This window comes from Heterocephalus glaber, unplaced genomic scaffold, assembly GCF_053883595.1.
Source record: "Heterocephalus glaber isolate CG9 unplaced genomic scaffold, H.glaber_assembly_v1.0 deba00001452, whole genome shotgun sequence".
Lineage (NCBI taxonomy): Eukaryota > Metazoa > Chordata > Mammalia > Rodentia > Bathyergidae > Heterocephalus > Heterocephalus glaber.
The window spans coordinates 25847033-26135390 of NW_028258302.1; the positions used below are offsets into that span (position 1 = coordinate 25847033).

General features: G+C 42.5%; 2 protein-coding genes and 2 pseudogenes across 8 annotated transcripts; all 4 read right to left on the reverse strand.

The window, feature by feature from the left end:
* Positions 1-28698: 28698 nt before the first annotated feature.
* Prdm2 (PR/SET domain 2) lies at positions 28699-151131 on the reverse strand. 7 transcript variants are annotated; one of them, XM_004850315.3, is made up of 9 exons: positions 135554-135719; positions 121069-121186; positions 119329-119432; positions 106685-106837; positions 93462-93588; positions 73397-73507; positions 64058-68441; positions 35437-35580; positions 28699-30536 (listed from the first exon to the last, which is right to left on the reverse strand). In XM_004850315.3, exons 1-8 carry the CDS (start codon positions 135560-135562, stop codon positions 35460-35462), a joined length of 5127 nt encoding a protein of 1708 aa, XP_004850372.2. In that variant the 5' UTR covers positions 135563-135719; the 3' UTR covers positions 28699-30536; positions 35437-35459. The 7 variants fall into 7 exon arrangements, with proteins under 7 accessions (XP_004850372.2, XP_087071883.1, XP_087071878.1 ...); XM_087215752.1 differs by lacking the exons at positions 28699-30536; positions 35437-35580 and adding exons at positions 59070-63468; positions 151062-151086 and having other exon boundaries at positions 135554-135627; XM_087215753.1 differs by lacking the exons at positions 28699-30536; positions 35437-35580; positions 135554-135719 and adding exons at positions 59070-63468; positions 151062-151131.
* LOC147827290 (armadillo repeat-containing protein 8 pseudogene) lies at positions 112373-114001 on the reverse strand (annotated as a pseudogene).
* A 63326-nt stretch (positions 151132-214457) lies between the features above and the next one.
* LOC110350392 (serine/threonine-protein phosphatase 2A 55 kDa regulatory subunit B delta isoform pseudogene) lies at positions 214458-216091 on the reverse strand (annotated as a pseudogene).
* Positions 216092-220039: 3948 nt separating this feature from the next.
* On the reverse strand, positions 220040-249414 carry Pdpn (podoplanin). The gene is made up of 6 exons (XM_004850314.4): positions 249098-249414; positions 230507-230643; positions 226962-227091; positions 223389-223427; positions 222830-222941; positions 220040-221744 (listed from the first exon to the last, which is right to left on the reverse strand). Exons 1-5 carry the CDS (start codon positions 249363-249365, stop codon positions 222835-222837), a joined length of 681 nt encoding a protein of 226 aa, XP_004850371.1. The 5' UTR covers positions 249366-249414; the 3' UTR covers positions 220040-221744; positions 222830-222834.
* Positions 249415-288358: the final 38944 nt, after the last annotated feature.

Sequence of the window (288358 nt, forward strand, 5' to 3'; positions counted from 1 at the left end):
ACTAGATCACAGTCAGACTCCTTTATAGTTTTACCTATCATGCAGATATGTGGAGCCTACCTTTGTATCTATGTAGCAGACAGCTTTTATCCCCTCAATATTGTGAACTACTTTTCCCAAAACCTTCTTTGCCCTATGCAATAGACTGAGTGGATGAGCACTCTCCCCAAAGACATTTTGTACATTGAAATCCTAACATCCCACTCTGATGCTATTAGGAAATGGGGTCTTGAGGGTACAGCCTTAGTAAGTGGGATCAGTGTTCTTCCAATGAGGATGCCAGAAATTTCTCCTGCTCTCTTTTTACCACGTGAAGACACAGCAAGAAGCTGGCAGCCTACATTTGGGAAGAACACCCTCAGCAGAACCAGGCCCTGGTGACACCCTCAGGCTTCTCAGACTTCCAGAACGACGATAAATTCATTGCTTTTGCTTAAACAAAGCAGCCTATGGCACTTTGTTATTGCAGCCCAAACTGAAGGAGGCACCACACCCATTATGTCCCCACTGTAGCACCATTATTGTTATCCATTCAGTTTCCACAGACCTGAGCCTATTCTTGAGCTCTCTGTCCTACATAGATCCCCTCATCCTACGCTATCTGTGTTCATGTTTTCAGGTTAGTGGCTGTGACTATTGTAATATGTCAACTTGACTGAAGTAAGAAATGCTTGGCAGATTAGTAAAGCACAATTCTGAGTGTGTCTGTAGATGATTGTCATATGGGCCAGCAAACTGAAAGAAGACCCATCCTCTTTGTTTAAATGCCATGTGAGTGACACTAACCAGTAGCCTCACAGGTAGCCTGGATGGAAGAAAAGAAGGAAATGTGTCTGTTTTGAAGAGCACCAGTCTTGAGGGGTGCATCCTTTGCTGCTTTTGCCTTTGGACATTGGTTTCTAGTGACCTTCCAGGCCTTTGACCTTAGACTGGTGCTTCATCCTTGATCCCTCCTGCACTGTGGCTTCCATCTTCTTAGGCTGAGCAACTGCTGGATCCTCCAGCTCTCTAGTACACAAATGGCCACAGTGGATTCTCCCACTCCTGATCCAACAGACAGCCACTGTGGACTTTTCTGCCTCTGACTCTTCAAGCCTACCTAATAAATCCCCTCATACTATTATACATATAGTTTCTATTGAAGCTCTTCCTCTATTGAACTCTAACTAATATAGTGGTCAACATTTTAGGAAGTCTGGATTCAAAATTTTCAAGATAAATTGGATTTGTTAGTGTTGAGCCTGCATGTCTCCTGCAACAATCAGCAGGAGCAGCAGGTGAGTTCTTTGTACTATTTTTGCAGTTTTTCTATAACTTGAGAAAACCAAATGTACCAAGATAACGTGGTCACAAAGCCAGAGAAACAGACAACAGAAAGAAAGCCACTGGTGATCCAGACAAATATGGTCAGGGAAGTGGGTCAACATAAAAAAAATTGGCAAAGAAACTAAACTATTTTTTAAAATTATCAAATTAATATTAAACACAGATAGGAAGAATTAGTGAACGGAAAGGTTGGTCAGAAGAAAGTCAGAATGGAGAATGGAAAAGATAAGGTGGAAGAATGAATCCTAGGGATTCAGATAAAAGGTCTGGCATGGATCTAATTGTCATCCCAGAAAGATAGAGAAGAGAAAATGAAGGAGAGATGCACAATCAGAAGAGAGAACTGATACTACTTGTGATGGATAATTTTATATGTCAACTTGACTTGACTAAGGGATGCCCTTTTAGCTAGCTATTTCTTGGATGTGACTGTGAGGTTGTTTCCAGAAGAGATGAGCAGGTAAGTGGTTGGATCCATAGACAACAAAAAGGATCTTCCCTTACCAGTGTGGGTAGGCACTAGCCAATGTACAGAGGCCTAAATGGAACAAAAAGGCAGAGGAAGTCTCTCTGTCTCTGTCTCTCTCTCTCTCCCTCTCTATTCCTCTGTCTGTCTCTCTGTCTCTGTCTGTTACTCTGTTTCTGTCTCTGACTCTCTCTCTCTCTCCCTCCCTCTTCACCTCCTCCCCAGCCTGGGAAGAGGAGAGAACAGATAACCTTCAGAGGAACAGCAGAGAGGGACATCTGAGTTCATCACAAGCTAGGGAAACCAGAGGTTAATGGAATAATATTTTCCAAGCCCTAAAAGAAAATAATTACTACCTAGGATTGTATGCTCATTGAAAATAACCTTGAAGAATGAGGGTGAGATCAAGCTATTTTCAGACCAAAAAAAGTAGGAAAATTTATCACCAGCAGATCCAGTCAAGAAAATATTAAATGGAATTTCTTCAGGAGTAGAAAAATGATCCCAAATGGATGCTCAGAGGTATAGGAAGAAATGGAGAGCAGTGAAAAGGCTTATTGTAGCTAAGTCCAAAATAAATAGAAATTAATGTTAATACATAATATTAATATATATCATTATTGATACATAATCATATAAATATGTAGTTATTGGTGGTTAACATTTATTTTATATTAATACATGAATAATATACTATAAGATTTAAAGTATAGTAGGTATGCTTTAATGCTACAATGAATATTTAAATTTTTTAAATGTATTACAGTAAAAGACAGTCCTATTCAAAATACTTCCTCCTCGCTTTCTGAAGCAGTTCTGGAAGTCCTTTTTCCTAGGTGCCTTTGGTTGCAGTGTCATGGCTGTCTTGATGTCCTAGATTGACCCAAATCATTTGCCTTTCACAGTTATTTTGACTTTAGGGAAGGGTCAGAAGTTTCAGAGTACCAAGATCCATTTAATAATGTGGATGATGACACACTAATATTTTTATGAGCCCACCTTTCTTTGAATGGCACTAGCCACCAGCATTCATTGTAGTTTTGATCACACCTTGTAAAGATACTCCCAAAAGAGGACTTCCAGAACTGCTTCAGAAAGTGACAAGAGTGATGGAATAAGTATATTTAAAGAAAGGAGGAGTATTTTGAGGGGGGCGGAATTAATGGCAATGTGTCTTTTACTATAATAATTTTTAAAAATTTAAACATTCATCCAATATTTTGATCACCCATTGTAATCAGCAATAAAATACAGAGCAGAAATGGCTCAGAAGTTAGAAGAGAGTAAGTACAATTAAAATTTTCTGAGGCTCTGACATTGTCCAGGAAAAGAGAGGAATGTTAATTTATATTTGACCTTGATGAATCAAGGTAGTGTAATCTCTTATAACCAGTGAAAGCTTATAAAAGAATTTACAAATGCTGGAGTATACAGAGGTATAATGAGTATAAAGATAATTCAAAAGATGTCAGAAAAGGAGAAAAAAAAGAATTGTAAAGAAAGCTGGAAAGCTGGGATAGCTCTGTGAGTATTATACTAAGTAGATTTAGATTAAAAAGTAATTCTACCAAGTAAAAACATCCTTCCTAATAACAAAATGATCAGTTCAACCAACCTCAAAACATGAGGCAAAACATTAATGAGCTACAAAGAAAAATAACTCACAATAAGTGAAAAGTATTTTTAAAAATTTAAAAGCAAACAATATGAAAAATTGAATACTGTATGTGAAACAATCAACACATATAGATCATTTATACATTCTTCTTAATGAAGAACATTATAAAACTTGTCACTCTACCAGACTTTAATTCAACTCTCATAAAATGTCAAAGGAATAAAGAAAACCTTTCTTAGACTGATAAAGAATTTTTAATAAAAATCCTACATAATACATCATTCACAATAAGGAAATATTGAAAGCTTTCTCCTAAGAGCAGGAATGAGATCACCATGATCACTGCCATCACTTCTACACAACACTGTACTTACTGGGAGGAAAAGATACAAGATTTGAAGTTTGAAATCGAAAAATAAACTTGTCATCCTTTACACTTGACATGATTATGGTAGAAAAGGCTAAAACAAAAGTCTACAAATCAATTATTAGAATAAATTTAGCAAGGCTTCTAGATTATCAGGTATATATTAAAAAGTAAACTATGCTTCTATACATGATACAGAATGTAACATTTTATAGATATAATACAGGTTCGGTATAGCTCAATGGTTTAATGGTTCTCAGCTTGTACAAGGCCCTGGGTTCAATCCCCAGCACAGATAAATAAATAATTCATTCTATAATGATAGCATCAAAAAACTCAAATAACTAGGAATAAATCTAATGAAAAGACTCAAGACTACTCTGCATGAAACTATAAGCAATGAAGTAAAAGTAAAGCCACCTAAAATGAAAAAATGTACCACTGAGTCATGACTCAAGGACTTCATGTTGTAAACTTTCCAATTCTCACCAAATTTACTACAGATTTAATATGATCAAGGACAAAAGTTTGTTATAGATGGATAATGGATTCCCTTGTGAATTCAAAGCTTCCCAACAGTGACAGAGGATAGCTTAGCAATCTTAGTGGAGGAAGAGGGGGTATGACTTCTTCAATAGGACACAAAAAGCACAAACTAAAAGTAAAAGCTTGATAAATTAGACACTGAAGGGAAGAACTTCTTCCATCTCACGGCTTACCTTTCTACTCCCTTCATGTTGTCTCTTGATGAAGAAAAGACATTTGAAACACTTATAACCAAGAAAAGATTCACACTCTTACTTGAGAGAGAATTCAATAAAATATAAACAGTAAACTTGGATGAGCACTTTACAAAATGGGGGAGCAAGAGTTTGGATCTTAAATGTCCCCCAAAGGCCCAAAGGTTGGCTGGGTGGCCAGCTTGGCACTGGAGGCAGTGGCAACCTTAAGAGACAGCCCAATGGGAAGACTTTGGGACACTGGGTTGACCTTCAAAGGGGATTTTGGGACCCCCAAGTCTTTTCCTTTCTTCTTTTGCTTCTTATCCATGAGGTAAGTGGTTTTTTCCCTACCAAGGTCTTCTGCCATGATCAGCTGCCAAACTACAGGCTTAAAAGCAACAATTACGGCCTGGAAACTCTAAAATTGTGAGCCAAATAGATATAGTCTCATGGTAAGTTCATTATCTGAGGTATTGTGTTACAATATCTGAAAGCTAACATAGAGGTATTTAAAATTGCCAATATAAAAAGATGTTCACTTTCATCATTTACAGAGGAAAGCAAATTAAAACTACAATAAAATTCAAACACATGTCACCATAATAGCTAACATTTAAGACTGAGAAATCAGGTGCTGGCAAAGGTGTGGAGCAACTGGAACACTGGCACACTATTAGTGGAAGTGTCGAGTGGTGTGAACCCCAGGAAACTGTCTGACATGCATTTCCCTACTCTCTGACCCACCAATTCTACTCCTAGATACGCATCAAACACAGGGCAGCTCATGCGCAGAGACACAGTCCCAGAATATTCCCAGAAGCCTCCATTGTTTGTAATAGTCCCAAATTACAAGCAGTCTTACCAACTGCAGAACACAATGAATGAGTACTCCATCCAAAGTTATACACACAGGAAGGAAAGCAAGCAAACTACGTACCAAGGTTAAGGGATACATAAAATACACAAGTGAGTCAATTCAACTCTGTCCATTTCAACTTCATAGAATCGCTGCCTGAGGGGTCAGGATAGTGGTCACCCTGAAGAAAGAGGAAGGGGGTACTGGGAGACTCAAGTGGGGTTCATTGCACATGGGTGCTCTGTCTTACATCCTTTGCTATTGTTTTTCTTGTTGGTATACTTCAGTAAAATTCAGTTTTGAGGGTCTGGGTGGATACAGGCTAAGCTCAGCAACTCACTGTAAGACAGCAGGACAACTAAGGAAACTCTCATTGTTGCTTCAGATTGACCAGAACACGCTTGTGCAGTTGTGATGTTAAAGTAATTCAACACTGAACTGCAGTGATATATTAGCTTACCAAGCAGATTTTCTATTCTCCAACCACTCTTCCTGGAAGACTGAACATTTGAGGAGAAAGCTACTAAATGAAAGTGACTACTACTTTATATTAGTGGTGTCTTTGTTCCCCCCTGTTCTACTTAAGCTTTTCCTGAGTACAATAAAAGCCTAATATCAGATCCTAGGAAGTCTTGACCTGATTGTAAGGCTCAGCTGGCTCAGTGAGGTCCTCAGACATCAGCGGATGACAGTGATCAGTACAAGGCCTAGTGGGTTTTGTCATTTGTTTGTTTCAGTTTTTCCCCTGGGGCTGGCTTTTTCTAAAGAGTTGGTGAGGAGCCATGTCAAGCATGGGTTTAGTATCCTCAGTTCTGGGTCATGGGATGATTATGTCACTTACTGCCCAAACTAGTGCACTAAAGCCTGAAAGGAGGCGTTATTGATTGTTACATGGATGCACTGGGCAAACTCAGAAGAAAGCTGCAAGACAACTTAGGACTGGGAACTCACAATACACTATAGAAGCCTCACAGTGTAAACTAAGGCTCCTCCGGGATTTGAGCTGGGCTGTCAACCGTGTTATTAAAACAGGATAATTGTGCACTTACTTCTACGTAAGCCAATGCTATTAGCTCTGAAATGGAAACCTGTGCTAAATGCAGCTCTGATGAGATGTGAGGCTTTTGTGCTTTCCCAACCTTATTTGCTGGTGCCAAATACCACTGCTGGGTGGAAGGTGCCTGGGGCATGCTATGCTTTCATGCAGAGGCAAGCTGAGACTTAACCTTTGTTCCAGGGCCTCTCTCTAGCTCATCCAACTCAATACAGGGGTTCAAATTCTGGGTTGTTAAAGGCAGGAAATGCCAGGGCTTGCTGTAGGAGTTTAACAAATATTTGCTAAGGGAATCAGTGGTCCTAGTTTTGAAGCCCTCTCCACACATCTAGCCTTTGCACCTGGTGTTCTGTCTGCCTGAGATGCTCTTACCGCTTCCTCGCCAGGTTAACTCCTTCCACCCTCAGCTACCAGATCTAACATCACATGCTCACAGAAGAAGTCTTTGATGGTCCCAGGTGAGCTGAGTGTCTCTGCCACGCACTACACGTCTCTCTTGTGAGGACTAGATTTTGAGCTGAGATTCGGTCACCTTTGTTTTCTATGGCAAGGTAAGCAAGGCATTTGCTAGAAGAGCAAAAGTGGAAGAGGCACTGACCAACTGAGCATCAAGACAAATAATATGCTAATGCAATTTCATGAAGATGCAATATCAAAATTTTAAATAAAGGCAGGCTCACAATGTAGGACTTTTGTGAAAAGACTGCTGAATATGTGATTCAGGGTGTCTGGGGCAGAGCCTGGTATTTGCATGGCCAACAGGTTCCCAACAGGTGCTGCTGGTCTGGGGCACCACTTTGAGAAGCATTTCTCATTCCCACCCTGACCCCACATCAAAGTACAGAAAAACACTTCTATGCCAGGAGCAGACATGGGTAGAAAAGCATCTATTTCTAAGCACTAAAGACAGATCAATACATCAGAGGGTCTTCCTGCCTGCAGGAGGCTGAATGGTGCCTGTCACCCCCAAAGATCTCCTTTCCTGAGCCTGAAAATGTGTTGCCTATCACAGCAAAAGGGACTGAGCTGATTTGAGTAAGGATCTAGAGATGAAAGATCAGCATGGATCATACAGAGAGCCTGATAGCATCAGAGTCTCTGTGGATGCTGATGGAAGCAGAGATTGGAGGGAAGTGCTGTGAAAACAGAAGGAGGGATCACAAGCCAAGGGGTGCAAGTGGAGCCAAGAAGCTGAAAAAGGTAAGGGCAACAGTGTGTTTCATTTCTGTCATTTCTTTAAACATAACTCTTTAACCATGACTCAACAATGGCATCTGAGACTCTGGTCTCTTCTACCATTCATTCCCTTTTGCCACCTTCTATGAGTCACCATTGCCTCACGTCCTCAGAATGGCTGCCACAGGAAAAGGCTATTTCCTGTTAGGCATTTAGGGATGGAAAATGATACCATTTTTTAAGCATCCCACAAGAAATGTTTCATCACATCTCACTAGCTAGATTGTATCCCATGGCTAAGCTAGATCCCCAGCACAGAAATGGTTTACCCCTCTCCAGATGTCCCCATGAAGCAGGGGGAAGGTTGTCTTTCCCTATAGATGGGAACTCATCCACTGAGTGCAATAAGTAGAGCCTAGAGCTAGCAATACTTTGAGGGGTCCACAAACATTTTATTCCTTGCAATAAGCGGGATTTATACTTCAACTGTCAGTTATATACTAAAACTTTAAAATATTTTTAATAGAGCTAGGACATCCTCCAAAGGCATAGGTGCCTAGGACCCATAAAAGTAACAACGCCATCCTATGTGGACACCTCTATCAGCAAAGGCAATTGGATGGGCAACCAAATGAGTTTACTACAACTCAGCACACAGAAGGGAAGACACAGCCACTGGGGACAAAAGCTCATTATGCCATAGGCTTTTCAAGCAGGAATGGGGTATAGGACCATTGTAGAGATGGAAACAGCCCTCTCCCACCACCCAGTCATTGATATTTGCTGCAGGCAGAGGGGTTAAAAACCTCCCTCTCTTTTTGATTTGCAAGTTTCCCACTGTTGTGAAAGAATTGTATTGTCCCCTCCCCTCCAAATTCCAAGCTAAAGCCCTAAACCCCAAAGTGATTTATTTAGAGGGAACAGTTAATGATGTCATAAAAATGGGGTGCAAATCTAATAAGGCTGATTCCCTCATCAGAAAAGGAAGAGACACAGCAAGAAGGCAGATGATTGCAAGTCAAGGAGAGAGAGGACTTGCTAGTACACTAGAAACCACCCCTGCTGACTCCTTGAACTTGGACTTCCAGCATCCAAAACCATGAGAAAATAGATGACTGTTGTTTAAGCTGCCCAGCAGGTGGTATCTGGAGAAGACTAACATGCTCATCTCGTTCAATCCCCCTGTCACAGAGTACCAGTGACTCATCTGAGCTAATGCAGAATTCAGGCCAAATGAACCCCATCCAGTTGGGCCTGTCTGCCTCTCACACTGTAGCATAGGCCACAGCGCCTTTCAGCTCATGTGACTCCAGTCACAGGTTTCTCCCACTCTGGAGTCAGCATCTTGGCAGGGGTCAGCTGTCACCCCTCAGTCTCTCCATCCAAACTTGGACTGTGATGGCAAGTGCTCCTTGAAAGCAGCAGAGATCTCAGCTCCTCCCCACAGCTCCCACCGTCATCAGCATGGAAGGAACAACCTCCCAAGGACAGGGCGGGAGGAAACCAGTTTATCATCACCTTGATCAGAGAAATACAGCTTGCAGCAGGAGTGCAAATTCATCAACACCCAGACAGCACTAACACTGGTTCTGCTGTCCTTAGCCCCATGAACACAACCCAGAAGCAACTGAGCAGAAGAGGCAAAGAAGCTCAATTTCTTCCAAGGGGCTCCTGAGTGATTGTGGATTTTTCACATGAGTAAAGAGGGCCTGGTTAATCAGAGGTGGTGAATAAGAGCTTCTTGCTATTCCCCCAGACAAGATCTACACTCGACAGTACTTTTTCCCCCTTCCAGATTCAAGTCCCCTCTTCCATCAAGATGAAATGTGACAAGGGTCGATTTTTAATGAGGCAGCTGCCCGGCCATTCCAACTTCATTCCTTTTCCTAAATAATCAATAATGTGTGTATCATGGCTGCTATAAATGTCAAGCCACAATTTGTGACTAGCACCAATGCAAATTGGTGCAAGCAGCTCATGGCTGGAGGCCTCCCACACTAAAGCAGAGAGAAATAATAAAAACTCTCAAGGCTGCGGTGACATTTTTCTTCCTATCAGCTCTCCATGCAGGAAGTTCAAGATTTCATTTAATCCTGCAGACTCCCTGAGAAGGAGAAAGCCACTGCCAGAAGTTTTCCACAATGCTCAGTTGACCCTGAAAAGCTCAAGGACTCTAGGGGGATGGAGACAACATGGACTCTGATCTTCAGAAGTACAAGCCCTTGGGCAAAGTGACCTGTCACTCCTAGGGACCACCAGGGGACGAGCCATCATTCCATACAGGACAGTAATTGCTCCACCTTAGGGACTTTGTACCTGCAATTCTCTTAGCCTGTAATGTTTTACTTACTTCTTGCTCCTTGGCACCATTAACTTTACTTGTCATTCTGTTTTCAGCTTGGTTTTTTTGCTTCCAGGATATCTTCTCTGACCGCCTCTTGTGCCAGGTTGGGCATTTTCCTCTATGTTCCCACATAGAGGGGATGATAGGACCTGTGGACCTTGCCCAACAGCACCTGCCCCTTTTTCCAGCAGCAGAGCCTCAGTGTCCTTTAGAAGGTCCCCTCTTCGACTACTTTGGTGGGTTGCCAATCGAAAGTCTTACCCACCTCTAGCCAAAGGAGTGGACACAAGATCAAAGTCAAGTCAAATTCTCATGCAGAGGCAATCTGATATTGATTGAGGTGAAGAAAGTGGTGGAGCAACTTGTCCCAACGGCATATAGACTCCACAAGGGTCTACTTACTGCTCCTTAGATGGCTTAGACACTGCCCATTTCTGTCAGTTTTGAGCCCAGTATTCGGTTCTTCAATCTTGTGATCCATTTCACAGCCTCCCAGTGCACTGGCTCTGGCTGGGTTCATACACAACTAACTGCTGTTGCTCACAGCCACAGAATCCTGAAATGCTCCAGCATGCCCCATCACTGTCTGTAGTGACTGCCTAGGATGTGCCTGTCACCTGCATACACTCAGCACCCAGCGCAGGGTCTGGTACCTGGCAGCTCCTCACTGGCTTTATTGAGCTGGAGATCCTTTTGTCAATCACTAAGTAATGCTGCTTTGACCTGCTTGTGTCAAGAGCTTTCAGACTGATGCATACCATCTACTGAAGAAGCTGCTCAAGAATGCCAGAGCAGGGAGACAAACAAGAGTTAGTAGAAACACATCAAGCTTTGAGGCAGGAGCTTGCATCAGTGCTAATTCATCAAAGTCCAGCCAACACAGAGACAAGCACTAGTTTCCATTAGCCCAGATGCAGATCTGGATTTGGAAACCAACCCCAGAAATCATTACCTGTCACTCAAGAGAATGGAGTTGGTCTAGATGTCCCTGTACCCATAGCATTATGCCTGGCACCTGGGCAAGTGCACAAATAGAAAGTGGGCTTAACTGTGTGTCACTCATGCCAGAGTCTTACTTTCAGCACAGCAGGAAGCATTACAGGAAGACAGTGCCATGTCTTTCTCTAGGCTACTAAGGCCAGGTAAAATGTGCAACATGGTGTTTGGCACATGATTAGTGTTCCATGGGTATCAATTCCCCTTCTTTAGTCAGAGGCTGTGTCCAACCTTCTACTTTTCCCATAAGGCACAACTGTGCTGTGAAAGAAAAACTGTAATTTAGACTGTAATTTAGCCTAGTGTCTGTAGGAGAGCAGAAAGATTTTGGCTCTATCCTGTTAGGTTCTATAACTGGGACCCTGCAAATTAGACAATATAAGACAAATTAACAAGAGAAAGACAAAGAGAAGTTTGACATGTGGTTTGCACATACAGGGGGAGAAATTCAGTGATGAGTAATTTGATGGAGAGGTTAGTACTTGTGACTTATGTAGGATCTTAGCAATGGACAATAAATTTGCAGAGAAGTGTCAAGACAAAGGAAAGAGGCATTCGACTTTTAGAGGTAATAAACTGTGTGGCAGTAAGGATACGGGGAACCACTGGAAGATAAGGGCTCATTAATAAAGTTTATTATGTAGTCTCAGCTGGTACTTTCTCTGACCCAATAAGGGTCTAGAGGTGTCTCTGGTGATTAAAGATTATCCTGCCCTTCATGGTAGAAAGCTGAGAGCTGAGAGGGCTGAGAGTTTTTCCTGTTTCTACTTTTATTCAGTTGCCTTCAAAATAATCCTTATGCCAAAGTGACATATTTGGGGTGGCATATTCTGAATCCTTCATGTGATAGATGAAAGCTATGACCAATCAAGTTTCAGATACCTAATATCAGCTGTTCAGGACAAGAACAGTAACCTGGGTGCTGTAAGATCTGGACATCCCCTGAAGGCCCATGTGTTGAAAGTTGGTCTTCAGCTTGATGCTATGGGAAGATGAGGCCTATGGAAAGTTTTAGATCATGGATAGAGGCCCCTCTAGGGGACTGTGGGACATTGGTCCCTTCCCCCTTTCTATTTGCTTCCATCCATGAACAGGCAGCTTTGCTCCACACTATCCTCCTCATCTAATGTGCTGGTTTGCCTCAGGCCCAAGCAACAGGGACAATTGATTATGGACTGGAACCTCTGCAACTGAGCCAAGATAAACCTTTTCAATTATTAAGTTGGTTTATCTTAGGTATTTGTTGTAGTAACAGAAAGTTGACTGAAATGCCAAGATTCATTAGCAAGCAAGTACATTATTACCACAAAGAATGCTCCAGAACAATGCAGACAGCATATATATCATTCAGTTGATTTGGCTTTATAACTAGCTACCCTTTTGATCTGCTCTCTGAAAACTGCCTCCTTCTGCCTCCTAGAAGAACTTAGGATAGCCTTCTTGTCTGGGAGATTAAACATTATTCTTCGTCTTAGATCAGAGATTGACAAAGTCTTCCTGCAAAGGACCAGATAGTAAACATTTTAGGCTTTGCAATCCATATGGTCTCAGCTTTGCTGTTATAAAGCAAAAGCAGCCATATGCAACACTGATAATGATCATGGCTCTAACCAATGAAACTTTATTTATGGGCAGTAAAATTGAATTTCGCGTAAGTTTCAGGTGTCAAAAGAATTCTGCTTTTAATTTTTTTGCAGTCACTTACAAATGTAAAACCCATTCTTAGCTTAAGAGTCATGGGCTATATTGGCTCACTTTTGCTGACCCTAATCTAGATGGTGGTTTATTCGCTCATACATGACACACAATGACCACCATTAGCAGCTCACACCCCTTCCCAGATAAAGCTCCCCAGAATCTAAACACAGGAAGAAACCTGTAAGGAAGCAGAGAGGACTCCTGTCTGGAAGAGAAGGGGCAGGAAACAGAATCACAGCCAAAAGGGAATTATTTTCCTCCTGCTTGCTATTCCTGTGGCTTCTAGCAATTTTGTTAGTTTCTTTGTTACAGTTTAGATTTAGAAAGTCCTCCAAAAGGTGCATCTGTTCAAAGGTTGGGCTTTTGCAAGGTGATTGGATCATGGGGTGCTATACTCCCATGGATTAGTGGATTAATTCTTCAGTGGATTAATCCACTGAAGAATCCCATGTGCTGTTAGGAGATGGAGCTTTGTCAGAAGAGATGGGTTACAAGAAGTATGAACTGGAAGGGTGTATTCTCCTTTCTCTATTTCCTGACCACCATGTTGTGAGTGGCTTTTCTCTTCCAGAATCTTCCCCCATACTATTCCTTGGAGACAGCAAACTGTGGACTGAAAAACTATGAGCCAGATAAAGCTCTCTTCCTTCATGGTGTGTTGAGTATTTTATCCCAGCAATGAGAAAGTGACTAAGGTAGATTTTGATACCAGAAGTTGGGTTGTTGCTGTGATTATACTACACTCTGTGGGTCATAAGCCTTTGAAACTGTTCACAGTTTTAAAAAGTTTGGAGATGCTGGCTAGAGAAACCTCAGAATGCTGTAAGCTGAGCTTGATGGGAGATTTTGGTAAGAGCTCAGAAGATCAGAATGCCGAAAGAAATGCAGACAGGCCAAGCTCAGGAGGTTTTTGTTGAGAACAAGGACTCCATTGGCAGTTGGACTCAAAGCCATGTGTATTATGCTCTGGGAGAAAATATGTCTATATTTTGCCCAAGTCCTGAGACTTTGCAGGAGGCTGACATTAAGGGCAGTGGACTAATTAATCTGATGGAGGAAATTTCAAGGCAGTCTAATGTTTAGGCTATGTCATGGGTTCTGGTAGCTTTTAGCCAGCTCTACAGTGAGAATCAGGAGCAAACAGTAGAGCTTAATGATTGGCAAAGTTTTTTGGCTAGAAAGGAAACACCTGCAAAATTGAGGAAAAGGAGAACATGACTGTTGAAAAGATTAGCATTAAAAAGAAGCCAAGTATTTTGCATCAGGACATAGCAAAGATGTCTTGAGGGCATCTCAAGAATTAGTGAGACCCTACCCTTCACAGGCTTAAGTTTTCATTTGAGAAGAAAGTCCCTTGGCCTCCTGCTGAAGAAGGGCTGCCTAAGGAATGGGTCCCCCAAGATTCTTTTCACAGTACTTAGCCATCCAGATACTGACAGTCCTCTGCAGCCATGGTCCAATGAGCTGGCAAGACTCTGGCATCATCCATATGGTGCTGGTTTTACAAGCAAGCATAAGGTCAGAGTTATGGGTAGAAGGCACATCCACCTAGATTTCAAAGGAAGGCCTTGCAGGACAAGCAATGTGTCACTGTCAGCATAGTGTGTAATCCTGCGAGAGTGAAGCTAAAAAATGCAGTGGAAACTCCAGAAAATTGGAGAAGCCAGAAATGTGGAACATCTACTGAGGAAAGCTGCAGGCAGTGAGCAAAGCCATGCCAAGAGAAAGGCTGTGAGAACTACAACCAGCAATGCTGTAGGGGTGGCACTACCCAAGCTCTTTGGAGCTCACATCTCACCACAACTTGCCCTGGGTACTCAACATGGAACTACAGGATTTAATATTTTCCCTCCTGGGTTTTGGTGTTGCTTTTGTACCATTCTTTATTCTCTCCCTACTTCTTCTCTTTAGAATGGGAATGTTTACCATTTCCAATGTTGCCATTGTATGGCAGCAGTGTTTAACTTTCTTTTTGCTTTTTTATAGGGGCTCACAGCTAAGAGTTTGCCTTGAATCTCAGAGGAGACTTTGGACATGTACTTTTCAGCAGTCCTAGAACTGCTAAAACTTTGGTGGCTCTTAGAGATGGACTAAATGGGCTGTGCATAAACAGATGGGTATGAGTCTTTGGGGGACTAGGGGCAGAATGTTATGGTTTACCCCCGAAAAGTTTCAAGTGCTCAGAGCTTATGGAAGGTGACTGAATCATGGGAGCACTATACTCATCAGTGGATTCAACTACTTAAGAATTCATAGCTAAATGTGCTGTTAGGAGGTAGGGCTGATTAGAAGAGGCAGGTCACTGGAATCATGACCTGGAAGGATGTATTCTCCCTCTCTGACTCTTCTCTTAGACTCTTCTACCGTGCCCTTCCTACCATGGAGCCAATTGACTCTGGACTGAATCTTCTAAAAATCATGAGCCAAAATAAAGCTTTCTTTTAGGGTATGGGTTTCAGGTATTTTGTCCCAGCAACAAGAAAGTGACTAAAATACCTTACTAAGCCTTGGTTTTTTCCTTATGAAAAATGGACATATCCTACCACATGGGATTGAATTATATGAAATACCCTATGCAGAGCAATTAGTGACATCTAGCAGTGCTAAATTGTGGCTGGCTTATCACAACAGGAAAAAAACAGGACATTTCCACTTTTCAAATATTAAATTAGATGTAACCTTGAAAATGTACCTATAGTCACAAAATGTACATTTAGAACAATGTACACACAGGAGCTGAACCATGATCTAGATGAAGAATTTTGTTTGCTCTCCCAGGTAAAAGTGACTTCTAAGCTCTTCTGGAATCTGGGAGAAGAGTTACAATTTACAGAGGCAGACCAATCAGACAACTCAAATGTCCTAGAGCAAACAGACTTCTGTGAATTTCCTACCTCAGAAGCATATACTCAGCAGACTTTTCCCTAATGCTTCTTTCTATTCATCCTGTCCAAATTCTGAAGCTTAGCTCAGCATTCAGAAAATGGGCCTCCAAGTTGCCACAATCCTCTTGAGACTTTTGGTCCACAACCAGTCCTACAGCCCTCTCTGCCACAGTGAGTAGATGGTCCTTGGCCTTCATGGATAAATATCTAGAAACTTAGCATGGCAAGCTGAAATGACTGATAGCAATTGTTGAATGATATTTCACTTTCTCGAACTCCAACAATTACCTAAGGTGGAGAAAATCACACTTACAGATGAGTGATGGAAAGTTTTACAGTTGTGTACAGGAAGAAAGAAAACAGGAGAGAGTTTAGAGAACAAGGTCCCAGATCCTCCTTCCAGATAGGACTGGCCACCCAGCTACTGGTGGTGCTTTAGTCCCTGCAAGACTGTCTCAGCTGTAGAGAAGCCCAAGGTCACATGCTTCCTGGAGCAGTTATCCCCAGTGATCAATGATGGCATTCCCTGGCTATTGTGCCCCAAGTGGAACACTCCAATGGGCCATGTCAGCTTCCAAGCAATCCACAAGGTCAGCAGACCCTGTGAGGCCCACATCATAATGTGATGTCTCCTTTGATCCAGTCCTAATCCTACATCCTCCCCAAAGTGGCATCCAGGAGCAGTTCCTACTGAACTCACTTAGCATCTATTCTGGCTCAGTTTGTTTCCCAGAGAATCCAGACAGAGACAGGGAGCAGTTAGGAAAATCAAACTACCTGGCCAGACTGAGCTTGGACACTCTATCTGGCAACTTTTGCAGGCTTCAACCTCTTACCTAGAAGATACATAGTGTCTTTTAATGGGATATGAATAAGATAATCTTGCAAGAGTTCTACCTCAGTGTCATCCTTGAGAAGAGTAACTGTCAATAACGTCAGGATTCCAGAATGAGATCCCCGGGGTCATAACCTACTTCTGGATTTCCCCTGGGAGATGAGAAGCTTCAGAGATATATGAGAGGTCAAGCAGAAAAGAAGAGCCTAAAACATGGGTAAATTGGCTACACAGGCCTGCAGCTGTGATGTGAAGCCATCTGGGAATTAACCCAGAGCAGCCCACAGTCATACCTGCGTCCATGTGGCTCCGCGCAAGATAGATTTGAGTTCTTTTTATGTAATGCTTCCTCTGTTGAACTCCTAATTGCATGGTGCATTCTGTAGATAGTTGGGTGGCTCCAGATCAGTTTTTCTTCTGATTTTGTTTTGACTTTAAAATCATAGTTCCAACATCACTACTTAGCACTTCCCCCTAGATAAGCCAAAATATCTGGAGTCCTGAACACTTGACAGCATGCCAGATACTAGTTGGAGAGAACTGGAGGTTACTAAAGTGAGGGAACTTGGCTCAAGTTTCATGTGCTCTTATCTTGTCCCATTGCCAGAACCACTGCCACTTTCGGAGCCATAAATGAAATAAGCACTGCCTTTATTCCACCATGGAATTAGACCCAGTCCGCATTCCAGGATGAGAGGCCAAACAACCACTTAGAAGCCCCACAAAATTACTGTGGTGGGTATACCCAGAGCCAAAGCAGTACATAAAAACAGGCAATTACATACAAACAAGCTCATTAATATCTGGCTTCATAGATGGCCCAACATGAACCCACTGTTTGAGAAGTCCCCAGTTTAAGAATGGATAGGTACTAAAAGTCAGTTTTTAATGGCTTTTTCTAGGTATCATTCACCTACTGCACAACTTGCTTATTTAAAGTGTGCAATTGTATGGTCTTTAGTGAATTCACAATTTGATGACCATTAGCACCACCTAATAGGTCATTTTAAAGAAGCTCAAAATTCAGGATGCAAATTGATGACTCAATTGTTTTTGGCTATCGTGGGGCTCTTGTAGGCCCCTGGAAACCATGGGCTCTCTTCTAACATCTGAGCATGTGTGCCTGGGCACAAGAACATCTCCCACATAGCTTCAGGGAGTGCTGGTCCTCCAGTGTTGGCCAAGTCCCCTCGACCAAATCAAAGTGGTAGACAAAATGGTTTCTTATTCATTTTCATATGACATTGCTTCCTACTACTGTAATAATAAACTCCGTGAAGAAAAGAACCAGGCTTGAATTTGCCTAATTAGAATGGACTAACCACACTGGCTCACTTTACAGTCCCAAATCCAAGTGTGGGGACTTTGGCTCTATGCTGACACTTCCATGCAGTCACCTCCTGCTCCTAGGCCAAAAATGTAGAAAATGGTTTTTCGCATCAGTCCTCACTAAACCACTCTCTGCCAAAGACACATAGGTTATTTACTCCTCTACACATTATAATCAAGCTGATGGAACAAGAATAAATTCAGAGTCTAGAATTCAGGATTCCCAAACTTCTAAGATGTGCCAATAAACAGAGTTCCAATAGGAACGATGACACGTACTTTGCTTAGGATCTTTGGGTTTAAGATACAGGCCAATAAATAAAAAGAATCTATTGGGAAAGGAATTTGCAGAACTCATATGAGGCCAGAAAAACCTGGAATAGAAATCAGCAGTATGGTGGGCTTCTGTCCTTCTGGCTAAATCCAACTTCCTTTCTTACCCCGGGGCACTTCCCATCATGTGCAGAATGGCTTGTCTCACCTTTGGCTTTACCAAAGAGAGAGTGCTTCTTCTTCCACCCACCCCAGTGGGTAGGCAGTGACCCAGGCTTAGCAAATCCCATCCTTCCAACTAAGACTCTGAATCTGGAGAGAGGCATGGAGACAAAGGAACAATTAGGAATAATTTCAGGGTAGCAAATGGTAGCTTAGGGAGGTGGCAGCATGCATCTGCAGCTGCAAATTTGTTCTGGTGGACTGTTTTTACTAAAACACGATTTCCATGCTTCCTGTTTCCTGACGCTCTGTGCCCATGTTTAAAGTCTGGTCCTTTAGCCATCCATTGGTTTCAAGTTTCCATATCTTTCCAGTGAGTTCCTTGTTCTTCCTTCAGAAAGTCACAAGCAAGGCTGTAGCTTGCAATCAAATCCCTAACTGACACAGACAATCTGGGACATCTCCAGAGACTTGAAGCAGGAACTGCAGAAGCCACCCAAGGCACAAGTATGTGGTCAGGGCACAACAGCTGAGACACATGCATGCTAACCTGTCAACTTGTCTCAGCTGAGCCACCCACTTGGGGGAAGAGACAATCCCCCAACACACCCATTTTTAGGAAGGGGAAGTAATGCTGAGTTGGCAAAGCTGCCAGAGTCTATGACACACAATGAAGATTTGCCCTTGAAAGATGAAGCTGTTCTCCTCCCTACAATCTCTAAGCATAGAAAGGTGCAATATCCTCCAGGTACCTCTGAACTGAAAATATGTTTCAGTACCTACAATATGCAACCACATGCAACCAGGAGACCAGACATCTATTACATCCCAAATGCTGTTAGTATGCTGAGAAACTGCACCTGGTATGCTCTGCTGATGGGAATGTAAAATGGTTCAATCACTCTGGAAAACAGTTTGAGCCTCTTAAAACAAAACAAAACTAGGTTCAGCTATGAAAGGACTAGATGAGAGATGTTTTGTGTTAATATGATGGAAATGTTTTGTATCTTGACTATGTTGGTGTCCATATACTGATTTTGATACTGTGCTAGAGCTACCAGCTACATATAAACTCTCCAGTTAGAACACATATGGTTTTAGAGATGGCCTTAATCAAGTTGAGGAGTTAGTTCCTTCTCTTTCTGCTTTACAGAAGATTTTGTCATAAGTGGATGTTGACTTCTGTTATGTGTTTGTTCCTGCATCAGTTGATGTGATTATGTAGCTTATTTTTAGCCTGTTAATATATCACAACTACATGTCAGTCTACAATTGTCTCAAAATAAAGTTTATTACAAAAATTCAAAGAAGTGATCACCATGAAAGCTGGGACAGTGGTTACTTTTGGAGGAAAGGTGGAACCTGTAATTGGGATGGACTGCTAAAATTCCATTCCCACTTGGGTAGCAGTTATGAGGAAGTTTGTACAATTCACCAAGCTAAACATTTGTTTTGTGTGATTTTCTATATTCATGTTTTCTTTTACAACTTAAAAAAAGATAACAGCTCTCTGTGTAGATTCTGGAGATAATGAATATAGGAAAATAATCCCAGTCAATTCACAATTGACATGTGATATGAGCAATAACTGATTATTTGTCCTCATCAGCAGCTAACATTTATTATTTGTTACAGCAGCATAATTGGCTCATCCTGGCTGATATTTATATGGCAGTAGGAGAGTTTGCAGATAAAATCTGTCTGAATTCCAGGATTTAGGGATTAGATATAAGCCAGGGAGCTTCACAAGAAATGGCCTTTGGTGGGGGGTGAGCTGTTAGAAGAGATCAATGACGTGAAAACTAAGACCAATATCTGCACAGCCCCAGGCTGCCACCTGCTAGAGTATCAGCTCTCTCTTCCATGCACCTGTCTTGCCATCTCAACTGGACAGGGTCTATCAGGATGTCCTTATTATAGACTGACTTATGCCCCTTCCAAATTCATATGTTGAGACTCTAACTCCCAGTGCACCTCAGAGTACAGTTGGATTTGGAGACAGGGCCTTTAAAGAAATAATTAAAACTGACTGGGACTATAGAGACACACCCTAACTGGAAGGACTGGTGTCCTTATAAGGAGAGACTCTGGAATGTGCCCTCACAGCAGAAGGACCACAGAAGGGTGCAGTGAGAAGGCAGCCCTGACCTTCATGGCCCTTCATCACAGTGGCACATGACAGTGCCAACCTCATCCTGGCACTGAGAGGTTGGCAACACTCAACATCCAGAAAGGCCTTCAAGACCATTACCAGATGGAGTTGTAGGAGTTCCCCCAAAGGGACATGAGGACACAGGAACCTCAACATGGGATTGTTTTGGTTTTGGTTTTGTTCTGTAATGTTAGGGGTTGAACCCAGGGCTGTATCCCCAGCCCTTTTTTATTTTGAGACAGGGTGCCACTAAGTTGCTAAATTACTCGTGCTGGGCTCAAACTTCCAAATCTCTTGTTTCAGCCTTCCAGAGTGCTGGGATTATAGGCAGGTACCTCTTTCCTCCAAATAAGACCTAGATGAAAAATAATCAGCCTGGAAAACCAGAGATCAAAAATGCCAGCCCTAGTCAGCCTATCCTCACCTTATCTGCCATCACTTTTCTCTTGCTCAGTGGCTACTCAGCAAGGCAGTCTGGAAGGGAGGGACATGCAGGGCAGATAAGGGTATAATTGTCCCCAAATGCTTACAATGTTTCTCCCCGTTTAGGGCTCCACACGTGGCCTTGGGGCAGAGCTGGCACTGTGACTGGCATCTGTAGCATGGAAGAGAACACACGGTACAGAAGTCAGGCTCGTCAGCACATGCCTATAATCCCAGCACTCAGGAGGCCAAGGCAGGAGGATCACCGCCAAGTTTAAGGCCAGCCTGGGCTACATAGTGAGTTCAAGGGCAGCCTGAACTACATAGCAAAACAAAACAAAACAAAAACAAAAAAATTACAGGGATGGTGTTGAAATAGGATAGAAGAAATAAAGGTTAAGTAGAAACAAGGAAACTTAATTTTTTGTTTTCTTTAATATCTTAAAACTCTGAGCTAATCCCTGCCTGCTACTTACTCCAGAAGTGTTGGTGATACAAGATTTATTGGCCCTAAACTTACCTAGTCTGTCTTGTCTTCCTTCCAGTCTGAGGACACTAAGATCAGAGTAACTAAAGTAATTTTCAGTTTGCATGGACACTCAATTGCCATTTCCGGGCCGCCTGCAGCGATGCCTAGAAGCCTCCAGACCTATAATCCCCTTGGGTTCCAGGAAAAGCAGAGCCTTGCAGGCCACCCCATGATAAGATCACCTCCCCACAATTACCCCATGAGGGACACTGAGGCAGCCCCTTACCACAAAAGGACAGTCATGTCATGGGAACCAAACTGCCCCTCAAGCCATAAGATTCCTCTGGAGCTATGGAAATCAGAACTGAGATAAGGACCCACTGGGCCTGGCCCATGTCAGCAAATCTGTAAAAGCTGGTCTTGTGCTTTTATGAGTGGGCCATCACATTCTCAAGGTGAAAAGACCCCCACCCTGGCCAGGGACAAGAGCTCCCCCTACCCTGGCTGCTCCTGCATGGATTGGCATCCTCCCCTGGGGACCTATGGAGGGACAGTGCTGAGATAATGTAGAGAGCACAGGCCTCATATCTGTGTCCAAAGAGCTGGCCCAGCCCAGGAGCCCATCTTGTGAGCAAGAAAGGTCAAATCAGGGTCCTCTCCCAACCATGAGCTTGGCAGGTGCAACCCAGGGCACACGCAGGTCTCAGCTGGCACATGGGTGGTATACATCTTTGTCTTTCTGTGTGTGCGAGCATGTGTATGCATGTTTGTGTTTGTGCATGTGTGTGTGTGTGTGTGTGTGTGTGTATTCATGTGTGTGTGTGGAAAAGAGCAGAGTCAGGAGACTGGGATAAGCAAGCGAAACTTACCTCAGTCATCCAGGGAAGAGCTTCTCAGCAACACTGGGTAGCCTTCTGCTGCCCGCTTACTTGCTGCATCCATCCTACAGGGATTCTGCTCCCTGGTGGACCCTCAAGGGGAGGCTGAGGCACCATGTTTATTAGACCTTCAGAGGCAGCAGAGATTCTGCAGAGCAGATGTGCACACAGCTGGCCCCAGGTAAGCCTTCGAGGGACTCCTAGCTCAGAAGACCCCTTCCCAGCCAGTGAGCAGGACACAGAGGGCTTGATTCAGTCACCTGGCAGGAACTCTAGGTCTGCTCCCCTTGGAGAGCATCCTCTCCCTCCAGTCCACTGCTTGAGGCAGACGCAGGGGTAACACAGTCACACACAGCCTCTTTGGTTTGTTTCATGTTGTACCTCATTAAAAATCTAAATACAAGAGGGAAAACAAACAAAGGAAAGGAGATTGTCTGCAGCCAGATCTACAGATGAGCTGCTCCCACTTCTCTCCAGGTCTCTGTGCCAAGGAGACAAAAGACGCATCTGTGGTTCCTATAAGACCTCAGGAAACAGCTGGGAACACAGTTGGGAATAGCTGGTTTTCACCTGGGGGCCAGGACAACCCTGCTCTTGCTCTGGGATACTCTTGAAGCCCAGTCCTCTCTGCCCCAGCAGGAGACCTGCAGCATCCCCTAACCTAGAGAGCTTGGCCTTACGGACCTTCAGTGGCATCAGGCAAACCACACAGCCATGGGGAACTAAAAGAGCCTTGGGTCCCAGGCATTTACAACAATTGGAGGATCTTCCATCTTCCCTTCAAGAAGAGACTCAGAGGTTGATGACCTCAGGAAGATCAACCTCTTTAAGCCTCTTTCTGCTCTGTAAATACAGGCATACTAACAGAACCTGGCTCCGTGGGGTTTGCACAAACCACGCTGAGCCCAATGTGCTGTGTATTCAGTAAGGTTTGCTTATCCCCGCCTCTTACACAGGTCTTCCACTTCAACATTAAGATGCAGACTGTACCTAAGTGAAGGGCACATTTGTAATCCCAGAACTCTGGGAGGCTGAGGCAGGAAGATCACCAGCTCACCAGCCTGGTTAACTTAGTGACTTAGCAATACTCCGTCTCAAAATGTAAAATGAAAAGGGCTAGGGATTTGGCTCAGTGTGAAGGCCTGGGTTCAATCCCCAGTACTACAAAGAAAAGAGGAGGATAGGAGGAGGAGGGGAGGAGGAGGAGGAGGAGGAAGAAGACAACAAATAAGCACAAGGATGTACAGCGTCCATAGGAAAGCTTAAAAGTAAAGCAGAAGCTGGCTATATTGTGTATCCCACCACCACAGTCATTACAGGGAACATAAAATATATAATCGCCTGAAAGTTTAAAAGCTCAGTAAGAAGACATCATAACTAACATAGTCCATGCCTTCACTTAAGGTCTAAGTGTTTGTAATTCAACAGCCAACTTAATTTTCCCAGCAACTCTACGAGGAAGAGATTGCAACCATGCCCATTTTACAGATGAGAAAACTAAGGCACACAGGTTCAGTATCATCACGTGCCACCCAGCAGATTGGCACAGCGGTTGCTAATGTTTTCTTACATAAAAACTGAAGGCTTGGGGACTAAAGAGTCCATCTGTGACGGGGGATTTCTTTGGATTTTCTCTAATTTTTTTTCTGTTACTACAATGTACATTCTAATTTAAAAATAAAGCAATTTGGTGTTTAAGGAATTACACAAGCATTGGCCATGGGCCTCAGCACTGGCACTGCATGATTAGGTGTTGTGCTCCTTGGAGGACAGTCACTCCAGGCCACACTGCAGGCCTTCCTCCCTGGGTCCCAAAGTGGGAAGTTGTGTGTGCTGCAGCTCTGCCTCCCTCCCCTCTGTGCCACAGGCCTGCTCAAAGCACCTAACAGGCTTGGGTAACATGGAGCAGACCCACATCACACCAGCTTCCAGGGGCACTCTGAGGCGAGGCCCCAGGTGTGGCCCTGGGAAGAGGCAGGGGACCGTAGCTGTAGGAGCCCTTTTTTGTCCAAGAATGACATAACTTTGCACCATTTTGCCAGTTGATGCCAAAGCTGGGCTTGGTATTTCCCCCTTCTGTCATTTGATTTTTTGCACCAGATGGCAAGAAGGAAAGTTTATTCACAAATGAAATGAGGCTGGGTGATACTCAGGAGGCTGAGACAGGAGGACTGCAAGTTCAAGATCAGCCTGGGTAACTTACTGAGATGCTGCCTCAAAATATAAAAATTTAAAACACTGGATATGTAGCTCAGTGACAGAGTACTTGTCTAGTATGCATGAGCCTCTGGGTTCTATTCCTAGTAGAGAAGGAAGGAAGGAAGGAAGGAAGGAAGGAAGGAAGGAAGGAAGGAAGGAAGGAAAAAAGGAGGGAGGGTAGGAGGGAAGGAGCGAATAGGAAGGAAGAAGAAAGAAATCTTACCCAGCAAGTGAAGGTCAGAGCCATACTTCCACATAGGAAGCAGTTGAAAGCCACTTGAATGCTCTTTAGAGCCCTCAGGGCCCCACTTGACATTTGGCGACCTTCTCATTGGAGGCATGAGCTGGTGTTAGGAGCAGGAGGAGGAGTCGCAGCCCTGCTGGGCCGAGGGCCAGAATGGCTGGTGAGCTCACACAGTGGCCAGCTGGAACCCTCAAGTCGACACGGAAGAGGCAGCATTGTTGCCAGGGTTGCCAGATTCAGCAAATACTATAGGTTGCCCAGTCACATTTGAACTTCAGATAAATTACAATTATTTGGGACACATTTAAAATATTATTCACTGGCTATCTGAAGTTCAAATGTAACTGGGCATCCTGTGTCTTCCCCCATAGCATCACCTACGAAGAACTGACATTTAAAATAAAAGCCCTCTACACACCCTGGGCCCAGACAAGGACCCGGAGAGGCCAGGTACAGAAGCAGGCCATGCTGAGAACCAGGCAGAATGCTCTGCCCAACTTGGAGGCTGCAAACAGGCTGTTTCCATACAACTGCATCTGATCCCAACACACCCAGGGATCCTGGGGCTGATGATAGCTCTGGGATATGGCCAGGATCTTTTGCTCTCATGGGATTCTGTTCTAGGGGAGCTAAGGGAGTAGAAAATCCTAGGTAGGACTAAGCACTAAGAATAAAGCTAGCACCCAAATGGCAGAGGTCACCAGCAGGCTACTTTTGACCACTGGTCAGAGTGGGATGCTGAGAAGATGACATTTAAACTGAGACCCACATGGCCATTGGGAGGAAAGACACTGCAGGCAGAAGAATAGTTTGTACAAAAGCCCTGTGGCAGAAGAGCTTAATATGGCCCAGGAGAAGAAAGGGCTGCTACAGCTAGGGCCAGAGAGGCAGCCAAACCAGAAAGCAGAATTAGACTTTATTCTACATGTGTGGGAAGACTCTGAGAGTTTGTGGAATGACATGATAGACCTAGGGACACATGCAGAGCCCAGAGAAACACAGTACCCTAAATTGCCAGGATTGGGACTGAGGGAAACAGGTGAGGCCTTTCAGATGCAAAAGTGAACAAGACCCTGGGCCTCAGAGATTCCTGCACATCCCAACTCTTCCCAGCCCCAGTTGCCTCCCACAGACCCTGTCTGGAAGCCCGCTAACTGCTGTCATGTGACAAGGGTGGCCCTGGCACCTGCCCCAGCCTATGGCAAACTTGCCCTTACTGCCCAACCTGCTGCTGGAGGTGGAGGGGAGGGAGGAACAGGAAGGGTAAGAGAGTTACTGTGAGCTTTATCCTTTGGGACAGGCTGCAGGTTCCATTTTCTTGGTGGCTGGGCAGCTCCCACCACACCCTCTAGGATCCTCCCTTTCCCCTCCAGCTTGCTGTCACAAAGGGGCGGGGTCTGGGCCAGGTACCCTTGCAGGAGCACAGGGTTTCTGCAGGGATCCTGACTTCTCAGCTGAGCTGGCCACAGAGCCATGGGGGTGGGGATCCTGAGCTTCTGTTCCTCTGGACATGTGGATGGAGTTCCACAAACCCCAGGCCCAGAAGCTTAGAGGAAGGTGGGCAGCACCCACTACCCCACCAGCCCTTTGTATGTCTTCCTTTCTTCTACCCAAGGACCATTCTGAGCCTAATTCTCCTGAGCAGAGTGCTAAAGGATGTGACCCTGGATGGGAGTCTCAGAGACCTGCTTTCCACCAGTTCTGGCTAAGCAGCTCTGAGGCCCCAAAGCTCTTTGGACATTGGCCTTAACCAGAAACGCTTGGCTCACTCACCTCCTCCACCCCAACCCTGTCAGCAATGACCAGGCATCCTGGGGCCTCCACTTCAGGGAGGACTCCCATTGCTGGTGGAGGCAGCATCATAGCTGGGTCCCTCTGCCTCTCACCCCATACAGTTCCAGCAAGAGCTAGTGGCTGATGCAATTTGGGACGCAAAGTGCCTCCGCTCCTCTGGTCTCCTTGGTGCACACAAATACACTTGGTCATGCAGCAGTTAGCTCAAGCCTAGACCTCCCCGAACACTGAAATTCTCCATTGCAGTCCACATCGGGTTCTAACTGGCCCCAGGGATCCACAGGGGTACCCTGTCTCCTTCTGTTACTTCACTGGAGGCAGTGGCCAGAGTGGCAGGCTCTGTGGAGCCTCTGGAACATGCTCAATTTTGGAGGCAGCCTTCCCTCTCCTAGTAGTAACCTAGCATAGGCACAGCCTGACACTCAGGTCACCACTGATGCTGCTTAGTGCTGCACTCCCTGCTGTCACCATGAGCCAGTGGTCTGGCTAAGCCTGGAAGGCTTGTTTCAATCATTGCCATGGTCATAATCCTCAAACTTCGGGGACATTAAACTCGGTGGGAGGTGTAGAGCTTGCTGACAATACAGGTGGCTCAGCTCCTTCCCATTCTGATTCAACAGGTACCTGGGGTGGGACTGAGAATCTCTTCATGCAGCCAGGTGACTCTAGGACCAGCTGAGCTAACTCACCATGAGGAGACACAGGAGTACTAATTCACATCCTCACAAGGCCAAGGAAAGTGAATCTGAAGATCATGCTCCTGTGCAAAGAAGGAACCAAGCTGAGGTCAGAGACCAGCCCAGGGTTACACAGTCAGTTAGGAGCTGGGGTCTGATGTGCAGCTGCTGCTGCAAAGCCTAGGCTGGTGCTCAGCCTGCAGACAGGGCTGAATTACACCTCCAGAACTTCCTGGTCTCCAGCTTGCAGACGGCAGATTGCCAGGCTTCTCCCAGTTGATGCTCATGTAAGCCAGTTTCTCATAAGATATCTCTCTGTTACACACATATAAGCCTCTGTTAGTTCTGTTTCTCTGGACAACCCTGACTAATATATCCAGAAAAAGTATATTTCAGAAAAAGGAGAAAAGACAGAACTTTGTGCTCATCCTCCTACCATCATGCACTATTTGGACAGGAGCAAAAAGCATTTGAGGGCCTCCTACTATCCACCCAACTATGGGTCCTTGCAACCCAAACCCAAGAAAATGTGTGTATCTCACATCCCATCATGATTCACCAGTTCTTGATCCCATCCTTTCCAGGCTCTGGTAGGATGTGTGATCAGATAGATGGGGAAGCCTTGCTACAGAATTTATCTGCATTCACATCCACCAGGATGGCTAAAATAGATAATGATAAGTGCTGATAAAGACGTAAAGAAACTGAAATCCTTGAGTATTGCTATGGGAATATGAATAATGGGACCACTCTGGAAAACAGTTTGGCAGTACCTCAAAGTGTTAAATAACAGCGCAACCTTATGACTCACCTTTCCGCTCCTAGATATATACCCCCAAAAATCTGTCTGCAGAAAATCTTCTACACAAACATCCACAGCTCAATTATCCTTAATGGTAAAAACGCGCCAGTGGTCCAAAAGTCCATCACCTGAAGAATGGACAGGTGAAATGTGGTATATCCATTCAAGGGTACATTTAGAATTCAAAAGGAATGAACTACCAATATGTGCTACAACCAGGAACCATTATGCTAAGTAAAAGAAGAAGTCACAAAAGGCTGGTATGACATGGTTCCACTTAAATGAAATGTCCAGAATAAAAAAAGTCCTGGGGACAAAAAAGCAGATCTGTAGTAAGGCATTTGGGGGGAATGGAGAGTGACTGCTAATGGGTATGCAGTTCCCTTGGGGGTGATGAAAATGTTCTAACCTTGATGGCAGCGATGGCTGCATAGCTCTGAACATACTGAAAAACAGTTGGGCATCGTGGCATGTGCCTGTAATCCCAGCTACTCAGGAGGCTGAGGTAGAAAGATCACAAATTTTTGCCCAGCCTGTACAATTTAGCAAGACCCTCTCTCAACATAAAAAGTAAAAAAAGGCTAGGGATATGGGTCAGTGGTAGAGCACTAGGTTAAATACTAAGTACTGCAAAAGGAAATAAACCACACAGTGATCTGTATACTTAAGTGGAGAAATGTTTGGTAGGTGAATTAAATCTCAAAAAGGCTGTTTAAAGGAATGAGGCACTTGCACTCACAGGAGACCTTTCTAGTCTTAGCATCATGGCTTCATTTTCTGACTTGAAAGTGGAGCAGCCTTGGGCACCACACAGGACACCCAGAGGGCATCTCCTCAAAGCCCCCAGTTCCTCCCACACCTGGCATGAAGCCTACCTGAGTCCCATGGCATGGACTCAGAAACCCGAAGACAAATCACAGACACAAAATGATCATCACGCCCACACCTGTTCGTACAATCGCTCTTCGAACTTTTATTCGTTTTCTTCATATGGCAGATACAAAACTGTCTTCTTCTGTGATCCAAACCCACGCTGGAAGACCTTGGAACAGTTTTCCTGACAGTCTAAGGGTACTGAAGTGTGACCTGCACATGTAGAACAGAGTATCCCCCAATACCCCAGAACATCTTCCACAGTTCGCCATTGGTGGAGATGACTTCTGAGGCTTTGGGTTCGTGAGCTTCCCCCACTGCAGACAGGCGAGCCCCTTGGAGTGAAGGGGCTGGGGTGCAGTTCATGAGTGTGAGCAGTTGTGGGACAAAACTGTGTCACTGAGATAAGGAACAGCCACGACTTCTACATGCTTGTGAGGGTTAACTGTCGGAGTGCGCGAAGGGATTCCAGTTCATGATAATTAAAAACAAAGTACAGACTTGAGCTAGGTGGGAGACAGGAAAATTGATGTTGGCCAATGATCAGCATTTTTCTGCCCATGTGAGGACCTCATGAGACCCCTCTCCCGGACTATTATCAGAGCCCATATTGCAGCCAGTCGACTGATTAATTAAATAACACATTATAAAACTTTAAAAATGGGGCATTTACAGTTAGGGACATAAATACGTGCTTTTAAAAGTGTCTACATACATATTTACAGAGTTGCAAGATCAACCATAGTAGCCCTGAAAAGAAAATCCCTTTATCATGTGACAACTCTCCCAAGTCCCTTCCTTCCACTTTGGGTTTCATACATCACTTCTGGAATGGAGCTGAGAAAACAGCACCAAAGTGGCCTCAGGCATCCTTGTCTGGGGCCTGCCCGAAAGGCACAAAACCCAAGAGCCTCACTGAACCAGGTTCCAACTCTGAGCTCAGTCACCCGTTTCTCCAAGACATGTACTGTCCACTAGAGAGCAGGGGTCAGCCCCATCGTTCCCTGGCAAGCAATTTATGGCCCCCAGAAATCTCTTCTTCTTCCCCCTGTGCTTTTTAATCCTTCCATTTTCTATTTTTTGGGGTGTTTGTTCATTTCCCTTTGCAGCTAACTGAAGAAGCTCAGGTGCTAAAGGTGTGGATGGTCCCACCAAGCAAGGCAACAGGGCCCCAGGAGAGGCCCCTCTGATGCTCCTTCCCTATCACCTGCTTGTCCTGGGGAGGAGTCAGATCTACAGATGGGGACAGATTTTCCCCTGGTTGCAGCTGCTTTCGGGGTTCTCTGCAAAGACTCAAAAGCAATGTGACTAGAATCTCAAACCTGGAAATAGGAGCCAGCAACTTGAATTGCTCAGGCAGGAAAGAGGGTTTTCCAAGCTTAGGGGCCACGGGTTCAGGCTTGACCCCAGTGGGTATATAGGTTATTGATTCCCAGAGATGTTGGGGCAGAGGGACAGTGGGTGTAGGGATGGTACTGAAGGGAAACTTGGCCTCCTCCTGAAGGCCTTCCTCAGATGGGACTGAAGCAGACCCCCGGGGCCAGGCCAGCGTCCCTGCAACAGCAAACAGCTCAAGAAGCCGAAAGTGGGTCAAGGAGCTCTTGAAAAATTGCATAGTAAGAGAGGCCCCACTCAGACAGGAAGGCTGAGCTGCAAAACTGTCCCTGGGCTGGCTGAAAGGGTCACTCCAGGGGACAATATGGAGTGGCCACCTTCCTGCCTCAATGGGGTTCAGGGCCTGTGTTTGAGACCATGTTCATGTACCTGCACGCACGGATGCACGCACACATGCACACACACATGCACGCACACACGCTTCCTTTCTCTTGCAGGCTCACACAGCTGGGATGGGTCAGTGCTCTCTGCAGGGCACACTGCCAGTCCCTTTGGCTTCACTGATTCCAGGTCACTTCTGGTGCTGGAGAGAAAAAGGAAAGAAAAAGAACCACAGTGACCATGTACTATCTCACTTAATGTTTAAAATTAAACTAAAGTATATCATGCACACAGAAAAAAGCACAGCCGATGGATTTTCAATGAACACACCAGCAAAACCAGCACCCAATGAAGAAACAACATGAGAAGCCCCCCATTAGTCCAGACTCACACCTCTCAGGATAACCACTATCCTTTGGAACAAGTCATCCTCATCTCTGGCACCTTAGGTTGGCTTTGCCTGTTTCTTAACTTAAATGGCTCTCAGTCCCACTGCTGCACAGTGTTGAATCCCTCTCATCCCAATTGACACCTAACTGATTGAAGTGGGAGCAGGAGGCAGGATGCTCCATGACACTTGTGAGTGGGAATGCAGGGGTAGGGTTTGCATGTGCATTACACCAACACCCTTGTGTGTGTTTCCTGGTATGCACGTCCAGCTGGGTCCGCCCTGGTATGGGAACTGCAGGGCTCAGGGAATCCCTGTGTTCAGTTCCAGTGGATTTTGTTGTATGATTTTCCTTGTGGTTTTTCTTCCTATCAATTCATATGATAGCTCACAGCAGCCCTCGTGGCAGGCGATACAGGCCCCACTTTCCATGAAGAAAATGAGGGCCCAGAGAGCACTTGGACCAGGTCAGACCGATGACGAAAGGCACAGGTGGACAGAGTGTCCTGGTTGCAGGGACGCTGCACCTGTGTCCTCCCCCTGCACGGAGCACGTCCACTGTGCTCCTGGAGATACAGCCTGGAACTGGGTTAGGCCAGGTTCAGACATGAGTCTGTCACCCAGAGGATCTGGTCGTGGCCACTCTAACTACTTCTAATAACTACTACTATTCATATTACCACTGCTAATAATAATAAAATGATTCGATAATAACAGTAATAGTGGTTCAGGTTTACAAAAAGCAGAACTTCCCTTAGTGCTTCTCCTGACTTTCTATGTGATTCGAGGACACACCCAGCCATAATCAGCCCTTTCCAGTGGGTGACCTGAGCAAGACACATGAGGTGCCGCTGTGAGCCTGGAGTCTGGACTCAGCTGCAGAAACAACACAGGTCACCGGTCCACCCAACTCCTCAAAGCCTTGGGGTGGGGCTGGGAAGGGCTGCCTTTGATAGCAGTGCCATCTGAGCTCTGGAGGGAGGCTCCCTGCCTGGTGGTGTGGATTAGGTGGCAGCCTGGCCTACCAACATGTGCCCTGCCTGGAGAGTGGCAGAAAGGAAGGCAGAGCCCAGATGGGCAGGGGAGGGGAGGGCCACCAGCTCTGGAAAAAATCGCCTGTCAGATGGCTGAGGGCTTAAATAAGGCAGCCTCTGGCCAGGGGCAGATCCTCATAAAGCTTACAGCCACCTCTGCCTCTGAGGGGCTTTTCCTGAGCATCTTGGTGGGGAGCCATTGTTGGGGTGATTTTCTGTGTCTCCACAGGGGGTTCCATAACAGCAACCAGCTTAGCTCACACCACTGAACCCTTTCTCCACGCAGGCCAGGTTCTAAGCACACCCTGGCCTTCATCCCAAGCTGCACAGTTGCCTACGAGGGGTGGGCTGTCCTCGTGCCCATGGGATGGAGAAGGTGTCCAGTCACCAAGAAGCTGCCTTGCCCTGGCTGCTGTAGCTGTTGAGTGTGGGGCAGAATCTAAACCCAGACAGACTGGCCCCAAAGCTCCCATTCCCAACCTCTGTCTGCTAAGGTCAAAGGTAATGGGGAGCTGCTGCTCAGAACACAGCCAAATCAGAAGTGGTGGGGCACGTCTGTAATCTCAGCACTGTGGGAGGCTGAGGCAGGGAAGATTACAAGTTTGAGCTGAGCCAGGGCAACTGAAGGACTTAGTGAGACCCTGTCTCAAAATAATAAATTTTAAAAGGGCTGGGATTGTAGTTTAGGGCAAAGACCTTGGGTTCAAACCCTGTTACCACAAAAACAAAGAAACAAACAAAAAAACACAGGGGCACAGCCAGTGAGTGGGTTTCCCATGGGTTAAGAAGGTTCTAGAGAAGAAACCTTCTTGCCAGTCCCCCTGCCCCGGGTGGGCTCTGCAGCAGGGGCCGGGGAGGACCGACACTGGGGCTCACACTGGGAGGAAAGAAGCCTGCCTATCAGGAGACAAGGCAGTGGAGGGTTAGGGTCAGCCTCAGACCTGCCCCACAGAGGGCTCCCAGATCCCCAGTCTGAGTCACAGGAGCCGAGACAGCTGAGAGGAGGCTGTAACAGTGGCTGGAGGCCTGGGTCCCTTTCCTGGATTTGTGCTCATAGCCCCCTGCACAGAAATCTACTGCCTGAGGCTGGGAAAGAGAAGAGGAAGACAGAACAGAAGCTGGAAGTCTCTGGTAACCCAGGCAGTGGGCGCTTCCCCACCTGGAAGTGGGCAGAAAGCTGGTGGGCTGAGCCCAAGACCAGCAAAGGGGGGTTCAGTGAGGCGATTGGAGGAGGGGTGGGGAGGACCAGCTCCCCAGGTTGTGCCTCCCTAGATTCAGGCTGCCTGATCAGCTGGGCAGAGCCTTGAATCCCACAGAGCAGCAGAGCAGAGCAGCCTGGTTCCTTTGAGAATGGCCCCCTCTATCAGGCACACAGAGCTCTGCATCGGGGGCACAGCCCTCCTGAAGACCACCATCCAGAGTTCTGATGCAGTTCTGCCCCCAGCCCCCAGGACTTAGTTTCTCTCCTGAAATGATGGTATTGATTTGCACATACCTTCCCAGGCTAAAATCCTTTACTGCAGCATGTTGAAAAGTCATTCATTCTGTGCTGTGTTAAAATGTGCTGTGGACTGAACAGTGTTCCCCTGAAATTCACATGTTAGGTTGAACTCCTGACCCCCAGTTGACGCTATTAGGAGATGGGCCTTGGGGAGGAAGTTAGGTTAGGGAAGGTCTTGGGTGTGGGAGCCCCGGTGGGATTGGTGTTTCTAGGAAGACTCCAGGGGGTGCCCCCTAGCTGCCCCAAGAATGTGTGGGCACAGTAACCAGTTGGCGGCCTGTAAGTCTGGAAGAGGCCCGCCCCAGAGTCCAACCGGGCCAGCATTCAGGTCTCAGACTTATAGCCTGGAGAACAGTGAGGAAACAGATGTCTGTTGTTTAAGCTGCCCAGTGTGTGGTATTCTATTACAGCAGCCAGAGCAGACTTAGACAAACAGTGTGAGATAGGAAAATAAATAAATTAAGCAACATGTGCTTGGTGGCTTGGTGTAAACACAAAATTTTAAAAATAGAAAAATAAGATTTCAGGACATGATTTGGAGTCACTTAGAAATTAAACTGTTGTTTGCAACCTTGATGGTGAGCAAATAGAGGCCGTGAGTCACAGATACAAATTAAACTCCGCCTCTGTTCACTTGCATACTTAACCTGGGATGTTGCATGTGCTTGAAAATAGGGCAAAGGCGGTGTCCATCTAGTATGGTCCCCAGCCCCAGCCAAGGGATAACCAGAGTTGCTAAGGCCCAGCTGATGCCCCATGTGCAGTGTCATCATCACTGGGACTGCAGTGATTCTGTGTGTTCAGGATGCCAGTGCAGCTGCACCTGGCTCCTCCTCAGGGTACAGAGGACGCCTGCTGGAGTGGCAGCCTTGCTCTGCATGCTGTCAGCTCAGGGGCTCATGTAGCAGCCACCACCAGGAGAGATGTGCTCATTCTGGCACTGCTCCTGTTTTCCAGAAGACTGCAACTGAGCCTCACCTCCCAGGGCCTTGATTCTTCCATCTGTGCAGTGGGTGGATGGGATGGTTCACCTCCAGGGCCTCCAGTTCCATGCTATTTAGTCCATTTCAACCCTGCTCCACAGGGTCAAGTTCAGGCTCATATGCCCTGTCAGGGGCAGCTGATGCCAAGAGAGGGGCTCATTCTGGGGAATAAGGCTTGTATTTTCATCCCTCCTCAGCCCCCAAAAGAATAAGCCCAAGCCCAGGCACTCCAACTGCTTAAAGGAGGGGGAAGTGAGTCCGCTAAGGGGAAGGATGGCAGCAGAAGGAGGAAGGGTCTCTTTAACACGAAAGACCCCAGTTTCACAACCCAGCCTAGTTTGCCTTGCATAACACCAAATTCTCCTGCCAGAGGAGCTGGCTGGTGGTTAAGCAGGCACCCCCAAATGTGAGTGTACCAGCACTGCAGGTCAAGCAGGGGTGGCCCCTGGGTCTGTGTCTGTAACTGTGTCCCAGTTCTTCTGATGCCCGGGTGCTCTGGATGTGGACCTCGAGGACACAGTGAATGCAGTTCTGCCGTGTCACCGATAGGGAGCCCAGCCTGCTCATGGGGCACTGAGAAAGCCCAGACACCCAGAAAGAAAAGTCTTGCTTCCAGGTTTTACCATCAGAAAACCTAGAAAGACACTATTTGGGTTTACCATAAATCTAATTTTTCTTAATGTTATGGATTAGTATTATTTTTACTTTGAAATAGATCATAGGAATAGAAACTCCATAATCTTTTCTGGGCTTTAAGCCTCTGAAGGTGTCAACCGAGTACTGAGTATAAGTACTATTTATTATTATTATTATACAACAGTGATAGCTAGTACTTCCTTAGTGCTGATTACGTGCCAGGCACCAGGCTAAGGGCTCTGCGTACATCTGACACTGGTAGTTGTCACAAGCATCCTACGAAGTAGGTTCAGTTGTAGTCCCATTTTACAGATGTGAAACTGAGGCTCAGAGAGATCAGAGAAGTCACTAGACTACCTCCAGCCAGTGAGTGGAGAGCTGAGGTCTGAACACTGATGGAACAGATCCTATATTTAGGCCATTAAGTGCCCTCCTGTAGGAAGTCTGTGAGCCTGGGCCATGGCCCAGTATTCCTCCCACCTGGTCACGTCTTTCTCTCTCACCCAGACCCTCGCCCACCCACCCAGATGGTGCCACAGCAGCCATGTCCTGCCTCCTACCTGTCAGGGAGCAGGTGAAGCGTCTACTCCTTGAGGAAGGTTCCCTGGCACTGGGCTGCAGCCGGGGCGTTGGCCTTCCTGCACTGCCTGGTGCTGTACGGGGCAGCTGGCGGAGGGCATCGGGATGCCAGGCGGAGACTATAGCTGCACAGGAAGAGGAATGACATACCATCAGGAGCGCAGGCCGTTACCCCGACACTGCCAGTGGGTGGGGCGTCTTTAGTGCTGGCTACCACCTTCAGGGCTCGATTGAGCAGGATGGCATTTGCCAGACACCTGTAGCCAGGTACTCAGCTTCAGCCATGTCCCTTTGCCATGTTCACCTTGGAGGTGATGACAGAAGCCTGGGCAAGAGGAAGTGTCCATCAGCTCAGCTCTAAGACACCATGACAGGCAGATCCTCCTGGTAACCCCAGGGACCTGCAGGTGAGCCAGAGAGAGTGCTGGCCATGGCGAGAGGACAGTGTTAATCCTGGGAACCGCTCCCTATCTGTTGACAAGGCACAAACACCTGCCTGGGGATAGGAGGGTGCCCCACTGACATCCATCCCCAGCCCCTCGTGTCAGGCATCCTGAGAGGGATGTGACTCCCAACAGAGATGTGAACCCAGGAACTTCGGAAGCACTTTGGCCCTATTTGTAATGACTTCCCATTAAACGGGATTTGTTTTTCCAGAAAAGCTTTTAAAAGTTTAAGAGATAACCCTTAGATACATGACTCCACTGCTCCTCCCTTCCTCCTCCCAGCTGTCTTGTCCTCATCTTTCAGGTCCCAGCTGGACCCCCTCCTCCAGAAAGCCTTCTTTCTTTAATGCCTGGGTGAAGTGTCTGTCCCTCCTGCAGGCTGCCACTGTCCCCGTCCCTCACCACTCTACACTGTGACACAGTTATCTGCCTTCTTTGGAGCCTCTTTGCTGCTGCACCTCAGCTTAGCATAACAGAAACAAATACTGGTTGAGTAAGGATCACAGGGCATTCACAACATGCCCAGAACAGTGGTATTTTACAGACACCAACTATCTTCTCCTCCTACGCCCACCAAAGTGGATAGTTATTACCCCTAATGTACACAGGGGAACATGGAGCCCAGAGAGGCTATGTGACTGTCACCAGCTGCCCCTCTGGACACAAGGATGGGAAGGGAGCAGGGGTCTCATCAAAGTAGGGAGGTCAGGAAAGGTGGAAGGTGAAGCAGAAGTCTGCATGGAGCTGGCTCTGCTGAGGGAAGAAGAGTTGGGAATGGGGTCAGTCTCAACATGGGCAAACACAAACACTTTAAAAAGTGGTTCTTGTGGCTGGGGATTTAGCTCACTGGCACCGCACCTGCCTTGCAAGCGCTAGGTCCCAAGTTTGATCCCTGGTACCCCCCACCAAAATAGTGGTTCTCAGCCTGGTGTGGTAGTGCACAGCTGTAATCCCAGCACTCGGGAGGCTGAGGCAGGAGGATTGCCACGAGTTCGAAGCCAGCCTGGGCTACATAGTAAGTTCAAGGCCAGACTCATAAAACCAAAAAATAAACAAACAAACAAAACAAAGTTAAACATCCGTGGCTCTCCCCTAGGGCACATATTTGACAATGTCTGCAGACCTTCCTGGTTGTTACAACTGAGCAGAGGGGTATTGATACTGGCATATGGTGGGCAGGGTAGGGAAGCTACTAGACATTGATAACACACAGGACAGGCCCCCCCATAATGTCATGAAGCCCCAAGCATTGACACAGCAGGCCTCATTAGCCACAGGGGACACATTCCAAGATCCCAGTGGGTGCCTGAAGCTGCAGGTGTAGTACCAGACTCCCTATACACTGTTATTTTTCCCATACAAACCTACTTATGGTAAAGTTTAATTTATAAACTGGGTATGGTAGGAACTTAATAATAATTAATAACACAGAATAATAATAACAATATACTATAATAAAAGTTATGTCAGCCAAGCATGGTGGTGTATCCCAATAGTCTTAACACTCTGGGAGGCTGAGGCAGGAGGATCACAGGTTTGAGCATAGCCTGGGGAACTTTGTGATTTACTGAGACCCTGTCTCAAAATAAAATTATTTTAAAAAGGCTGGGATATAGCTAAGTGTGAAGGCCCTAGATTCAATACCTAGTACTGTAAAAACAAAATAAAACAAGTTCTGTGAATGTGGTCTCGCTCTCAAAACATCTTATTGTGTTTTCTTTTCATCTTTTCACTTAAAGGAAGCACTTGACAGCTTCACCTTGGCACATGTGAATTGCCAGGATCACTTTGGGGACATTATTAAGTAAAGTAAGAGTTACCTGAAAAAAGCACTGTGACACGGTGACAACTGATCTGATACCCATCAGGGAACTAAGTGACTAACGGGTGGGTAGCACATATGCTGTGGATATGCTGGATAAAGGGATGACTCATATCCTAGCCAAGATAGAGCAGAGATGGCCCGAGATTCTCTCACACTACTCAGGATAGCAAGCAACTGAACAGTTACTATTTCTCAAATTTTCCATTTAATATTTTCAGATCACAGAGAGTAACTAAAACCATGGAAAATAGGTCCACGGTAAGGTAGAATAATAGCCAAAGCTGAAAGGAGCCTTCAGTAAATCTCTATTCATAGGCCAGCCCTGATTTCCCCTTCCCCTGGCTGAATTCTTCCCTGTGCTCTGCATTCTAAGCCCATGGTCATTTCACTTGCCTGAGCAAGAGTCAGCAGGAAACTGAGTCCCAAAGCCCGGCAAAGCCAGTGCTCCAGCTGAACCACCAAGGTCTATAGGGATCATGAGGCACTGAGGAAGCCCACTGGGGATCTCCACAGCTAGTGGTGCCAGCTGGGCTGGTGGGGGTCCAGAGGGAGCCCAGACACTCAGGCAGGTGACACATCCTGGCAAGAGGGGGCTGCCTGGACATGAGGTCAGCTTGGACACTGCGTCCTGCTGGGGAGCAGTCCTGGGACATAGTAGGTCCTCCCCTGATGTACAGTTCTTGGAAGATAGCTACACCAGAGTGTGGCACAACCAGTAGCAGCTATAGAGACAGACAGGCCCCATGTCACTGATTTCCAGCTCCTCTCTCTGTTAAGACCCTGAGCATCTCTTAAACACTCAAATATTGATCCATCAACAGAAGGAATGCCTGACCTCCCCGCCTCCTCCAGCTGTCGGCAGTTCTCTGCTCCCTGCCACATCTGTTCCACTCTGTGGGCTCCTGAGCTGTAGCCACACAACTATTTTCTGGGGTGGGGGGCTTTCTCTCTGCCAGGGTGTCACCTGGGTAGGGAGCTTATGGTCAGGGCCCATGTGTGCACAGGATGGAGCAGAGTGCCAGCTGCCATGCACATGACCCCTGGGCTTTGCAGGTCCTTCCCCAGCTTTCTCCCTGGACTTCCTGCCTCAGCCCCATGGGCAGGAAGAGCAAGTGCTTTTAAACCCACCTCATGGATGAGGAAACAGGCGCAGTCAGACAGACACAGACTTCTCTGAGAGAGCAGCACCCAGGCCTTTTGTAATATGGGCCACAATTATGGGAGGACACCAGGTCACACCTCACCCCCTCAGGACTGGGCAGGGACATCCTGCAGGACAGACATCTTCCCCATCATGATGCTGCCACTGATCAGAGAATGCAAGAAAGCCCAGTGGCTGCAGAGCAACAGGGAGCCTAGACTACTGAATCCTCTAGTCCTTTCTATGGTGAGCCCTTGAGCACAGTAGCAGGTGACATGCATAATTACATGATCCTGGCTCTGCACTGACTAGCTGTGTGACCTCAGCAAGTTATGACAAGTCTGAACTCTGGTCTACATCAGCAAAAATGGGAATACCAGTTTTGTGGGTTCTGTGGCCATTCGACTTAGAGGAAGCTCTCTGCCCAGTGCATGCTGGCACTCCAACATGCGTGTGACCAGGAGCAGGTAGCACGGCCCTCAGAGACCTGGAGGCATGGGGAGCTCCCTTCCTCCTATTCATTGGCTGTGTGACCCAGGCTCAGCACCTCCAAACTGTAGAAGGGAGGCACTCACTGCCAGCCGCTGAGTCAAAGGATGGCTGGGAAGAGCATAGGCCAGGGACATGAGAGTGCTTTGCCTGTCGGGAAGAGTTCAACATGTGTGTGATGTTTCTAGCAGGTGTAGTGACACGGAGCATTCATTGAGCATCAAAGCACAACATGAGCCAGGACCCTCACCTGTCCTCAAAGGCTCAATGTCCAGGGCCTTCTGAACTTCAGTGTCTGGGTCAGGCATTTAGCCCCATCTCCTGTGCAGGGGCCCACTCGGGCACTTCCATGTGCCCATCTATGGCCTTCAAAACTTTAACGTGGCCACAGTGGGACCTTGTATGGTCCCAATTTGCCTCCATCCCCACCCCACCCTCACCAATCACACAGGACTCTCCTCGAGTCTTCTCAGCCAAAATTTAGTGGTTACGATCAAACCCTAACAGAGCCTTGCCTTCCTTTTCTACTCATTTTGTGGCTTGCACTGGGAAAACCATCCAACCATGCTCGTTTCAGCTGTGTGTAGAGTAAGAGCAGTGTGCACTAAGCATGGGGTCTTCCACATCTCCTGTGCTTTACCCCAAGCTAACCACCTCCGAGTCCCTTGATCCCGTCTGCAAACCCATGTAACTCACTGAGTTTCCACTGCCCACAGCCTGGACACCTACTGCATGATCATTTTTCACGGGGACAGTGCAACACCCACTTCACAGGTCCCCACTTCTACTCTTTCCTTCTCAATCCATTCTCCACCAAGCAATGAGTGTGCTCTTCATAAAGACCACTGGGCATTGACACTGGACACTGGACTGCGTCACAGTTAGGTCACAGTATGCCCCTCCCTGCCCTGGGATTCCCCTCCCCCTATGGATGGGGCTTGCTTCTCGTCCAGGCCAGGCTCTTCCTGGTGCCCTAGCATGGCCTGTCCTGGCCCTGCCCCCTCTTCCCAGGCCTTCTCCCTCAGCCGGTGCGGCCCCCCAAAGACATCTCTCCAACCCCCTAACTTGCCCACTACCACATCCCCCTCTCCTCTCCAGCACGTCACCCTCTGTGTTTTTCTTCCTGTTCTTTCTGGACCTTTCACTCACAGCACCCCCTTGCCTGCTGAGCTGTCTACTTCCTCACTGTCCATCTCCACCACCAATCCAGAGGATCCTTCTGGGCTGGACTGGGTCTTGCTCACAGCTGGCACAGCAAATGCCATCTGAGTGCATGCACACAGGCTGCCTGAACTGGGGTGCAGATGGCCAGTGTGTGGCACACCAGTGCAAAGGGGTGGAGTAAATGAAGAAAGAGGAAGTCTAAAATGGACAGGTAAGATGCCCCTCACTGGTGCCCCTGGAGGGGAGCACTGCCAGGACCACATGTGGCTCTTAAGTGAAGCTCACCATCCAGGCACGGCAGAACCAGTGTCTCCTGTGCATGGACTGGCAGGTTGAGGAAGGGCAGAGATAGAGACTCGGGGCAGGCACACAAAGGAGCAGACAGCTGGGATTCAGGATCCCAGTTCAGTCCTAGCTCTGTTGCTGGCTTGCTGTGTGGCCTCTGGAAATTGCCTCACCTCTCTGAGCCAAGTTGACTCGATTGTAAAATGAGGACGTCAAACAGGGAAACAATATGTAATAGTATCATTCACTAAACACTTAACTAAATGCCAGGAGCTGCTCTATATGCTCTGTGGAAGTTTCTCAGATCTCCAGACTGTGACAAGCCTTCATTACAGACAGAGGAGGGGCAGAGGCTCAGAGAGGTGTAGGGGTTGTTCTCCCAGCTTTCAACTCAGGACCATTTGCTCAAACCCCAGGGCTGACCCTGACAACCCTTATAGGGGTGAGGATGGAAACTCAGCACCCAGAGCAGGGGCCAACCCTCTGCCACAGAACAGGTGCCTGGGTCTGATGCAGGCTGGAACCCAGTTAGCTCTGGGCAGTCCTGGAACAGAGATTCTCAAACACCGATGTTCACTGGAACCCCCAGGGCAATGAAGCCACTCACTCCCAGTGCCAGCTCTCTTCCCTAAGGTTCTCACCTCTAAGACTCGGTCTGGGTACAGGCTGGCATTGTGGGCCATGGAGCTCCATCCTGCGGCTCAGTGTGGCCGATGGAGCCAGCATCAGCATTCATGGGCGTGTTGGTCCTGCAGCTGCCAGGCAATGCACACAGAGGCTGCAGGAGCCATGCTGGGGCAGCCAGGCAGAGCCTGCAGTGCAGGGGCTGGTGCCAAACACCCTCTGTGCGGGGCTGAGGGCAGGAAAATGCAGGTGGTCGCTGGGGGATGAGAAAAACACTGGCCATGACCATCACTAAGAGTGAGATTCCTTCAGGTGGAGACACTCAAGGGCTGTCATGCCAGGGACATGGACACTGGGGAGTTGGTATGCACAGCCTGGCAGGGTGCTTACTTGGTATCCCCTGGCCATGAGGGATGATATCATGCCCTTTTTGGGACTGAGGGGACAGCAGCACAGAGGGTCAAGTCAATGGTCTGGGGTCACAGCACAGTGTGAGCAGACAGAAGACAGGAGTCCCATCTGTGGATGCTGCCCCTCGGCAGCACCTTTCCCTCTTTCTCCGAAGCCCTAGGGAGGCTGCCCCAGGTCTCCCAGTCTGGCTTCTACACATGCACAGGGAAGACCCCTCCGTCCCGCCCTATGGGCCTGAGGTGTTCAGAGGTAGATAGGGCCTGAGGTGTTCAGAGGTAGATAGGGCCTGAGGTGTTCAGAGGTAGATAGGGCCTGAGGTGTTCAGAGTTCCCCAATCTGTTCTGTCTGAACTCCAGATATCCAGTGTGTGACAAGCTCATAACTCCTGACCCAGTTATCAGGAAGACTGGCCCAGTCTCCCAGTCTAGGATGACCTCAGCCACAGGCAGTAACCAGCAGAGAACCCGTGCCCTGGCTGCCTGCTTTCTGTAGGATGTGACTGTGTCACCCGGAGTTCACTTCCAGACAAGGAAACTGAGGGGGGTGTGCAAGCACCTGGCTCACGGTCATCTGACACGCTGTTCTGAGGAAGGGGCACAGGAGAGGCTCACTGCCTGTTTAGGGACACGAAGGTGGAGAGGAATGGTAGGGAGAGCCTTGAAAGATACAGGACGGAATCTTGGGATGCAGGGCACCTGTGCTATGTGACTGCCCCTTGGAACAGGAGGCCTCTGCATCTGTTCATTTCTTGCCTACGGAGCAGCCACCATGCCTGGCACAAGAGCATGCCCAGAAACAGCTTCCTGAAACAGCAAACCTGGAGCCAGACTTCTGATACAGTTTATCCTGTTTCTGTTGCTCAAGAGCCAACTTCTCCAATTACCTGGCTTCTTTAGGGTTTTGCTCATTGCCAAGCTCCCACCCAAAGCATGGGATGAGGCCCGCATTTTTACAGCGCTATGACCCCAACTCTGCAGCTCTCAGGCCTCTCCAACAGACCCCCTTCACTATGGCCAGCACAGGGATTCAAGTCCAGGGAAACACGCCACTGTCCCTGGCATGTCCAGCCTGGGCAGAGAAACCCCACTTGGGCAGAAGAGCGGCTCCCATCTTCCCAGCAACCCCTCTCACCTGCAATCACCCAATTCCAACTCCATCCCCCCTTTTCCCTCCAGCTCAGCCAAAACAGACTGCTTTCTTCAAAAGGAAACTTCGAAGAATGAGAGGAAAGCTGAGAAAACAGAAGCAAATACAAGAATGTAAGAACCATGAATGTAGGAAAAGCAGATTCCTAACTCAGGACAGTAAGAGACAGAGTAGTCTTCTTGAACTCCACACAGAAAAGCTCTTTTGGGCACTAAGATTCCTAGTGTCACCACTTCCTCTATGAACAGTGATCAAGGCCAAAGCGTTAAAAGATGAGGTCAGCTCCAAGGACAAAAGAAAACTCAATCCTTGAGTTGCTGGGAATAAAAGGTTTCCTAAGCCTGCACAACAACTGCGCTAGCTCCAGGGTTTCTAGAACGTGGCCTCTGCTCCCAGGTTTCTGAAGACCACATGGCCTGGGAACAGGCCCAGGATGCTGAGGACAGAGGCGGCTGCTCTCTGCCAGGCTTTCTGCTCCTGCCTCACGGAAAAGCTTGGGAGCTCAGGGACTCCCGTACTGCCCTCCCGCCAGGACACCAACCCAGCTTGCCTCAGGGGGCTGGGTGTGCCTGGCTGGCACAGCGTCCCAGCTACAGGGCTGGCACTATCATGGGAAAGGCATGCTCGGTATGTGCCTGGATGGGCATTACTCAACAAGGGGGATGAAGCTACCCAACAGCAAGGCCAGGGGTGTGAGCCAGGACAGGAGGCAGAGCCTGCTCATGTACCTTCTCCCCATCCCTGTCCCAAAGCCTGAACCCTGCCTCCCTCCTGGGCTCAAACAGGCTGGAGCGTGGTGGGGACCTGTAGTCCAGCCTATCTCACACATGATGAGACCTTGGGTGACTGGGCCCTGACTCCACACTGGGCTGCTTAGCCCTCACTGGATGCTGTGCCCTGTGGAGCTGAGAGTCACTCACTGGGTGAAGGAGGCGCTTCAAATGGGCTCCTCCTGGCGGGGGAGCAGTGAGGGGTGGGAAGGCAGACACACAGCCCAGCAAGGTGCTGCTCAGGGAGCCCAGGGGCTCATGGTCAGCCATCCTGATGTTCCTTCCGGGTTACTAGGATTTGGCACACGGCTACGTGGAACTGGTCCCAGATGCCGAATGTGTCCTGAGGGTCATTTGCCTCATAGCAGCTGGCACTTGTTTACTCTGAGCCAAGCATGTGGCATGTTAATACTCACAAGAATTTTATGAAATGAGTTTCCCTGCATATCACAGACCAGAAACCGAGACACAGGAGGTTAGGCAATTTGTTCAAGAACAAGAGCCAGGAGTGAAGCACAAGTCATTTACCTGTGAAGCCAAACAGGTGGGTTCCTGAGCTTTTTAAGGCCAGGGAGGATAAATTCCCAAGAAGAGGACACAGCTTGCCATGTACCCAGACACCCTTTCTGCATTGATCTGGTAAGTCCTAGCCATCTAAGGTGAGCCAGGCAGACACTGAGCACACAAAGGTGTTCTCCACAGAGACTGCTTTGATCAGACCTATGCTGAGCTTCAGGGAGAGCTCTCTAAGCATAGAAAATATTATTTAATTTAACTTTTTAGAGTAGAAGTTCTCTAAAATCAGGCACAGGGCTCAACATGTCCTAAGTTTGGCTTAGTCTTCTATTTGCGAGTTAGGTTTCCAGCTCTGCCCATCCTTGGGAGGCCTGAGGTGTACATGACTTCTGGTCCACAGGTGAAACAGAGCCAGATGTTCAAATTGTCCCTTATCAACGTGGACCAACCAGCCACCTATTACAGTCCTGAGTACTTTGGTACCTGGAGGAACTGGTTCCAGGAATCCCCTGCCAACACCAAAATTTGCGGGTGCTAAAGTCCCTAACACAGCCTGGGGTAGTATTGCATATACTGCATTGTTCAGACAATAAAGACAAGGAAAAAGTCTGTACAGGTTCTGTATAGACCCAACTGTCTCTCCAGTATTCCTATCCGTGGTTAGAACTTGCAGATATGGAGGACTGTGACTAACCCTGTGCATGGCTCTGGGTACACTGCAGTGAATCAGACAGAACTGGTTCCTGCCCTTGTGAGACATATGCTATAGAAGGGGAAGGTCATTACTTGTAGAATACAGCATTATAAACTGTGATTAACACTGAGGAGAAAAGAAGAGCCTACCAGAGCTCAGCACAAGGGACCTGACCATAATACCACCTGTGTATAGCGTGAAGCCTGCATGCAATTTGTTTACACCCTGATACCTGGGTCCCATGGAGCATATGGAACACGTTTTGTGATCTGCCTAACTTTACCATGCTGTCTTTCGCTTTAGTGTACTGGAGGGAGGGGGGCATAAGTAACTTCATCCTCAAGGCTGAAGAGATTCTAGAAGAGGCCACTTCTGGCCCTGAAGCCCACTACTGAGACAGAGGGAGACAATCTGTTTCTCTCCAACCCTTTCCTGCCTGTTTCTTGTGCCTCAGGATCAAAACAAGTTTCATACAAGGAGATTCAAGGAGTTTGGAAATTGGAACAAGACCAGGGTTAAGGACTCAGGTCTCTTCCTTGGGACTGGTTCTTTTTTATTGCTTCTTCTCTCCCACTCCCCAGACACAGGATTGAGCCCAGGAGCACTTTTCTCTAAAGTACATCCCCAGCTCTGTTTTTTATTTGACAGGATCTCAGCTGTCCTTGAACTTGCAATGGTACCTCAATCTCCTTAGTCTCTATGATTACAATTGTGTGCCTTGGGTCTTTTCTGAATGTTGAATAGCAGATCTGTTACATGGAATCTTCCGTCTTTTATAAGCAGAGGATCTGAGGGTTTGTGAGCTGCCAAGGAAAGGCCATTGATTTTGGACAGGGGTGCACTTGCTTGCTGTACAAAGGGGTTTTTCTGAGATCCTCCTCCACAAACACATCTGGAGAACTAGCAAACAGCTGAGCTATCTCCCTGGACAAGTCAGGGACCCAGGACATATCTGGGACTTGGTAATGCACCCTACTCCAGCCCAGGTGTGGACCTCCTCCCACAAGGGCTCCTGCTGCACTACCCCCGACTCACTCCATCAGATGTCACTTCAGTCCATGTCGTGTCCTTGCTCAGGTCCCTGTCCTCACCCCAGGGGCATATGGGCCTCTGACTGCCTGGCTTGACACAAGCTCCTTGTGAGCAGAGAGGATGGGGTCTGGAGTCTGACAGTCCCAGGCTCACCACCAGCAGTCTGAGCAAGTCATCCTCCCTCTCAGGGCAATGTCCTCTGCAACACAGGCGTGGGGCCAGCCATGTGTAGCCAGGAATGCAGAGCCCGAGGCATTGAGGGAGCTCAAAGCAGAGGGTCTTCAGGGTGGACTCTTCACTGGACTTGGCCTAACAGAGAGCCAATCAGAGCAGAGAATCCACACTGCTGCCCTCCTCCAACAATCCTTAAACCTCAACCAGACATCCGGTACCTTCACTGACCTTCACAATGAAGGAAAAGCTCATGGCCAAGCTGCTGGGTCACATTTTACACCAAGGTGGGCACCAAGGCCTCCTGGCAACTCTCTAACCCTAGTGCCCTTGTCCTCCCGCTCCATCCAGGTGGCTACTGCATCTTGTCCACTGGCCTCCCCATCTGCAGCCTCCACTGGTGGTCTCGCCTCCATGCACAGCAAGAAGACTGTGGCATTGCTACGACACCTCTTCCCACTCCTTCCTGCCCAGCCAGACCCCACACTCCCTCCTGTACCCTCACTTTCTTGGAGGTGGGGCGCCAGTGGCTTCCCCAAGTTTCCTTTTTGCATTGAATTGCTCCCGTGGGTGCATACACACATTTATAATTTTCTCCACCTTGAAAGAGTGCTGGCTGCTCCCTGCCTAGCCTCTCTGGACCCAATCCAGGGACGCACCTCCTCCACAGGCTGGGAGGCCCCCTGGCCAGTTCTCACTCCTCACTGCGACCACCTGCTCTCACTGCATCTCTGATGGAATTTCCCTCTTGCTTGTCCTGCTCCCGGGTCTCCTTCGGATCAGTCCGAGGGCTCCACACTGGAGCATACCAGACACAGTTCTTGGGAGTCTTCTCTTTCTCTATGTTCACTCTCTAGGGCTCCCAATCCTGTGACTTTAACACCATGAGGAGCCAGATGATTCCTAAATCTCCATTTTCAGCTGGGTCCCTTCTTCTGTCCGCCAAGTCTGTTCACTTTTGCTTCCAGCTCTCCCTTGAATGACTACATGGGATCTGGAATTAACACGCCCATAATCTCACCCCCAGCACACTCAGTCCCTGTACATGGGCACCAATCCTCAACAAATTTTTGCTTCTACCTTTGAAATAAATCCAGAATCCCACAGCTACTCATCGCCCCAAGCTGCATCCCAGTTTAGCTGTGCCTTCTCGCCTGGGCACTGCATTTGCCTTTAACTGCCCTTTGTTGATATTTTTACCCCATCCCACTCTGTTCTTAACAGAGCAGCAGAATGATGTTTTCAAAACGTGCTTCACACTGTATTACTCCTCCCTTGATTCCTCCAATGACTTCCACTCAGAGTAAAAGCCAAATCTTTACAGTGGCTGCCATAGCTCCTAAAAACTGGCTTAGGTTACTCCCTGATGTCACCCCATCCAGCCACAGGGCCTCTTCTCTTCCTTGAGCATGCTAGGGAGGCTCCCACCCCAGGACCTTTGCACTGGTTGTTCTCACCACCAGATGCTTTGCTCCCCTGTGCTCACAGGCTGGTTCCCTTGTCTTCAAATCTTTGCTGATCCTTTTTTGGTCAGGCTTTCTCTGACCCCTATACTTAAGATGGGTGTCTCCTGAGCCCATTTTTACTCCAGAACTCTGTTCCCCCCTCCCTACTTTACCTCTGTCTATAGCATGCATCATCTGATGCTCTGGATAGTCCTTTGTTAATGGTCTCACTAGAGTGTGAGTTCCACAAAAGTGAATTCCCTCAGTTTTGGTCACTCCTATATACTCCACACAGTGTCTGGCACCAACCAGCAGGCCTCAGCCCTCCATGAATGAATGAATGATTGAATGGCCAAGACCTGCACTGCCATTCTTGACTACATCATCTACGATTTCCAGTGTTTAAAGCTGGGTGAGAACTTAAAAAAACAGTACATAATCTTCCTACACCTCATGGTCTCCATCCTACCTCCTACACAGTTTTAATTCCCGTCCTCACCAAACTGTATTGTGATTTTTATGCAAATTACTGTGAGCCTTTCTAAGCATTCAACTGGCTTTCAAAACACAACTCTACGAATATATAAAGAATTGAAAAAAATCAGACCCCCCCAAATTCAAAAACCCAATTCAAAAATGGGCATCTGAAATGAACAGACATTTCTCAGACAAAGAAGTAAAAGCAGCAAATATATGAAAAAATGTTCAACATTACTCGTCATTCGAGAGCTGCAGAGGAAAACAACACTGAGATTCCACCTCACCCCAGAATGAATGGCTGCTATGAAGAAATCAACCAATAACAAATGCTGGTGGGGTTGTGGGGAGAAAGGAACCCTTCTCCATTGTTGGTGGGAGTGCAGATTGGTGCAACCACTGTGGAAGTCAGTATGGAGATACCTCAAAGAACTAAGACTAGAGGTTCCATTTGACCCAGCTATTCCCCTGGTGGGTATCTTCCCAAAAGAATTAAAAGAATCATACCACAGTGATATATGTGCACCCATGTTCATAGTCGCACAGTTTGTAACAGCTAAAGATTGGAAGCAGCCCAAGTGCCCATCAACTGGAAACTGGATAAAGATGTGGGTTTTTTTTTATAAAATGGAGTACTACTCCGCCATAAAGAATGAAAAACTAGAGTCATTTATAGCTAAATGGATGCATACCGAGGCCATCCTCTTCAGTGAAATAAATAGGACACACATGTGTAAATGCCAAATAATTTCTCTAGTGTGAGAAACTGATAGTGTAAACAAGAGTTAAAATGATTAAAATGAATAACTGATAATATGAAATATGGAAAAAGGTCCAAAGACGAAGGAGTGAAGGGAGGGGAAGGGGAAAGGAAAAACTATGAGAAAAGAAAAAAAAATGGAAATGAAATCTATGTAAATAGGGAAGGGCAAAGGGGGTGAAGGGCACACAGGTAATGGGGAAAAAAATAAGAACCAAGATATATCATGTACAGGTACAAACACCCAATGATAAATGTAAATGAATTGTATACCTAAAATGTACCAATAAAATGTACCAATAAAATTTTTTAAAAAACAACTCTACACTCTCATCAGTTTGGATAAGGATAACATCGAATTAAACCATACAAGTACAATACATGAGTGGCCTGAACAGGTCTGGGAACGAATACAGTTGACCTCTGGTGTGCATTTAACTAAACTGCCGGGAATGTAAGTGCCAAGATCTCCCAGGCAGTGGTGGTCAGGACTGCAGAGGCATCCAAGAGCCCCTATTACTATGTGGGCTGGGGTCAAACTCCAGGCAGCTGAGTTCCAACTGTGTCATTTCATCCACACTGGGTGCTGTAACAAAGTCCAGGAGGATTTCTGGTACCACCTCACTCTCCCAGGCCTTGTGCTTTGCAAAATGTTCTGGCAATTCTCCTTCAGATAATGGCACACACCCTGGACCAAATGAGACCAAGACTTCTGTGTTTCCCTCATCAGAGTGCCCATTTCTGTTACCCTCAGTTTTGTTAGCTGGATCACCTTCCTCAACAGCTCTGATTCGTGAGGCTCAGGGGCACAGTGGAGAAATCAAGGTAAGAGACACTGGGCTGCCTGTCCCAATCAAACCACACCACAGAGTCAATCACTGAAGCTCTAGTAAGAAGGGCTTCATTATTTTGAACCTGGAAGAACTATGACAAGAAAATCATCCATCACCATGTGTTCGGCATGGCTCTACTAGCAGGAGCCCTTAGGACATGTTAGGTGTTAGGAGATAAGAATTAAAGCAGAAGCCAGAGGAAGGTAGCCCTGTTTACAGGTCCAAAAATTGGGGAAACAGAACCTAAAAATTAGGGAGTATTTGAGTAGTTCTACTCTGTGAAGTTCAGAATGTTGAGTTATAGTCAAGCCTGGGAGGACTCAGATCTTTGGTATGTGGTCCAGTGTAGACTGGTAGGGGGAGAATATAATTTTACTAATGCCTTTGAATTAACCATAGTGGTCTTTAGAACAGTTTTGTTCTGGTCTCTATGGTTTATTGATCAGTGGTTATCAAGCATTCTTTTTTTTTTTTTTTTTGGTACCGGGGATCAAACTCCGGTCCTTGCGCTTTCGAGGCAGGCATCGGAACCACTGAGCTAAATCCCCAGCCCAAATTTTTTTTGGGGGGTACTAGGGATCGAACTGGGGACCTTGTGTTTGCAAGGCAGGCACCAGAACCACTGAGCTACATCCCCGGCCCTATCACGCATTCTTAATCTGAAGGACTATGACCTAAGACAGTAACTCTTTGATACTGATTATAATTAGCTATCACCAAATAACTGACCCTTTTCTTTCAACTTCACTTTAATTATTGAACCAATGCTCTGTACTCACTGGTCAGCAATTAGCTGCCTCAAGATTCACATTTAACCCAAAAAGTCATCAATTAGGATCACGTAGGTAAGTCTCTGAAGTGGAGTGGTTAATTTTGACTCTACTGTCCCTGGAGATTGCTTGCTTTTTTCTACAAATACCGAGTATGTGCTAAGTGTTTGTGCACCAGCAAGTGCTGGGGGAGTGTGGTGGGCCTCCCAGAAGGCACAGTGTCACACCAGACTCGTCCTAGAAATGGACCAAAGCTCATACTTCCTCCTCAGAAAGATAGAGGAACCATGGACACATTGGTGACTCCGCAATTCCATCTCAGTTCTGACACTTAGGAAGGCCCCAGTTTGTCACTGGATGGTCACAAGGAATAAGGAAAACAAAGGTGAAGGTGCTCTGAGAAGTGAAAGTGTGTAAATATACCAAAGAAATTATAAATGAACAAAGGAAAAGAATTTAAAATTGAAAGCAAAGTGATGAGACAGGTGATCCACATCATTCATTTTTTCTTTCCTCAAAATGGAGAGAACTCTGAAATCTGGCTGACTCATTTGAGAAGCTGACACAATGAAGATTTCCAAGTCTCATCCCAGAGATCATGGTTTAGTAGGTCTGAAATGTTTAATAAACCACCCAGATGATTCTGATGCAGGTGGTTCACTGAGCAAACATGGGAGAGAGAACAGGAACCTGGGCCGCTTCACACACCTGAAGCACAGGTGGCACATGGCACTTTCTCGAGCTGAGATTAACAAGACCATTCCTATGAACAAGCAAAACATTCCCCTCACCTCTTCATGTGCTGACACAGTCCAGAATGTCACCTTAATGAACACTTGCTCTTGGCCAGCACTAATGGGCTCTATCTGTAACTTTTAACAAATTTTTTTTGAAGATATAAACACCACTAATGATAATGATGAATTAATTTAGCATAGCACATATTTCAACTATGATAGTGACACAAGTATACTGAGACAGATCAAAACAGTTGGCTTTTACACCAAGGCAAAATTATCATAGATTTGATTTCACCAAACAATTGCAAAATTCAAAGGAACCTAAAATATGAAGGCAAGAGTATAAAACTCTTATCTGCAAACCTATACAGTGGCTATTACAGAAATTCAAAGACTTCTGGAGCAATATCCCAAACCAGGAGGAGAAACTTAATCACCAAGCAGGTTCACTAGCCTCGGCCTCAGGTAACAGAGGATGAACTGCAGGTACATCTGTAGGGACCACCTGCCTAAAGCTATCAGGATTTGGCCACTTTTAGCACAAGACATCAAGCAGAATACTTATTCTAAACCATCGCCCAGGAAGGGATTAATTGCACTTTCACCAAACTGTCAACAAATCACTTAAGGCATGCATTTTAGGAGCTTACAACAGAAAAAGGAACATGTGTTTATCACACCAAACATTTTCCTGTCCAGAAAGGACTTGTCCAGCAAAGAACCAAGAGCTACAGTGAATTGTGAATTAACTAGGTCTGAATTAATTCTGTTCCTATCTCAAGCTGCTGGATCCTCTGGTTTGGTACAGGATGTCCAGGGTGCCTGATTCATCTCAGAGGGCATAGAAAGAAGTGCTGGGTGATGCCATTAGCCCTTAAGCCAAGGTGAAACAATGCCCAGGGCAATTTTTAAAAGCAGGAAGGGGTAGACACAGTGAGACTACAGCGGCAACACCTGGCATTGCAGAAACATTTTTTGCCTTTCTGCATCCGAAGCTGATGGGAGCCCTTGGGATGACTCCTTTCTCTAGATGTGAATGCAGCCCCAGAAGCCAGCTCTGTGTTATACCCCAGACAGTTGCTCCCCACATAAAAACCTACTCTCTACTTGTGGCTGGACAGACATCTAGAACAGGCTTCTATTCTCAGGTCAAGGTAGTGCCTGGATTCACTCCTCAGGGGATGTACATGCACCGGGCCTGGCTGAGATGCTCACAGCCTGACTTGCCAAGAACAGACAAAATGGGCTACTCCCAAGGACAGCTGATCCCCTCCAACTGTCACTTAGTTCCTTTGAATCTGGCACAAGTCCACATAGGTAGCTTCTTCCTAACAAGTGGGGTTTCTGTGCTTCTTAACCTCAAGGAGATGCCTCCAGGAAGCTGCAGCAGGGGCATAACCCGGGGCTTTTCCTCACTCCCAGACCAGCCAGCCAGATGCAGGGTGCACTCATAATTTGGAGACCAGCCAGACTGCTTAGACTCCTGGGTCCCCTTACCAGGTATGACCTCGTGCCTGTTTCCCAATCTACAGGATGGGAGGGCATGAGTATTTACTTCACAGGGCTGTTAAAAAGACCAGGGTAATACATGAAACCCCTTAAAACAGTGGCTAGTAGGCCCGAGGATTCAGTTCAATGATGCTGCCACCTGCCTCGCAAGCACAAAGTCCCGAGTTCAATCCCTGGTACCAAAAAACAAAAACAAAACAGTGGCTAGTGAGAACTTAGAAGTTCAGCAATCATTCTGATATTTCAGTTGATGGGGTTCTTTGGTTAAATGTTCAGCTTTGCAGAGCCAGTGAAAGTTTCCTTCTGAACCTAGGCCTTTTACATTTTTTGTTTCTAAAGTTCAAAACTGAAGAGAAATAAGAAGGTATGTGGAGAGAATAAAAATGAATCCTTTTTCCCACTTTGACTTGGAAAATGATTTCTTGTCTGTACAGCTGGTTTCTCTTTAGTTCTAATGTGTGGGTGGGGCACCTGGCACAGGGAGAACCTGTCAGCTGTAAATTAACAGCTCTGACCCAGCTGAGACACAGCTGGAGTCCCTGGTGTCACTGGTGGTAGAGCCAGAAGAGTCACAGGCCACCTGTGACCTTTGTCTCTGGGCAGAGGAAAGAGATGATGAGGGAAGTTCCCGCTATGGCAATTAGTGCTGTCAAGAAATGTGACATGGCACATCAATATTTCCGGCAGCAGTCACTGCTTTTCATCAGATTCCAACTGAGATTTAAGAGTACATCTCTCGATACCAATGACAACAGTGGCTGCTGTTTATGGGACTCGCTACAACAGGCAACGTCTGCAGTCCTTCAGACATTATCTGTTGTCTTCACACAATCGATTGTGGGCAGACATCACCCCACTTTACAGGAAAAAGTGCTCAGAGAGATGAGGTAACTCACAGAGCAAGGTCCCAGAATGACCATGGGATAAAGCTAGGATTCAAATATTTTAGTCAACAAATACAGAGCAACTACAACTTGCCCAGGGCATTCTTGATGCCAGAAATACACGTATGAATATGCAAGATCCTATGTGAGTACAATTCTTGCTCAAGGAGGGAAGAGACATACAGTAAGCAACATAGGCTAGGACCAATATGGAAGGCTTAAAGTGCCTCAGAGTGAGGAGAAGGATGAAGGACAAGGTTGTAACTGCCCATTCTGTGAAATGTTTCTCAGTTCCCATGAACCATTTTTTTCAAGATTTCTTTGGTACTGGGGATCAAACTCAGGATCTTTCACTTGCGAGGCAGGCGGCAGAACCACTGAGCTAAATCCCCGGCCTTCTTTCAAGATTTTTATAAGTGTTGTTTCTTCAGCAGTCTCCTCTGAAAGTTCCTTAGTGACCATCAACATTCAAGTTCACCATCTCCCCCTCTCAACTGCAGCAGGTTATTAAGCCCTGGCAGGTAAGCAGTGGCACTTTGAGGTCTGTTATTACAAACGTCACCAGAGTCTTCCCTAGGAACACATGCCACATCGTTCAACACTTGTACAATGGGAAGTGAAGCATAACTCCACTTGGACCAGGAAGCTCAGGTTCAGCCTGTTACAAAGGGAACAAAATCCCAGACCAGGGGGGAGTTCAAAGTCAGTTCTTATTCCCACTACACTGTACAGCCAGCCACTCAGCAACAAAGCCACCCCTTCTAGGTGACAACATCAGCATCAGCCTGGATTGGAGGCACTCTAAAACCCAAATGGATGGTTTCATATCACAATGCAGTAACCCTGCGATCAGCATTTGGTTGTGAGGGTCTCTACTTACATCTGTGGGACATAATTCAAGTGATGTCACCCCTCTCTGACTTAATGGGCTTACCTGTAAATGAGAACAGTAGGTGCCTTAGGTTGGGAAGAGCTCAAAATGAACTAAGTCACATGACGTACTCAGAGCAAAGCCTCATTACGAACCAGACTACAGCCTCAACTCCCTCCACAAGGTCTCCTAAATCCTAAGGGGCCTCTCAAAGTCCCAGTATATAGGGTTGCTCTCTAGCCCCAAGGAACAGGACATGAGACACACACAATGACACTGTGATGATCCAGATTGACCATATGAAGATGTTTTCTTAATTGCTATAGGAGAATGTGCCTGAATTCACAAGTCCAATAATAGCTTGGAAATAGAAGCCATCTGAAAACGTTCCTGCCCTCTAGCTGGGTTGGCAAGGATTGGATGTGATTATAAAAATAAAGTGAGAAGGGAATGTTACTGCAAGGCAAACTGACTCCATATGAGTTTTAAATAACTTCATTCCAATAAAAAATATTAAAATACATTTTGGCAAAATTAAATACTAACAAACCGAACTGCTTTGAGTTGAAATTGTTTTTAGGTTAAAAATTAAAATTGCCAAAACTGTATAACTTACCCGTGCAGTAAATTCCAGGTCTTTTTTAAATGAATCCTGTTTAAAATTTACATTTAGAATTAATGCTAAAATTAAGCAGTTAAGTAGAATTCCAGGTTATACAGTAGGTTCCTGTCTAAAGACTGATATGGAAATGTTCTTAAAGGTGTTCCTGTTGAGAACATAAACCTGTTCCTTCAAAGTCCTGCAGATTTGGTCATTACCAAAGCAACATTCCAGCCCTCGCTCCACTCACTATGAAACTCAGGTAACACCCAAGGGCATTTAGAAATGTGGCTTCCTGCCATGGTGTGTTGACTGGACATGGGAAGGCACATTTAGGCACTAATGTCTTCCATAAAATGTTTATGTTCTCTGCAATATCCGCCTGCATTCTGTATCACTATCAGAAAGAGCTGGAAAGAAATCCAGCTGGCGCAAGTTAGGCAGAAAATGCAAGCATGTGCAAATCCTATTACTGCAACAGATCAACAAATTTACTCTAATAAAAGTATTTCCAAGCCCCATTTAGCGGCTCATGATTGAATGTAATTTCTACAACCACAGCAAGTAATTCAGTGCAAAGTCCTAATAGTTTTTCCAATTCTTATTCTTAATCCAGAAAGTAAATGAAGTCTTACACGAACCCTCCAGGCCCTAATCCTGTACTTGAAAATAATTTACCACCAGCAGATTTTGTTTTGCAAATAACACACTATTTGCTGAGATAGGGAGGTGAGCCGAGATTAACTCTTTTCAGATTAATGCCAGCAGTTCAAGGTTCTGTGGTGGTATCTGAGGAGACTCTGGATGGAGCCTTCTTTAGAATCATTTTCAAGAGCATGACAGGGCCGGGAATTTGGCTCAGTGGCACCCCGCCTGCCTCGAAAGCATAAGGTCCTGAGTTTGATCCTCAGTATCAAAAAAAAAAAAAAAAAAAAAAAGCATGACAGTACTCAGCGTGGTTTCTGTGGAAGAGTGAAGATGTAGTGTATGGCTCTATAAAGCTAGTGAAAAGGACCTGACTGCTTGGTCTGGGCCAGGGGCAGAGGCATATTCCACCATCAGGAGTGAAACTGGATGGGAGTCAGCCTGGCAACAGCTCCTTCTCAAATCCCAATTTCTTTGAGTCTTGTGCCTTCTGGACAAACCACTTCCCTCCAGTCTGGTCCCTGCCTGCAAATGATGCCAGCCTCATGGTGCGATGATCAACAAGACTCAAGTTCTACAATGCTTACTTAGCACAGCGTCCTAGCATATACCAAGCATTCAAAAGCCTCACTGAATTCCCCCTAAAGCTCATCAGATCCTTTCTGATGCCCACGCAAGAGGAAACAGCACAAAGGTGGGCAGTGGACAAGATGTGAACCAGGGCAGGTAGTGGCGAGTACTAAACATGGGGTAGTAGGGCCTGCAGCACCGCCTCAAATCAACCAGGGTGCATTCTGCACTTCCTTCACACTCACAGATACCCAATTTTGTTCTGTTCGAAAACAAATGTTTTTACACTGATCGTTTAAATTTATCTGGGATTTTAATGGTAGCATGGATGTCATCTTCCCCACCAATCTGGATCTCATTTCTATTATTTTTATCCCACAGCACTGTAAACTTATGGTCTTGTTTACAAGGCAAGCTCTGTGGCAGGAAGGTCAAGGCACCAGAAAGGAGCCCAATGGGCCATTTTGGAATGAACACATGACAGAGACTGCACAAGGGGGCGCCACCTGTCTCCACTCAACCTTCCCTCAGCGCATACATTTGAACCCAGGACTCCGGAGTGGCTGCAGAACAGTCCCAGCTCCTCACCCCAACAACCCCACAGCCTCTGGCTAACAGGAATAAAAACGGTGCCTACTTTGCAGGGTGATAATAAGGATTATTATGAGAGGCGCTGTGAGGCTCAGAGGAGAACGCACGTGTGCTACAGAAATTAAGAGCTACAGTTTAATTTTTCAAATATAAATTCAGAAGTTTCTAAGTGTGCACTGAAATTATGCAGAGCCTTTAAAGTCCAGGCTACTCAGCGGTGCTTCTCCCCCTTCTCAACAGTCTACGAACGACTGGCCGCAGGGCCTGCACAGGCACGTAAGTTTTCCAAGTGAATGCAAAAGCACTGGACTGCAAGTCAGGGCTTGCGGCTCCCATTTTCATGTGACTCAAATCCACTCTCAAGAACATTTCAGTAAAACATTCTGAGACATCAGATCCCAAAGCAGCATCCACAAGATCAGCACTACCGGGGAGGAAGGGACACAGGCTGCTGGGCCTGGAAAAATGAACAGAGAGCAAAAGACCATCTCCCTAATAGCCTTGGCCTCACTGCATCTGCAACATGGCCTTCAAGTCCATGTTGCTCTTTACACCTATCTGTGCGCTAACCTATTTTTAATGTAAATTGCTCTCTTATTAATTTTTTTGTGAATATAACTCACTTGATTCAAAGAACACTTCAACACCAAATGTATTAAAGGAACTGTAATTTTACTAGGCACTTAAGTGAAAGTATTGAAGGCCTGCAGCACCTAGATGTCAGCCCTCAAACATGAAGCTAGAAGTATCTGTGCTAGCGTGGAGGAATTGTAACAAAGTCAGGAGGCTTCAATATGATGTAAACGACAGGGGAAAGGGCCACTAGGTAAACAATAAGCTCATAGGCCTCAAGAGTTTTGTCTATGTATCCTAAGGATCCAAGACACAGTCTGGCATATACTAAATTCTCAATAAACTAAGTTGACTACCAATTATCTGCTAGAAAGCAGTTACAGCAACCAAGCTAAAACGGGCAGCCCAGACAGGGATTTATGAGGGGAAACAGTGAGATGAGGGACAGAAGACTTGAGTTAACTTTTTAGTTTTTATTTATTTATTTATTTATTGGCACCGGGGATCGAACTTGGGTCTTGGTGCTTGCATAGCAGGCGGTGAAACCACTAAGCTAAATCCTGGGCCCGACTTTTATTTTTAAAAAGTATAACCCTACAAAAAGCCAAAGCAGCCAAAATGGAGCCACTCCTTCCTGATAAGGCAGATACTGAACAACTTCTTGAAGACTCTTCCATTCAGTAAAAGCTGTGTTCCAGGGCTCTGAGTGAAGAGCAAGAGACTCAGCCCACATTTGGTCTAGAGTGGGTATCTCACAGCACCCATATCCCCTAAAACAGAATGTCTACCTCACACTTATGTGGACTTTCCTTTGCAGTAGATCCAGAATGCAGAAGCACTTGCCCAAGGCTAACTCAACAGAGCAGAGGACTTAGAGGGCACTTGTGATATGCCTGTTTACTCTGAAGGCATGGGGAGCAGATGAATGGCAAGCATAGGGCCAAGGAAGAAACACAGGTCTGCCTCCAAGCAAGTGCTTTCTATCTCACAACATCCACCTCGGCCACAGACACTGCTGCCTGTTCGGCACTCATTTTAGTACAGCGTGTTTAACATTAACACTGAAGCCATTTCCAAACTCCCATCAGCCTTTCTCAAGTTTCTCTAACACATGATCACGGTAGACCAGAAATGTGAACGCAGCACGTGGGCAAGTCAGTCAGCCTGCCCCACCCTAACCAGAGGAAGAAGGACAGTGAGTGCTGGACTACCGGAAACTGCTTACACTCAACCACTTTTAATCTTAAAAAAAAAGCACTGCAAGTGCAAGGACCCCAGTTCGATCCCCAGTACCAAAACAAACAAAAAAAACCCCAGCACTCTGAAGAATCTTTAACACAAATGTTACAACTTGTTTCGTGCTTAGATCCCAGTTATGAAATCCTTTATTTCAGTCTTAGCAAAGTAAGTTCACAAGGTTTTGGCACCACTGTCCAACTACGTGCCACCCTAGACAGGGTATAACGGCTGCCATGAGCAGATGTCCTGGCAATGCCAAGCAGAGGAAGGTGAGAAGAGGCCCACGGGCTGACCACACGACACTCTTGTCATCAAACAACTGTCCTCCACCGCTTTCACCTTTCATCTCCCCACTCTGGTTCCCAATTATATACAAAATGCAGTCCTTCCACAAGTGTTCAGAAAGTTTTTATTGGTTACAATTAGGTAAAATGTACCATTCAGATTCTCCCCTAATTATTGTTTGCAGTAACAGCATTAAAAAAAACTTTTATACATCTGACCAGCCAGTGATGTGCTTGATGCTAAAAGGGGAGCAGAAGCAAACACCATCTTGTCTGTCAATAACTCAGTCTCTCTCTCTCCCTTTCAAGGCTATGGTAGTTAAAATTAAGAAACAACCCCTTTTGTATGTCAAATTGTAAATTTTAATGTTTTCATTATAAGTCTTTTATAGTACTCTCCAACAAGAATAAAACTAACAGCAAACTTCAATACAGGAACACGCTCCAGATTAACAATGCAAACAAAAAAGTAAAACGTAGATCACATATAATACAATTGAAGCGTCCAAAACAATTTAAATAATTTTAAATATTTTATTTTTAAACTGCTACAAATGCTTTATACAGTATTTCAACATAAAGTCCCCATAACAGAAATGTAACAAAATGGGAATGATAGTGAAAGGGTTAAAGTGGCACAAATTCACCAAACAAGTATTAAACTACAGATTTTAAGAGGTAGATTACTTTTAAAGTTGAGAACAAAAAACCGTATGAAAAGAACCTAGCCATTTTCCACCAACTCATTAATTTAGAGGGAGGCATAAAATGCATGGAGAAATGATTCTCAGACATAGGAAGAAGCTAATTTGTTTTAATCTCTATCAGAGACTGAAGTGTAAAACTTGGTAAGTAAATTCATTCATACTTACACGGAGACACACACCTACACAGGCCTGGAATCCTGTGCTTTGACATATTGCTACATAGTCTCATAATATAATAGTTACAAATTAGTGCCAGATAATAATCTGAGAGGATAATATCCATTTGGATGTATAAACATGACACTGGAAGAGGCATAAAAAGAGTCCATATCCAATCTGGTTTCCTCTCCATTATGCTGGCAATCTGCTTGTGATTTAAAAAGCGGGGAAGGGGTTAAGAGATCAGCCAAACGCCTCTCTCCGTCTATGGTTCATTTAAAAGAAAAGCATCAAGAGCTGGTGTATGACCAAATGTTTTTAAATGAGTGCATCTGAATCTGTCTCCCTGAAATCTACAATAAACTGATATAACAGAGAACTTGCTTTTGCAAGGTTATGATCAAATCATTCCCTTCTCTGCTATGTGCCAAAGATAAGGGCCACTCAGACCTGAGTTCCCAGTCCCGTGACGAGGAGCCAGTCATCTAGCCGGACTGACAGTGCCCTTTTCTCTGGATGTCAATCACCCAGGAGCCCAGCACGGGTGTGGGCGTCAGCGAAGGAGTGGATGCCTGACTCTAACCAGGGCAACAAGAAGCCTGCAGGCAATCAGCTGTATGTTACAACTTTTGAGTCAGCTTCAACTGGTCTTGCAAGCTTGGTAGATTTCGTATCCTTTGCCGTAGTGCTTATCCTAAGTTGAGCATGCAATATCTTTTAGTCAATTAAGGTCTGTTTTGTTTGGGGGACTTTTCTACAGGAAGTTCCTAGAAAATAAGAAAACTGAAGATAAATGACAACATAACATAACCTTGCATGAACTGACCATGTTAAAGAAAAGAGGTGAGGGACCATAAGACAAATGTTAAAAAGACAGCAACATACAAATGACTCTGAAGCTATTTAGGAACTCGGGCGTCCTATCCCAAAGACAGGCTCTGGGAGAACTGCCAGCAGGGACCTTTCCGAGTGTGCAGCTGACATGGGGTCAGGGAGAGCAATTCTTTCTCAGTTCATGGAAAATGGGACAACCTGGTCTGGCATTTCATTCTGCTTCTCTCTGTTTAAGTTTTCTACAGAGTATTCCTTTTTTTCCCCCGGTACTGGAGATTGAACTCAGGACCTTGTGCTTGCGAGGCAGGTGTGCCACTGAGCTAAATCCTAGGGGGCCCTCTCTGCTTCAGTTTTCTAGACTGGCTGCAATGGGAGCTCAGTATAAAAACAAAAAACTGTGCTCTTCGAAGAGCACTGAGAATGTGAAAATACCTTGGGACTACAAGGGTCTCACTGGAGCTGTGGAAATGAACCTTCATACCAGATTTAAATTCAGCACCAAGAAACCTCAGGAAGGCTATGACTGCTAACTCAGGGAGGATCATGGCAGTAACAGCTGGATGAGAAGCTGAGCATGGTGGCATGCCTGCATTCCCTTGCTGCTTTGTCCTAAGAAAGGGACTCTGTGGGGCACATGGCTTTTTCACACCCTGAATGACACAATGGCTGGTGCTCTAGAAGTGGCCAACTGATAAACTGCTAAGCTCTCAGTGTTAAACAGGAAATTGGTGCTACAGTCTCATGGCAGTACTTCTGAAATCCTAAGCTAGATTTCAAATGTAAAACCCTGAGTGCTGAGGATCAGCTGAAAACACTGTTGTAAAGAAGTGGGAAAAAGACATGCTGTCAGTTCTATGACAAGACCCTCAGTACACAACAGGGAAAGCAGAGGAAAACCACCTGAAACTAGAGTGAAAACAAGTTATTTCTCATAAAATCATCTCTGAACAAATTCCCAAGAAGAAATAAACTGAAATGGGAAGCCAACTGCAAGTAAAGTGACTCCTTATCCACAAAATACTACAAACAACACATGAAGACGAGGCCCCCTCTGGAACAGCCTTGGCAAGATGTTAATGCTGATAGTCTTACACATGCCCTGGGTCTCAGCTTAGGAACCCTGGCTTTGTACTAAGACCAAAACGAACTCTGATGAAATAAACGCCCACTCTTGTGTCCAAAGTCAAAATACGGGGTCCTGTTGGATCTTTTCTTTTTTTTTTTGTACTGGGGATTGAACTCAGAACCTTGTGCTTGTGAGGCAGGCAGCGGAACCACTGAGCTAAATCCCCAGCCTTTCTTTTCTAATTCTCAACGCTTCACGAGGGAATGGGGACCTAACACATTTCCACATCCTGGATAATACCCCTGGCACTACAGATGTGTCCACAGCACATTTCCAGCAGCTCACAAAAGGGAGGCAGAGCCACCAGGGATGCCTGCTGCTACCATCTAACAGTCGGGACCACACCAGTGTTTTCTCATCCGATTCTCCTGTGCTTCCTTTTGGGATAAATTTCATGGCAATAATGTAACCCTCTGTTAACTATCAAACAAAGAAAAATAATTAAAATTAACTGGAGCAAAGAAGAAAGACACTCTTATTTAGGCACTTCAGCACTTGGTAGGTTTAAGGGCTCTTGAAAGTACTGGGTAAGAGGTTAAATGAATGGATTTCTTAAATCCATAGTTTTTCAGCTCTGCTTTACAGTACCTAAAATTTTTTCATATGAATTTTACCCTTAAGTTGTGTAAGTGGGGTCAAGTACAAAACAAGTGATTCTTTTAGATAACATCAGAGGCAAAAAAGGTTAGACAGAGCGTTCTTTCTAAAGTATCAGCCACCAGGAAGGTGATTTTTAGTACAATCTGTGAAAATGGTGGCATATTCTGGTTAAGACATAGCAACTTGAAGACACAGCTCCATGATATCTTGCTGGTGTGGAACCTGCGGATACCAGTTGAGCACATGCAGGTACATAAGTGAGCTGCTAGGTAGGCAGGCTTATTCTCAACAGGTCTAACCCCTAGGAGGTTCTCAAAGCATGTGCCAGGGCCAGAGACTATGCACTGATCAGATCTATAGCAAATGAATTAACATATTTATGAAGTAGCTTTTTAAAAAATATGATCCTGTAATTCTACAGTAAGCCATTCAAATCAGCCCTGGCTAATACTATTCTCTACATCTCTCTCTTTTTCCCCCAGTTTTATGAGACAGGATCTTGCTATGTAGTACAGGCTAACCTTGAGCTCTCAGTGATCCTCCTGCCTCAGCCTCCAAGTGCTGGGATTACATGCATGTGCCACTGTGCCCAGCTCCAAATCTTTCTTCAGCTACAATTTAATCTACCTCATCAATGACAGTGACAGTGGCACGTTTGTGTCCTCATGACCTCTCCAAACAGTAGTTGCTCCATAGTTATCCCTAATTCTTGTTGCTTAAACACCAAAGAAATTCAAGGCACTGAAAACCATACCCATGAAAGCCCAGAGCCAGGTCAGGCTTCATACTCTGATAAAACAAGATTTAAAAGTATTTATAGTCACGAGACTGACCCATAGGCAGTATCAGGAAACAGCAGGAATCCTGAGAATGCACATCAAGTCAGGTAAGTGACTCCGCAAGGTCGCCAAATCTAATGAGTCCTCGTATCACTACTGGGGCAGAGGCACTAACACACGAGGCTGACCTGCCCTGGGTACCACACATGCCTGAGAGAACCTCACAGGAGCCTCCCTGTAGCTCCGCGTACCCTCCCTGATCTTCTTCCCATCTGGAACCTGGTTTGCTGACCTCTCTGGGGCTGGAGGCAGAGGAAGGGAGTAATTAATATATAACACAAGGCATTTCTAAGAAATAAGGTATTCTGTTTTGACCAATGTGGCAGTTTTAAAATTCAAATGCTGGCATGAAAATAAAAGCAGTCCCTGTTACTAATAGCTATGTTTAAGTCACAGAAACACTGAACAAGATTGCAAGGTGGTTTGCTAATGTGTCCATGATCCATCTTAACCTCAGAAGTCATCTACTAAAGACACTGAGATATTGCCCAAGAGATGAGGGAAGTTTGAGAGAACATCATCTTTCCACATGGGGTATTTGTGAGAGTTTTTCCATGGCTTCAAATCTAATTCACACCTGGCCCTATTAAAGAAAATGGTACCAGTTTGAGACCTAAGTCTGGAATAAAAGCTATTTGTTCATTTTCTATGGCTGCCAAACCAGTGACCCCCTTTCATACCTACTATTTACCCAAAAGCTATTATTTCTTTTAAATGCTCGTCAAAATTTTACAGGAAAACAAAACAAAATTTTAAAAAACTCAAAAACACCTGCAGGCAAGCCTACGGTCTTCTCCACAGTCCTTGGCCCACCCCAACCTCTGAGCTTACCTGATGTCCTTCAGCTCCTGCTTGGCACTGCTGTCTTCTCTTCTGCTTTCATTTGGGTCCGCAGCAGCTGCCAGCTGAAGGCTTCGGGTGATTGGGCCCCCACTCCGTTCTCTAGATTTTACACTGAACCGGTCTGTTCTTTTCTTACTCGCCAAAGTGGACTTGTTTTGTAAAACAGCTTTGCTTTTCTGTACTCTCACATGCAGGCTCCGGGAAGTTTTGCTTGAGAGCTGAGCAGAATGATTCTTGGCCACAACTTTGGGGTTTTTCCCTTCCACATGAGTTATTTTGGCCATTCGTATAGGACTAGAGTTCCTTAAAGAGGAGGAACTTGGCTTTTTGGATTTGACTGAAGCTGCAAATTTGACATTCTGCTTGGACCTGAAGGACGAGGAGGGCAAAGGGGCTTGAACAGGGCCTGAGCTTCGAGCTCTGGTCTTGCCCAAAGGCATCTGCGAGCTCTGCATCTTAATCTCCGCATCTGCTGTCCGTCTGCGGTGGTTGCTACTGTTTTTGTCACTACTTGCAAGTGACATGTATCCACCTTTCTTGGCTGAATGAGAAACCTTTCTTTTGGAAGGAGAAAGGGGCTTTTTGGGACAACTAAAAGCAGCATGTTTATTCAGGCTCCCAATGTAAGTGAACTCTCTGTTACAGTACGGGCAGATGTGAGACGACTCAGAAGCATTTTTCAAGTCGGCCTTCTGCTTTGCAGATTTGTTTTTTTGAAGGATCGCTTTCTGTACAAGCTGATTTTTTTTCTTCAATGCACTTAATTTGAGCTTATTTGGTGACATTTTGCTGAGCTCAACACTGAAGTTCAGTCTTTTGGGCTGTCCCATTCGTCTGAAGGCATTTTTCCCCGAGTTGTCCAAAACCACCACTCCATTTTTGGGTTGCACGGTTTGTTTCAATGGTACTGGATTTTTCTTAGGGGTATACCTCTTCTTGTCACTCGCAGAAGCACACGCCAGGATATGTTTGTGCAACTCAGGCATGTTATCAACACCTTTCCCACATTTTGTGCAGCGAATGGCAGTAGTAAAAGTCTGTGGAATATTGTGGGTAGTGAAATTTGTGGCTGTCACACCAATACCCATGGGGTTTCGGTGGTGATACTGAAATGGAGGTGGTTTAAAGCTTGGGTAATGCTGATTGAGACCCAATCGAACATCTGGCTCTTTTGTCTTTATTCCAGAAGCCATTATTTTTATGGTGGTATAAAGCTCTTCAGAGGAATCGTTCAATTCTTCCTCTTCTTTGGAAGTTTCCAAAGGATCATCTGGCAAGCCCTGCATATGCTCCATCTGGGCCTTGCTCGGGTCTGTAAAGTTCTGGGGCCTTAGTGTCCCGCTTTCAAACTCATGGTGTGTACATACCTCATCTGGGTGCAGATCTCGCTGGTGTTGCTGCAAATTGCACAAGAATGCAAATTCTTTTTTACAAATGGAACACACAAAGATATTCCCAACTCCATGAAGCAAAAAACGATGTTCTGACAGATCAGATTTAGCCTTAAAAAGCTGCACACAAAATTCACATTTGAAGGGCCATTCCTCAGCATGAACAGATAAATGTTTGGTTAGGTCTTTAATGGAAAGAAAAGGTGATTCACAGACATTGCAGACAAAGTTTTTGCTGAATGTTTCCTGAATAATATCCTGCTCGACTGCAGACTGGGGCTCCTCCTGGGGCTTCAGGCTTTCATTCTCTAGTTCCTCCTGTTTAAAAGTTATTGCAGGGAGAGAAGCCTCCAGATTATCACCAGAGGACACCACAGATGACACTGCCGAGAGAGGGGGTGGTGAAGGAGATGAGGATGAGGAAGAGAATGAAGAGGAGGAGGAGGAAGAGGAAGAAGAAAGTGTTGGAGGCCCAGGTGAAGCAGCAGACAAGAGCGGCTCCACAGGAGGAGCAGGAGAGGGTGAGGGTGACACAGTTGGGGAGAGAATTGGAAGTGGAGACTGGGCGGTCGCACTTGAGAGTGGAGAGGGACAGTGTTGAGGAGAAGCACTGGCACATGGGGCAGGAAGAGGGACTGTTGGGAGGAGGGGAGGGGGCGGAGTGGCAACAGTTAACACAGGAGGGCATGCCAGAGGGGACGGGGGATCTGTGGGAATCAAGAAAGGTGGTAGTTGACTGGACGACAAGGAGGGTGTCTGCAAGGCGGGTGATGAAGGACACACTGCAGGGGGGGACTCAGCAGTAGGAGCAGAGAAGTGAGAGTCAGAACCAAGGTCAGAATCTGGATGGGTATCTAGAGATTTACAAGGGCTTGGGCTCCTGGTCACATCAAGAGTACTTTCTACAGGTAAATTGATGCCATTATATTCATTGAGAAGGACCTTTTGTAGCATGCAGGTGGTTGGTTTCTTTTTCTTTACAGTGCTACAGGTTGGCTGAGCTGAATGATTTTCTTTGAATTCCTTGCCTTCGGAGTCACTACAATGCTTTTTATGCACACTGAGATCTAATACAGATTCCCACTGGACCGGAGTCTTGCCTGCCCCCTCAGCCTTCTGTTTGACTCCGCTGGATAAATCCAGTGGTTGTTGGTTGCACACATTGCTGAAAGTAGAGCTGGTCACCCAGTCTTTTGATATTTTATATTCATCAAAGCAAGGAGGGGTCCTAGTTTCTCTTTCCTCTCTCCCAGACAAGCTCCAGGAGGGCGAGTCGCTATGACGTTCTAACTTGGGTTTCTTGGAAGTGAGCACTGTGTCTGACCACATAGCTTTCCCATCACTCGGCTTCCCAAAGTCTCGAAGGGCGGGGCTGTGCTGCGGAGAACTGGGTGGAGAGCTGGTCCGCCTCTTAAACCTGCTCGAGGTAACGGCTAACATGGATGCAGGTGCAGACACACACACAGGACCTAACTTGGGGATTTCAGATGCTGAAATCCCTACAGGAGGTGCCAGCTTGTCCTGGGTTTGAAGAAGCTGTTTGAGCTTTGATGACAAATAAACACTCTTCTCTTTAGGGAAAGACACGGCCTCCGTTGTCGATATGCTAAGAGGCAGGCTTAAGGAACAGGAGGGTACAGTGGGGTCAGAATCCGTTTCAGCTTTAATTTTGGGGAGCACAGGTGGACTTGCAGTCCTCCGTTTCTTGGACTCACAGTTTGTACTGCTGGAAGGCTCTTTAGAAAGGTCATCTGTTACAGGGACTGGTGTGGTCTTTATATTTTGAGTAATTTCCACTGTAACTGGAGTGAGTAGACAATTTATACCATACAAGTCTGCTGAATTAGACTCCATTTCAATCACATCACAGTTACTAGTGTTGTTGTTGGTTTGAATCTTGCCATCAATGTAATAATTTAAGTTTTCAGAGATATTGCTAGAAATGTCCATGATGTACACATCATCTGCTTCCCCTTCCTCCTCTGGCTCTGTGCTTGGTACATAGACATTTGGGGTGGGCTGGGCCTGCTCTGCAGGAGGCTGTGGCTCATTAAGGAGGCCACCTTTCCGCCGGACACCTTTGGGAATCAGGTGGCGTTCATGAACTCTGCGCTGATGCCGTCTCATATTAGTGTGAGTGCCAAACACCTTCTTGCAATATTTGCATGGATGAAGTTCCTTCACTTCTCCATTCTCTTCTACAACAGAAGGATTTGCTGTTTCTTGAGAAGCTTTCTCTGAGTTTGAGATCAGGTAGTACTGTCCAAGATGGGGAGGCTTCAATTCATTTTTAGGACCAACATTTTCCACAGAACTTTTGCCATCAGCTAGGTCCTCGGATGGCTGCACTGTTGCACTGGGTTTTCGCTTTAGCCCTGCTTCGTGGCGACGCTCATGCCGTCTCCGGTTAATCTGTGTGCCAAATGCTTTCCCACAATACTTGCATTTGAAAGCATGATGGACTGCAGACATGTGGATATGCATGTGGCGTTCCAGCCCCTGCTTGGTGCTAAATTTCCTTTCACAATGCTGACATGGAAACATAAACGTTTCAAATACCTCACCATTGGCCTCATCTTTAGTTGCAGGGATCTTAATGACTGGAGTTACTTCAGAAGAGTCTTCAGGAGTTTCATTTGAAATGCTTTTTGTTTCTTCTAATAAATCCTCCGGCTTCTCATCGCATTGTATTTCTGGCTCTTTGACAGAACTTTCATTTGGCATGTCAGCTTCTTCCTCCCCTTCTTCTTCCAACTCATCATCATCATCATCATCATCATCATCATCTTCTTCCTCTTCCTCTTCCTCCAGATCATTTGCCTCACAGTCTGCAGCTTCCTGTTTCCCTTCTGGATCTGGCTGGGGCTCACAGGCAGGAGGAGGGATCAGCAGCTGTGGAAGCACGTCCTGGCTGACCACTTCCTGCGGAACACTTGGCTGCTCGGGTGCTTCAGCCAAAGGCCTCTCTTCTTGTTTAGGACCTAGAAAGAACAAGAACAAGAAGGGAAACACAGAGGTAAGGTCAAAACCAGACTCTCCGATCAATTCCTGTGATTCTACATATTTCTCTCACCACCTAAGTTATGTGGTAAGTATAGTTACCAGTAAATAAATTCCACTTCATATAGATCATTTATAAATTAAACTGGCTATGAATTCACTTCTTTCTTTTGTTCATTTGTTTATTCATTCATTCAACAAATATTTACAGAGTACTTCCTTTGTACCAGGCAGCATTTTGGAAATACAAAAGACAAGAACTCCCATACTGCACTTAGATCCTTCTCTGTGTTTAGACACACATACCTACAGCTTTAAGAAACTGCAGAGCCTGGGAATGAATATGATCAAAATGTATCACATGCATTGAAATCATCCTCCCCCAAAGTGAAACTATCAGGGAGTGTGGGGCGAGAGGCTGACACAGGGGTGCAAATGATTAAATTATGTTATGTGCATGTATAAACCTGCCAAAATAAAACTCATTAATCTATGTAACAAATATGTACTCATAAAAAAAAGGTATGAAAAAAGTTGTAGCGCTCATAGTTGTGTTGGAAGAATTGCAGTGCTTACAATTGTGCAGGAATCGCTGATGCTGAATTTAAGGGACTACCTGTAAATTCCTGTTTCTCATGATTCCAAACTGAAACAAAGAAATTATTAAATTTATCGCCAAGTTAAATTCTTGACTGTGCATCTTGAATGGGGGATCAATCTCCTTTGAAACTAAACTATGCTTTGAGAAAGTAAAACACTTTCTAGAATCATGTAATGAGAAGTTTTTCGGGTCAAAGAGACTAAGAAGAGATCAAATTATTAACTTAGGAGTATCTCACTGAAGGAAATGTCCTGCTCAATCTTGTGTAGATGGGATACGGGGGCTGGGAAAGGACTCCATAGAAAGGTGAAAGTTAGGAAGAGACCTAAAAAAAATGAGCTGTGCAAAAATATCTAATGAAGAGAAGTCCTCTGAACACCAAACACATAAACTTGTAGCTAGACATTCATGGAATGTTCAAGGAAGTCAGTAGACTGGGGGAGGGTTGGGAAGACAAGGAAAGAGGGCAAAGATGAGACCAGAGAGGTAAGCAGGCACTTTGTAGACTGTTGGCCTTTACTGAGTCAATAGTGAGGTACCAAAAGGTTCCAACAGACAAGTGATATGACTTAATTTGCATCCAAGAGAAGCACAGTTGCTACTAGGAAGATGGAAAACCCGAAGTGGACAAGACAGGTGGACAATACAAGCCTGTTACATGCTCCAGGAGGGCAGGATAGTGACACAGGTGGTGGGGATGGGGGAGCTGACAGGAAGCGGTTCACCTCTGGATACGTATTTTGGAAATAAATCTGAAAAACTGCTTGCAGACTGGCTGTGGTGATAGAGAGGAGGAGCTAAGAAGGACCGCACAAAAGGGCCATAACCCTGTTTACTAAATCATAAGGCTGTAGGAGCAGTAGGTTTGGTTGTGTGCACAAATGCTGTGAGGGAAATCAAGAGTTTACTTCAGATGTGTTGAAGTTTTGGGGGTTTTTTTTTTGTACCGGGAATCAAACTGGGGACCTTGCTCCTGCAAGCCAGGCGGTGGAACCACTGAGCTAAATCCCTGGCCCTAGACAATGCAGATGTCCAAATAAAGATTTTAAGTACATAGTTTCTTATGAACCTAGAGCTCAACAGAAAGGCTAAGTCTAGCAATGTCCAAGACCTCAGGGAGAAGGAGAGCACTGGATCCCAGTGACTCCAGTACTGAGACGGTCAGCAAAGACCAATGAGGTATGTGGAGAGGAAGAGTGCAGCCCTCAGGCCAAGTAACCTGTTTCAAGGAGACACTACTGATCAGCTGAGTCCAGTGTGGGCTGGGTAAGATGAAAACTAAGAATGGGATGCTCCATTTACAAGGAGGCCTGGTGACCCTGACAACAACTATAGCGCAATGGTGAGAATGCTCAATGGAGTTCATAAAATAATGGAAGGAACACAGAGAGAAGGGGAGCAACTCTTTCAGGGTTCTCTGTAAAGGAAAAGACACAATGGGCCAGTATTTGGAAGGAAACATGGGGATGAGAATGGAATAGAGTATTTCCCCAATCACCTGACAGATATGTAATGTACATGCACACACTATATGCACCACTAGGTAAACAAGACTACTGAAATCCATCCTTCTCTCACTTTTCACATATCTACAGCTGTATCTGTACACATGTGGGTAAATTATAAGCATGCAGTACAATAAAATTTTAAACAAAGCTACAGGCAACTATCCTGTAAAGTATGTGTAGTATACAGACACCCTGGAGGTGCATCTAATTTGGCTGGACTAATAATGAGAGAAGGCTTTACAGGCAAGCTGAGCCTGAAGGGTACATGAATCAATGACAGAAGAGGAAAAGCTTGCAGGGAGAAATCAAATGTGCAGGAAATTGTAAATGAGTGTGAACTTATCTGGGTGCACTGGACATCAATTACAGTGTTGGGAAGATGGCAGAAGAGTCCCATATGTGAGATTTGGCTGTAGGGTAGATTTAGGGATCAGAAGAAGGACACAGCTGGATGTGTAGACCAAGACTGATACCATGGTGTTAGGACAGGCAAAATGGGCTAAAAGATGGGAATGGAAAGAAGCATGAGAAGCAGGAAGGAGTGGCCCAACTGTCAAGATACAAAAAGCTGTTAACAGATATGGGAACCTCCTGGGGGTATGAGGAATAGGAAGGACTGAAGCAGCCCCAATGTGGGTAGCTTGACACACATACGGTGACTACAAAGCTCAATTACCTGGTGCTGGTCCTCTTGCAATGGAATACTGGCCCTACTTTTTCCCATCTGGTACCACATTTCCTGCTTCTAAATGGAAACCAGCTTTCTCCCCTAGACAAATTTCATAAATTCCATGAGGGTTCTACAAGATGGGAAATCAGTTATTCAATTGTGGTAAGGCATTTCAAATCAGAGGCTCTCTTTTCAAATAAATTTTCAACAAAGACCCACAAAGTCAAAATGAAGCAACAGAAAATCTACCTCTAAAGCTCAGAAATTTCTTTCTTAAGCATTTCCTGTCACAATACATGACGTGCAGGGAGGGGCCAGGGATTTAGCTCTGTGGTTTCACCGTCTCCCGTGTAAGTGCAAGGACCTGAGTTCAATCCCCGGTATAAAAAAAAAGAAAAAAAAGACATGACAGGCAGGGAATAAAGTCTTTCCTACGACTGGTGAGCCATCTCAGATTTAAAACTAGCCAAAGTTACTATGAACCTAAAAGTGCGCAATTCCATCAATTCATAATTCCATCAATTCACACGAAAGTTTATCTACACACACAGTGTAGCCTGCTATGTTTTAAACAGAAAGGGGTGTGAGGAACACCAGAAAGAGCCTGAACTGTTTGCACTTTTTATAGTTCAGTTGCTGAGGACAATGCAGAACATCTAGGGAGGCCAACAACAACACTATACATACACAGAACCTACTCACTCTGGGTGGCAGAGCCAAAAATGGGCTGGCAGCAGCAAGCCTCTTTGTTCATAGGAAATCATGGTATAGCAGAAAAAGTTAACTGCCCTGCATTATTGAAAAAAGGATTTACTTTTCTTTTTTGCCACCAAAGGCAATCAAGTCCTTTAGTAATTTTTGTGTTCTTCAAATGTTTGGTATCAGGAAGCAGAACTCAGCTTCACAAGGATCTGGGAAATGAACTCAACTCATTTATTTTTTTCTCCTCAATAGAATAGGTATTTATTTCTCACTGATACAAATTTTAGGGACCAAAATGGGAAGATCATCTCAACTCCCTCCAATCAACTCCTTTTGTCTTAAATCATACCAACTTCTCACCTGACTCCCTGGGCCACCAAGGCGTTTGCACCTTAGTCTCAATTCCATTGTTCTTGCTCCATAAAAGGGCACAGAAAACTATAATTCTTTATGAATGTCATCATCACAAATAGTGCTAATAAAATGGCTAAAAAAAGGCACTTAAATGTTTTGATTTTTTTTTCCCCCTCCTACAAATGTTTCTTGACAGAGTCACAAGCTTGCATTCTGAAATTTGCCTGTTTGCACATCACTATGAGTAACTCTCTCTTTTTTTTTTTTTGGTACCAGGGATCGAACTCCACTATGAATAACTCTTGAGCAAGCTCTGGTCTTGAAATAAATCTGGCTGTAACAAATGAAAACACATCTCCCTTGTTTCTACATCAATAGTCTCAATATGGTGGGCTCAACCACAGTGATCAGAGAGCAAGCTGTCTCCCTGATGAACTTGCAAACCCCTGCCTTTCTACAAAGTCTTCCATCAGGAAAGGCCTAGAATATTAATCCTCAGACAGAATGTAAGAAGAAAATCTTGTGGCAAGTAACACAAAAAGATAAAATAAGAATTTAAATTCTAGCAAAAAAAATATGTTTTATTGTTACATATAATCAAAGGTGTTTGATATTTTTAAGTAAATGTTTTATTGAAGTGTGAAATATCCACATTAAAGTGGACAAATCATAAAGTATATAGCGAGATGAGATTTTTACAAAGTAAATATCTCCAGGTAACCACCACATGGATAAATAATGGGACGTGGCTAGTATCTTAGAGACCTCCTCATTTCCCTCCCAGTCTGGATTTTACCACTACAGATCTGTTTTGATGGCTTTGAACTTTTATTTTCTTTATAAATGCTATCATGCAGTATGTTTCATTTTAACAAGAAAATAATTTCGTTTTTTAACAAGGAGGCTCTTTAATAATTTAATAAAGGGAAGGTGGGATGTGAAAAGTTCAATTCAACATACGAAATTTAGTCAGCTTTTTTGCTGTTTAACCCCCTACGTACCTCCCTTATGTAGTTCTTGGACCATTCTCAGAAAGGCAAGACAAGGAGACACAAAATTAACTGGTAATACATACCCAAAAGTCCAAAGTCACATGCTTACCTTCTGCAGAATCTCTCATATTTGCAGGGGTGGAATCTGGCTCACTTCTCCTCAGCTGTATGCCTTGGGGTTTGTTTCCTCTGTTTTTATTTTCCTGGGATTTTTTCTTCCCTGCAATACAACATTTATTTACTCATTCATTCATTATCATCCTGAATTCTTGAAGGAGACAATTATTAACCCCATCATAGCAAACTGTGAATTTCTAGCCAAATATCACTTTCGATTCCTAAAGAAAAGAATGATGAATATGGGTATTTTCAAGTCATGCCAGAGAAAAATACCTATGAATCTGATTTTTTTTAGAATCTCGGTCATTAGTCTCCTTCATAGCTATAAGAGCTACCAAATTAAGATAATATAGTCTCAAAAAGTTAACAATATTAAAGGCAAAGAAAGATTAGTATTAACACCAAGTTTAATAACACACAAATGATAAGGCAGGCAACTACTGAAAGAAGATTAAAGAAAAACAACACTGTACAGTATAATTTGGGGCCCTTCTAATTATTTCTACCTGTCAAAGCAAAACAACAAAAGCAGAGATTCTGCTGAATTACAAAGGATCTACATGCACAATGGCTCAAATATCAAATGCCGAGTAGTTAAGAATAATTCACTGTCAACCAGCACGGCCTTCAGAAGGCCCTGAGGGAGGTGGCTCTCAGTCCAGCACAGTTCAATATTTCATTAACAATTCGGGGGACGAAATCCAGGAAATACTAACTGCATTCCAAGTGACCTCATAATTTAGAAGGCAAGATTAAAATGCAACATCTCTCTGGGAAGCTGAACAATGAACTGAAGTCCTAAAGGCACTCGATAAAGACACACGACTCAAAAGCAGCACCAAGTAGACTGCAGGTTTAGAAGCCTGGTCTCTTAGGACTAACTCAGAACTAGCTCTTCTTTTCCAGTTTTTAATTTCCAGATTTCTTTTTCCTACCAGCTAATGTTTTCCAATGCAGACAGGTGCCCATGAACATCTCAGTACACTGCTCCCCCCACACAGGAAGCCCCAAAGCCCCTGGGGCTGCCCTGTCTCTTCTGGAACAAGCTCCCTGCCATGTGCATCCTGGAATGGAATTAGTAAAACTGCAAATGAGAAACTACTCAGCTTCTGGAACACATGGAAAATTATATTCTCCATAATAGAGAATCACCACAGAGGACTATAATCGGCTAAAATATAGGTAGTAGATGAAATAGAGGTCAGAAACAAAAGAGCGTCATTGAATAGATCATTAATAGTAGAGAAATAAATTACAATACAAAGCAAGTGGTTTTGACAAAAATTTAAGAGATGCAACAAGAAAGAAAAAAAGCATTTAATACTATCAGTCATTTAGCTTGTTAGTCTTTAAAAGCAAATTCTAAAATACTATGTTAAGGACTTACAGTCAGTAAGAAAACAGATACACATATATATATATCTACCACAGTATGCAAGAGTTCACTCAAATTGCTGTTAACATGCCCATGCATTTCTTTCCATACACAGTTAGGATGGAACTTGGGACTCAAGCATACACTTCACAGGAACTGTATCTTGATGCAAAGCCCAAGGTCCGCACACAATGGCAGAATCATGTCTCCAAGCAAAGAAATGTAAACCAATCCCTTCTGTAAAAGTGCACAAACACAGACACCTTTCCACAGGGGTAAACACTCAGGATTCTTTCTCCCTCAGTCAAGCTAACATCATTTATCCTATAACTGATGACGACAAAGCCTCCTGAGAGACTCAGTTGTGCCATCTGGGTTCTCTCCTTTTAGCCAGTTCTCTTATCCCCAGTATGACACGTGCCCTTCCTCAGCTGGCATCAGATTACAGATACCGGACAAAATACATGATCCCCACAGAAATGTGAATAAAATGACCAGCTACCTACACAACAGGAACTAACTCTGGTACTAAAGCTGGAATTTGAGGAAACCTACGGCTTCTTCCATTACCATGTGGAGGGCCCCTGGCACAGCCCTCAAAAATGAGACCCAGCCAACTGAGTCTAGATAGACTTACGTGATGATGCACACTACTACTCCCAGTACTCTGGGAAGCTAAGGCGGGAGAATCACAAATTCAAACTCAGCCTGGGCCACTTAGTGAGACCTTGTCTCAAAATAAAAAATAAAAAGGGCTAGAGATGTAGTTCAGTGGGAAGGCCTTGGATTCAAGCCCTAGTACCAACCCCCCCCCAAAAAAAACCAACAAAACAGTTAAAGACTCAACAGATGTTTTTCCCTGAATCAAAACCACAAAAATTTTATATCTACCTCATATACCCAAGCAAGCCAAGGAATGTGACCTTTGCTTAGTGATCACTTATTTTCCACTTCATATGTATGTAAATAAAATAAAGGTGTAGCCTAAACCTGGCCTCTCTGCATAAGTCTTATAATCATTACTCCAAGTGCTGCACAAAGCCAGTTAGCAAAGAAAAACACAAAGAACACTGGTTTGTATGCAAATAACAAATAAGATTTCTAGACTTTTATTACAATAAAACAAAGCACAATTTTAATACTATTGTTCATTACAATGTAATTAAAATGTAGTCACAAAACTTATCTAAAAGCTAAAGTTCTATTTTTATTTCCTGCCTAAAACATGTCAAATGCCCATTTTTGGATTCCCCGAACCTAATCAGTGCGAAATTCCTTTTGTGCCCCTAGATGTCTGCTTTAAAAGACATGACCATGGAAACATAACCCACTGGGAGGAAAGGACACTTGCCATAGGAACAGCTCCTATACCTGATCCAATTCAGAGGACTAACAAGAACATGCTGTCAGAGATGGCTACGGAGTACCCCAAAGTTTTAGCCACACATGATGGCATTTAAAGTCAAGTAATTCTCTGCTGTGGGGGGTCTGCTGAGGTACTGGAGGATGTTTTGCAGCACCTATGGGCTCTACCTACCAGGTGTTATTACTGCATCCCCCCCAACTGGGGACAAGCACAAGTCCCCAGGGGAGGGAAGAAGCTCTCCAGGTTGAGTCATTGGGCTATACCAATGTATGGTGTTTTTGAGTCACTAAAGACATATGGGATTCTGTAGACTATTTGTTTATTAAAAATGACAATAATGGGCTGGGGATTTAGCTCAGTGGTTTCGTCGCCTGTTGCACAAGCGCAAGGACCTGAGTTCGATCCCCGGTACCAAAAAAAAAAAAAAAAAAAAAAAATGACAATAATTACTTAGATAACACTAATAAAAATTAAGGAATGGGACAATTAGATTTGTCACCAAAATAACTTAGTGACCAATAATATATCTTTACTATGACTCTTAACTATATCATTCATTTACAGAACTGAAATTATCTGATACATCAAAAAATTTTCTCAATCTTAATCAGAACCATCTTCAAGGACTTTCTATTAGGGCCTTAGACCAGAGATACAAGGCTTATCAAAATTACCTGTCCTACTTGCTAGTTTGTGGGAGAATCTGAAGGCTGGGGCCACAGAGGCATAAATCAGCCTTGACAGAACCAGCAGTGAAAATCAGGAGTCCTGCTCACAAATGTGCCTGGTGTCTCAATGTCAGGTGCAGGAACTTGCTACATGTTCTTAAATCAGTAGTTCCTTCCTGTGTTTGATTTCTATCCTATACACCATCAAATTAAAAGAAAAAACAAAAAAACCCATTGGGACTTCCAACAGGGTAAGGGGCTTGCCCAGCTCCTGTCAGCAAGGCAAGAGGAACAGCTGGGTGCCTGGCAAGTACACGAGTGCACTTACCATTGAGTTCCTGTAGGGTCCTACATGGCGCTACTGCCAGCTGGCTGCTCCACTTGGTCTAGACAAGAAAGATACAGGAATGAAACACAAGGAAAGTGAAATGGAAATGACCACAAAGAAAAGCAGGAAGGACAGGACAAAGCTTTATAAATAGAAAGTGAAGAAATACACACACAAAGATGAAGTGGAACAAGGTGAAACAGAAGGAAAATAGCAGTTATCTACTGCACCAAGGTTCTCACATACAAAACAAGTTAATTTCTAACAGTGTAGTTAGCTGCCAAAGTCAGGAGCAATGTAGCATACTCATGCTTGGGCTGTACCACGTCTGTAGTTGTAACTTGACAGCCATGCTGCTTAGTTTTGCTAAAAGACCTGGAAATCCCAATGGAGGCCTCTGTTTTTACAGAGGGGACAATCAAGGACGGAACGAGACTAATGCCTCCAACACTATGACCAGAGGCATCCATAAAAGCCAACAGTGTCACACCAGGGGAGGGTAACAGGGTCAGAGGTGGCTGTTCCAAGGGGTAAAGGGGAGATCAAAGGGAAGACAAGCCACCAGGGCCATGTCCACTGGTGTGAAACTCTAAGGTGCTGTGACAGTGGATTTTATGAGAGAAACAGACCGTTTTCTACAGATTTCTTTTTCACTTAAAATAATTTTGAAATTTACCTGACAGAAAAAATTCTGCTAAGCTCCTCTGGCATAATTACAAATCACTTTCTGCAGTTAAATTCACCAAGAGCTGTCTAATCCTGGAGGCAAATTACAAAAGAAAGAGTCTGGTTTTAAGTTGCTCATGGTATTAAAACAGGACTCTAGGCTTTTCTTCCAACAGAAACAATGGAAAAGTTCTGGATTCTGCAGTTCTGCCGATCGCAGTATAAATTCCTGAAATGCTTCCTCTGCATTGCATGTGTGTGTGTGTGTGTGTGTGTGTGTGTGTGTGGAGGGGGGTTGCTACAAAGAGCACAGCTGAAGAGAAACACACTTAATTTTTTAAAACGAGCTTTTATAATGGCTTTCGGGGCCATTCCCAATCTTAGAAGAGTCTCCCCAAATAAACTTTGGCAAATTCAAATTAAGAAAGCATTAAGTTTCCCTACAGTCTTTGGAACCTAAAAAGTGGCATTAACAAGATGATTTTACCCACCAATTAAATACTTCTAAACCTAAGTAAACTGCTAGCCCATTCTACTTTATAACCGCCTTTAGCGTCTAGATTTCTGCCCATGATTTTCAGAAGCAGTTACCTGACGGGGGAAAATGAATGTCAAACCTGGGAACCTAGAGCTGCTTGGAGAGGTGTGCACTCTTAAGTACCTGGCAACACTAAAACAGAGTGGACCACTGCACCCTTGAGAACTGGTTATTCTTAACTAAAAGGAAAAGTCCCCAGACCCTCAAAGCCTGTGCTAAATTTTAAATACTATATTCTGATGAATTAGTTATAAAATATAGTTCAAAAATATTTTCAGGATTAAAAATTTAGGCATAAATCTAAGACAAAATTAAAACCCTTAGAATTAATTTTTTACATTTTGTTTCAGAAATGCCCAAAGGCCAGAACAATGGCCAAACCATATTACTAAAATTAAGCTACACTATGTTCATAGATGTCAACTTAAAAGTGAACCAAGAGGATATACATTAAGATGCTCTTAAGTGGCTCCCCATGATATGATACAGTGGAGCCTTGGTTCATGAACTTGACTCTTTCCTTGATTCTGGTCACAAACTGAGTTGGATGAGAAAAGAATCAAGTTCAGTGGTTAGATTCAATGTTGACCTTACAGGGAAATGGGATTCGGTTCTTGTCCAGTTCGGTTTGGAACCAAGGTTCCACTACAATTACTGAGATCTATTTTTCCCCATCTGATTGTATTTTCTAAGATGACCATTTGGTTACAGTGTGCAAACTAGTGAATAAATGACTTTAAAAAAAAGAAATGTGTGCAAAGGAAAATGAATACAACTGAAATATTTCTATTGGTAACAATAACACAATTTTACAAAAGCACAATTAGAAAAAGGCTTCTGCTTTTCATTTCACCTGCACAGCACCAAGTCCAGTACTGCTGAAGGGTTTTGTCTATTCTCTATATCCTACCTGTACACCCGGTAAAACTAGTCAGAAAAATCACTATCCCTAGAAACATCAGATCCACATCAAATCCATACCACACTTACAAAATTATAAAGATGTGAAGCAAATTTAAAATAGTCACAACCTATTACTAAACTGTAAAACTGCTCAGCATCCTTCTACACTTTTTCTTCATCACGACTTCAAACAAAAAATTAATTTGTCTTCTCTCAGATACAACACTTATTTTTTTCTTGTTTCACTGTACATGTACCCATCATTATTTAAGTCAAACATCTAACTGAAACAATGATGCTTCACAGTGTCTACTGGTATTAACCTGATGGCAAAGATCTTGGCAGTCAAAGGTGATAGTCTTGAGTACTGTTCAGTAGCTCTGATTTCGCTTCTCCTAAAAATTCAAGAGCAATAAGTACTTGAATATGCTACATTTTTGGTAGAGGTTTGTAAAAACAGGAGCTCTCCAGACCTGTCATTGTGCCTCTACAGAACTACTGACAACAACACATCATTACTCCAATGGACAGCACTTCAGACCTTGGGAGGCATCCACATGTGTGTGGGCTAAAACAAAACAGAGTCATCTACTGACAAACTCCACACTGCTAAGGCTGTCTTTTGGATTCAAGAAGCAAGGAAGGAGTTAAATGCATTCTCATAATTATTCATGTTTTAAACTACAAATTTCATTTAAATTCCATTCCAAATTTTTCTAATAGACCTCTACCTAAAAACAAAATTCTACTAGCTTATTCAACAACATGTCGCATTCTCAGATATGCTAGCCTAAACCCGACCACTATTCCAATTTAGTCCAAGCTCATTATTCATGCTAGATTAAAATAATTTTTTCCTGATACTTTGTAAAGGTTCTAGAATAATGGTGGTGAAGTATTTTGATAATTTTGGTGTTGTTTATTAACTATATAACACTTTAAAAGTCACAGGAGATACAAGTAAAGATGTCTGCATTAAGAATTTAAAATTGAAGTTACATGTTTTGTTTAACTTTGTACCCACCCCCCAAGCCCTATAAGGGCAACAAGAAGCAAATTTTGAGTGGAAAAGCTGTTCTAGAGAATCTGTATTTCATTAAAAATAAAAAGAAGGGGTGGGTGGGATTGAGGAGGAGGAAAGGACAGAAGAGGCTGTGGGAGAGGATGTGAAGACAGGGCTGGGAAAAGCAAGGCAGCTCAGAAAGGGACACTGGGCCCTCAGGGTCCCTGACAGGCTCTGGTGCCAGGGATGCCAGGGATGCTACCCGAAGTCAGGGCAGGTCTCCAGGAATCATCCCATACCACACTCCAGTAGACACTTCTATCTTCTGCCAAGATGGTGGGTAAAATAATGCCCCGGGGAACAAAGGAGGCCTGGAGGAGGGATCAGAAAGACAAGGCTGTGACACACCCGTGCTTGCTATGACAGTGCCCAGGAAGAGGGACTCACTCCCAACCCACTCACTCATTTCACCTGCTCCCAGAAGGTTCTGGTGTCCCCAAGGTCACACATCTTCCCTGTAGGGAGTAAGGTGAGGCCCTGGGCGGGGGTCTTGGTGTTGGGGTGGCACTCTGAACAAGGCAGATTCTCAACAACAGAAACCCACAAAACCAAAATGGCAAGTAACTACTGTATAGCCCTTGGGCCATGATTTGACAGATGAGAAATAACCCTGTTCAAGCCAGATGGGAACCAACTATGATATACACTGGCATTAACGACCCAGTAGTGTCACTGAGGAGAAAATGAGACAACATACAAAAAAATGCTGCACAGTCCTGGCACAGACTCAAATGGAATCAAATATCAGGAGAACCACAATAGAGTCTACTTAACAAAATGCAGAATCCCCAAGCCTACAAGTCTAAATTGGCATCGTATGTTCCTTCTTATGAAGACAATGACATTCTGCTTCCACTAACATTTCCTAATTCAGCCATTTGTTTTGTTCATTTGTTTTACATACAATCACAGGACCCCACTTACAAATCATAGACATGTACAAGTCTACTGAGGACAGGAGAGAAGAGAGAATTGTTACTTATTATTAGTGTTTTCACAGTACAAGTTGTGAGTACAATTCATTTTTAAGTCTATAACACACTGACTGTGTCACTCTAACCGTTTCTGCTTCATTTTTAAAATTAAAACATATTTGGGGTTCATGTTAGTGGTTTTTAATCTTTTAAGGAGACCTTAGGTTCTTCTCCAGAGAGTCACCACTGGACATAACACATTTGAAAGGCAACACTGGGGACTTTGAGCCTCCTGTTACTACAGTCGAGCAAGTGTTGCGTATCCACACAAGTATACCTGTATGATCCCTGAAAAAGACCCCAACTTCTCAGAATGTTCAATAAAGATTCCACACTAATAATCACAACATTTGCTTCCCTAAAACTGGTATTAATATAGTGATTTCTCCTAAGAAAATGGTTTTTTCATGCTTTTGCTTTTCCTCAATCTTACAACCAGAAAGACTGCAAAGAATTCTGTCAAACACTGCCCTACAAATGCTCCCACAGTGACCTTCAAGCCCGTTTAATACCTAAGAAAACGTCCAAAATTCATCCAAAGTGTCACCTACACAAAATCTGGTTCCAAACCGGATGTAAGGTTGCACCCCTGTAGTCCCAGCACTCAGGAGGCTGAGGCAGGAGGATCACCCATTGTGAGTTCAAGGCCAGTCTGGGCTACACAGTACGTTCAAGGCCAGCCTGAATTAAAGAGAAAGACTCTGTCTCAAACAACAACAACAGCAATCTGGTTACAACATGATAGGACAGTCATGAGTGGTATGAAGCAGTAAGACAGAAAACCAGAAGGAAAATCATAAGCCCTTCATCTGGCCAACAGACAGACAGTGGGACATGCTCACTTCTCATCAGGCACGTGCAACAAATCAAATTCCAAGACTCATCTGATCTACCAACCTGTATAAGCACGGGTCTCCTGGTTTGTGTAATAAGTGGAACAAGACAGCTCTGAAGAGAAGCAGGTCTCTGTAGAGGAGGAATTCTTTCATGCCATGATCTCTATCTAGTTAGACCCAAAGAAGCCCTTCACTCTTAAATAATATGAAAGTTACTCATTCCACGTACCAAGGCAAAATATCTGGATTTTTTTTTTTTTTTTGGTACCGGGGATCGAACTCGGGTCCTTGCGCTTGTGCAGCAGGTGGTGAAACCACTGAGGTAAATCCCCGGCCCCAAAATATGTGGATTTTTAAAAAACATGTCAGAAATGTTGAAACTATTCACTTTTCAAAAGTATACTGACAAGCCAAAGGACAGGCAGAGTCAACACATGGTGAATTTTGCTGGTGCTACCCATTATAATGGGATGAACCAAAGGTTGCTGGGCCAGGAATATCCTGTAAGATTCTCAGTGCTCAGAGTAACCTTTCAGGGTAGGTCCTATACTTGCTTTATAAATTAAAGACCAAAACAAGTACATATGTAGAGTAATCTATCCAAAGTCACAATATTATTACCTGGTGGCTGTTATTTTAATCTGGTCTTTTAATTCTAGTGTACCACAATAAATACCATGCTTTGTACATTTCCTAACATCAAGATATAACTGAGTCTACAATTTCCCCTTCTCCCCTCCATTGAACATACACATACATTTCAGGCTCATTTTAAACAAGTCATTCACCTGCAAAGTACAGTAATGATGGCTCTGTATTCTATTTGGAAGAAACAGTGAGGCCCATGCAGTGTATTTCTAGCCAATTAAAACTTCAGGTAATTTAAAACTATATATATAATTTGGCATAAATTGAATGGAGGGTCATTCCATGCACTTTTTGACAACTACCCATCAGAATGATAGAACCTTCGCTCTCTAAAACTTAAATGGATCATAAATGAAGTTCAGCATCATTTTTTAATCTATACTACTGCAACGATAAATTTATCTTGGCATAGACAGTAATTTATATTATTTTGTTATCTTGAATTCATGAATTTATGCCTTTGACAGAATTATAACTGCACCACTCAAATTTGATCACATTATTAAACAACTCCTATGATCCACCTAACATGGAAAACATATTTCTTTCCTATGATAGTACATTTAGCAGCTAATAAAATTTTCAAAGAAAAACAGATTTTCTCAATCCCCAGTACCAGGAAAAAAACACAACAAAACAAAAAAACAGATTTGGAATCTTTGACTGTCCTTGTCCAAAAATTCCAACCAAGATGTGGCTATTGATAGTTTTATACTTTTTAATTATTTTATTATGTAATTATCTGGACACCACTGAAAGGAAAAGTAACTTTAACTTCAGGATTAATCCTACCAAATTACAACCTCTCCTAGTTCCATATGTGAAAGATCAGAACAGAGACTATTATTTATTCCCACTGCACTGCCTGGAGCATAAACCTCCAATATTAACATCTTCACAGTGAAGTCTAAATTCTTCTCTGGGACCTAAAGCCAGCAGTCACTTTAATCCATAGAAAAAGAGGCTCTAAAAACCTCACAGATTAAAAACAATATAACAACAAAAAACAGCCAACAGAACCAGAAAGGCATTTTTTTTTGTTTGTTTTTTGTTTGTTTGTTTGAGACAGGGCTCACTAGGCAGTTCAGAGTGTCCTTAACACACTGTGTAGTCCAGGCTGGGCTCGAACTCACAGTGATCCTCCTGCCTCAGCCTCCCGAATGCTGGGATCGCAGGCGTGTTACCACTATGCCCGGCTCAGAAAGGCATATTCTACCCTCAAACTGCCAAACGAAAATCGAACCTGAGATACCAAACATTAAAAAGTGTTACCAAAGGCCCAGAAATTGCATTGCTGTCCACTCCAAACTGCACCGCAACTTCAAACATAGCGCACAATTCCATTCTGAGGATCTAAACACAGGTGAACAAACCAGTTTGCCTTCATTTCTGTGCATGCGATGTCTTAAGAAACCTACAAAAGACTGCACCAAGAGGTTGGATTATATAAATACAGCAGGAAAGACTGTTTATCATTATGGCTTAAAAAGAAAAAAAAGAAGGATTTTAGCCTAAGTGGTATTTATTGGATTTTTTTTTTCAAACCAAAGTGAAGACAAACCTTTGGAACTACCCAGAACTGGCAAGACACAGCTTATTAATGGTGAAACTGGTTTTTGGTCATTTGGACACTATTCAAAAACATAAAATTGAAAGTATCAGATTAGCAAAGATTTTAGGTGTTATTTTAAAAACTGGTGTTTTTACATAAGCACACATAATACCATTATTCTATCATCAGAGTAAATCCCTTGCCTCTGAAACTATTCAAACATTCTCTGTACATTAAGAAAAAATGTTATGTACTTTTAACATACATCATTTAAAGTAACTATACATTTACCAGCTAATGATCAAAATTTCTATCAAAAAATATTTTGAGGGCCAGGGATTTATAGCTCAGTGGTTTCGCCACCTGCTGCACAAGCACAAGGACCCGAGTTTGATCCCCAGTACCACAAAGAAAAAAAAATTGAAATTCTGGGATCATAACTACAGACACAAGAATAGGAAACCGCTATAACTAATATTTCAGAACTCTGAGAAATTTCTAGTCACCTACTTCATAATCCCTCAGGACTTTTTTTCTTAATATATACACCAAGTTTTAATTTTTTAAGCAAAATTACTTCCTCCTAATTTTTGGAGAAAAGGGAAAACCACAAAGAAAAATGCTTAAGAGATTTGAGAAATGAAAGTACAAATAACTAAGCTATAGTTCTGCCTTGTGTCTACTGTGTATGTAGAGTATGAGGAGGTGTCAACTACCTACTATGTCTTTAAGGAACTGAATAAAGTCCTCCCAGGAAAGGTTGCAGGCACAAAGAACCATGTTACATTTCATTCCAGAGTCAGATTTTTAAAAATTTATACACACACATATATATTCTAAAGACTCTATCGTGGGATAAGCACAGAAAGACACCCAGTTTCTCATTACGAAAATTCAAGAACGCACACAACAGGTTAGGACAACTTCTCTCCTATGGGTCTCCCCAACACTCTTCCGGTGGAGTGAGTCAAACAGCTAGGACCAGAACAGCTTCATCAGCAAACAAGACCTCTTAAGAAAGTACTGCTTCCAACAGCATATATATATATGTATATATATGCATATATATATGTATATGAATGCTGTCCTTTTAAAGGGCACACATTTATGAGAAGCTATTCCTCACAAAAACATTCTGGCAAAACAAACACCCCAAAATCCCTGTCTTTTTGTCACATCCTAAAACAGTGAGAGAAACAAGTACAATTTAACTTGACTGTCTACAAACCAATCAGAGCCACACTTAGGATCAGTTTCTAAATTCATCAGAATACTAAACCACGATCATGATCCATGACATTATGCTTTAAAAAACTTTTAAAGTTTATACATTTTATCAGTGGAACAACCAGTCATTCTCACAAGAAAACGATACTGCACAGGAGGAAGCTAAAATCATCACTCCCTGAACTCACCAAAAAGACAAAATGAAGACCCCTCCTCCCTGGGCCTGCTGTGCAGAGGTTTGGGTGAAAAAATTCTGCTATGTTCCTCTGGTTTCAAAGTTGAAGCCAAAATAATACAAAACCTAAAAGAAAGAACATATTCACAAAAAGCCCAAACCAACAAACATGCCTTTAAAAAAAAAAAAAAGACACATAAAAGCCACAAGGGCTAAAAGTAATGTTTTTAAGAAATGCTTATTTTGGGTGCTTAAAGAAATACAGTACATCTATTAAATCCCAAAACCCCCAAAGTAAAAATAACTACAGTTGTCAGTTCTCAACATAATTTAGTTTTCCTGCAACAAAGACTTCAGTTAATCATTGCCTTAAGATTTAGAAATAAAGTAGGCAATTTCACAGCAAGTAGTGAAAATTCAGCCTGGCTAATTAGTAAAGTTTTAAACAAAAAAACCCAAAAAACCCTGACATATACTGTACAACTGTCCTACACAGAAACAACATAAATAAAAACTGGATTTATGCAAGGTAGAGCCACTAACTTAGTACCTGGTTAATGTGGGCAAAGCACTGTAACCCCTTTGAGCACCAGTTTTCCTCTCCTACAAAGAACAATGATCCCTACCTTTACAAAGTAACTGGAAAGATTAGATGGTGTAACCAAGCACAGGGCCAGGAACTAGAGTAACTGCTATCACTGCCACCATCAACAGAAAGAAATGATTTATCACATAAGGACGTAATATGCAGCTAAGTGTTCAATCATGAGACACATTTGTGTAAAAGTGCCTCTAATAAATGAATTCAAACACTTCCGTAACATATAAAACTGGTTCAATCTGAGTTATTTTTTAAAAATGACTACTTTCAGTATTTCTCTTTTTCACTTAGAGAAACCACATTAGTGTTTTCAAATAAATGACTTACTTCTCTGTGTCACTCAGTTTTCCTATTTCAAACCAAACTATTAACACTAACAAAACCAAACTTTAGCGCTGTTCTTGGCAGCGTGTAAAATATAAACAAGTAATCTGAAAGTCACCAGAGCACCACGGCCAGGCTATCTGAAACTGCAATTTCCAGTTCTCCCCTCAACACTTCACTCGAAGAAGTGCTTAGTAATGTTTAACCTCCAAAGCGATGTTCTTGGGGTGTCTATCCAATCGCTGTGTTCTTTAGAAGCAACTTCAAATACAAAACCACACCTTCCTCTCTGCAATGCTCCCAGGAACATTAAGTCCATGAATAGTACAAGATACGCATAAAATGGAACATGAAAACTACATAGGAAAAGGAAGCACTGCAGGAGTTTTAAAATGATTTAAAACTCTGTAATTTTAGAAAAGAACCTGGTGTTCATGGTTAGGGAAAAGAACAAGAAATTGTTCTTTTATTTTTAGTTTTCAAATTTCAAGTGGATTTTTAAAAAGCCAACCAAACTATTTTGAACTTATTTAAGGGTCTTGTTTTATACCTTCTAGAAAACTTACCAAACAAACCTTTATTAGTATTGGGCAAGTATCACCTTTCAAGCCATAATGAACAGGGGATCAGAATAACCACCAAAGAACAGACAGAACACAGCACCCTTCTTAGCACAGACGACTATGTTAGAAAGTTTTTCCACCACAGTGTATATAACGATTTTGCAAATTCATCCACTAAATACAGTAAAAAAAACTCTGGAAACAAGTTTTGGAAGATGATAGTTAATTCACATTAATTTCCCATAAACAATCTCACATATATTAAGAATCAAAGGAACAAAACAAGTGACCAACTTTAACAAGAATTTGTAGCAATTGACAGAAATAGAATTAGAAGTTAACCACCACCCCCACACACACTATTGCAAAAAATTCGAACTCTTTTTAAAAACAGCTCACAACAGCAGCAGAGTAACCAAGCTGGAAAGCAGCTACCAGAGCTGGGCTGTCTAATGCTCAGCAGAGGCACCACTCCAGCTAAGAAAGCACCAAGTGCTACGGCAGGGACAGGCCCCACCACAACCAGCCAAACAGGGTAAATAAAATAAAGCCTGCTTGGGTCAATGAGACAAGCCTGCAAGCCATAAAGCAAGCACAGAACACCATGTCCCCCAACTGCTCCATGCTCTGCTCTACACCTGCAAACAACTATGTATGAGTGTCCGTGGACGCAAGATCAACCCACCAAAATGTACAGGGCCCATCTGCCATCACCCTCAGATACCACAGCCAGGCCTGTCACTCAGAATTGGCCAAGGAGCCAGAAGTAGAGCTTCAAGCTGCTGTGAATGGCTAGGAGTGCACTCCACAGAAGTGCACCTGTTCTCTGCTTTCATTAAACGGATTCTCGAATGTTAACTTTAAATGGATCCTGTGTTTTCCCTTACAGCAATGATGCCCACTGTATGTCCAAGTTGAAAAGGCATGGAACATTTGGGTTCAAGCTGTGACTCTGATACTCTTTGGCATAGCATGTTGGACAAATTCTCCAACCTTAAGAAATGCCTGTTCCGGGCCGGGGATTTAGCTCAGTTGTTTCACCGCCTGCTGCGCAAGCACAAGGACCCAAGTTCAATCCCCCGTACCAAAAAAAAAAAGAAATGCCTGTTCCCACTGGAGTTGGGACACACCAACCCAACAAACATAGGTTTAATAAGAAAGCTCATGGGATGCTCAGCACTCTGTGTGGTGCAACCCTCTAGAGTCCAGGAGGCTCCACATCACCATCAGAGTCGTCCGTTTGCATGTTTCCTACCTAATGTCTAGCAGGTTCCCGTGACCTCCCCTGTCCCTCTGAGGAACAACTCACGTTCTGTTCTTTCCCTTCCCCAAAGTCCCTCTCAAGTTTCTCACCATGGTGCTCCCCTGTGATCCTGAAGCAACAAGACCTGCTCTCCAGAAGGACCCGTCAACAGACACCAATCAGAACACAACAGCATGACCTGCACTTGGCTGCAATGGCACAGATCAGAAGCTCTGCACTTGGGGCATCTAGTGCCTGATGCAGCCTTCGCTCAAATGGCCCTGCCAGCCCAGCTGCATACACATGGTGCCTGACTGAAGAGGAAGGAGCCAATATGGCCATTTGTAGAAGCGAGTTTCACAATTCCAAGATACTCATGTGGATTTCTACATAAGCAGAAATGCTCCTAAAATGTCAAGTTAGCCCTCTTTCTAAAGCTCTGAGAATACTGTCTGTGTCACATGCCCTGACACTACAAGGCATGTCTTGCTCACCTGTTGCCTGTGGTACCCTAGCTACTGAGAATCAGGCCTCTCACTGTGATTCTATGCTATGAATCCGGGACTCAGTAAAGTACTTGGTGGGGAACTAGGGAGCTTCAGATTATTTCAACTTCTCTGATGGCACCGGTAAAAGTCCCCAGGCTGAGGCTCCTGAACATCCCTCTCTCACCACCCTTTCTAAATAGGACCTTCCAAAACAGGCCAGTCCAGCCCAGCCTTGAGTGCCTTTTCTCTTTTCTGAATGGCACCAGTCCTTGCTGTATGCACCAGTTGGCTAGCACTTTTCCTTTATAAGCTGCCCGAGCCTGAGTTCTCCATATGGAGCTTTTACCTCCCTAAACTCATTGGTTACTCAGCAGCTTTGGAGAAGACATTCAAATATGTGCAGTTTCAAATCACTTGAGTGTTATTCAAAGCACCTGGGGTTTTTATTTAGACAATTCTGACTAGAGACAAAACAAAACATTTCCTTTTTAAACTGATAATAATTTGGTGTTCGGTGATGACTAAGTTACTTACTTACAAACTTGTTGATATTCTCAGGAACTACTTAAGGCTTTTATAAAGGATTATGTGAACCTATAAAGTGACCTTAAAGAGTTACACTCTGTAAGTCATTATTGGTCTTGCTATACAATATCTTCTTCACTGTCCAGCTATCAGGTATAAAACTTCTTGCTGGTATAAATAACTATTCCCTTCTAATTTGCTGGAACAGAGAGGTCAGTAGGTTACCGCGAGGCCTTCAGTAAGGGTAAGCTGAGGCTCCAGTGCGGGGAGGACAAGCAGGAAGAAGCTGGTACTTCTGTGGACTTTCTGCGTGTGGCCCACAAATAAATATCCACTGGTTACTCTGCAAACTTGGGAGGTTCCTCAGCCGAAACACAGATGTGGCACTTATAGTTACCAAGAGCCATGGACTTTCATCAAGCCCATTCCGTTCCATTATCTTGCTCACTCCTTACAACCTGGTGAGAATACACAGCACACTTGCCCGGATCATCATTACCAACACCCATTTTTAGACATGGGGGTACTAAACCTCAGGAAGATGACTTGACTTGTCCTAAGTGCCACACCTGGTAGAAACTGAAGCGTCTTGTATTTCTCATTCCTTCCACCAAGCCCATTTGTGTAAAGCCGGTGTTGTTTCTTCAGGTTAAAAGGACCTCAGGTGGGCTGGGGGTATACTCAGTTGCACAGCACATGCCTAGCATGCAAGAAGCCCTGGGTTTCAACCCCCAGCACCAAAAAGAAAAAGACCGAACATTCAGGTTTGCCAACAACCACTGTTTACTGCTAATAAGCAAACTCAATCTCTCATTTCTCACAGTCCCAAACAGTGGACAAAGATTGTAAAGACGACAGAAACTTCCAAATGTGGCCTTTTCTAGGCTGCGTTATAGATTAATACACCCACAGCTCACATTAAAATAGCCCAACACACCCAACACTAAACCCTCTCTTCCTCTTTACCTGAAGTTTAATCTGTCCTGTCCAAGGAACTTTGCAAATTCAATGTTATAGGGGCTGTTCGACATGTAACAAGTTAAGCATAAGTACAAAGGTGGGAATCCAAATTAAATTCCAGTTAAAAATGCCTGACAGGGCCAGAAAGACCTGAGTTCGGTTCCTGGTACCAAAAAAAAAAAAAAAAAAAAAAGCCAGACATACGTACATCTTTGGCCCATGGAAAAACTGCATGCTCCTTGGTCAGAGACAATATGAACTGTGTTCTCCCAGCACTATGTCCTCGCTTTCTGTACACACTGTTTGTGGGAGTCTTTGTTTGCCAATCAATGAATACTTATTGAGGGCCTACTTACTGCCAGCGAACCATCCAGGCACTGGTCAGTGACGCACTGATGCACTGTCACTCCCACCAGCCCGGGCTGCAGGTGCCACAAGAGGAATTACTGCTGCCTTCCTGCTTACCACCATGCTGTACAAGCTAGCAGAGTGCCTGGCACATGCCAGGGGCTCATCCATTAGCTGCATTAATATGAGAGAGAGGGAATGAGACCGGGTCAGTTTGTTGTACATGAGGCATCAGGACTCTTCAGGGCCCCGGCAGGCCTTCTGATCCACAGGCAAGGCAACTGATGAATTCTGAAAAGCCCAACGTGCAATGCACAGCTATGTACAAACAGCAGCTGTCACACAGAAGCTGAGGTCCAGAAGTGTGAAGAATCCAGCCCTTTGTTTCTCTCATGACTGAAATGAGGTTAGGTCTAATGTCTATCTACCTGTCAGCTCTAAGCATTCAACATATGGCTTTCCAAAATATTAATACTACCTCTGAGAGAAATTTATGTTGATTCACTCTCTGACATCACTGCCTCAAAAAGATACTATTTAAATGTCTGAGGTCACATATACCATCTAAAAGAACCGAATTAAAATAAAGAGTTCTCCATTTCAGGTTTTTGCAAGCTATAAATTAGCTTTCAGAGTATTTAATTTAAAAATAAAGGTTTGACTCATTATTTAAACTCTCCAAATTTCAGGTCAGAGACCAAACAGGGTTCTTTACCAATAAGCCATGCAAAATGAACTGTATGCTCTAATTTTGAGCTTCGTGCAAGAGTTTTAATTAAAACTTAAAATCAAGCTGGGTGTGGCAGTGCAGGAATGTAACTCCAGCACTCTGGGTAGCTGAGGCAGAAGGATCACAAATTTGAGCTCAGCTTGGGCAATTTATTGACTTAGCAATCAATACTCTGTCTTTAAAAAAGGACTGAGGATGCAGCTCAGTACAAAGGCTCTGGGTTCAATGCCCAGTACTGGAAAAAAAATAAATTAATAAGAAATAGGACTGATTAGGTGGGTTGTATGCTTCCCAGAGCAGGTATAAATACACTAATGGGATTAACTGTAATAAATATTAGCTTACTATATAAAAACCAGTAATATAAGCATAAAATGTGTAAATGCATAGAAGTCCATGTAATCAGTAATAAAGTTTATTTTGAGGTTCTTCTCCACATCCGACAGGACAATAAATTAGGGAATAAAAGAGCAAAGCATAATGAAATAGAACTGTACACCAAAGCATGCCAAACAGAGAAAAGCCTTAAAGCAAGGTTGCTATTAAGCTATAAATACGTTTAAATTTGAGTTAGTTATGTTTAATGGCTCAGTAAAGAGTCCCTGTCTTCCAGTCTCCAGTCCCTACAAATCATGACTTACCTGGAAAGGTGATTCTTTATAAACAAAATGCACATTAAATAAAAGAATAAGTTGAATTACATTAAACTTGAAAACAATCACTAAGCTTAGTATAAGAAAATTATAACACAAATTTGAAATAGTTAAAAAAAAAAAAAACAAACCTTGAATTTTCCAGACTGATCATCTGATTCAAAATGAAAGTAATTTAATGACCTAAAGCAGCAACTATAAGTAAGAGAACCTTTAATAAATCGGAGAACCTGAAGTCATCAAAAGGCCCGCCAACTGTCCCTTGGGTGAATTAATTCTATTTTCAGTATTCTGGGAAAAACAATATGTAACTGAAAAATCGAAATGAAGTTTTTGCTTAAATTTTAAATATTGTTTTTAAAACTTCCCCAAATCAAGTTTACTTTATGATTTTATTTACAGTCTGACTTCCACAACATACTGTACTTTGCAACGTTCTGGAAAAAGAATAGACTCATTTGTTCAGATGATTAGAAAAATGTACTTAAGATCTAAGATGGGCTAAAAAATAAAATGAAAAGTATTTGTGTTAATAAAAAACAAACTTAAAACCTAAGATGAGCAAAAAATAAAAACGTTTGTATTAATTTTTAAAAACTACCATATCGTGCCTAGACATATATTCAAACTGGATTCTATAAAAATCCCTAAATACACATTAAAATTCTTCATAAAAAAAATTTCAACTACGTATCAGCACACCAGCTGGAAATATGATATACCCAACCAAACTATGTTCCTGCCCAGAAATTACCCCCTCCCTTCCTAAGTGTGGCTACACTTTACCTTTTGTTCAAAAACATCATAAATCATCAACTATGAGAACTGGGTCAGCCCCACACAAGCAGTCCCTGCCTCCGGCCGGCCGAGACATCCTGGGGAGCCTGCCGCCCCGCCGCCGGGGTTGCCCCCCCTCCCCCTCCCGGGTCCGGTCCGCTCTGCCCCGCGTCCCGTCCCATCCCGTCCCGCGCGGCGGCCCGACCCCGATCGCGGGGCGGCTGTCACGCCGGCCGGAAGGCGGAGGCCGAGCGCGGCGCGGCCCGACTCCGACGCCGCGGGGCAGACCCGCCCCGGGCCTGGCCGGCACTTTCGGCCGCGCCGCGTTCCAACACAAGTTCGCCCACAGCCCGAAGGCGGGCCGCCGTGATTCAGCAGCGGCCGAGTGGGACTGCGGACCGGGACGACTGGGCCGAGTTCGGAAAAGGTCACGGAGACGCCGCGCGCGACCCGGAGGGGGGCGGGGGCGGGCAGGCCGGGCGCGGCGCTAGGCTGGATCGGGGCCGCGTCCGGCTGGTCCTACCTTTCCGGCTCTTGGGCGAGCTCCGCTTGTTTCGGGCGCTGGCTCGCTCTTCCTCAATCGCAGCTGCTATCTCGGGGTTGTCTTCCCCATTGTACCAGACCAGGAGCTCCTCGCCAGGCGCGATTGGCTGCGGGGAGAGAAGAGACAAGCGCCAGACCAATCAGAACGACGGTTGTTGGCGGGGGCGGGGCGGCGCCCAGGCGGGCGGGAGCGGCGAGCCGATGGCAAACAGCTGTCGGGCGGGCGCCGCGCCGCGGCCGGCGACGCGGGGAGGAGGAGCCCGGGTTGAGCGTTCGGAGGCTCCGCCGCTGGGAGGGGCTCGCGGACGCGCGCACCGCAGGGAGGTCAGCTAGGAGGAGGGGCTCGCGGGCGCGCGCACCGGGAGGGAGGACGGGCTCCGCTAGGGGGAGGGGCTCACCTCAAGCAGCACGCTGCAGCAGAAGGGCCAGCAGTGGCTGGTGGGACCTAACCAGCAGGCGCTTCCACGTCTTACTGCTGCAAGCCTCATGCCACCCACACAGAAGAGAAAATACAACCCAGAATCATTCTGCCCACGAAATCCAAGTGGATGAAAATCTGAAGCACCATTAAGTAGGCAGCATGCTAACGGGACTGCCCATACACGTTTCTGATCCCAAGCGCAAGTTAAGCACATTTATCCATACAACGCTGTTTTTATCACAGAAATGCTGACAGGAAGCAGCTCCGGACAACGCATCATATTATTTACGCAGTGCTGCCAACCTATTCGGATCAGACACATCAAGATTTTACATTACATCTTTTAAACACGGAAGGACATACCTAAAGATGCCTCCCATGTATTATGCTCCCAAAACATATAATCCTTAACAAGTGAGGTGTGAGTAGGAGCCATGCCGACACCCCCCCCAACATACTTATTAAACCTACAACAAGATTCTGAAGAACAAAATACGCTGCGTGGTAAGACTGGACCCTAAACAAACTGAGGGAACTTTCAACCAGGAGACCACCAGGCCTGAGACCAAGCCGGAGAGGACCCCTGGAAAGGCCCACCAGCCTCCAGCTTGGCCTTGCGCCCTGGTAGAGCAGGCACTGGCTGAGGGTGCCCTGCTCAGTCCTGCTCGCTCTGCCCACTTTCGACCAGGAGACCAAGCCTCTACTTGGAGCCACACTACAGAGGCACAGGGGAGCATAAAGGGCATTGTCCTGAGCTACAGAAGTGAACAACACAGAAAGGGCCTCTCTCGGGGTCCCGGATGAAAACTGAAGCCCACTGGAGAAGTGAACAGAATCTCTGCAATAAAGGCACACCAGACCACCGTGCTTGGTAAGTTGGAGGGATCTTCACCTCCTTATCGGAACCTGGACTATCTTCAGGGGAAAGGCAGCTGGAACCTGCAGTAGAACCTTGCAGAGTTCAACCCTGTAGGAGAACAGGGAGCTCAACTTGGGAGCTGCAGCCAGAAATCTGCCTGAATCACACAAGTCTGTGACTGGCTTACTGAGACTCACTGACATATAGCTGCACACGGCTGCCCACGTTATCTATTGTGACAGCAGAGACATACCCTGAAGGAGGACCTTCATTTTTATCTTTTATTTGTTATTTTCAGAATTACCACTATTTTTTTGCTCTTGTTTTTAATTTTTTTCTTCTTTGCTACTCCTTTAAAATTTTTATTTTTTTCTTTCTCTCCTCTTTTCTTTCTCTCTCTACCTCCCTCCTTTGCTGTCCCACATTGTTCTTCATCTCCCTTTGTGTTCCTGTCCTGCCCTTAATTCGTATTTCTTCTTTATCTTTCATTTCTTCTCTGTCCTTCTCTTGCCTGTGCCCTCTGGCCTCACTGCTAACCTTCCCCTTTCCTATTCCTCCCCCTCCCTAACTCCTTCTAACTCCCCAACCCAAAGGGTAAAGTTGCTATATTGAAGAGTTTATTCACTATAAACATATGTTGGGTTGGTCCTTGATTTTGATTTAATTCACACAGTTAAAGGTGATAGATTAATAACTACCACAAATTGTCATTTTCTAAGAGGTACTTGATGCTATTTTGTTGCTGATTGCATCACTTGGGCTAAGGTGTTGTGACTGATCTAATCAGCTGTCCTTCCTGGTATAATGAAAATGAGACAGCCTTAGAGCCATTAGAGACTCAAAACCTAAAGACCAGCTATATCTGGAAGACACCTCAGAGAAGCAATCATTCCGTAAGTGTTCTAAATACATCAACAAAGATATTTACAATAAGTAACTTCAAAGTATCAACCCAGGAATTGAAGCAAGGACAGTACCAAAAACAAAAATGAGAAGACATTTAAGTAAGGCACAAACACAGACTTCCACCCAACAAAAGGCAAATTCTAGGGGAAACCAAGTGGAAAAGTCTGATAATCACCTGGACACCCTGAACTGATAGCACAGGAAGTAACAAAACAGATGAATGAGGCTCTAGAAAAATTCAAAATAGAAATAATTTCCCAGATAACTACACAGATGGTGACCAGAGTGAAAGACATAATTAGAGGCTCTAGAACAGAAACAGATAAAAAAAAATAGATGCATAGAAACATGATGGAAGCCATGAATGCCCGGCATAAAAAAGAAATGGAAACCATGATCGCCCAACATAACATAAGAAATGGAATCTAGGGCCGGGGATTTAGCTCAGTGGTTTCGCCAACTGCTGCACAAGTGCAAAGACCTGAGTTCGATCCCCGGTACCAAAAAAAAAAAAAATCCATGGAACAGATTCAAACAGCTATCCAGGAGATTAAAAACTCCACTGAAGGCATGCAGAGCAGATTAAGAGACTCTGAAGATAGAATATCAGATATAGAAGACAGGATTACAGTTAAGGACCATAAAAACAGAGATCTCTTCAAAATAGTAAGGGACCACGAGAAATCAATCCAGCAGCTGCTAGGCGATGCAAAGACGAATAACAAAAGACTGATAGGAGTCCATGAAAAAAACAGGAGAAAGTACAACTGACATAAAAAAACTGTTCACAGAAGTAATAGTAGAACACTTCCCAGACTGACGTGGAGAAGTGAACATACAGATAAGTGAGGCATATAGAACTCCACCTACCCATGATCAAAAAAAATCTACACCTAGACATATAATAGTCAAGATCCCAGAAATCCAACACAAGAACAAAATTCTACAAGCAGTTAGAGAAAAGAAACAAATAACCTACAAAGGAAAGCCCATCAGAATCACGGCAGACTTCTCAACACAAACCCTCAAATCAAGGACAGCCTGCAGTCAAGTATTTCAAGCCCTAAAAGAAAATAACTTCCAACCTAGACTGTTGTTACTGCAAAATTCTCTTTCAAAACCAATGGGGAAATTAGATACTTCCATGACAAAGAACACCTGAGAAATTTCATGAACACCGAACCAGCACTCCAAACGATTCTAAGCAATATCCTAGAAAAAGACAATGAACGTCACAACTCCATGAGGCCCAACAGAGGGAAGCAACCAGGCAAGGTAAAAAACTAAAGGGAAAGGGAGGAAAATACGAAATAAAAGAGCCAACAACAGCAAAACATGCCAAGGATGACTCAATATCTATCAATTATAACTATCAATGTTAATGGCCTCAATTCACCAATCAAAAGAAACAGACAGAATGGATTAAGAAGCAAAATCCAGCAATATGCTGTATACAAGAAACACACCTAACTCAAAAAGAAATTCATAGACTGAAAATAAAAGGATGGAAAACAGTTCTCCATGTGGCAGGAACCCAGAAAAAAGCAGGCGTAGCAATCTTATTTGCAGACAAAGTAGATTTCAAACCAAAACTAATTAAGAGAGACAAAGACGGTCACTACATCCTTGTGAAGGGGGGAAACAATCCAAGAGGAAGAGATGACAATCCTAAATATACACCAAATTTGAATGCCCACAATTATACAAAAGAAATATGAATGGACATGAAAAATGAAATAAGCACTAATACAATTATAGTGGGGGACTTCAATACCCCACTATCACAAATAGATCATCTAGACCAAAAATTAACAACGAAATTTTAGAACTGAATGAAGGTACTGAACAAATGCACTTAATAGATGTTTACAGAGTGTTCCACCCCAAAAAATCAGAATACAAATTCTTTTCAGCTGCACATGGGTCATTCTCCAGAATAAGACCACATGCTAGCTCATAGGACATGTCTAAGTAAATGTAAAAGAACTGAAGTTACCCCCTGTATATTATCAGACCATAGTGCAATAAAATTGGAGGTCAATAACATAAGAAACTGCAAAACTCTCACAAACACATGGAAATTGAATAACACTCTTCTGAACAACCAATGGGTCACAGAGGACATTAAAGAAGAAATTAGACAGTTTCTACAAGTAAATGACAATGCCAGTACAACATACAGGAATCTGTGGGACACAATGAAAGCAGTTCTACAAGGTAAATTCATAGCAGTGAATACCCATATTAGGACAACAGAGAGAACTCAGTTAAATAACCTAATGCAGAACCTCAAGCTCCTAAAAAAAGAAGAGCATAACAATCCAAAGCTCGTACAAGAAAGGAAATTATAAAGATCAGAGCAGAAATCAATGCAATGGAGACTAAGAGAATGATAAAAAAATTAATGAATCAAAGAGTTGGTTTTTTGAAAGAATAAATAAAATTGGTAAACCTTTAGCCAACCTTATCAAAAAAAGGAAAGAAAAGGCTCAAATCCATGCAATTAAGAACAAAAAAGGTGTAATCACAACAGACCCAGCAGAAATCCAGAGGATCATCAATACCTACTTTGAGAACCTGTACACTAATAAAATGGAAAACACAGAAGAAATGGACAGATTCCTAGATACATATGAATTGACAAAGTTAAATGAAGAAGATATAGAAATTCTAAACACCCCAATTACAATGAGAGAAATTGAAAATGTAATAAAAAATTTACCAACAAAGAAAAGCCCGGGTCCTGATGGCTTCACTGCTGAATTCTACAAGACATTTAAAGAACAACTATCACCATTACTCTTTAAACTCATCAAGAAAATTGAAAGAGAAGCAATGCTTCCAAATTCATTCCTGGAAGCAAGGGTTACTTTGATTCCAAAACCAGGGAATGACCCAACCCAAAAAGAAAACTACAGGCCAATCTCCCTTATGAACATAGATGCAATAATCCTCAACAAGATACCAGCAAACAGAATACAAAGGATCATCAAGAAGATCATACACCCTGACCAAGTCGGATTTATCCCAGGGATGCAAGGATGGTTCAACATTCCTAAATCAATAAATGTAAAACACTATATTAACAGAGTCAAGAACAAAACCCATATAATCACCTCTATAGATGCAGAAAAAGCATTTGACAAAATCCAACACCCATCCATGATAAAAATGCTACAAAAAATTGGAATAGAAGGTCTTTATCTCAACCTGATTAAGGGTATCTATGAAAATCCAACAGCCAACATCATACTAAATGGTCAAAAACTGAAAACTTTCACGCTAAAATCAGGAACAAGACAAGGATGCCCACTATCAGCACTCCTGTTCAATACAGTTCTGGCAATATTAGCAACAGCAATTAGAAAAGAGAAAGGAATAAAGATAGGAAAGGAAGAAATTAAACTGTCATTATTTGCTGACGATATGATACTTTACATAGAAGACCCAAAATACTCAGCCAAAAGACTTCTAGACCTAATTGACAGATTCAGTAGGGGTAGCTGGATATAAGGTCAACACTGACAAAACAATAGCCTTCTTATACACACATAGCAGACTCACTGAAAGAGAAACTAGGGAAACAATTCCTTTTACAATAGCATCCAAAAAAATGAAATATCTAGGAATCAACCTAACAAAGGAAGCAAAAGACCTCTACACTGAAAACTACAGCGTACTGAAAAAGGAGATTGAGGAGGATATAAGAAAATGGAAAGACATCCCTTGTTCCTGAGTAAGAAGAACCACTATAGTGAAAATGGCCATACTTCCAAAACTACTATATAGATTTAATGCAATGCCAATTGAAATTCCAACAATATACTTCACAGAGCTAGAGAAAACAATCCAAAAATTCATTTGGAACCAGAAGAGACCTAGAATAGCAAAAGCAATTCTAGGCAACAGAGACATGGCCGGGGGGTATCACAATTCCCAACTTGAAAGTATACTACAAAGCCACTGTGACAAAAACAACATGGTACTAGCAAAGAAACAGACCTGAGGACCAGTGGAACAGATTAAAAGGTGCAGAAACAACTTCAGACATACTCAGCCACCTCATCTTTGACAAAGGAGCCAACCACCTTCATTGGAGGAAAGAGCCTATTTAATAAATGATGTTGGAAAAACTGGATTTCAACCTGCCAAAGATTAAAACTAGATCCATACCTATCACCATGCACTAAACTAAGATCAAAGTGGCTTAAAGATCTAAATATTAAGACAGAAACACTAAACTTGCTGGAAGTTAAGTTAGGTAGAACTCCTGAATACATCGGGATAGGAAAAGACTTTATGAACAAAACCTCAGTAGCACGGGAACTAGCACAAAGAATCAACAACTGGGATCTCATTTTATTAAAAAGCTTCTGCACTGCAAGACAAACCACCAACAGAGCTAACAGACAACATATAATGTGGGAAAAATTTTTAGCAGCTGTACCTCAGACAAAGGTCTACTATCTAGAATATATAAAGAATTCAAAAAATCAGACCCCCCCCCCAAATTCAAAGACCCAATTCAGAAATGGAGATCTGAAATGAACAGACATTTCTCAGACAAAGAAGTAAAAGCAGCAAATAAATATATGAAAAAATGTTCAACATCACTGGTCATTCGAGAGATGCAGAGGAAAACAACACCGAGATTCCACCTCACCCCAGAAAGAATGGCTGCTATCAAGAAATCAACCAATAACAAATGCTGGCGGGGGTATGGAGAGAAAGGAACCCTTCTCCATTGTTGGTGGGAGTGCAGACTGGTGCAACCACTGTGGAAATCAGTATGGTGATACCTCAAAGAACTAGGACTAGAGGTCCCATTTGACCTGGCTATTCCTCTGCTGGGTATCTTCCCAAAAGAATTAAAAGAATCATACCACAGCGATATATGTGCACTCACGTTTATAGCGGCACAGTTTGTAATAAATAAACCTTGGAAACAGCCCAAGTGCCCATCAACTGGAAACTGGATAAAGATGTGGTTTTTTTATAAAATGAAGTACTACTCAGCCATAAAGAATGAGAAACCAGAGACATTTATAGCTAAATGGATGTATATTGAGGCCATCCTCTTAAGTGAAATAAATAGGACACACATGTGTAAATGCCAATAGTTTCTCTAGTGTGAGAAACTGAAAGTGTAAATAAGGATTAAAATGAATAATTTATAATTTGAAATAGTAAAAGGTCCAAAGGTGTAGGGGTGGTAGGAGGGGAAGGGGAAAGGAAAGAAGGGAAAGGAAAAATTATGAATAAAGAAAAAAAATGGAAACCAAATCTATGTAAATAGGGTAGGGTGGAGGGGCTGAAGGGTACACAGGTAATGGGGAAAAAAATAAGAACCAAGATACATCATGTATAAGTACAAGCACCCAATGATAAATGTAAACGTATTGTATCCCTAAAATGTACCAATAAAAGAATTTTAAAAAAAACAAACTGAGGGGAAATGGCTTCTTGGTTTCTCCTTGAGTGACTCATCTGTTCAAACAGTTCTGAGAGTAGGGATGCAAGCAAGATACCATCGAAACCCACTGAATAAAATGAGAATTGATGTGTCCTACTGACATGAAGAAGCAAATAAATAAAGGACAATCTCTTCCTTAAAAGTAGATAGATCTCAATGAATAAATGAAAAGAAATGAAGGAACCAGAAAACCACCACTTGATAATCTTAATAGTAATAAGTAATTCAGGCAAGATTCACCAATAGATGCTAAAACGAATGGGTGAAAGTTTTCGGAGTAATGGAATATTTGCATCATCTCAAAATCTGCCCACAAATATTAATCACAAGGGGGAAAAAGAGTGTCTTAGTAAAGAGACAATGGACATCATGTGCCTCATGATAAGATGCAGAGAACATATATCAGTTCTAGGAGATTTCTGCCCATTAGGCATACATGGAATTTAATCATGATGAAACCTAAGACTATCCCAAATATGAGACATTCTATAAAATAATTATCCAGTTCTCAAAAGTGAAAGGTTATCAAAGACTAAAGTAATACTGTCCAAGCCAAGGAGACTGATAAGACATACAAGTGAATTACAGCAGTATTCTTTCCCTATAGGGAAAAGCATCAGTGCTAGCTTCCTGATTTTGATCACTGCATTATGCTTATATAAGAGGATCATCCTGGTTTTCTTCTTTTTTTGAACAGGAGAGAAATTACCGTCTAAGATCAGTATAGAAACAAAAATCATTCCTCACTTCAACGTACCTTTTACTTTAGATAAAGCCCTTGAAAGTCATTCTCTGTAGAACTGTGTTAATAGTTCAAATTTCAGAATAGGCTAAATTCTTTAAAATAAAGAACTTTAAAAATAAAGTTTGTGCTTCCTCCAAAATGCGTCATTTTATAATCTTTGAACCAATGTATTATTTCCTTTCTTGAATCAGTTAAACCTCCCCTAAAACACTTAATTTAATAAAAAAATTTTAGCTGGACATGGCAGCACACTCCTATAATCCCAACAGTGTGAGAGGCTAAGGCAAGAGGATTGCAAGTTCGAGCCCCACCTGGGCAACTTAGCAACTTACTGCAGAGAGACCCCGTTGCAAAATAAAAACGATAAAAAGGGCCAGGAATATAGCTCAGTGTGAAGGCCCTGGGTTCACTCCCCAGTAGTACAAAATAAAGAAATATTAATGAGTCAAAATAGCTATCATAAATGCCTTAACTCTGATGAGCTAAGCTGCTTTGTTTACTCTTCAAAAGTAGATTATTTCAATGCCAAACAGTTCATTTCTTTTTGTTATTTATAAAATCATGGTATCAAAAAGTATTTCAGAAAACTAGTCTAAATAGGACTCTATATGTAAAGTCTTTAAATAAATAAATAACCAACCAACCAAGCCAAGCATTGCGGCACTCATCTGTAATCCCAGCATCTGGGAGACCGAGGCAGGAGGATTGCAAATTTGAGCCCAAGTTGGACAACTAAGCAAGATCCTGTCTCAAAATAAAAATAAAACAAACCAAAGTAAAAAATATGGGAAGGCATAAAGACAAATGTGTTCTTAACATATTCCTCACTCAAACAGCACAACCAGAATGCTGGCTAGAAGCCACCACCAGACATTTTCTGGAGACTTCCAAGAATAAGAGCTCATCTTTCCATGTTTTCTCCACTGTGGCCACCAGCCAGGTACTAACCATACCAGCAACCTGATGAGTGAACCATTTGCACAAACTCTACAGTAGGAAGGCATTTGTGCCCCAAGTTACTCTTTTGTTGTTGCAAACAACAGTATAGCAATATACGAGAATCTGTTTGTTTGATTAATCTAAAATTTTTAAAAACCTAATGGGTTGGCAAAGTGCTAGATTATCTGATTTGTTCCCTACTGAATAGCTTTCAAAATTGTTAGTAACTGAGATGCTATTATACTATGGCATTATATATTTTCCAAATTTACTTTAAACAACTACACAGATTAGATTCCCTTATTAGAAGGAAAATAATATTTTCTTAAATCATGGATTACTTTCTTCTGTACTGCACTGATTTTTCTTTTGCACACCTTAACATTTTCAAGATTTTTTGTGCCAAATTTTGGAAGAAAAGAAAACCCATGTTGTTAAACAAAGGAAGTACGAATTCACATTTTAAAAAATAAAGTCAAAAACAACCTCTTTTTTCACATAATCATGAGTTTCTTAAAGATGAGATATATTCTGAGAAATTTGTCATTGGGCAATTCCGTCCTTGTACAAATATAGCGTATACTCACAAGAACTAAGCTGGCTACAAGGTCAATGGTTGATATACCTTGTAAGTCTACCACCTATAGAAGTAAACTATAGGATACAACCTATAGTTGTTTGTGACTATATTGTATTTTAATGTCAAAGAACAAATAAAAACAAGAAAAAGACTTAAACCCCTTCCAAATTTTCCTTTGGGTTCAGATAGCCTTTAGAAAACCAAGCACATTGTCTTCTCTACATATTAGTATGTACCTATAAACCTGCATTTTACCGGGCCAGGTCAACTTCAAGGCTCTTGTTTCTAGGGGCCCCTCCTCCTGTACTGCTCTTTTGCCAGAACTTTATATGGCTGGCTCCTTCCAAACAAAGGGGGGAGGGGGTAAAATCAAATGTCTTTTCTAAGAAAAGCTGTCCTTGACTTTCCTCCTAGCCCTCCTCCCACCTAGGCACTTTCTATAGCATTGTATTATTTTCAGAGCACTTACTGCTCTCTGCAATAATTTTGTTAACCTATTTACTTGTTTTTTACATGCCTCCTCCCCAATAAAGTAAGTTCCATGAGCCTGGAGACCTTGTCTGTCCTGTTTACATATTGGTATACTCAATAAGTATCTGTCAAACTAATGAATAGATGAATGAATGGATAGGCAGGCTTAACAGTTCACTTTTTGGAATTTAAAATACTTTTCAATCATAGTGCAAACAAATCTAATGTTAAAATTTCCCAATTACCTAGATAGAATAAGTTGTGACAGCACTACAAAGCCGTGAGAACATCACATGTTAATTCATTTACAAAATCCACCCCACAGAATGCTTAATCGAAAAGAATACAGTTAGATGTTCAGCAGTAAGGAATCTAAAAAGGCCTCATCCATATTTGGGTAAATATCCAAGGTCAGCACTGGGGGAAGTCTACAAAGATCAAAACTGAGTTATTTGGGACAAAGACAGGTAAAAATAATAGTACAGCCATCTCCCACTTTGAACTAAGCTACTACACATTGGTTTGTTTAATCTTAACAACTATATGAATTAGTTTTACAGACTCAGTATCAGTAATTCAAACATCCAAAACCTGATATGCTACAAAATTTGATACTTTTTGAGTGCTGACATGATGCCACAAGTAGAAAATGCCACATGTGACCTCATGTGACAGCTCACACTCAAAAGTCAGGCACACTAAAAATACCGCTTTAAGCTGGGAGTGGTAGCGCATCCCTGTGATCCCAGCACTTGGGAAGCTAAGGCAGGAAGATTATTGCTAGTTCAAGGCCAGCCTGGGCTACATAGTGAGTTCAGGGCCAGCCTGAACTACAAAGGGAGACCCTGCCTCAAAAAACCAATAAATAAATAAATTTTTTTTAAAAATACTGCTTAAATTTGCCTCTGTTCATATGAATAAGGTGAAACATAAGTAAATTTAATGTTTAGATTTAGGTCTCATCCCTAAAATATCATTTATATGTATATATTCCCAAACTACAATCTGAAACATGCCTGGTCCCAGGCATGTCAGATAAGGGACACTCGACCTGTCCTACTTTCTCCACCTTATACATGAAAAAACAGAAAGATGGAGGAACTTTGCATGCCACACACCTAAAAGCCAACACTCACTCACCAAGTATTCTGCTCCAAAGTCTCCACTCCTGATCATACCAGCTGGCCAACAGGGACTGCTGTCATTTATCAGCACTTACTCTACGCACTTATGTGCTCATCACAACAGCTCTATGAGGTCAACACTAAAACGACTTGTATCTTACTGAAGCACATGGAAAGGACTTGCTAAGGTCACAGAGCTAAGGAAGTCACCCCAACATGCTGTGGGTCACACAGTGAGCAGGATTTAACCAATGCATGTGGCCTCAGAGTTCACTTTCCCATCACTCTACGTGGTTTCTCCACACTCCTGCAAATCAGCTGTCAGCGAGCAACATGTATTTAACTTGAAGCATTGTCTTTTATTTCCTGGGGCCAGGGCTCCTGAAGAACCTCATTTCTACTGCCTTAACTGCCTCATATTCATCCCCTGGCAAGTATTTCATCTCCACCAGGATTCTACCTTGCAAAATCAACCAGATGTCTCTCATTTTAGATGTGACAAAGACAATGAATTCTTGAATCACACTTTGAATCCAATATCAAATCCAGTGTAACAAGATTATATAGTGATACTTAGTAGAAAGAGGTAGTACTGTAATCCTGTGGAAAGAAACTAGAAAACAAAGCTTTCGAAGTTATAAATGAAAAAGTATCACTGAAAAACAAAGAATTCCTCCAGGACTGGAAGCAAAACATGGGTATAAATGAGGTAATAGTACAACTGGGTGACAATGTCAGGAAAAAATGCAGCACAGGAAAAGTAAACAGCCATATGTAGCTAAACTTCCAAAGGCTGGTGCCACCACACTGACAAGACTCAGCACATTGCAAAGCTGGCCACAACCACTACCTTCCATGCTTGCTCAACAAGAGTTTTCACTTTTTTCCCCTGGGCTGTCCCCCAATCTCTGACCTATGTAATGGAAGTAAGTGAGTAAAGATATATTTGCCTTATGGTATTCTGGCAAAGGTGTCTATTCCAAAAAAGTAACCACCTATCTTTACAGCCTCAAGATCCCACCTAGGGCATTTCCAAACATTGTGCAGACCTGTCTTCCTGGAGAACAAGACTGGTGAAGACAAGAACAGAAATGCAGGCTGCTCCAATGCTGAAACCCAGCAACACCCAGCACTTCCTTGCACTAACTTCGTGAATGTACTCAATGCCTCCCCACCAGTCCTAAACATGGCTTTCCTCTTCTTTTCATCTCAGCAATTAATGTCTCCATATAAAAATTTGGCAGAAGAAAAAAAAAAAAAACATGTTCTGTTTAGTTTCTATTCTGAATAAAACTGAAGGAAAGGAAAAGCTAACCCATGGTGTTGTTTACACTGCAGACTGTGAGTGTGTTTTCAGTTAGCACAATACCACCATAGCTATTGCTAGTTTCTTAGAGGGGATAAACCTGACAGTCAGTGCCCAGTGCAGCTGCCACATGCTTAATCAACAGTATCTAGAAAGATGCAGTATGTAATTAGCCAACATGATCTTTGTACTTTAGTTTCCTGCCGTACACAAAGCAGTGGTAAGCATATATTTAACACAGAACGTTGAGTGTGGATGAACCACTTCAACTATAATCCTCTCAAGGTCTCCAAAGTAGTTATTGTCAGTCACAACTAAGGACTACATTTAGAAGATGCATGCAGAATAACTAGTAGTAGATTAATTCCAACACTGTTACCTTTAAAGTTTTATAGTAAATGGCTCTGTTGATTTCCAGGGGAAATAAGTTTTGTTCTTCTCCCGAGCAAGCCCAATTCACATATCGAAGCCAGTTCCCCTTCTCTGGATCAGTGGCATCAATGCACATCCATCCCAAATTCGGATAATATACCTTAGGAATAGAAAAAGAACAAGAACTGTTGTTTAAACAAGAGTTCTTCAAAATGTTTTCATTTTCAACTTTTAAAACAAAAAATTCTCTTTATTATATACAAGTACTCTATAATAAAACATTGCAGAGAAACAGAGTGACAGAGAAAAGAAAAATACAAGGTGAAAACTGAAACTCAAAACTATGTAATTCCCATTATTTTTCTATTTGGGCTTATTTTATCCCTAAACATATAGATAATACATTTGTTGATCTCCAAATGTTTTGCAAATATGTGAAGAACAAGTGACAACCTGTAACACAAAGTGTGACAGAGTGGTAAATGGAGCTTGCAACAGCCCAGCAGCACCCAGATCCCTTGAGCTTTCTGCCTGGCTCTGCCAGTCCAGCGCTGGGCTGGCCTCACTGAGCTGCAGTTCAGTGGGCCCCCTTCCAGCTGGCTTGACAGGGGCCTCAGTAAATAATAAGCACACATTGTGAGCTAGCCACATGAGTGACAGGACACAATGCTTCTGTAAACTCAGCTAACCCTTAACACCAGCTCCATCCAGAGGATCCGTCAGGACGAAGGTGAAATGGAACCCACTCTGAAGTATCAGTGTCCTTCAAGAAAAGATAGAAACCTGGCTCTCCTCTTTCAGGAATCATATCCAGTCTACTTTTGCAGGAAGCCTCCCTCATCATCCCTGCTTGGTCCTTCCCTGAGATCCTCTAACAGCACTTCCCTCTGGTAGGCACTTATCTAGCATGATGCTACATGCTTTACATAAGGCCTCATTTAACCCTGTTAAGTGTGTTTACTATTATTTCTCCTTTCAACATGTGGAAATCAAGGACCAAAAGTTAAATAAGTTTCCTTTCAAAGTCACTTACTTGCAGTAAAGACGACCTTAAACCAGGTCTGCATATCCTCTATTCATCAGTGCCTTCCCCACCCAGCCTACATAAACTGCAAACCCTTCTCTGCCCAACAGCACCTCCAGCTCTACTCTTCCTCACAGCTCTGCTGCCTTTCTAATCTCTGGTGACTCTCTCCCTTATCAAGTGTTGGCTCCCCAACTCACTGCAGTGCTTTCAACACTTCAACAAGAGCCTGGCATACAGGAGACCAGAAATAAATAATTACAGAATGAAAAATGCTATCATTACACTTGAGTGTGTAATCACCGTCATCCAAAGAACACTTACTGTGACAGAGACCACGCTGGAGGCACTCTGCAGCTACTTCATGTAATCATCATAAGCATCGACCTGAGAATTTTCATTGTCACAGAAGTATACCCTCTGAGTTTTTTCTAAAAGTGCTTGTTTTCTAAATACCTGTCCACACCAATCTAAGGTTATCCATGCTGCATTACACCCCTTTACACTTCGCTGTCACATTTGTTCTTCCATAGACAGACACACACATACTCACACTCACTTTTCCTGGTAGCCCCCAAACGATATGTTATGAAGAGACAATCACAATGCAAAATTTCAAGTTAAACTTAATACACCAAAAATAACAAAAGCTGCTTTAAATTAAAATGTTTAAGAGATATTTTTGTGGTGTGTGCCAACATAGTGAAATAATGAAAACAGAGGAGATGGTCCTTGAACACAGCCAATCCACCGTGGCTATGGTTCACGGACTTACACAGGCATTATTCCCATCGCTCCTGGGCTCATAGGAGAAGTCTTGAAGTATCCCAGTGGACACCAGGATCCCACTCAATCCCCACTCACTCTCTGGCATGGCAATAGAGGTCAGTGGAACCACAGAGACAGTTACTCAGAAAACCCAGTGTGGAAAAGGCAGTTAGACAGTCCACCTGCCTTAATAACAATACCGGCTCTGGGGAATTTCCAGGCTGTCTGGTCAACAAGACCTACTGAAAAAAAAAGTGTTTCAGCTGAGTGAATTCATTCTTTACACATAGCTCATTTTTCTACAAAAGGAACTAAGGCATCTTCTAAGTCATGCTGACTGGTGTGCAAAAACAAACTTCATATTTAAAAAAATAAGCAAACAGGTAACTCATAAAGGAACACCCATAGTCAAAACCTCATTTAAAAAACTAAATAATCACAAATATTTCAAATTAAAAGTTTTAACCTATTAAATTAGTAAAGAAAAAAAAAAGAATTTTTAAGAAAAAAATACCAGAAGGGATGTGTAAAAACATTTTCTCAAGTAATGACAAAGAATAAATTGGTAAAGTTCTATGGGATAGTACTTAGCAATATCTGTCCAAAAATGCCTTTCAATAATAAATATATTCTAACCAGCATACACATTGTAGCAATTTATTCCAGGGATATATTTGGGCAATTGTACTCAGACATACGCAGCAAGACCTTCATAGCAGCGGGGACCATTTTACTACAACAAGCTCCTTTGTCAGAGGATACATTCTGGTATGTAGTCTATTTGTATAGACAACTCTAAAACACTAACTTAAAAAGTAAATGGCTTGGCCTCACAAGCTCTGAAAACCCAGTCCAGTATCCATCTAGTGAGCAAGTGGCACTGACCAACCCTCTCTGAGATTACTGAGTAAGCTTCAGATCCGCTACGAAAACCTTGCTGGAAATCTCCCAACAGCAGATGCTTGATAAGAACAGTTGGCTGGATCATAGCAGGCTCCCCCATTGACATCCACCGGGTGAACACAATAATTTATTCTTATCCTTAAATCAGAAATTCTATCTATGCCATGGGTGTTTAGAATTTCACAGAAGCCTAGAAAAATGTACAAACTTGTCTGTGTAGCTGTGCATTTGCACATTGCTGGGGAGATTTTCAAGAGTACTGCTGTGCTTGGGTGAATCTCCCCAAAGATCTCTATGTAAAGCCTTGGTCCTCTGGGTGGACCTTTGAGAGGTGTGGTCTAGTGGGAAGTCTTTGGGTCACTGGGGCCAGACCCCCAAGAAGCACATGGGACCAGGCTTCTCCCCTCTCTCTCTCTCTCTCTCTCTCTCTCTCTCTCTGACCCAGTTTGAGGTTTCAGTTGTGACCATTTTTCTCCTATGCATGCTCTCATCAGTAGAGATGCAAACCATGGGGATACACTCACTCTTGGATGTGAACCTGCAAAACAGTAACCTAAATAAACATCCTTTACTTCCTAAGTTGCCCATGTTGGGTATTTTGTCACAGTGGTAGAGAGCTCAGAGATACACAGGTCCTCAGGACAATAAAGCTGAAGAGTCTCTGGTCTTTGCCACAGGGAAGAGCACCAGGCAGGCAACTAAGAACCTGGCTCCTGCCATGACTCCAGGTCTAACAGCTTCAAGACATCAAAGCAAGCCCCTGGAAACCCAGACTTCTCATCTACAGAAAGATTTCGTTCATTTCTAGTAGTCCTTCATGCCACACACACAAGTCTCCAAGAGGCATTGCCAGTAGTTTATAACACCACAAACGTTAGATGCCAAGCTTGGTACTCCAGAACTTAGGACAGGGCTGGAGCTGGTCTGAGTACAGTGGTATTTACAACTAACTGATCACAACCAGTAACAGATTTCTTTGTTGCTGGGTGTAGTGGTTCATGCCTGTAATCGGAGGATCGCTGTGAGTTTGAGGTCAACCTGGACTACATAGTGAGTTCAAGGCCAGCCTGGACTACATAGTGAGTTCAAGGCCAGCCTGAACTACATAATGAGAACTTGTTTCAAAAAACAAAAGCCAACAACAACAACAAGAAGACAGGACTGGGTACATGGTAAAAGCATAACAAACAGGCATTAAATGAGTAAATAAACTCCCAAAGGAAAACTTTTTTTTGCACCAAACCAAACTATCCATCTGGGTACAAGTTAACCTGTTTGGAAAGATCATTTAATTCTCTGTACAATGTCCTCATTTGTCCTCCAGTTTCTGAGAGAAGAATGTGATTGGCTCAGCTGTTTCTATGACAACCAGTTCCATACCTTTTCCACTGTCAAGCAGTACGAAATTCTGCTATAGTGTTTTAAACCACTCAGGAAACCTGAAACACTAGACATCGCATTCATTCCTATTGCTTCTCTTCCCCACATACCCAGGCCAGGTCGTAACAAAAATATTTTTAGTTTTACAGGCCACACAGTCTCTGTTGCCACTGCTCAGCTCTGCCATTATGGGGCCAAAGCAGCCAGAAAAAAATGTGTAAACAAATAAACCTAACTATGCTCCAATAAATTACCCATGAACTGAAATTTTAATTTCTTGAAATTTTCATGGTCCACGTAGCATTTTTTCAATCACTTAAAAAAATGTAAAAATTCTTCTTAGCTCCAGGGCTGTAAAACATAGGTGACAGGTTGGATTCCCTAGAAATCTGGACCCTTCTTACCGTGCTTCTTTGACACAAGGTCTAGAAGCTGGAAAGTACAAGTAAGAGCTGAGCAGCACTTTCTGCAAAACAGTTCTGCAGAATCATCTGGCTGACTTTTCTATACTTTTTTTATTCTTGCCTGCAAGTTTAACTTACAAATTATTTAAATTAGAAGAACTGAGATAGTGAGGACTATAAAACTCAGTTAACATTTAATCCTAAGAACACTAATAAAAAAGTGTTCTTACATCTTTCAAAAATTACATTAAAGTCTTATTATGCAGGGACTATTTCTCTATCATTTTTAATTGATATATAACTCTTCTTCCCTCTATCCTCCTGACTATTGGCTGAATGAAACAGAAGAAGCAAACTACCAGTTTTTATCAAAAACAAGGGATATTTCAGAACTATTAAACAGATAAAAACACTGCATTTTTAAAGGCTAGAAAGAAATACGTATTCTTGGTGGTTATGTAAATTAGTATGATCCTTCTAGAGGACTATTTGGCAAAATTTACCAAAGGTTAAAATGTACATAACTTTTTAACTTAGCATTTGTACTTCTAGAACTTTATCTTAAGGAGGTAATCGGACCAGTCATCACATACATATACACAGTTAGATTTATACTTTGAAGAATTGTTTATAAATATAAAAAGGCTAAAACTATTTAAATGTCTAACATTGGGCCTGAGTAAGGAAATCATAGATGATATTCAATGAAATTCTAGGCAGCCATAATCAATAACAGTGCAAATAAGTAGTTGTCATGGATATGTCCACAACTTATTGAAAGGAAAAAGTATATTATAAAAAAATTTTTAAATTTATTATAGTAAAAGATACATTGGCATGAACCCCCTTGAAGTGCAAGGTCCTGAGTTCAATCTCTGGTACCAAAAAGAAAAAAAATAGTGCCACTTGCTTCAAACACACTTATCTCATCATTCTTCCCACTTTCTGAAGCAGTTCTCGTTTCATGAGCATCTTTACAAGATGTGATTGACAATACAGTAAATACTGCTGCCAAGTGCCATCCAATGGAAAGGCAGGTTTGTGAAAATATTACACTGAGTCCTCATCCACCTTATTCACTGGATCTGGCACTGCGTGACTTCTGGCTGTTCCTCAAAGTCAAAATGACTATAAAAGGTAAATGCCTGAATTGATTCAGGACATTGAGGCAGTCTCAACAGTGCAACTGAAGACACTCAAACATTCACTGTATGTGTTTTTTTTTGTTTTTTGTTTTAATCATTCCACAAAGATTTTATTCACATTAATCTTGCACAGTAGCAAAAAAATTAAAATTAAAAAAATTTTAAAAACATAAAACTAAGCCACATATCAAAGAACAATGTACAATAAAGATTTGAACTTCTCAATGGCATTGGAAGGTTATTTCCATAAATAACATTTACAATTCTAGTGTTAGGTCTTTCAAGGTGTCTGAAGCTTCACAGTGCTAGAATTGATTTTTATCAGAACACATGCAAAAATGTGCAACATAATAATCCATATTAATGACACAAAAAAGCAGGCCAGTTATTTTTCATTCCAGCATGGCCATGCCATTCTATGTTCTAAAAGAAAACAACCCCCCAAATCCAGGTCCCATTCATTCTTCAATTATGCCTTTTGTCACTCTGCTTTATTATATTCAAACAGTCACTGTTAGTGCTCTTCACCACGACTTTCAGGTTGATGTCACTCTCTGCCTGCTGGCTGTCAGGACTGGGGGATGCCCCCTCCCAGATTCACCTTCTTCCGGATGTCTTCATCATTTGCTCCAAGAGAGGCATAGAGCTTGAATGCAGCCTGGCGGAGTTCGTGAGCATGTTTTAAGTCATGATCAAGCCTTTTTATATCAGTGATGGCACTCACTGAGCTGGGATACTTGAAATAATCAGCAAGCATGGCAATGAGGTGATCAGTAATGCTAGCGATTCTCTGTAGCTCAACATCTGGCTCAATCAGATACGCGAGTGTTTCAGCTCCTTCAACTCTCTCCTCTAGTAATCGTTCCTTACTGCACATTCGAACCAAACAAGGCAATGTCTTTAATACAATACAGTTATCATCTGTCCGAATTGCTCCAGCTCTACACACGTAAGTTAAACATTTTGCTGACGTTAGCTGCATCTCGATAGCCTTATCCCTCTGTAACATCTTCACAAATATCTGCGGTAACAATTCTCCATCAACCAAAACGTTTACCAGGGTCATGGATACCTGGGGGTTTTCAAAACCTAAAACAGAGAAGTATTTCAGGGCTTGCATTCAAACTTTGTAGGACAGTGAGGTTAGTAGGTGAGCAATATTCTGAACTGCACCATGGTTAAATAAAATTGTTTGATGATCTGGCCCTTTACAGCAGTGTGAGAAGATCTGACAGATATATTCCTGAGTATAGCGGGACCTGCTAAGCAGCGCCATGAGGTGTGGTATCACTGTGGCATCTGTATACAACAGCTCCTCTGGAGTGACAGGACTGGTAAAGATGGTACGTAGGCATCGGAGGCAAGCTTCAATGAACTTCAGGTCTGGGGACAGCAGTCCTTGCAGTAAGGCAGGGATAATATGGCAGTCTAGTAGAGACTTGACATTATTTTCAGTACCCATAGCAAGACTTCCCAGCACCACTGCACATTCAGTTTTTAGCTCAGTGCTTGATGTTTCTTGCTGAAGCAAATACAAGAATCTTGGAACAGCTCCTAAAACAATGAGATTGGCTTTCTGCTTGTTGTTTCCAATGACAGCATTTTTCATGTCTATGACACCTTGTAGAACTTTCTGGGGATCAGGGTCAAATAGCCTGTCAACATAGTGGCGACTGCTAGCTGTTACTTCCTGTAATCCCAGCTACTCAGGAGGCTAAGGCAGGAGGATCGTGAGTTCCAGACTAGCCTGGGTGACTTAGCAAGGGCTTGTCTCAACATAAGAAGGGCTGGGATGTAGCTCAGTGGTAGTGTGCTTGCCTAGAATGTATGAGGCCCTGGGCTCAACTCCCAGTACGAGAGGACGCTCATGCAGATTGGGGTCTCCAACAGACATGCCATCTTGAGCCTCCATTCACTGTATGTTTGAATCACACCTCATATAAATTGTGCAGTCTGCGGTGGTTTATTATAGCAGTACAAGACAAAGTCAGAAACTATCTGTACTTCCAGGTCAAATTTCTGTGAATCTGAAACTGTTCAAAAAATAATGTCTAGGTAGACTCACTGAGAAATAGGGTAAATAATTCCTTTCACAATAGCATCCAAAAAACTGAAATACCTAGGAATCATCCTAACGAAAGAAATCAAAGACCTCTTCTCTGAAAACTATGGCACTCTGAAAAGAGAGATTGAAGATGATATCAGAAAATGGACAGACATCCCCTGCTCCTGTCTAGGAAGGATGAATATAGTGAAAATGGCCATACTTCCAAAACTGTTATATAGATTTAATGCAATTCCAATTGAGATCCCAGCAGCATACTTCATGGACCTTGAGAAAACAATCCAAAAATTCATTTGGAGCCAGAAGAGACCCAAAATAGCAAAAGCAATTCTAGGTAACAGAGACATGGCAGGGGGTATCACAATCCCCAATCTGCAACTATACTACAAAGCTACTGTGATAAAAACAGCATGGTACTGGCAAAGAAACAGACTTGAGGACCAGTGGAACAGATTACAAGATGCAGAAACAACGCCAGACACACTCAGCCATCTCATCTTTGACAAAGGAGCCAAACACCCTCACTGGAGGAAAGATAGCCTCTTTAATAAATGGTGCTGGAAAAATTGGGTTTCAACTTGCCAAAGATTAAAACTAGACCTGTATCTCTCACCATGCCCTAAACTAAAATCAAAATGGATTAAAGATCTAAATATTAAAATAGAAACTCTGAACCAGTTGGAACAGAGGTTAGGTAGAACCCTTGAAGACATCGGTGTAGGAAAAGATTTTGTGAACAAAACCTCAGTTGCCCGTGAACTAGCACAAACAATAAACAAATGGGATCTCTTCTTATTAAAAAGCTTCTGCACAGCAAGAGAAACCACCAGTAGTGTGAAGAGACAACCCACAATGTGGGAAAAAATCTTCACCTGCTCTTCCTCAGACAAAGGTCTACTATCTATCTCGAATCTATAAAGAACTTAAAAAGATCAGACCTCCCAAATTTAAAGACCCAATCTGAAAATGGGCATCTGAAATGAACAGACATTTCTCAGACAAAGAAGTAGAAATAGCAAATAAATACATGAAAAAATGTTCAACATCACTGGTCATTCGAGAGATGCAAAGGAAAACAACGCTGAGCTTCCACTTCACTCCAGAAAGAATGGCTGCTATCATGAAATCAACCAATAACAAATGCTGGCAGGGCTGTGGGGAAAGAGGAACCCTGCTCCACTGCTGGTGGGAGTGTAGACTGGTGCAACCACTGTGGAAATCAGTATGGAGATACCTCAAAGAACTAGGACTGGAAGTCCCATTTGACCCCACTATTCCACTGCTGGGGATCTTCCCCAAAGAATTCAAAGAATCATACCACAGTGATATATGTGTGCCCATGTTTATAGCAGCACAGTTTGTAATAGCTAAAACTCGGAAACAGCCCAAATGCCCATCAACTGGAGACTGGATAAAGAAAACGTGGTTTTTTTATAAAATGGAGTACTACTCAGCCATAAAAAATGAGAAATTAGAGACATTTATAGCTAAGTGGATGCACATTGAGGCAATACTCTTAAGTGAAATAAATAGGACACACATGTGTAAATACCGAATAGTTTCTCTGGTGTGAGAAATTGAAAGTGTAAATAAGGACTAAATGTATAATAGGTAATGTGAAATAGGAAGAAAAGGGGCAAAGGGGAAGGAAGTGAGAGGGCTAGGGGAAAGGATAGAAAGGAATGGGATCAATATGAGAAAATGGAAAAATAGGTACAAAATCTTTGTAAATAGGGAGGAATGGAGGGGTTGAAGGGAGGGCGGGCAAGGGTGAAAAATAAGAACCAAGAGAGACTATGTAAAGGTGCAAATTTCCAATGATGAATGTCATTATATTGTATACCTAAAATGTACCAATGATTAGAATGAATAATCGATAATGTAAAATAGGAAGAAAAGGTCCAAAGGGGTAGGGGTAGTGGGAGGGGCAGGGGAAAGGAAAGAAGGGAAAGGAAAAAATGATGAGAAATGGAAAAAATGGAAATAAAGTCTTTGTAAATAGGGAAGGGTGGAGGGCGTGAAGGGAGGGCTAGGAATGGGGAAAAAATAAGAACCAAGATGCATTATGTAAAGGTACAATACCCAATGAGAAATGTAATTGTGTTGTATATCTACAATGTACCAATAAAAGAATTTAATAAAAAATAAATAAAGACCCAATCTAAAATAAATAAATAAATAAATAAATAAATAAAGTAAGTCTAGGGCCAGGGATTTAGTTCAATGGTTCCACTGCCTGCCTCGAAAGCACAAAGTCCCGAGTTCAATCACCAGTACCAAAAAAAAATAAAAAAAATAAAATCTATTAGAAAAAAACAGACATTAAAATAATTCTTATTCAAACACTTTAAAGGTCCTGTTCATTAAAAGAAATTGGAAAGCAAAAGAAGTAAATTTGAAAAGGCTTTTATCAGAGATGGTTTAAAAATACTGTGCACTGCTTAGTACAACTCAGGTGGTGGAGAGAAGTGCTACAGGCAGTCTCCTCAGTTCCCTAGTAGCTCCCCACCAAAACCAGATCAAAGGACACACTCTTCTCTTTTAAGAAGCTCACCACTTTATGCATTCAACCTGAAGATATTCTACTGTTTCTCTCCTGTTACTCCTGATTTAATAGAATGTTTTCAGTGAAAGCTTAGAGGACTTAAGACTGGGTTAGATAAGCAAGACCTCAAGATAAGCAATTTAACACTTTGTCTTAAATTTGCTTTAAAAAAGAGTTCTAGCTGGGGTATAAGACCCTGATGCTAAAAGATAAGCCAGTCTTAAGGGGCTTTGATAGAGCAACAAATACCAAGATGAGATTCTGATAATAAGCCCTTTTGGTTAAGGTAAAAAGCATTCTGATGGAAGCTGGGCAATAAATCAGGATTGGGATACATTAATGAGGAAAACTAAATTTTACCTTGATTTTCAATCTCTTCTATATAAGAAATATGTACAATATAATTTATACCTCATCCTTTGCCATTTACATATACATATAGATCTACTCTTAACAGAAGTAAATAATTAAGGGCTTAAGGTTTCTATATAAAATATATGCCTTGAAAACAATATCCAGACTTTTTTCAATTGCTAGAAGGAAAAGCCAGCCTTGACAAAAACTAAATCCTTAAACTTGGCTAAAAAGAACTGGTACTCTCATGAGAATTTACAAACTACAGCAGCACTTTAAATTAACAATGGAATGTCAACAAGTTTATAGTAGAAATCAAGTCCCCAACACACTATTATCATCAAGTCATACTATGTATGAATTTCAATGCAAATGAAGCTTAATTAATTTATCCAAGGAAGGAGAAATAATAAGCCCAACAACATCAAACTGTTACACTGGGCAGAACAGGCACCATTAGCGTAATTGTAATATTAATGACATTTGTTCAAGCTTAGCATGATACACACAGAACTAAAGTAAACATTTTCTGTACCTAACAGCTTTACTCTGATGAGTGCTAACTGGGACAGCATATTTGTTAAGTTTTCCCTGGGAAACTTTAAAAATGCAATGCCTTTGGACCATAATTTTGTGGTCAAGACATTTTTAATGATGCAGGGATTGTCTTCGGTAATTAAAAAACATTTGGCTGCCAAGTTTTCCTACAGTTACTCTTTTACCTCAAAGCAGTAAAATAACACAGTGTTAATGATTCTCATGGAAAATTCTCCTTTTCTAAAGCTCCCTGGTTTAATTATCAGAAATATGTCAGATTCATGGGAAACACATTCAGACTGACTGGAAGAAACAGTTAGATCAAGCTATGGTCTTCAGAAAAACAGCCACACCTCTAGCCTCCCAATGCCCAGAGCTTCCCGATGGGAATTGCCCACACAGTTCCTAACCACTCTTTAAACTTTCAGGCTTTTATATGTTAACCTGTGAGAAGCAGCTGTGATTCAACCTAAAACAGCTGAATAGATAAGAATGTTTTTCCTGATTACTGAAAAATTTAACTTGCTTCAAAAGAAGTCATACTATAGATCCCTCTAAGGCCAGAAGGAGCTTCCTCAGGGCATAGATCTGAACTAAATTCAACGTAAGTGCAGAATTCCCATCCAACACCCAGGGAACAATACATTTTATCTTTTCAACCATCCTAATGTGATATTATTGTGTCTCCACTTTTTTTGAGGAGTTTATAGCCCAGAGGTTAAGAACCCTGCTCAAAATCATGAAGCTAGAAGCAAGATCTGAACCCCGGTAAAGTATGAAAACATTTAACTGCCCCACCATTTAAGCAGGAGACAGACTCTGGCTCTCCATCTGCACCACTGAAGCCTTGCCCTTATAGGCAAAAAGAGCTCCTGTTTCCTGGCTGCTGCTTCTCTAAAGGAGTGTGCTACCACCCTGCTGCATATTGTCTTCCTGAATTATTGTGAAAATATGAAATTAACAGAATGATTACTTTCAAAAAATTAAAAGCTCATATAAATGTGAGATATTAAATACATCCAACTCTGAACAATCCAGCAACACAGAAATTACTTTCTTTTCTTTTTTTTTTGGTACTGGGGATCAAACTTGGGACCTTGCATTTGCGAGGCAGGTGCCCGAACCACTGAGCTAAATCCCCAGAAATTACTTTCTAAAGAGGGTGTTTTCTTTGTAGCTGCCTTAGAGTGTCTTTCAGGGTGTGTATCTGCTGTCACCTGTGAAGTGACAGACCATCACACAGGAAGGTCTCAGTTGCAAAGCAAAACAACCTGGACAAGGCAATATAAAGACATATTTGACATTTATTGTTGAGGACAGCCAACTAGTTTCAAAACACAAAAGCATATATAAATAGTAGTTTGTATCCAGGGAAACATTTTCTCTTTAATAAAAACATTCTTGATTTTAAAGAACATATTAAAATGATTGTTTTAATTCTAAAATGTCTAATCCTGAAGAAAAAAAAGTAATTTGTTCAAAATGTATACAACTTTGATAAACAAAGAATCAGAATTCTTTCTTACCTCCCACATGTACACATTATTCTTAACCTGAGATCTTTTTTTCTTATCACCAACAAATGGCCCAAACTTTTTGCCTTTTAAAATAGGTTTAGTGGCCCAGACACCTAGAAAACAGAATCAGTATTTTAATAATGTATTGTGGTTGTTTTAAGGATTGAAAGTATTAAAGTCAACTCAGTTTCACAAAGTAGTTCAAAGACTACACATACTGCCTAAAAGCAAGTTAATGTTAAATTCACTGAGATCAAGTTCAGCCAAATTAAATCAAAGCCTCAACAGAAATTTTTATATTCTTGGGTATTCTTCTTTATCCTTCTTTATATCCTTGGGTATTTTCTAATAGTCTGTAAAGGACCTGTACTATTTTCTAGAAAAAAAAAGGTTTATGTTTAATTTTTACATGTAAAACTGTCCATACAGTATAATCACAAATACTTGAAAAATAACAGTCACAAAGAAGAAAAACATATTAAACAGAGTAAACCTACAATTTAAACTCTTTATTCTGCTTCTCTACAGATTTCAAATAGTCTCCACTACACATGAGTTATTTTTATAAAGATTAGAAACGTGGTTTTATGAACAAATGTTTTTGAAGCTCATCTGCTTAAATAAAGTAGAAAGCATCTCCCTCTGGCTAAGCTTCCTAAAATTATAGTTAGTAGGACAATTTACTTTTCAGAGTTTCAAAGAGTCAAAATATATGCTCATCCATCATAGCTACAGAATTACTTCTACTTCCTATGCATTGGCCATAAGCAAATAGATATGATGAAGCAGCAGCTGGAGAACTATCAGGAGCCCAGCCCAGGAAAACTGGTACCCAGGCCACCTCAGACAGGCTCCTTCATCTTTTGCCTCAGCTTCCTCATGTACAGAAGGGGGGTTGTGCTTGTCCTGTCCAGCTAGAATACATGAATTCCACTTTGCTGTAAGTCTGCTATGAATTGCATTTGATAACACCATTAACAATGAGCTGAGCTATAAAATCAATCATTTTCATTTATACAATAAAAAGTAAATACTCCAATTGTTCATTGAATGTCCAATGAGAAGTAAGAAAATTTCTTATTAAAACTCATTCACACATATATACATATAAGCTGGAATATAAGAAGTACATCTTTAATAAAACAGATACAGAATACAAATATGATGTGTTAAAGACTGTACTTTGACTACATTTTATAATTTACTTTCTTAGCTCTCCATCTAAAGGTCAGACCACAAAAACATGAGCAATATACACAAGGTTGGTTTGAATGCAACAAGAAATCCTGCCAGAAGCACCTGGACACACTCAGTTTATGTCACTCACTCAAATATCTACTGAGAGTCTACAGAATGCCTGGAACTGGAGACATAAAGATAAATAAGAAATGGAGGCATTCACAATCAATGACAGGACAAATGTAAAGACAATTAGAAAATGAAATAAGCATCATAACATAATTATATTCAAGTCACAGTGAAATCAGAAAGGCAGGAACAACACATTCAGTGGGAAGAAGCCCAGGGAGACACAGTGGACATCTAAGCAAGAAACGAAGGGTTAGTGGGGGGATGTACTCCTAGTTTTATTTTTATAATGTTAAGCCATCCTGGACTCTTGACTAGAAAATACATAAACATCCTATAATCTTCTGAATCAAGGGTAAATCTGTTCCTTGTATGGCACACCGCCTACCTTAGACACTTCCACAGGAAGCTGTATGCTCTCTCTGTGACCAGAGTACTCACCGATACGGGTCTTGTCAACAGCAGATGGGAAAAGTCTCACTTCCTCTGGAAGTCCTCGAAGCACATGTTCAGGTACCTCAGCCAGGATCTCAGTGGCTGCCACAGGCTCAGGAACGTTCTGCAAGTAAAAAAAAATAAGAGGATCATAGCAAATGAAAGAAAACCCAAGTCATGTTTTGGGTATTTTTCCTCCTTTCTGGTCCAATAGCCAAATACGCAAAAACATAACTGAAACTAAAAGCGGGCTAGCCAGACAGAAATGACGATGTTAAGCATTTTGAGAGTTACTCTGATGCTTATTTGTGAGTCTCTAAAAAGAACCACTGAAACCTTCAAGCATGTCTGTGTTGATCTATTTTGTGCCAGCTACTACAACCATCATCAAAATATGTAAATCTCCAGCATCACAGTGCTTTTTAAGCTCCAGCAGAAACTGGCAGAAAATACATCTTCAGCTTACTTTTAAATCAAAGGTTACCATCAGCATTTTAGCATTTAAAAAAATAAAAAACAACACTCCCCACTTAAAGGACTAATTGCAACACACGCTATAAAGGCTGCTCTGACCAATCCAACAATGCAACTCCCAGCAACTATCTCCAATTTCACCGAGCTTGACTATTTCACCCAAGAACACCACAGCTTACTGTTGTAGTCCCTCACTGGACGTGAGACTTTCCAGGACAATAATTAGCAAAGTTACAAACATACCAGTCACTGAGAAATAAAGAATTTTATAAATTACTTATCAAAGTTTAGGTTAGAATTCATAATTTTAAGAAATATGAGGCTATTACATACATATATAAGGAAGGAGGAGATTCAAGCCAATTGGTACACCGTGACTGTTATTTTAAAAGTAGGGCCCGGGGATTTAGCTCAGTGGTTCTGCCGCCTGCCTCCCAAGTGCAAGGTCCTGAGTTCGATCTCCAGTACCCCCCAAAAAAGTAACTTTCAAGTCAATGGAAAACCAACAGTCTTCTAACTGGTACCACATACACCCTGAAGAACTGATGTGTACATAATGGGCTGTGTAGCCTTAGTGTGCAAAGGGAAACACTTTCTAATTGACTTTCAAAGGAGCCAAAGTAAGCTAAAAAGATTATATTTTTCTACAACAATGAAATTCTTGTAGTCTTTAAGAATGTTATGTGCCAAGAAAAGATTATCTTCAAATGTGGACTCCCAGCATTTTGATTTTCTTAATTATCAGTAGGCTGCTTCAGGGAAATAAACCCCTTGGTCATCACAACGTCTGCTCTCTGGTCTGCTTGAGGTGGGAAAGCCCAAGAGGGCATCTAGAGACTCCAGTGCTCACTCTGCCTGAACAACAAAACCCCTGACACACCTTCTCAAACATGGGAGTATCAAATCACTCCATAAGATAGCCTCCAATCAGCTAAAATGTGAACAAATTTAGCACTGACATTTCTCACTTCTAAATATGGTATTGTTTTTAAAATTTTAATCCATAGCCTAGATTTTTTGAAATGTGAATAAATTTGTTCCAAAGGAAGAAAAGGTATTAAATTGATAGTTGATATCCTAGGGTATACAATGATTATTTCATAATACTGATTAGAATACACAGTATCAACAAAACACTGGCCACTTAGTACAGTCACGTGGAGTTTTCTCCTTTCTTGGTGATGGCCCTGGGCAAAGACTTGGTGCCATTTAACCTCCCCAAGAGCACGGCCCTTGAAAAGATAGTGTGCCTGTTAACCAGATTCATGCTTCCACGTACTGCTATGAGAGCAGTAACAACAACTTAATAGTGCTTCCTTGGTGCAAGGCACTGTGCTAACCACCTTACAAGCTTGACAGAGTTGACTTCTAACAGCCCACAAGACAGGTGCTACCAGTGATGGACCTCACATCCCCCACACACTCAGAAGAGGGAAGTGATGCTTAGAGAAATGGCCTAAGTTTCTTAAGGACTGAATTTGAATTCTTACCTGTCAGATGCTAGAGCTCAAGCTCCTAACTACTGTGGTTTCCATTTCAGATTTGCTGGAATATAATCTGAGAGCCTCTGCCCCATAGCTTCCAGACTTCCACAGAAATGCCAGCAGGAGATAGCGCCTAAGACAGGCATAGTCATTCCCATAGGAAATGTGTAATTTGAATACAAGATGGAGACCATGTGTACTGAAATTTCGGAAACACCTATGAACATAAAGGACACCAGCAGAGCTGCCAGAGGAAAATGAAAACAGGAAAATTCCTATGCCTTTGTATACCCATGATTTTCAACAAGGGCTCATTTTCCTAGTAGAGGAACTAAGCTTTCATCCATTTAATGTAGTATTCCTCACACTACAATAGGACTCAACAGGAGACCCCAATTCACTGCTCCCCGCTTCAGACACTGGCCAGCCCCAGGACTCCCCTCCCACCTCCCCAGCTCCTAAGAATCTCCTCAGCAGGGGGGGGCTGCACACTGGAACATTCTCAAGAAAATCAATGATTCAAGAGGTAGAAGAAGACAGGCTCATGGGATGATCTGCTCAGGCAGAACCACTCTCCTGCTTTCCTTATTTTTCTCTCATAGTTCTTATCACAATTTTTAATAATTATTTGTCTAATTAGCAGTTTAATGTGCACATCTCCTGAGAGGTGCAGTGAAGACAGATGGTGTCTACTTACTTGGTGCTGCATTCCCAATGCTTAGTAGACTTGATAGTTTTGCTGTTACTTGATTACTTGAATGAGGACATGATGCTTTATAAGCTCACTTAAAACTTTTTTTAAAGGAGAGATACATAAAGGAGAGTAAATAAAACAGCACAGGCTTCTCTCAGGAAGTATTCTCTCTTGTACCTAAATTTCTTGAATATGAGGTAGAAACTTTTAGGACCTCCACGGACATCAAAGCCCATAAATGCTCAAGTTCCTTATATACTTTAAATAGCACATTATTTGCTTAAAACCTACAAATATCCTCCCATGTACTTTATATCATCTTTGGGTTACTTATAATACCCAATGCATTGCAAAAGCTACATAAATAGATGTTATACTGCATTGTTTGGAAAATAATGACAAGAAAAACAATCTGTACATGTTCAGTACAGAGGCAATTTTTTTTCAAATATTTTCAACCTGAGGTCAGTTCAATCCACAGACACAGAACCTAAGGATACAAAGTGCTGGCTATATCAAAACCCTTTTTTAGAAAATGTGGTATGCTTCCAATTCCAAATAAGCAATTTGAAAGTAAATCTTTGGAACAAAAGAATGTTTAAAAAGAACCCTCTCCTCTCTCGCTCTTTCTCTCTCTCTCTCTCTCTCTCTCTCTCTCTCTCTCTCTCTCTCTATATATATATATATACACTTTTTTTTTCAAACAGTATTAGATGTACTCTTAAAACTGAACAGGGTCAACTTGGCTCTTAAAGAGTCATCATTGGATCCTGGCATTATTTCCCAGATTGATCTTATCTAAAAGAAACTGCAACACCTACTCCATTTTAATGTACTCACATATTTCTGAGTCCTCAGGAGGTAGGGTAATGTTTTGGGCATCACATTTGCCCCAACAATGCATCATTGTGGTAAGGAAGACAGACAAAATCAAACACAGGCACACAGTGTTTGACAATCAGAACACAAATCAAGCACAGAAAGGGGTCCCAGTGATGGAGAGAGGTACCACTACAGACAGGATGCTCAGGGAACCATGTTAGGACACCAGAAGTGGACGGTTTGGGGAGGACACACATCTGCCAGGAAAAGGTACAGCGGGGACTATATCCTGAGTTGGGTGCTCTAAGAGCAGTCAGCAAAATGACCAATGTGTCCAGAGATGAGGAAGTGAGAGAAGCAGCCAGAGTGGAGGCAGGAGGCAGGCACAGTAAGGTTTTCTGAGAACCCATCGCCATTTGCCTGACTACAGGTTGAGGTGCAGGAGGCAGCTGTCCAGAGTGCAGAAGACAGCCTGCACAGGCAGCCACCATGCCACAGCTCCTTCCTGAGGCCTCTGGTTCCCCTCCCTCTGCAGTGGCCCAGTCTCCCAGCACCCTGTCCTTGCTGCTCCTGTCCTGGGGGTTAATACTGATCACTGTGGTAGATGGAAGATGAAGATGTTAAGGACCTCTCTGCTTTTCTGTAATACAGACTTCAGTGAGGACTTGCCTTTCCACTACTTAATGAACTATAGTCTCCAAATCTGTATCAATGCACAGATCTGGGACAGAAAGCATTAAATTTAATGTATTAAATTTAAGTTAACCTATTTGGTTATTAGCTATTAATTGATCTAGTTAATCTGACTTTCCTATTTCCCACTACCTCAAACTCAGTGACAGTCAATATTCTCTCCCTTCACCAATGGCTGCAAGTCCCTCTCCACTCAGTCCATCCTGCAGTCATTAACAAGCACTTCCAGAGTGTCTGCTCTGGACTGGTACCATGCTGGGCAGTGAGGATACAACAGTTCATAAAGCTGATCGAAGTTCTCTCCTCATGAAGCAGACCGGCTATGGGGACTTCCCTGTTCCTGCTGCCTAAGAAAGAGAAGAAACTTCCTAGAGATTTTGATTCTCCAAGGTCTGACCTTGCTGGGAGCCTGTAAAAGGGCCTCCTATGCTTTCCCCTGACACCTGTCCCTTGACCCAGGACCTTCCCAGGCTGGGCTGGTGGGGAGCTCAGAGAGTATAACATTGAGTGCTTCCTCTGGGCCAGGATCCGAGCTAAGCACTTCACATATGGCTGCTCCGCTTAATCCTGACAGTAACAATCACAGTGAAGACTGACAGAATGCTCAGGATGTGTCAGCCAGGATTCCAAACATTCTGTACTGCCTCATTTTATCTTCACATTACCATTTGCTGTGGGTACCTTTACGATCTCCATTTTACATAGGAAAATGAAACTTGCCCATAGGCAGCCAATGAAAGAGCTAAGTAATTCTAACCCAGACAGTCAGGCCTCAGGGCCTGGAGTCTCACCAGACCAGGCCACAGACCCAGAAGAGTAACTTTCCCCAGCTACATGGTTTAAAACCGTGCAGCCAGATAAAATCCAGACAGTTATACACCTTACCACCAAACCAGTGGGGTCCTACAACACAGTGCAGGAATTCTTGGCAAGTCCCTTTCAAGGGTCCAGAAAGTCAGAGCTATTGGTTATAATAACACCAAGATGGTACCTCCCGGTTTCACTCTCAAGTGTGGAGAATGGAGTTTTCTGGAGGCTGTGATATACGAGGACATCATCATTCTGACAGCTGTGATTCCCTAATCTCTTATTTTAAAATTTCCTGATTTGTGAATAAGGCCTGAAGTCCAATATCACTGCACCAAATCAACTCCCCAGTTTTCATACTGCACTACTATGTAAGATGCTACTGCTGGAGAAAAGTGCATGGAAAAGAGTACACAGGACCCTGTAGGATTTTAAGGGTGTCATTGCTAATCTGTAAAGGAGAACAGTGTAACAAAAACAACTGGGATGAACTGCATTGGCTTTAGAGTATTAAATACAATTTACCATCAGTGCCCCAGCGTGAAAACAGAGTTGCTACTCTCTGCAGTTAAACCCCAGGGGCGTGCGGCTCAGACCCCAGCAAGGCAAAGCCACCCTAAGGGGCCAATCTGCATTTTTATTATGGGCCCCTGCCCTTCCCAGGGGAACTCCTTGGCCTCCTAGAATCCAGGCCCCACTACCCTCAGCTAGCAGGACTTCCCCAAGGCTAATTAAAACACTCTGGCTGGTGGCATTCCCAAAGTCCTTACTGGCATGTGTTTAAGAGAGGCCAGCTATGGACGAAGGCGCAGCAGGTTCAGTGCCCATCCCAGGATGCCATGCGCAGAGCACTGGCTGCTGTGAACAAAGTCCAGCAGTCAACCGCAAGAGGTCTGGGGCACAGAGGAATGGCTGAAAAGTGCTACATACTCAGCTGGTGATGGGGTCCCTGGGAGCATTTAAAGGACTTCAATGGGCCATAGAGAATAAGGGAAGAGCCCAGAGCAGAGCCTCAGGATGCCATTACCCCAGAGAGAAACACAAAGAATGAAGTCCCTGTGCTGGACCTCAGGGCAGAGCCAAAAGGGCTCCAAGAGTGTGCCATCAGCAAAGCCAGGGAAGGGATTCCAGGAAGGGAGCCTGAGGAGCAGCAACAGACCCTGCAGGTGAGCCTTTGAAATCTTTATGACCCGTTCTCTACTCCTGTTATCACCCTTCAAACCCAAAATGACACAGAAATCCCCATTCCCACCCATGTCTAGCACATGCTCCACATGCTGTGCTGTGCTCCCCTCAGCCAGAAGCCATGAAGAGGGACAAGTGGCCCTCTGGTGGCCCACAGGCTGTGTCCCTACTGACAGCAAGAATGACAAAACAACTGGGGTGTGGCTCAGTACCTAGCACTGCTAGGCTCTTGCAAGGCCATGAGTTCCATCCCCAGGACTCACTCCCCAATAATACACAAGGTCTTGCCTACCTGCACTCCAGGGCTGAAGGGTGGGGTGAGGTAGGAATGGGGTGAAGGAGGCTCTTCTGACAAGGAACCCTGTGCTGCCTCCTGGGGAGGTCACTGCTCCTGAGACTGAATGGCAACTTTGTTTGTTTGTTTTTGGCACTGGTGATTGAACCCAGGACCTTCATACTGAGCTGCCTCTCCAGTCCTTTTTTATTTTTTGAGACAAAGTCCCATTAAGTTGTTGAGTTGCCCAGGCAGGGCTCAAACTTGGGATTCTCCTCCCTCAGCCTCCAAGACTGCTGGGAGTGCGGAACTGTGCCATTGAGCTCAGCTTTGCAAATTCTTAAACTACAAGTATCTTCATCTAAGGCAGTAAAGGGGGGAGGCGGGGAGGGAGGGGGATATCCTTTCAAGTCAGATGGGGTATGTTTGATACATCCATGGCATTATTTAAAGAAAAAACTTCTACTGGAAGAAATAACAGAAAATCTCCATTTTATTCTAAAAGTTCTTCCCAGGCTCCAGTCAGCATCTGGGCTCACCTTTGGCTTCTCCTCCCCTTATAAGAGTATGATGGTGAACCTTTTAGAGCTTTCAATGACACAAATAGCCTGCTGCAGCACAAGTGCCATCGGTTCACCACCACTGTACTAGGTCCATGTCTGTCACAAGTCAGGCCTGCCTATTCTGGGTCTGTCACAAGAACTGAGGGCCAGGAGAAACCGAGGACTACAGTCATCTGCTTTACCAATCTTCCTGGTTCTCAATTATTCCAACAATCAGTATCTTCTACATCCTTCCAGGTTACGTTCAAGTCTTAGCTTATCATGAAGACTTTCCAAACCACCCCAGTTCTGTGTCCTCTAAGGGCAGAACTCAAGCCTGTGAAGAATGGTTCAACGTGGAGAGAAAGTATCAGCAAGCCAATCAACTGCAGGTTTCTATAACAGCCCAAACCAGGGAGGTCTGGGTCCAAATTCCAACAGTAATAATAAACAGAAGGCACTGTATATGGCAGAATTGGGATGTGGTTACTGACTGGTGAAAATACGTAATAACAGTATAGTGTCTTCTGTGCCAGGCACCACCCTGAGCACTTTGTGTCTAACTTCATTACTAGCTGCAACAGCACAACTATCTCTACTTAACAGACACAACAGCCAAGACCAAAAAGTGAGGTGACCTACTCAAGCTGGAAGTGGCTCAGGCAGAACTGAAGGTGGAGAGTAAGACAAAAGACTGCAAAAGGGAGTCACAGGTAAACCATCCTAAATCTTTTCTACCACTGTATTCATAGCAACAGCATAGAAGATGGGCCTTCTTGCCACAAGTTCCTTCCAGTCATTTAAGAAAGTGCTATGCAATTTGTTAATTACTTTTTCAAATTTCAGAAATAATCCAATGTTTTCATTCAGAAAGACGATGTCCAAGATTTTATAAAAATTGCTAATTTACGTCAGGGATTTAGACCAGTGGTTCCTTGACCTGCCTCACAAGCACAAGGTCCTGAGTTCAATCCCGGGTACCAAAAAAAAAAATTGCTATTTTAGGGCCACCCCATTTGGGACCCCTCCTAGATATCCAGGAGCTATTCTCCTTCTCCTTTTCTCCTCCTTATTTCCAATAAAACTTTCTTAGCCTCAAAAAAATCACTAATTTATCTAGTAGAATATATTATTTAAAATGAGATCTAAGTACTATCATTATTCGAGATGCTAATTTCTTTATGCATTTATTAATTGAGACTTAACTCATAACAGACAGGAAGCACCTTACTTGGAAATCTTTTTTGTTAAAAAAAGTCAAAAATTGGTATATGTTGAAACAGCAAAAGTAGTTTCAATTTTTTGCACCGTATATATTTTTATGATCAGAAAAAGGGAAAGATGATAACTAAAATGAAAGATAGAAAGCCATCCCAAGGATCATCAAGCCTTTAGAATTAAGTTTACGAAGAGACTTATGTAGAATGGTGAAACAGTCTCCCCAAAATATCTCCTGTAGAAGGAATACGCTATTGATGCAGGGAACAACCCGAATGAGTCTCAAACAGCCTGCTAATCAAAAGAAGACAAACACAAAAGAACACGTATGGTATGACTCCATTACTATGAAACTCTAGGAAAGGAAAAACCTATCTATGGGGACAGAATGCAGATCAGGAGTTGTCTAACGTGAGGGAGAACTGAAAGGCAAAAGGAACTTTTTAGGGTTACGGAAATGTCCTGTTACTTGACAATGGCAATAATGAGTCTTTGTCAAAGACGGTACACACTAAAAATGGGTAAATTTTACTGTACACAAATTATACTTCAAAGTTTATTTATTTTTTTTTTTGTTTTAGTTTCACTATGTAGTTCAGACTGGCCTTGAACTCACTATGTAGTCTAGGCTGGCCAAGAACTTGTGATGATCCTCCTGCTGAAGCCTCTCGAGTGCTGGGATTACAGGAGGGGGTACCATGCCCAGCTTGATTTTTATTTTATTTTTTTTAATTTTTATTTTTTAAGGTTCAATAAGTAAATAAATTCTACCTGCTCATCTTTAATTCATGCTCAAATGAAACTTTAATATACCAAGGGAATAGCTTAAAGGACAAAAATAACAATGAAATAAAAAATAAATTTTAATTAAGATTTATTTTTTAACCAAATTCAAACTTTCCCCTACTCAAAACCTCCAGAAGTCCCCCTGACTTCTGATCACTTACGCCTTCCCTTCCTCCTAGCTCTGCTCCAGCTCTGTGGCTTCAGAATCTGCCTCCTCACTTCCTCACCACAGACCTCTCTCCACTCCCATGGACACAAGTACCCTGCAATTGGCAGAGGAACCCTGCTGTGTAGCACAACCTTGGCACTGACTGCCACATGTGAGGCTGCATGTGCCATCTTACATGGTAACATGTACTACTGCACTCAGTCTTTAAAAATATAAGAATAAGCAACTTTTACTAGAATTTCATTTACATTTAAAGACCAGAAGTTACTGTATATCAGTTTTAATCTATTTAATTATAGCACCTAGCTTCTTAAGATCAATTTGATCAAAACTAACACTGTAGGCTGAGAGCAGTGGGTGATAGAAGAGATTCATTTCAATAACATTTAAAATTAAGAATACTTCATAGCATATTCATGCTAGCATACAGATAGATGACTGCCACAACAGGCTAGTAATAATCACCACAGTAACTGTTATAAGCAAAAACATTCCAAGAATCATGGGATATTAAAATACTCTAAAATCCTACCAAAAAATCTTCTTTGTTTAAATTTCCAAACTAGATTCTAAGCCACTATTCCCAGACAAACAATGGGGAAAAAAATCAAACATGCTTCAGTTTACTGAAATAATAAATTGCACTAAGGAATGAGTAAGATTGCAATAACAATGAACAGATGGACACATGGAACAAAAAAGTTCTATACATTATCTTTGAAAAAGATAGTAATCAAATTAGTTCAGAAATATTAAATATTACTCTCTCCAAAAGCTTGAAGGTCGACTATATTGCCCAACTGAAGAAAGTGTCTGAAAATATGGTGTCAATTCCAGGAATGAACAAGTGTATTACCACATTCTTGCCTCTGACAGCCCAGACTACACTGCTCAGTACGAGTAACAGTCTAAAAGTGGAATCAGGTTATGTCACTGTCCAGCACTTTCCAGCTATACTTATCATAAAACAGAAACGCTTTCCGATGGCCTCGTGTCCCTAGAAACCTCGTCCTTGCCTCCCACACCAACTTCATCTTGTCCCAAAGTTCCTGACAAGGCTAAGCTCCAGCCCCTGGCCTGCCTTGTTTCTTGAACCAAGCTCATTCCCACATCAGGACCTCTGCATTTAATGTGTGCTCACTCTGCCTAGGATTCTCTTTCCAAGAGATATACCTGGTTGGTGGCTATGACCTAAATGTTGATTATACCATCAGTCACCTCCTCAGATCATGTAATCCAGAGAGCCCACCCCTGCCCTCACCTCACCGCTCTGCATCACAGGCTTGCTTCAGGTCTCTGGAGCACTCTGTGCTACTGAGCCTTGTCTTGCCTTACCCCCTCTAGAGCATGGAAACTGCAGAGCCCTGCTACCTACTTCACCTCAGTCCCCACAGCATGCTGGGAGGCAGTCTGTGCAGGGGGTGAGGGAATGGGTGAGACTTTAGGAGAGCTGGGAACATGGCAATGGGGATGCCTTTCACAGTACTCAGGGTTGGGTGTGCAGCACTGAATAACTAAAGCTTCTTTCATTACTTTACCAGTTTTAAAATAAGCTTGGAAGACTAAATTGCCCTGCTGCTGGTTAGCAGCAATAGCACAGATTACTGTCCAGCATGTAGAGATGCTCAATTATAATTATTAGGAATTTCAAATACTAATATCAGTGAGTCATACAAAGGTCTTAGGGGGGAAAAAAACCTAAGTATGACTCAGTAAATTAGTAATCGAGGCAGTTGTCATAAATTATCATGGTTGTCCTCAAATATTGCAGTTCTCCTCCCCTATCAGGTACCTGAGGGGACTGCAATGCTCCCCTGACCAAGTTTTAAATTCAATGTGCCAGCCTGACTGTGACTAATTAATACAAATGAAAGAGTCATTTACTGAGACAAAGCCTCCATCCTTTTCGGCTCCTAAATATCTCAAAGCAGAGACCTATACTGATTCACACTGGATGTGTAACAAAAACAAGAAATAAACTGCTACTGTGTTAAACCACTGTGATTTTTGGAACTGCTTGTTAACTCAGCATTTTACTGCTTATCCTGACTGACAGAGCAGTACAGAATGGTGACCAAGAACCCAGGCCAAGTTTGTTTGATATCAAAGCTCTTTCATTTACTGCTGCAGTGACCAAGTGCAAGCTATAGCTGGCTCTCCGGGCCTCGATATCTTTATCCACAAATGTTAGTTAGAAAGTCTGAATTAATAAGAGTAATTAATAGTCTATGTTTAGCAGTGTGCCTGACATGTTTGTCAGGTACTCAATATATATCAAGTTTTATTAAAGCCTAGTGAATCTACTCTAAGGTACTATTAGCCTGTGTGCATTATGTCACTAAATCAATCTAGGAATTCAGTAGAACATCTCAAAAATTAAATATAGATGACCCCTAACTTAGGATGGTTTGGCCTAACAGTTTGGGTTTTTTTGTGGTTTTTTGGGGGTACCAGGGATGGAACTCGGTTCCTTGAGCTTGCAAGGCAGGCACCGGAACCACTGAGCTAAATCCCTGGCCCCAGCAGTTTTTTACTTTATAATGGATTCATCAGGATACAGCCCCACAGTAACCTGAGCAGGGTCAGTGTGGACTCTTAAAGAATAAAGGATATCTAAGATCTGAAAATAGAGAGCAGAGAAAACAGGGAAGAAGAGGAAACACAGTAAGTGTTCCTTCTCCTGCCAGCCAGGCAGGGGCTCACTAAGAAGGAACGTGGACTCACATAGCTGGCTCTACACTGAAATGACAGAGGTACAGGAAGGGGTCAGATTAGAGTTCCTCCAGGGGAGCAACTCATAGCTCATAGCTGGGCTCCATGGGAGTCTGGAGAGCTACCTTGCCAGGAAGGACTTGGAACACATAGACACAACTGAGCCTACCACCTCAAAACACCACTTTCATGGTCCATGCTTACGATACTGGCAAGCATCAGACTTCACCATTTCTTCTAAAGAAATCGCTTTCAAGCAATATGGTAAACCCACATCCAGGAACCTTCTGCCTCTAAACCTCAGTGACAGGTACACATGAAAGAAACGATTCTGTGCTTCTGTCTTAAGAGACCCTGCCCATTATGGGACAGACAGGACAGCTAAAATTCACCAAAGTAGTGCCAACCAAATCCTAGAGAGAATATTCCAACCATAAAATAACCATTGGGATTTTAATTATAAGTCAATCTTTTTCAAGTTCAAATATTTTCAATGCCTAAATCTTTTGCGTAGTCATTTTAAAGTTTTTGATGGATTTATTGATCATTTTCACCAGCTGAGTATGAGAAGATAAACACAAGTACAGCATAAACTATCCTGAATATTCTTAGTTTTTAAAAATTACTAGGACAATTGCTGAAAAATAGTGATAGTTTTTTTTATGCTATGACATAATAATTAGGTCCCAATAGCCTGCAAATAAATTCTTCCAATAATGAAATATAACTAAAAATGTTGAAAATTTTAGTCACAAAAAGTGGACAACTTTTATAATCCAAACAAAACTTTCAATAGTACCAGACCATGTAAATTATACCCCAATCAGAAATGTGCTAACCATTAGAAACATGAGGATACTTTTCCACTGATATTTGGCATTTGGCATCAAAGGCAGCCCTCTATAGATCTGACATTAAAACTTGTCAAAAGCAAAATGAAATTGCAAAAGAGCCAAGAAAAGAAATGGGTATTGCTACAACTCTTTTGAATGGCATGCGGGCTTAAACACAAGTTCATTTGATATAAAGGGAACATTAAAGCAAAACTGTTAGGCATTAAAAAAAAAGTCCAAACACAGTAAAAACATGACTAGGGTATAAGGATTAAGGCATAATTAAGCCTAAGGTTAAAAGTGTAGGCACTTCAAATAAAGGATCAGTCAACAGTAATGCAACAGGAACAAAGTCAATGTTTAGATTCCACTTTGGAAATATTCACCATCATTCTTAACCAGAATCAAGATTCCTCTAACAATGGTACCCCAGCAGTAGAAAAATAAGCTTCTTTAGGTGATCAGGTTCACATTTAAGAGCCAATCTTGAAACAGGAAAATAAATGAAATCTATGACATATATTCATATAACTGTGACAGACGATGACTGAAAATCTACTCTGTTCTTTCTCCCTCCCTCTTCACCATTTCAAAACTAATTTGCCATCAAAAGCATCTCAGTAAATCTCCAAGTTTTAAAATAATAGAAACCATGTGTCCCATGTGTTCACCAGATTCATTTTTTATGATGTATAGTCCTCTGCATTAAAATAAACATTTTCTGATAAAGAAAGTAATGGAAAGAAATCAAAAGAATCCATTCCAAGAATTTTACATCCTTCACGGGATTGGATTTGTTTTTTGTATGGGGGGGGGGTGGTACCAGGGATCGAACTCGGGTCCTTGCGCTTGTGCAGCAGGCAGCGAAACCACTGAGCTAAATCCCTGGCCCGGGACTGGATTTATTAAACTCTAACACCTAATGAAATGACCTGAGACCTCTATTTAGAAGCATCTGTAAAAGATAAAAAAGTTGTCTAATGTTTCAGGGGATAGAGAAACAAAATGTTTTCAAGTCTGAGAGTTTTAAGGTAAGGACGAAAATATATTACATACTTCACATTTTTAGGTTTAGTTCTTCATATTTTAAAAGAATGTGTTTACGAAGATTTTTAAGAGAATGTTTCTGACGCCCATAAATTTCTATAACTACAAGCAAAATGATATTGAGAAAATACGAATGCTACTCTAGAATACATGAAATCCATACAAGTGATTCTACTTATCAGAACACCCTCGAGCTTACAGAAATATCCATAGCAGAACAGTTAAATCTCCAGGTAATCCCACACCCATCTATAAAGAGAAATACACCTTACATTTCAATATCTGTCCTCTTTATTCTCTGAAAAGGATTTTCAAGGACAAAATTCTTAAAGTTTGGGTTTGACCAGCTGCAGTTTCTAAAAATAACTTTCCATCTTCCCTTTTGAATCAATGGAAAATTATAAAATAAGAAATGTTAAAAATGAAAGTTGAATAAGCTTCAAAACAAACAAAGACCAAAACCTCACACAAGAGTGTGGCTGGGAAGAGGAAAAAAAAGAAAGTCTAAAGTAAAGTCCCTAAGAATGAGCCCTCCACTCAAGAACCCACACAAATGCCAACCCACGACAAAGCAATGCACATTCCACTCCATCAACAAACGCACACTGTGAAAATAACGAACTAATACATGGTGTTAAGAAACGAAATTAAAATCTGAGCAGAATGAATATGTGTGTTACTGTCTTTAAAATCAAGAGCTGGTCTAACATCTAGGTTATGTATTTGTATAAATTTTTATTTTTAAACTCACCTGATTCATTTTCAATTCCTGTTGTGTTCTGTAAAGATACACACAACAAAGAAACTTCTTTGATTACATGAACCCTAAAAAGAAAAACAGACAAATGTAATATGTACCTGCCTACAAATTTACAGTGATTTAAAACCACACACAGAACTGCAGAGTTTGCACAAAGGGCTGTTCACACAGCAACTCCATGCTAGATCAACTTCAATCTACACTGACAGCTTACTTCTCAAATTTATTATCCATAATAAAACAGATTTCTTATTATTCCTTACTAGGCCTTCAATGTACTGTACAATTGAAAGCAGACTCATTAGAATGACATCAAATTTCTGCTTTGAAACTGCATCACTCCTAAAAATAAATTAGCTTTGTTAACAGTGAGAAATGCAAAGTATTGAGGAGTAAGTCATTATGCAAACAAAGCAAGTATCCTTCTTTTGCTGGTATCAATGTGTTGCATGCAAACACAATGAGAGCTTATTACATTACTGTTTTTCAAGTTCCTGAAGCAGAAATGTGAATTTACTAACACTGGCTATGGTAAATTACCCTTGAGGAAAAGAACAAAACATGTGCAATAAAATGCAAATAAAAGGGCTGGGATTTAGCTCAGTGGTTTTGCCGCCTGCTGCACAAGCGCAAGGAGCCGAGTTCGATCCCTGGTACCAAAAAAAAAGCAAATAAAAGAGGTTTGGAAAAAGCTATAGTAATTCCTTTAAAATTCTGTGTTCAACATATTATTAGCATACGAGAATAAGACAATGAAATATTTTCTTGTAAACACATTAATCATAGTCATATACCACATTTCAGTCGGCGACAGACCACACACCTGACAGTGGTCCCCTAAGATCATTTTGCCTCGTGACTGTCTTAGCAATGTTGTGTCAGTTCATTTATGATGTTCACATGGTGACAAAACTGCCTAATGACGCATTTCTCATGACACATGCAGTCATTAAGCGATGCATGGCTGTACTCGTTTTCTAAATAATAATCTATCCAGATGGTCATTTCTGTGGTGTATGTCTTAGGAGCCATTTGATGTCATTCATAATATGTGAAAATCGTGCCACTTTAAGTACAATTTCCACTGTAATGTTCTAAATGCTTTCAGTATATGGACACATACACGCACCTTTAAGTGTAAAACTATTTCTTCCGGGATTTATTTATAATAACTTCTCTTTCCTTCCTGGCCCATAAGACTCTGCTTATAACTATAAGTTTCTGTTTTTACTGTTAATAACCCAAGGAATTTCTAATATAATGGCATTCTTCTCACCAGAAGAATATACTTCCTGCCCGCCGTCACAAAGAATATTGTTTTCCATTTCACATTTTACCCTAGTTTTGTGAGGAGAGTTGACTTTTTCTCTTTTCTCCAGCTGTCAGCCACACTCACCTGATCACTTTTAACAGGCAAAGGCATAACATTTCAATTATGGTCTGGTCATCTGAACTATTTTGTTTTTAATTTGTAACAGGCACAAAGAATGTATTCCATAAAAATGCATCTTGTTAAGAGAGAGCACTATCCAAACCAATGTATATGCCTAATAATTAAATACTCAGTAAATAAAACATCCATAAAAGAAGGGTGACCCACGGATGTCCCTTCTTTTAAAGTATAACAAAGAGCATCTTTCTCACAGATACTTAACATGTCCTTCCATGGTATACACATCACATATTGAATATAATCCACCCACTGCATGAGACTTAAGATTGTTATAATGTTAAAAATGTACACTTGGGGGTTGGGGATTTAGCTCAGTGGTTTCGCCGCCTGCTGCACAAGCGCAAGGACCTGAGTTCAATCCCCGGTACCAAAAAAAAAAAAAATGTACACTTGGGTGTAAAACAGTGATAAGGTTCATGGGCTCCAAAACATGCATACCTAACCCTCTTGGCCATAAATGCTTACTGACTACCATCAGTCCCGTTGGGCGGTCCAATGTGACAGCTTACACCCTGGCTGAATAAGGTATTAGGGCTTCCACTTGTCCTCTCACTGAGCTTTTATAGGTAGGTTTATTCACTTTGGCCAAAGGGAGTTCTCCATGAGGAACAGACAAAAACTTAAGAGTCAAATGCAAATATTTTAATGAGAGATGTTTGAATGGAGCAACAATGCTAGGCCATTTCCCTCAATTTGTCATTTCCTCCTCATGAGAGTCATCAGTTATCACAATTATTATGTATGGAACTTCTTCCAAGGGTCAGCAGGCACTGTAAAGCCTTCACATAATTAGCTCAATAATCTTCACTGAGGTAAGTACTAGCATTCTCAATTGATAAGACAGACTCAAGAAGGTAAAGATAACTTGGCCAAAAGTCCCTAATTCCGGTTTCTATCATTTCTTAATTACATTTCACTCTTGTTTGGTTTTGTTTTGTTTTGGGATGTTTTATTTTTTGTTTGTTGTATTTTAAAGCTTTACTGAGATATTCATACACCATACAACTGACATTTTAAATGTGCAACTCGAACATTCACTATATTTACAGAGTTCTGCAACTATCATCACAATCAATTTTAGGACATTTTCTTCAGCACAAAAAGAAATCTGCTTTTTATCACTATAGATTAGATCGTGTCCAATTCTGAACATTTCATACTGTCAAAGGACAAATGACAACAATTAAGTATAAGGATCTTTCTTAACTAGCTATATTTTTGATTCTAGAATGGGGCAACACTTTTTTCCATAAGACAGAGTAAGTGTTCCCTCAGCCACCATGACTCCTGTCTACCCTGAGCCCAAACACTGTTCTGGAGCAATGAACAGAGGGAAGAACCCTGTCCTGTAGAGGAGTGGACCTGCAATGCACAAATACACCAAACACAAAACATTTAGTACATCGGATAAGAATATGATTCAGAAAAAAATAAATAGGAAGAGGAAGAGAAGGATTATAATCTCTGTATCTAGGTCTACACCCACCAAATCAACAATCTGGTGACAGAAGGACTGAGGAGCCCTCTCATAAAACCCAGTAAGGAGAAGATATGTACGCCTGAAAGGTTTAGGGAGGAGCATTGCGGGAAAGCGGAAGTATGAGTAGGAAGCCTCCTGTATAGTGGGCCTGGGGCTGAGGGTCAAGGATGCTATGGAGCTGTGCAGAGGTGGGGACAACATGCAAGTGGTGATGTCACAGCAAATGCCCAGTGTAGGTGACAGGTGATGCTGACTCAGTCCGGGTGGCAGAAGAAACAGACAGGATAGGGACGAGAGACAGAGATGGGGACCTGGACAGGGACTGGACTGGATGGGGACTGGACAGGAAGGGAGGGAAGAGGGAGGGAAGAGGGAAGAGGGAAGGGGGCAGAGAAAAGGGGGAAGAGAATGGGAAAGGAATGTGGAAGGGATGGGAAGGGGAGGGCAAAGGAGAAGAGGAAAGGGGAAAGGGAAGGGGAGAGGGAGGCGAAGGGGAAGAGAAAAGAAAAAGAAAAAAAAAAACAGAGCCTCCAAATTCCGCTGCTGAATTAGGGGTGAAGTATGAAAAAAAAAGTCAAGGGTGGCACTGAGGTCTTTGTCCCGAGGATCTGGGAGGATGGAGCAGCTGCCTTTCCATCTGGTTTTCATTTGTTTTTCCTTTTTTATTTAACAGTTTTTTCCTTTCCTTTTCTCGCCCTTTCCCATTGCCAGCTCACAGGCCCAATGCAAACAACTGACCTATCCTGACATCTGATATTAGGCAGCTAAAACAGTACAGTACTTAAAGCATTTTATTCTTTATTATCTGAATAAATGACAACTTTTTCTAAATTAAAGAAAGTATAACATAAATCAGATTGCTACATGATTCCCTCCTGGCATGTAATATGGTCAGATTATATATCTAAAATATTTTACAACACAAAAACCACTGCAAGTCTGTCACTGACTTTGGAGCTGAGAATTGCTGAAATTCAGTAATCATCTGACTAGCTGCAATCTGACATGAAATTATGTATTTTTTTAAAGCGACCCCAGACTCCTCAAACACTGCTTTGGAGTAACTTCCTTAAGATTCCTCCAGCCCTGCTCAAAACCCCTCGGAAGTACCACAGCAAACCTACATAATGTTTATGTTCAGCATAGAGTTCAACAGCACCACTTTTACATACCACTTACCTCATGTCAAATCAGTTAAAAATTTAACTAATGACCTTGAGGTCAAAGTTTTGTCAAATGCGAGAAATTTAATGATCAATCCAATTAATGAAGAGGCTAGAAATCTTCCCAGACATACCAATGAAACCTTAACCATCCTATAAAAAATATTTTAAAGCTAAAGAATAAAGGACCTTCGGCTTTCTAATTTTAGATCCTGAAAAACTTTAAAAGTCCAGTACTCTTCTGACAGCAGATTATGCCTTCATTTCTCTTCTGGATTTCCATGCCTGGATAAACAATATTAAGTATTTCCATAGGAATCCCTGAACATGTCTCTGTATCCCTCCTGTTCAACCTTGCTGATATGGATTAATCCCTGGAGAAGCAGAAAATGTACACTGGATAGATATATCTGTAAGTTTAGAGCCTAAAACCTTTATCACCAACTATAGTTTACTAATAGCATGCTCTCAAAGAAACAAGACTTTGATTACTATTGTCTATATCTATGATTTTTAAAATTTTTATTTTATTAGTACATGTCTGCAATACATGTAGTTTACAATCATCTTGGGGAATGGTTATATGTACATACTATACCTTGTTTCTTTTTTTAAAAATCCCCTTTCCCTTCCTCCTCCATATATATCTACAATTTTAATAAATGCATATACTTAACTTTGCAAGCTACTGCTTTCAAATTCTTGAACAAACCATCCTTAATCAATATTTAACTTACTATCTTCATGGTGATTTGATTATAAATTATCAGCAACAAAACAGTAACAAGAAAATAATTAGGGTCTTTATTCAAAGACTGGTCCTTTAAAATCTCAAATCTCAAGATAAGCTGGACAACTGTTAAGCTGCTGTCATCTGATATGGAGGTCTAGAGACAAGAAAATCTAGAGATAAATGGGACACCCCTGTCCCTGGGTACAATTAGCCCCAGTCCTATCTCCCTCAACAATCCTCTGAAATAAAGCTGATTAATCTAAAGACCGATGCAAGCTAGTACTAAAACAACACATACAACACTGGCTAAACTGTCTTCACCCATCTTTGCAGATTTGTTAATTCTACAAACCTATATGAAAGGCAAAAAAACGTAATAAATTAAGATTACTTTAGATCTGGGAGAAAGCAGAAGCATTAGGAAAATACTTAATATTTGACTTAATTTACACTGTCATCTGTAAGCCATTGATTTCACAATCAATCCCTGATCTTTAGGATCACTTTATATCTCGCGTGAATATTTGGAAAATTCTGTAACTAGCTTTATGATAGTCACTTAGAGGTCACTGATACTAATTTCTCATAATTATCTGCTTAAATTACAAAAAAAATCCACATTGTAATATCAAGAATCAGAAAATACTAACTCTAAAAGACTTAGGAAGCTTATAGGCAAAGAGTAAAACAAAAACGATGAAACTAGTAATGGTTATATTGAATTTAAAAGATCCAAAATGATATAAAAACAGGGAGTGAGTGCAAGAAAAAGGTTTTAATATACCATTTTGTGTAAGATGCCCCCGAAAGGTGATGGTCACAATAAGAAAATTATTCTAAAACTATCACGACAGAAAGTAGTTTTCACAGCAAATACAGAGACAAGGAAGCTTTTAGTAGGTTTTTAGTGTCTAACGCTGATTTTAACTCACTCTGAAGGATTTTTGGAATTTCAAATCTTCTATAAAAATAAAAATATCTGAACCATGCAAACTTCTTAAAAACACTCTTTATTAACTTACAAACACTATTAAGTACTCACTGTCACAGAAAATTACTGATCGTATTTCTTACCTTCAAACTCTTATATATCAACATGGAAACATGCAGTGCCCACTTGTTAGATTAAGCAAACGCAAATATTGAATCTGCCTAGGAATCTGTTAAGTGCAAAATAATAATTTCATAAGTGTAATCATCCCGTTTCAAACTAAAAAATATAGCCCCAACTTTCCTTTGAAAATGCAGACTATATAGCAAATTAAATAAATTGAAGTGACAAGTCAAACCTAAGATGTTTACCATTTTAAGAATAAGAGACTGTGCCTGGGGGGTGGAGGAGAAAGAAAAGACACACATTTTGGGGACTCAGCAAAGATTGGGCAAATGCTGGACCACAGGGATGGAGTCTGCTGCAAAAGGCTGGTGTTCTCAACCCTGGAGTGAGGTCCTTCCAGGGCCAAAGACAGGAGATCACAGAGAGGAACTGCTGTGCATGCAAAGGTATATGAACAGACACAAGGAAGAGGATGCTCACAAACAAACCAGTAGCTTCTCCCACCTCCGTAAGTCAGTTCCCTTAATGTTGCCTAGAACACCAAGACCACTAACCACCCAGGGTCTGATTCCCCAAGGCACAGAGCAGAGTGTGTCTAGGCAACAAACCTGAAGAAAGAAGTAGGTGAGTTTCAGCAGACTTACTCCAGGTGAGAGAATCTGACACTGACATCACAGTTTCCCTGCAATGTGTTAGGAAAACCAAAGGTCTGCTATTCTCAAAGGTTTTAGAGCCAGAGCTGTAGCACTCAGATGAGTAAGTGGGACTAATTAGAACTCTGTTTAAAATGTGTAAGTTATAGAGCTCTGAGGTCAACAGCCCTCTGGTTCCAATGGGCCTTGAGCCATTAAACAACACCATATTAAAATATCAAATGAAAGACCAGCTAGTATAGTAGGGAAGTACTATAAATCCACATTTAGACTGTGGTACCGAGGGGGTGTTTTCCCTACCAAAATATCTCTTCTTTTATTTGGAGGAGGGGTGTGGGGAGGGATTAAAAGAAATTTTTGCAAAATATACTGCTCCTGGGCTAGGAATTAGCTCAGCAGGAGAGCACTTGCCTAAAAGGAATAAGGCCCTAAGATTTGATCCCCAGAACCACAATAATAAAAACATTAAAAAATAATAATAAAAACCTGCTCCTAGCATCCACTAATAAAGAGGTAAACTTAGAAATAAATGAATAGCAAGTATTATTTACTTAATTGATGCTATAGACAACTATTAATATATGCTCTCCCTCATTCTTTTAATCAAACTTATACACATGTTATATTGCACTGAACATGGAATTTATTACATCATAAATCTCAGGCTTTGCTTAGGGTTTCTAAAATAATTCCCTCTGCTTCTCTAGTTAAAAATATCTCGTTTCTCTAAAGAAATTAAAATATATCCTTGCTCACTCTAACAGTAGGCTATTCCTCCCAATGGCCAGAAGAACAAAACAATCATATTCAGTTTTCCTAGATGAGATAACTCCATTCCATCAAAACACCCTTGAATTAGAAAGTTAATTTCCTTTCCTTACTTTCAGGACTAACTGCCAAGAAACAGATATAGAAATCAAAGCGAAAAGCTGGGGGCAGGCTCCTGTACAGCTCATTTTGGTCTCAGAGAAGAACAGCCCTGCAGTCTCAAGGTTATTACAACTCCTCCCAATCCCCACAAAAAGTACAGTGTGACTAAGGACTGTATATTCTGCAACAGTATGAGAATAAAGAAGTTTCAATAAAGATACTTTTTTGACACTTTCTGTATGCAAGATGTACAAAAACCTTAAATTATTATAAAAGAAAACTTAAGTCAATTCTTTACTGATACTCAAATGTCAAAGCTTCAAACAAAATTTCTAAAGCAAGGGCCGTCCACAATTGCCACACCAAAATGAACACTTAGTTGACTCCTTTGAGTTACTGTTTTTTCAACCAAGTTGTCAATGCTGGTATTATTTTTGAGATTAAAATTTGAAAACTGAGAAATTCAGGAAGCCTGAAAAAAACCTTGAGATTTTCCAGAGAAGTGTAGGAAGCTACAGCAACACAGATGTGCTTGGTCCTACAGCCAAACACCCTTTCTAACTGCACCTCAGCGACAGGAAGCTCTCCTGAGATCACAGGGAAACAAGTGGAAGTAAAATCTGGAACTTCTAATAGATAGAGCCTCTACTTAAAAGCTATTTTATTAGGGTGGCAGGCACGCATCACAAAAAATATTTTATTTTTTTATTAAGATTTTTTAAGGTTTTATTAAGATTTTTTTTTTATTTTGGCAGGGAATAAAACTTTCAGTAATCTGAGGTTTGAGTTTTATTCTCTACATTTGTAACTACTTTTGTTCTCAAGAGCTTTTAAAGACAATAGTAATACCTACTGTTTGCAGAGCAAATGTGAGTGTATGGCTTTACAGTCTCAGATGCCCTTGGACAAACATAAAGAGTTATTATTTTTAAAGGAAAATATATTTGTTAAAAATAAATTATTTGGAGTTCTTGCTCCAGGTGAAAATAAATGCCTAACCACTTATGAGTACAAGAAAAGAAAAACAATGAAGTTGAGCATGGAGGGACATGCCTATAGTCCCAGCTACTAAGGAGGCTGAAGCAAGAGGATAGCAAACTCAAGGCCAGCCTGGGTAACCTGGGAGACCTTGTCTCAAAATTAGAAGAGCTGCATGTGGTGGTACACCAGCACTCTGAGAAGGTGAGGCAGGAGGATCCAAGTTTGAGTTCAGCTCAAGCAACTTCATGAGATCCTGTCTCAAAGTAAAATTTTCAAAAAAAAAAAAAACCAAAAAAGAGCTGGGGATACAATTTAGTGTGAAGGCCCTGGGTTCAACCCCCAGTTCTGATAGACAGATAGATAGATAGCTAGATAGACAGACAGACAGACAGACAGACAGATGATGGGTAGGTGGATGGATAGATGGAGAGACAGATAATCGATGGGTGGGTAGATGGATGGATGGATAATGGATGGGTGGGCGGGTGAGTGGATGGACAGATAATGGATGGGTGGGTGGATGAACAGATAATGGATGGATGGGTAGGTGAGTTGGTGGATGGATGGATAATGGATGGGTGGGTGGGTGGGTGGATGAATAGATAAATAATGGTTGAGTGGGTAGATGGATAAATAATGAATGGGTGGGTGGGTGGAAGGATGGATAGATAAGGCAGATAATGGATGGATGGGTGGTTGGACAGACAGATAATGGATAGATGGGTGGGTGGTTGGATGGATGGATAATGGATGGGGGTGATTGGTTGGATGGATGGATGGATGGATGGATAGATAGATAATGGATGAATAGGTAGGTGGTTAGATGGATAGATGGATGGTTGGATGGACAGATAGATAATGGATGGGTGGGTGGGTAGTTGGATGGATAGACAGATGATGAGTGGGTGGGTGGTTGAATGGATAGATGGGTGGATGGATAGATAGATAACGGATGGACAGGTGAGGGTTAGATGGATAGATGACTGGCTGGATGGATAGATAGTGGGTAGATGAGTGGTTAGATGGATGGATAGATAATGGATGAGTGGGTGGGAGGCTTGATGGATAGATGGATGGATGGATGATGCATAGAGGATAGTGATTAGATGGATAGATGAATGTTTGGATAGACAGATAATGGATAGAGGGGTGGCTAATGGAAGAATAGATAGATAGATAAGATAGATAGGGCTAGAAATATGATTCAGTGCTAAAACACCCCTGAGTTCAATCCCCAGTACTGCAAAACAATAATAGTGAAAGGCTCTTGACCTTGTCTGCTGTGGTCAACAAAACAGGGCACCTCAAGAGAGTACCTACACAGAACAATAATATTATAGATAGGGACAGTTCTGGGGAACTTTGAGTTTGGGGTTAAATCTGAACTTGACCTTGTGGGCAGGGCCACCTAGATATTGTGTAAGGAGTTATTATCCCAGCCCCCAACTGACTCCCAAAGCCCTGAAAGTCTTCAGTGAAAGAAAGAAGAGTAAGGAAAAAGAGAGCCCTGGCCATGTGCAGGAAAATCATCCTTCACCACATGTGAGGGAGGAGGAGCTTCTGCCAAAGGAAGTTCCATAAGCAAAACAAAGTGTTAACATTTAAGGATGATCAGGTTGACAAGAAAGAGTAGGAAAGTAGGTGCAAGGAGATAGCCAAAAAAATGGGGCAGGCAGCCTAGCTAGAAATCCAAGCTAATAAGCAGTTAGGGTTTAGACCACAGACTGGAAGGAAAGAAAAAATGATCCATGCCACAGAAAAAGATTGGGCAGAATGTGTTAGCTAAGTGAACAGGAGGTAAGAGATGGTGAGGATAGGTACAAATGGGGGACATGACTGAGGGGAAGAGTGGATTTGAATCCTTCTAAAAAAGCAGTCAGGGGCAGAGATGGGATTTAAGTGGTATGTGGTGATCTCTGTTTTGGAGACTGAGGAGAAGCCAGATATTCCTATAGAAAGCTACGTTAGTCAAATGGAAAACTAGTCCTCACATAAACCAATGTCAAGGTTAGGGATGGAGAATCAGAAGTCTTCAGTCCCGAGGGAACCCGAAAAGAAACTGCCATGGAAAAAATATACAAAGAGAATAGAAGATGCAAGATTTCACTTTGTGGAAGGCATGGAAGGGACAAGACAGTCATTCCTTTCACTATGTCCAGTAGGGAACATAGTAAGGTCAAAGTGCATAAGAACTCAAGAGGTAACTTGGAAGGGTTTCCTCTACAATTACTGTGCCATGCTTAGGTAAATCTTGGGTAATATCTAAGGTAAATATAATTGCTTTTCAAAAATTTATTAAAGTGTCTTAAGTTGTTTGCAGGTTCTTCACCTATTCAACTGAAGAAAAAAAACCCTCAGTAAAAGAGAGAAGTAATGGTTGTCCCCAATCTACAAATAGAAAGTGGTGCCAGGCAAGGGGCAGCCAAGTTAGGAGGATCACAAGCTCAAGGAAAGCCTAGGCAACTCGGTGAGAACACGTCTCAAAACAAAATAAAACGTAGTTCAATATTTCCTGGGTAAAATCCTCAGTACCAAAAAAAAAGAAAAAAAATGAAGAAATGAGAGGGGACAAGTGACACACAGCTCCAGCATTCTGTACCTGAGCTGGGCTCCATTAAATTACTTCAGGTTGCACTTGCACAGCAGATTCCTAAACAGACAGAGTGACTGCTCCACATCTTCTAACAAGTGATGGGTAAGAAAGCTTTACAACGAAGAGTCAACATTTATCCACAAGCACTCCTTTTGAAAACTCCTACTTGCAGGTGTACCCTAAAACTAGGACCTTTAGAATCATGGCAAAGTTGCTAAAATAAGCCTCAGAGTAAGAAATACTTTGTCACAATTTTTACACTGATACTCCAAAATATGCTCATTTATATTGTCTTAATAAAGGTTAGGAAATGTACAGGATTCATACTGAAGCATGTATGGATTTGGTGGCTCACAATTCTTTTCAAATTTGGATGGCATCATTTAAATTATGTGAGAGTACCACAGACTTTTCCTACCAGAGAAAAACTACATATGAGCATACATGAAATGTGTGGGTTTGACCAATTTCCACACTGGCTACCCCCTGTAATCAAACTAACAGTTGCACTTAGCTTTACGTATTTCAGACAAGCTGTACCAAGAAGTTAATTCAGCTCTTTCAAAGCAAAACAAATGATTTATTGCAAGAGCTGTAAAATATTCTTTTCACCAAAATGGCTGGAAAATATGTAAGTATTCATTGAAACCTTCTTTACTGCATGTTCCAAAGCACCAATAAATGGAAACACAGTATATGACATGAACCAAGACTCTTAAGAATAAATACTATACAGTACTAAGAAAAATATTATAAGCATATTTCACTCCAAATGAACCAGATTTACTACACACAATAACTCTAATTCATGCTTCAGGGAGGTGTGGTGGGTAATGAAAGACATTCTCTTTAAGAAAGAATATTTACACGACACATGCATTCATTCCAGTCAAACTGTGCAGTTATTGTTTAATTCAAAAAACCAACAGCAGATCTCTTTTCATGTTTGATTTATCAGAACATTCTGACTAAAAAGTACTTCTTCCACAACAAAATTCAATCTATATTACCTATACTCAGAAAAATTATAAAGATTTAGCAACATTTTCTCCCCCATGGAAAGGTGAATTAATGACACATTTTCCATGAAGATCAGTTAGCTATCTTCAAATTATAATGTATCAAGTTAAAGTTAGGTAAGCACTTCAAAAGTAAATCTTTCCTTAGGACAAATTCATCATTTTTGGGCATAACCCCAAACTGGTTGTTAAAAAAAGAAAAAGACTTTAAAAAACTAGTTTGGCTTTTATCATCAATCTTCAAAAAGACTACTTCACCAAGTTTCATTTTCTAGAAGGAAAGACAGTTATTTCTGTGCTATTCAGCATAATGGACCACATGCTTAAATTATTCACCATGCATCAACTCTATGCAAATTTATTTAAATTTTATAATAATCTAATCTGCATACTGGGAATGCTGATCCCATTGTCATGAAAAGTCCTTCATAATCTCCAAAATACTTCATATTGTTTTAGCTCTTGCCACAAAAGGATGCCAATGCAAAACACTTATAAAGGACCATTCCATGAAGTCACAAAAATAAAAGCTGGAAGAAATCTGGACAGAACAGAAAGTCCATTCCCTGGCTTTAAGGTAAAAATCATACCTTCTACACTTACAGTTCTTTGAAAAATGATAAACTGCTTCAATGAGCCAACCATCCTGTCAAATGAGCCTTGCTATAAGGCTGTGATTAAGAATTATGCAATACTGTCCCCCACCAAGGGGACAGTTGGCAGTGTCGGAGGTCTTTACTGCTTCTGACAACTGGGAGGAGGTACCACTGGTTGTCTCACCGGTGGGGAACCTGCTAAACATTCTATGGTGTACTAGAGTCCTCTACCACAAGGAATCTCTCAGCCCACTTGCCAACAGTGCAGAGGTTCTGAAGTCCTACTTCAATGGGACCTAAGCTTTGCTTTCAGCACTAATTTTACATCTCTAATTAGAAACTCTTAACTTCACAGGGGAGAGCAGGCCCCTAACAAAATGTTGCAATGGGTGACAGCATCACTAACAAGCAGCACACAAACTGGGATGCACTGGACACCAGTCACCAGGAGCGGTCACAATGACTGTCACAATGACTGTCACACAGCCTAAGGTTCCCACAGCCAGAAAAACTCTGTAGCAACTCAGAGCACTGGGAGTTTGACAATTTTCCCCGCAAGTGTCCACCTACTCCTCTTTTACACCCCATTATGTATTTTTCAAGTGAAAGCCCACAGTTTCGGGTTGGGGGCAGGGGGTTCCTGCATCAATATTAAAAATAACATAAAAACCTAGTCAGAAGACATGAAAATAGCAAATAAGATGCTTTCCACCCTGGAAACTATGATTTTACAGGACCTAAAATCAGATCTGGGACTTAAAAAAGAGATCAGCCACAGACCCATGAATAAACATCTAAAGTAAAATAATCGTCAAAAAAATACGTTCAGATCTATGTAAATAACTGCACAGATCCAGCTGAGAAGACAAAGAAGCTAAAACTGTTTTATTTTTTAAAATTGTATCTGAAAGAAAAATGCCAGGCTAAAAAGCAGAATCTACATCTTTCACATAATTAACAGCACTTTAAATTTCACAATAGAAGAAGCTTTCAAATCAAAAGAAACTCTCAGGTTTTAGAAACCTTACAGATCAATATGGAATTGATTAATAAATTATAGTCTATCCACAGATTAGTCAGTACACATCATATGAAAGAATACTTAACGGTGTGGATACATGTTCACAACACATAAAGGAAGACAGTTACAGTCAATATAAGCAATATGTTATCAATCCTGTATAAAATATAAATATGCAGAAGAGAGACTGGAAGGAAAATATCTGCCCACGTTATCTGAAGAGGGAGGTTATATTAGTGTCTATCCCCTCTTTAAGCTTTTTTCTGTTCTGTCCTACAGTTAGAATACTTTTGTTTTGTACTCACAAAACTAATACATTATTACAAATTTAAGCACTATTATTTCAAGCACTGTCTACAAAATAAGAAAAAACAAATCTAAATACACCAACACTTAACTGAGCACTGCCATTATGTTCCTGGCAACACCACTGTAAGTCCTTTAAATGTTCAAAATTATTTAAATCTAACCAGAAAAGATGTGTCTGATAAACAGTCCTAGAACAACAGCAAATGCAAAGGGAGTGTGAGTGACCTCCCACCATGAATTTCCATCTTCATTTGCACAGCTCGAAAAGAGGGAGTTTAATGCGATGATCTATAAAGATCTCAAGGCTAAACTGAGATTCTACATGGAAAAGAATTCTGCCACGTAAGTCTTTTTAAGAAAGCCTCAAGAGTGACCAAGCTGTGTGCCATCTCAAAAACAGAGTCTACTCTAAAAATTTTTTTTAATTTTTTAAAACCGTGGTTATGTCTCTCAGTCACTGCTCCTTACTATCTGTACTCACATTTTCTTTTATGTTAAGAAAGGGGGCCCCATATTTAATACATACATGGACACAAGGGAGACGAAGCCTGTTCTATCTAGGTAAAGTAATCATTGGAAGGTTCTGTTTGTTGTTAAACGGTACAGTCACTTTTTTAACACTGAACCTGGCATAATCAAAAACTTTAAGATACAGTTTAGTCGTGCTTTGGGAACAATAACTGTGCTAGGGACAATCACTTCAGTGTCTGATTATAGGGCTCTAAGAGCAAGTTATTAGAATTCAGCAAAAGGTGGTCCAAGAATCAAATGTATTATACCCACAACCTCAGGGTAGTAACACTAAATGCAAAGTGAGGGGCTGGCAGGGCAGGACTCATCTCCTTAGGGAAACTTCCAGCTGCGTAGGTGAGGAAACCCGACTTTCCAGTTAAGTGAGGGATGTCTCCTCAGCTCACAGCCTGACCTGAGATCGAAAGCCTAGGGGGGTCCGTGTTCACGCGTGGACCTTAGGTCCGGAGGACTCACAGGGCTGGGGAGTAGCCCTGAGCTGGTTTACTTCATGTCTCACGAGGCACCATCAGAAACAGGTTCATCGATAGCGTCAGTAACACAATCAACGTATAGACAGAAGTGCGCGTCTGTTTACACACGCACGCACACACACACACACACACCGTTGGGTCTATGGAGACAACGAGGGAGTCAATCTCCAGGTTTTTACCACACAAAACTATTTCGGAAACAAAGACTCAAGACACAAAACAAATTAAAAATACAAATGCGCAAGACACGCTCGGTGGGAACACAAAAGGGAGAGTACAGCGCCTTGACAATTGGAGCGGCCGAGCCCACGCGGGGTTCCGGATGCCCCGCAGTCGGGCGCAATCGCGCGCAGGCGCCACAAAGCGAACCCCAAACTTCGCCGCCGAGACCCCAGGCGCCGCTGCTTCCCCGAGTGCGCCCCCGCCCGGGACAGCTGGCCCCAGCGCCTGGACCTGGAGGGGCGAGCCCGCCTGCCCGCCGTCCCGTTGTCGCCGGCGCCCTCCTCCGCGGGGCCGCACTGGCGGTCCCGCGCCGGCCGGGAGACCACCCGCCCCGGGGCCTCTTACCCTCGCCCGCCGCGCCCGCGCCTCAGCGCGCCGAGAGCCGCCGCCGCCGCGCCGCTCGGCCCTGCGCCCGCCGCAGCCGCGCCGCCGCCATTTTGGCCCGGTCGGAAGTGACGTCGGGCAGCGCGGCCTCCTCGACCCGGGCGCCCGGGCCCTCCTCGCTGGAGGCTCGCGACGTTCGAGCCGCCCCTGGAAGCGCGGCCTTTCCTCGAGGAAGTGGTGTCGGGGCAAGAGGAGGAAAAGGACCCGTCGCCAAGGACAGCGGGGACCTGCGGGGTAGGGACCAGACCCCTTCCTCAGAGCCTCGGGCACGCAGTCGCAGCCGAGCTGGTTTGGTGGTCCTCTGCAAAGCTAGGTTTGTGCCCAGGCGCTGCAGCCCAGCAGATCGGACAGCGCCCTGCGGCGCGGAGCTCTCCGTCCGCCGTCCAGAGAGCAAGAAGACACGCGCGGCCAGGCAGAGTTCTCCGCTGGAGGCTGACGAGGGTGACCTGGAGAGGGCTCAGACTTGCGGGGGAGACGCCCAGGGGACATTGAGCTTCGAGGAGGCCCACGCTGGAGATGAGAGAGAAAGTCCAGAGTTGTTGTGAACAAATGGTGGGGAAAGCCATGAACACTTCAAGATAAAGTCAACCACTGAGAACGAAGCCCGAAGGAATCTAAATGTAGTGGGTAGTTTAGTCCTCTGTGGAAATGACCCAGTCTAAAGGATGGATACGATATTAGGGACAGGTGTGCCTCAGAAACTTTAAAAAGACCGGAGGAGCTCATTTCTGTAACTAGGGTTCCATTTAAGAAAACGTGGCATCAACATGTATCAAGTTATAATCTTATTGTGGAGGGATGATGCTGTTGTAGCTGATGACATGGTCCGTTCAGTGAACAAAGGAAGATGATTTCATCAGACTAAATACTATCAAGGCTTTAAATAGTGACAAGGTCAGCACAGAGCCTAAGGAAAAAAACCAAACCTCAAAGGCTTGCTATTTCTTCCACTCTTTTCCTTGAAGGAAAAGAGATTGTAGATCTGGAAAATACATGTGAGGATGTCACTAAAATATTGTGTTGTGATGTCTTGTGAGACAAGCAGATTAGACTTTTACACCCTGTATCAGTCAGTACTTACTAGAGAAACAGATTTAATGCAAGATATACAAATATATAAGAATTTGCAAGATTGGCTTGTAATGGTCGCCCACAGAGTCAGGTGTGGAACAGTGCAAAGAATACAGTCAAAGGCCTAGAGCTCATGGTAGTGTCTTGTGCGAGTCGGTATCAAGAGGCCAGAGGGTCTGTACCAGAAGGCTGAAAGGTCTGTGCTGGAGGCTGAAGAGTTGGTGCTGGAAGCCAAGAGACAATATCTGAGATGAAGGTAAAGACAGGAGCTCCACTGAAGAAACAGAAGGGAACCTTCTAGCCATACCTAGAACTATGCTGATCCAATTTAGTTGGCTTTTCTTATTCAAGTTGACACAATCAGTTAACTATCACACACCCCATACATAGAGTAATGCCTTTCAACTTAAACTATGCATCAAATACTTCTGAGGTATCTTCAGGAGAAATACCAGGGAATTCTGTCTATTCCTTCCATGAGCAAAACACTGACATAAAAACCAGAATTTAAAAAGGAAAGCTTGTAGCACCTGGCACTCAATAGAATGCGTGTCAGAACTGACATGATGAACCGGAATATGTACTAGATGTCATCATGCCAAGAGCAGATTGGGAGAATGGTCAGTAGTTGACCTTCCTGGCATTAATCTAAAATGACTTGGTTGTATTAGTTTCCTGGAGCTGCTATTACAAATTTCATGTTTTAAAACAACAGAAATTTATACCTGTACAATTGTAGATGACAGAAATCCAAAATTAGTTTTACTTGGCTAAACCCAAGGTATCAGTGGAACCATGCTCCCTCTGAAGGTTCTAGAGGTTTTCCTTCTCTCTTCCAGCTTCTAGTGGCTGTCATATCCTTTGGTTTGTGCCAAATCTCATCTTCAAGGCCAACATCTTTAAATCTCTTTCTGCTCCATCTTCAAATCACCTTTTACTCTGTATGTAGTCACATTTCCTTTTGCCCTCTTTTAGAAGAATACGTGTGATTGCATTTAGGAAGCACCAAATGATCAGGATAAACCTCCCCATCATTTAGTCACATCTTCAGAAACTCCATATGATGTAAATTGAAAATTCAGGGGATTGAGATGTGATTGTGTTTGGAGACTGTTCTATAGCCTGTCACACTGAGTATATCCTCAGCATTTCTAAACCACCCCTGAATCAGCCATTGTGTATTTTTCTTGAATATGTTTGAATTATCATACCCCTGCTATTTCTCAGGGTAAATAATTGTATGTTTTATATTATACCTACTTAAGCAAAACAGACAATGATCAAGAATATAGTGTAATTTAACAGGTGCTTATCAGAGTGGAACGCTAAATATTACTCGGTTATCTCTTTCAAATGGTGAAATGTACCCCAGAAAGATGCGAGAAGGAATTCAAAACATCTTCATCACATCTCACAGGCTGTTTATGTATGAGGGAAAAGAAGCATAAAGTATACCTTTTTTCTACAGTGAAACTCTCTACACAGGTGCACTTAGCACAGCATGTGGTCAGGTTGACACCTTAGCCTGGCAGTGGCCTTACAGATGAAAGACAATATGGTCTTCATTTACCACAACACCCCAGGACTGGGAACAGTTCTGGTATGTAGTAAATACCACATAGATATTTTTTATGGGAATAAAAAGAAAGCCTTTTCCCTGGCTGTCTGGATGTGGATGGATTAAAGAAAATATGTTGTGGACCAGACATTGTGTATTTAAAAGATAGCATATAGTTATAATTGGAACCAGCGTGCTCCTGGCCAGCAGAGCAGCTGGATGCCTACAGCATTTCTCCTAAAGAGATTAAAGATTTCATGACTGAGATTAAAGAATCTATAATAGAATGAGAATGTAAATGGACTTAACCTACCCTGCATGGTAATAGTGCTTATTCTCTGGTAGGTTCTGTTCTAGGTGCATTACATGGATGACCTCATTCATTCTTCTGATAGCCCTGTCAGATACACATTAGCCTCACGTTCAGCTGAGGAAACGGAGGCCAGAAGGGGTGACAAAACTTGTTAAGATACAGAACTAGGTAACTAGGTTTTTAACCTAGACAGTTTAGCTCCTTGGTAAGCAATCTCCTCATCCCTGGCACTGACACGTGCATCTGTGTGTGTGTGTGTGCATGCCCACACACACACACACACACACACACACACACGCACACCCACACCCACACCTGAGAGCTGGACTGGGAGCCGATACAGGCAACCACACTACACATATGCTCTCAACTAGTCATTCCTCCTCTAAGATATTTAATGTTTGTGTTTGTTTTCGTTTTTGTTTGTACTGGGAATTGAACCCAAGGCCTTGCACTTGGCAGGCAGGCATGGTGGCACTGAGCTACATTCCCAGGAAAACCATGTCCTCATAATTCTCACGATGGCACCAGCAGCTCCTGTTTACAGATGAACAAGCTGAAGCTGAGATTCAGTGTTCAGAGACACAGCTGGTAGCAGCCAGTGGCAGACACAAGGACTTGTCTGGTGTCAAAAGTCCACAATGTGTTTACTGTTCATGCAGCTTCCCCTGCCACAGAAGTGCTGTAGGTGCTGGGGACAGATATCACCCGTGCCCTCTAGAATGTAGGATTCAGTGGAGGAGACTGGATTTATGAAAGCAGCTTAGAGTAAGTACAGTTCGAGGCAAGAACTGCAGCCTCGTGCTCCTGATATGCTCTGCAAGGGCTCACTCCCACACTGTTTTTCAATAGTAGTACTTTTAAAAGAAGAGAAGCTAGGTGTCTTGGTGCATTTATGTTAAAAACCAACTATTCAAAGGCTGTGGCAGGAAGATGGGTTGAGCCCTGGACCTCAGGACCAGCCTAGGCAACATAGTAAGACCTCATCTCAAAAAGAAAAAGAAAACAAGGACAAAAGAAGACCAACTCCAAAATGCTAAGATATTTAACCAATTCAAAGTTTTGGTGCCAAAGATAAATTCATTTCGTCCTATAAGAAAATCTAGAACACTGATTCTAGATTTTTCCATTGTATTTCTTATGTCACTTTATTTTTTAGAACTAAACATGTTAATAAATCAAATAATAGCTTTATCTTTTCCCATACAGATGTCCCTAAGTAGCAGCATTCCCTCCTGTTTCAGAAACTCCAATGTGACAAACTTAAAAGCTGATGCAGTTTGTGCCCAAGAATACAAAGGGAAGTTTCTATCTCCATTTTCCTTGAAGGCAAAATTAATTCACTTATACACCACCATGAGAGCATCAATAAAACATATAGGTTGGCAACAAAGACATAAAGTGAAAATATTTTTCAGCAGGAAATGGCAGCCGTATGAGAAGGAATAGAAGATAAATCAGGTACAAAAACATGCAGGCTGCCAGAAGGTGGTAACACACGGAGCCTCATGTGCCTCCTCAGATCGGGTCCAGTCATGTTTCACTTTAGAGGAGTGGCTGCAGACAGGATGCCCATCTTACCAACCTGCTCATGGCCCACTCTTCCTAGATGTGAATTATCTGTTACAAAGAGGCCCCACTTGGTCAAAGACACTATTGTCAGACTGCATATTCTGGAAAAGCTGGGCTGCTTTTCTTCACCATGCCTTTTAGCTAGGATTCACTCTGTCACCCTTCTCTTCACATCCAGATTTTCTCTTTTCTTCAAAAAAACCAGCTTTTGGACACAATCTTCATTATATTACTTTCCCATTGCTGCCATAGCAACACAATAACACAAATGCAGTGGTTTAAAATAACAGAAATGTATTCTCTCCTGGGTCTGCCGGTCTTGGTAGAGTGGATTCCTTCTGGAGGCTCTAAGGAAGAATCTGTTCCCTGCTTCTCTCCTAGATTCTGGTGTTTGCCTTGGCTTTCATTAGTTATAGATACATCACTTCAACTGCCTCTGTCTTCACGTGAACTTTTAAGAACAGCAGTCGGATTTAACACCCACCCTAGACTAGCATGACCTAAACTTAACTAATTACATCTACAAAGACACTATTTCCAAATAAGGTCACATTCTGAAGTTCGGTGGACACGAGTTTGAAGGGGCCACCACCAACACATATAGGAGGAGAGTCCACCTTCATCGTTTCTTCTTTTTATGAATCCCAATACAACCCCAATCAGCAATTATCCATCATCCATTTGCTTTGTCCCACTGCAGCCTAACTCCTGAATGGATACGTCTTAAATCCCAAACATATTCTAAGGCCCATGAGTGTGAAAACTGTTACCTAATATCTCCATTATCAATAGACACAAGTCTTCCCTCAAACAATACTTCTGGAATAGAAGCACATTACCCATAGCAAAGCAAGAACTCAGGGCCTATGCTTTGAATTCACTTTTCTTCCAATTTGACTGTGGTTCCCTCCTCCATCCCTCCCAAAGGATTTAAACTCTATTTCCTTCATAATTCTTTTCCAGAGATTCACAGCCACAGTCAGAAGGTGTGGCCTTCCTTTGTCACAGAGGTCATCTTAGGGCAACCATACATGTGTCTCAGCCCATGCAACACCTGCCAATACCTGCCCAGACCATCATACCTGACCTGAGCTCATACACATCTTAACCAAGCTGCATGAGCCTCCATTTGAAACCTAACCACTGTCCAAGTTATTCCTAACTTTAACTAATTGATGTGCAGTAATTCTCAACCCAAATGAGAATTTTCCTCTAAAGAGACATTTTGAGATGGCTGAGGACAACTTGCATTGTCATAACTAGGTGAAAGGCGCTACTGGCCTCTAGAGCATTGAAGCCAGGGAGGCTGCTAAACATTCAACTGTGCGTGGACCAAGCCCCTTGCACAGAAAGGATTATTCAGTCCAAAATGCCAAAACTCTTCACAAACTCTGCTGTAGATTATACTGCACTTGATTTTTCATTCTCATTTTTAGACACTTTTCTGCTCCATTGGACTATGGAGCACAGACTCATCTATGAAAACAAATATTTCTCCCTTTCCATCATTGCCTTCACCCATCAGCATTGTAATTTTTACCTCAATTGCTTTTCTTCATCATGAACTTTTAATATTTTAGGTATATTTTAGATATTGTATGTCTGCTTATATATCGATATTCGTGCTTTATGCACTCTGCTGAAACACTATGGATAGTTATTAAATGATAAAATATTTTAGCAGGGAATAAGCTAATCTTTTATGTATGATTATAAAGAGATTTTTTTTTTTTAATTGTGGGGCTGAGGTGTGGCTCAGTGGTAGAGCACTTGCCTAGCATGTGTGAGGCCCTGGGTTGAATCCCCAGTACCACCAAAAAAAAAGTGACAAATACATTTAATGGAAATTTTATAGTCTAAACCATGTTTAAGGGTGTAAATTCAGTGGCATTCAGCATACTCACATTATTGTACATCCATCACCACCATCTCCAGAACTCTTTATGGCACAAAACTGAAACTATATGCCCATTAAACGATAGCTCCCCATTCGCCACTCCTTCTGGCCCCTGACAACCACCATTCTATGTTCAGCCTCTTTGAATTTTACTTCCCTAGGTGTCTCACACCAGCAGAATCATGCTGCATGTAACTCCTGGTGACAGGCTTATTTAACTTAACATAAACCTCCAAGGTTCATCTATGTTGTAGCATGTGTCTGATTTTCTTTCATTTTTAAGGTTGAACAATCTATTGCATATATACTATATTTTGTTTCTCTGTTCATCTTTCTTTGGACCCTTCAATTACTACTAACATTTTTGACTGTTAATAATAGTTCTTTTATGAACATACATGGACGGATATCTCCTTGAAATCCTGCTTTCTTTTTTGGGGGGGGGTACCGGGGATCGAACTTGGGACCTTGTGTTTGTGAGGCAACCAGCAGAACCACTGAGCTAAATCCCCGGCCCTGCTTTCAATTCTTTTAGGTCTATATCCAGAATTGGAATTGCTGGATTATATGATCATTCTATTTTTAATTTTTTGAGGAACCATGAGACCGTTTTCTCTAGAGGCTGCACCATTTGTACATTTCCATCAACACGGTACAAATATTTGAATTTCTCCGCATCTTCAAAAACATTTAATACTTTTCTCAATAATGGCCATGCTAAAAGGGTGTGAAATGATATCTATTGGTGGTTTTGATTTGCGTTTCACTAGTGTTCAGCGACACTGGGCATCTTTTCATATGCTCACTAATCATTTGTATGTCTTCTTTAGAGAAATGTATATTCAGGGCTCTTGCTCATATTTTAATTGGGTTGTTTGTTGTTGAATTTCAGTTTTTTTAAATATGTTAAGGATCTTAACGACTTACCAGATATATCACTTGTAAATATCTTCTCCCTTTTCATGGATTGCTTTTCCATGCTGTGATTTTTGTCCCTCGATATACATGTTTTAATTTTCATGTGGTCCAGTGTCTGTTTTTTCTTGTGTTGTCTGTGATTTGACTTGGTGTTATAAACAAGAAATCATTGCCAAATTCAATATCAGAAAGTTTTAAAGACTTTATTTATTTATTTATTTATTTATTTATTGACTTTTATGTTTAGGTCTTTGAGTTGATTTTTGTATCTAGAGTATGCAGGCAAATAACCAGTTTTTCCAAACTTTTTTTCCAAAAGGCATTCTTTTCCCACTGAATGATCTTTGTAACCTTGTTGAAAATTATTTGATCACATGTGGGAGAACTGACTTCTGGTTTATAAACAGCTTTTAAATATAAATTTAACTCCTGTGTTTCTTTTTAAAGTATCTATGAAAATTATCTTTGAAAAGTTTTTGGTGTTTAGTGTTTATTACGAGAATTTATGGTCAGGAATTTTTCATATTTTTTGTTGAAGATTTTTATACCCTTTCCCTCAAAAACTAGTGATTCCTCAATTGAAAATGCATAAACTCTAATCAATAACATTTTAATTGCCAGGGATGTAGCTTGGGGGTCAGGAATGTGCTTAGCATGTGTAAAGTTTAGGTTCAAGCCCAGGACCAAAAAAATAAATAAGTGAATGTGTGATTAAATAAAGTTGTGATTAAGAGAGATAGGGTTGATTAAACAAATATTGTACACATTTGGTGGTAATAGGGCTGTTACAGTATTGTTTATTTATATTACATCATTTCCGCCAATTACTTTTAATACTGATCATTGTTCATGTGACCTGGCTCTCCATCATGAGCTCTTGGAGGACTGTGCTTAGCAAAGCCAAAAAGGCACCGTGCCAGACAACCTACCACAACCCTGTAGCAAGGAGGAGAAAATGGAACTTCACTTCTTCCAACTGTGGTTACCTGATCTAAAAATATCAACCAAGTCAGGCTCCATTCAGGCTGGAGAGGGACTTTTTGCCTTTCCCTGTGTATTCCTTGATACAGTGCACAATGACGGTGCTGTGGAAAGTGAAAGATCAGTAATAGTCTTTTAATGTGTTCTACTCCAAGAGCAAACGTCAAAAAAATGTACTAGCAAGACTGAAGCCTCATTAACATGCTCTTAATGCCAGTCAGGATTTTGTCTACTTTCAGAGAGGCAGATGAAAGAAGAGGAAGCAGCCGCCTTGGGCAATGATTTTCAAACTTTCCTTCTGACGTGATTAAAATGAGCAATAGGCGTTCTTAGGAATTATTATTTATTCACCATGTGGCACCACAAATCACAATTCTCAACCACTTTTTGTAGTTCTCTGTGATGAAATATGACTGTAGCTACAGGAGAACAAACAGGTGTTTTAGTAGGAAATAAATTAATGCTTTGGTAAGATTATAAATAGCACTTAAGTGTAGAATTGACTTCTGTGTTTCTTTTTAGAATATTCAATCTTTGAACCCCTCTTTGGTTTGGTTTTGTTTTTTGCTTTTTTGCTTTTAAAAATTTGAAGCCAAGCATGATGGCGCACACCTGTAATCCTAGCACTCTGGAGGCTAAAGCAGGAGGATCACCTTGAGTTTGAGGCCAACCTGGGCTACATAGTGAGCTCAAGTTTAGCCTGCACTACAAAGCGAGACCTTGTCTCAAAAAACAAAAGAACTTGTATGACCTTAACTTGACCCACCTATGTATTTTCCCAAAACAGTTAAAGCCATCATATTATAGTGATACATGCACATCCGTGTTAATATCACAACTCATAATAGCTAAATCTTGGAAGTGGCCTAAATGTCTATCAACAGATGAATGGGTAATGAAAATGAGGCATTAAACACGATGGAGTACTACTGTACCATAAAGAAGGACATATCTGACTCATTTGTATGAAAATAGATATACCTTGAGACAATAACATTAAGTGAAATCAGACACACAAGCTTAAATATCACATGGTTTCTCTTATATGAGAAACCCCACAAATATAAATAAGTTAAAGAGCAAAATAAAAAATAGATAGTAGGAAACAGGGAGAGAGAACTTTTGCAAATGTGAAGGGGACCAAGAGATGGATGGAAGGGAGAAGGAGGAGAGGGAAGGGGAAGTAAAAAAAATGAAGATGTGCTATGTCCATGCACCAACTCCCCATGATGAATGTCATCATGTATTGCAAAGATGTACCCATTAACATTTCAAAAATTAAAAAAAAAGAATTTGTATGACCTTGACAATGATAACTATCCAGGCACAGAGGCACGTGCCTGTAATTGCAGCACTTGGGAGTCTGAGGCAGGAGGATCGCTGTGAGTTCCAGGCCAGCCTGGGCCACATAGTGAGTTCAAGACCAGCCTGAAATACATAGCAAGATGCTGTCTCAAAGAAAGCAAAACAAAACAGAAAGATAACACCACTGGGCCTGATTTATATTATATCTGTAAAATTATGGAGCTGGAAAAAAACTTTAGTATCCCTACTAGTTCAAAAATTTATTATTCTGATTGTATTTATATAAATTACTCTAGACAGTTTCATAATTGGAAACTAGAACCAGCAATATTTGACAGTGAGAGGTATTATGAGTTAGAAATAGGATATCTCTCACATTATGAGAAATACTCTAAAGAGTAAATTTTGTAAGCATTCTTTCTTAAACTTCTGAGTTTTTAACAATTATCAATTATTTAAGTAAAAATTGTATGCTATTATCTTTTATTACTGGTAACATGGGAAAATGCAAAATAAAGAAAACCACAATATTATATAGCATGATGCTTACATTATATCCTCTTGAAATGTCACTGTGGAATTTGGACCATCTTGACAGTTAAACAAAGATGTCCTTTCACTGACAAGAACAAAACTTATGATGGATCTGAAGACCATACTGCTAAGTGAAATGAACCAGATGCGGAAGGATAAATATCACATGATTGGCCTTATATTAGAAAGCCCAAATATAAACAACTTAAAGAGCAAAATAAAAGAGGAAGGTAGGAAACAGGGAGGTAGACATTGTGGAGATCCGAGGAAGGAGAGAGAGGGGAAGGAGAAGAGGAAGTAAAACTTATCAAGATGCAATACGTACATGTACCAGTTCCCCAAGGTGAATATAATTACTGTGTATCACAAAGACATACCAACAACAAAAATAATAATAATAATTTAAGAAATAAAAAGGCCAAACTCATATCATATGTATGGGAATATATAAATTATGCATATGAATATTCAAAAAATGCATAATAAAGATAAATATATCATATGAAGTAATATGAAACAGAAAAACATATTTATCTAATACAAATACGTTATCTATATATAAAAGTCACTATTCTGAATCAGAGAACAAGATTATCACTTATAACTTTTGGGTTTATGGAACATAAAACTTGCCTGCTAGGCAAGTGCTCTACCACTGAGCTACATCCCCAGCCCAAAATCTTTTTAATGCAAAATAGTATCACACATTTTTTCCCTTAGTTGGAAGATTACTGAATAATAGAACAAAAATTGACTTAAAAACAGAAAAAAACCCATCTAGATCTATAATATATATTTTAATAGGGAGTTACAATTCTGAAAGTATAAGTATATTTATAAGAATGGTATGCATGAGATTAATATTGTAATGATGATTTAATCCTTTCTAGCTTCATTGAATCTTTTTTGCTAAGACTTCTGAGCTAAAATATGAAGGAAGAATTAGTGATATATTCATTTGCTTTTCAATTTCACCTCTTTCATAAAATAGTAATAGCTGCCACACATACATATAGTATGTCAGGGTAAAAATAGGGAAGAAGAGAAAAGACACAACACTTGATCTTAGCGAAAAGGCCAAGAAGCATTGGAAAGGAAAGCACAGAAAAGCAGAAAAAAGAGATGAGCACAACAGAAGTTTATACAACAGTGTCCTTATCATCTAAATAGTATTAGTTCCACTTGACTTTTATAATATCCCCCATCTGGGACAGAACACTAAAACAGAGCCCAAAGAAAGCGATTCTGCAAGGGGCTAACATTAAAACAATATCAAGACTGTACGGGTCAGAGTTCTCCAGAGAAACAGGATCAATGGGAGATAAATATATATATACACACACAGACACACACACACACACACACATGAATGTACATATAAATGAGAGGGAGGATGTGGGGAACAGGGAAAGGGGACATTACCAGAACCTCTGCAGTAAGTTCTAGTCTCCTGTGAGCCACGGTAGCCCAAGGTGAATTAATTTATTATACAGGAAAGGTAGAAAAAAATGAGACTTTGAGAAGAAGCTGAGCTTTGGATCTGATCAGTGCTGCTCTGTGCAGCAAAGACGAAAGCCCCCGGCTTACCACACCTTTTATTCAGTACATCGGGAGAAACAGATGCAACAAATGACTTGCAGAGAGTTTAGTACATTGGGATAAACAAAGTATAAGAATCCAAGAACAATGAGGAATTGAGTAGATGAAGATTTTGTTCCTCCTAGGATGTCTTCAGCTGCTATAATCTTGTCCTGGAGCATCACAGCATCGCTGGATCATTGATGTCTCAAATTGTGACTGGAGGCCAAAATGGAATTATGTCTCAAAATGCCATAGCTGGCCTGTAGGCAGGAGAACTAGGCCTAATGAAATGATTTTTCCCTAAAATTATGTAGCATTGCTTCCAACAGGGGGATTTGCTATAACACACTGGCTCCTGTGTTTATGGCATCTGGCAAGTCCAAAATCTGCTGTATGGACAACAGACTCAGGATCCAGAAGAGCCAATTTCCAGCTCCAGCTTGAAGAGGGGCAGGCAAGAGACCCAGAAGCCCGTGGTGCAGATGAAGTCTAACAGTAGATTGCTGTGGGATTTTCTGTTGCTTGCTGTTCAATTCAGGCCTTCAGCTGATAAGAAAAGGCCCATACACATTATGGAGGGCAGTCTGCTTTATCCATAGTTCATTAATTTAAATATTAATCTCATCTTGAAGCACCCTGCAAGCTGAAACATAAAATGAACCTAAACAAGAATATAATAATACTATTAAGCAGCACCTGATAGCATTGGTTTCTGTATCAGAGACCATGTTTGCAGATAAAGTGGGTTTTTTACAGACCTCTAAATTCTCCCTGAGAGAGCAGTGCTCAATACTGCTGCCAAATCTTTGGTGTTTGGTTGTACTTTGTTTCTTCTCTGTAAACATGAATTTCTGAGTAAAGATTATTCCCATACAAGTGCTGTAGCACACGCTTGTAGTTCCAGCTACTCTGAAACCGAAGCAGAATGATCTCTTGAGCCCAGGAGTTTGAGACTACACTGGGCAACATAGGCAGACCTTATCTCAAACAAAACAAAACACAAAAAATCGTGGTGACACATCTATAATTACAGAGGAGGCAGAGGCTGGAGGATCATAACTTCAAGGTTAGCCTGGGCAATATAGCAAGTGTGAGTCAGAGAAGGAGAAAGAACACTATTCTGATGAAGAAGAAAAAAATGCATTAAAGCAAAGACACACTGATCAGGTTTTTATATCTTTTTGTAGTTTCATGTCTTTAGCTGCAGAAAAGTACATGGCATTCAGACAAGTTTTGACAAGAGATTTAGGAGAAATTTTGTAATTGCTTCACTACTATTTTACAACAAACTATTTTTTTTTTACTATAAGCATCTCTATTATCAAATAAAAAGAAACGTATTTCCACTAAAGCACTTCAAAATTCCTGGAAGAAAAAATGTTCTAGCATGTAAGTGCCTGTGCGCAAGCTGCCACATGCTCACAAACAAAACATTTACTGGATAAAAACTTCCTAATGATGTTACATGTAAAAGCAAAAATAAGGCCAGGCCTGGTGGTGCATGCATATAATTTCGGCACTTGGGAGGCTGAGGCAAGAGGATCGCTGCGAGTTTGAGGTCATCCTCGGCTACATAGTGAATTTAAGGCCAGCCTGAAGTACACAACAAGAATACAAGAAAAATAAGAATACAGATATAACACTATCAAGGGTAAAAATCATTTTTCTCCTGGACAACCTTTTTTCTATGAAGTCTTTACTAGGAACAGAATCTGACATTTCTTTCAACCTTGAATCCTTTATTTTACTGCAGTGTTCATTAGATGAATTGAGCCACAATTGTGAAAAAGAATTGTTACTTGCATCACTAAATTAACTAGGTGTCAGTGTGAGGTTCAGGTAGTCCAGATTCATTCATTCATTCAGCATGGATTTACTGCATACTTGGCAAGGTTTGGAGATGTAGTGCGAAAGAGGCAGACCTTGACCTTCATGGGATCAGGATTTACAGTCTGCTGATTATGCAGCACCTCTTCCACCTCAAAGTCAAGTCTTTGCCTGTTGTCACATGCACACACCTTTCAGTTTCATCTACAAAGGTGTCCCTTCCTCATCCTAACTTTCCTTTCCCAGGAAGGCCCTCTGCTGCATGTCTATGTGTCCAGATCCCCTTCACTCCTGCAGCCCCTGCCCATTTGCCTCTTTATGAGCCACTCCTGGTCTTCCCCATCCCACGGTAAGGAGCGATCTCTTCCATCTTTACACTCCCTATGCTTCCCAGAGCATCTCAGTTCTCTTTTTGGCATCTATAACTCCCCTTCTAGGCTGCTAATGACCCAGAACAGGGTCCAAGGCTACTTACCCCTCTTTTCCTACCTGTCACAGCTCCCTACATAAATTAAATGCTGCTTATGGGACAAATGAATGAATGAATTTGGGAAAATCCTTCAACCTCATTTAGTCTGATTTTGAAAAGTAAGCTGGGGTACAAACACCAGCATGTCAACTCTGTAAATGTTTACAATGACATTTTGTCCTATTTTTCCTTAAATAATAAAGGACCTGATTAACCATATCTAAAATCTTGTACAGGAGTCTAGATCCATGACCTTAAACTTGAAAGATGTGGAGTATCCTTTTTCTGCCTACCCTAGACACAACCAGTCTTCAGGCAGACACCCAGACCCTTGTCTTCCTCTTGTACAGAAATCTGTCCCTCCCAGACCCCTTTCCTTATATCTCAAGCCATCTCCTTCTCTGATGCTCTCCCAGCCACCCTGTGATCTCTTACAGATCTGTCCCACCTCTGGGTCCCCCTAGGCTTCTTGCACATCCAGATACACTGAGTTACAGTTTACACCTCTCCCCAAGTTCACATGGTCTAGAATTACTTTGCTCCTATTGTTGTTCTTCAGAGTATTCCTCCTTCTTGCTCTGCCTTCTAAAAACACCCTCAGCCTCCACAATTCAACTTACTGCCTTCTTCAAGAACCCCTCCCTGACCTCCCTGGTGAAACCTTTCCTTCTGTGTCCTGTAATCCACAACTCTTTGAAAGCATCTTCATGATCGTCCTCACATCTTGTTATTTGACCTATGCTGGTCCGCCCCAGGAGGTCATTAGTTAGTTGCATCAGATGGGGATTGTGTTTTACTCATTTCTGTAATTTGAGAGCTGTTTCAGCATCATGGGTCAGCTTTGGACTCTGCTCTCAGTTCCGGCTTTGAATCCTACCTCTACCACTTACTACCTGTGTGACCTTGGACAGGTCACTAGCCCTTTCTACCCCTCAGTGTGTATCAATGATAATACCAAAGGTATAACAATAATAATATTTGTCTCAGCAGGAGGCAGTGGAATTTAAGCTGATGTGTTTAAAGCACTGATCCTCATGTCTCTGTCACATAATGGCAAGGCGATCGTTAAAGAGGGTTAGAATTCATATCTCCTTTGATCTGCCATAGTACGTGCTCAAACACGTGTGGAATGAATGAGAAATGAGATTATGAGTTCAGCACACTGTAACAATTGCGTCTCCTTAAACAGGAAACTAAAGAACATCCTTTGCTCTTGTATAGAGTCAGAAGCCAGAATAAGGTTGAAGTTGAGATGATCTTGCCAAGGTAATACAAATAGATGAAAGTATTGCTCTATTTAATTCCTCCCTGCATCTCACAGAGAAAACTATTTTAAAGTAAAACTTTTTTTAAAGACAAAGGGAAGATCTTTCAGCTCTACCCTCTTGAACCTTCTTGATCCTTTTGTCTTATCTGCTTTCAGAATTAAATTTGAACACATAATAGAAAAAATTAGACAAACTTAGGAAGAAGTTAGAGTCTTCATGACCTTTGGCACTAATTGTTGATACTAGTGTGGGTTTTTCTTAAAGTAGGCATCACTGCCCGTGTGGATTACAGCACAGCTTTTATGTTCCTGTGATTTGCAAATTTGATATATAAATAATATATTGCAGTTTCATCCAGATATTCATTTTGTCATAGGATATGCATGCCTATTGTGTTTATTACTTATTTTTAATGTCTTTACATTAGACATATTAAAATATTAGCATACTTTAATTTTAGCTTACAATCACTTTCCCATACTTACACAGTTTCAGTAAGGCAGTTTATATTTTGATACATGACTTTGAAAAACTATTTACATTATAATTCATTTCTACTAAAAAAATCGGTGATGGTTAAAGTGTTATATTACTAGTTTCAAGATATTCAGTTACTGGGGACTGGAAGTAGAGCTCAGTAGTAAAGCCCTTATCTAGCTTGTGTGAGGCCCTGAGGTCAATCCTCAGTATACACACACAACACGCACACACAAACACACAAATACTTAGAGACTGATTAGCTATGGTCTCTGCCTTCAAGATCATTACTTTAAGTATAAATAAATAATAATAATTCTAAATATAGGTACATGCATATTTGAAATATCAGTAAGAGCTGCTATGGCAGTAGCAAGAACAGTAATAATTGATAACATTTTTAAGCATTTAGCATGTCTTGCATATATATTAAATGTTACCTTACTTAATGGGCATGGCTGGAAACAGCTTTAAGAGAGGAATTCTTGGAAGACTCAGCTTAGTCTTCAGGAGGTGAAAGTGGAAGCAGATGTGAAGAAGCCAGCCACAATGGGCTTCTGCAAAAGTTACAGCTCCTAGGTATTTATATAGACATTTAATGTTTATAAAGCAGCTATTAATTTGGATAGCTCTGGCATTACAGTTATCCTTGCTTTGCTGATGAAACTTGAGTACACAGTGTGCCATTTGAGGGGGAGCATCCTTGAGTTAAATGTGACTGGCAGTTATGTGACCCCCCCCAAGTCAGTGACAAGTTTTCTGTGGGTTTCAATTGCTTTAGCTGTAAATTGGGGACAGGATTGGATGAGGTAGTACATGCAAATCACCTGATTTACAGACATCTTAGCTGTTATCATTATGTTAGTTTTCTGTCACTGTGACAGCATACCTGAGATAGCAATGTAAAAGGAGGATAGAGCCAGGAGTGGTGGTGTACACCTGTAGTCCCAGCATTCTGAGAGGCTGAGGCAGAAGAAGAGCAAGTTCAAGCCCAGCCTGGGCAACTTAGTGAGAACCCGTGTCAAAATACTACATAGCTTTTGGTGTTTGGGCCTCTGATGAGGCAATAATCATAGGAGCAGAGAGGGAGAGGAGGGGCTGAGGTCCCAATACACCCTTCAAAGGCACAATCTAGGGACCCACCCCTCCAATCAAGTCCCACCTCCACCCAAAGCTCCCACTTCCTCCCAATATCATCACGGGCTCGGGAGCAGCTATCAACACAGGAACCATTAGGGGACAGTTAAGATTCAAACTGTAGCAATCATCATTTACATTACGGTAGCTGGCATCTCACTGAGTCCAGCTTCCCTGTGAATACAGGCTTCCACTCTAGGGGATCAAAAATTATATGGATTCTCTGATTTGGAGACCAGCAGTAAGTCAGGAAGTCCTGCTGCCACTGTCTACTGCATTTAGAAATCATAACATGAAAATGACACTGGGTGAATTAGGACCCATTCTCTCCCTCCCTCCCTCCTTCCCTCCTTCCTTCCCTTCCTTCCTTTCTCCCTTTCTTTCTCCCTTCCTTCCTTTCTTGTACTAGCGGTTGAACCCAAGGCCTTTAGACTAAGCTACATCACCAGCTCTTTTTTATTATTTTTATTTTGAGACAGGGTCTCACTAAGTTGTCCTGGCTTGGCTCAAACTTTTCATTCTCCTGCCTCAGCCTCCCAGAGTTCTGGGATTACAGGCATACACCACAATGCCTGGCCCATTCCATTTCTTCAAGCATTTGGGCTTGAAAGGTTCCAGAAGGCATGGTAAAATCACTCATTGTAATGCCTAGATTTCCTGTGTGATTTCCTATTGCCCACAAAAGAAAAGAAATTATAGGCTGCCTTATCACTGCTTGATCTCTGCCATTAATTAACAGGCATGTCCCATTATCACCAGCTCTGTGCTGCCCACTAGGGAGGTGAAGATGAATTGAATGAATAACTTGGCCTTCCTTAAGTAAACAAAGAACAACAGTAAAAGAGAAGTTTGGACTTTGATGGAGTAGACTATCTTATTTGTCTCTCTCGTGTCTAGTCACCTTTTCCTCTACTCTAACAAAAGCTGTATTTTATTCAAGTGTGCTAAGTGAAATAACCCAAACACAGGAAGCATGGCACTGCACAATCTCATTTATATGCAGTTATTTTTTTTAAAAAAGGTCTTATATATAGAAAGAGAACTGAATAGTGATTACAAGAGCCAGCTAGCAGATGTTGCTTTCCTGTTACTGGGACAAAATATCTGACACTGGAAACTTAAGGAGAGGTTTATTGTGGCTCATGGTTTTCAGAGGATTCACTCCATTGTTGTCTGGCTGCAAGGTAGAAATGGCATGGTGAAAGGGCATGACAGAAGAAAGCTGCTCAATCCATGACAGCTAGGAAGCAGAGAGAAAAGGGGGAAACCAGGGAGAGGCACCCCGTAAGGCACACCCCCAGTGGCACACCTCCACCAACCACATCCCACCTCCTAACAGCATCTTTAGCTATAAACTCATCACTGGGCCAGCCCACTGAGGAGTACAGCGACCACATGATCTGATCGCTTTCCCAAAGTCCCACCTCCTAACGCCTGAGGTTTGGGAGGACATTCTAAATCTAAACCACAGTATTCTATGGGGGAGGGCAAAATGGAGAGATGCAGGTCAAAGAGTACAAAGTTGCAATGATGTGGGATGACCAAGCCTAGAGATCTAATGTATACCCTGAGGACTAGAGCTAATATTGTGTTGTACACAATAAGTTTGCTAAGAGAGTAGATTTTAGGTGCTCTTACCACATACACATACATGTGAGCATAAACACACACACACACAAACTATATAAGATGATAAATATGTTAATTGGCTTTAACCATGTAAATGTATACCAAAACATCATGTTTTACACCTTAAATAGAACTTTTAGAAAAAGAATGTGGCATGGGATAAGGACAGACATAAATCACTGAAATAGAATTGAGAGTCCAGAAATAAACCCATACATTGATGATCAATTGATTTGTGACAAGAGTGCCAAGACAATTCAACAAGGAAAGAATAGTCTGCTTAGCAAAGAATGCTGAAACAACTGTATGGCCACATATAAAAGAGTGAAGTTAGATCCCTACCTCAAACTTATGTAACATGTAACTCAAAATGAATCAAATACAGTGGTACCTTGGTTCAAGAACTTAATTGTTTCCACGGTTCTGGTCAAATTCAGCTGGAACCATAATTGTGGAATGAATTCTCTGATCAGAATCGTGGAAAGAATTAAGTTCATGAACAAAGGTACCACTGTACCTAAAAAAGTAAAACTCAAAACTATAAAACTCATAGAAGAAAATATAAGAGTAAATTCTTATGACCTTGGGTAGGCAACGATCTTTCAGATGTGATAATAAATACAAAAACAGCTAGAGAAAAAAACAACTTGGACTTCAAAATTTAAATACTTTTGTGTATCAAAGTACAGTATCAAAGAGTAGCAATCCAGACAACAGGAGAAAATATTTATAAACTCTTTCCCAAAAAGTATCTAGTACTTTTGCAATAAAAAGAAAGTCTAATGTTTTTTAAAGGGCAGAGGATCTGAACAGATTTTTCTCCAAAGAAAATACACAAATGGCCAATGAAAAACATATTCAACAGCTTTGGTCACTAGGGAAATGTAAATCAAAACCACGATGAGATCACTTCACATCCACTAGGGTGGTTATCATGAAAAAAACAGACATACATGTTGTCAAGGATGTGAAACAGTTGGAAGCCTGATACATGGTTGATGGAAACCTGAAATGATAAAGTGGCTTTAGAAAATCATTTGTCAGTTCCCCAAAGAGTTAAACATAGTTACGATAGGACTCAGCAATCCACTCCTAGATTCATATCCAAGAAAACTGAAAACCTACATCCACACAAAAATCTGTAGGCAAATATTCAATGCAGCATAATGGCCCCAAATGCAAACAACCCATGTGCTGCATTCATACAAAGGAATGTTGTTCATTCAAAAAACGGAGTGAAACACTGACACATACTTCCACAAGAATGAGCCTTGAAAACATTATCCTAGGTGAAAGAAGCCAGACACAAAAAGTCACGTAGTATTTGATGATATACATAAAATAATCAGAATAGGTGAACCAAATCCATAGAGACAGAACATGGATTAGTGGCTGCCACAGAAGAGGTGGAGAGGAATAGGGAGTGATTGCAAATGAGGGTAGGGTTTTTTGGGGGTTGATGAAAATTTTCTGCAATTTAGTGATGGATGTACAACTTTGTGAATATGCTGGAAATCACTGAATTGTATACTTTGTAAAAGGAGTGATTTCAATGTATGTGAATTACACCTTAATCTTTAAAATCTCAAAGACAATCAAGTCCTGATCACTGAATTATGCACTGTGAGCCAGCTGTGCAACCAAATGAGTGGTAAGTAAGAACACTAGGTTCCCCAGATGCCTGGAGGGAGAGAAAAGTGGATTTTTTTTCCTTTTTTGGATTGAAGGCTGACTTTTCTGATTCCTGTCAAAATGACAAACCCATACAGTTTGCAATTTCCTCCCTGCCCCCAACACAACCTTGGAGAAACTATTTAAAAAAGAAAAGGAGAAGTGGGGGCATAGCATTTGCCCAGCATCCAGCACTGCAAAAATGAGAGAGAGAGAGAGAGAGAGAGAGAGAGAGAGAGAGAGACTTCACAAATGAACAGAAACACCAAAGGGTAGAAACCCTCATGAAGACTGTTTTCTTGTTGTCTAGTTGTGGCTGTGCGAATATTGATGGTTCCGGACTGGGTAGAAGCAGCTGGATATGGCAGAGAGAAGTCAGCTGGAAGACAGAACTTAACTTCTCCTCTTGCTTCTTCCACACTGAGCTTGCACAATTATTCTCTCCCCCTCTGCTGCAGAAATCCCAGACCACTGGCATCTGAGGGCACTGCAAATCTTTGCTGGGTTGACGAGTTGGGCATGAAAATGGGCATGCACCAACTGGTGGCCCTCTGGCCATCCCACTTCCACCCTTTGCCTCCAGGTGCCCAAGGCTGGTGGGCCTCAGGCGAGAGAAACTACCTCCTCCCCATGCCTGCTCTCACAAGCGTGCAGAGTCACACATAAGCTAATGTGCTGCAGTCTCTGGCCTCAACACTTAGCAAGCAATGAGTAATGAAAATATAGATGAATCAAGAGATTTTAACAAGCTTTCATGGAAACCGATAGAACAAGGACATTAAAACAGGAAAGATCAGAAAAATGCAATTAATACATTCTAGCTATAAGCTATATGTGTATAAGGATGCACACACACATGTATGCTCATAATACATTTATATCACATATCTTTTTTTTACATATCTTTATTATATTTGAACATATGTGTTCATATATAACAAGAAAGAGAAAACTCTATATGCCAAAACCCAGAATATGCCATCTTTTTCTGCCCATTTATGGGTACAATTGGAAAGAATATTTTATAAAATAGAGTATGAGCTAGGCCATAAAAGAAACCACATACATTCCAAAGAAACACGGTCATATATACCATATTGGCCATGTTCTTCAGCTGAATGCAATCAAATTAGGATTTAATAATAAAAGATGACCACAAAAATACTGAATGTCTGACAAACTAACTAATAGTAAGAAATAACCCATAGGTTATAGAGGAAATAAAAAAGGGAAATGAAGAAATTCTTAGAACTGAACAGTAATGACCACATCTCACTTTGGTGCTGATCCCCGCATAAGAGCCACCTCCACAGTGACTGGCACTGCGGCCCAGTGGCATATCCCTGCCTGTCTGAACCTCCTGCTCCAGGGACGAAACCACAGGGTTTCTAATATTGGAGCTGTAAGGAACTTGGAGTTTTGAGGAGACTGAACTGTGATTCACATGGCCCCAGTCATCAAGACTGGGATTATTCTCCTTAAAAAAGCAACAAATTTTTGGTACTCAATGAAGAAACGACTAAGTGAAGCTTTTGGCTGTGGTGGGGCCTTTTGTTTTGTTTTGTTTTGCTTTTTGCAGTACTGAAGATTGGCTCAGGGCCTCACACAGGTCAGGCAAGAACTCTACCATGGAGCTGCACCCCTGATCCTAGTAAGACGGGCTGGCTTGGTACTTGGGATCCTCCTTCCTCAGCCTCCTGAGTAGCTGATATTATAGGAATGCACCACCACAGCTGGCTCTCAGTGATGTATTACTGGGAATAATCTTGGAAAAGCACCCAAATGCTTAACAGAAGAAAAGTGTTCCATGCTAATGGCAACCAAAGTACAGACAGGAATTCATACTCACTACCCTCAAGTAGACACGGGATTTACCAGCCTAAGTGGACTTGTTAGGCGTCAGTTGAAACACTGGGAGGAGCTGTCCTCAGGGAGGGGGCCTGTCTGTGGCCTCCCGTTTTGCTCTAGTGTCTTCTTCAGAGCGAGTGGATAGAGCCCCCAAATTGCCACAATGGGCAACACGAACTATGAATGAGGAGCACCCACTATTACATTACAATAGGAAGTAGACAGGTGTTATTTTCCCCTGTCAGGCAGCACGATTCACTCCAGCATGATTCACAGCACCACACACTAGGGGTCCCTCCCCTCTGCTGCCTGGCTGAGGGATCCATGTGGACGCTGCTCCCCATGTGAGGAGTGGCTACTAATCCAGGCCGGTCCAGTGGGGCCAGCATTTCCAGAGCACAGTGATTGGTTCAGATCTGGGAAGATGGACTGCTGATCAATATGTCCATTGGAGATTTTAAGAGTGGTTTGTTTGTTTGTTTGTTTGGTAAAACAGACACTCTCTGCCCTTCCTTTTGAGTGTATAGGCAGCAACATACATAAGATGAAACAGCTTGGGGTCATCTTTGCCACCACATACCCAGCAAGACCTAGAACAAAGGTGGTTCAGGAAACATATAGCCAACTAACAATAAAAAAACAGGAACCAAGAGATGAATGCAGACAAGCTCTTGGTGACACATTTGAGCACCTGGATTCAACCATACCTGAAGGTAGATGTATGTTTGAACTTCTATTTCTGATTATATAAGCCAATATTTTTTTTTTTGCTGGGGATTGAACCCAGGGCCCTATTCTTTAACCATTAAACTATATCCCCAGCCCAATAAATTCCTTTTAAAAATGAAGCAAATTTAGGGTTAGCACTTATAATAGAATACTGGTCAATATAGCAACTAATAAAAATTTTTAAAAACTCAATTGAATTTGGAACCAGACTTCTGTCTCAGTGTATCCATCATCAACAAAATATGGTGACTTCTTAAAAGAGAAGGAACAGTATTACCCTTCAGTCATACAAAGTGATTATTCTTAATTTTAAAAAGTACCCAATTTTGCTTAAAAAACAAAGAATTACAATGAATTTTAGTATGTGTAGACCTAAATTTGGAGAGCTTCCTGCGCATCAAAATCCCACTAAATGTTCCACAGATGCAGCCAGTTTGAGCAACACAGATCAGGGTTTTCCTGCCCTGTCCCTTCCTTCTTGCTGCACATGGTTTACTACTTTCCAGTCTTGCACAGGAGGACAGGGTTCAAACCTCAGAAAGCGTGGTGCTTGTTCACAAGGCCAGATATGAAAAATTGCACACTGGACAGGAAGACAGTGTGACCCCCACTTTTGTAAACAGGTGGACTCTTTTGCTAGCTTATGGGCTTGGTTTTGGGGTGCTGTGACCTTGAACTTGGCCATGAGCACTCTACTCCTCTGAGAAGGGCACCAGGGAGAAAGGAACACAGGATTTAGGAAGAAACCAAGAACGTATGTAGTAAATTCTGAGCATATGTGTATGCTCAAGTGCCCTTTGCCAGGGCAAAACCAGCTTACACATCAATATTTACATTAAAAGAGTAAAAGTGCCATCCAACTTAATGAGAATTTTAAACTTCTTGCTGTCATTCTCATTTGCACTTGAGAAGAACTGTTGGTCAGGTTTATTTTTCTTTAGCTACTGAAGGATGATTTTGGGGGAAAGGAGGGTATGTTTTCCATTTTTAGGCTACAACATGCTTCGCAACTTGAAAGTGCTTGGCTTCTTGAAATCACATGAGTTTCACTTTTCAAGCCTTGAATTAGAGGGATGTTGCCTTGGATATAAATATATCCACAGGGGAAGGAGCATTTGCAATGCAGAAATGTTAGCCTGGTTCATTTGGTGGCAGCCCAGCAACTTAGGACTGATAATAGCAATCTAATGCACAGTTTTCAAAGCCCTAATTGTTTCAAGGAAGCAAAGGTGGACAGGGGTCCTTAGCAGAGTCAGCAGGTCTCCTAGACTGCAACTGCCCACATGGTACAGACTGAAAAAAATCAATTCTGTGTCATAGTGAAACCCCTTACTGAGATTTTTCTTTAAAGAAGAAAGAGGCAAGAACAAGTGAACCCCAGGATCCAGCAGCACATTTATAACATGAAATCTAAATCAAATGGAACTAAAGACTTCTATTCTAAAAGAAGGCCCCACTCCACCACCTTCATCCCCTGCCCTGACCCTGGGTTAAGATGTTTCACGACTCATTAGTAGAATTGCCATGTCCTTCCTTTTTCTTTGCTTTAACAGCAATGAGCAGATGTGCTCTTTCAATGGACCTCTGGGTATTTTAGTTCTTACTGTGCTTTGAGTTGGCTTTGTCAGTTTCCTTTGACAAGTGGTACTGACAGGTGGCTTGGAGCCTGGACACCTGCATCCCCCCTGGCATTTCTCCCCAAGTTTCCTTCAGGTTTCCCTGCCTAGTGCTCAGGCTGAACAGCTTAGAACTCTGCCCAGAGCACATCTATGTCCTGCTGTGAGCTCCCTGGCAGGCTGAGCAATAATGCCTGTATGCTTCACTGTTCTGGACTTGGAGAGTAACAAGGGCTGGGTGTTCCTACCTCCCTAGTATGTCCCACTGCCTCCTGCTGATCTGCACACTCTGAAGCAATGGCTTCGAGCCTCTGACCCTCCCTTGCTCTCCAATATGGGCCATGACCAAGTTCACTGTTTCGAGTTCCAATCCCACTTTCTCTGGCCAGGTGCCTCATCCTGGGAATTTTGCAACTTGTCCACTTCATGGCTCTTTAAAATTATTATATGGAAATATCATGGTCTTTTGAAGTCTGAAACAATTTTGTGACCCTAAACTGTTCACCCAGGCTGCAAGAACCAAGAACAAAGGACGGGAAGACAGTGGCAGCCAGACTGGAGAGTCAATGTCATAAGTAACAGTTGTTGTCGCTGTTTTTTGTTTCTTTATTTGTTTGCTTTTAGAGACAGAAACAATACTGGCTTTATTGCCTTTTTTTCCATTAAGTTTATTGGTACATTTTAGGTATACAATGCAGTTGCATTCATCATTGGGATCTTGTATCTCTTTACATGATGTATCTTGGTTATTATTTTTTCCCCATTCCCCTGCCTGCCCTCCACCCCTTCTACCCTTCCCTATTTACAAAGACTTTGTTTCCATTTTTTCCTTTTCTTATGTTTTTTCTTTTCCCTTCTTTCCTTTCCCTACCCCCCCCCCACTTCCCCTACTCCTTTAGACCTTTTCTTCCTATTTTACATTATCTTTTTTTTCCATTAAATTTATTGGTACATTTTAGGTATAAAATACAGTTACATTCATCATTGGGATCTTGTACATTTACATGATATATCTTGGTTCTTATTTTTCCCCTTTCCCTGTCCTTCCTTCACTCCCTCCAGCCTTCCCTATATGGAAAGGCTTTGTTTCCATTTTTTTTCCTTTCTCATATGTTTTGTTTTTCCTTCTTCCTTTCCCCTACCCCTCCCACTTCCTCTACTCCTTTAGACCTTTTCTTCCTATTACACAATATCAATTATACATTGTTTTACTTACAATATCAAAATTTAGAGGACAATACCACAGATTTTACAGAATTTAAAAGGATATAGAAAGCATATTACAAAAATCTTTTTTGAAATAAATTTGACAACTTCTAGGAAGTACCTTGGAAGACAAATTAATGAAACTAACTCTGGAGGAAATATAAAGTTTTAATAGCACCTATTAAAGAAAGTATATTCCTAGCTTGAAAACCTACCTATATGACAACAACAGGCTCATATACATTTTAACTGATGAATTATATCAAACATTTAAAGCAGAAAAAAGAACACTTCTTGCCTCATTTTAGGAAATCAACATTGTGCTAACACTAAAACTGGATAAAGGTAATAGAAGAAAAATATATGAACATAGATAAAATTTTGTTTTACAAAATAAACTATTAGAAGCCAGATCTGGCAGTATGTAGAAAGTGGTTTTATTATAGGGATGGCAGTGTTGGTTCAGCATTGGAAGATCCACCCCCTATAAGTCATCATTTTAACAGAGAAAAGGAAAAAGCCATATGATCCTGTCAGTAGTTGGAGAAAAAGTATTGGACTAAATTCTACAGCTGTTCATGGTAAAAGCTATCAGGAAACTAGAAGTAGAACAGAACCTTCTCAGCAGATAAGAAATGTACTCCATACTTGCAGCAAAAATGCTTTATATGAATGGAAAAGAAAAAATGCTTTCTCCCTAAGGTGGGGAACAAGGGCAGATATGCCTACTCTTCATCTGTCTATTAAACTTTGAAACATAAGCCCAAACCAAAATAGTCTGGCAGTAAAAGGAAACAATTAGCATAGGATTGGCAAGGTAGAAGTAAAATCTTTATATGTAGATGAAATGATCATCTACAGAGAAAATACTAAGAAATCTCTAGGAGCTCCTAGAACTTGTATCTGAATTTAGCAGGATTAGAAAACACAAGGTATATATAAAAATTCAGGTCTATGTATACTTGCTATAAATGAAGAATTAGATACTGAAATTTGAAAGTTATGCAGGGGTACAAAGGACCTAGAAAAGTAAAAAGAAAAAAAAAACAGTGTTGGAAGACATTTATTACCTAATTTTAAGACTTTCTCTAAAGCTACAGTAATCAAGGCAGTGTTGAAAAGATCTATGAACCTAAATATGAAAGACTAAAACTATAAAACTTTAAGAAGAAATTATAAGGGAAAATGATTATGAATTTAGGGTAGGCAAGAATTTCCTAGGATATAAAAAACATGATGTATAAAAGAAAAAAATTGATAAATGAGATTCCATCAAAATTTAGAACTTTAAATGACATAGTTAAGAAAATGAAAAGTAGTCCTTAAACAGACCATATTTACAATGCATATAACCTATGACCAGAATATATAAAGAACTCTTACAGCTCTTTAATAGAAAACCCAAAAAAGTAGACACAAGAGGATGATAAATAGCCAGTACAGCACAAGGAAAGGTGTGCAACTCTAGAATCAGAAAAATACTAATCAGTACAATAACAAGATCATATTATATACTCATTAGGGAGATGAAGTTAAAAGTTTGAAAAGAACAAATGCCAGCTTAGGTATGAACCAGTTAGAACTTTCTAATACTGCTAATATGAATGTCAAATGATAAAACCATTTTGGAAAACAATACAGAAATGTCTTGTATTACTGTTAAGAACCAACAGTTCTGTCCTTAAGTTTTCACTTACGAGGAATGAAAATACATATTCACAATGGATTTGTACATACAAGTTGACTATCCCTTATCTGAAATTCTTGGGACCAGAAGTGTTTCAGATTTTGATTTGAAATACACTTGATCTGCAATGAGGATAGCTACTCCCGCCTTTTTTTTGGTTCCCGTTACATGGAGTATTGTTTTCCACTCTTTAACTTTCAGTCTATGAGTTTCATTTTGAATTAAGTGTGTTTCTTGTATGCAGCATATTGTTGGATCTTGTTTCTTGACCCACTCTGACAGTCTATTTTTTTTGATTGGTGAATTGAGACCATTAACATTGGTGGTTATAACTGATGCATATTGATTTATCATTGTCATGACTTTTTCTTTTTGTTGGGTTCTCCCCCTTTACGTTTAATTTCTTGTCATGCCAGATGGGTTCATTCTGCTTTGCTTTCTGGGGTTGTGATCCTTAACATCTGTTCCTAGGATATTGTGTAAAATTTTTTGGAGTGCTGGTTTGGTATTCACAAAGTTCCTAAGGCGCTCTTTGTCATGAAAGTATCTTATTTCTCCATCCATTTTGAAAGATAGTTTTGCAGGGTACATCAATCTGGGTTGGAGGCTGTTTTCCTTTAGGGCTTGGAATATGTCACTCCAAGCTCTTCTTGCCTTAATGGTTTGTGTTGAGAAGTCTGCTGTGATTCTGATGGGCTTTCCTTTGTATGTGATTTGTTTCTTTTCTCTAACTGCTTGTAGAACTTTCCTCTTCTGTTGAGTTTCTGGAATCTTAACAATTATATGCCTATTTGTAGATTTTTTTTTGATCAAGGCTATTTGGAGTCCTATATGGCTCACTTATCTGTATGTCAAGTTCTTTTCCCCTGCTTGGGAAGTTTTCTGCCATTACTTCTGTGAAGAGTTTTTTTATGTCATCTGCACTCTTTCCCGTCTCTTCATTGACTCCAATCAGTCTTATGTTATTCTTCTTTGCATCATCTAGCAGGTGCTGGATTGATTTCTTGTGGTCTCCTACAATTTTAAAGAAATTTTTCTTTTCCTGTTCACTAATTGCAATCTTATCTTCTATATCTGAAATTCTGTCCTCACATTGGCTCATTCTGCTGCATAAGCTTTCAATGGAGTTTTTAATCTCCTGGAAATCTGTTTGCATCTGTTTTATGGATTCCATTTGTGTCCTATGTTGGGATTCCATCATGTTCCTTAGTTCCTCTATTTTTTTAATCTGCGTCCTCTGTAGATTTATTAATCTCAATCTCTGCTGTTATCTGAGAAATTATTTCTGATTTTATTTTTTCCAGATCCTCTTTTGCTGCTAGTTCAGGGAGTCCAGGTGGTTGAGTATCAGAGTGTTCCATCTCCTTTCTCTTGGGGATTACTTTGGGTCATCTAGAAGTCTGGTTTTGAGATTTGTTTATTTGTCTTCTCATTTTGACGGGGTGGGAGGGGTGTTGCTGGTGCAGGTGCAGCTCACCTCCTCTGCATTGAGTGGGGTGGTACAGCGGCCCAGAAGCCTCCTCCTGGGTACTCCCTATATTACATTATTAATTATACATTTTGAACCTTATTTATACTTTTAGTTTTTCACACCAGAGAAACTATTTGGTATTTACACATGTGTGTCCTATTTATTTTACTTAAGAGTATGACCTCAGTGTGCATCCATTTAGCTATAAATGTCTCTAGTTTCTCATTCTTTATGGCTAAGTAGTACTCCATTTTACAGAAAAACCACATCTTCTTTATCCAGTCTCCTGTTGATGGGCAATTGGGCTGTTTCTAAGTTTTTAGCTACTACAAACTGTGCCACTATAAACATGGATGAACCTATATCTCTGTTTACCACCTCTTTTTTGCTTCTGGGCTGGGCAGTCACTGATTGAGCCATTTTAACTTGTTTGCTCCTAATCTGAATGTTCAGCTCCTTCCTTAACATGCAGCGCTGTATTTGTGGAGAAAGAGCCCCCTCGTGGCCATCCTGGAGATTTGCAGTTAATTTCTATTCACTTGGGTATTCTTTATTTTTTAAATAAAAGAGGCAAAATCATGTCTTGACCTAGACGCTGTGAAGTGTGCTAGGGAAGAGTTGAGACACAGAGGTTTCCTTCGAGAAGTTAAGGTGTCCTACCATCCTGGTCTGCTGGGGACTAAAAGATTGCCTGGGCGGGATCTTTCAGGGCTAACATCCAGCTCCGCCTGGATAAACCTGGACCTGCAGGTGCCTCAGGACTTACCTACCCTATTAGCGCCATTGCTGCACACAGAGCAGGCCTCTAAAGGTGATGGTTTAAATGGGGAGCAAGGATTGAGAAAAGACTGGAAATTGTGTAAGTGGAGCAACAGCTCAGAGACCTGGGTGGGGGGCATACAAGTTGGAGAAGGTACTAACTCTAAAGACTCAGGTCCTTCCCTGGGGTCTAACCACCATGAGAGCAGCTCTATTCCTCTAAGGACTGGTTTTCATTAGGAGAAAATCCACTGATGATTTGTGTGCTCTTGGTCAAGTTGTGTTTCTCTTTTTCAAGATGATTTCAAGGCTATTCCTCTCCACCAAGAATCTGGTAGGTGCACCTTGCAGGGCAGAAAGAGGAAACTCAAATTATCTTTTTCACCTCCAGATCTGTCACTGACATTGTGAGGATATCATAATTTAATATCCTCCAACACAGCACTAGAAGCTAAGAGACTAGCCATGGTTCAGTCATGCAGAGTGGAACAGAAAGTTAAAAAAAAAAAAAAAAAGAAAGCATCATGTTAGACAGAAACTCGGAGAAAGACTGCTCTTCACATAGACAATACTCTGAAGTTTATACATTCTCTGACTTTAAAAAAGCACATATTTCTTTTTCTGAGCCAGGGGTGTGGCACATGGCTATAGTCCTACCTATTTAGGAAGTTGAGGCAAGAGGATTGTGAATTCCAAGCAGGCTTGCATGGGCAACTTGAGACACCATCCAAAAAAAAAGGCCAGGTGTAGCAGTGGTACACATTTAAACTTTCAGCTACTCAAGAGGCTGAGGCAGGACAATTACAAGTTCCAGGTCAGCCTGGGCAATGCAGTGAGATGCTGTCTCAAAATTTTAAAAGCCTGGGAATATAGCTCAGTGCTTGCCTAGCACGTGCAAGCCAAAACTAAAACTAAAACAAAACAGAAAAATGTTTTTCTCAAATGAACTATGTATAATCAATGTGTAAATTAACTAATATATTATCAAAAAACAAAAAAAGACATTGCTTAGAAAATATTGCTAATTATCTTAGCAATGTGGATCTGTATGCCTCTTTTTGAAATATATATGAGATCCTGAGAATACTAAGGAACAAAATGCTCTACTAGTAAAGTTTTTATTCTTTGGTAGTGATCTTTCAAATTACAAGTAGTAACTTCAACAAGATAATTCTTATTCCTGAGATTTAGTCCCAAAAGAACCTTCCTTGGATAAAAAGGGTGTCTTTTCTTATCTTTTTCTCTCTAGCCCCAAAAGACAGCTGATGATTCCAGTCTGATCCTACCTCCTAATCCTCATGAGTTAAGCTCTGTGGACTTGTGTGCACTCATTACACGCCCCGTGTGTGCAAACAGTTGCAAAGTGGGTGTCGATAATGGCAAAGCAGGCTAGCTACCAATGTCACGTTCTCCACAGAAGCCTTCGTTCTCTGTGTAGATAGACCCAGAAAGGCATGGTCCAAACTGGCTCCTCAGCTGTGACTGGTGACTCTGAAACTTTAGATTTTCCCTCACCATGTTAGACTTGATGAATGAGCTTGGGTGTGGTGGTTAATGACTGCCATTAAGGATAGCTAGAACATCCTTCAGGTAGGGCGAGGGGAAACATCAAGCATAAGCTATGCACCCACATGCTCCTTGAAGGCTGTGCAAATCCAAGGGCAGTAATTCCCAAACACAGGATTTGTCATTCCTTTCTTTACCTGCCCCTACTCTGGCCCACCTTCCCAGGACTCTGACGACTGTGTCATGCAAGTTTCTCACTGGTTTCTCAGCTAGCCAGCATCCCTCAGCATTTTAAATAAAGATGTCTGTATTATTTAAGTCAAGAGGATAACAATGATGTGCTATGGAAGACACCTAAAAAGAGGCTGAGAAATTGAGACTTAAGATCCTCTTAGGACATGCTCTGTTTTTTCCTGGCTGATGATGTCTTTATTAGTTTTTGCCACTAGCTGGTGCAGGATACCATTTGGTGAGCCTGCAATTACATTAAATCACCCCCGATTATTACCTTAGGTGAGTCACTTCTCTTTGACATGAGGTCCCTATGGCATTTCCACCATCTGGCTCATCAATACAGAGGAAGCAGTTCTTGAATTCCTGCCCAGGTGGCTACACACAGCAGTGGCAGATTTCCTTTCCAATGAGATGACCTTTACAGTCTCTTTCAACACAAGAATTTTCTGATTTTGCAATCACATCCACTTCTAACACTGAATTTACCTTCATTTTTCTTCACTTTTATAAATGGTATGTACAGGATGGGTAGAGATTTTAAAAACAAAAGTATCCAAATAGAAATACCAATCACCAAATTTGTAGCACTGAAGTCTTCCCTAAACAAGCAACAGAGCTAGATAGCTAGGCAGCACTTACTTTTTATTTTACTACTTTATGTTGTAATATTTATATATGATATAGTTATAGAATGTATACATTTTCTTATAACTTTATTACTCTAGCTTCAATCAAACTTGCAGGACTTTCTCTCCTGTTACACATTCATAATTTCCTGATCCACTTTCTTTTTTTCTTTTTCTTATATTTCCTGGATTCCCTTACAATGTTGAATAGTAGTTATAATAATAGATATTCTCATTTTATTCTTGAAAGCAAAGGAAGAGCCTCACTATTAACATATTTGCTGTAGGCTTTTAGTTTGCCAAGCTTTACCACGAAAGTGTGTTACCTCTTATCAAATGCATTTTCTTTACGACTATTGAATCAAGGGTATGATGTCTTTCCTATAGTTTCTCGATGTTGTGAGTAATATTAATGAATTTTTAAAAATACTAAACAAACTTGCAATTCCTGATATAAATAAAATGTGTCTACCCAATTTTATTCATTTTATATTATCCATTGCTATTATGTTGTGAGGGTTTCTGCCTCCATTTTCTTGAGTGAAACTGGCTGCTTATTTTTTCTTGGTTATCTCCTTGGGGTATGGATCAAAATTATGCTAACCCCATAACACAGAGTTTCAGAATTCCCTCCTGTCTGCTAAAAGTGCATGTGAGATTAGAATAAGGTCTTGTATGAGCGTTTGGTGAAAATCACTTAGTAAAGTCACAGAACCTGGAATTTTTAATGAAACAATTTTATTATCAAATTCATTTTTTTCAATAGTGGTAGAAGTTTTCAGTTGTTCTATTTCTTCTCAAATCAGTTTGCTAAGTCATTTTTTCCTAAGAATTTGTCTATTCTGCTTACCTTTTCAAATTTATTGTCATATAGCTCTTTATTATATCTTATAATGATTATGACCCCTATAGTAATATCCCTGACTTTGTTCCTTGTATTAATTACTTGTGAATTCTTTTTTTTCCTTTAAATCACAGGGGTTTGCCAAGCTTGGCAAACTAATGGCATTGTAATTTTTTTAAATGAACTAACTTTTGAACTTAACTTTCTCTATTGTATATTTGTTACTTATTATAGTCCTGTTCTTTATTATTACTTCCTTCCTTGTGATCTTTTTTGTGGGGCTGTTTCTACCCTGCCACTAGTGCCTCCTTATAACTTGATTGCTGTTTTCAAAATAACTATCAGTTTATGGATAATAAATAACAGTTACTTAATTTTAATGCCATAGCTGCTTGAGCTGACTAAAGCAGAAGTTCCCAAACTTTAGGGCATCAGGATCTAGTTTCTAGGAAGACAGTTTTTCTGCAGACAAGGGTGGGGTGGAGTTCAGGTGGGGCTTGTTGTGGGACAATTCAAAGAGCTCTAGATCCCTCACATGCTTAGTTTACATTAGGCTCTGCTCTTGTGAAAATCCACTGCTTTGCTGATCGGACAGGAGGCAGGGCTCAGGCAGTGGTGCCAGTGGTGGGGAGGGGCTGTGAATACACAGCCAAATTCCTAACAGACCACAGATCCATTCCAGTACATGGGTCCTGACCTGGGGACCCCTGGACTGCAATATACCAGTAATTAGGCAAAAGCTGAGGTGGCCTCGAACTCATAGTGATGTTCCTGTCTCAGCCTCCCAGCGCTAGGATTACAGGGTGTGCCACCACGCCTGGCTGTCAAGCTTGCAAAAGATATCAAGAATGATAAATCAAGCCAGGTGTGGTGACACTCGCCCATAATCCCAGCACTCAGGAGATTGAGGCGTGAAGATAGCCAGGAGTTTGAGGCCAGCCTGGGCTACATAGTAGGTTCAAAGCCAGCCTGCTGTACTGAGTACAAAGTGAGACCTTGTCTCAACCCCCACTCCCACAAAAAAAGGATAAATCAGTTGGAGGAAAAGGAAAAGGAAAAGGAAAAGAGACCGCTGTAGATGTATCTTGCTGTAAAGTTTTGACTTTTGAATCATTTAAATATTTTATATATTCATTAAATCAAAAAGCGAGGAAGGAAGCACTCCTAAAATTGGAAATCAAAACAAGTATTAAATTATATATCAAACTGATCGTGTATCCAAAAGATAAAAGTGTTATTTCAAGTTGCTTTCAAGATATAACATTTGGAGTATACATCATTACTGGAATATATTCTAAGGTCAAAAGAGAGCACGAAAGAAACTTTAAACTTCATTCCATATCTTTTTTGTTAGTAACAATATTGGTATTGTAATTTTGAAATACTATGTATTTATTATAGGTTAATAAGTCATTAAAGCAATAAATATTATGGTTGGGAATCAAGATTTTTAGTGTAACAGAAAAGCCACACAAATATTAATGTAATAGTCAAAACTTAATCATGGGGGCCGGGGATTTAGATCAGTGGTTCTGCTGCCTGCCTCAAAAGTGCAAGGTCCTGAGTTCAATCCCGGGTAACCCCCCCAAAAATCTTAATGATGTTAGACATCAAATGGAAATGTCATTAGGAATTTTTTGAGGCTTATTCTTTTTGAAAAATATATACTTTATAGATTGTCAGGAGCAATTCTACATAATTTTTGGGAAAAATCATTTGATTAGACCTAGTTCTCCTGCCTACAGGTCAGCTATGGCATGTTGAGACATAACTCCATTTTGGCCTCCCGTCACAGCTAAGACCTTAGTGGTCCCCCGTGACGCTGTGATGCTCCAGGACAAGATTACACCAGTTGAAGATGTCCTGGGAGGAATAAAATCATCTGCATAGTGCCTCATTGATCTAGCATTTTTACCTCCACTGCCACTGCTGCCACCCTGCCCTTCTCAGTCACCTTTTACATTTGTTTTTCTCCCAAGTACTGAACTCTCTCTGCCCTGAGTCGTCCATTACATTTGTTTCTCTTGATGTACTGAATAAAGCAAGCTCAGGTGCTTTCCTCTCTGCTTTGTCTTTGCCTCCCAGAAGAGCATTGATCAAGCTCAAAGCTCACCTTCTTCTCTAAGTCTTATTTTGTCTGTCTTTTCTGTATAACAAGTTAATTTACCTTGTGCTGTCATGACTCACAGGAGACTAGAACCTGATGCAGAGGTTCTAGTAATGTCCCCTTTCCCTGGTCCCACCCTTATAACTATGTCATAAAAGCTCCTTTCTATGGTACCCTGTGTGTGGGTGTACTTTCTATTGCAGCAGTGTCCAGTTGTGCTCTATATAGTAAAGCTGAGAGCAGTTACTGGGTGCAATATATATAGACAATAGTTTGGTCATTAGGAACAATACAACTCAATAGCAGCGAGCACACCACTCTCCTCTAAGCTAAACCAAATCCTAGGCTAAGTCCAAATGGGAGGCAGGGAATATATGAACTGATTCTGAGGCCTTTTTCTTTTTTTTCCAGTACCAGGCATTGGACCTAGGAGCACTCTACCACTGAGCTATATCTCCAGAGCCTTTGTATTAAATTTTATTCTGAGATAGAGACTTGCTAAGAGGCCCAGGCTGGCCTCGAACTTAAAATTCTCCTGCTTCAGCCTCCCATGTAGCAAGGATTATAGACAGGTACCATTGCTCACAGTGGTTGTGGGGCTTCTTGAACCAGAAAGCAAAGACACAATCAAAGACTAATGGGGTTGCTTCAAAAAGCCAACTTATGGGGATCCCACTGGCCTAAAATGCATCACTTTGAGCATCAAAAAGAGTAGTGAAGGGGCCAGGGATGTGTATCAGTAGCAGAGCATTTGCCAAGCATGTGTGAGGTTGTAGGTTTGATTCCAAGGAACACACATACACACGCACACACCGCAAAAGAATAAATAAAAATGACTTTAATTGATGTAAAATCAAAGAATTTATAATGATAATCAGAGTGAGATTGAGAGAGAGAGAATAGCGGCTCAAAAAATTTTTCTTGGGTGCTATTGAAGGTAGCTAGGTCACCAACTCCTTACTCTGAGAGGTGATAATTAAAGGGAAACAATTAAGCATTTATGGTGTCTGTTCTGTACAAACTGTATTTCCAGGTTTGTAAATATCCCTAGCTGAAAGGGAAAGTTCATCTTTACAGTAGAATTCCAGGTAATAAATTTAGAAGGCGTGATACAATTTTAAAAATCCTCATTTCCAATTCTTTATTGAATAATTGATCCAGAGATTAAATTGAAACCCAGTGGAAAACAGTTGATGGGGAAATTTACAATAGAGGAATCATAACTGCTGTCACCTGCACCCAGTAACTGCTCTCAGCTTTACTACACAGAGCACAACCACAGTGCTGCAATAGAAAGTACACCCACAAACAGGGTGCCATAGAAAGGAGCTTTTATGACATAGTTATAAGGGGTGGGACCAAAATCCAATCCTGGCCTATAGACCCAGCTTTTGGTTTGCAGGAGATATAAGGGACAAACAAGAAGACAAATGATTCTAGACCAAAGTGATCAAACAGCATGTGGGCCTGCTGAGGGAAAACTGATCTGGACTCCAAATCAAGTCGATGGCATAAGCAAAACAGGAGCAAGGCAATGGGAGACGTTCTAGGGTTATGAAAAGGAGTAAGAGCCATAATAATCAAAGGGAATGAGTGGCAAAATAGGAGTATAAACTGACTAATCATTCTTGTTTGGAAGTTTTAGGTGAGATGTGATGATAATATTGTGAGAAATGGCCTTAAGTTTTAGAAAGAGCTACAGAAGTATTTTGAAGTGAAATGATGCAGTGTTAAGGATGTATTTCAAATGACCAAAGAAAACAAAAAGAGGAAGGAAGGAAGAGAAAGACAGAGGGAGAAAGAATTGTGGCAACAGCAAGTGTGACAAAATCAAAGTATTGAAACTGTTAAATCTGGGGGTTAATTATCTTTCACTATTCTTTTGTGATGGAAATATATTTGTGTGTGTGTGTGCGCGCGCACGCACCCACCAGGGATTGAACCCAGGGTCTTGCATATGTTAAGCCTGCCCTCTGTCATTGAGCTCCACCTCTAAATATAATGATATGTTTTTTAAACAGAACCATCATTAAGACACTTTGCCAAAAAGGTTTCAGATGAGAAGCCTCTGACTCTCCCTGGTGTGGGTGCAGGCCAGAGGGGCCCGTGGTTTGGCCAACAGCTGCCACACCCCTCCCCTCACTTCCTTTTGCTCTCTTCCCCAAGATGGACCAGGACAACTTGCATCTTGCCTCACTGTCCTGCCACCCATGAGGTTGGTTCATGGCCACTCTCTGGACTACTGCAGCAGGAGGCACAGTGTGGCTGTCAGCCATAGCACCCCTCCGCTGCTCCTGCCACTCCAGATGTTGCCACCTCTTGGAAGAAGGGGGTAGAACCACCCTAATGTGGTTAAGATCATAGAGGGAGGGATCTGGGCCCATTATTAACACCCCTAACCTCCTCAAACTCCAATAAGCTATAATGAACACAGCTAGCCCTTCCAAAGATTCCTAGGCCCCACCGTTTTTCATGGAGATAGGACAACTGTCAATCAAAAAGCTTTTATTGCCCCACTCTCTCACTGAATCACAGCTATGACAGCAGTGACTGTCCTGGAGCCCTACACCCACTCCAACCAATCACAGACCTGCATTTGGATCAATCACTGGCCTTAGCAGTTATATAAATAGCACTCTCCTCACACATTTAGTTTAGTCTAGGAAGACTCCCTTTAGTGTAGGGACCCCCTTGTGCTGCTGCACAGGTCCCGTTAAAATACTCCAGTGGTTCTGTAAATCTGCTTGGGAGTTCTCAGATACTGCATGCTCCAAAGGTCCTGTAAATCTACTCAGGTGGGGTGAACAGAGTGGTTGCTTTTTAAAAGAAAGATCAATAACACTAGGGGCTGTTAGTCTTGAAGTGCTCCAGAGACCACAGCCAATGAATATCAGTGACTGAAAGCAACAACTGGCAAAGTTGCCCATGGGCATCTGGCACAAGTCAGCATTGGATGGTGGCAGTTGGCAGTGGTAGAGACTGGCAGCCAGCAGTGTCAAGCATAACTGGTGTCCACAGGTGGCACAAGGGCTGCTAGCAGAGCTGTACTTTGCCAATTCATGATTTCTATCTAAATCAAGCAAAAGAACTCTTAACTGATTAGCAACAAATATATTGCCCCTGGACAGACTTGTGGTCACAGCTATATTGATAGTGGCTTTTCTAAGACAAGCCAAAGAATAGGGCCATGCAGACGTGAGAGATGTTCTTTTTGAGCCAGTGTGTTTTCTTCATACATTAAAGAAACATCATGTTTTGAAACTTTCCTTTGCTTTACTTAACAGCTACTTCTGTTTCTTTTTCTTTTTCTTTGGTACCGGAGATCAAACTCGGGTTCTTGCGCTTGTGAGGCAGGCGGTGGCATCACTGAGCTAAATCTCCGGCCCGTTCTGTTTCTTTAGCAAATGTGTCCCCCAGGTCTGAGCTGGGCTCTGCTGTTTGAAATATACACTTTGAAACCACAAATTTGGGGTTATTCATATAAGCAATAGAGAAGAGAGTATTTCTTTAATTACAGGCACCTAAAAGCACAAATGTTTTCATGACTTAGACTAAAAAGAGGGTAACAGAAGGAAGTAGGGGAACATATTGGATTGGGAATGACAAGAGCAGAGTGTGATGATAATGAATTCTGTGGCCATTAGCAAGTTGCTTCACGGTATACAACAGCAATGGTGAACATTTTTGAGCTTTCAATGATACAAACAGCCTGCTGCAGCATGTGTGCCATTGGTTCACCACCACTGGTATATAAGATAAAGTAGCAGGGATTTTCATAATTCAACTGATTCTTTGAATACACTGCCTAAGATGGTGCAGTCCTGCTCCCTGGAGGGGCATGAACAGAACATGAGGTATCGGATCACTCTTAGCATCTGTTTTGACTCTGAGAACCTCGGGGTTTCTGACTCTGTTGCCAGCTTGACACATGCTTGCCCACCTGGATGTCCAGTGTATTTTTTTGTCAAAGGACATCACAGACATGTGGTCAGAGATAAATAATAAGTTCCCAGGCTGGCAGGGGGCTTCTGGTCTATGAGTGAATGAGCTACCTTTCCTCTTCTTTCCAGAGCACTTCCCTTCTGCAAAACACAGTAACTTGTTTCTCAATCAACTGGTCAGCAGTTTTCTTAGGCAGTATTTCTAGAGCAGACTAGAAAGTGTGGTCCAAGAACTCCTGAAGGGTCCTCAAGTTTCTTTCAGGTGACTTCCCTTCTGCAACCTATCTGTATGAGGCAGGGTTTCTTCATGTACGTTCCTCCAACCAGAAACCAACTAATTAAATGTAGAAGCAGATGGAAGAATCCAGCTGTCCTCTATTATTATACCAGACCTGAAAGAGATTTGCAAAAATGTCAAGCAATGCCAATCTTCTCTCTAAATTGGTTTTGTTTTTTAATATATGGCTATTTTACATACAATGTTCCATGCATTTATTATTATCATCTTCATGAATACATCAATATATATTTTTAATTTTCTCAGTTTTAACTTCTAATACAGTAAATGTTGGCAAATATACCATATAAATGAGAGCAGTCTGTAATCCTTAATCACACTGGAATGTAAAGAGATTCTGAGGTCAAATAGTTTATGACTGTGGGGCATAATGCCAATTTTGTCATAAAGGCACTTTATTGTGGGTGTACAATACCCACATTTATTCTTTAGAATATTTCAATTGATATATTAATTTTAATTTTATGATTTTTATTACATTAAAAAATGAGTTCTTAACAGGAAAGATATAAAAAAATAAAGTATTAAATTTTTAATATTTACTGAGTCTTTATAAGAAAGCATCAAAATTTTCAACATCGACTGTTTTTTGGTGTACAATGTTTAAAAAATAACAACAGAAATAAATGCCTATATGAACTACAATGAAAATACCAATCGAACTCTACAAAAAAAAAAATCTTTACTTCAATTATCACACCTAAGGCAGTCTTCACACCAGACAACAGCATGTTCCATACACACGTTATCACCTTCACTTACAGCACATGTGTTTTGCTTTCCTGGTCTTTTTGTAGGACACATTTGACATCTCACTGGTCTTGCTGTTTTGTCAGGAGGTTCTTATTATATTATACAATGTGTAGTTAACAGGAACATAAAATATCAATAAAATAAAGTATCAAATTATTAATATGTATTATGTATTTAGAATAAACATCAACATTTTCACATCAGCTGTGTACTTGCTTTCAAAACCTGAAAGATAACATCAGAAATAAAAACCTACATGAACTACAATGTAAATACAAACAAAACTCTACCACAGAAATAATCTTTGATTCTACTGTCACACCCAAGGCAGTCTTCACACATGAAAACATACACAAGCATCACCTACATTAATAGCACATATGTTTTGAAAGTTTTTTGGCATATATTACCTGAAGCTACAGTGACAGGAAATACTTCAAGATGTTCATCAATAGTCATTAATTCAGACAGTGTGTAATTGCTTGACAGTTATTCACAATCTTTCAAGTAATGAGTGAATAGCAGCCAGATTAAGGGTTCTTTTTCTTTCTTGGTGGATGGTTTTGTAATCAAACCTCAGGCAATTTTGAAGGAAACCAAATCTCCTCAGTGTAATTGTTATTCTACAAACCTCAAGCCCACACCCATTGCTTTTCCATTAGTATTTTACATTCCTGCAATTACCATGAGAAAGCCCTGCTAAGTACAGCAGAACTATGCATGCTTTCAGTTCAGCTAGTGAGGTGTCATAATAAATACATTTTTGAATATAGCTATTGGTGCATACAGAATGTTTTACTTGTATTTCAGCATTTGTGAATTTCACAACATCTTGTAGTATCTTGTCTGTTATAAATAATTTCCAATATTGAATGGCAGTGGTGATATTCTGTCCAGTAGATTTCACCCCTGCCAAGATCCTCACTATATTTTTGGACCTAGTTCTCACATTCAATCATCCCATTTGGTTGTGTGACTTTTCTATACCGTTTCAATTAGTCAAATATGTATTCACATTGTTGTTTTCTTTGTCATCTGAATCAGGGAGGTCTGCATCAGTTGATTCTTGCTCCATTTCACTGTCACAGGAACTTTGGCTCATATGGCCAATGTCAACATCATTATCATCTTCATCATCCATGCATGAGTAATCCGATGATTCACTTTTCACTTTCTCCAAAACTTGCAAATCTGATTTTTCATGTGCCATTGTATTGAATTGGAGTACTTTTACCAGAAAAATCCAAAGAAACTTAAAAAAAATATCCTAAATGCACAGAAATTTAGCAATGAACATTTCTGAGTAAAACTCACCAGTTGCTGCTTTGGAGCTCATGTATACACCTTGCTGTTCATCTGCCAAGTAGGTGAATGCACAGATGGGTTTTTGCTTTCTCTGAGTGCAGCTACTGTGAGTCACACCCACATTTTATTATGGCAAAATACATGTTTACATAACAGAATAGTGGTATGGGTGTATTTTACCCCCTATGATGCTCAGGTAAACAAAGCAAAACCTGTTAGCTAAGCATTATGTGGGTAAAAATCCCAGTTTGACACTTTTGCACACATGCATACACCTTGCCATTCATCATACTAAGTGGGTAAACACATATATTGCTTCCTGTATCCCCCAGGTGCAGCTACTGAGATGCACAGCTGGCTACTATTATGCTAAAGTACAAATTTACAATAGAAAAGTATGGAATGGGTGGCTGTAACCCAATGTTATGCCCTACAGGTACAAGCATGACACAACATCCTTGAAACAGCTCATTAAGGAAATGGGGATGAGGTAATGGAGTTTCTGAGAGATGAAGCTCCTTGTTTGGATACCTTGTTTGGGTACCTGCAAAAAGCAAGGCGCAGAGCCAGAATCCAGCCCAAGTCAGTGTGATTGCAAAGCTTAACCTAGGAATCTCCAGGAAATGCTTGGGTCTTGTCTGCAGGATGCCAAAACTCTTCTTTCCCCAGGCTGTGCCTTGATTAAGTGAAAACCCTGCCTTGAGACTATGGCTGCAGCCCTTGCATGTCTTGCCCATACTAAGTTGATTGAATTGATTCATCATTATTTAAGCCACTTACTGAAGCAATAAAGAATTGCAGAGAGCTATCAATCACCATGTCTTTAACTACGAAGGAAAACATATTTTTTAAATGACTTAAACATAAGGGAATCAATAATCATACATAGCAAGAAGTGCACAGGTAAGCTGGCTGCAGGCTCAGTATGTTGTGGGTGTGCCTTGTTCTCCTGCCTCTCTCACTTCATTTGTGTTGATTGAGCTTTAATCCTATGGCTGGATATAAGGTGGCAGTGATAGTTCCAGGTAGCACATGCGAAATAACATTTCCATGAGGAGAAATCTGCCTCTCTTTATAAATGAGAACCCTTTCCCAGAGGACTCCAATGTCAACAAACCTTCTCTCTCTTGTCACTACTCAGAATAAGTTCCCATGCCTGTTTTAAATCAATCAGTGGTGAGAAGTACTACAGATAGATGAGCTAGGTAGAAATACTATAGGAAATCAGATAAGGCTAAATCCTCAAGAAGGCCAGAACAAAGGTGAAACACACCCCAGCTGCACATCAGCTGAAAACCAGGCCTCAAGATGGAGACAAGATGACCAGACTCACATACTTCTTCAAAGAACTTGACTTAGTGAAGTGTAGATAGACATCGACCACCCTGGGGAAGACCAAAGACCTCTGGACCCACTGCCTCCTAGGAGAATCCTTGTTCTTTCCATCTATGCTTGATACATGACTTGCTTCCCAATTGGACCACCATTACCTAAGTGACTATACTTGTAACCTTATTGGATGTTTATGGCTGTGGTCTACATAGTACCCACGTGGGCTTCAGCCTATAAAACTTCTCTGTAAAGTGGGGCCCTTGGGCTACCCACTCAGGACCTCTCCTGCCCCTTAGGAGCTTTCCTATCAATAAATATCTTCCTACTTTTAACCTCCATTGTTCCTAGGACTCATTCTTTGATTTCTAGAGAAAAAGAACTCGCATATCACACAGTTAACAGGTTGGGAGATATAATATTTCATATTTTATATTTCCCACAACAGAAGGACAAGACCAATGATAGACTTACACTGACTGCTTGGAGATAATACGGTTGGGAAGTCAACCACAGATTGCCCACTCTTTGCATAAATGACAGTTTGGACAGTGATAATGGCTGGAGAGTGGAGTTCCTCCTTATGGGTCAGATCATTCTCACTGACTGCAGAAAGGTGCATCCCTTGGTATTTGGTCTCAGTGTTTGGAGCCTGTCACAAGCTGAGTTGAGAACCAAGTGCATAGCCCCAACTCCCTTCAACACAGCCCCAGTGTCCCTCTTCGCATTTTGGCAGCTGAATCTGATGACTTAATGAATTCTGATGATGTTAAACTCCTTTCACTACAATTCTAATTGATTAGTTGACATTGCTCAGCACACTGTTGACTGTCCCCACAACAGCATGAAACGGGGTATTTTCCAGGGCAACAGTTCAGTTGAAGAAATGGTCACATTTCCACTTCCTGATTACACATTCAGTGATAAGGAAACTGTATTTGCACTGATGAAAAATTAGCATCAATCAGGTAATGTGAAAAATCATCTCACAAATTCAGAGTGGTTGATATATGCCAATATTTGTTTGGGTTCCTGGGGCTCAATGCAAGGCTGGGGACCCTAATTTCTATTCATAGGGAGCCTCTTTGGAATAGTAACAGATAAACTGAACTTTATCCAACACTGAACCCTACAACAATGCTACCAGGCCACAGATTGATTCTCCAGGACTCCTCCGGTATTATTGCTGCAGAAGAGATGTGTGGTGTGGGCGAGTCTCAGAGTACCTGCTGATCTGGCACCAAAGGCAAATGGGCATCTTCTGGGTACCAGCTTGTGCCATCATCAACCAACAATCCTCTCATTTTAGAAACTGGTTAATGCTCCATGCAGATGTTTTACCTTGTTAGAAAAAACACACAGAAACTTGGAGCCAGGCATGGAGGTGCAGGCTTGTAATCCCAGCTTCTCAGGATACTAAGGCAGGAGGGTTGGGATTGAGGTCAACTGGGTTCACCTAGTGAGACCCTGCCTCAAAAAATGAAAGAGAAAAAGAGGGGGCTGAGGGAGTGGGGAAATAATTTAATTATTATTAAATTAATAATAATAATAATAATAATAATCTGGTTCACTTTCTAGGACTGCAAATAGCAAATAAGAACAACAAATGACAGATGGGAAGACCAGTAAAAGAGGGGTCAAATTGATATTAGCAAGGCTCAGTGACAGAACCAGGATCACCAGGCTTCCCTAGCACAAAGAAATGGTCATGTTTCCATTTCCTGACCCAAATCCCTGACATGCCACAAGACCAGAAAAGGCCTGGCCCTTCTCATTAGCCAGCTCCTCCTCTCCTCCTTCTCTCTCTTGAACCAAATCATGATGGTCTTCCTTGGTTTCTTCCTACTGGGAATGCTCCTCTCCCCAATTTTGCCTGGCCCACTCCTACTAGTCCCTGAAACCCAATCTAAACATGACCTCATGAGGCTTCTATGACCCCAAACTAACTTTCCTGTCCCCGCCTACTCCAAAATTAATGTTAGAACTTAAACCCTAAGGTGATAATATTACAAGGTGGGGCTTTGGGGCAGGTGAGTAAGTGGGTGATTAATTTTGGGGAAGTGATTAAGAATGAGAGTGATCATAGCTTTTCTGTACATGAACAACAGACTCACTGAGAGAGAAATGGGGAGAACAATTCCTTTCACAATAGCATATAAAAAATTGAAATACCTAGGAATCAACCTAACAAAAGAAATCAAAGACTTCTATTCTGAAAACTATAGCACTCTGAAGAAAGAGATTGAAGAAGATATCAGAAAATGGAAAGATATCCCTTGCTCCTGGGTAGGAAGAACCAATAGAGTGAAAATGGCCATATTTCCAAAACTGCTATATATATTCAATGCAATCTCAATTGAAATTCCAGCAGCATACTTCACAGACCTTGAGAAAACAATCCAAAAATTCATGTGGAACCAGAAGAGACCTAGAATAGCAAAAGCAGTTCTAGGCTACAAAGAGATGGCAGGGGATATCACAATCCCCAACTTGAAACTATACTACAAAGCTACTGTTATAAAAACAGTGTGGTACTGGCAAAGAAACAGACCTGAGGATCACTGGAACAGATTAGAAGATGCAGAAACAACTCCAGACACACTTAGCCACCTCATCTTCCACAAAAGAGCCAAACACCTTCACTAGAGGAAAGATAGCCTCTTCAATAAATGGTGCTGGAAAAACTGGGTTTCAACTTGCCAAAGATTAAAACTAGACCTATGTCTCTCACCATGCACTAAATTAAAATCAAGATGGATTAAAGATCTAACTATTAAAACAGAAACACTAAACCAGCTGGAACAGAGGTTAGGTAGAACTCTTGAAGACATTGGTGTAGGAAAAGATTTTATGAATAAAACCTCAGTTGCATGTGAACTAGCACAAACAATCAACTGCACAGCAAGAGAACCCACCAACAGTGTGAAGAGGCAACCCACAATCTGGGAAAAAATTTTCACCAGCTGTTCCTCAGACAAAGATCCACTATCTAGAATATATAAAGAACTTAAACAAATCAGAACTCCCAAATTTAAGGACCCAATCCAAAAATGGGCATCTGAAATGAACAGACATTTCTCAGACAAAGAAGTAGAAATGGCAAATAAACATATGAAAAAATGTTCAACTTCACTGGTCATTTGAGAGATGCAAATGAAAACAATGCTGAGATTCCACCTCACCCCAGAAAGAATGGCTGCTATCAAGAAATCAACCAATAACAAATGCTGGCAGGGCTGTGGGGAAAAAGGAACCCTGCTCCACTGCTGGTGGAAGTGTTGACTGGTGCAACCACTGTAGAAATCAGTATGGAGATTCATCAAAGAACTAGGATTAGAGGTCCTGTTTGACCCAGCTATTCCCCTGCTGGGTATCTTTCCAAAAGAATTAAAAGAATCATACTACAGTAATATATATGCACCCATGTTCATAGCAGCACAGTTTGTAATAGCTAAAACTTGGAAATAGCCCAATTGCCCATCAACTGGTGACTGGATAAAGAAAATGTGGTTTGTTTTTTTTTATAAAGTGGAGTACCACTCAGGCATAAACAATGATAAACTAGGGACATTTATAGTTAAATGGATGCACATTGAGGTGATACTCTTAAGTGGAATAAATAGGACACACATGTGTAAATACCAAATAGTTTCTCTGGTATGAGAACCTGAAAGTGTAAATAAGGAATAAAAGGTATAATATATAATGTGAAACAGGAAGAAAAGGGGCAAAAGGGAAAGGGAAGTGGGAGTGGTACAGGAAAGTAAAGAAGGGAATGGAATTAATATGAGAAAATGAAAAAATGGAAACAAAGTCTTTGTAAATAGGGAGGGGTGAAGGAGTTGAAGGGAAGAGAGGGGAATGGGGAAAAAATATGAACCAAGATAGATTACATAAAGGTACAAATTTCCAATGAATGATGAATGTCTTTATATTGTGTACCTAAAATGTACCAATAAAATTTTTAAAAAAGAATGAGAGTGATGTATTTTCAAAAGAGGCGTCTGGAAGTTGTATGATCCTTCCATTTCTTCTGTCATGCAAGGATGTAGTCTTCATTCCTTTTTCCTTTCTGCCTTCTGGCATGTAAGGACACAGGGACAAGGTACCACCTGGGAAGGAGAGAACAGCTCTCACCAGTAAGTCTGCCCGTGCCTTGATTTTGAACTTTGCAGCTTCCAGACTATAAGAAAATATGTTTCTGTTTTTATGAATTATCCAGTCTTAGGTGTTTTGATATATAACTGCACAAATACACTGTCACTGTCTGGAGCTTTTATCTCCTCTAATGTATTTAGCCAACTGCATTACCTAGTTGTAAGTCTGATTTTATCCTCCCTGTGAGAGAAGCGCCCATACAGATAGGAGCAAATTTACATTGTTTACCATTCAATTTCCAGTTCTTATTTCAGTGCTTGGCACATAGATGCTGAGTCAGTATTTCTGAATGCATAAATGCGGTCTGCTGCATACTTCCTCTACCTTCCTCCAGAAAGAGTTGACTACTCTCTTTTCTGAGATTGCTTATAGCAGGAAATGGATCCTCACTGCAGTCTCAAGAAGTTCTCGTGACACCTAGCTAATGCCTTCTCCTCGCCCTGCCCTAATCCAGCATACATCCTGCTTCCCAGGACCCTTGCTGACAATGGTGGAGCTTGGCAAGCTTCTCTAGGAACTCGCTCTTTACCTTCACCTCCATGTACCAGAAAAGTTTCCCCTTAGGACCCCATGATGCTCCAAGCTGCACCAACAAACTAGTGGTCAAGATTCCAGCCCTTCCTAGTTATGTTACTGCATGGCCAACTTCTTGAAAATTTAGCATCTTGGAAGAACATTAAGGGCATGGCTGGTGTGGGTCAGGAATCCTATAGCACCTGAGCTGGCTGGCTGGTGCTGCCTCAGACTGTCTCATGAGGCTGCTGTTCAGCTGTTGGTCTGGGCCTCAGCCAGCTGAAGACTTGACCAGGGCCAGGCAACCCACATCCAAGTTCCTCTTTAACACAGCTAGGAGGTCAGGGCTGGTGGTCATTAGGAAGTCTCAGGTCTTCATCATTGGGGATTTTCCATAAATGCTGAGGTTTATATTTACGTGTCCCCCAAGAGCCTCATGTGCTCATAGGTGGAGCTATTGAAAGGTGATTGGATTATGAAGATGTCATAGCTGGCTTGCTATTAGGAGGCAGGGCTTGCTTGAAAGTGTTGGGCCACTGGGGTGTGACCAGGAAGGGTTTCTCTCCCATCCCAGCTCTTCCCTCCACTTACTGCTTCCTGTCTGCCATGCAGTGAGCAGCGCTTCTCAGGTGCCTGTGGACTGAAACCTCTACAAACAGTGAGCCAAATAAACCTCTCCTCCTTTAAGCTGTGTGTGTCAGGCATTGTGTCTCACTGATGATAACGGAACTAACACAATGAGGTTGCTTGAACAGTCTCATAAAATGGTCACACTCTTCAAGCATGAGTGAGCTAGGAGAGAAAGTGAGAAGGAGACCACATCATCTTGTATGAACTGGCCTCCAACGTTAAGCCCTTCATTTCCACAATCTTCTGTTGGTTTCACAAATCAGTCTTATTTAATGTTGAAGGAGGCTACATGTGGAAGTGAATATCACAAAGTGGGGATCCATAGGGGTCATTCCCATAGGTTCACTTACCTTTGTCTGGAGCCAGCCCCTTTTCTGCTTATTAGACTTTATTTTCCTGCTGCAAACCCTCCTGTGGCTTCCTGTAACACACAGACTCACACCTAAATCAAACTTCCAACCTCAAGGCCCAATATGATCTTCCCATCTTCATCTCCTAACTTCTCATTTTCACTCATTCCACTTCAGCCACTTGAGCCTTCTTCTCCTTCTCCTTCTCCTCCTCTTCCTTCTCCTTTTTCTCCTTCCTCCTCTTCCTCCTCTCCTTCTCCTTCTTCTTTTCTCAAACTCAACAAATTCTTTCCCCTCCCAGGGCCTTTGCATGTGCTGTTTCCTCAGTCTGAAACTTTCTTCTCCCAGACCCCACATGGCTCCTTCCCACATTTAATTCCACAATAATGGGGAGTGTAGGGACTATCTCTAAAGTGTTTTATGCTCCAGCCTTGCTGTTTAAGATACTGCTTCATTCATACCAGACTCTCAGCTACTATTAGCTGAATGCATGAATGACTGGGTGAATAAATCTGTATAAAGAGGAGATCAGACTAGATCAGTTTGCCCTGAGAATTGTTTCTTAATAGTGAATGACCAGAAAAATGCAGAAATTGAGAGTAAACATCAAGATGCCTTCTGGGCAATTTGACATTGCTGCAATATACAAGCTCATGACCAGTGACAAATGACTGATTATATTGAAGCAGATAGGAAGTCTGCAGCACAGATCAGTTTGGATGTTGCTGCATTTATGTGGTGACTCCTACGTAGTGCATACTGCAGGCTAGATGTCTACAGTTCGACCACTTTAAAATGTGTGCAATTTTAAAGGTAGTTTGCCTGCTCTGATCTAAGGATATATAACATCCAGATTCCATTTCTGCTACTTAAAAATTATTTAAATGTAATTACAGCTTTTCAGGATAAATGATGATGGATTGAAAATAAATGTTGAAATGACAGCATCACTTGCTGTCAATAAAAATAAAATGTATGTCCTGGACTTATGTTCCCTGTCCTTTATAATGCAGTAATTTGATTGCTGTTTCAAGTCAAGGTCTGACTTTTTCTTCTCCAATAATTAAATGGTATGACCCTCATGTGAAAATATTAACCAGTGACAGACTTGTTGGAGATAGGGAAGGAGATGAGGGATGGAGGTGAGGGAAAGGGAGACCCAAAATGATCAATGCTATGTTTGTGTACCAGTCCCTTCAAATAAATGTAACTATGATGTATTAAACATACACTAATAAAATTAAAAACAAAAATATTATCCAGAGAGCCCAGAATATTAAGTTCAAATTCAACATTAAGCTCAATGTTGTACCAGAACAGATTATGCACTTGCCAACAAAAGAGATTTTGAGATACCTCCTTGGACTCTAGTATTTGGATGCAAAATTGTGTTTTCTCAAATTACTACTTGAGATAAAATTCCACTGGTTGTAATATTGCTTGTAATATTACATTATTAGTTGGTTGCAATGTTGAACACAACTTTAAATCTTTTTAAAGCTATCAAAGAGTCTGCTGTCTATCTTGTAAATTTCCACTTTCATTGACCTTCTTTCATGTGGGAGTTTAAACTGGATGGTGTTTCTCCACATGGAGCTCATCACTAATGCAAAATGAGCTATTTGTGTGGTGGCACTTGCCTGAAGTTCACAAATCTGTGAACAGATTCTTCATTCACTTTCTACACTTTCCCTGTGGATGCTGGAGGTGCTGATTCTTGCTTTTCTATTCCTATGTGGTCAGAGTCAAGAAACTCAAACATTCTCTGTGTTGGGGTGGTGGTCTGCCTTACATCCTGGGGCTCAGTTTCCATGACAAGTCTACACAATGAACCTCTTTGCACACCAGGCTCATTTTAATGAAGAAAATTAATTAGCACAGAGTGTTCTCTTGAAGGCAGTTGGGGTTGAGCAGGAGATGACAACCCTTATGTGCATCTGGAAGGTGGAAACTATTGGGAGGGCAGAGTAGGGAGGGCAAACTCATGTCACTGAAGGAATTTTGTATACCCAATTAAGTACAGGGTTTAAATCATTTCAACTGGAAGCCAGTGGCTCAGCCACACCAGTACACCCCAAATCTTAACACCTCTGAAACTCATTGGAGAAAGGCACTTAAGAAGACACACTAACCTCCTCCCTATGGAAGTGATGGTGAACCTTTTGGAGATGAATACCCAAACTATAGCCCACGTATTTATCGCAAAGTGACAATACTTCAATTAAACCTGAATATTGAGGTTTTAGTTTAGAAAAGAAAAAACTCATACATTAACAACTTTTGTCTTAAAAGAAAAACAATAATACTCATGCCATAGGTTTGCCACCACTGCCCTGTGGTGTTGGCCAATGAGCCTGAGAGAAGCGAAGTTCTGAATGATTCTTCCTTCTCAGAATCTGGAGTCTTAATAAATATACAGACCAATGAAGTTCAGCAAGAAGTGAGTCCTGAAGTGGAGGACCCCTCAGCTCCCTATCATATAGCATTAACTGCTGGAGACCCAGCCCTTGGGGACAATAATAATGGTACCAAAAAGGCAGAAAAGGAGAATTCCATACAAGCTGTGGACCTAACTGCTACAGATTGAATATCCCCCCCCTCCACCGGGAGGGGGTCAAATGTTGGAAACTTGGTCCCTAATGCCGCAGTGTTTAGAAACAGGACCTTTGGGACATAAGTGATCGTATCAGAAGGACTCTGCCCTCATGAATGGATTTATCCATTCGTGGATTAATGGGGTATTGTTGGATTTACTTCACTACAAAAGTGAACTTTCTCTGGCCAGCTTGCCTCTGGGCCATGGCCTCTGCCATGTCATGACCCAGCAGGAAGGCTTTCACCAGACATTGAGCAGGGTATGAGCACCATGCTCATGAACTGCCCAGACTCCAAAACAATGAGCCAAATGAACCTCTTGTCTTTATAAACTATTCAGTCTATGGTATTCAGTTATAGCAATAGAAAACAGGCTAAGACACTAATTTTTCCACACAGAGTGATTGGAGGCCTTTGGTAGCTCATAGAAACACATATGGGGAACTCAGGGTCCCAAGAGCCCCATCCTCATGGGCTACAGTGAGAAGAGACAAACAGTTCCTGCTGTTTAAGAATTATAGTGGACCGGGCTGGGGGTGTAACTCAGTGGTAGAGCACTTGGCTGGTATGAGTGAGGCCCTGGATTCCATTCTCAACACTACATAAAAAAGAAATTAGTGTGCTTAGTGGTAGCCTCCCACGTACATGTATACACCTTAAACCCTGGAAGCTGTGTATATTCCTTTACTAGTCAAAGACATTGTTTAAGGCAAGGATTTGGGGAGGAGGTACTGATCCTGGATTATGTGAGTGGGCCCTAGATGCAATCACACGAGTCCTAGTAAGAGAGAGGCGGAGGGAGTAGGGGGACAGATAGAGGAGAGTTACACAGAGGAGAGGAAAAGAGCGCATTAAGGAGGAAGGAGGGATTGAAGTGACACAGCCAGAAGCCAGGGAGCACCGACAACCACCAGAAACTGGGAGAGGCAAGGAAGAGTCTCCCTAGAACCTCTGAAGGGAGCCTAGCCTGCTGACACCTGCAGCAAGGGCTGTACAAGCATGTCCTGTTAGCATTTGCCATTTAAGCTGAGGTGCAAAGTGTGGCTGGGAGGAGGGAGACAAAGGGCAGGGTTGGAGAGAGATGGGGTGGACCTTTGGACATGGAAAGGAAAGAAGCCTGAGGTCTGGGACATTGTCCTGGTCATATTTGTCTCTGCTTGCCCAGGACCTGGGATGGGGCCTGGAGTTGTAATAGGTATGAACTTGTAATTGAGGAAGACCAGTGGCTGAAAAAAGATGAAAACTCTGTGACTGAGTCCTTCACAAAACTTGTCACATGGTTGGCTTTCCTGACACAGATGGCTCTTCATAAGGAATGAATTGTCATACACAGGGGAAGCCCACCACCTGATTACTGGGACAGGTTCCATCTGCTTCCATTGCACTTATAGCTCAAGTTCAACCAATAAGAATTCTAACACAGGAAAGGACAGCAGACTCCTTTGTCCAAGCCTCAATTGCTTCGCTGCTTTCTTAATTAAACTGCATTCCTGACCCTAGTGGCAGCTACCAGGGATTGCCTCCTTGTGCTGTAAAGTGATCTATCTGGAAGTCTTAAAAGACCTGGGGCTTTCTCTCCAGAAAATCTTTACCCTCCAAGGCCTTTCCAGAGCAAGGTGTCTGCAGTGCTGGGAGCCAGATGTGGTATCACACATCTGCAATCCAAGTGACTCAGGAGGCTAAAGCAGGAGAGTGCAAGTTCAAAGCCATCCGGGGTGGGGGTAGCTAGAGAAGGAGCTGGGAACATAGCTCCAATCCTACAGTGCTTGCCCATTGTGCACAAGGCCATGGGTTCAATGCCCAGCACCAAAAAACAAAAAACCTAGGCATGGTGGCCAATGCCTGTCATTCCAGCTACTTCAGAGGTTAAAGCAGGAAGATCACACGAGGTCAGCCTAGGTAACTTTATGAGACCCTGTCTCAAATCAAATCCCTTTAAAAGCACTGGTGTTGTAGTTCATTGGTGGAGTGCTTTGATAGCATGTGCAAGCCCCTGGGTTTAGTGTCCAATACTACCGCAAAAAACAAAACAAATTAAAAAACACAAAACAACAACCCATAAAAAACAAAACTATCTGGGATTGGGGTTCTAAATATGTTTCCTCTTTACTAAATGTAGAGGATCTATCTGATTTAATAATAATAATAAAAAACACCAGGTATGAGGCTGGGGGCGTCAAACCCCAGCACTGCAAGACAAATACAAAAACAAAACTCCCCAGTTTCTCTTACCCCATACTCCCTCCTTCACACCCAGGACACTTGGGTATTTCGATCCCCCAGGTCAGAAGCGATGGAAATGAAGCCCCTTAACCTCTATACTTATAGCAGAAAACACATGGACTAGAAATGGAAGCTGGCCTATTAAAATGTCCTCAGGTGTGATTTGTGCAGGGCTGTAACTCTTGCTTTCTTCAGCCTGGAAAACTTATTAGCAAGGAGTTTGCATGGGGACTTTACACTTTCACCTACCGTTTGTGACTCAGCAGGGTCTGTGGGTTTGGTCTGATGCCTAAATCCACAGAGGCACACAGGAGACCAAAGCCTGACTGACGCAGGTTTGCTTCCTGAGTGGCCTCAGTAAGGGCTGCAGGGCTGCAGCTGGAAGGTGGATGGGCTGTGGTTTAGATCCTTGTCACTACTCCTCTTCATCCTGTGACATCCAGGCTGCATGGCCCCTCCCCATCTTGTGGCTCACTGAGCCAGTCCTTCGTAAGTAACCCACAGTGATTCTGCGTAGCTGCTGGGAGTGACAGGAGCTGCATGCAGGCCCAGGTCATTGAGCATGGCCTGACCCCCTTGGCCACCCTGTGGGCCATCTATCATCCACATCAATGAATGAAATGGAACCTGATCCCAAACCCAGAAAAATGAGGCTCCTCCCAGAGTCTTCCTCCTTCCCTCTCCACCCACACTCCCTCCTTTGCCAGGCCCTTCCCTGGAGGAGCCATGCCATGCCCCACCAAATAAGGAAAGTAGGAAGAACCCAAAGCTCCACCAGATTTTAAGAGCCTAGGTGTGTGCAATGTCCTTACCATGCGCTATAATGGACCCTATGTGCGGGAGTGTGACAAGCAGGGACATGAGTCTGCTTGCTTCTGCTATGGCACCTGAGGCCTCATGGTTGCAGAATCCGCATTTACAATAGCAATGACTTGGCTTTGAGAGGTGGCAGCAGTGGGATGGACTGAATCAGAGACTGTCCCAGGTCTGTGACACAGTCAGAGACTCTGGTGGTCTTGGTCAAGAATGTCTTCTACCACCTAGAATTCATCCATTTATGGTATTCCTTGAGTTCTTGGGTTTTCAAAGAAAATGTATTTCTCTCAACTACATGTGGTAATTCATCTGATTGAGCCCTTGCAAATAGAATGAATACCTTCAGTTTGGGGCACAATGAGGAATGACTGTCATGGAGGGATAGTGTCACCTCCTACTTGGTGGTTATCATGAATTCAGCTACAACACTTGGTCAGCTCACCTGAGAAGGGCACCAAGATCCCCACCCTTCAGAGTTGTTGTGAGGATTAGCTGCGGTGCCTGGGCATGGTGGCTGCACACAGAAGTCAGTCCTATTGCTATCTGCATTGCTTCATAGTTCACAGAACATTTTCACAAACACTATCTGCCTGCTCCAGATGCAGCCTTTGGAGCCTGGCTGGACTGTGATATTATTTCTTTTCCCTCTCCTCCCCTCCTTCTTTTCCCCTTGCCCTCTCTTTTTCTTTTTCTTCCTCTTCTCCTCCTCTTCCTCCTTCCCCTCCTTCTTCCTCTTCTTCCTCTCCTTTCTCTCTCACTCTCTTTCTCTCACTGAGGATTGAACCCAGGGACACTCTACTACTAAGCTACATCATTTAAATTTTTTTAAAATTTCAAGACAGTGTCTTGCTAAGTTGCCCATGCTAGCTTCAAATTTTCAATCCTTCTGCCGCACCTTCCTGAGTATCTGGGATGACAGGTGTGTACCACTGTGCATAGCTTTTTCTAACTTACAGATAAAGAAATGGAGAGGAAATATGCTGTGTGTGAACTGCACCCAGGTCTGCCCACACTGGACCTCTGCTTTCTGGGCCCCATGCTTTCTCCTTAGGGGGATCCACTGGCAGCCTGCTGAGTGCAAGCTCTTGGCATGGGGCAAGAAACAAGGAGTCTGAGGACCTGGAATGGAAGAAGGTCAGAAGGGACAAAAGAGTCCTTCTTTTCGCCATAGCCACCCTAGACTTGGCATACCATTGAAGATCTGTGAATAAAGACTGCTCCCAGACCACAGACAGCTCCTCCTTTAGCCACAGACTCAAAGGGCCATTCTTATGAGTGATTAGAACCATTTCATCTCATTGTTACCATTGGTAGCACAGTGATTCATGAACTGGCTATACTCAGTGAGTATCTGTTGGGTGCCCACTAAGCAGACTTTGAGGTTTCATTTCTGTGGAAGCATTTCTGATCCCTCAAGGTGAGGCTGAGCAAGGGAGGCAGCTTGGAGTGAGTAACCACGAGGGGCAAAGGGGTGGTCTACTTTTACATTCCACACATCATGCCAGGCCTGCCTCTGCCTATTGTTCTCAGCCATATTTCTTTCACTGAGGATTCCTCCCACATGAATGACAAATCAGAATGACAGTATGGGAAGGTCTAGCAACATCTGTCTGTCACAAAGGAAGCATGGTGGCTGCCAACCCATTGTTTGGAAGGATGAAGGGAATGCCTGAAGGTCAGAGTGGAAGAGGTCAGTGTTGCTTTCCGTCTGGAATGGGCCGGATGGGCAGAGGGGACCTGCCCCTGAAGGTGGGTTAGCTGGAGGGTGTGTTCATTTCCCAGGGCAGCCATGACAAATGAGCACAAATTGGGTGGGCAAGCACAAACAGAACTGACTCTCTCGAAGTCTTGGAGGCATAAGTTGGAATCGTGGTGTGGGCAGGGCCACCTCCCTCGGAAGACTCCAGGGGAGACTTCCAGCCTCTTCTGGCTGCTTCTGGTGGCCCCAGGAGATCCTTAGCTTGTGGCCACATGACTCCCATCCCTGCCTCCCTCTTCAGGTGATCTGTGCCTTTGGATCTCTCCTCTTCTTCTAAGAACACATGTTTTTGGATTTATAATCCCTTGCAGTTAATTCCAAATGATCCCATCTTGAGGTCCTCAACTCAGTTAAACCTGCAAACACCCCTTCCCATATAATAGCACCAGTGGGCTTCTGTTTAAGCCACTATGGGTAGAGTTGACTCAAGTTGCTTTCTGAAAGTGGTGCTGATAAAATATATGGAGAAATTCCTTAACAACTTCAAGCATATTTCTTATTTCAGAGAGAGAAAAAAACACTGAATTTAATTTTGTATGCCTAACACTTCCTTTTTTCTTTCTAAGAAAGTGTCTATTACTAAATCTTTCCATTTTGATATCTTCCCCCTAAGCTTTTTGGTCTCTAGTCTCCAGAAGAATTTATCTTAAGAACCAACTTGACGTCTTTTAATTCTTTTTCTTCCACAGATTAAAAAAAATCTCTTTCATTTTCTTAATATAATATCTTGTACCTTGCAAACAAATGCTGATCTTAAAATTCACCAAGTCCTATTTTACTAGAAATAATTAACTAGCTCTAAATGTATTTTTATGGAATTCAGATCAAGACATTAATGTCACTTTGTAAATAAATAATAAACATGTTTTAGTGAAAAGCTTTCATATAGAAAAATTCAGATCAGGCGATCATCTACAGGAAAATAGATGATAGAGAAAAAAGATTGTAAATGAAGTTATTGGCCATTTAAAGCCAGCTAATTTAGAATTTCTTTCTATTAACATTAAACTTACAAGATAGGTATGGAGTAAAGCCTAGTCAAGTCTGGATATTTAAATATCAAAAAAATGAATTCATTTTTATTTTTTCTAGGGGACAAACTCCTGCTCTCTTAAAAAATTTAAGAACATTCTAAATATCCACTGACAGGGCAAACCATAAGCAAATAGCAGTGTCGTCATGATCTGCTGCTCTAATGAAGCTACCTCACCATCACACATTCCTGGGCCTCAGCCAGGCCAAGGGTCAGAAGCAGAATGTGGGCAGAGAAAGCAAGCTGCGGGAGATGGTGTCATGTATGTAAATTTTGCAAGCACACACAACAGTATTGTATCTTGATTACTATGGATGCACACATACGAAATAAGAATGGTAGAGAAATGTGTATGTTTGAAGATGAAATGTATCTGATTCAGTGGAATGGTCCCTTTGAGGAGGAGAGAAGGAACAAGCTGGTGTCTAGGGACAATGTGTACATTTTTACTTTTCAAGGAAAATTATATAGAAAATAGGAAGAACTGTGAGGATTCTCTAGAGCAATTTGGTGGTTATATGGAGCATTGCTATTGCTCTTATTTTCCTATATATTTAAAATTGTTGTGACACAATTCATGATAACCAAACTATGGAATCAGTCTAGGTGCTTGTCAGTGGATGAATGGACAAAGAAAATATGTGGTATATATGCACTATATAGTATTTTTTAGCCATAAAGAAAAACAAAATCATTTGCAGGAAGATGGATGGAACTGAAGATCATCATGCCAGTAAAACAAGCCAGACTCAGAAAGACAAATATTACATATTTTCTCTCATATGTGGAATTAGGGTTGAGGGGGACAACATGAAAGTAGAAGGGGGATATTAGAGATGATGAAGGGAAGGAAGAAAGGGTTAGAGGGAGGATAGATACCATCAAAGTATGTTATATTCATGTATAAAAATGCCACAATGAAACCCATTATTCTGTATAATTAATATGCGCTAATAAAAAGTATTCATAATTGAAAAAATAAATTACCTATTTTCCACTGGGTGAAGAAAGTATGTCTTTCAAGTGCACTACCCATGAGCTCATGGGGGATCATTGATTTTAAAGATGCAATGCTCACCTAATGACCAGGGATAAGTCAAGATACTTGCATTCTAGTTGTGTTCTGAGTGTTGTGTAATGCTGTAGTTTTAGGCAACTGTTTGAACCTCATTTTCTTCATCTGTAAAATGGGGATAATTTCTGCCCAGCCTACTTCACAGGGATGTTAAATGAGACTATAAAATAAATAAAAAGTGTTCGTTGGCATAATTGCTGCTAATTATTAGCAGTTGCTGCAGTTTCAGGCAGGCACTAAAGATTCATTGTTTGTGTTCAAGTTAATAACAACTGTCTGTAGTTATTGTTTTCCAAACATTTTCAGGTGTTCTTCCTTCAACAACCATTCCAAAAATGTCCAGTGTTTATAGGTAGGGTGTTTGCAAGGTGACTGAATCACAGAGACACTATACTCATTAGTAGATTGATCCATGAATGAGTTCATAACTCAATGTGCTGTTAGAAGCTGAAGCCTGGTTGGAGGAGGTGTGATACTTGGGGCATGCCTTTCGAGTTGTGAGTCAGTGGATATTACAAATAAGCAGAAGCCAGGAAGTAGAGAATAGATGCTCAGAGTACAGAGTATGTTAATTGGTTGGTAAAGACAGGAATCATATGGCTTCACTGCTGAATTCTACAAGACATTTAGAGAGGAACTGCTGCCACTACTGTTTAAACTCTTCAGTGAAATTGAAAGGGAACCAATACTCCCAAAGTCATGCCTGGAAGCAAGCATCACCTCGATCCCCAAAGCAGAGAAAGACCCAACTGAAAAAGAGAACTATAGGCCAATCTCACTAATGAACATTGATGCAAAAATCCTTAATAAGATACTGGCAAACAGAATGCAGAAGATCATCAAGAAGATCATACACCCTGATCAAGCGGGATTCATCCCAGGGATGCAGGGATGGTTCAATATACGAAAATCAATTAATGTAATACACTATATCAATAGAGCCAAGGACAAAAACCATATGATTATCTCCATAGACACAGAAGAAGCATTTGACAAAATCCAACATGCATTTATGATAAAAACCCTACAAAAAATTGGAATAGATGGTCTCTACCTCAAACTGATAGAAGCCATCTATGAAAAACCAACAGCCAATATCATACTAAATGGTCAAAAACTGAAATCCTTCACACTAAAATCAGGAACAAGACAAGGATGTCCACTATCACCACTCTTGTTCAATATAGTTCTGGAAACACTAGCCACAGCAATTAGACAAGAGAAAGAAATAAAAGGAATAAAGATAGGAAATGAAGAAGTCAAATTGTCATTATTTGCAGATGACATGATACCCTATATAGCAGACCCCAAGAACTCCACCAAAAGTCTTCTAGACTTAATAACCAAATTCAGTCAAGTAGCTGGTTACAAGGTCAACACACAAAAATCAATAGCTTTCTTCTACACGAATGACAGACTCACTGAGAGAGAAATAGGGCAAATAATTCCTTTCACAATAGCATCCAAAAAACTGAAATACCTAGGAATCATCCTAACAAAAGAAATCAAAGACCTCTTCTCTGAAAACTATGGCACTCTGAAAAGAAAGATTGAAGATGATATCAGAAAATGGACAGATATCCCCTGCTCCTGGGTAGGAAGGATTAATATAGTGAAAATGGCCATATTTCCAAAACTGCTATATAGATTTAATGCAATTCCAATTGAGATCCCAGCAGCATACTTCATAGACCTCGAGAAAACAATCCAAAAATTCATTTGGACCAAGAAGAGACCCAGAATAGCAAAAGCAATTCTAGGTAACAGAGACATAGCAGGGGGTATCACAATCCCCAACCTGCAACTATACTACAAAGCTACTGTGATTAAAAACAGCATGGTACTGGCAAAGAAACAGACTTGAGGACCAGTGGAACAGATTACAAGATGCAGAAACAACGTCAGACACACTCAGCCATCTCATCTTTGACAAAGGAGCCAAACACCCTCACTGGAGGAAAGATAGCCTCTTTAATAAATGGTGCTGGAAAAATTGGGTTCACCTTGCCAAAGATTAAAACTAGACCTATATCTCTCACCATGCACTAAACTAAAATCGAAATAGATTAAAGATCTAAATATTAAAATAGGAACTCTGAACCAGTTGGAACAGAGGTTAGGTAGAACCCTTGAAGACATCGGTGTAGGAAAAGATTTTATGAACAAAACCTCAGTTGCCCGTGAACTAGCACAAACAATAAACAAATGGGATCTCTTCTTATTAAAAGGCTTCTGCACGGCAAGAGAAAACACCAGCAGTGTGAAGAGACAACCCACAATGTGGGAAAAAATCTTCACCTGCTCTTCCTCAGACAAAGGTCTACTATCTATCTCGAATCTATAAAGAACTTAAAAAGATCAGACCTCCCAAATTTAAAGACCCAATCTGAAAATGGGCATCTGAAATGAACAGACATTTCTCAGACAAAGAAGTAGAAATAGCAAATAAATACATGAAAAAATGTTCAACATCACTGATCATTCGAGAGATGCAAATGAAAACAACGCTGAGATTCCACTTCACTCCAGAAAGAATGGCTGCTATCATGAAATCAACCAATAACAAATGCTGGTGGGGCTGTGGGGAAAGAGGAACCCAGCTCCACTGCTGGTGGGAGTGTAGACTGGTGCAAGCACTGTGGAAATCAGTATGGAGATACCTCAAAGAACTAGGACTGGAAGTCCCATTTGACCCCGCTATTCCACTGCTGGGGATCTTCCCCAAAGAATTAAAAGAATCATACCACAGTGATATATGTGCACCCATGTTCATAGCCGTGCAGTTTGTAATAGCTAAAACTTGGAAACAGCCCAAATGCCCATCAACTGAAGACTGGATAAAGAAAATGTGTTTTTTTTATAAAATGGAGTACTACCCAGCCATAAAAAATGAGAAATTAGAGACATTTATAGCTAAGTGGATGCACATTGAGGCAATATTCTTAAGTGAAATAAATAAGACACACATGTGTAAATACTGAATAGTTTCTCTGGTGTGAGAAACTGAAAGGGTAAATAAGGACTAAATGTATAATAGGTAATGTGAAATAGGAAGAAAAGGGGCAAAGGGGAAGGAAGTGGGAGGGCTAGGGGAAAGGATAGAAGGGAATGGGATTAATATGAGAAAATGGAAAAATAGGAACAAAATCTTTGTAAATAGGGAGGACTGGAGGGGTTGAAGGGAGGGCTGGGCAAGGGTGAAAAATAAGAGCCAAGAGACTATGTAAAGGTGCAAATTTCCAATGATGAATGTCATTATATTGTATACCTAAAATGTACCAATGATTAGAATGAATAATCGATAATGTAAAATAGGAAGAAAAGGTCCAAAGGAGTAGGGGTAGTGGGAGGGGCAGGGGAAAGGAAAGAAGGAAAAGGAAAAAATGATGAGAAATGGAAAAAATGGAAATAAAGTCTTTGTAAATAGGGAAGGGTGGAGGGCATGAAGGGAGGGCTAGGAATGGGGAAAAAGTAAGAACCAAGACGCATTATATAAAGGTACAATTGGGCCGGGGATTTAGCTCAGTGGTTCCGGCGCCTGCCTTGCAAGCGCAAGGTCCCGAGTTCAATCCCCGGTACCAAAAAAAAAACCCAAAAATAAATAAAGGTACAATTCCCAGTGAGAAAAAAAAAAAAGACAGGAATCATAGAAAAAAGAAAATGAGGAGTTAAATCACCCTAATATCAGACTTCAACAAACACACATGTGGTTGTGTCATTCAGGGTTCCAGCAGGAAACACATGATACCCTTAAGAGTGGTGGAAAAGAATTGGATGAAGGTACTAGTTAGCATAGGCAACACAGAGTGAAAGAAACTAACAAGCGATGGTGAAGCATCTGAGAAATAGCAACTATGGGAAGTCATTAGGACTCATAGACCCAAAGTTGGAAGAAGGTTTGTTTATTGCCTGGTGGGACCCAAAGTTTAGTCCCACCAAAGGATCATCCGACAAGAGCTGGAGGTTTGGGTAGAGATATACAGCCATAGGCAACACTCAGTCTTGAAGGAAAGGAGCTGGGGTGATAGACAGCTAGGGTGTCTCCTCTGATGTCCTTGGATCCACCCTCAGGGCCCCCCATTGATCAAACCCAGCCACAACCTAGACAACAAGGAAGCTTGGGTGGCACAATTCATTCAGGTTGGTTTTCTGGGTCAAAGTCAGGTGAGGAATAGAGGAGGCACTCAGTAGGACAAATGAAAACTGTCCAGAGAAGTGATACAGACGTCCAGATAATCCAGAATCTAGCACTCTTTGGAAAACCCTCATTTCGTTGAGACCGAGCTGTGCAGCTGCTTGGGAGTTTCAATGGGATTTATTTCCTTCATCTTCCCATGTATCCACACAATACATAGCATTGTATAAAGATGCTTTCTTGAGTCCCTGTTCTTTTCAATCAAGGGTTTAATGACAAGGTGGGTGTGGTGACACATGCTTGTAATCTCAGCAGGCAGGAGGCTGAGGTAGAAGGTTTTGTGAATTTGAAGCCAGCCTAGGGTAGATAGGGAGACTTTGTCTCAAAACAAAAACAAAAACAAAAACAGTCTAATGGCACAAAAAAAAATTAAGTAATTCCTCCACACTATAAATGGGAGATTGTGGACCAAAGCTATGACAACCCGGGTCTAAAACCAGGCCCTTTCCACTGTAATACACTGGTTGTGGACACGTGAATAGATGCCATGATAAAGTATAGTATTAACCATCAAGTTATTTTGTAGAGAGCTGTTGGAGCCTTTTTGGAATGTGGTAGTGACAAGTGTAAAAAGATGTTTTAGGAAGATCCTACTGGAGAAGTGCAGATCAGATTGGGAGTGGTGGGCATTTAATTTGCAATGATGATGAGATTTTGATCAAGGACATAGCTGGGAACCTAGCAGACTCTTGGTTGTCTGGAGCTTATGCTACTTGGAGCTGTGAGAGCAGATGAGTTCTCCAAAGGAGAGACTATGGAGAAGTGCAGAGTGAGACTTCTGTATGCCAGCAAAAAAAGAGGGAGAAGTGAAGACAAGAGCTAGTGGGGCAGCAGTCAGTGAGTCAGAGAGGGCAGCCAATATAGTAGCATAGTGTGCACTTGACCCAGGTGAGAAGGTCAACAGGGATGATTGCTGTAAATGATCAATGTGGACAAGACCAAGAAGAAGCCATTGGAAATGACAAGTGGGAGGTCATTTTGGGCCCTTGCTTGGGGCAACTCAATGGAAGCTCGAATGAGAAGCCACATAGGCACCATTCCAGTTTGAGACTGACAAGGTAAGTACTGCTAGTGAGGAAAGTTGGATCCCAACACAACAAGTGTAGCTCAATGTGATTGTTGTTTAAGATCTGGTCGGCAGATATAAAGTTCTACCCTAAACACTAGCTTTACAATTTTCAACAAATGCTGTTCTTTTTCAGTGTTGGGTATGTTTGTGTCCATTTTCAAGGGCACTCTCATCCCAGTATTAAGCTACTTGGGTGGCTGGGCTATTAGTCAGAAGGTTTTTAGAGGATTCCAGAGAGAAAGTAGGGACATGGTAATCTGGAGATGTATTTCAGCTGGGCCATGGTTTGGTTGATGACCCCTTTGGTGATCCCCCGGCAGATCTCTGGCTCTTCTTTTTTGTTGCTGTTTGAATAATGGCCTTTATTGAGCAATGTCTACCAATTCTCCTTCAAGTGGGTTTTCTCCCTGCAGCAGCAAGCATCTCTCCCTGGGCTAAAGGCAGAGCAATGCCAGAATTCCAGCCAAGGTCGCTTCTTTCCTCTGTTATGAAGGGAAGTAGGAAGTGCATCTCTGTTCTTAATGGAGAGGACAATGCCTTTTCTTTGACAGAAAAACAACCAGCTTAACTATGGAAGACAAGACTTGGTCCTCCAATTAGCTTCTTTAGTTGATTTTGTCCTGGAATATATACAAATCATTGGTGGCAGCTACAGCAATTATGTTCTCCAGGGGTGCCAGTCTGTGTGAAGGATCTTCTTATTGAAGTCCCAACTGTCTACACTAATCTCATCTTTCTTTCTTTTACCACCTGTACATACTTTCTGTTTTTGTTTTTGTTTTTGTTTTTTTGTACTGGGGATCCAATTCGGGTCCTTGCACTTGCATAGCAGGTGGCGAAACCACTGAGCTAAATCCCTGGCCCCTTTCTGGGGTTTTAAGCTGGCTTGGAGTTTGCCATTCTCTCTTGAAGCTTCCAGTGTAACATCCCTCCGAGTGTTTCTATCAAATATTCTAAAGAATTTGTAGGAGCCTGTCAAAATATCACTGTCTGAACCATTCTAGCAGCACTCAAACTTGTCAAAGATGAAGTCATTCTCGTACAGGAAACAGAACTTGCTTCACAGGTACTCATGCACCTGGTAGATCTCCACAGGCCTGCTCTCCATGTTAAGGTCCCATACCTTCACTGACAGGTAGTCTCTCGTCATCATGTGTCCACCAGTGTGGCTGAATTTGACATCAGAGATGGATGAAATTATTTCTGAGAAAAAGGACCTACTGCTGGGGATCTTCAGGCTCTTCAAAAAACTTAGAATGTCTGTTGCACAGGGCAGAGGAATGCATGTCACATAGCCGGATGGTCCCTTTGCTGCTGCTGTAGACAAACACATTGCACTGGTGTGGTTCGAATTTGGCAGGGGTGATGGCTTCCATCAGCTCTTCCATGTTAGCAGGTTTGATATCCACAATGTTAAAGCTTTTTTCTGTGATTTCTAAATACCATAGGTTTATTCTCAGGTCATCTGCAGAAAGATATGTTTCATGATCACTATTTACTGAAATGGAATTTATATGGTATGTGTGACCATTTGCAAAAATTTGCCGTGGACTTGCTTCTACCATGAGGTCCATGGGGTTCAATATAGGAACCTGTAGTGCTGTAATTCTAAATGGATCTCGAAGTCATCCATGTTCATCTTTCAAGTTATAACCTTCTGCTCTTTTATCCCATTCACTTATTTTCCATAATTTAATAGTTTTATCATTTGTAGAGGGTAGAAAATGAGCAGCATTCTGTTGTGGCAACCATCTAATTTTATTAATTCTTTCTTCAATTTCTAGACTTTTCAAATAGCCACACTCTGGTTCATGACGTTGAAAGGTACTGTAAACATTATATTCTCCCCTAGAATGAGGACTGCTTTTATTCTCTTGTTTCTGTTGAAAAATAGCAACTCTGCCACCCTTGTCTCCTGTTGCAAGATCTCCAGAGTAATTAAATTCAACAGTTGAAATGATGTCAGCTTCCACCACGTCCTCCATGAGGGTGCCCTTCACCTGAGAGAAGCACCACTGGAAGTCGTTGCTGCCCTCGGGGCAGCGGCTGCCTCCTCCGGCTCCTGCCAGGGCAGCAGCCTGGGACAGGGCCTGTCCAGCCCAGCGCTCCCAACCTGAGGTGCCCAGCCGAGCGCTCAGCTTGGGCTGCCAGCATAGCCACTGGAAATTATGCAGCCTTTCCTTTGTTTTTGTTTTGTTTTGTTTGGTACTGGGATTGAACTCAGGACCTTGAGCTTGCAAGGCAGGCGCGGTGCCACTGAGCTAAATCCCCAGCCCCTCTCTGGCTCTTCTTGAATAACATGAGAGCTCAGGAACATGGCCTTGATCATTTATGCTCATTTGCACATGGGCTCATCAATATCATGGTGGTGAGGTTCTGACAACTCTGAATTATGTCTCCAGCCAGATCTCTAATTTAGGCTCCAGATTCACATGCCCAGCTGCCTGCTTGCCCCCTCTTCCTGGAAAGACATCTCTGGTTCTACCTGCTCCATGAAAACTCCTTCTTTGCCCTCTCCAACCTGCAGCATTCATAGCCTTCCCCTGGTGACTGAAGGTGACCCCATCCTCCCAGGTGCTCAGGACAAGGTCCTTGGCATCACCTTGCCTCCTCTGCCTTTCTCATATCCCACATCCAATCCATCAGATACTTCTATTTAAAATATCATCAGAATCAGACCACCTCTCTCCTGTCCACTGCTGTCATCCTGGTCTAAACCTCTATCATCTCACTGGATGATCACACTGGCCTTTTAACTGGCCAGTTCCTAACCATAAGAGCAATATTTTTTGAGATGGGAGTCTTATTATGTTGTCCAGGCTGGCCTTAAACTCCTGGGGCTCAAATGCTCCTCTTGTCCAGCCTTGAAAGTAGCTAGGCCAAGACTGATTTTCTTTAAATGTAAGTCAGATCACAGCATTCCTCTGCTCAGCACCTCCTCACAGCCCCCCATCTCTCCCAACTGCGTCTTCTACCAGCCTCCCTAGTGCTCACTCAGCTGCAGCTGTCTGAGTCCTCCTGAGTTCCTTAAAACCTGCCAGTGGTTCTCCTGCCTTGTCTTTGATGTGCCCTTTGCCTGGAAAGCTTTGTCCACAAACTCATTTGGTTTATTGCCTCACCTGTCAAGAATATTGCTCAAGCCTGGTATGGTGGCACAGGCTGTGATCTTAGCTACCAAGGAGGCTCAGGCAGGAGGATCCCAAGTTCAATAGCAGCCTGGGCAACTTAATGAGGCTGTCTCAAAACAAAAAATAAAAAAGGCTGAGTATATAGCTTAGCAGTAGAGTACTTGCCTAGTATGTTTGAAGCCCCAGGTTCAATCACCAGGACACACACACACAAAATGAATGTATTTATATCTCAGCAGAGCCTTCTCTGATCACCAGATTTGATGCTATAGCTCCTCTGAGCCCTGAACTTCCTTACTCTGCTGACTTTCTCTTCGAAGTTACCTTTCTCTAATGTTCCACATGCTCCCTGTTTGACTCTCCATTTTGCATACAATCTGTCTCCCATGTTACAATGTGTGGCTCTCTGTAGCTCTAGTTGGTGTCCAGGACAGGCCTGACACTAAATGCCTGCTGAATGAGTAGATGAGTAAATGAAGAGATTACCTGTCCCGTGCGAGCCCATCAGCAGCCCCAAACATATCATCCATCCAAGTGAGTGTTGTTTTGTTTCTGGATCTTGCTAGACAAACATCCTCTTCCAGCCAAATCTGTGCCACCCACAGCTTCAGCATGACCTGCAGGTGCTCCATGGAAGGGTCTGGGTGGGGAGCAAAGGCAAAGTGCAAGCTCTCCCTTCTGCCAGAACATTCCTACACCTGTCTGAGGTTACACATGGCACTGTAGGTGGTTTGGGTTATTCAAGAATGTATTTTGGACCTTTCTATTATTTCAGGAGTATCCAGATAGTAGCCATGGAATGATTCCCTGGCTTTCTCCCGAGACTGGCATGTGATACTTTCCTCTTCTTTTTCACTGGTGCAGACCAGTGAGAAAAGTAGCAGTGAAATAGGGTAGAAAAGAATGGAAAGGGGAGCAATTGTTAGGACCATGCACAGAATGGTCTGTGCTGTGCCCTGGAGCCCTGGACTGCAGAAATATAACACAAAGTGCTTTTTTACCTTGGGGTCTACTGAAATGATCAGAGAGAGCAAAGGTTCTGAGGTACCTTTGGGGAGCACAAGATGGCACATCACCTGTACTAAGCATATACATGTCACCTAGGACCATGGGCCAAAACAAGTCACATTCTTCACATCAGTGGGCCATTCTTCATTCTCCAGCTACAAGATTTTAAGTTTATTCTGCTTTGTTGACCTGAAACCACAGTTATGTTGTTTACATTTATCGATTTAAAAACTGAGGATGTGCTATATATTCTAACCTGATTTTAAGCTCAGGAAGGACAAAGAGAAACACATTTCAGGAACTCCAACACAGGCTACAGGTGTATGACTGTATTTCCAGCAATGTGTTAAGACTCAGCTACATTTCAGGGAAATTCTTCCTTCATTTTTCACTGGATATTTAATTAGTAAAACAGGAAGTTTTAACATCAAAACATGTATCATTCCCCATGCATGTGTTTATCAGAAACATTTCCATGCCCTGAAGACTAGATAAATTTGAACTGAAATAAAGGTGGTGTCAGCAAAGGGTTAAGTTACTTCTTTCCCTGTCCTTTAAAAGTTGATCTGTGGAAAGGGTGCATGAAGCAGAAGTAAGCCCTGGTTTTCAATTTGTTCTCTGGTTGAAAGAAGACAGAGGTTAAAAAGAAGGATTTAATACAGTGCAAACAACTTCAGCAGTGCCTGCTCCCCAGATGTACCTGATGGAGGCATGGGTATAGTTTGGATAGAGTTGTCTCCTTGCATTTAGAATTACCCTTGGCAGCCCTGTCAGTCCAGATCATTTCCAGGGTGGCATGTATTAGAATGGAAAAGAGGACCAGAGGACCCCTTCCCTCCCAGCCTGTGGAAACTAGGTAGGCATGGTTGGTTTTCTGTTAGAATAAGGTTTTCTGATCAATCTCAAGGAAGTTCTTATGGATACAGAAGTTTGTTGACTTGCCCAGAGTTACAGCTGTAAAGAAGCAATAAATGGATAGAAATCCCATCTTTTCTTGAATCCCTGATGTATGGTAAATTTTATATAGTCCTGCTCTAACAATACTTCAGTAAAAGGCTGAGGATCCCTGGTCCAAAAACCTGAAATTTGAAATGCACCAAAATTCAAAACTCATTCAGAGCTGGCATATTGCTCAGTGTTGGATTATAAGCATTTTGGATTTTTGGATCAGAGATGCTAGACTGGCAAACTCTTATAAATATCCCAAAATCTGAACAACAGTGTGAAATCTGAACACTTCTGGTCCTAAGCATTTCCAACAAAGGATAATATATTCAGAGATAGGAATGATGCTAACTGATCTCAGCATCCAATCTTTACAAGTGGGGACAGTGTTGCCCAAGGGAACCCAGTGTGACAATGGAAGCCTCATGCATCCTGGGTGTCTAGAGGAGCAGATGGTGCCCCAGGGTCCTCCTTTTCCCAGCTAGCCAGGGGCAGGATGGGCAAGGAGTGTTGAGACATCCCTGAACAGGGTTCTGGAGTGAGATGCTGCTGCCCAGGCCTGTGGACATTTGGAGTCCCTCCCAGGGGTTCCTCCTTCCTGTTCTTGGGATACCTAACTAAGCGCTAGACCCTTGAGTCAAGCTAGCAAAGTAGCAAGATGAAACTGCTCCCTCACTTGCCTTCTCTCTGTAGTGCAGGCAAAACCTGCTAATCTTTGGGTCAAGAGAGGGCAAAAAATGTCCCTAGACAATACTCCTTTTTCACCCTATCTCTTTCCTTGGCCTTTGACCCTCTACTTTGGCAGACCTAGGTGGCAGGGATAGCTGCATTTCTTTCCTATGGGTGAACTTCCTATGACCATGTATAATTCACCAAGTCAATAGGCAGAGGTCCACCTAAATTATAATCTCACCTGGAGATGTTCTGAAGTGTGACCCAGATCCAGTGGAGATTGCCAACCAAACATCCAACCCATTCTTGTGTACAATCATCTGTTTTATTTGAAAATATATCTGTAGTGCATTGAGCACCAACAAAAGTGTGACCAAGAAACCTATAGCCCTGCCCCAGGAAGCACAAGTCCAGTGTGTGACTCGGGTGGGACTGTTACTTTTCACAGTGAGAGGTGCAAAGAAAGAAGGATAGAAAAGCAATGCACATTATTCCTAACTCCTCTTCAGGAATCTGCTTGATGAAAGGAAAAGCTATTTAAATTCACATGGCTCCTTTAATTCACTTCTCTCAATCTGCTGATTGAAGTGTGGAACCTGGTGGGCCAGCTGGATTTGGAGAACTCATGGATGCCCTGTTTAAAACATCCACAGATTACTGCCAAAAGAGAGAGCGAAAAGACTCGGGGGGAGGAATGGGCTGTGCTTCTGACGGGTCATTTACTTTTTCCTGTTTTATGAACTCTTGAGTTTAGAGGATATCGGGGTTGCACAACCACAATCATGACAGAGCATCTGGTCCACATAAAAACGTTTTGTGTAGGAAAAAGAAGTCAGTGTGTCTATGGGAAGAGAAGCACCATGCTGCACTGTGCTGGGACAGACTGGGCTCCTCGCACTCCTTTATTTTGATCTCTTCAACATGACCCCATTGAAAGACTCAGGATGTTAGAAACACTGAGAATGTCTTTAATTTTAAATCGTATCTTTAAATCCAGCTACTTTTTAAAAACATTGTGCAGGATTATTTTTGGTCTGCCTATTTTCCTCTGAGGCAGTTCCCCTGCCAAAAGCACACATAGATAGGGTTTCTTTCTGCCTCGGGATCAAGCTTGGTCTTGGTTTCTAGAACATTTGACCTTCTATCACCATGGAGCATCCAGCAACTTCCTGGGCATCTGGGGCCTTCATCTCCATATTCCAGGACAAAGAGTCAACCTGGTAGATTTGCCTTACCAGGGAGTGAGAAAGCTATCCCTTAACTTTGGCTGCCAATAGTTGAGGGAAGAGGAGAGGGCAGGTAGAAACACATCATTTGAGTCATTAGTCATTGCTGGCCTAGAGGTTGCTTAGTAACATTTTTGCCAGAAACAAAGTACCTTCCTCAAAGGATAGACTTCCTGTTTGTGATCTAAAATGTATACCTTTGAAATGACTTATCTGCACCCCCTAAAAGCAGTTGCTTATTATCTGCTATCCAAACTTACATGCTGTTCATACCCAATCAGGCTTTAAAAACTAGACCAAACCAGACTGGAATGTGTACTCTTCAACAGATCAGCAATTACAAAACGTTTGTAAGGAGCTTGGGATCACGGTCTCCATGGATATAAACATCTCCAGATTCCATTGCATTTTAACAAAAACAGAACGAAGACATGATTAAGACACGAGTACAGTCACTAACATTGATCAGATGATACTGGCTTGGGGACAAATCAGTTTATAGTTTTGTCTCCTTTTCTATGTGCTTTGTGTTTAAATCATCAGCTATAAAATTTATATTTAAAAATTTCTTCAAAAGGCAGATGCTTAGAGGAACCAAGTCATATGAATTATCTTTCCTTCAGCTGCTTTTGGCAAGTGGGGGAATCGCCATGGATTTTTGAGTGGGTGTGTGAGTAGTCCATGGGTCATCTTCTCCCACGAACTTGGGACAGGGAATGGGGGTAGCCACAAACTCTTTCCAAACATGTTGGCAGAGGCATGATTCTCCAACACTTTAGCACCTGTGAAAACAAAGAAAGAGGACTATTGCTTCTTTTCCTGGCATTGTGAAAAGTAACCCCATGAGTTCACTGTCTCCATTGTCCTTTTCTCTAAGTCCTCCAGTTCCAGAATTTTTGCCTTTCTCCCTTCCTGGGTACAGGCCTCCTCTGTCCCTAGTCCTCACACTGCCAGAGTCAGATTTCCTAGCATTTCCAAACATCGTCTATCTGCAGCTGTGTCTCAAATGTGTCCCTTGACTTCCTAGCTATACATCACGTGTCCTTTCCCTTCTTCTCCATCATAAGAAAAGGTTTTCCTCTGGATGTAAACTTGATTTATTCTGAATCCATGAGAAGTTTACTAAGGAGAATTTACTCCTTTCCCTCCTTGATCTGTGAGAGTGGGGGTACAGTATGTGACAGGTCTGTGTGTGGGGTGTGCAGAGCAGGGCTGGAAGGAAGGAACTGATCAAAAGATTTCTCCATCCCCAGGGAATTTCTCTTCAGGATGGAGGGTTGGCTCCCAGACAGGGGCTTTTCCAGAACCCACCCACCTCAGATGGCTGGAGGCCTGGGGGTGGGGGTGGGGGATTGGACACTGTGTTAAAACTTGTTTGGGGTTTTCTTTCAGATTTGTTTAGTTGGAAAACCAAGAATCAGATTTGGTCAGATCTCAACAGAAATCAATTTAAGAGCTATCTTTGGCTTTTATTTATATATTTATTTGGGGAGGGGGACTTATAAGGCCTAAGTAGGCCATCAGTTCTTGTGGGGAAATTTCAGATGTACTATTTGTGAAAGCAACAGGTTGTTGATCATGAACTTTATATAAAAGCTTCTACTAGTTCAGAGTTTTGAGTTTGGGGCATGATTGCCTTCATTCTTGCAACACGTAGGGTTTTTTTTGGTTTTGTTTCCTTTTTTTTATACTGGGGATTAAACCTAGGGCCTTTGCACTGAGCTACATCCCCAGCCCTTATTTCCTTTTTTATTTTGAGACAGGGTCTTGCTAAGTTGCCCAGACTGGGCTTGAACTTACAATCTTCCTGCCTCAGCCTTCCAGAGTATGTGCCACCACAGCTAGCTACATGGGGGTATTTACTTACAAGAATCATTTGGACATTTTCCAAACAAAGAGAAAGATGACTCCACCAAGGAAGCCAATGGTGATTAAGACCCCAATGACAATTCCAGCCAGGCTCGCTGTTGACAAACCATCTGCATGGGAGAGAATAGAAGCATTGAGACTTAGGAAACACATACGACGTGTCACATAAAACAATGGCATGGCCTATTGCACACAGCAAACAATGTTCTATGTCATTTCCCCCATATTCATTGGAATTTAGCTCATAAGTAGAGAAGCACTGGCCAGTATTTTACTTTATTTTAGTTTTTGTAGTGTTGAGGCATGAGGACAGGGTCTTGTGCATGCTAGGCAAGTGCTCTACCACTGAGCCACACCCCGCCCCCAGCCCTGATTCTATTCAAATAAAGGGAATTCCCGTTTCAGAAAGGGGGAGGAAGGAGAGAAGGAGAGAGTGGGGCAGGGGAGGAGTCAGATTGGGAGAAACCCAAGAAAGAATGTAACTCATCTCAAAGATCAGTGACAAAGCTTTCTTTTCAACTCCTACAGGAATACTTTAACACCAAAACCTTGCCTACCTTTATGAACTGCTGTCTGTGTTGATTCAGTCACAGTCACTGCAAAGAAAGAGATGATACAGAATTATTAGGATTTCATAACTATAATTTAGCAACAGGCAAAGGATGATTTTACTTTGAGTGGAAAATAGCAAACATACGTAAAGGGGATAATTTCTTAAATAAATTGGATGGGGGTTTGTTAATCAAGCTCTGGCAGGAGCTATTATCAAATTTACAAATACATGTATGGGTTCATAGTACTTTTGTATATACTAAACCACAGAGATGTGAAATAAATTGTCAAAAAGTTTCTGACACTATGGTAGCAAAAAAATCCAGAGCTGTGTATCCTTAGTCCAAGATCAAGATCATGAAAAGCTTACAAATGGTGACGAGGTCTGTTACTCATTTTGAAAGCAATATTCTAGGTTGGAAAGAGTTAGCAGAGCTGTTATTCACCCAATGCTATGTATTCCCTGCCTTGTTGGTACCCAGATCCAGACTTCATAAGGCAGCAATATGCCCAGCTAAATCTGATGAGAGAATATACCCTAGGTGTTTATGCCACAGACACTTTAGGATTTCTCTCTGCAGTCAAACCTAGCCCAATAGTTGCAATGTGGATACTCTCCATTCTGAGTTCCTTTTAGGTAATTCTATACAATTCCTAATTTGAAATTAAAGTGGTTTTTGTTTCTCCCATTAACCTTTTAGTAAGCTGAATGTTTAACTCCATTCAATAGTAGCTGTTCAGCTAGTTGGCAAATGGAGAAACAAAAATACCTTGATTTAATGATAAATTGAAGAGAATCTTAGTTCATGCCTTGCAAAATATCCTTAGATATCCGACAGCCTTTCTAATTAAAAGTAAAACTACCTGTGATTATATATATGTATTTGGTTTTCCTGCACAGTTTCTGGCTCATAGCTCCTTCTTCAAGGCAGACAATAGAAACTAGAATTTCTTTTCTCCAAGGTGGCTCACAGAAAGTCTAATCTTCCCCTGATTTTCTTTTGCCAAGCTGGCTGGCCATAAAAAAATTCTCTGCCCTCCCCTCTGTACATCAGAGGCAGAAGACTCTCTTTTTTCCAGAGGGGCTCTGCCTCTTGCCCTGGAGTAAGGATCGCTGCACAGAAGAGTCATGAAGAATCTGAGCAGAAAGGCCCTGCTCAGTATATTCGCATTAAATCACATGCTTTTGTCCAATCACATTTTTTTTTGGTACTGGGGATCAAACTCGGGTCCTTGCGCTTGCAAGGCAGGCAGCGGAACCACTGAGCTAAATCCCCGGCCCTGTCCAATCACATTTTGACACAGTTGTCCATGCTGTAATCTTGCCTATGCAATGAAGTCCCCATAAAAACCCAGAAGAACAGGGTTCGGGGAGCTTCCCTATGACTGGGCATAGGGAAGCTCCTGGAGGGCAATGGTCTAAAGAGATCAGGGAAACTGCTCTCTGCCCCCATACTTAGCCCTATCTATCTCTTCTTTGGTATCACTGTAATAGTCTTTATAATAAATGGGTAAATGTGTTGCCCTGAGCTCTTTGAACCACTCTGCAAATTAACTGACCCCAAAGAGGGGGTACGGGAACCCTGATTTGTAGCTGGTTGGTCAGAAGTAGAGATAGAACCACCTGGGGCTTGCAGTTGGCATCTAAAGGTTTGATGACAGAGCCTTCAACTATGGTATCTGACACCAGCCCCAGATACAGTAGGAATTGAATTGGACTAGAGGATACCAGCTGGTGTCCACTGCAGAATCGCGCACTTACTTGGTGTTGGGGGCGCCTCATGTATCTCATGTCAGAAATGACTTGTGCTGTGAGTAGGAGAAACAGTCTGAGGTTGAGTATGGGGTTGGTTTTTCCCAACACACTAGTCAACCATCTTCAAAAAGATGTTCACTTTTTCTAGGGGTTGGGTTTGAAATAAGCTATTCCTCTATACCAAGACTCCCTAAGAAACGTGTCTTTTCAAAATGGCACCAGGGTGAGGGCCCCAGAATCCAGCTTTCCCTACACCAATCAAATCCATGGCTTTGGAGCACTTATATGGTACACAGATGGACTGGGGAACCCCGCCATAGAAAACAGTGGGGAAACTGCTGGGCTTGGGCCTTCCCAGAGCAATGAGGTCATCAAATCAACTTTTAAAATGTTGTTCCTGGAAGCCAGTTACCAGCAAAGATAGGTCAATCATTTGCTTACACGTCTTGGTGGCTACTGATTCTAGGCTCAAAATACACTATTATCACTATCAAAGACACCATCAGTTACAAAATGAATTACTGAAAATTAAGTTTGTAGATCTGTCAGTGATTGAGAGCTTATTAGTCCTGTACTCCCCTTTCCCTCCTTATTACATTGATTGTGATTATGAGCATACATCATATATGTGATCATTATATTTGAGCATTTCATAGGAAAAGTGGACATCTGTGGTCCTAAAAAAAATTACCCTCTTAAAAATCAAGGGCTTGTAATGACTTTTTTTTTTTTTTTGGCAGTATGAGCCACGGAACCCAGAGCCTTGTACATGCTAGGCAAGCACTCTATACCACTGAACAACATCCTTATCCCTTTTTATTTTTTATTTTTTGAGCCAGGATCTTGCTAAGTGGGCCAGGCTGACCTTGAATTTGGGATCCTCCTCCTTCAACCTCCAGAGTAAGCAAGTAGCCAAGGCCCAGGTGTAATGACATTTTGACTCATATGTGAAACACCTTGGCATGGTGAAATATGAAGCAGGTATGTGCACTAAGTCACACTTCTTGTAACATGTGGGGCAGGGAACAAGAATGGAGAGTAGGGGCTGGGGATTCAGCTAGGTGGTTCTGCTGCCTGCCTTGGAAGCGCAAGGTCCTGAGTTTGATCTCTGCTACCAAAAAAAAAAAAAGGAGGGAGAGTAATGAGTATTTTCCAGGCAACTGAGAAATATTTTTTGAGGGAATATAAGAGCATTTTGGGTATCATAAAAAGAATACTTACCATAGAAGAATTTATTTTCTGTTGCTAATTAGCTATCAACTCATGTTACAAGTGAGTAATTCTCTAAAATTTTGCAATGTATTACAATGATCACTTACATCGATAATTTTCTCCTTGTTTAGACTTACTTGGTTCTTTGCTCACTGCAGGTGCTAACTATAGATCACAAATACAACCCCAAATCCTTGTAAGTATGGTGTCTTGTCCCATGTGTACAAACATGAACTTAATGTAAGATGGTAAATATTAGTGTAGAGTCCATTCAGACTCACATATGTCAACTGAGTTTCATGCTGTTGGATATCAACACAAAGTTCTTAATGTAGGGCCAGTGAAACAACATCAGCAGCTACTAACCCTTGTAGGTAAGTGTAACATTATCACTAGTTATCAAGCAAGTAGAGAGATATTTCTGGTAGTCCAAAACTTGGATTTGATTTAGCAACTCAAAAATCAAATTTTGAACCCACCATATGGTTCAGAATTTACTCTTGCATTCCACTGTATCCTCTATTGATTATTATATTTGTTCATGGACTTTGGGAATACATAGATTTTGCAAAACTAGATCAACCCCTTTTGGGGTAACTGGTCTTTTTACCTGTTGAGGTATTGGTTGCCATAGGTGGGGTTGTGGTTGTCTGGCTTTTTTGGTGATTCTGGGTTGAGCTTCCTAAGGTTGACACATCCTCCACACCAGGACCTGTTGTACTTTCTGCACCTGCTGGCCCCTATTAGAGATGTAAATGAGGCAAAAGAGAAAATAAAGCCTAGTGTTTTAAAGCTTATACTCTTGACTTACAAATAGATTCAAAGTGGCATAAATATATAAATGATGTGATGGCATCAGTTCAAAGCAGAAACAAAAAAAAATCAACAAAAAGACACAAGGGCGGGGATGGGAATGAATTGAAGTCAACCCTAGAAATGAATTCCACGCATTTAGCATGGTGACTTCTTAAACTTCCAGGAACACTAGATCAGTGGGCTTTCATCCTTTCTTTCTGTAAACTTGAATGTATTTTTCCCTTCTATCATTTCTTTGGCAGATAAATGTATCATGCTTACATGCCTCCCTCCATGAGTGTGGCAGCTAGCCTTGCTGAAAGCTCACTCCATGCAGAGCCTTATGAAGTCAATCCCACTGTTAGTACCACTATACAAATGAGGCTTAGAGGAATCTGACAGTGTGCCCCAACTCATAGCCACTTGTGACAGAGCAAGATGAGGTTTTCTGATGTTTACTGGTTTATTACAGAGGACATTACCAAGAAGCAGGTGAAGAGATGCATAGGGTGAGGTTACGTGCGAGGGTACAGAGCTTCCCTGCCCTCTGTGAGTACATAAACCTCCAGAGACCTCCATGAGTTCGGCTTCTCAGAAGCTCTCTGAACCGTGTCCTTCTGGGTTTTTATGGAGATGTCATTAAATGTGCATGATTGATTAATTCATTGGCCAGTGGTGATGAACTTAAATTTATCCTTCAGTGCCTCTCCTCTCCACAGAAGTTGAGGAGTATGTGGGGGGGGGGGGTCCACAACCTTCTAATCCAGGTTTGTTTTTCAGACCTCACTTCAAAGGCTGCCAGCTATTAGTCTACTCATCAGCATACTAAAAGATATTAAGCACTTAGAAAATTCTAAAGAATTGGTTCTCTTGACTCCAAAGTTCATGTCGATGTAAGATTTAACAAACAAGCCAGCGCGCATAGGTGACATAATCAAAAACAAATTCGGTCTGGAGATTAGCTCAGTGGTGCCTCTGCCTCCCTTCACGTGCAAGGTCCTGAGTTCGATCCCTGGTACCAAAAACAAACAAACAAACAAACTGGACCACATCAAATGTAAAGGCTTGTCACAATCGACCGAACAGAAAGGCAACCTACAGGATGGGAGAAAACATTTGGAATCAGGTACCTGGTAGGTTTGTAAAGAACTTCTACAACTTAACAACAAAAAACTCTAACTCAATGATGAATGGGGCAAAGGACTTGAAATGACATCTCCCTGAAGATGGCACACAAATGGCCAAGAAATGTGTGATAGGATGCTCAGTGCCACTGACCAGAGAAATGCAAATCAAAGCCACAACTGCCTCACTTCTAGTACAATGACTACTATCAAAAAACCCCAGAAAATATGAGTTGCTGGAGAGGGAAACTGTAACTTTGTACACTGCTCATGGGAATGTAAAGTGATGTCACTGCTATGGACAGAATGACAGTTCTTCAAAATAATAAAAATAGAACTACCTTATGATTGAGCAATCCCAATTCTGGATGTAAACCTCAAGGAATTCAAAGCAGGATGTCTAAAAGATATTTGCATACGCAGGGGATAGTGCTTCCTAGAAGCTCTATTCATGAATGATTGCCATGAGGTGGCAGAAGCAACCCCAGTGGGCTTGGATGGCTGCATGGATGAACAAAATGTGCCCACATCCAGTGGAACATGATCCAGCCTCAAGGAGGAGGGGATTCCTGACACAGGCAATAGCAGGTGGACCTTGAGGCTGTTAGACCAGTCCCAAAAGGGTGAATTCTGTAAGACTCCACATACAAGGTACCTAGAGTAGTTAAAATATGAGAGACAGAAAGTAGAATGGCAGTTACCAGGGCCAATGGAAGAGAAGAATAAGGAGCTATTATTTAACAGGTGCAGAATTTCTGTTTTACAAGATAAAAAAATTCTGAAGATCTGTGTAACAATGTGAATATACTTAACACTACTGAAACGTACACTTAAAAACTGTTAAGATGGTAAATTTCACTTCTGTGATTTTTGCCACAATAAAAAATATGCCATTCAGTATTTTCTATGGGCCTGGCATAGTTCCAAGCTCTTGGCACTTACAGGTGGGGCTGGGTGGCAGAATATGAAAATATAGCATGTAAACAAATAAAAAGGTAATTTTTTGTTTTGTTTTATTTTGTTTTGCAGTAGTGGATATTGAACCCAGCTGCTGGGGATTGAACTAAAGAGTGCTCTACTACTGAACTACATCCACAACCCCTTCTATTTTATATTTTGAGGCACAGTCTTATCAAGTTGCCCAGGATGGACTTGAACTTGCAACCCTCCTACCTCAGCCACCCAAGATGCTAGAATTACAATGAGCACCACTGCATCCACCTCTGAGGGTAGTTTTTAATGGCTTTAAATGCTGAAGAAAATATCAACTACACCAGACAAATTTTTAAAGGCAAAAAAGGTGGATATTTTCAACTTTGCAGGCTGTAACTAATTCAATTCTTCTCTTATAGTATAAATGCTGCCATATACTTTTCAAAAACATTTTCATTGCTGAGTTCCGGGAAAAGTTTATTTATAAAAATAATTGGTGGGCCAAGTCTTTGGAATAGTTTGTCAAACCCAGGGCTGAAGAGTAACTCCTGGGGGTTTGGGGAGAGGATTATTTCAGTTAAATCTCTTTGAGATAACGCTGAATTTGACAATTGTGAAAGTCAACCAAGGGAGGATGGGGGAATGCTGTGGGCAGAGAAAAAGGTTGGACCAAGCTTGGTATACTGAGGGTCAGAAAGGCCCACAGGGCTGCATTGGATAAAGCAATGGGGAAGGGGTGCATAAGGCAGGCAGGAGCCTGTGTACATTACCACTGAATTATGAATTCCCAAAGGACCAAGGGTGTGGCTCACCTGCCTCCTCCCTCCCTTCCAGCACCTGGGCATCCTGTCTAGCCCACAACAGCCACTTCAGCCATGTGTCAATAACAGCCCATTGGGTGAGGAAATGTGTCTGCTTAGATTCCACATAGTTTTTATGAGTGTGGTCCATGTTTAATACCACTGTAATCAGAGTACAAATTTAGGAACTTAGAGCAATCACATTATCACAACATAAAGACTTTTTTATTGTATTAAAAAATGTGCTGTAGATTAGAAATTTTAAAACCTATTCTTTACTAGTTTAAGAAGTCCTAGTCTTTGACTCTGGAATCACCTAAGATCAGCACACCAGCTGCCTCCTCACGGGATGAAATCAGGAAACAGCTTTTGTTGTGAGCCACACAATTGTTCCTTTGCCTGGTGGCTCACACTGATTATAATACATGAACATAATATACCTTCATGCTTACAGGTGATTGCAGGCCTTTGGAGCAAATCTTTCCCTTGCTGGGATTACTCACCTGAGTTGTCAGCCTAGGAGATGGCCGAGGTGCTTCAGAACCACTTGTGGTTGGAATGAGATCTTCTTTACCTGGGGTCCCCCTGGCAACTGTCGCACCTGATGTCACAGGATTATCTTCTAGCTTAGCAAAGACAGCTGAAGAGAAAAGACAGGGCTTAGGGTGGAAACTGCGTGGGCAGACTTAAGTGGCCAGCTACAATCAGATTGTTTATTCATGTATTGTTTGGTGAGATTTTACTTAATATTTTCTAGCTTTCTATAGTGACAGCAACCAAACGATTGTCCTTGTGACACCTTTGGCACACATGATGGCCAGGTTGTCTCCACTGCACAGCAGGAGAAAATGGAAACACAAACAATGAAGCAGCCAACCCAGCCCTGACAGGATCCCAGACACAGAGAGGGGTGTACACACCTTGTCTGGTCAAATGAGAACCAGATTCTTCCTCAAGCCCTTTCATAGGATGAATTAATGCATTCAGGTTGATAGAATAGCATTTAGGCCTCCAAAAATTCTTGCCCTCTAGATACTAGCCTATTTCTAGACTTCATAAAAACCTACTGAATCACAAGGTCCAAATATTAAGTTTCTGTCATTTTTAAAACCAAGTTGTAGGGGTGGGGCTATAGCTCTACTGTAGAGTGTGTGTTTTGCAAGCACAAGGCTCTAGGTTCACTTAAAAAAATAACTAAATAAAGCTCTTTCTCCACTTAATTTTGAGACTGCTGTCACTTGGATGTTTAGAACCTGTAGCTTTGACTACAGACCTCACAGATACAGTTCAGCTTCTTATTTCACAGTTGGAATTACTGTTATTAGGTCAGAAATATACCCAAGGGTATAAAGATACCCACAGAATTCTCTTTCTGAGAACTAAATGAGACCTCACTGCCCCTCATGTTGGTTTTTCTGCACTAATACTTTGGTAAATGATTGGGTGATGCCAATGAGAAAGGTTTCCAGCGGAGCAAGGGACTGGTGGTGTGGGATGGCAGGTTGAATTCCACCATGGATGAGTGCTACCATTTTGAATACGTTTCCCCAGATTTCACGTGTTGGAAATCTAATCTCCAAATTCCTAGTGGAAGGTATTTGAAGGTGGGGCCTTTGGGAAGTTATTAGGATGAGATGAGGTCATCAGGGTGGGGCCCCCCCCATCTGAGTGACTAGTGGCTTAGTAAGAAGAAAAAGGGAGATTTGAATTGAGACATTTGCTCGGACTTGCCATGTGATGCCCTCTGGCATGTTAGGATACAGAAAGAAGGCCTTCACTGGACGGTGGTGCCACGCCCTTGGGCTTCTTGGCCATGAGCCAAGTAGACATCAAGGCTATAAATTTCCCAGTCTCAAGTAACTGGTTACAGTAACAAAAAATTGACTAAGACAAGGAGCAGAGAAACACAGTGTCATCTCCCACCTATGCTGCAATAATCCAACTAGTCATGACTGCACCCAAGTATCATCTCTTGCTTTACCAGATAATGCTTTGCATGAGTTAACATTCTGACTCATTGGTCATGGGCTTCCTTTGCAGACTCAAGTGGCTCTGGAAATTCCATGACTAAATACAGTTGCAAAATAAGCAGGCATCTGCATCCCAGGAGCAGGAGGGAGGAGTACTTGGAGACCTCTTTGTGTAATTAAAGAGCAGATGTTAGTCTGTATCTAGGCAGTGCTCAATTAGCAATCCAGCCCATGCCTAAAATGCCTTATTTCCCCTCTGCTTAGACAGCCCAACCAGAGGCACCACTAATAAATATTTGATCATAACTTCTTGGCTGACACCTGGAGGGATGAGGTCTCCAGAGGAAGCTGCTTGTTTCCTGAGTCCTCTCTTTGCATCCAGTCTTTATCCAGTAGCTGGATCAATAGCTTTGGATGAATACATGCATTCACCTCTTTTATAATCTTAGGAAGGCTTAAAATGGGACTCGCTTGGTGCATGCAAGTGGCTTGTCTCCCCTTCTGGTCATTTGCTGTGGTGGGGGAAGGGCAGAGACTGGTCCCACAAGGATTTATGACCCTGTGGAGTAGGTATATGTTTAGCGTATTTATTGAGCTCCAGGGAATATGCTTTTGCCAGGCAAGTAGTCTTTATGAAAAAAAACCTGAACACCCTATTTTCTTTTCTTTTTCCCCTGGCTTTAACTCAGTTAACAAATCACCATTTAAAAACAAATGTTTTCTGGAGCCATTCAGCAAAACCACGTCCTATGGGAAATCTCTAACTTAAAACAATTCCTTGCTTAATTTTTTTTTAAATGTACTGAATGAAGTGGGTTTGAATTCCCCCATAGAAAGCTCAGTTCATTGAAAGTGTAATTTTATAAAAAAAATTCCTTCTTGATCTTTTCTACCCTTGGCCCACAGAGCCAAGTACTAAAATCACTCTGAATAGACAAAGCGTGTTTTATGAATGACAGTCAGGATTAAGATGCATGTCTTTTGTTCCACTGCTCTGGCTTTCTTTCACTCCATGGGAAAGCTGATCTTTAACAAGAGATCCTCAATTGTCCCTGTTACTATTTTGGCCAAGGCTTTCCTGAAGAGTTCTTACTAGGCCAGCTGCCTAGTTTCCAGCCAGCATTTGACACTCCCTTAACTCATAAAACTCAAAGCATGTACTGATGTGTTCAAGCTCACATGCCTTCCTATGATATACCCACAAGCATACAGGGATGCATTTTCATGTACTCATGCACACACACACTCACATACTCACAAACTGCTTATCCAAGTGCAGAACGAAGACCCACAGTTATGGACATCCAGGAGTTCTGGAGCCCTGAAGTCTATGCCTTACCCAGCCTCAGCCTCATTCAGCATGAGGGTTTAAATAAATGGAAGTTTCCAAATTTGGTAGGAACCAATTTTCCTTTACTTTGAAACTTTTTGGTTATTATTCTATAAAAAGCTAAACTAAAATTTATACTACCTAGAAGATAATTTGATAAGCAAATTTTACCTTATGGGTCTTAATTTTGAAAATAAAGAACTTCAGCAATGTTTATTTGTATGAAAGTGCTAATTAGGAATGATTTTAATCTTTGCATTAAAGTCTAATATCTCTAAAGAAATTATTCAAGTTTACACACATTTATTGGATGATGTTTCTTGTATTACTTTAGAATTTAAGATCCAACATTAAACCAGGATATTATTGTAGTTCTAATGTATTAGTCTCAAATTCCTAATAAAAATCTTCTGAAGATGTGTTTAATCCTTTCGTTTTATTTGCATTGCTTTGATTTGTGATGGAGAGTGGTTCCGCCTGGCTATTATTAGGGACGTCTGCCTTTGTGACTATTTTTCTCTTGTGGTATTCCATCTTTTTTTGTAGTTTTCCAGCTGTTTTCATACCTTAAGAATATATTCTTTGGACTTGATGCTGGGCCTGTGTTTTCACTTGCTGACATTTGTATCTCTTTTACAGAGCGCATGCTCTGTCAGGAATCAAATATGTTCAGTTTATTTTCTCCTAGATCAAGCCTCTTTTCCAGATTATGTAAATATTTACCCATGCTTTGTGGTTTTGTTCTTCTATTTAGTATTTCTATTGGTCTTCTGTTTATTTTAGAGTGTTATGTAAAATAGGGCTATACAGTCATGCTCCACTTAAAGTCTCAGATGACAACCAGTCAGTGAGCTTTGTCATGGAGCTGAAATCCTTATCAACTGGTGATACCATGGCTATCATAATGTCAGAGTGCCACACATTCCTCAAATATTTGTGGTGAGGCTGGTGTATGCAAACATGCCAGATAAAAGTATAGCACATACAATTATTTGAAGTATATATAACTTAATGATGATAAACAACTGAGTTACTGGTTTATGTGTTTACTGTACTTTAGATCATTATTTTACAGCTACTCCTATTTACTAAAAAAGCGCACTGTAAGCAGTGTCTCCTGTTACACCAGCAGGAGCCTTACACCTCTGTGTCTGATTGCATCAAGCTGGGCATGGTGGTGCACACCTGTAATCCCAGCACTCTGAGAGACTGAAGCAGGAGTATTGAAAGTTTATGTGCAGCCTGGGCTATTTAGTAAGACCCTGTCTCCAAATAAAAAAAATAACAAAAAGGGCTGTAGAGTAGCTCACTGCAGAGGCCCTGGGTTTGATTCCCAGTACTGGAGAAACAAAGAGAGATGGTGTAAAGTGATGAACCTGTACCACCTAGGTTTGTGGTAAATACCCTGGGTGATATTCAAAATTGCCTGACAATGACTTTATCAGAACATGTCCCCATTGTCAAGAGGCACACGGCTGTCATTTGATACTTGATACCCTGCCCAAGATTAGTATTCTTCGAGTAAATCCTCTTTTTCCCACTGCTTCAAAACATTGTGACAAAGCTCTTCTTCCACAGACTACGTCATCGCCATAGGACAGACTTCTCAGCACAAGGTACAGCTCCAATAGCTGCCTCCGGCTTACACATGCACCTCACTTCCCAAATCTGTGCTCTCCTCCATTAGCTCCCCACTCTTCCTCCTCACATCAGCTGCTGGCTGTTGGTGAAGTCAGGTGAGGATTCATCAAGAACCAAACAGCACTGAGAGTGAGGAGGAGGAGCATCTGGGGTCTTCCTGAATGTGAGCTCTGCAGCGTTGTACGTTCAACCTAACATAGAAGGCGTAATTCCCAGACCTTCTCCCACACATATAGGGTTTACAGGGCATCTTCTGGGCAGCTTTATCACACAACAACCTGTGAGTGGATTGTGTGGTGTTGTCATCCCCACTTAACACACAAGGAGACTGAGGTCAACAAAGACTCTCCCTTGGACCAACCCTGGTCAGGCTCCTCTAGTCCTTTTCTGCATAAGCCATCACCCCGGGCTTCTGTGTCCATCCTCACAAAGACCACCTTGCAGGACCCCTGCAAAGAGGGTTGAGGAAGATTCTCCCCCACCTCACCCCTACCCAACCCATCACCTGAGCAAGTTCTGCATTTTGCATGCTATCTAGGCCCTTGGCTCACTTTAGAAGACATATTCGGCTACTTTAGCAGCCACCCCCACTTGGGGCCTCTTAGTAGTCATTTCCTACCCACTGACCCCCTTTTTGTGCTCCTTGTGTTCAGAATTGAATCTGATCTGCCTCAGCCTCCCACAGTGCTGGGATTATGGGCATACCCTATTGCGCCCCACAGAATAATGTTTTCTTTACCAAGATCACAAGTGAAATGATTTGCGAAGTTCACCTGGTTCACCTCGTGGGCAGCCAAGTGCTTTGGCTGTGGGTCTTGTGCTCCCTGACACAGGACCGAAGGGTGCTGTGCTGCTCCAACATGTGCTCTTCTGGCAGTTTTGGGTCAAAATGTCTGGTGCTCCCTCCCTGGGCCCTTATAGCCTTCCTCTTCTGCCTCTACCCTCATCCTCATCTTCCATAAATGATATTTCCACTTGTCAGAAGTGGTGGCTTCCTCTAGCACCTCACTCTTTCCAAGAAATCCCATCTTGCTAGCATCTCTCAATCTTCTTATTTAGTGACCACTGACTCAATTTCCTCAATTGGGTCCCCTTCTAGGAAAACTCTGAGAGAATCCAAATTGTTGGAAGTGGTGGATTAGAAGGAGGTGTGATTTGCTTTAGAGGATGTCCTTGCTTGAGAGGCAGCTGTCCTCTTGGCCAAGCAAATGAAGTCAGTAGCCAAGATCCAGCCTGGAGGCCTGGGGCTGGGTGTGCTGCTCAGTAACACAGCATGTGCTCAACATGTTCTCGCATAGCAAGGAAAAGACCAGAGACCACATCTGCCTTTCTGTCCCGAGTGCCCAGCACTTGAATTTATTTTACAAATATTTACAGAGCACCTACTACATGATGGGACACATCCTGAGCACTGGAGACAGAAGGAGCAGGGCAGTCTCTGTTCTCAGGCATTTTGGGATTGTGAGCTGGGCTGAGGCTCATAGTAAGCAAAGGAAAATATTAACATAGTGCTTCATTGTGCCCTCAGATCTCTGTTCCAGTTGGTACTTTTTTGGGAGCCTTCCCTGTCCCCTTCCACTCTCACACTCCCCTGAGTACTATTCACTCAGTGCCTCATTTCACTCAGGACCATCATCAGGCTGTTTCATCTGGCACACAGGCAGGCTCTGGGTAAGCGGCTGTTGATGAATGGGGGAAAGAGCTGGTGCTCACCAACCCCAGAGCCCAGAAGGATCCCAGCACTGCAAACTGGGTAAAGAGTGGGTGACTGGTGCGGCTGCAGTGTGGTGGGCAAGTCTGGGAAGTGTGGAGGGCCAGTGTTGAGAGCTATGTGAGGAAGGGGCTTCCACTTCATTGAACAGGAACAAACTTCAGAGATGCCAAGTAGGGAGTGACTTCATCTGAGTCCCAGAGAGTAAGGCTACGCTGAGTATCATGGGGATAGATCACGTACAGGGAAGTCACCAGGATCAGACCAAAGCAGGGAGACCTTGTAGACTCTTTCTGCTGCCCAGATGAGAGTGGGTGGTGCTTGTGGCAGGAGGGAGGGAAAGAACTGGGCAGGTGACAGCTGGGAAGCACTGGAAATCACTACCCACTGATGACCACAGATAAATGCACAACCCCAGAGCTAAGAATTCATGAATTTACCATACATTACAGCTGTTGGCAAACACTTAGGGAGGAATGATTGTACCAAGCAAAGCAGGCTGCCCTTTTGTGATGCATGCAGTCTTTTACCAGTGGATTTCATGTGAGAGTCTTAAGGGTTCTCTAGGCACACCTGTAATCAGCATTCTGGGAGGCCAAGACAAGAAGATTGCAAGTTTGAGCCCAGCCTAGGCAATTTAGTAACTTAGATGTTGTCTCAAAAAAACCAAAAAACAAAAACAAAAAATAATCCAGCTAAAAGCTTTGGGATGTAGCTCTGTGCAAAGGCACTGGGTTCAATGCTCAGTACTGGAAAAAAAAAAAGTTTAGGTCAACTCCTGCCCATGTTGGGGAGAAGTTCCTTCCATGCTGATCTCTGCTGACTGGCAGGTGTAGAATCTGACAACTGCAGAAGCAACATCCAAAGCATTTTATATGGAAATAGTAAAGTTTATTTTAAAAATAAAATAGTCCCACGCTCAGCCACCCTCAGGTTCTTCAAGGAAAACCTGCTGTGTGTAAAGCAGGGTTTTACATTGTCCAGTTCTCTGGCATCGCAGGTTGCTCTGTGTCTACACACACAAGCAAGCTTTTGAAGCAGGTGACTAAATGGCCTTGGAATGGTTTCTGGGGCCACTGAGAAAAGTCAAATAATTTTTATTAAAACAACACCCTAGGAAGTTCTGGGTTTACCCCGTAGGAGAAAATGCAAAAAAATGACTCCCTATACCTGTGAGATAAAGTCCTGCTTGGTAAGAGATGTCAACATTCAGAGAACAAAAACACCCATTTCAGTCTCTTTGCCCAGACTTAAGCATTCCCATCCTGTTTTTCCATCATGGCTCAAAAGTCTGTCCAGAAGCTTGAAAATAAACACCCCTCAAAATGTAGAAGGCCTCAACTCACCAACATTTTCTAGCACTCTGCTAACCGGCCACCCACTGTGGCCACAGAGGGACTCAAGTCTCTATACAGCCCCTCATCTCAGTTCAGTTGTCCCCAACCTGACTGTTTGTTGTTGCTTCTCTTAGTTACAAAGAGGTGGATTTTATAACCAGGCGGAAGGTGTCAGAATTTTACTATCTTCAGAGCCATGACCCCCCCACCATTGGCCCTGAGGCTAACCCAGCTCTCGGACTCCTGCTGAGCCTTTCTTTGGAACATGAACCTTTGAAGTCCCAAAGTTCCTCTGCACACAGAAAGCCATACCACAGCCTAGAGCTGCACACCACCAACTGGGAGTCACTGGGTGTAGTCAGCATAATCACTGATGTGGCCAGTGTTTTTCTTTTTTCCTCAGCCTTCCCGAGTATCCTGGTAAACTGCTTACAGGATCAAAAGTTTGGTCCTGGAAAAATCTGAGTGGCTCTTGATGGATCTAGGCAACTTCTAAGGAGGGTTGGCCCTGCCACCCTGAGCACCCAGGGAAATACACTCAGTTTTCTTCCAGGTGCGCATGGTGCCACCTAGAATCCACACTGTCCCTTACCACCAGCATCTGGTGCCTTGGTACATAGGTAGCAGACATCTGTTGAGTGACTGACTGTGTAAGTACATTTAGAGCCAACTAGAGAATTTTTCTGGAATTATTCCTTGGATCCTAACTTTCCTGCCTCTGCTCACTGGCCTGGCTTCCCCCCCCGAGCTGGCAAATGCTTTCCCCTAATGAAACTGGCAGGATAGCAGGCAGAATTCACCTGTGAGATGAACTCTGCTGCCTTACTGTTTGATTTCTAGAGAGCAGCAACATGTCCAATGGCTGCGACAGGCCTTGTCAACCTCTGCAGACAGAGTCCCACAAAGCGATAGGACTTCATGGTATGCTGCTGGCACTTGGGACTCGTGCCTCGTCCATAACATTTAAGGGAAGCCCAACAAAGCTGAGAACAGACAAATGTCATTGGCTCTTCTGGAGAAATCTGACACCTTAAGATCCAGAGCAATATCCCTTTGGTTTTGGGGGAGGCAGTTAGTTACGAACAGCGCCCTGAACTTTTTTCTGCACTCTGGGTGGGGTGGCACCTCTGAGTCATCTCCCAGAGTTGGAGGCAGCATTTGGAAAGCTTCTGGAGTTGGACATGGGCAATAAAGGACAACAAGTGGGGGCAGGGAGTGCAGCTTGGGGGTGGCGCATGCTCAGCATCACAGGCGCTGTGTCAATCCCCAGCATCAATAAAAAAGGCAAAAAGAAAGAGGGGCAAATGACTATTCGAGACTCCATTTCATTTCATTACCAAGAAGTTACAGGAAGTCACTGGGCAGGGAGGAAAGGCAGGATGAAGCTCCAGAAGACATAATACCAGGGCTCCTAACCAGTCCATTCTATCCCCTTTGAAGGGGCTGGGAATTTGGACCTCCTGTGTAGCCTTCACAAATTTAGCATTTCTTCTCCACAACTATCTGCTAGGTGAGATTTTGACAATGGCTACTTCTCAATTAATTTGTAGGAAAACATGCATCCCATGGTACCATATTCTCTTCCTTGACCTAACAAAACTCTGCAAACTAGTATGGTCTTCTTTTTTCAGATGAGGGCGCTGAGCCTCGAAGGCAAAGTGCCCATGTGGCAAGCAAGTAGCAAAGCAAAGATCAGGGTCTATCTGGCCCCAAAGCCTTCCTGTGTGCTGGTCACTCTTGCTTGGCTTCCACTCACAGGCCTCTCTGCTCTTTTGAGTAGACTGAGGCTGCTCTGTGGTTTCTGCAGGAGCTTGGGTTTGGCTACCAGGGGAATCTGCAAGTTCATTTTCTAGTGCCATTGGTACCCATCCAAACCTACTCACCCAGGTAGATTCCTGTCCTTTAAAGCCCTCCCAAGGAGCTGGAAGAAAGCATCTCAACTGAGCCAGCATGGGACATGGTGACAACTTTGCTTTTTACTGCCTTTTTCTCTCTAGCAGCACCTGTAGCTTCCTTTGGGCACCATGCCCTTGTGCTATAACCAGCCACAGGCACAGCATCTGCTGGCTGGAAGAATAAACAGATGGATGATGATATTTATACTTTCCAGGGCCCACGGAAGTGAATGAACTTACTCTCACCCCAGTATAAGCGTTGCTGGTCTTCCTCGAGGCTGTTGACTGATTACTCAACTGCAAGAGATGTGGTGCTCTTGGCTAAGAGTGGAATGTTCTCCGTAAAAGAGGAAACGAATTCACAGTTTTGTAGATTGAAATCACATCCCTCTGGAGCTCAGTGGTGGCCAGGTTGGTGTATGAAAATCCACTTTCTTCTGGGGAGGACTGGCAGAAACCTGTTTTAGTGTCGCTGTCCTAGAGCAGAGCCTTGCTGTGGGGCAGTGGGGTGTTTGGGAAGCACTTGCTGTCTGCCTGGAAATCACTGAGCTTCTAGTCCTCTTGACCACCAGCTGAGCAGACTCTGATTTTGCAAGTGAAAGAGAAGCCCCTTTGGATCTGACCTCACCGCCTGTGCAGACAGCCCAGCTGTGAGCCCAGGAGGAAGAGGCCTGCAGGAATGTGCAGAATGTGGTTGTTCATCCACTTGCTGCCCTTGGCCTTGATTCTAAGACTGGTTGAAGAGCTTGAAGTATGCCTGGGTAGATTTTTAAAAACAGATGTCACTGGCCAGGAAGGTTTCTCCTGACTCTTCCTTACTTTCCTTCTTCTGATACACAGGAAAAATTCAGGCAGCAAACTTCATCCCCAGGACTTACCTTTGGTGCTCCTTTAGTGTATCAATCCCCTGCACAATCCTCAGACATATCCAACTGCTAACCCCAAACTCACTGTATCTAAAAGAGCACATAAATGCCTACCTACCTGACATAGATCATCTGTTGTCCTGTCCTTCCTATCAAAAGGCTTGGATAGTACTGTTTCTTCCCTCTTCTCCAACCATGGCCCTATCAGGGGTTTTGTTGTGTTTGTTTCTGTGGTGCTGTGGGTGGAACTTAGGGCTTCTGTGCTCAACCACTGAGCTACATCCCCAGTCTTCTTGTGATCTTTTAATTGCTCTTTTCTCTAAGGGGCAAGAGATTTACAAATAATTAAAATGAAGTGGTGAGAACAATCAAAGCAATCTTTATTAAAGACAAAAGATCCCACACTTCGTGATTTCAAAATTTAATGCACAATTACAGTAATCAAGACTGTGTGTAGTTGAGTGCAGTAGTGCGTGCCCATAGTCACAGCTACTCAGGAGGCTGAGGCAGGAAAATTACAAGTTTGAGCCCAGCCTGGGAAACTTAGCAAGATTCTGTCTCAAAATAAAAAGATAAAGAAAGAGCTGGGGTTATAACTCAGTTTGAAGGGTTCAAAAAAAATCAGGGCTACAGTTACTTACCATCTATGAACTAGTAATTCCACTATATGCTGTGTGGTAGAAAAATACAGTGAATATTTAAACTTTTAAAAAAACGTACAGTAAAAAACACATTGCTATTAATTCCCCTTGCTTTGAACACACTTATCCCACCATACTTGCCACATCCTGAAGCAGTTCTGGCAGTCCTTTTTCATGAGTGTCTTTAGTTACCCTGTCCTGGCTACCTCATTGTCCTGAATTGATTTGAAATATTTCTCTTTTATGGTATTTTTAACTTTGGGGAAGAGCCAGAAGTTGTACAGTGCCAAATTTGGTGAATAAAATAGAGAGGACTCATCTTTTGCTTTTTGTACCGGGAACTGAACTCGAGACCTTGCGCTTGCTAGGCAGGTGGCAGAACCACTGAGCTAAATCCCCAGCTAGACAGGACTCATCTTAATAGTTTTACCAGACTGCCTTTCTGTTGGATGGCCCTGGGCATAACATTCACTGTATTTTTTATCACACCTGATAAAGACACTCACGAAAGAGGGCTTTCAGAATTGACAGTAGAATTATTCATAATAGTCCCAAGTGGAAGCAGCCCATAGGTCCACCAGCTGAGGAGTGGATAAACAAAATATGGTGAATCCTCTTGGAATATCATTTAGCCATAAAAAGAAACAAAATTCTGACACATGCTACAGTGTGGGTGAACCTTGAAAACATTATGCTACCTGAAAGAAGATGGTCACAAAAGGATGCATGTTGTATGATTCCATTGATATGAAATGCCCAGAACAGAGACAGAAAGCTGGTTACTGGTTGCCAGGTTGCCAGGAGAGAGGGAAAGGGGAACAACTGCTAATGATTTGGGCTTTGGGGAAAGGGGTGATGGAAATGATCTAAAAGTGATGCTGGCAATGGCTGGACAACTCTGTGACTGTACCACTTCTAATGTACTTCACCTGGAAGCACTCATTTCTACAGTCTGTGAATTACGACTCGATAAAAATGTTTTAATATAGTGATGCGTACTGTAAGAGGTGAGTAATAAGAAATTTGGAAATGAGGGGAAATCAGGAAATACTGAGTTGCAAATCTTGGAGGCTCTTATTGCCTAAAGTTTAATCTCACCTTCTTCTCTGTGGTCCTCACACTGTCTGACTGCACCTGTACTAGTCCCATAAACTACAGTACATTCCATTCCATCCATTTTCTCCTGACAAGCATGATTGGTGGCCCTGCCCTCACCTCTGTGGCTTGCAAGGGAAGGTGCATCTCCTTCCATGGTAGACTATCTCCCCAGTTTCTTACTGCACCTCACCTTGCACCCTGACTCCAGCCAGCCTTCACAAGTCCTCCCAGTCCCTGAAGCCTTTGTGTCTTCCCACATAAAACCCTAGGCTGGTCTCATTTCCAGGGGTTTCCTTAAATAGTTCCTTCTGCCAGGACTTCCCTCCAGGGCATCTCATCCCTGCCAACACCACCATTATTTTCAACAGAGATCAAATCTCCGTCTTCCTCACAAGAATCTTTCTCCTTGGCATCACACTTCATGCTTCATCTCTTTCTTTTTTGTTTTTTTTTAAGTGGTGCATACTTATACACATTTATGGGACATAGTGCAACATGTTGACACATGTATCTAATGCATAGTGATCAGGATTACTGCATACACATCACCTTCCACATTTATCATCTCATTGTCTTGGGAACACTCAAAATCTTCTCTACTAGCTACCTTAACATATGTAATTAGTTGTCAACCATAGATAGGATATTAGAAGTTTCTCCTCCTATCAAACTGCGTTTCTGTACCTATTACTATCTTCTCTCTCTACTCCTTCTCCCTCTGGCTCTAAAAATCCCTTTTTTTTTTTTCAGTAATAGAGATTAAACCCAGAACTATCATACTGAGATACATCCCCAGTCCTGTTTTATTTTTTATTTTGAGATAAGGTCTCACTGTGTTGCTCAGGCTGGGCTTAAACTTGTGATCCTTCTGCTTCTGTCTCTTAGACTGCTAGGATTACAGGTGTGCACCACCAGACTCAGCTAACTCTAAAATTCTTAATAACACATGTGCTCTGTAAATGCTTACAGGGACTGCAACAGCATCCTTCAGTAATTCCTAGTATTGTAGACAGGTAAGTTATTTAGATATTTTGTAGGTAGTTAGACAGGGCTGGCCCTCTAGAAGTCAACATAGAGGACAATCAAGACACTTGCACTGAAGGGCAGCATTGTAAAAGAAGAGAAACTACTCCATCCCCTCGCATCACCTAGGGGTGAATAGCAGTGATTGATATTCTGCATAGATATCAGTCACCTGGGTGGGGGACCAAGATCTTAGAGGAAAGATTCCTGACCCACCCCTTACCTGAAAATCCTTGCTGATTCCTTGTACACTTGCTAAGTGACTTGGTTCCCCATTTGACCAATTTTACCTAAGCAACTATACTTGTAATCTTATTGGTTGATCATAGTTTTGTCCCACCTCATGTCCACCTTGTTATTTCTCATTGGATCAATACTACCTAAGGGACTATACTTGTAATCTTACTAGTTGACTATAGCTTTGTCCCACCTTGAACCCTCCTCACATTGTGGCTTTGTCCCATAAAACACCATTGAGAAGCAGGGTGGATGGGCAACCCATTTTCCAGTCCCCCTTCTGTCTCTCTTAGACAGATACTATCTTTCCCTCAATAAATTTTTCATACTCTTAACCTCCATTGTTCCTAGAATTCATTCTTCGATTTCAGCGAACATGAACACGTGATTTGGATATCTAGCATGTTTGGGAGTTACATCAATTCCCTCTATATCACTAGCATCAGGTACCTATATAATCAATCGAACTATATATGTAACAAAATCAGAATGAGAAAAATGATGCCCAGAACAGTAACACATGGTTTTGCTGTGTAAGAAATACTTGAAGCATTCAGCTGGCTGACTTTTTTGGATGTCTTTAGCAGCACCAACTCCAAGCACAGGCGGCTATTTAGCTGAGCGGTTAGTGGTGTGGGCTCTAGGTTTGAGCTGCCTGAGTTCAAGCCCCACCATTGTCGTTTACCAGCTCTGTGTCCGGGTGTAAGTTACCACATCTCCTGAAGCCTCTTAACTCCTCTATAAAATAACAAATCATTCCTGCCTTTTGGGTTTGTTAGAAGGGGTGAATGGAACAGGGTTTGTGAGGGGCTGACACACTCTCAGCACTAGGTAAATAACACCTCCCCTTTAGAGCCCAGATTTCTTGACTTTACAGATTCCCATTTAATCTTATTATGGGGTGACTGGGCTTAGATGAAACTTTCACTTTAACCAAACTCACAAGATGCCAAGAAATCAAAGAAGTTAGTAAGAACAGAAAGTAGTTTTCTGGTGCTTATACATGTAGTTGCTACAGAAGGCATCTCCTCTTCAGAAGCAAAATTAAAAAAACAAAACAAAGCAAACAAAATACTCTGAGATGCTGTTTGGACAAAGTACATAGAATAAAAGCAAAGGGCAGGTCTGTTGGACTGCATTTCCAGACTAATTCTCACTGAAGCACTTTGATTGGGATCAGAATCCCTCTGCCACCAGATCTTCCACATTAGCTCTAAGCAGGGATAGCAGCCACCAGGCTCCCCGTTGCCTGACTGCCCAGCGGCTACTCAATAAATGCTCATTAAATAAATGAATTTCTTGGGCAGAGCCAAGTTTAAGATCAACAGATATTGTTCCTTTTCTCTCCCTTTCTAGATTCCAGGCAAGATGCTATTCACTGGTTCTCAGCCTTTCTTATGTTTGTTGTATTTTGTTCCCCTGGATGGAGACTGTTTATGAATTATGAGAAATGCCCTGTTCTCACCAGTAATGTTTACAAATCTAGCATGCCCCTTCCCTGCTTGCCACTGACATTCCACATAATTGACACACCCCTGCAAACTGCCAATGTAACAATGGTGCTGTGTGCCCCAGTGTGGCTCGGGGCTAGTCTCTCTCTTCTGCCCAGGGCATTTTGTAGCTCTACTGCTCTCGACAGAGGTCAAGAGCGCATCTTCCTTTTGGAAAAGGTGATTCTTCTTTTAATAAGTTGTTGTTTTGTTTCAAACTGCACTCCATTTCACTTTGCCCTAACAGTTTCAGTTTTCTGCTTCTCTAACACTAAGTGGATGTGTTAGCTGAGGTTGTCATCCTCTGCCTGGACCAGACCAAAACAAGGGCAAACGTGGCTCCCTCTTTTTGTGGAAGCTCCAGAGAGCCTGTCATCATGTGGTGGACTGAGGGCAGGCTGGGCAATGGGCATGTGGGTTAGACCAGTAGGGAGAGAACAGCCGCTTGGGTTCCTGCCTGGGGTACACTGGGAAAACCCCAGTTGTTCCCTAAACTGGCCCTTTCTTGGATCCCTCGGATTATATGCTTAATCACTTTCCTTTCCCCAAAAAGGTGTCAAGAAATCAGTAGGAAAAGAATTGAAAACCCCACAGAGAGCTTGATCTCTTGATTAAAAAAATTACCCCAGTAACCCCAATCATTTGACTCTCTTCCAACTCAAGGCTCATGCTGAATTTTCCTTGAGAGGTTCCAGGGTGGAGGGAGGGTAAGGTGTCCCTGCAGAGCCCCACAGGGTCATATTCCAAGGCATCGAGTTCCACAAGGGTGGTACTGGCATCTGCATGTTTTCTGCCTCCCCGGCCTCCCCCGGAATACCTCCACAAGTTATGACCTGGCATGCTGGTTCTCAGAAGCCAGAAATATGGCAAATATTCTGATAAGCCCCTGGAATTTAGAGTACTGGTTCATTGCCATGTTGTTGAGGACTGCAGTGAACACTTAAAGCCAGGTGTGCCTCTCTTCAAAGTGTGAGTGTTCCTAGTCCTGATCTAGGGACACACCAGGCACTGGGAGATGCTTAACACCTATTTGTGAAACGAATTAATGAATCCTCTTTTAATGTGCTGTGACAATTTTATTCTTAGAGAAATCATATGGTGAGTACTAGTTCATATATCTTTAGGAAATTTCGGCTTCTATATTTAAGATGCTTACAGTCAGGCTAACCTTTAGTTTCAAGTGCAACCTTTTTTCTTCATGGCAGAATAGTGTAGTCAAGGAGCCTGAGGTTTGGAATCAGACCCTTTTTGAATCCTAGTCCTGGCATATTCTGAGATAATAGTGTATAATTTACAGCCGTTGTGAGGATTAAATGAAATAGCTGGTGACATTCCTCATGTAAGGTGGGGGATGAGAATGCAAGGGAGGTGGTGTCCTTCCTGCTTGGCAGGGCCACCAGCGATCATGCCATGGTTTGAGATCTTTAAAATTTCCTGTTATAGTCAGAGTCAGTTGCATGTTGCTCATTTCACAAAAACAGAGAGAGGGAACAGTTTAGTTCTATTTGGCCACATCTGGTCTTGGTCTTCTCCTGTGTGGTCACTTTAATAAAATTATTTTTATTACTGTAAGTTTGCAATATGTAATGATTACATTCATCATGGGGACTTAGTTGTACATGTATATAACATCTTCATTTTTTAATCTCCTTTTCCCCTTTTCTCCTTCCTCCTTTCCTCCATCTCTTGATCTTCCCATTTGCATTTTTAAAATGTGCTCCTCTATATTGAATGCTGTTTAGAATCTTACACACCTGAGTGAGGGATACAATTCTCTCATGAGGCCTCTAGTAGACCTGACCTCCATTAACTGCTTTAAATGTAACAAAAGCTCTTAGTAACTCATGAAGATCACAGGGTCTCCAAAACTGGCAAGAATTTCAGGGAAATCACAGGGAAATTTGTTTGCCGCATGATTAATCCTGGGTGGACTGGTCCCGGAAAAGCACACATGGTTTGCAGAAAGCAGCAGCTTGCAGAATTTCACACACACAAAAAAACCTCACCAGCAGGCCCAAAGTACGAAAGTTCAGAGTGAGGATGGGGCCTGACAGTTGAGGAAAATGCCAGATGTGTGGACAACAGTCCTCCTTTAAATCCTCTGACACCCAAAGACACAACACAACAGGCCAGATTATAAAACCCAGCCAGATCATGGCACTGGAAGAGGGAAACCCAGTAGGGTGCTGGATCCTAAGAGAAAGATACCAAAATTCATCACCATAATTGCCCCCCTGCCTGGCTCCCTGGCAGGAGCCAACAAAAGCTCAGCTCAATGAAGTTATTCATCCACGTTCAAGATGCCTCATTCATTATTCTCAGACAAAAACCCTGCTGGGTCTCAGCCCAAGGCCAGGAGCACCCCCCTCCCAGCCTGCTGCCCCCACTTGCTGGCTTCCCGGGCTGCGAGTCTTTAGCAGCAGAGTTCCTAGTCTAGATTCGTCATCTCCCGAGTATCTTTGACTTTCAGGACAGAGTGTTAAAGTAATTATAGTTAACCCCTGCCCTGGGGGAGACCAGGGACCTTGCCCAGCTGCTCTCCTTCCAGGGGTGTGGCTCAGGTAGGGGCCTCCCCCACCCTGAAGTGGTGAGCATGAAACGGTGTCTTTTGCACAGTGTCTCGCCAAAACGGAAATGGAATTGAAACACAGAATTTATATACTTCAGGGGAAAGAGAAGTTCCAAAGTTAGGACTGCCTGCTGAGAATAGCTCAAGGCCCCTGTTAAAAGTCTCTGTCTGTCTCTTTGAAGCAGACTGTGGGCCAGAACACTCTGTATAATTTCCCTAAGGCTAAGAGTTCCTGTCTGTGATGAATTATAGAAGCCTAGGTTAGGTCTGCCCCTCCTGCAAACACCAAGCGGGAGTCTTCTGGTGGACCCCCAAGAGGTTTTGCCTTTCAGGGTACAGTTCAGCAATCTCCAGTCCCTAAAACCACTGCATACAATTCCTTCAACCAGTATTTATTGAGCAACTACTATTGTCGGGCATTGTTTAAGCCCTGATGGCTAGGTGTATATACCCTCTATCGGTTACATTCCACTGGATACTGATACAAATAATGCAAGAAAAGAAATAAAATATTCATAAATATTCGTGGAGACCTCCCACCACGACTGGGCAGAAAAAGGCAAGAGATGAGAGAAAGCAGAGGACCCAGGGCAGAGGAAGTTGTGGATAATGGCCTCATCACTGGATAGGGTCCGCGGAACGTCGAATTCAGTCATTGATGTTGGCCAAATTCAACATAGGCCCCAAACCCTTGTAAACCTCAGTGTTCATAATAAGCGTCGAGGCCGGGGGTGTGGTTCAGCAGTAGGCACTCACCCACCTCGCTGGAGGCCCTGGGTACCATGCCAAGCACCTGAACAACTCAAGGGAAGACAAGAGAGGCAGACACGCACACAATTCTCCGTGCACAGGACCAACTCAAAGCCTTTCCACACTCTACCCTCCCTCCGGCCAGCCTGTCTCGGGGATGGGGTCCTACGAGTGTCCAAGGTTGGCACAAAAGGGAGATCGAGGCCACCGGGCCAGGGAAACTGCTCCCTGCCCCAGCCCACCTGATGTCCCTCCGGATCTGGGTTATCTCCTATGAGCTGACCCAGGGAGGCTCCCTCTGCATCGCGTCCTCCGGGGCTCCTCCTGCCACACCCACGTTGCTGTTACTCTGAGACCCCGCGCAGGCCAAGCCGCAGCCTACTCGCCCCTCCTCCGGGTGTGTGCTCCCTGCTCGGTCCGGCGCGCTCTCCTGGGCAACTCTAGACCCCGGCCAGGCTGTCCTGTAAGTCTTGGCTCGCTGGCTAGCGGGTCCCCTCCAGCAAGCGCAGGCGCCGCTCGCGAGCGCAGGCACTTACCAGCCTGTGCCGGGACCCAGAGTGACGCGCTGCCCACAATCCAGAGCAGCACCGGAGCCGTCCACATCCTTCCAGACGGCTGGTGCTCAGCAGCTAGCTCTTGGGGCAGGGTGGGCGCAGACGAGAAGCTCCGCAGCCGCAGGCCTGGCGAGGCGGGGAGGGGGAAGCGAGTCCTGTTGGAACGCAGCGCCCAGGGGAGGCGCCCAGCTCCACTACCCGAAGCGCCCGGAGAGCAGACTTGGCCGAGGCCACCGGAGCGGACCCGCATTTATCCCCGCGACATGAGCAGGGCGGGAGCGCGGGCTCGAGGTGGTCTCAGCCCGGCCTCTGGGACCGCCCTCGGGCTCTGTTTGGCCCGCGCCCAGACGGTGATCTCAGGCCAGGTTTAAAGTTACAGGGCTACAGACGCTTGGCCCAGCCCTGGCAAAAATGGGCTTTGTGTTCTATTTAACAAGAGAGAAAGGGCCACGGGCGACGAGCGGTGTTGCTTTTACATTTTTGTTTGTCTATATTTTTACTCCACTTATTCTGTTTTCAAGAGGAAAGGGTCGCCTACATTTTTCTTGTTGGGGCAAAAGTGAGAAGTAAATTGTTCCTTGTGTGGTCACTAGTAGGATCGTTCTTTTGTAAATATTGAATTTGATGACTTAAGAAAAAAAAAAAAAAGGCTGGCCGTCATTTAGGAGCCCTTGTCCTGGGACCCGGGCAGCCCCAGATTGGGGAGGCAGGGAGGCTCACTCGGTGGCTTTGGCGGTCCTGAGAAAAAGCTGAGCTTCACAACTGACCCACCTGACCAGGGGATGAAGCTGGGGAACTGCTCCACGGCCTATGCGAGCAGAGGGATGGACAGGACAGAGGGTCACCCACCTGTATCTGGTCACTCACTTGTGCCTGCTAACAGCGCTGCACAACCCCTTCTAATCCTGGAGTTTGACCCGATAATCCCCACTTTACTGGTGTAAGCAATCTTTCCTGATCTCAGTCCTGAGGATCAGCAAAACGAGAATTTTTTTAAAAACTTTATTTCCTTCTGGGTTTTTTGAATTAAAAAACAGTTCTGTATGTGTGTGAGAGAGAACAGGGTTTGACAAGTGGTCTCTGCTCCATGCCCAGATGACGCAAATTCCACTCAACAGAAGGACCTGCAGATGGATGCCCCCATTGCCACACTGGCTTTCAGTACTTTTTAAATTTTTTTTCTGAGAGAAGGTCTACCTGCATAGTTCAGGCTGGCCTTGAACTCAATATGTAGCCTCAGCTGGCCTTGATCTTTTGGTGATCCTACTGCTGAGCCTCCTGAGTGCTAGGATCACAGGTGTGTGCCACCAATGCCCAGTCTGGACCTTTATCTGTGACTTTGATTCCAAATTTCCTCTGTCACAAGGAAGACCAGAAGACCGGAGGGAAGGAGTCCCCTTCCTGGATATGAGAACAGTAGGTGGGAGAGAGTTGCTGCCCCTGGACAGAGGGGTCCAGGAGGGACAGGAAATGACAGCCAGGCCAATGTTGTGACAAGGGACATGGAGATTTGAAAGCCTGAGGTGGGCTGGGGTGGGGATTGGGAGAAGAAAAGGAGGGTGCATGTTGGGAGATTTCTGTCCATTCCTGAGAAACAGCTGTGCAGTGACTGAAGAATAATGAGGCAGAGATGGAATGACGTCTGCCACAGCTGCTTGTTGACTTGGTCTGGCTCCTGGACCGTGCCCTATCTTACTTAATCCTCAAGTTGACCTTTGGCCTGGAACATAATACTCAAGGAGACTGTTATACAGCTGACTCAGGGCTCTCCTGGGGGGCTGGTGCAGGCAGACTGCTCTGCCTCATTCCCCAAATTTCTCATTAGATCTGGGATAGGGCCTGAGAATCTGCATTCCCGGGGCAACGACGATGATGATGATGATGATGACGACGAAGAAGAAGACTACAATGAAGACAGTGATGGTGTTGGGGCACCATTTTGAGAACCACTCTTCAGAGGACACCAGGAGAACTGGTCAGGTCATTCAGCAAATCAGTGGTAGAGCCATGTGTCTTGGCTACTGAACCTGCTGCCAATGTGGTGCTATGCATATGGATTTAGTAGGGGAGGCCTGTGCACTGTTTCCAGGGAGCAGGGATCACCTAAGGGGACCTGGAATGAGAAGGAGCTGAGCTGAAGCATCCAGTGGGGACTCTGCACCGTGGGGGAAGCCAGACATGATGCACCCTGAGTTTTTTGAACTCTATGGATTTGATAAAACTGACCATTAAAAAATTACATTAAATTTTTTTTTGGTAGTGGGGATCGAACTCAGGACCTGGTGCTTGTGAGGCAGGCAGCAGAACCACTGAGCTAAATCCCCAGCCCTAAATTAAATTTTATGTTAAATTTTAAGGCATAATTTTGTTTTGGGTACTGGGGATTAAACCTATGGATTTTGCATTCAGCTACATTTCCAGCCTGCCTGCCTGCCTGCCTGCCTGCCTGCCTTCCTTCCTTCTTTCCTTCCTTCCCTCCTTCCTTCCTTCCTTCCTCCTTCCCTCCTTTCTTTCTCTCTCTCTCTTTTTCTCCCTTTCTTTCTTTCCTTCCTTCCTCCCTCCCTCCCTCTTTCTTTCTTTCTTTCTTTCTTTCTTTCTTTCTTTCTTTCTTTCTTTCTTTCTTTCTTTCTTTCTTTCTTTTTCTTTCTTAAATTGAGATAAGGTCTCAAGTTGCCCAGGCTGGGTTTGAACTTCTGATGTTCTTGCCTCAACCTCTCAGAATGTTGCAATTGTAGGCATGTGCCACTATGCCAGCCAATCCATACATCTTTACACCAGTTAATCCATACATCTTGATATCATTGATACAAAACCTGAAATCTTCCTAGTTATACTTCAGAGAATCAACATCACTAACAAATATTCTTTCTTAAAACCGTGTATGATTATTAATTTTTCATTATAAAAATAGACATTTATTAAGGAAGGTATGTAAAAAATAGAATAATTGAAAAATTATCACGTGCCTAGAATCCCTTGTGTGTTCATCTGGAACTTTTTGTTTTTGTTGTTTTCTGTCTTGTTTGTTTTGTGGTGCTGGAGGTTGAATCCAAGGCCTGGTGCATGTTAGGCAAGTGCTCTGCCTCTTACTATATCCTAGCTCCTCAAAGTGGTCTTTTGACATAATTTCAGATTTACAGTTTGCCTACCATGTACAGGGCCCTGGGTGTCATGCCCAGAACCATAGAAGAAGAGAAAGGAGGAAGAGGAGGAGGAAGAAGAAGGAAGAAGAGAGAGTGAGAGGGAGGGGGTGGATGGAGAGAGAGAGAGAGAGAGAGAGAGAGAGAGAGAGAGGAGTAGTTCAATAACTCGCAATATGTTATATTTTCCCATATTCTCTGCATTTGCCCCATTATTCTCACTGTGTTTATGTCCATAATGTATGCTGGCTTTGTTCTGAATCATTGGGAGAGTCATGGGGATGGTATGCCTTCCATTCTAGACATGTGGATGTGAATTTCCTAAGATTGGCTATTCTTTTTCATAACACTGCCGGATTATCAAAGTTAGGAAATTCAGTACCAAAACATTACTACTGGTTAAGGGTGTAGCTCAGTGTCAGAGCACTTGCCTAGCACCCTGGAGGACCTGGGTTTCATCCCCATGACCAACAAACAAAAAAATTTACTATAATGTAAGCCAGGCACATGATGTGCAATTCCTGCTACTTGAGGTAGAGGACTTCTTGATCTCTGGAGACAAGGAATTTGAGAATTTGAAACCAGCCTTGGCCATTTAGCAAGACCCCCCCCCCACATATATAATATATGAAATATATAATAGATATAATATATTATATCTATTATATATCCAGGCATAGTGGCACACCCCTGTCATTCCATCTACCCATGAGGCTGAGGTAGAAGGATTACAAGTTCAAGGATAGCTTGGGCCACTTAGTGACACCCTGTTTCAAAAAAAAAAAAAAAAATTAAAGGACTGAGAATGTAGCTCAGTGACAGAGTGTTTATCTAACGTGCATGAGAATCTTGGTTCAATTCCAGAACTCAAAAAATACATATATAAATTTTAAAAATTAATAAATAAAATAAAACATCACTATTATCTAGTCCTTGCTCCACATTCAAGTGTCAATAATTGTTGCAGTAATGTCCTCAGAGATTACTTTTCCAGGATCTAATTAAGGACTGCACTTTGCATACAGCTGTCACATGTCCAGAAATGCAGGACATGGAAGCCCTTCATCTTTCACAAGCTTGGCACCTTCTGAAGGGTACAGCCTCATCAGTTGAAGAATGCCCTTCAGTTGACTTTGTCTGATGTCTCCCTGGGATCAGACTGAGGGTGTACTCCCAGCTGGATGACACAGAAGTGGAGTTGTGTCCTAAGTAGGTGTGTGATTCCAGCCCCTGATCTTGGGGAGTGTCACCTTGGTGAGAGCTTTTGAATTCCAAGCACCGCTACATTGCTAGGGATCAAACCCAGAGCCTTGTGCATGCTAGGTAAGCACTTTACCACTGAGCTACACCTCAGCCCCCAAATAATTTGCTTTTACCTCAGAAAATGATCCATAATAGCATTTGAGATAAGTAGAAATTCACCTTTCAGACACCAGCAGGAGAAAGGTCACTGTGGAGGGGTGGCATGAGAAGAAACTCCAGAGCACTGAGGTTTGGAATGGATTCCCGTGAACCTGTCCCGCTGGGGAAATAAGAGTGCATCTATTATTTGAAGACCTGGCCCTGTCCCAAATTGTGCTGGGCCTCCTTGCAGCATAAGCACTGACACACCCTGTCCCACAGTAGTTACAGGATTGAGCCCAGAGTGTCCCCAGGCATGATGCCTCCCTGCTTCTTTGAGGAGATCATGAGCTGCCTGAAGCCAGGGCTTTAGTTCATTCATACATTCATATATTTCATTTCCTAATATGGAGGTAGGAAATGCAGTCTCAACCTCTGCACTACTCCATAGATATTTATAAAAGGGAAGCCTATGATTTTCTCCAGCCCTTTGGAATGTCATCACCATGGAGGAACCTCAGCAGACCAAGAGACTCAGACTGAATCAGGAACATGTGACATACAATCAGCCGGCCCAGCCAGCAAAGATAAAAGCAGGCAGTGATTCGTGTGGCTTCTGGGGAAGGCCTGCTGGTACAGCTATGAATCTCAGCACCTTCCCAATCTCCTGTAAACTGGCTGAGGAAATCTACTCCACAGAATTTCATTCCTTAGCTTAAAGACTTGATCCTTTTAATCTTGTATGTGCGTGTTTGTATGTGTTTGTGTGTGGCATTGCTAATTGACACAAGGGTCTACTGCCTCTGAGCTACAACCCCAGCCCTTTTAAAATTTTCTTTTCAGATGTGGTCTCAGTAAGTTGCCCAGGTTGGTTTCAAACTTGTGATTTTTCTGCCTCATCCTTCCAAGTACCTGAGATTTGCGGCATGCATCAGTGTACCCATCAAGGACTTGATATTCCCCTTTTCAATTTTTATTTTTTATTAGTACATGTTTGTAGTACATAATGATCACATTCCTTGTGGGAAACTGGTATGTGTACATAACAAATTTCAATTCTTTTTCCACCTCCTTCTCTTCCCCTCTTTCTCCAGTCCCTCCATCTCCTGGTTTCCTTCCTATTTGCAAAATAGCTGTCTTTGTTTTCTATTATCTATCTTTTATTTTGTTCTTTATATTTTGTCTTTCTCATATGAAAGAAACTATGTGATATTTAAGCTTGTATGTCTGATTTATTTCACTTAACATTGGTCTCAAGGTCCATTGATTTTCCTACAAATAACTCAAGCTTATCCTTCATTATGGCAGAGTAGTACTCCATTGTGTATATATACCAAATTTTCTTTATCCATTCATCTGTTGATGGACATGTAGGCTGATTCCAAGATTTAACTTTTTTTATTGTGCTGCCATAAATAGGGGTATACATGTATCACTGGAATATGATGTCTTTAACTCATTTGGGAACTTACCTAGGGGGGGAATATCTGGGTTGAATGAAATTTCTAGTTCTTGCTTTTTGGGGAATCTCCATGCAGATTTCCCTGGCGATTGTACTAGTTTACAATGTAGATGTGTTCCTTTTTCCTCACAGCCTCACTAGCATTTATTATTATTTGATTTCTTTATAATAGGCATTCTTTCTGAAGTAGGATGGTATCTCAGTGTTATCTGAATTTGCTTTTCTCTAATAGCCAGAAATGTTGAGATTTTTGTTACACATTTATTGTCCATTTGCACTTCTTTTGTGAAGAGTTTGTTCAATTCACTTGCCCATTTTTGATTGGTTGTTTTATTTTGGGCAGTCTAATTTTTTTGAGTTCTTTATATATTCTAGATATCAGCCCTCTGTCCAAAAATTAGCTTGAAAAAATATTTTCCCCATTCTGCAGGTTGTATCTTCATTCTGTTGATTGTTTCCTTTGCTGTGAAGAAGGTTTTTAATTTGATATAATCCTATTTGTTGATTCTTGATGTCATTTCTTGTCCAATTAGAGTTTTATTCAGAGAGTTCTTGCCTCATTCTATATTTTCAAGTTTTATCTATTTTATCTTCCAGCAGATTAAGTGTTTCTATTTTAACATTTAGATTTTTGATCCATTTTGATTTTAGTTTAGTAGTAGGGACAGGTTTGGATCTAGAGTCAATCTTCTACATATGGACAGCCAGTTTTCCCAGGAGCAATTGTTAAAGAGGCTGTCTTTTGGAGTGTAGGGTTTGGCCCCTTTATCAAAGAGCAGATTGCTGAGTGTGCTTGGGGTTGTTTCTGCATCCTCTGCTTTGGTTTGCTGATCCACATGTCTGCTCTTGTGTGTGAACCATGCTGTTTTTATCACTGTAGTTTTGTAATATAACTTGAAATCCAGGATTGTTTTGCCTCCTACTTTGCTCTTGTGGTGCAGGATTACAAATGCTATTCTGAGTTCTTTCTCATTCCATATAAATTTTAGGATTATTTTTTTCTAGTTCTATGAGGAATGCTGTTAGCACTTTGGTTGGGATTGCATTAAATCTATGTATCAGTTTTGTTTTCTGGTCATTAATTGCAAGCTTATCTTCTATATATGAAATTCTGTCCTCACATTGGCTCATTCTGCTGTGTAGACTTTCAGTGGAGTTTTTCATCTCCTGGAAATCTATTTGCATCTGTTTTATGGATTCCATTTGTTTCCTATGTTGGGATTCCATCATGTTCCTCAGCTCCTCTCTAGATTTATTAATCATGTATTGCACTAGGAGCACAATTTCTCCTGTTATCTGAGAAATTATTTCTGATTTCATTTTTTCCAGATCCCCTTTTGTTGCCAGTTCAGTGGGTCCAGGTGGTTGAGTATCAGAGTGTTCCATCTCATTTCTCTTTGGGGTTGCTGTAGGTGATCTGGAAGTCTGGTTTGAGACTTATTTACGTGTTTTCTCATTTTGACTGGGGGGGGGGGCAGGGGCATGCTGTTGGCTCCTGCGAAGATCACCTCCTCTGAGCTGGGAGAGGTGGGACAGGGGCCGGGAGCGGTGGTAGGGATGGTGGCCCAGAAGCCCCTTCCTCTGGGCCAGGAATGGTGGGACAGAAGGTGGCCCAAAAGCCCTTTCCTCTGGGCTGGGGGCACCTGGAGGGATGGTGGCCAGGAAACCCCTTCCTCTGGACCAGCAGCAGTGGGATGGTGGCTCAGAAGCCCCTACCTTTGGGCCGGGAATGGTGGGACCCAGTACTGTGGTCTGGTGGTCTGGTGTCCTCTGTGTCTTTGTAGTGTGGAACCAGGTGGCTGTACAGAGGAGCGGGGGAGGGGTGTGTCCAGTGGATTGCTGCCAGGGTGCGGGCTGATTTGGTGTGTTCCGCGGGACTCCTATGTATCAGTTTTGTAAGCATAGCCATTTGACAATATAAGTTCTGCCTATCCAGGAACAGGAGATATCTTTTCATTTTCTGGTGCCCTCTTTGATCTCCTTTTTCAGAGTATTGTAATGTTCATTGTAGAGGGCGTTTGCTTCCTTGATTAGGTTAATTCCTAAGTATTTAATTTTTCTTGATGCTTTTGTGAATGGTAGCGTTTTCCTAATTTCTTTCTCGGTGAGTTCATTATTGGTGTAGGGGAACACTATCGATTTTTGTGTGTTGATTTTGTATCCTACCACATTGCTGAATTTGGTTATTAATTCTAGGATACTTCAGCAGAATTTTTGGGTCTTCTGTATAAAGGATCTGCAAGCAATGGTAATTTGACTTCTTCTCTTTTTATAGATATCCCTTTTATTTCTTTCTCTTGACTGATTGAGCTGGCTAATCCTTTCAGTACCATATTAAACAGGAATATAATAGTGGACATCCTTGTCTTGTTCCTGATTTTAGAGGGAAAGTTTTCAGTTTTTTCCCATTTAATATGATGGCAGTAGGTTAGTCATTAGTGGCTTTTATCAGATTGAGATAAGATAATTTTATCCCTTTTTTCTTCAGACTTTTTATTTATTTATTTATTTTTGGTACAGGGGATCGAATTCAGGACCTTGCACTTTTGAAGCAGGTGGCAGAACCACTGAGCTAAATCCGTAGCCCTCTTCAGAGTTTTTATCATGAATGGATATTGGACTGTGTCAATGGCTCTTTCTATTGAGATAATCATGTGATCTTTCTCTTTGCTTCTGTTGATGTCATGTATTACATTTTTTGATTTGCATATGTTGAACCATCCTTGCATTTCTAGAATGAAGTCTACTTGATCAAGTTGTATGATCTTTTTGATGATTTGTTGATTTGATGATTTGTTGCCGGTATTTTGTTGAGGATTTTTGCATCTATGTTCAGTAAAGAAATTGTCCTGTAGTTCTCTTTTATAGTTAGGCCCTATCTGGTTTTGGAAAAGGATAATGCTACCTTTCAAGAATTACTTTGGAAGGGAAGTATTTCTTCCCTTTCAGTTCCATTAGGGAGTATGAGGAGTATTGGCAATAGACCTTCCCTGAAGTTTTTTTAGAATTTAGTAGTGAATCTATAAGGACCTGGGCTTTACTTTGTTGGTAGGATTTTTATTACTGCTTCAATTTCATTGCTTGTTATTGGATTATTCTGATTTTTAAAAAGTCCTCTTAGTTCAGTTTTGGAAATTCATATATTTCTAGGAATCTATGCATTTCTTTTAAATTCTCCAATTTATTGGAGTACAGGTTTTCAAAGTAGTTGATAATAATCTTTTGGATTTTGGCAATGTCCTTTGTGATTTCACCTTTTTAATTTCTAATTGCACCAATTAGGGTATTTTCTCTTTTTTGGTGAGTTTGGCTAAGCATTTATGTTTATCCTTTCAAAGAAGAAGCTCATCAATTCATTGATTCTTTGTATCTTTTTGTCTTAATTTCATTACTTTCTGCTCAGTTGACCCCTGTTTGACTGCAAATCTTCCTGGGAAGACTGCCCACTTAACATAGTCAGTCTCACAGAACTTGATGGGATCCTGGTGTTTTTTCACGTTGTTACCACAGAGTGTCTGAGGCTGGATAATTTATAGAGAAAATAAATTTATGGGGCTGGGGATTTAGCTCAGTGATGCTGCCGCTTGCCTCACAAGCACAAGGTCCTGAGTTCAATCTCCAGTACCAAAAAAAAAAAAAGGACTGGAGAAAAGAAATTTATTTTTCAGAGTTCCAGAGGCCACAGAGTCTAATATCAAGGGACCATGTCTGATGAGAATCTTCTTGCTGAATCCTAACATGGTGGATGGTATCACATGGTGAGAAAATGGAAATGAACTCAGGTCTTTCTTCTTATAAAGGCACTGATACATGAGGGAAGGGCTCAATCTCATGACCTCATGTAATCCTAATTACCTTTCAAAGATCCTAACTTTCATAATATCAGCAATATCTGAGGGAAGGGACCAAGTAATCCCAGAACTCTGGGAAGCTTGGGGCAGGAGAATCACAAGTTCAAGCCTAGCACTGGCAACTTAATGACTTAGGAAGACTTCATCACAAAATAAACAATAAAATGGGCTAGCAATGTAGCTTAGTGTGAAGCCTTAGGTTCAACCCAAAGTATGACAAAAATGAATAAATACCATCAACATATGCATTTGGAAATTAAGTTTGGAACCCATGAAACTTGGGGGGGGGCATTCATACCCCAGCAGATGTGTGGACAGGTGTCTCATTTTCTCAGGAGCAGATGTGGACCATATCCCAGGTCCTGCTTACTTGGATACTGCCAAGAAGAAGGAAATGAACAAAATATGAAGCCCAGGGATGCTAAGGACAACTAACCCATTCACACTTTTTGGTCAAGCAGAGCCTGTTGGGGGGGTGACATCCTCTGGGTTTGTTATGAGTTGTCATCCTCTGGCTATCCTCTCTGACACACATGGTGTGACTCAGCCCATGCTTGCTGTCTGTGGGAAGGGAAGGTCTGTTTTTGCAAACTGTGTCCTTGGTGGCTGACGCAGGCCTCTATGTCCACCATAGTACAAGGTACACATATAATAACGTTCAGTTCTCCAATGGTTACTGAAAGCAGCAGGCTTGTGCTTGAAGCAGCAAGGAAAACATTCAACTCTACGGACCAACAGGTTTCTATGCTTTTTGTTGTCCTGAATAAACACTTAGACCTCCCTGCTGGACTTGGCCATGTTGACAGCATGGACCTCACACTCTCTGGGGGAATGGAACACACTGCTCTAGCCAGCAGCTGGCCGGGGGAGGTGAGAAACCCCACTTTAGATACCCTGCATCCTGTCTTGACTCCACACTGCCCCAAGAAATTCAAAAGGAGCCAGACTTGGTGGTACCAGCTGTCATCCCAATACTCTGGGAGGCTGAAGCAGGAGGACTGCAAATTTAAATTTTGCCTGGGCAACCTACCAAGACCCTATTTCAAAATAAAACCTAAAAAAGGATAATGATAAAGTTCAGTGGAAGCCCTTTGGTTCAATCCTGCTTACTGGGGGGAAGAAATGCCAAGGGAACTGCTTCGGGCCACTGGTGATTATTTTCACAGCAACTCTCCTGGCCAACCATAAGAAGTAAAATAAATTTCTTAAATAAAATAAAGTTAGCTGGGTCCACCCATGGATTGGAATTTGGGGTCTCTGATGGTTGGGGTAAAAAAAGCCACTGATTTCTTTAATGGTCTGGGGATATAGAGTCAGGCTGTTTTATTATTATTTTAGCTAACTACTGAGACTGAACAAAAAGGCAAGCATCTGGGAAGTGGATGGTTTTCTCACAGAGAGCACCTTTCATGGGGTGCTCATGGGACCTAGACTCGCGGTGGGTGGGGGGGTCAGTACTGAGCATGCGGAGCAAGTGGAACAAGGGGGTTCAGTGCTGGAGGCTGGGAAGAGGTGCAGACCTGGGCTAGGGTTAATTGATCTTGTCTCCCTTGAAGGTGGAGGCCTTGATGATATCAGTCCCAGCTTTGTGAAAATGACACTGGAGGACTCTGTCCCTGAGCCCTCGTGCCCAGCTGTGCCTGTGTGCTGAAGGTAGAACCCAAAGAGCTGCACTCTGCATTCTGCCATCTCCTGTCCACATGCTGGGCACAATGACAGCAAGCCACTGCTCCGCAGACCTTGTGCCATCCCAGCGCAGACCATGATCTCTGGCAGAGATGAGGCCACAGGCCCCAGGCCCCAATGTGCCCACCTGCCATCCAGGGGTACACTCTCTTTGGAATAGCTGGCATCTTGCTGGAAATTTTGAATCTCTTTTGTTGAGGTCCCAAATCTGTTTTAATCACTGCTCAGGAATCTACTTCAAATATTCAGACTTCAGTGTCTGCCAAGGGGTGGGTTTGGCCATGACAGGAAAACAGAAAAATGCTTAAAAGTTAATAAAGCTGGAAGAAAACAGCTTGTATGTTTGCAGGGGCAATTTTTAGGGCTCCCACTCCCAGCTACCTCTGAATTGGATCAAGGCAGTTTAATGGTGGAGGGGTAGAGCCTCTCCTTGCATTGGAGCAGCCTGGTTAGGTTTTCTGGAAACTGGCAAGAAGCACAAGGGAGTTTCTGGGAGATGTTATTAGAGTGAATTAACTGTTTTCCTTAGCAACCCCAGGGAGCCTGATCACGTACTTGTTACTGGAACTAAGGACAGGGAGCAAGTGTGCAGATTCCTCTGTTATTGGACAATGATCTATCAAAGATGGAGTGTGTGCTGGCCAGTGTCCTGGGTGCCGGGGGCTGGCAGAGAACCAGTCACCCACCTTCCTGTTCTTGAGTCTCTTACATTTCAAGGGTGAGACAGATGAGAGGGGCAGAAATTAAAAGGTAAGTTGAGCTTGTGCTGAAAAAAAGAGTCAAGGGAGCCCAGAGGGAGCCTCTGGAGTGGGGTAGCACTGCCACGGAGGCAGCATTAGCCCTCCAAGGGGATGCACAGGCAGGACAGTTTGGGGACATCGTTTTCAGTTTCTCCACTAAGGTGTTATCTTTTGTAACACATCTGCTTCTCCTTTCTCCATTGTTAGTCCATGTTGCTATAGAAAGACAAACTTCTCCATCATGCTTGATTCAATGAAACCCTCTATTGTAATTTAGATCTAAAAAATGTCTCCCCCAAAGACTCCTGTGTTTAGAGGTGGGGCTTTTGGAAGGCAATTGAATCATAGGGGAACTATAGTCATGAGTCGATTTATCCATTGATGAGTTCATGGCTGAATGTACTGTTAGAAGGTGGGGTGGGGTTGGAGGTCAGTTACAGGGGTTGCAACTTGGAAAGGTGTGTTCTCATTCATCCTCCTCCCTTATCTCTCTGCTTCCTGGCTGCCTTAAGTTGCACAGCTGTCCTTCATCAGGCCCTTCCACCATGACATTTCTGCCTTGGAGCCAGCCAACCATGGACTGGACCCACTGGAAACTGTACCAAATAATTCTCTCCTTTCAGTTGTGTTGGGTATCTGGTCTCAGTGACAGGAAAGTGCTTATTATACACCTTCTAAGTGCACATAAGGGACAATCTGAAATATTGATCTATGCTATGGTTTGGAGGTGTCCCCCAGAGGTTCACATATTGAAACTGAATTCCCATAGTGAAATAGAAAGAGGTTGGATACTTAATCCTACTATATTACCTAGAGGCAAGGCTTTAAAAGACAAGAGGCCATAAGATATAGACACAACACACACATACTCGTGAGCATGTGTGCACTTCCCGTCTCTTGCCCTGTGATGCCCTGTCCCACCTGGGGACTCTGCCAGTGGAAGGCCATCACCTGGTGCAGCCCCTTGAACCTTGAGCGTTCAGAACTGTGAGCACAAGCTAAACCTCTTTTCGTTAAAATTCACCCAGGCTATGGGGTTGTGTCATTGGCAACAGCAAATGTGCAGCCTGTCTCAAGCAAAGCACCCAGTCCACAGGGAATACTTGTGTCTTTCCCTGCCATGTAATGTCTGTTAATGTGAAATCTGCTTTGACTTGGGATATTTAGACCAGATTGGGCTCTTCTGAAGTCAGACATGGAGAGTAATGACAATGTTAATTGTATGACTTGGCTTCCTCTATACCTGGCTCTGGCCTTGGATGCTTGGCCGCCAGAGGAAATCCCTGGTGGCCAAAGCACAGAGGGCAATCTGGGGGCTGCAGCCTCTTGCTCCAAACAGGAGACAACACATGGTCCAGGTTTGTGCCTTGCTCACATATCCCCGGCAGGATTCTCAAGGAGATGCACAATATCATGCTCTGTGGAGTATGCAACAAGTTTGACTCTTGGCAAAGAAAGTCTGATTTGGTTGACTGATTTGACAAGGACTGGCTTTGCAAATTAGATGTCATGGGAGAGATTTCCCATTAATTCAGTGAGCCAAACTTACAGCTCTAAGGATTTTGTGAAAATAAATGTAAAGTGTGAGAGGAGATAAAAATCAATGTACTTAAATGCATTTGCCGAGTTCTCTTGAGAAATGTTCTTATTTTCCCAACAATTTTTTGAGTAAACTCAATTAAACAAAATGCTCTAAGTGAAAGAATAACAGGTTGTCACTTAATACTTCTCGATAATGCCACTTGGCGATTCTTTCTAGAAGCTGAAAATGGCTTGAATGATTTAACAACCTGCTGTTTAAGCAAACCAAATGGTTTTCGACCTTTCTCTCTGTTTCTGTCTGTCTCTTTCTTTGTTCTTATTTTGTGGTATGTCTTTCTTTCTTTCTTTTGCATTATCAAGGTTTGAACCTAAAGGTGCTATACCACTGAGCTACATTCCCAGTCTTATTTTATTTTTTATTTTGGGACAGGGTCTCACTAAGTTACTCAGTTTGGGCTTAAACTTTCCTCAGCCTCCCTTAGTGCTGGATTACAGGCATGAGCCACTGGGCCCAGGTTCCAACACTTTTCTTTTCCCTAAGTAGAAAAAATACCTAATCCAATGCTCATCATTAAATTGTCATTTATTACCATGTAATTTTTGATATATACTTATCTTTGATAAATTCAGTTAAAAGATAAAATTCCTTCTATTCATACATGCGCACACACACACACACACACACACACACACACACACACACACGATTTTTTTTGTTTTTTTAGGGGTGGGGATTGAACCCTGGGCTGTGCATGATGCAAGGCAAGTACTCCACACCATGGAGCTACATCCTCAGCCTCTGATACGCTTCATGTGAACATAGTCCCTCTTATTTATAAGTCAATTCTGAAAATTTTACCTTAAATAATTCAAAGCTGATCATTGCAATTTTATACAGATTTTTGAGATCTATGATAGCACTGTCAACCAAGATTTTTCATCATAAAAGTATATACTTTTTTAAATGAATGAAGAAAGGCATCAAATTGCTGTGATTTTCTGACTCTCTTGGATACATGTAAAAGTGTGACGTAACAACTTATTTTAAAAGTCAATATTTGCAACTGTAGTAGAAATTATATTTTTGCAACTAGTTAAACTCATGATGAGGGATTTTAATTACAACCTTTAAAGTGTGCAAAGAGGGTACACAAATTTTAGAAATTATTTTACAGTATATCCAGGCAGAATAACTATCTAAAGACTCCTGGAGTGCAGGAGGAAGGGGAAAGTGGTCCAGGGAGAGGGTGCAGCAGGTGCGAAGGCCCTGACGTGGGACAGACAGCTGGGGAAATGGATTATATAGGAGAGGAGAGAAAGAGAGGAAGGCTATAGGAGGGGAGAGAGAGAGAGAGAGAGAGAGAGAGAGGACAGCTATAGATGGTATACAGCAGGACCATCTGGGACAGTAGGGCCCTGCTTTACCTGTGGTCTTTGTCCCTGTCAGCCACAGCAGGGTTTCCCAGCTTTGGCACTGTTGATATTTGGGGCTGAATCATTCTCTTTCTTGGGCCTGTTCTGTGCACTGTGGGATATTTAGGAACATCTCTGGTCTCAACCCACCAGATACCAGAGCACACACCCAGCCATTCCACTGTGATAATGAAACTAGATTTAAAATTTGTTCAAGGTAGGGCTGGGGATTTAGCTTAGTGGTTCTGCCACCTGCCCCACAAGTGCAAGGACCTGAGTTTGATCCCCAGTACCAAAAAATAAAAAATAAAAATAAAATTTGTTCAAGGTGCCCCACCATCCCCACCCTGAGGACCATTCAGCCAAGGCATTGTCTGCTCTGGGACATGGGTTTGGGGGATTCAGAGTTACACAGAGAAAGGGGGGATATGCAACTTTTTTCTTCAAAATAGACTCATGAAATACTTAGCAATGAAATACCTGGAAAAATCAAACTGAACCAGAAACACCTAACAGCCTTTAGCAGCCTTTCACAGCAACCACAGCCAAGCCCAACCATCTTGGGTGGTAGGGTTTTCCTCTTGGCTGTGGTTAGAGAGAACAGGGTGGGACACATGGATACAACGCTCTGTCTCAGGAGGGAGGCAATAAATGTTTCCAAAGTGATCAGAAAGGAGGGGAAGAGGAGAAGGGATGTTGTCAAGGGTGATGGGAAGAAGACAGACATCCCAAAGAGACTGAGGACATATAGGCTGGTGTTCTGCTTCCAGAAGCACCAAAATGGCCAGGAGGAAGCAAGGTGGTCCTATGGAGGGAGGGGTCTAGATGGATGACTGTGAAATAGCACAGTGGGCCCCTCACAGCCAGCCATCATCCTGGGAGAAACAGATGCTAAGGGGACCAGGTCCTGTTAGAGCCCTGTGTTGGGGCAGGGAGACCTCAGACAGCAGGGACCTCACCCTCATGAACAGAGCAGGCAGAAAAGCTGAGGTGCAACAGCAGACACCAGCATACGGCTCCAGAACAGCAGGACCACCAACCTCGCCAGTCTGCTCAGCCAGGACAGAGGCCAGAGCCCAAGGCAGGCAGGAAGCCTCAACCAAAGCTGGACCAGCCCTACAATAGTCAGGAGTCATGGAGGTAACATGCTGGTGAGGCTGTGGAGAAGTCAGAGCCCTCTGCTCTGTTGGTAGGCATGGTACTTAGCACAGCCATTATGAAAAACTGTATAGAAGCTCCAAAAGTTTTTAAAAATAGAACTATTATATTGTCTAGTGATCTCTTTTCTGGGTATGTCTCCAAAGGAATGGAAATTATTATGTCAAAGCAATATTTGCTTTCCCATATTTATTGCAGCATTGTACACAACAACCAAGATATAGAATCAACCTGAGTGTTTATCCACAGTTAAAGGGATAAATAAAGAGTATGCGGTGCATCTATACAATGGAGTACTAATTGGTCTTTACAAAAGGAGGAAGCCCTGTCATTTTCAATAGCACAGATGAGCCTAGAGGCCATTGCATTAAGTGAAATGAGCCAGGCATAGACAGACAAATGTCACATGACCTCGTGTATAAATGGAATCTAAAGAAATGGTCAAACTTGAGAACAGAAAGTAGAATGACAGTTACAAGGGGCTGGGGAAGGGGCCAGACTGGGGAGAGTGAGGTCAAAGGACACAAATCTCAGTTAGGAATGTGTATACCATGGTGACTACAGTTAGCAACAACCTATTGCACTTGCAATAAGAGAGTAGATTTTGAGTGTTCTCACCACACACAGAGAGCAGTATGAGAGGTGGAGCATATTTTAACTTTCTTTAGCAATTCCACAGCATGTTCATATTTCAAAACATCAGATTATGCCTCATAAATACATATTTTTCTTGCAGTGTGAAGCATTGAACCCAGGACCTTGTGCATGCTAGGCAAATGCTCCACCACTGGACTGCCACCCCAGCCCATTAATATATATTTTTAAAAAAAAGATCTAGGACCTCTTGCCAGTATCCCAAGACAAGATATACTCTTCTGCAATGAGGTGTCATTTGAAGAGATGAATCCTGAGCAACTGAGAGTTTCCTAAAAAGAAGGAATCATTGCAGGGAACTTTCAACCAAAGAGCCCCCATCCACATGCTAACCACCTGCTTAGTACCAGAGATCAGATGAACTGGGCACCTTCAGGGTGGCTGCAGACTGAACCAAGAGACCAAGTGGCTCTGACTAGAGTGCTGTCCCTTTGGAGCTCCCGGGGTCTCCATCTAAGTAAGCACCTTTGTAGAAAATGTCATTCCACATCCATCTCTGACTTGAGTACTTTCAGTTTTTGACTTCTGTTGCCAAGTGTTTTCCACTGTATTATTTATTTGGTGCTGGGGAAAAATCCCAGGGCCTTGTGCATGTTAAACGTACGCTGTGCCACTGAGCTATACTCCCAGTTCCAATTTCTAATTAATTCTGTCTTCAATTTCCTTAATGGTTCTGTGTCAAATTTTCTATTTCCCATTTAATTTAATATTTTAATTAAAATCTCTTAATTTCTCTTGTTATCTATTTATTTGTATATTTTATCTGTATTTTCTAATTTGTTGGCATCTTTATAGCATATTCATACTTTTAAAAAAATTTCAGCTACGTCTGTGTTTCTTTTCTTACGCCAGATCTTGTTTATTTGGCAGTCTTTTCTTGATTGATGTAGACAGAGATTTAAAAATACTTTTTTCTTTTGCATTGCTAGGGGTTGAACACAGGGACTCGTGTATGCTAGGGCAGCATAATGAGCTACATCCCAGCCTTAAAGTTTTATTAGAAAAGCCAATATTTGTTATTTTTTTCAAGAAACCAACATTTGGTTGATGCTAATTGTTAGGCAGTAATTCAAGTGCTTTATATATATTAACTAATTTAATTTGGTGTGTATAATACTTTCTTACTACAACTTCCTTATTTTTTATGTTTTCTACTTTTTGTCACCAGTTTGCATTCTGCAACTTTCTTCAGATGTCTCGGCTCCTCCATTCTCTGTCCTGTCTGCCTGCTTAACAACCTATCCTTCCAGTCAGTGATGATATTTCTCATTTCTTTTTTTTTATATTTCTCATTTCTAAAAGTTCTATTTGGTTCCTACTTTTCAGTTAATTTCATCAGTTTCTATGATCTCCAAGTTCTTTGTTCATTGTTTAAATTACATAATTTTTTCTGTAAATATTCCACACTTTACATTTTGTGTTTTGCAATCCCAGTAGCAGAAATCCATAGGACACTAAACCTGCATTTTGTTAATGTTGTTTCCACAATACTTTCTGATTTGGAATTTTTTTACTGTGAGCTTATGTTGGGTGAACTTTAATCTGTGGGATCTTGGGAGCCTGAAAGTATCAGTGAGGTTTCTTCTGGGGATTTATGTTTTCTCCAGAGCCAGGACTGTCACCGAGCAGTGCACACTTGAGCTCCAGCAAGCCCAAGGCTCACTGTTGGAGCCTCTGATTTGCTTCTCCGCTGCACAGAGAGCTCAGGGCTTACTTAGCATCCTCCGAGCCCAGGCTGCTTCTTCTCTCCCAGCCCCGCTGCCCTCACATTTGCAGACTGTTCCCATCCTACAGCCAATTCTGTATTCTCCTCCCATCCCTCACTGACCTTGGAGATTGTTCTTATTTTCTTACAAGCTGAGCAGTGCATAGAATAGTGCTTAGTGTAATTTTCCAAAGACCTAGTTGTATTATAGCAGGAGGCTCCTTCAGACAAACCGAACTGCCGTGCTCCCGGGAGAGGAATTCAGGGCATTTTAAATCTTTACATTATTTCAAGAACAATGTCTAGATTAAGTGTTCTTGTGTCTTTAAAAATTTTTTTAAACATTTTTTTGCGGTACGGAGGGATGGAACCTGGGGTCTTGCCCATGCTAGGCAAGTGCTCCACTACTGAGCCATATCCACAACCCTATTCTTGTGTCTTTAATAACTTTTTAATTCTTTTTTGTGTGTGTGATGCTGGGGATCAAACCAGTACCTTGTGCATGCAAGGTGACAGCTCTACCACCAAGCCACATCCTCAGCCTCAACAAGTTTTTAATTCTTCTTAAGAGTCACACTTCACCTGTAAGAATAGTTGCAATTCTGTCGTCTGTCTGTCTGGGGATGGAACCCAGGGCCTTGTGCATGCCAGGCAAGCACTGCTTCTAGCACTGTAGCCCCTAGAATTTAACACAATTATTTTGCTTTCATTTTCCTTATCATATGGTTGTGTTCTGCTATGGTAAGCAATACTGTTTTTTCATTTACTTTTTACTATGTGGTATGAAGTGTCTTTAAAGATGATGCCTTTTAATTTCTATGAGAGAAATGACTCAATTTAAAGAAATCATTCAATAAACACAGCACAGGTTGTTATCTGATACTGAAAAAGTCACAGGAGATTGAGGGTTAGGTCACACTGGTAGTATGGCCCAATTCCTCATATGCCATATCTGCTGCAAAATCTTCTGTCCCCAGCCCAACTCCAGTCCTCTCTTCTACCCTCCCTCCTCAGAGCATCCAAAGAAAGCCATGGGCCTCTCCTACTGTCCACCTCTTTATTACATGTCCTGCACCCAGCTCACTTGAAGATTAAAACAAGCCCCTTGAGAACAAATAAAACCCCACACCCAACTCCCTTTGGGCAAGTGCTCCCTTCTGTCTCCTTGTCTCCCCCTAAGACTTGGTCTCCTTGTGTGATCAAATTCCCTTGGTCTCCCTCTAGACCTTGATCCCCATAAACTTTGTCCTGTGCCTTCACATACTTAGTGTTCATGTGCCCTTGGGCCAGCTCTGCTTGGGTTTGGACATCAGATGAGCCAGCAAAACTTGGGACCACTGGGGTGGAGGGGAGCACCGTAAGAGGCAGGCCAGTCACAGGGCACAGCAGGAAACAGGCTGCGACATTTTTACTCATTTCAGTTTCTTTCCTTTTCATAAAGCATGTGGGTGGCAGCATGAAGACCCTGCGTGGCTTTGTCTCTTGGCCTTCATCTATTTGTCTCAAACAAACACACTCTGGAACTCTGTTTCTTGGAAGCACAATAGATATCCACCCATGGTTCCTGGCCCTCAGAGCCAACCAGGGCTCAGCACTGACCACCTGGGCTCCAAGGGAGAAAGGTGCCCACCTGCCCCTCCTCATCGAGGTCTCACCCAGCCCTGTGTCACCCTGCAGACCACGTGGATGGAGGTAGATGGCAGTGAGAAGAGGTCTAAGTTGAAAGGAAGTGACTTCCCAATTCCTGCTGCTGCCTTTTGGGAACAAAGTATTCATTTGCAAGATGCTTTTCCTTTTTCAACTTTAATTTTATTCCTAAGACCTGAAAAAGGCACAGTGTGGGTTGGGTTCTTTCTAGAATTTGCTATAGTCCAATATTTTTACTTAGTTAGGCTTTCTCTCCTTTTTTAACATCAATAGTTATTTTTTAGTTCATCTACTTTAACAGATATTTACTGAACAGAATGGGCTTAAAAGCAAGGCTGTAGGATGGACTGACTGGCTTCAAAGCCCACCTCTACCAATTGCTAAGTTTCTAACCCTGGACATGTCACCTTCTGACTCGCCATGGCCATTACCTGAGGATGGTATAGTGCATGGTCCAGAGGGCTGTGGCTCTCTGGTGAGATCTCATCAGTGGAAGAACTGGCACATCACTTAGTGCATCCCAGGTATCCAGTGATGGAGGAGGAGGAGAAGGATGGTAATGACAGAGATGATGGCACATGTCATGCACCACATTCAGTTCTGGGAACACCAACATCAGTGACAGAGGGCCCCTGATCAGAGGTGGCAGGAAGGGTTGGAAAAGAGAATGGACAGGATGGATGGTCCTGTGAGACACCTGTCCCCTGGTGTGCTCTCAGATGAGGGGCAGGTATGAGAGAGGAAGGATGACCTGGGACAGGCAGTTGGGGGACACTGTGGAGCCTTCCCAGCTCGACCCTTTCTCTTGGCCAGTTATCTTGTCCTCTGTGTGCCTTTTCTACACTTCTCTACACTTTTCCATGCTTTAAGCCTGTCTGGCTTTCTGTGGTTCCCCAGTCTCACCTGTGACCAGGTAGCTAAGGGAGTCTACTTTGGAGATGAAATATTATGAAGAACTTTGTGGCCACATGTCTTGTGCAATATCCTTTAATGTCACTTTTTTGGTTTTAAAGCCATTGTTTTGTTCTATTTCTAGCTTCTCTGTCTACAGGGTAGGTGGCCTTCAAAATAGCATCCAAGAATCCCAATCTCCTGGTATTTATGCCTTTGTGTTGTGCCACATGGTATCAGGAATTGCCTATGTGACCCTAACATATGGCAAAAATGATAACATTACTTCTGAGGGGTGCTCCTCCCTTTTTCCCCTCCCTCCATGTCTCCTCACCCACCCTGGGGAAGCTGGCATCTACATGGTGAACAGTCTATGGAAAATTCGAGTAGCAAGAGCCAAGAGAGTGAGGCTAGAAGCCAACCCCCCAGCTCCACCCAGTTGTGAGCTGCCTGCAGCCCTGGCTGACATCTTACCTGCATTCCTCTAGGAGCCCTTGCTTCATCATCCCCTGGTGAATCCATCTCAGATTCCTGACCCTAAGAAACTGCATGATAGTATTTGTTGTTGTTTAAGCTGCCAAAGTGGAGACTGATTTGTTACACAGCCACAGACGACAATGGAATGCATTTCTCAATTGTATCTACTGCATTTCCAAGGGAAGTTAAGGGTGATATTGATGGGGTCTCCACAATTCTGACAGATAACATAGTCAGTGGTTGCTATGGTTGAGATCTAAAATGTCCCCCAAAGCCTCCTGTGCTCATTGCCAGGGCTTTTGAAAGGTGATTGGATTATGCAGTGGCATGGTTGACTTGCAGATTGAATGCAAGGTCTGGTCAGTAAAGGTGGGTCACTGTGGACATGGCCTGTAGGATCTGTCTCCTTTCCTTCTTTGCTTCCTGTCCACCATGCTGTGAGCAGCTCTCCCTGACCAAGCCCCTCTGTCTTGGAGCCAGCCAATCTTGCAAGAACTGAAACTTCTAAAATGTGGCAAAATAAACTTTGTCTTTAAGTTGTTGGTGTTGGGTATTGTATCCCAGCCACAAGGAAAATAACTAAGTCAGAGATGTAACAGCTGGTGGATTCCACTCTGCTCTGGGAGAAAATAGCAGTGTGTTTGACTACTTGTCAGGCAAATCTGAATTTGAATTCAGGATCTGCCAATTCCTAGGTTCAGCATGATCATGGGCAGGCACATCATTTAGCCTCTCTATGCCTCAACTTCTTCCTTTAAAAAATGGAGCTAATAATGGCCAGCTTGTGAAGTTGTAGGGAAGAAATGAAAGAATGCATGCAAAGAGCACAGAGGAACTGGTCCCCCACATGCCAGCCGTTAATGTAAATCTATGCCATCTCTACCAGGAAGTCACCAGAAGTGCCAGCTGTGGGGCCTCTGTTTACCGTGAGCCGTTCACCTTAGGTCAGGGGGGAAGACAGGAGGACTTTGGTTTTCAAAGCTAAGTGGGACATGTTTCTAAAACTGCAACATATTTGCCTTTTGGAAATCACCCTAAATCTCACTTTAATTTGTGCAACCACAAAATAATCTCTCATGTGAGGTGTAGATGTACAGACACAACCAGCTCAACTCACTGTTTTGGTGGGAGGACATTTGGGACAACTGGCCCCTTTCAGGGTGGATCCTTTTTATAATGGCAGGAAGGACAGAATCTGATTATTTTATCAAGAATTGTCCCCAAATGAAGCCTCCCTAACAGACATTCAGGCGCTTGGAAGCAAGCGTAATGGCCCAGGATAAAGTTTACTTGACTAATTTTAAATCTCGGGATATCCATCTGTACTTAGCTGCAAATTATATATTGGCTCTGGGTTTTTCTAAGGCCTCATCCATGCAGCCGGTAAATAAAACAGCCCTGCCAACCGGCCATTAAAGGGCTCTGTAAAGGGTGGTCTCTGTCCTCCCCGGGAAAGACCTCAAGTCACCTGTCTAGGGACCTGTCACCTGGCTACTGTGCAGTTTAGCAGTCCTGGAATAATGGGAGGACCCAAGGTAAATATCAGCCCAGGTTAACTGAGGCCGTCAGCACCAGAGGCCCTCTTCTGGCTAACTCATTCATCATCAATGCCAGTCGGCGTGGGCTGATGCAATTTCCATCATAGCCACGAGAGGACAGCAGGGGACCACTTCGCCAGGGGCCCTCAGTTTGGCATTTTCCTTCCTGTACCCCAGGATGCTGCCTGGAGACAGGACAAATATAGAGTAAACAATACTCAGAGCCTGCAATTTAGGAGCCACAGTCTCAGATGTCAGCTTCTTCTCTTTCTTTTTGTGACTTTTTTTTTTTTTAAACATCTAATGAGAGGGAACGGCGCTGTTTGGAATAGAAATCTCCTTTGTCAGGTCAAGGTCTGGGCCCAGATTTGCCTGGCTGGAGCCAGGCTTTTCCTTCTAACACGCATTAAAATGTATTCATTCACCTGGTGCTAATTGTTGACTATGCAGCACTATGTGCCCCTGGAGTATGAAGGACTTTGGGGGAGTGGGGCAGGTGGTGTTCTGTGCCCGGGGCTTAGGGAGGGCTGTAGGGCTGCAGGTGGGGCTGAGGGGCAGCAGGTGTGCAGGGCGAAGTCACTGCTCAGTGCATTTCAGAGGGCAGCTGGAGGCGACGGCTTGGCACAGACCTTGAGGTGGCTGCCAGGAGCTGTGGGCAATCCTTGCCCACCCACCACACCGCTGTGATCTGGGCCTCCTCACCTGCTCCCTGCCTCTCCCCAGACCCTCGCCAACCGGGCTCTACCCAGTGACCAGTCAGCTCTTGATAAATACGAATCAGATTAACTCCCTCTCTCACACACAGCCCACTGTGGGTCCCTATCCTCCCTCTCTCCCTGGCTTCTAAACTCTGCCTCCTTGGCCCACCTTTTCCTTTTCTACTGTGCTGCCTGTGCAGCAGGCCCTGCCTCTCCCCAGAACAGACTGCCCTTTGCAGGTCTGGTTCCCTCAGTCAGCCAGGCCTTCTGTGCCCGGGTGTCACCTTTCCAAGGAGGGCCTTGCTGGACACTTGTCCAGAGGCCCCACTGGCCTCCTTCCTTGTAGAACTGTTCTAGTCTCTTCCCAAAGCCACCCCTGTGTGAAGGAGCCTGTCCTCCAACTCTCTCCTTGTCTGTTGTCTGCCCCCTCTTGTTCCCGCTTACCTGCCTGGAGCTGTGTCCCCACTCCAGGTTCAGATCTGGCCGTCCTGCCATGCTGGGCCTGGTGCCCTGGAGTTGAGAGCAGGAGATGAGTCCTGGGAGGGGGGGGGGTGCCTGAGGAGGCGGCTCCCCAGGAGCAGGTGGGCTCTCAGCTGACCCTGTGAGCAACAGCGATGTCTCTGGGTGCAACCCATAGCCACTTGATTTGTCCCTAACAGGCCCTGCTCAGTCTCAGTGGAGTTCATACTGAGATCTGCAGTGGGCCATCCTGAAGGTTTCCAGCCCAGGCTACCTACCACTCCAACATGCACCTATCCCCACTGAGAGACTGGTTAGACTCAGGGTCAATAACAGGTGAGCAGGAAGGGAAGAGCTTTGCTGTCTAAACCACACTGATCAGAGCGATTCCTTGAGCTATCTGGTTGGATGGGTGGGTTTTGGTTATTAAACCTTCTTTTTCCTCTAGTGAACAATAGAGTTGGGCATTTTTTATTTCTTTTTTTCTGTTTTTGAGGCAGTCTCACTCTGTGGCCCAGGTTGTTCTCAAATTCATGGCCTCAAATGATCCTACTGCCTCAGCCTCCTCAGTAGCCAAGGTGTGCTATGTTTCTCTCTTTTTATATCTTTAATCATTGCCAGAGCGCTGGCCCAGGAAGGGCAGCTCCTCCTCCCAAGCCAGATTTGTTCCATCTGCATGTCTGGGATGTGGTACAGATCTTCTTGGTCTGGAGAGCTGTGAAATTCTAGACCAGAACCAGAGGGAAGGAGTTCCTCTCTGACATCAGCACTTGATAAACCCAAGTCCCAAAGCTGGAGAAGAAATGAGTGGCGTCTTCTCTCCCATTGGCACCTGCTGAGATGGGTCTGGGGACACGGAAGGCAGGCTGAGGGGCTGTTCTGAGCTGCTGGGTACAAGGCTGCTCCATGTGAGTTGGGTCAGACTGTTACTAAGAGTCTGGCTCCAGGTGGGCTTTCCTGGGAGGGGCTTCACTGTGCGCCTGGATTTGCAGAGATGCTGCTGCCCTGAGGCTGTGTTTCGATAACAGATGAGTTTTCTCCTAGAATTTCTCCAGCAGTAGAAAATATAACTCAGTCAGTGGCTTGGGAGACAAAGTGTTGATCCTGTATTGAAATGTCCAGGTTGAAATGGGGCTTTGTAGTAGTTGCTGGGGGTGGTTGTCAATTGACTTCAGATTTACAGTGTGGGATTCTCCCTCATGGACATAGGGCGCTTCTGATCAATTAATTCCAGAGACCCTCACATTGAGGGTGAAGCTCAGCAGCAGAGTGCTTGTCTAGCATGCACAAGGCCCTGGGTTCCAACCCCAGGATGAGACAGAGAGAGAGAGAGGAGAGAGGAGAGAGGAGAGAGGAGAGAGGAGAGAGGAGAGAGGAGAGAAGAGAGGAGAGGGAGACTCCTCATTGATCATCTGCTTGAGTGTGGAGGAGGAACATGGGGGAACTGAAAGAATAATAATTCCTGCTATTTAGGCATCAGACATGGGTCCAATATGTTTGTGAGAGCAATGTGCCCCCCACAACTCATGGGGTCTCGGTATTTTCCCCATTTGACAGCAGAGGCAACAGAATTGCCCAGTGCTATGGTTTGAGGGTGGTATGAGTCTGGATGTGTGTGGTGCAAGCTTGGTCCCCAGCATGGTGCACTGGTGGGGAACCTCAGAGGTGGCCTACGGGGTGGTCTTTAGGTGACTGGGGATGGACCCTGGAGGGATGAGGTAGTTCTCAAGGGACTCCTGAATTGGTTCTTATGAGAAGGTACTTGGAAAAGAGCAAGTCTGGGGGGTGTCTTCATCTCTGGCTTTCTCTCTGGTGATGTAATCTCTCCCTCTCCAGAACATCCCTGCTGAGGTGTGGCACAGGCCATGGTCACAATCTCGCTGCCTGACACAGCTCCAGTGAAACCGAGACTATGGCTGAAACCACGATTCCATCTTTTGCTTTTGCTTTCCACGGTAGTGATTACCTCGGTGTTGTACTCCCCAGGAAATCACTGAAAGGGTAAAAGTCATTACTTCTTGGCGAAGCCCAACCGACCTCCAATGCTGCTTGACAAAGTTCCAGCTGGGGGAAAGAAAGGGTGGAACACATCGTACCCTCATGTTTTATTTTTTCTTGCCATAATGTTTATAATTGTTACTCTGATCACAGGAGTCACTGTGTTTGTGACTAACAACAAACTCTCCATGAGGCAAATTGGCAATGATATATTGAAATCTGATCTGGCTCAAAAGTCCCAAATTCCAGTTTCTCTTAGTTCTATTGCCACATCCACTTCTGAAGAAACCTCTCCTAAAACCCCTTCTGTTTTCCCACTGCTATAACTGCCTCTCTTGTTGCTGACATTCTTTTTACTAAAGCGGTCTTATAAGGAGATTGGAAGGATAGACTTTAGATGTAAGAAACAGTGGGAAATGGGAAATAGAAAGAACGTTAAGACAGGTAAAAGCATTAAGGAGGCAAGTTACTCAATATTTCTCAAAGTGCTGTAAATATCTCCTGCTCATGGACTATGAACCCAAATGACATTTAGTTAAGATGAATAGAGGTATAGAAAAATAGAGAGCTAATAGCAAACTATATTAACCATTGTGCAGTTTCTCAAGGGCCAGGTGGCGACCACAAGTTTGACATTTAATTAATTAAATCTTGCGTATACTCCCACTGATATAGAGATTTTGATTAAGTTACCTTCTGTTCTGCTTAGGTGTGGGAAAATAAGGGGACAATTGTAATTTTTAAAAATGTATTCATGATGTTCAATGAAATGAATCAGCTTAGAAGAAATATACTCTGTTTAGCAAAAAATAACCTTTACTTCAATAGAAATTGCTAAGGCAACCTAAAATGTAAACATGTTCCGCCCAATGCCTCCTAGCTATTGCTTAAAGATATAAAAATAAATCAGACCTTGAGACTTCTCAGAGGGAACCTGAACATTGCTTGTGAAGGTTCTTTTCTCATCGCCTGCCCAGGACATCTCCCCTTCCTACCCTGCATCGACATCTACTGCAGCTGGTCTGCGGCAACTTCGGAAATGATTACTAGGCCAGGATTACAGGAAGAAATTGTAAATCCATTTACAGAAAAGCCCCTCACTCATACCTCCATGAGTAGTGGGGATGTGACATCCATATGCCCTGACTGTACAAAGGGAAATTGGGACTTCAACAAATTCATGACGCAGTTACGGCTCTTGGAAATGCTGGGAACTTCCAAGACTCGGACAAATGGTGAGGCCCTGACTACTTTAAGCCCACAAATATTTGCAGCAAAACAGGGATCTTGGTCCATAGAAAATAAAGGAAAGTATGGGCCTGTCCCAATGGCTGAACCCCCTCCCAATGTAGCTTATAGGTGGAACATTATGATACCCACCAAAAGGAATGAATTCCATACAACATTTACCCGGATTAGATTTACCCCTGACATATGACAAATATTGCTTACGAGAGGAGTTAAAGAAAGATGAACAAAAGAAAGGGAAAAATAAGGCGCCCCACTGTCTGGCACCTGGTCACCCTTGGCCAACACCCGCAGGGCACACAACAATGAGATCTGATGAAACTTGGCCTAATGAGGTAGCCTGACCTTTCTAAAATGCTTCTTGTTCCTCAAATGTAAATCTGATAAGTTAGCAAGAGTTCACGTAGCACCTGGAGGAGTATTTAGAACTGGGTGGTCTAAAATAGTTTTGTAGATGATATCAGCTTTTCTTTAACTCTGTATGAAAATACACTGTGTATGGACCCACGTGCTTACCAAAGCCTTGTGTAATCATAATCAAAACATATATAAGTAAAGTGATTTCGGTATAACTCAGACAGACAAGCTGAGCTGCCGACCCTCCACTCAGTGTCTGTTTCATTCTCTTGTCGCCGACTCCACACCTCCTCTCAGGACCTGAACCTGCTGGAGCTGAACTCCAGCAGAGGTGATGCTATCACCATGAGGTCTTTGTTAGAGCCAAGCTGATGCAGTGCCCTGTCCTTGAACCCCCAGAACTGTGAGCTAAATAAATTTCTTTTCTTTATAAGTACCCAGTTCAGGTGTTTCATTATAGTAACACAAAATGGATGAAGGCACCCAGCTAAGGTGTCAACTTCTGGGACTAGTCCTGTCTGTCCACTTCCACTGTTCAAACCCTGACCATCACCCCATCATGCCCCATGGGCCCTTTCCTGAGACAGGAAGAAAGATAAGGAACTCAATTCTTGGGCTTTGCTTCGAGCCTTGAGATGAGCCCACCAGCCCTGGTGGAGATGAATCACCTTACACTACCTCTCATGTCTTTTGAGGGATGGCCTCCATTTGCTCCATCTAGCAGAAAACCTAGCATTGGGGACTTTTTCTGGCACAATGCTGGCTGGATACACATGGAGCAGTGTAAGTTGTAAATCACACAATTTTTGATCCTAGTCTGTTTTCTGTTGCTATAACAGAATACCCGAGATGGATAATTTATAAAAAAGTTTATTTGGCTTATGATTCTGGAAGCTGGGAAGTCCAAGAGCTTGACACTAGCATCTTGTCAGAATTTGCATTGTAAGTTTGAGGCTAGCATTGGCAAGTTAGCAAGATACTGTCTCAATGTTTTAAAAAGGGAAGATGGGGCTGGGGATGTAGCTCAGTGCTAAACTAAAACACTTGCCTAGGATCCACAGGGCTCTACATTCAATATGCAATTAATTAATCAATCAATAGAGGGAGTGAGAGGTGAAATGAGCTGGAAGGAGGAAGAGAAAGATGATGGATAAGCACTACCTGGCCAGATATGAGTCATTGCTACCAATAGGAAAGAACTTGCATTAGTTAGCTATCACTTTATAACAGATGATCCCCATATTTAGCTGCTTAAAATTGTGAACATTAATTTTTCTCACATGTTCTGTGAGTGAGGAATCCTGGAACACCTCAGGTGGGTAGTTCTGGCTCAAGATTTCTCCTGGGGTTGCAGTGAAAATGCAGTTGTCCAGGGTGGGAGAATCCAATTCCAAGCTCACTCAACTGGTGGAGGCCCCAGTTTCTTGCTATATGTAGAAGCCCAATGTGTTCTGCATGGCTGACTAGGTATCTTCCCCACCTGAAGGTTGCTGGCTTCTCCCAGAGAGAGTGACTTGAGGGAGAGAAGAGTTCGAGTGAGCACCCAGGGTAGAAGCTGCAGCCTTTTTATAACCTAAAATCAGGACTGACTAACATACCTATGTGATTAACCCCAGCACTGGGTACGGAGGGGACTACATGGGGATACAGATACCAAGAGTGGAGCCCATCTGGTGCCATCAGGTTGGCAACATTCCCAACAGGAACACTGGCATCTTCAGACAACCCAGTTTCAAAGCTAGAGCCTGGATTTTTCAGCTTGGCTTCCTAGACTCTCCAGACTTCCAGGAGTTTTGGCACTGAGCTTCTTCACTGATGGTATGGGTTCCAAAGAGGTGCTCCTAGCTTGGTCCTTCCTTGGTTGTCTTAGCCCCAACTGTCATGAAAGACAGCCCATTTTTTTACATGGGCTGGATCCAAGATCTGAACTGTGAGTGGTTTCTTACCTTCTCTGGAGACCTTTGGGAAAGGAGCTGTTAGAAATCAGCCTGCTTTGTTTCATTTAGCTACTGAGATGGCTGGGGCTATTGTTAGTTTGTTTTCTTATGTTGGACTAGACTTTTAAACCAGGGGGAAGTCTACCAAACCTATAGCCTCTCAGATCTGGGCTTGGATTCTAGCTTTGCTGCTTCCAGTTCATGAGCATGGGTAAGTCACTAATTTCTGTAAACTTGATTATCATATTTGAAAAAAAGGGGTTAATATCTAGTTCACAGGATTGTGGTGTGAATTGAATTAGTGCCTTGTGAAAATGCCTTGCCTGGTGGCCCAACCATTGCTACCACTGAAACTATCCTACCATGTAAAGAAACAACTGTTGCTGGCTTATGTCATGTTTTTTAGAATGTGATTTTTTAATATAAGAAAATGGTCAGTTCCTGCTATAAAAGTATGTTTAAAGGTTTGCTGCAGCCTTAGCTGTAGTTTTATTACATCTGAGAGCCTGAAAATATTCTGAGGACCAATTTTTTGCAAGGAGAGTGATGGAAAAAATGATTTGAGCTATAAAAATTCCAATTTGCAGTTAACTTTTTAGGAACATATCCTGTCCCTAAAGTGAGGGGCAGGGACATCCCAAATGAGATGCAAAGTCTCCTCATCCCTTTTCACAGTTCTTCACAATCAGGCAATTGGTATCTTTTGGAAAATAACTGCCTGTTTACAGGTATATTGTCTTAGAAACAATTGACTCAACATTTCATTTCTAGGGCACTCACTGGCAAAATGCTTGCTTATCAAAGATACTTTCCTATTTTCAAGGCAACACATTTGCTCTTTTTTCTTTTTCTTTCCAATGTGCATTGTCATTCTGGGCAGAGAACTCCCTCCCTTACTTCTGCACTTCAGGATATTGAAAGTTGCCTCAACTCGAAGGCTAGTATCACTATCTGCAGCTCCCAAAAAACTAATCAGGAGAGGGAAATGGAGCATCACAATGCAGAACTCATTTTCTGCTCTAACAGGGCTCATGATTAAGCTTAGGAAAAAGCCCAATTCACCTTGCATGTCTGTGTGTGTCTTGCATTAGGGATGGAAGGTAATCAAATACCCAGAAGGACTCTGCCTTAGGACCTGGAAAAAGGATGGGAAATTGGTACTGTACCCACCTCCCATCCTTCCAGGTGATGAAATCTGCCCACAGCTGAGGTCTTTTGCTCCCTAAAGAATCTTAGACACTGGAGAGGTTCCAAAGTCAGCCTCTCCATCTGGCTCGAGTGGCTCCACCTGAGTGCTTCCCCCTGAATCCCGGGAGTGATTAAAAGCATTGCCCTGATGAGCTGGCCTTGTCAGATCAGAGGCCAGACTCAGGCCTGGGCTTCCACATTGAGCCTTCCGTGACCTTCCTCCCCTCCCAAGTGCCAGGTCCTAGGCTCGTTGAAGGCCCTGTGTATACACAGCAGGTGCTCAACAAATGCTTACTGACTCATGTGCTTTACACACATCATTAACTCATTTTGCTTAATCTATTTCTTTCCTTCAATGATTCTGGGATGGCTTGTGGCCAGCTCACCTTTTCCTTCTGTCACTTGGTCACTGAGGCTTTCTCTACTTCTTTTGTCAAAGGCCCAGCCAGGCGTCCCTGCTGGGATGGAGCTAGTCTGATGACCACAAGAGAAGACATGGATTATTGTCCCTTCCTTCCAAGCTCTGATGGACTTATCTTTGCGTGTGTGTGTGTGTATGTGTGTGTGTGCTACTGGAGGTTGAACTAAAGGCCTTTGCACTGAGCTACATCCTCAATCCTTTTTTTTTTTAAGAGATAAGATTTTTCTAAATTGTTAAATTGCCTTGGGCTCTAACTTGTTATCCTCTTGTCTGAACTTCCCACATGGCTGGAATTACACATATGTGACACCCCTCCTAGTGGATTTATCTACTTCCGAGATGGGCCAGGAAAGTGGATGAGCCTGCAGTGAAGCAGGTGGCAAGGGTTTGGGGAGAGAAGAAACTGCCTTGACACACGCGCAGAGCTTGGCCAAGTTAAATCCTCTTGCTAGGGTTGGGATAGGTTTGCCCTCCTACAGTCCATGTGCTGGCAGCTTGGTTCTCAGTGTGGTGGTGTTGAGATGGTGACCTTTAAGAGGAGAGTCCTGGTGGAAGGGAGTTAGGTCTTGGTGCTCCCCTCATGGAGGGATTCATGCTGGTCTCATGGAGTGGCTTAGGTCTCTTGCTTCTTTCTTACACACATGCCCCTTCCCTAGATGGCAAGTTCCTTTTTTGCTCTTGGCCATATTGTGTTGTAGCCAGGATCTCCTCACCAGGATGCCAGTACATGGTGTTTGCTGTTTGGCCAGCAGCATGAGCCAAATGATCCTCTTTACAAGTTCTGAGGGCCAGGGACTTGTTATGGCAACAGAGAATAGAAGAATACATCTCTCAACAATGCTGCTTTGAGGAATGTGTATTCCGCTCTGTACAGAGGAAGGATTAGAAACATAAGGAGGTTGGTTTGTCTGAGTCACACAACTGGCAAGTGACAGGAATGTGAACCGGACCTGCCTGATTCCTCAGGCCAGAGGAATCAGGCACTTCTGGAGTTCTGGGCATGGGCACATTGGTGGTTTCAAGAGAAGGAAAACCAGGGGTGGCATGCTTCCTGGAACATCCTTGTATTAAATGTCTGATATTGTGAGCAGAGGGTAAACTTCTAGTTGCTCATTTCATGTCTTCTTTGGTGAATTTTACTCTGAATTAGAAATTATGAGAGGGAAGATTGTAATGAACCCTGTTTTGCAGCCACACTGTGTTTTCTCCACCAGGTGGTTGGTTGTCCAATAACCCAGGTGCACAGTGACACTGTCTACCTGGAGAGAGTGAGGTCTCGCAGTCCAGGGCTTGGCCTCACAGCCTCCCACTCAAGATGCCAGGCTTGAGTCTCAGACCACCAGGACTTCTGACCATGAGCCATAAATCTGGGATTCTGGCGATCCCTCCTCTGAGTCAGCGTTTTGCTAGAATGGGTCACAGAACTTAGCGCTCTCCCAATGAGTCTGTGTTCACTGATGCTGAGGTTCTCTGAATCTCACGACCCAGTCTGCACAGAACTCAAGCTCCAGCCTTCCTCACTCTGCTGGAGGCAGGTGGTGGTAGTGTTCATGGTGGGTGTGGGATTGGGAATCCCCACCCTGAGACTTGGTGGGAGTCCCACCCTTGGACGTCTCATTAACACAAAGCATTTTCTCCAGGGCTCATCGTGAAAAACAAAAGACCTCCAATCAGGCAATAGCAAGGATTTTCAGGGCTCTGTCCTGAAAAATATCAGTCTCCAAAGGTGACCTTTCAGCCAGCCCTCAGTCAGCACAGCCACACTTTGGGTGGTTTCCTTAAGTGTTCTCATTTTCCCCAATGCTGCTTCTAATCAAAGCCACTTCCCTGTGACAGCAGTGAATGCCATTGTCCTGAGATGAAATTTTCTGCTTGCTGTCATTTTTCCAGTGACAAGAGATAGAAGACCCAGCTCGAAATTCCAACAGGGTTCCGTAAAACAGAACTCTATTGATTCCTACACCTGAGATCCACAGAGGCAGCCAGCTTCTCACCATCTCTGCTTCTCATTGTTGTGTCCACAGGCTTCATATTGGGTCAGGGTCCTGCATGCACACAAGCGGTGCTTAATAAATGCTTCTGTAGTCACAAATGGCCTGGGCACCAAGTCTTCACAGCACAGCATCTCCACAGAGGAAAGGGTGCTTCTTGTGTTCTCAGAGCCCCAGGAAACAGCTGCGGGCATCTTCCTGGAGCCAACTGGGTACATGTTCAGGCATGAACCAGTCACCTGGGGATGCAGTGGGTCTGCAAAGAGAAAAGCTACTTATTCAACACTTAGCAAAGGGCATGGTAGACTGTTTAGGCCCACAGCACCAGGCCTAGGCACTGCTGTGGTAGGAGTTTGTAGCAGAGGGGGGAGTTTGGCCTGCTTCCCAGAGCAGCAAGGAAAAGTGGGAATTTACAACCAAAGAGCAAGGTGGGGTAGGAGTGGATGGAAAAGCACCAAGAGGAAGGAAGCATTATAGTGAGGGACTTCTGGCTGAGTGGACCCAGAAGGATTCTTGCTGGAGACCGGCTGGGGACCAGATGTCACCTAGGTGGTGGGGGAGGATGTGAGGGTGGGGGATCCCCCTAGACCAACTGAGCAAGGTGCTTGCTAAAACTGGGCTCTTGAGGATGTGCCAAAAGAGGGTTGAATTGACCAAGATCCCAGAGCAGCCTGACTGGGGCTTGGTCAAGAAAAATATCTTTGCTGGGTCAGTACTCAGGGAATGCTGAGTAAGCAGGGAGAGGCCGCAGCCTCCCTTCTACCCCAGCTGGAGTTATGTCCTGTGCTTCCAGATGAGCTGCTTCAGAAATTGCAGCAAAGCACCCATGGGTGTTCCTTCCTGGAACCAGCATGATCATTACATTGCCCCCCACCCCTAGTCCCTACCTTGGCGTAAGGATGACATGTACGCCAGCCCCAAGAAGTCAAAGAATGAATGGTCTGGTCCTCCCCAGCATTTCTTTTTTTTTTCTTGTTTACTTAAATTCTTTTATTGGTACATTGTAGGTATACAACACAATTACATTTCTCATTGGGAATTGTACCTTTACATAATGCATCTTGGTTCTTATTTTTTCCCCATTCCTAACCCTCCCTTCATCCCCTCCACCCTTCCCTATTTACAAAGACTTTATTTCCAATTTTTCCATTTCTCATCATTTTTCCTTTCCCTTTTTTCCTTTCACCTGCCCCTCCCACTACCCCTACCCCTTTGGACCTTTTCTTCCTATTTTGCATTATCAATTATTCATTCTAATCATTGGTACATTTTAGGTATGCAATATAATGACATTCATCATTGGAAATTTGCACCTTTAAAATTTGTCTGTCTTGTCTCTCTTGTCTTTGTCTCTCTTGGTTCTTATTTTTCACCCTTGCCCAGCCCTCCCTTCAACCCCTCCATCCCTCCCTATTTACAAAGATTTTGTTCTTAGTTTTCTATTTCCTCATATTAATTCCATTCCCTTCTTTCCTTTCCCCTACCCCTCCCACTTCCCCTTTCCTCTTTGCCCCTTTGCTTCCTATTTCACATTACCTATTATATCTTTTAGTCCATATTTACACTTTCAGTTTCTCACACCAGAGAAACTATTTGGTATTTATACATGTGTGTCCTATTTATTTCACTTAAGAGTATCGTCTCAATGTGCATCCATTTAGCTATAAATATCCCTAGTTTCTCATTCTTTATGGCTGAGTGGTACTCCACTTTACATAAAAAAAAAAACACCACATTTTCTTTATCCACTCTCCAGTTGATGGACATTTGGGCTGTTTCCAAGTTTTAGCTATCACAAGCTGTGCTGCTGTGAACATGGGTGCACATATATCACTGTGGTATGATTCTTTTAATTCTTTGGGGAAGATCCCCAGCAGGGTAATAGTGGGGTCAAATGGGACTTCCAGTCCTAGTTTTTTGAGGTATTTCCATACTGATTTCCACAGTGCTTGCACCAGTCTACACTCCCACCAGCAGTGGAGCAGGGTTCCTCTTTCCCCACAGCCCCGCCAGCATTTGTTATTGGTTGATTTCATGATAGCAGCCATTCTTTCTGGAGTGAGGTGGAATCTCAGTGATGTTTTCATTTGCATCTCTCGAATGACCAGTGATGTTGAACATTTTTTCATGTATTTATTTGGTATTTTTTCTTCTTTGTCCGAGAAATTTCTGTTCATTTCAGATGCCCATTTTTGGATTGGGTCTTTAAATTTGGGAGGTCTGATCCTTTTAAGTTCTTTATAGATTCGAGATAGATAGTAGACCTTTGTCTGAGGAAAAGCAGGTAAAGATTTTTTCCCACATTGTGGGTTGTCTCTTCACACTGCTGGTGGTTTCTCTTGCTGTGCAGAAGCTTTTTAATAAGAAGAGATCCCACTTGTTGATTGATTGTGCTAGTTCACAGGCAACTGAGGTTTTGTTCATACAATCTTTTCCTACATCAATGTCTTCAAGAGTTCTACCTAACCTCTGTTCTAGCCAGTTCAGCATTTCTATTTTAATATTTAGATCTTTAATCTATTTCGATTTTAGTTTAGTGCATGGTGAGAGATATAGGTCTAGTTTTAATCTTTGGCAAGTTGAAATCCAATTTTTCCAGCACCATTTATTAAAGAGGCTATCTTTCCTCCAGTGAGGGTGTTTGGCTCCTTTGTCAAAGATGAGATGGCTGAGTGTGTCTGGCGTTGTTTCTGCATCTTGTAATCTGTTCCACTGGTCCTCAAGTCTGTTTCTTTGCCAGTACCATGCTGTTTTTATCACAGTAGCTTTGTAGTATAATTGCAGGCTGGGGATTGTGATACCCCCTGCCATGTCTCTGTTACCAAGAATTGCTTTTGCTATTCTGGGTCTCTTCTGGCTCCAAATGAATTTTTGGATTGTTTTCTCAAGGTCCATGAAGTATGCTGCTGGGATCTCACTTGGAATTGCATTGAATCTATATAGTAGTTTTGGAAGTATGGCCGTTTTTCACTGTATTAATCCTTCCTACCCAGGAGCAGAGGGTATCTGTCCATTTTCTGATATCATCTTCAATCTCTCTTTTCAGAGTGCTATAGTTTTCAGAAAAGAGGTCTTTGATTTCTTTTGTTAGGATGATTCCTAGGTATTTCAGTATTTTGGATGCTATTGTGAAAGGAATTATTTACCCTATTTCTCTCTCAGTGAGTCTGTCATTCGTGTAGAAGAAAGCTATTGATTTTTGTCTATTGACCTTGTAACCAGCTACTTGACTGAATTTGGTTATTAAGTCTAGAAGACTTTTGGTGGCATTCTTGGCATCTTCTATATAGAGTATCATGTCATCTGCAAATAATGACAATTTGACTTCTTCATTTCCTATCTTTATTCCTTTTATTTCTTTCTCTTGTCTAATTGCTGAGGCTAATGTTTCCAAAACTATATTGAACAAGAGTGGTGATAATGGACATCCTTGTCTTGCTCCTGATTTTAGTGTGAAGGATTTCAGTTTTTGACCATTTAGTATGATACTGGCTCTTGGCTTTTCATAGATAGCTTTTATCAGTTTGAGGTAGAGACCATCTATTCCAATTTTTTGTAGGGTTTTTCTCATAAATGCATGTTGGATTTTGTCAAATGCTTTTTCTGCATCTATGGAGATAATCATATGGTTTTTGTCCTTGGCTCTATTGACATAGTGTATTACATTGATTGATTTGCATGTGTTGAACCATCCCTGCATCCCTGGGATGAATCCCACTTGGTCAGGGTGTATGATCTTCTTGACGGTCTTCTGCATTCTATTTGCCAGTATCTTATTAAGGATTTTTGCATCAATGTTCATTAGTGAGATTGGCCTATAGTTCTCCTTTTCGGTTGGGTCTTTCTCTACTTTGGGGATCAAGGTGATGCTTGCTTCCAGGAATGAATTTGGGAGTATTGCTTCCCTTTCAATTTCATTGAAGAGTTTAAACAGCACTGGTAGTAGTTCTTCTCTAAATGTCTTGTAGAATTCAGCAGTGAAGCCATCAGGGCCCGGGCTTTTCTTAGTTGTTAAGTTTTTAATTACGTTTTCAATTTCACTGGCTGATGTTGGGTTGTTTAGGATTTTTAGGTCTTTTTCATTCAACTTTGGTAATTCATATGTATCTAGGAATCTGTCCATTTCTTCTGTGTTGTCCATCTTATTGGCGTATAGGTTCTGGAAGTAGGTATTGATGATCCTCTGGATTTCTGCTGAGTCTGTTGTAATTTCACCCTTTTCATTCCTAATTGGATGGATTTGGGCCTTTTCTTTCCTTTTCCTGATAAGATTGGCTAAGGGTTTGTCAATTGTGTTCATTCTTTCGACCAACCAACTCTTGGGTTCATTGATTTTTTGTATCGTTCTCTTAGTCCCCACTGCATTGATTTCTCCTCTGATCTTTATAATTTCCTCCCTTCTATGAGCTTTGGGGTTGTCCCACTCTTCTTTTTCTAGAAGCTTAAGGTTCAGCATCAGGTTGTTTAATTGGGCTCATTCTGTTTTCCTAATATGCATATTCACTGCTATGAATTTCCCTCGTAAGACTGCTTTCATTGTGTCCCATAGATTCCTATATGTTATATTGTCATTGTCATTTAATTGAAGGAACTGTCTGATTTCTTCTTTAATTTCCTCTGTGACCCATTGGTTATTCAGAAGTGTGTTGTTCAATTTCCACGTGTTTATAAAATTTTTCCAGTTTCTTTTGCTATGGATCTCCAATTTCATCACACTATGGTCTGATAATATACAGTGGATAACTTCAATTCCTTTGCACTTACTTAAACATGTTCTATATGTGAGTATGTGGTCTATTTTGGAGAATGACCCATGTGCAGCTGAGAAGAATCTGTATTCTGATTTTGTGGGGTGGAAGGCTCTGTAAACATTTGTTAAGTTCATTTGTTCAAGAGTTTGATTGAGTTCTAGTATTTCATTACTTATTTTTTGTCTAGTCGATCTATTTGTGACAGTGGAGTGTTGAGGTCCCCCACTACAATTGTATTAGTGCATATATGACTTTTCATGTCTGTTAGTAATTGTTTTATATAGTTGGGCGCCCTAGTGTTTGGTGCATAGATATTTATGATTGTCATCTCTTCCTCTTGGATTCTTCCCTTTACAAGGATGTAGTGTCCTTCTTTGTCTCTCTTAATCAGTGTTGGTTTGAAGTCTACTTGATCTGCAAAGAGGATAGCTATTCCTGCTTTTTTTGGGGATCCTGTCTCATGGAGTATTGTTTTCCACCCTTTAACTTTCAGTCTATGAGGTTCATTTTGAATTAAGTGTGTTTCTTGTATAGAGCATATTGTTCAATTTTGCTTCTTGACCAATTCTGCCACTCTATTTCTTTTGATTGGTGAATTGAGACCATTAACATTGATGGTTATAACTGAAATGTATTGACTTGTCATTGCCATGACTTTTTCTTTTTGTTGGGTTCTCCCCCTTTACATTTAATTTCTTGTCATGCCAGATGGGTTCATTCTGCTTTGCTTCCTGGGGTTGTGATCCTCTATGTCTGTTCCTAGGATGTTGTGTAAAATTTTTTGGAGTGCTGGTTTGGTATTCACAAAGTTCCTAAGGTGCTCTTTGTCATGAAAGTATCTTATTTCTCCATCCATTTTAAAAGATAGTTTTGCAGGGTACATCAATTTGGGTTGGAGGCTGTTTTCTTTTAGGGCTTGGAATATGTCACTCCAAGCTCTTCTTGCCTTG

Excerpts from the sequence above, each read along its gene's own strand:
- Prdm2 (XM_087215752.1), bottom strand. Across the intron at positions 106,838-119,328 it reads ATAATGTGTACATGTGGGAG|GTATATTATCCGAATTTGGG; the intron begins GTAAGAAAGAAT and ends TCTATTCCTAAG. Across the intron at positions 63,469-64,057 it reads CAGGAGCTGAAGGACATCAG|CCCCAGAGAGGTCAGCAAAC; the intron begins GTAAGCTCAGAG and ends CTCTGCCTCCAG.
- Pdpn (XM_004850314.4), bottom strand. The coding sequence starts at position 249,365 with ATGCGGGTCCGCTCCGGTGGCCTCGGCCAAGTCTGCTCTCCGGGCGCT. Across the intron at positions 230,644-249,097 it reads CTGGGTCCCGGCACAGGCTG|CTGTCTTTGCTAAGCTAGAA; the intron begins GTAAGTGCCTGC and ends TTTTCTCTTCAG. Across the intron at positions 222,942-223,388 it reads ACAGACAGCAGTTCATAAAG|ATGGTTTGTCAACAGCGAGC; the intron begins GTAGGCAAGGTT and ends TCTCCCATGCAG.